We start from the raw sequence: 247,409 nt of genomic DNA on the forward strand, positions 1-247,409 counted from the left end.
AAAACATGTGCACATTTCGTTCTGTACATTTACCATGCAGATTTCAAGCCACGTGCTAAAATGGATTTAGCTCATGTGCATTTTGCAGCAATGAACCAAAAATGACATTTGAAGGATATTTATCAAAATTGGCGTACCCTTTTTGCTCACCTCAGCCCTTGTAAAGATGGAACTGTAATGTGCTATCTTAAATTGTCTTTTTCATCAATTGTTACAGTTGAAAGAAAACCATGTAAAAACATTCCTCCCTTGGGTTTACCATCTTAGCTTTTCCAATGGTGAAAAAGGCCTTTAGTCTCTTTATCAACATAGAGTTCTTCATAAAAGGACATTTATGGCGCCTTGTTATATTATATAAAAAAAACTGATATTTTAATGAAAACAAAAAAAAGAAGTCACCATACAAATATTTTAAAATGGCATCATAAGTTTTAGACATTGCAACCTGAATTTGTTTTTTACGGCATTTAAATTGATTATTAAAACCAATTTCATCATCACTGCAGGAGAGCAAAGGTTAACACCTATTCCCAAATTAGCCATTGTATGTAAACTGGGGCATCAGTTGCAACATTTTAGATTACTACAAGTTACTCATTTGCTCAATCTTCTGTGGGACAGCACTCTTGCAATTGGCAGTGTTAGCCTTTTGCAATTAACTGGCAAGAACACGTTTGTGCTAAATATATGAAACAAAAAAGACATTTAAAAAAAACAACAAAATACTGCAACAGCAATACAAAGCGAGAGGGAGGCCAATACTTTGTGATCAGAATTTTAAAGTAAAACATGTTACTTCCAACTTTCCAAGTGAAAGGCAACAATTATTTTCTTATGCTTCAGTTTCATAGGCAAAGTGTGTTAAAAGATGGTGCAGGCATCATCCAATAAGTGTATTTAACATGGCAACCCTTTTAATAGTACCGTATTGAAAAACTTCTAAAACCGGCATTTAATCTCTGTATGAGGCAGGTTAAACTATTGAAAGTGCAGAGATAAAGCCAGTAGATGATTCACAATGGTAGAAGTTTAATAGATCTCAAACATGCATATGCTTGAAGACTGGAACAATTGGGGATAACATGTGGATTTTATTCACTATACCAAAAAAAAATTTTTTTTTTAAATAAAAACGGACCTATCAAAACCTAGTGGTTTATTTAATGTGCAGAGCCTATCAGGGCTCTTCAACAAGTTTTCCAAAGGGGGTCAGATCAGAAAACAGTTAAATAGAAGTGCCACAAGCGTATTAACGTTATGAGATACATTTAAAGACTTTACATTTGTTATAGTTAAACATTTTCCAGCTACAACATACATTTACATTATTTTTACTTACAAGTGTGTTTGTGTGAAAAACTGCACGTCACTGCCTACACAATAGGACGATAGCGGGAGCAGAGAGGCCACGATTCATTTGTGCCACTGTAGCATTACCTGAAGATAATATGTCGGCAGTAATCAAGCAGCTGATGGAATGTAAAAGCAAGTTTCATTTTCATTCCCCAAACAAAGTGGTAAAATAAAACCCTCTGGGACACTAACCTCCACCATAAAATGAGGAATGCAGAAGATAGAGGAATAATCCCATAACTGTACCCATTGTGTTTGTTTAATCACATTAAAGCTACCACATTTGAGCGTGCAACAGGGATAGACTTATATGAATTACAAGTATATTGGGTTATGCAACATAGGTTACTATATTTTAAATACTGTAGTTTGTGACCAGTCTTAATGAGGGCTAGTCATGTCAGATATAATTGTGCTATCCTAGCGATCTGTGCAAAATAAGAACATTGCGTGCGTAAATACATACGTGTATAGTATATATAAATACATATGTGAATACGTGCGAGTGCGTGCCTAGAAGTGCACATTATTTTAACAGTGTTTTTTCCAAATCATGCAGGCTGCCTGAGGATATACTGCTAAACTAAAAAATGTTTGCGTGCAAGAATAATGTGTCCCTCATCTTTCAATTTCAGAACATACAATCTCTATATTTGCAGGTTATCACTTATCTCCTTGTGGTTTATAGATAACATTTATGTGCAGCTGCCAGCCTATATTTTTAGATCGTGTGGTCCTTGCTCCATGATAGTACTTTGTTGAATACTGGTCTTGTACAGCACATGCTTGAATGACTACACAATAAATTGTAATTTCATCTCATTTAAGATGCAAGCTCACAGTGCCAGATACACATTTGCCAGTACAGAAACTAGAATGTTAAAGTAAAACTTTACCGCCAACTTTCCAAGTGCACTAAACGCATCATACATATTGTTGAATTGCAAACTGTTCAGCTACAAGAGCACAGAAGAGATTGCTTTCAATGTTCCAAGACGTTTCATTTTTCAACCACAGTAATTTAAACCTACAATATCCAAATTGTTATCAGCGTTCACTAATGTTTGTGTTATTTTTCAGTTTAAATTCTCTAGCAAAATGATCCTTAAACTTTCATTTTATAAAAAGTAAATCAGCAGTTTTATTCAGTCTACTTTCTATGCTATTAATCCCTTACAGGGACAGTGCTGATTCATTGTTCTGTGGCCTCTGAATGGTTTCAAATTCATTCGGAACACAAAACCAGCAACTTTCATTGTTTTACCTGGACCATTCCTGCATAAATCAAATAGCTAAACATAAATAGAACCTCATTTGTGCAAAAAAAAAAAAAAAAGTTTAATATAGTGAAAAGAATTCTCAATTTCATACGTTTGCAAAACAAGGCTGCATTACTAAAAATACAATGATATAAAAACATGTTTTGTGGAAAGTATCTTGCACTTAAACCACTCTGAATGACTACAGCATATTCTGAAGTACCCAGCCTAGCTTTCCCAGCTCTAGATCATTGCCAATACAATACCAACACAACAATGCTTGGGTCAGTAAGGAAATAAGGAGTACATTCATCCATCAAATTAAGTTCATTTAAAATAATTTTAATACAAACTAAATATAAACTATATCAGTTCTTAACATGTAAGACTGACGTAATATACTTTAACAATTTATCAAGTATTGCACAATTTAGATACAAAATTACAATTACATCTCCATTTTATATAGCAAAAATCTTAATTTGTAACAGAAAATACAACTCTGAAAATACAGATATCCCCATATTATGTTTCCAGTGAGGAATATGCTGTTAAACTTTATTTTTTAACTGGTGTCCTAAATTATTTTTACAATTTCAGTAAAAAACAAAAATCTACATTAAGTCGCTTCCGTCACAGATTAGGGTAAAAATCTAGAAAAGCAATCTCATACACTAATATTTCCCAAATATTGTATGGAGTTATACAATTCATGAAAAAAACAAAAACTTAATACCTAATAAATAATAAAAAAGCTGTTAATTCTATATACTGTAAGAGGCAATATTTCTTAACATTTAGTGAAAAGATAGTTTTACATTTCGTTGCCAAAACAAATAAAATAGCATGTGCTTATGCAACCAACCTTGAATGTATGCAAGCTACAAGCCAAGGAAATAAATCTCAGGGAATAAAAATATCACCTTGGGTTCATGCATTCAGCTTGTAAAATACTTTGGGTAGGCAAGCACTGTTACCTCTCTTACTAGTTTGCCATAACCGGCTGGAATTGCTGGTTAGAATACTGCACGTTACTCAAGCTATAATTTAAACCATCCATCAGCGACTTCTCATTAAGACCACCATATGCTGCAAACATATCAAAGGCATTGCTGTATTGTAGTGGCACAAGGCTCAGAGTGTCATCACTAGGGGATCTTATGCTGGCTCTTCCCTGATCTTGAGTGCTCGGGAAGATAAACTCCTGTGCATTCGGAGAAAGAGCAGAGGTCTTCTGCTGTAGATTTGTAAGGCCAAGTCCATATAGAGAGTGCATGGAGGAAGACATTGCACTTTGCTTTAACAAGTTATTGACATTCAAACCAAACTGTGTGGGGGAGCACCGTGCAACCTTATTACGACTATTCTTCATTTTAGTAGAGCCAAACTTTGTGGCAGCAAAAGTGGCTGTTGTGAAGGTTAAGGGGTGATTGGTTCGGGGCATAAATGTTGGGCTTACAGTAGTGGAGTCACCAAAAGGAGGCGATGGAGAGCTGGACACGGATGAGGATTGGTCAGTAATTGGCATAAATACTTGAGCCTCAGGATTAAAACTGTTCTTGATTTCCTTATCCAGTTCTGTTCCATTTTCGTTGTTGTCATCAACATAAAGTACCTTTACCTGTCCTTTTTCACCTATCTGATATGAGACTTCATTTGGATCAATCCATACATTAAGGTCCTGAGGAAGGTTTCTACGTATGTCTTCAATATCCAAACCACTCTCATTTGCTGCCTGTTCTATTACAGGCTCCACCTTTTCCCCTACATGTATACATCTAAATCCTGATCCTTTGTAAGGCCTGTCAGGATACCAGTGGCCTTCATACTTTTTCTTCAAAAGTCTTTCTAGTTCTTCACCAAAGATGTTGACACGCCGCCTGGGAAGTTTATTGTACAGATATGAAATAATAAAATTGAGTGCTACTTGGATCTCAAGCTGCATTGCTGCAACACCAAGGTAATGAACTGGTCGTAAAAAATCCAAAAGCAGTACCAATCCAATACAGGGAATTTAATTTCATTCAAGAGTCAGTCACCCTTATTGTTTCTGTAAAACATAACAGTACAGTTAGACAGTAAAGTTTTGTTTGCAACTATGCATCTTAAACCTTCCAAAGCTTATTGTAGTAAACTCAAGCCAATATTGAACACATCAGCAATTTAGCCAATTATATTCATATGGTGCATTTTGTTTTAGCATTCTAACAGATACATTTATAAAATGAGGTATTTAACCCATTAACATGGTTACTAAACAAAAACCCAGTTTAGAACTAGACTCAAAATTTGAGCAACACCCAAGCACATTAGAGAGCTTGAAATGTATTGATCTAAAGTTAAAAAAAAAATATCAAACTTTACCAACCCTCTTTCTACCAAATCAACATACTCCCCTCCCCCATAACAAAACACAATCCGAATCTGTATAAGACGACCTTTAAACATTTGCCAGATCAGCAAGGGTGGGGTAGACAAGATCAAGGGACAACCAAAGACATTGAATAAAACATGCCAGGCACAAGTTATATATATTGTCTGTAAGGAACACTAGTATATTCCATCCTGGGATTTACACTTTCACAATCATGTCTGTGTGGGTGGGGGGGGAGGGGGGGGAAGAGGATTGGAAATAAGCCAGCACTGCACATTTAATGGCAGAAAAACAAGAAGTTAGGCCAGTCTAATGTCAGTGGCTCAAATATATTCCGACTTATCTAATGTGGGTTTCATGAGGAGAGAAAGTCAACAACAAATAAAAGGCCAAATAAAAATATAATCAGCTTGGGGTCCAATGTGTAATTGCACGCACGCGCTTACACATTGGACCCCAAGTTGAACGGTACCGTTGCGTCTAATGGCACACGCGCGCGGTACCATTGCGTCTAATGGCACACGCGCGCGGTACCATTGCGTCTAATGGCACACGCGCGCGGTACCATTGCGTCTAATGGCACACGCGCGCGGTACCATTGCGTGTAATGGCACACGCGCGCGGTACCATTGCGTGTAATGGCACACGCGCGCGGTACCATTGCGTGTAATGGCACACGCGCGCGGTACCATTGCGTGTAATGGCACACGCGCGCGGTACCATTGCGTGTAATGGCACACGCGCGCGGTACCATTGCGTGTAATGGCACACGCGCGCGGTACCATTGCGTGTAATGGCACACGCGCGCGGTACCATTGCGTGTAATGGCACACGCGCGCGGTACCATTGCGTGTAATGGCACACGCGCGCGGTACCATTGCGTGTAATGGCACACGCGCGCGGTACCATTGCGTGTAATGGCACACGCGCGCGGTACCATTGCGTGTAATGGCACACGCGCGCGGTACCATTGCGTGTAATGGCACACGCGCGCGGTACCATTGCGTGTAACACACAATAATATAAATTACTGGTAAAACAAACATATCCACGTCAACCCCTCACACTAATTACACTGCTTATTATAGTAATAACACTCACTATCGCCCTCAGCACAATCACTCCGGAGCGGACTCCCCACGCAGCGCCGCGGCGTGTACCCGCTGGGCTGGCTTCTCGTGGGTTTAATGGACACTTACTACGACCCGTCCCCTGTCAGTGGAAGATTATTTATACCCAGCCTCCGCCATTCTGCGAGTGAGGAGGCGGGGAGATATGTTCCTTTCTGCCAATCGCAGACCGCTCCGAGGCTCCAACTGCTTTCCGATTGGTCAACATATAATGTCAGTCAGTGATGAAGAAAGGGGAGTGGGAGTTTACGACGACAAGGGTGCTGACGTCACCGTGCGTGCTGCAGGTGACTGGGAAGCTCTCTGCGAGCAGGAGGCGGGGAAATGTTTCCGTCAATCAATGCAACTCACTGCGCAGCTTCAGCCGCTCTCCGATTGGTCGAGGCTTGATGTCAGTCAGTGGACAAGGACGCTGACGTTCTCGTGATCACGGCAGCTGACTGGGGAAACGATCTGCTATTGGTTGATTAAAGCCTCCAATGACCGCGCGTGTTATTAGATGTGGGTTTATTTCTCACAGCTCATTGGTTTCTAGAGTTGTCACTCAATGTGTTAAATGAAGGTTTATTTATAGGCGCTTCCCAGTACTTAGTGACGTCAGGACATGGCAGGAGCTGATAGGTTTACAGGATTTAATCTTTCAGAGGGCCAATGGCTCCTAGACCCAAACTAAACTAACCCCAGTGATGTGGGTACAGGATCCCAGCTGGGTCATTGATACCTAGAAGTATCTTAATGTATTTTTTTTTTTTTTTTGTAAACTTGTTTTTTATTTGAGTTTTCGTTAAGAAAAGTGGGGAATGGGATACAGAACATAAAAAGGATAACATTGTACTTTTTAATTACATACATTTGTATCATATATATATATATATATATCACATTTAGTGGGAAGACAATAATGACATCACTGTTGTGACAGCGTATAAAGTAACTAATAAAAAAAATTAACTTAAAGGACTGGGAAAGGGGAAAAGAAAAAGAAGAAAAAAGAGAGGGGTGAGAGAGGGGAGGGGGAGAGAGAGGTAGAGAGGGGTGGGAGGGGGTGAGAAGGTTGGGTTTGGGGGAAGAGAGAGGGGGAGGTGGAATAGAGGGGTGGGGGGAAGAGAGATGGGGGAGGTGGAATAGAGGGGTGGGGGGTTAGAGGCATGGGAGTTAGAGGGGATGAGAGAAGGTTGGGGGGGAAGAGAGACGGGGAGAGGGGAATAGAGAGGAGGGGGAGAGAGATTAGGGGTGAAGAGAGACGGAGGGAAGGAGATGGGAGAGGGGTGGGGGGGGAGAGTTGGAGGGAGAGAGAGACGGGGGAGAGGGGTGGGGGGGAGAGACGGTGTGGAGAGGGGAAGAGAGATGAGGGGGCAACAGAGACGGAGGGAAGCGGAGAGAGACAGGGGTGGGAGAGAGAGGGGTGGGGGGAGAGAGGGGTGGGGGGAAAGAGGGGTGGGGGGTGAGAGAGGAGTGGGGGAGAGACGGATGGGGGGTGAGCGAGGGATGGGAGAGGGGAGAGGTGGGGGGAGAGAGAGACGGGGGAGGACGGGTGGAGAGGGGAGTAGAGAGATGAGGAGGCAAGAGAGGAAAGGTGAGACGGGGAGGGGGGAGAGTGGGGTGGGCGAGGGGAAAGGGGTGGGGGTGGTGAGCGAGGTGGGGGGAGAAGGGGGGGGGGAGAGAGAGGGTGCAAGCAACCGGCGCTCGGACCAAGCTCCTCTGTGATAATCCTCACATCACCAGCTGACAAATGGCAAATAAAGCAAAGATACGAAGAGGCTCAAAATAAAAAATAATGCTCTTGCATCAAATTTGCTCCAAAGTCGCCCTCGTACATTTATCCTTATATGTGTTTTGTACAACTAAGAAAAACAAACATATTTATGTACAAGTTTAGTTCAAAGAGCACAACACCGAGATATTGAAGTTCTTTTTCTCGGTCCTGTTTGTCTGAAGAGGTTGTAGTGACTGCAGATCAGGTATAATTTTCCAGTTTTTGAGAAACAATTTAAACAGTTGTGTCTGAAACAATAGTGTCAAATGTGTCCCAATATTGCACTCAGTGTGTTGTGCAAATGTTGTAATTTGTACTAAATGTTTAGTATCAGACTAACGATGTGTAAGATGTTGCCTTTGTGACGATTGGTTTCCTGAGAATCTCTCTAATTCTGGAGGCTCACAGTAAGGTGAGGTTTGCATGTGCTGCTGGTGCGAGAATAGGCTGCAGTACCCTGAAAATGTCACAGGGAGAACAGCGCTGTTACTGCCCAATTTGGCGAATGTACTGTATTTCAGTAAACATATTAACTCCTCCTTCCCCCCTCTCCCAGGTGTGGCAAAGGCTCCACACTATACTATAAGTGTACGTTAGCCGGAAAACCCTTATTTATTGTATCAGTGTGTACTCATGTTATTATTCATTTTTATATAAGATTAACTCACCACAAACTGCAACAATATTGTAGCACTTTATTTGTAAATAATAAGTAACTAAATTACATAAAATCTGACTTGAACATTGCTGCATTTCTATATTTTATCGCTTGATGGAACTGTATTGAGATCTATAGGGAATAACACAACTAGCTCAACCCTCATAAAACAGGTCATTTTGTTAAATGGTACTGCTGAAGAAGAAAAATGCTTATTAAAGTTGGTCACCAGATTTTGAAAGTATATAAAGTGATTTGTTTGAACCTGGTTTGCTAGCCTTAAATACAGGTAGGGTACCTGATGTATAATCCCTGTGATGCTAGATACATTTCAATAAGAGCCCAATTTCCCATGCTACTGGGAAAATCTTTAAAACATTTTTTTATTGAATTAGTAAAAATAAAACATTTTGTTTTTTTTCTATAAGTTTTGTGCTTATTGGAATTATTAGAATTAAAGCAATGTGAATTACTTATTTATTGTGAAATATTTACTTATATTTTCAAAATAACACTCATGATTGAATATTTTTTAACCACGAGCATGTAATTTTGCAATGTTATATTGTTATCAGTATGTTAGATGTGAAGCTATCTTGTTAAAACAAGGTCTGTCGGTCAATGTTGCTGAAGTCCTAAACAGGCTGGTGTCGTTCTTGAGAACCAGTTCCAATTCTTGGAAGTCTTGTAGTCTTGCAACATCTTTGTCCTCCAAAAGAAAAAAAGTAAACATGCATATTAAACAAACAGATTGAATGACTTTTTCTTAACCTGTAATAAATGCCTTAGCAAAACATCAGCCCTGTATGTATTCATTCTTTTCTCCGTAAAGATGTAGCCAACGTTACTGCAATCCGTGACCCGCCTCCTCCTGCAGCATTGTGGCGTCAAATGATGCTGTGATGCCACGTCTCCATGACAACGCATTTCCATGACAACGCAGCGCCATATGACATCACGTTGCCGTGGCAACATATTGCCATGCGACATCGCTTCATCAAATGAAGTGTAGCGTGGCATGAAAGAGAAGGTAAGAACGCTCTCCCCCGGCAATCAGTGGGGAAGAGAGTGAGGCCTCTGTATATGTGGGGGGGGGAGGGGCGCAAGGAAATTTTCTGCCCCAAAATGTTGCCGGCCTAATGGGAAACAATGGCTGCTTTTCTCGTTCCCGCTGCACTGTGGGTTGCAATAACGTTAGCTAGCTAAATCTACAGGTAATGTTCTCTCCTACAGTTTATCATCAATGTGCTATACCCCAAAACAGTTTGTTTAAATGGGCTAAAAAAACATAGTGAGTGCCCAAGTTAAAGAAATTCTAATCATGTTCCAAAATGTGGCAAAGTTTGTTGGATCTCATTGTAAAAAGTTTTAATACTACAACAGTATTTATGCTCTAAACATCAAGTCAGTGCTTTTTAATTTAGTTTAAAAGACGTTTGTAGATAGGTATACGACGTACCTAGCATCACACTTCCAGATGTCGAAAGGATCTTTTGCTAAAGGTATACTAAATGTTTCTGAAAATATTTTTAGAAAAACATTAAATGGGGTCCTACTCAATGTAATTTTGTTACATTGTAACTTTGTAAACTACTTTGTAGAATGTAGTTGTTCTTTGATAGCTCTTCTGCTTTTTGAACATGGTTATAAAAACTGCATCTAGTACAGTATCCCTCCTGATCACTTGCTTAACATAATTGGATGATGGGTATAGAAGGCGTTTGTACATATTACAGTATTTAGCCCTCTTGATAGAGCCCAATCATCTGTACTTATGATTCGATAATGTATAATAATACTTGATTGCATTATAATGTGTGCAGTAGTTTTGTCAATTTGTCATCTTTATATTGCAGAGTAAATGAGTACTTCAGTATTAGGCAATACTTTTTTTATTTGGACTAACAATTGATATTATATGACAAGCTTTCACGAGTTCTACTCTCTTCCATCTTTACATATAATTCACAAGTGTCCATTTGCCACACCTTGCATCTCCACCTACAGCCTTATAGCTACCTGGCCATGTTTAATACCAATAAAAACTCTTGCCAAGTACTGCCCAGGAAAATTCTCCTTTTTTGTTTAGTTTCTACATTTTGAACTGTGAAATGTTGGGAAAATTTATTTTTCCGCCTGTCACACTATCTCCTACAGTACTTACTTTTTTTGAAATAATTTTTTAATCTGTTCCTGTTCTATATATTGGTGGAAAGCTCATCAAAAGTAATTTACTCTAAAAACTCTCACCACCCTGCCAAAGCTTTAGGCCAGATCCACAAAGCATTAAGTTAACGCCTCATTAAGTGCTAACGGTATCTTCAGTAATGTAGTGTTAAGTGCTGTTTTCAGCCGTAACGGGCTCTTGCATTAGTATAATGGACGTTAGTGCTAATATGTAAAATATGTATTATTCCCTGTAAAAATGCCTACCCATAGAGCCCCATTATAGTTAAAAGAAAAAGATATAAGTGCACAACTATAGTTAACCTCTATTGTACTCGTAACCCATAAACACCTCTGTGATATATTATTAAATAATCAACAACCTCTGAATGTTGAGTTTGGCGTCTGCAGCCGTTAAGTATGTAGAGGCTCAGCACCCCTAAATAGCAGTGAGACAGAAAAAACAGCGCAAACACAATAGTGAAGTACTTTCAAAAAAGTGTATAAAACATAAAAGAATATATATCTGCGAACATCAGGTTAAAAGTTTACAGGCATGTAATGCACTCAGGCAGAAGTTACCAACACCGCTCGCCGTGGAGAAAAGGAACACTCTGGTACTCAGTCCCTCAGATTAGGTAGCTGGGTAAGCAGGGTGGGTGTCAGGATACAGGTCAATCGGCTAGTTCTTAAATCCAATATTCTCCTTCCAGTTCGTAGCCCTCCGATCAGCTGGTCCGTGAGGTCAGGAGAAAAGAAGGAAAATCTGCAGGGGCAGCCGATGATGCACTCCCGCCTGCTATGCAGTTCCTCAATACAGCTTCACGACACGCCGTCAGAGGACGGCTGTCAAGCCGAGATGACGTAGCTCGAAATCCCAATGGGTAATAGAAGCAGTGACTAAAAGCCACCCAAAGTATATTCAAGAGTCACTCGTTCCGCCTCGTAGTTCCAACCGGTTTCGTGGTCTGAAAACCACTTCATCAGGGATTCCTGATGTTTTATACACTTTTTTGAAAGTACTTCACTATTGTGTTTGCGCTGGTTTTTCTGTCTCACCCCCATTATAGGTAATAAGGAATTTAATAATATATTAATTAGGTCATACAGAAAAAGCGAAATTTATTCCATCCAGACCCTGAAATATGGGTTTTAGAGAGGGGCGAGGGAGAGAAAGAGGTGAGACAGACATATTTTAGTAGAGTCTCAATTAATATCTTTATAACCTCAAACCTCCCTCCAAATAACATATAGAAAGACACCTGTGCTAAAAAAGGTAAAAGGCCATTTAAAAGTATATTTAAATAACTCATACCCCACACCTCCTAAAAGATTTCCATAAGACCTATACTGACAAGCCTATGGCCCCTTGTAATGAATTAGATACTGGTGTCAGGATCAGGGCCGCCAACAAGGGGTGGAGAGTCGGGAAAAGTGTTTCGGACACGGTGGCTGCAGGGAGCCCAGCCAGGTGGTATTGGAAGTTAACCGGCTGCCGGTCTTTTTTGCCCGGCTGCCGGCCCTCTAGTTGTCCCCGGACCCTAGCTCTCCAAAGCTGCGGGTCCCCCTCACTGACAATGTCCCTCACCAAGCCACTTACGCTGGCGCGTCGAGTCTCTCTGATGTCGGCGCATGCTAGAAGCAAGCTGAGCCAAGCTTCCAGCTAGCACCAGCATGAGAGACGAGGCATGGTGCGCACCAGCGTGGGACAGTGTCAGTGAGGGAGGCCCGCAGCTGGGGACCGCCAGGGTCCGGCGACTACTAGAGGACTGGCAGCTGGGCAAAAAAGTAGGGCTCGACTGCTTTGTCCAGCCGCCGGGCACCAGCTCACACCAGTTGCGGGCCTCCCTCACTGTCCCACGCAGAGCCTGTAAGGAATCGGGCAACACGTACTTTGCGGTGTGTTCCCTCCTTACCTGCTGCTGCTGCCGCCGTGGCCACTGTTCCTGCAAATGCGCTCCCCCGCTCTCATTACAGAGCGCGCGCGCACCCGCAGCTCTTCTAGCTGCCGCATGGAACCTGGTCCCGCCTCCCGCACGTGTGGCGTGCACACGCAATGACGTGCAACGATCCCCAGCTGCGTGGCAAGTCTCTCTTCCCTGCTTTGTTGCCTGCAGCCTATCCCAGCTCGGCTGGGGCCGCGCCTCCGCTCCGCCCCCTGTCCCCATTGGCCTGTCCTGCCTTTAAATACTTCCTGCTTCCTCCTCTGCTTTGCTCAGCATAATCCTATGTAGCCTTGTGAACCTCACTTTGTTTGTTTGTTTGTTTGTGCAGTGCTCTGTCTCCTTTGCAGTTAACCTCTTTTGTACCGACTCGGCTTGTTTGTGAACCCTTCTGGATTTTGGACTTTGGCATACCCTCGACTACGGCGATCTCTCCTACCCTTGAACACGGCATACGGACTCGGACTACGCTGCTCTCTCCAATCCCAGACCACGGTTTACGGGCCCCTACTATCCTGTCTTCTCCAATCCCGGAACTCGGCAAGTATACCGCATCTCCTACACTCTCCAACCCAGACCCTGCTACGCTAAACTATCCGCCTTCCAGGCACGCATCCGCTGCTGCGGGTGTGTGGTGTTATACCTTCCCACCTCAGTGCCGGGGTCTTGTCTTGTTTGTGGGCAGTGCGAGCGTTACAGTGCGTCGGCCTGGAGCGGGACAGTGGGGGAGGCCCGGTGTGGGACAGTGAGGGAGGGAGGCAGGACCGCACAGCATGGGAGAGGGGGGAAGTGCGGCAAGATGCCAGCAGCAGCTGGGGCAACAGAAGCCTGAAACAATCCCCAAGGTAGATAAGTTGGTATTTTTTGTATGTATTTTGGGTGGGACTTTTTTGTATTTGGGCAGTTTTTTTCCTCGATATTTTATGCTATAAATTTTGTTGGGGAGGGCCGGGGGGAGGGAATGAGCGTGAGGAGAAGAGATTGAGGGAGCATAATTGAGAGAGTGGGGTAATTGATGGAGGGAGTGGGGAGAGAGGGGGTGTAAGAGGGAGTGAGGGGGCAAGAAATAAATTGGAAGAGGGGGGGGGGGGTGGAACAGAGGAAGGAGCTCGTGAGGTGTGAAATGGGGAGGGGACTCGCAAGACCGCTGACACTGGGGGATGGTCGTAACTAGTCCTGGGCCTCGGGAAATCTGTTTGCGCCCTGGTCAGGCCCAAGAGTGTCAGAACCCACAACTTCTGCTATTAAAGGCAGCAGCTCTAGCATTGAACTATCTCAGATCCTGGATAGATCCCCTGGGATATCCTTAAAACCTGACATGTTTGAGGGGTCTTGAGGACTCGAGTTGGGAACCCCTGCTTTAGACAGTAGCACAAGTACAAATTGAACGGCAGCACATGCGTAGAGAAATAGCAATGACCCTAAAATTAGTCCATGCATGGTTAAAAGATAGTGAGTAGTTCAAACAGAACAATAACAATCACCCCCGATCCAAAATCGGCACCCAGAAGCAAAAAGAATCCCTGTACTGATGCATACAATTACATAAAAACAAACATTGCCATGGATCCATTAATTCCACACAATCACAGCAGACATTTGCCACTTTGGAGGCTTTGAAAGATTTTATTGCAGTACAGGTTTGACCTTACCTTCCTAAGCATAGTGTTTGGTAGTTTTCTCATTTTATCCACGTGTTCTGGATTAACATTTAGTTCATAACAACACACTCGAAGAAGTTCTTGGTAAGTAAGCTCTTGTCTATCCATTTCAACTTCAATGAAGTCATTCTCCCCAGGAGCACTATTCTGAATTCTCACTTTAAGGACCAATTCTGCACAAAAATAAGAAGCACAGAAGCCAGAAAATACAGTCAATGATGAAGATCAACAGTATTAATAGGCATATATAACTAAACTAGGCTTGTGGAACATAATTAATATTAAACAAAGACATTTCGAAATTAGTTTACATGTCCTAGTATATTTTTACAACTTAAGTAAATTAAAACATTATCAATACCCTTAAATCCCCTGTATTTATATGATGCTGGATAAATGCCTGTAGTCCTTTATAATCAACCATCGGTGGTAGATTAACTGGCTTAGACTTGAATTGCAGTTAATGCAGATAAGCGCCGATACCTGTTACCAGAGCTCTGTGAATCCCCTTCTATCTGTCCAAATTTGATTTTACATGTGCAAAACTTCACTAACTCTTTCAGACTTAGGCCAAAAGAGGAGAGTATTGTGTGTATGAGGAGAGGGCGGTATTGTGTCTATTGAGGAGAGAGCGGTATTATGTGTGTATGAGGAGAGGGCGGTATTATGTGTATGAGGAGAGGGCGGTATTATGTGTATTGAGGAGAGGGCGGTATTATGTGTATTGAGGAGAGGGCGGTATTATGTGTATTGGGGAGAGGGCGGTATTATGTGTATTGAGGAGAGGGCGGTATTATGTGTATTGAGGAGAGGGCGGTATTATGTGTATGAGGAGAGGGCGGTATTATGTGTATGAGGAGAGGGGGGTATTATGTGTATGAGGAGAGGGGGGTATTATGTGTATTGAGGAGAGGGCGGTATTATGTGTATGAGGAGAGGGGGGTATTATGTGTATTGAGGAGAAGGCGGTATTATGTGTATTGAGGAGAGGGCGGTATTATGTGTATGAGGAGAGGGCGGTATTATGTGTATGAGGAGAGGGCGGTATTATGTGTATTGAGGAGAGGGCGGTATTATGTGTATTGAGGAGAGAGCGGTATTATGTGTATTGAGGAGAGAGCGGTATTATGTGTATTGAGGAGAGAGCGGTATTATGTGTATTGAGGAGAGAGCGAGACGAAAAATTTAGGGGCGGCAAAAAGGTATGGGCCTAAGGGCGGCAAAATTGTAAATCCGCCGCTGTTTAGAGCATAATATAGTATTTCTTTCCATATAGGAATTTACCTTTTATGTTAGACGGAAAAGTACCAGTAAAGAAAAATGGCTGGAATACTTGCATAGGTCCAGTGTGAACACCACTGTGCGGTAAGTTAGGTGGCACAGATGAAAACATACTCCGGCTTTGTGAGATTGAGGGTTGGCAAATGGGACCATTTTGAACTGGCGAGGGTGTACATTCTGGTGGAATCTGCATGTCTCCATTAAAAAATAGAGCAGGGAACGGGTCTTCCTTCTTTGATGAGGTAGATATGCAAATATTTTCCATTCCATTTGCTAGCAAAGGGAAACTGGTTGCAGATTGAGATGGACAGAATGAGTTAGTATTTTCAATATATGATACTGCTGTGGTATCTTCCTTGTTAGTAGTTTCCCTATTAATACCATATGGAAAAGGTGGATTTGCTAAATAATTTGGAACAAATGGTAACTCGGAGTCAGGTTTTACATTTTCAGTTGCAAATTCTTCCACTGTAAAAAAAGAAAATCCAAAATAGTTAATTAAAAAGTGGTACAGTATTCATATATTATAAGGCTACGTCCCCGCTAGCGCTGAGCGGGCGGCACTTACTTACATATATAGATATATGTAAGTCCCCGCTCACGCTGTGTGCGCGGGCACACGCTCACCCGCGCTCAGGTAAACAAAAGAAATCTAACTTTCCAGTGCGCTCAACTACCCGCAATGCCCCCTCCACCCCCCCGCACACGCGCATAAATGCAGGATACCCGGCGCTCATTCTTGGAGTGCTCTCCAAGCATGAGCGCGCCCAGCACCAGCAGGGACTCAGCCTTACACACACAGCTAGCTACACCAAGCAAATAATGGATGGAGCAGATGAAACACTCCATTATTTAAGCCAATATTATACAATAGATATTATTCATTAAATAATACCACATTTTGTGCATGCGTCAAATGTAAAAAAATAAATGTTTTTCCTAATGTAATGCAAATTGTTTGCCAGAGAAGTTTACACTTCTGCAGACTTGCCTGATTTTTCTAATGCAAATAAAAGATAAAGTGGCGCACAGTGACACATAATTAATATATCACATTATAATCGGTCATGTAACTCCTCGCTAACTTGCACTATTGCCACTCAGTAGATCAGAATCTGTTGCAAATGGTGTCGACCTGGTTGATAATGGTGAAGGTCAAGCCAATGGCATCTGAGCTTACAGGGTTGCTCCTGGTGGCAACGCCCCTACTCACTACATATCAGACCGGCCAATAACCATCGCACCCTGCTCAACAAACAGCTTGGCCACCTCATCCCTTCTTGGTCCATTGTTTCCATTACACTCCTTTTTATATTACTTCATTTTCGTCTCCCACATAATAGCTGTCACACTCGGTGTCCAACGCTGTTTCCTTTTTCAGAGCTTTATCCTGTTTATCTTTTTCATTCCCTGCTTCACTCAGTGAAGCTCAGTTAAATATTGTATGAGACCTTTAATCTTGCCTGGTAAAAATGTAACTTTGTAAGCACCATGGTGGCATCTAATGGAGAATATATTTTGAAAGTGTATTGTTTCTACAAAATAATGTGCTATGATTGTGCACTGTTTCCAAAGTACATTACGTGCTATGCATTTAAGTGTTCGTAACATAATACACAAACGGTCTTACAGCAATGTAAAAAACGCAGTATTTTTCATGAACAAAAATCTTAATTTATTATGACAGAACATTAGAAGCTCACCTCCCAAAATCTTCTTTATATATTTTTTTGATGTTAATTGTACTGGTTTTTCTCCTTTGTTTGTGAAAATATCTTTATCTGCTCCGGATTCTAACAGATACGAAATAACTTGAATATGATTCCTTTTGCATGCCCAATGGAGGCAAGTCCTATGAAGAATGAATAAAAATGCAATTATACAGTGATTAAGAACCCCCCCCCCCACATCCTATGCCATTACTGTATTCCATCTTAAAAACAGCTATGTATACTATTTTACATAAAGCAATTATTAATATGACTACATGGTTCTTGCTGAATTAGAAGGGGCTCTAATAAAATCCCATGTAAGAACCGTTAAGGAAAATAAGTTTTTTTTTCTGACTGAAAGCTCATTAAAACACTCTCACAGCACATTGACATCAAAAGGAAAAAACAGGTATGGCAACATGAAATGCTGTTTTAAATTAAAATTTTAACAATAAATTACATCATGATAAGTGATACATGACTATTATTCCATCACAACACCTTATCACATATTACATGTATTTTGACATTACAATGTACCCTATCAAATATTTTCTAGAATCCTGTAAATTATTCACCAGAAATGAACCCCACTATTTTTTACTCCAGGAAATATTTGCCCTTTAAAAGAAAGATGGCTGTTAGATCAACCAGAAAAAACCTCTTATTGACTCAATTGAATGAAGTTGGCCTGGTAGCCGTACTGATTTCCCAATAGAGAAAATAACAATGTTATATCTCAGGAATTGGGTACCAAAGCTAATAGTCACCGTTATGGTAACCAAGGGGTTAATGGCTTTGACCACCTTATGCTAAACTACCCACTAACCCACTGCACCCCAAAGAGGCGGGTAAAAAAAGCCCTATTCATGTGTAAAGTAATCATTAACAAAATAAAAATTAAACATAAAAGTGCTCCTTTAACCGTTTGAGCGCCGGAGCGGTCGTGGGCCCCGAGGACAGAATGGAAGACGAGGGGTTATCCTGCGTCCGCCATCAGTTCCGGCCGCGCCCTGCGCTCCGGACACGGGCTACCCTAAGAGAACAAGCATTTGGTATTGGGGAGAGTGAGTAGCTATCTCGTGGGGTACCAGGACATAGGAGCTCCGTCCCAGGTCACTCAAAGGGTTTAATCACCCACATGCGGGAGCCCAAGGGAAGTGTGGGGTGGAACTCACCATCCGTTGATTTCATTCTGAGAATTGGGGTTCGCCCCGTTCTGTAGAAGTTTCTGCACCTCTTCCAGATCCCCCAAAGCTGCAGCTTCTCTCAGTCTCTCTTCCATGTATCATGTATCCAGGAATACCATGTGCTGTCCCAGTGCGGAGAGAGGAAACCAGTTACAAAAATAAAGAGTGTTGTACCTAATAGGTGTAATTTTTTTAAAAGATTTATGTTTTAATTGTGCAGTTCAAAAATAATGTTTTTTAAGGTGTTAAATGTTTTTTTTTTTTTTAATGTGTACGGGGAAAACATTACTTCAATGTGTTACAAATAAGATTTGGAGTGGTGAAAGGGTTTTGTTTGGAATGTGTGTTCTACAAAGAGTTATTATAAGTAATAGGAGGATAGAAATGATGTTTGTTCCCACTGTACAGTATGTGGTGAGATATAATGTATCAGTGGGGGGGGGGGGGCGAGATGCTTTCAATGCTAAATGAACATGAAACATTGGAGAATAGACCTGCTCCCCGCTCCCCGCTCCCCGCTCCCTGCATATAATTGCTGTAAAACGCAGATTATTTGCCACAAACTCTCTCCAGGGGGACAGTATTATGTGTTGCACCTGGAGCCCAAACATTTAGTTCCGGGGAAATACCGTAACCAAACCAAGTTTAACCTCGGGGATCACTCCATGTACATTGTATAATATTATTTCTCACTGTTCTTCTTGCATGTTTTAGGACTAGAAGTTGGGAATATCTGTGTCTGAGTTATCTCTCACTAACATGAATGTCTCTAGTTCAGTGTCATTGTAGAGGCAAATTCAATATACATAATGCTTCAACTCAATGTCTTATACCAACCAATAAGAGGACTTTAATTATAATGATACAATTTGGGGGAATCAACCTGTAATTTATGAAATATACAAGGGAAGATTAGGTAAATAGGTTTCCTACATGTATTGTTATTATATTTTATTTGTGTGGCACCACCATATTCCGCGGTGAAGTTTAATGTACAGTCATCATTCTATATGTGATTTAGATGTTTCATGATATACTGTATACAAGAGACAAAATGTCCACAGAGCTCCAATATTAGAAAAATATAAAGATACATTTATTTAACACATCATAAGATACAAACAATAAAATGTGAGCGACGTAGGAGCTTTAGAAAGGGACTTTGTTTTGGCTCGAAACTTCGCTCGTGTGTATCTTTATATTTTTCTATTTTTCTATTTTTTTTTATTCGGGAGAAGTGCACACAGATCATCCAGCGAATATCTGCACTACAACTAAGTACTTATTCTTGTTCTATTTATTTCCAGGAGTGCTTTCACTGAGTTTTGTATATTTATGTGTGTGTATAAAACTAGAGAGGAGTAATATATCAAGATACAAAATTCTTAATATTAGACATTTTATTTGCAGGTAACAATAACAACATAGCAAGCATTTATATTTTTATTTACTTATTTTCTAGTATTACAAGTCTAACAGGATGCAAACTTGGGGTATCACAGCCGTAAAAAGAACATAACCAGATGAATCATAGAAAAATATAGGTGCTATATTGACAGGTGTCAATAAAAGGGGGAAAAAACAACTGCAAAATAAATAGATAACACAAAATATATAGTATAATAATATCAATAATCACCCAGTATTTATGCTCTATTAATACACAGCTATCTATTTCTTTGCAAATAATGTGAAGTGCGTGTTTAACTTTCCTTTAATACTTAACCGCCTCATACCACGAGTCTCTTACCACTTACTGTACCACAACTTTTTTTCTATCAGACTTAGGGGCCTATTCTGTTTTTTCCAAAGTGGCAGCTGCTGTTTCGCAAAAATCGAACCTCTTCCCCCCCCAAAAAGTAATTCTATATAAAATGCATTGAAAATGTTTCGGGTGTAGAGGCAGCTAAGAAAATAGTAGAGCCAAGAGAAAGTTCTATTTTCGCTCTAAAACCAAAGGTGCCAGGTATACCGTATATTATTAAGTAATATATACTTGGCATAATCAATAATAAAATATGTAATTAACTCCTTAGTAGCCATAGGGCGTGCATGTCTTCATGTCAGCTACCTAAGGCCAAGTCCACGCTGGTGCTGAGCGCGCTCATGCTTGGAGAGCGCTCCAAGCATGAGCGCCGGGTATCCTTCTTGTACACGCGCGGGGGGAGGGGGGGGCATTGCGGGTAGTTGAGCGAGTGGGTAAGTATAGTTTTTTGTTTAACTAAGCGCCGATCACGGGTGAGCGTGTGTGCACTCGCACGAGCACCACGTGAGCGGGGACTTAGCCCGATCAGCGCTAGCGGGGACTTAGCCTAACAGGTTCATATGTCTATCTACCTTTAATACTGGTAAGAGGAGTTGGAGCAGCCGGATACTTTGTTGAACCTTGGGACCATGAACAGTCTTTTGGAGTCAGATCTCAGATGATAAGTGCTGCATGTGGTAGGGCCAAGCTACCCGTCTATCTGAACAAGCTCCTCACCCCTACCACATGCAGCACTTATCATCTGAGATCTGACTCCAATAGACTGTTCATGGTCCCAAGGTTCAACAAAGTATCCGACTGCTCCTCCTCTTACTGTGCACCCCAAAACTGGAACAACCTACCGGAGACTCTCACATCCACCACCAGTTTAAGTTCTTTCAAAACCAAAGCTGTCTCACATTTTAATCTGAGTATTTCCCTTTGCCTGACCCTCCGTGGGAGCTCTGTGTTGGATATACATTTAGCAGTGAGAGGTGTTTTCCCCACTGTCTGAACCTATGAGTACCTTCATGCTTTATGCATCATTGCACTGTTTCTTTGTGAGGGAGGAGGATACTAGAGGGTTTCAACGGAAGATATACGAGGACTTATATAAGATATAAGAGGACTTATACTGCCCCCTTTTCTCCACCCCACCTCCTCCCCTTGGATGTTGCCTATTTGATTATGCTCCCCATGTACTCTCCCCCCTTCGGATCACACAGATCCTGTTCCATTCCACCTGGAGCGCATGGCAGATTTCTACATATTGTGTCAACAAAGTATCTGGCTGCTCCCCAAAACTGGAACAACCTACTGGAGACTCTCACATCCACCACCAGTTTAAGTTCTTTCAAAACCAAAGCTGTCTCACATTTTAATCTGGTCTGTAACTGTTACATACGCCCATAATATATATTATCTTTAACTGTGCGTTCAATGTAAACCCTGTTCACTTATGTAACTGTATTTGTAATCATAACTCTGTACCCAGGACATACTTGAAAACAAGACGTAACTGAATGTATTACTTCCTGGTAAAACATTTTTTTTTAAATAAATACCCCCACTTCACCCCACTCAATTTCAACTATCAAACGCAATATTTTTTTCTAAGTAAATAATATAATATATATATATATATATATATATATATAAAACCAATAAGAAGTAAAATAATTGTGCAGTGGTTTTACAGACTGTCATGCTTGGTTTATGTTACGCCGGTGCTACCCGCAGACCAGACCCATCCCCTGAGCTGAAGGGGGAAGTGGTAATACACGCACCCGCAGCAAAGGGAGCGTGTCCGGAGTGTGGTATTAAGCGTTTGTAGTAGAAGAAAATCGGTCTAGAAAAAGACCAAAACAACCGGAGCTCTAAAAACAATTGCAGTGGTGTCAAGCTGGAATCAATGCTGTAGTATGAAGTATATATCCAGTATTTGCAGGGTCAGGTATAAGTGTCTGAAGGTGTGTGTTGTCATGAGTGCGTTTGTAAATATCCCTGATGAAATAATGATATGAACAAGACCCAAAGGCCGGCTGTAGGAAGCATACAGTAATTACTGTACTCGCGCAACTTCAGTCCCTCTCGACCTGGTCAGACCGAAGCTCTGATCCTTCACTGCGGGTGGCTGTTCCTCCGCAGAGATCCTGGAGGTGGGACAGCGCGGCGTCACTCGTAGTGTAGATTACCGGGTGCTGGTCAGGCGTTCACACTGATTCCATAATACCCCATGTGGTGTCGCCGTCAATGAGGGCGTCCGCCTCAGCTCAGGGACTTCCCAATTCCTCCAAGGGTTAAGTTACCACACGCCAAAGCAGCCGGAGTGGGGCGTAAAGGTTAATGTGGGATAAGCCTCACAGCGTCTCCAAATAGGTGTGTATCCAGGCAGGTAATCAGCAAGAAAAAGTGTCCATGTAGGAGCCGAAGCACAGCCACACCAAAACAATAGGACAAGATGGTTAATCTCAAAAAAATTATTGCCTAAAAAAAGCATAAGGACAGACATCCTAAAAATCCTCTGAAGCGCCCTGTGCGTGAAACATGTCAGAGGATTTTTAGGATGTCTGTCCTTATGCTTTTCTTAGCCAATAATTTTTTTGAGATTAACCATCTTGTCCTATTCTGCTTTGGTGTGGCTGTGCTTCGGCTCCTACATGGACACTTTTTCCTGGTATTAAGCGTTGCCAGGCCAGATGTAGTAAGGTAGACAATACTTGCCGGTACCGGGTGTAGAAGTAGAATCGTGATTGTGACGCCGAGGTCAGAGAGTGGAGGAAGGTCAAAGTCCAAGCCGTGTTCGAGGGGAGCCAGAGAGTGCGTAATCCGAGGAGTGCCGATGTCAGGAGCCAAAGGGGGTAGTCGTACGAGCCGTGTCAGAACCTGTGAAATCACCAAGAGTAGACAGAGTATCATCCATGCAGAGACTATGTCGAGCGAAGACTGAGAGTACAGAGAAGCTAGATAAAGCAGGGAGGTCCAATCAGGAGCGGGGGCAGGTCAGGAGGAACTGCACGGAGACTCTCCGGATTGGTGCAGCCATTACAAGCCAGGTGAATCTTAGTACTGCAGTAAGTACGCCAGCGCGGCATGCGGGGGCGGAGCCTGAGGTCCGGAGGGCAGGAAGAAGAGTGTGCACTGTGCGTGCGCTCCATAAGGCTCGTGTGCGCCGCGCCGGAGGAAACTGCATGCGTGCGTGTGGGGAGAAGGGAACGCGCCCGGCGCTGAGGAAAGGGAAGAGTGGCGGAATCGCTGAGGGGGATGATCCTGCGATGGTGGCAGAGATGAGGAGCTGTGGAGGCCGGTAAGGCAGGGTTGCGCCGTGCTTCAAGGGTCTCCCTGAAGGTAGAGAGTGTTCTGTGTGAGGGATGCAGGGGACGCAGATTCCTAACAGTACCCCCCTCTTCAGGAACGGCCTCAGGACGGTCCATAAAAGGTTTCTCTGGAAACTTCTTTCTGAAGGCCCTAAGAAGACCCGGGGCATGCATGTCCTTTAAAGGAACCCAAGACCTCTCCACAGGGCCAAAGCCCTTCCACTGCACCAAGAATTGGAGTTGGCCCCTGGATAGGCGGGAATCCAAGAGAGAGTGGACTTCATATTCTTCGTTTCTTTGGACGGTAATAGGATCCGGCTTACGAGTCTGGTCCGGGAAGATGTGACTGGTGACGAAAGGCTTTAAGAGGGACACATGAAAAACATTGGGAATCTTCATACTGTATGGTAGTTGGAGGCGGACCGCCACAGGATTGATCCATTCACAGATAGGAAAAGAGCCCAGGAATTTGGATGCCAATTTTGGGGATGGTACCTTTAAGTGGATATTCTTAGAAGAGAGCCAAACCAAATCCCCTGGTCTGTAACTGGGCGCCGTACGACGATGGCGATCGGCTTGAAGTTTCGATCTGCGGGAGGAGTCAAGAAGGGTAGACTGAATCCAGGACCATGCAGTTTGGAGGGCGGAAATGCATTCGTCTACGACAGGTACTCCCGAAGGAATGTTGGAAATGGGTAAACAGGGAGGGTGAAACCCATAATTTATTTTAAAAAAAGGGCGACTCACGTATGGCTTCATTCTTGGCAGAATTAACAGCATACTCTGCCCAAGGAAGGAGTTGAGTCCAATCATCCTGGGTATCAGATATGAAGCATCTTAGGTACTTCTCCAGGGATTGATTGATTCTCTCTGTCTGTCCATTGGACTGTGGATGATAGGCAGAAGAGAAGGAAGAAGAGATGCCCAATCTCCTAGTGAAGGATACAAATTGGGAACCTCTGTCAGACAAAATGGAAGAAGGAATCCCATGAATCCGGAAAATCTGATCCGTAAAGATGTCCGCGAGGGCGGGAGAGGTGGGTAATCCCTTAAGTGGAATAAAGTGGGACATTTTAGAGAATCTGTCCACGACCACCAAGATTGTGTTCATTCCTCTGGATTTGGGTAAGTACACGATGAAATCCATCGAAATGTGGGACCAGGGACGGTCGGGGACTGGAAGAGGTAACAGAAGACCCTGGGGTTTTTGATGGAGAGACTTGTTCTGTGCGCATGTAGGGCAAGCGCGGGTAAATTCCAAAACGTCTTGAGACATCTTAGGCCATCAGAAATTCTGACGAATAAGGTCAATAGTCTTCTTAAAACCTGTATGACCTGCAGATTTAGAAGAGTGACCCCAAGCCAGGACTTCAGGAACAAATTTGGCAGGTACGAAGAGTTTGTTGTCGGGAACAACCAAGTCTTTAGGAATGTGTCTCTGGGAAAGCATAATCTTATCATGCAATGTCTTGTATATAATGTATGCCCTGCTCATTATGTAACTGTATTTGTAAACATGTATTATTTGTCTTAACTCTGTGCCCAGGACATACTTGAAAACGAGAGGTAACTCTCAATGTATTACTTCCTGGTAAAATATTTTATAAATAAATAAATAAGTAATCAAGATTCTTGAAGGAGGAAGTGGCGATAATCCTCTCCTGTGGAAGGATGGTTTCCAAGGACTGCTCTGGATCCTCTTCAGTGGAATGTAGTCAGGAAAGTGCGTCCGCCTTTACGTTCTTAGTCCCGTGAATATAAGAAAGGTGAAAATCGAATCGAGAAAAAAAAAGAGACCAACGAGCCTATCGCGGACCGAGGCGTCGAGCACTCTCAATGTAGAGAAGGTTCTTGTGATCCGTGAGGATGGTAAACGGCTTTTTAGACCCCTCCAGGAGATGTCTCCACTCTTGAAGAGCCATTTTCACGGCCAGATGTTCCCTGTTACCCACGTCATAATTCTTCTCAGCGGAAGAGAATTTCTTGGAAAAATATGAGCTGTTCAGCCAATGAGGGCGAACTGCTCATGTGACATCACAGCACGCCTCCCCATCGTGTCTCCTCCTCCAGATCCTGAGGCCTCAGATCGCCTCTGCAGCAGTCGCGCGCGATGCCATACGCTCCGCAGCGCACCTACTGTATCCGAGGCCTTAGCCTTCAATATAAGGTGGCAACCCTGGAAACAGTGTACATTTAATAATACTACACACTTGTTCCTGAAAAGTTAACTACAAAATGTACAGTATCACAGATGATATATTAAACTCTGCTTTTGTTAAAGGTTCATATCAAATAGGAAATAATGCAACAGCAATTTCAACTTTGCAGCGAGCCTGACTTTTAAAGCAGATTTTAGAAAACTCCAAGTAATGGACAAATTGAAGGATATTTTACAATTAATTTGGAATCGGTAGGAAAGAAAAATAATGTAAAAATAAAAATAGTTCAGACAGTCCAAGAAGAACTGCACTTTTAGGAGATTGTTGCAATGATTGTATCCAAAGCAGGCTGCTGTACCACAAGTGTACAATCACTGATGGGAACCAACATCATCAGCAGGTAAAGAAAGAATAAGGGGTGATGTATCAACACAATGTAAGTGTTGATGTATTGGCTCCACTATGGACTATACCTACCTCAAATGGAAAACAGTTTCTTACGTTTGATACAGATTTTTAGCATAAGAATTACCGGTAATAGTGTTTCCACTTGCTCTTTGGGTTTGATCATGCAGCACTTCAATGGGGAATTTCGGACGAAAAACAGCCTGATCGGGTGATAAAGAATAGGCCCCTATGTTGGAGTCTCTCTTCTTGAAGATGAAAGGGGCTCTAAATAGAGTAATACTCCTAAAAAAAATTATTGTTCCACTGTCAAATTATTGATTTAACCCTAGCAATACATTTCTGGGGGTATATTGGAGTAATGGGCCTGGAGGGTATAAGGTGGTAATAGGGATCGGTACAAGGCAGTAATATGTCAAGATGGGGGGGTGGGTATAAAGGAGTAATTGGCCTTGGGGAGTCTAAGGGGGGTAATGGGCTTATCTGGGGCCTTTGGATCAGCCTGCTGGAGATCCCAGAAATGGTTAGGGACACCAAGGCTGGAGAAAAATGTCCAGTAAACGAGAGGACCCTACAGGTCTGCAAAGGGGGGACAGATGGGTGGCGGCCGGCAAAGGGGAGGTGAGGGACATACACTGTAGGGTTGACAGAAGTCCCACTGTCCCCCCTATAGGTGGCCCTGATCTGAGGCACCCCTGTGTAACATGGCACCCTAGTTTAGAAACACTGATCTAGGGACATGAGATTGCGATAATAATTATTATATGATCCTGGAGCCAAGATGACTGCTGCACAGTGGTTTTGTAGGGCAAAGGGTGCTAGAACCCAAGGAAAACATGAATGTGCATCTAAACTACAATTAATATTTCAGCTGTAAAATTTCTAATTGTGGTAGCAAAAGCATGTACAGTGTATTTACACACAGGTATTATTCCAGACCCATTTCAGATGATTTCATAATCACTATATTACCTGTATAGAGTTTCTCATTCAATCTCTAATGGCTGAACTCAGTTCTCCTCAGTTCCCCCACAAAAATAGCCATAATTCGTGATAGATTTTACATCTTGGTATACATTTGTATTGGAAAAAATGAGCTTTTACCAAAGAGAAAGTAGAAAATTATACTTTGGCTATTTATAGCCTACAAATGCATGGGAGTAAAGGCGTGCTAAAGCTTAGCACCCTTTTGTGGATCTGGACCAAAGGGTTTTAATATACAGCTGTTCTTACAGGACCCCTAAAAATGTTATGTACCTGTAACCCATGTTCCCCCCCCCCCGGTCGCAGACTGGACCCCTAGGGTGTAGTGAGGGCTGGTTACATGTATGTGGGTGGTGCGTACCTGTGAGGAACAGGAGGGCCTGAGTCTCCCGCGATGGTATAGGGGACAACAGGGACAGGCTTCTGGGGTGTATGCCTTCATCTTCTTAGCAACGATGGTGCAGCGCCTCCATCTCTGGCGAGCCCTATAGGGGTAGGGTGAAATCCTCCCAGTGAAGCCCTGGTCTCAGGGCGAGAGATTTCAGTCTCACACACAAGTCTTTGATAAAAGCAGCAATGTCTCTTTATTCTCTCTGTAGCAGCACATAGCAGCAGTTCATACACAGCAGCAGTTCATGTACAGTGTACAGGGTCTTGTCCTCCACTCCTTCTCCTCCAGGCTGTACCCCTGCAGGATGGGCTGTATGGGGCTTCAATACCCCCGACACCCACCCCTAGGGTATACCCTCTGGGTGAGGATAGATTCCCCCCCTCACCCCCTGAACAGGGTGAGGGGCATTGGTCCACCGCACTATAGTGCTATCAGCTCTAAACCGGCTGGTCTTTAGCTTCTCCTCCTAGCACAGGTATCACTCTAATCATGACCTCTCAGGTCAGTCACTCCAACACTCTCTGCTCCCAGGACAGAACTGCTTGTCTCTTACAGGAACAGGCAAGCCTAAGTTTAGTCAGCCCCACCCCTCCTGATGTCAGCAGGCCCCTCCCCTGTGTCTCAGGCCCTCCACACAGAGGCAGGGGGCCTACCTCCATCAATCAAGGCAGGGCTTGAAGGGGGGAAAACCCATGATAACTACTGGCGGCCTGCCCTTTTTAGGACTTACCACCAGTAGGAGAAAGATATATAGCCCCCATTTCTTACCGGGGCTACACTCTCCCTCAGGTGGAATCCAATTGTCCCCACTTGGACCTAACTTTAGCAGCACCATCCTGCAGATAAACATCTGGGAAACAAACACATTGCTGGTTAGGATATGCATCAAACCATCCACCAGATGGCGTAAACAACAGCACACGGTTACTCCCAACGGGGAGAACCAACTAGTAATAATGTCTTGGGTCAGGCTTTCGTACCTCCCGCCCATTATGATCAGTTATGGTGATATAGTATGGCTGTACCGACCCAGACTCCGGCCGATAAACCACACTGTGCATGTATATGCATCTCCCCACACTCCAGGCCCGGACTACATCACTGGTCTTGTCCTCATTGTGATAGCCTGCCTTCCCGAACCTCGTTCGCAAGTACTCCATCACTGCCTCCCTGAGCCAGCTATCTCTGTGCTCCTCTATCTCACTCATTATCGGCTCAGGCACATAAGGGAAATCATATCCGTGTGACTGCCTATACCTAGCCACTATGGCCCTGTCTGCTCGGCTCAATTTTGTAAGTTTCCGGTTACCCGCCCTGCTTGGCAGTACCCAAAACTCAGGTTCCGTTGGGGCAATATCATCGTATAATATGGCAGCCCCCTTGGGAAGGATGTTCCTCTGCTCTATCTCCTGGTACTTATGCTCTAACTCATCCGTATACCTCCTGGGGAGAAAAGGCACCTACCGCCCACCAATGGTCAACTATGTTGTTCCTGATTAGCAGGAACCTGGTATGGTCCATCCCCTTGTGGTAGCCTGTGAACAGGGGTGCCCACCACCTGACACGGTGCTCGTATTCTGACACTGCACTGGAAGTATCTGTCTATGACTCGGTTTGTGATGACACACCTGATGTGACTGCCTCAGTAGAGTGCGAGCCTCTGCGTCTACCTCTGCTATCGGTGTAGATGGTGGGGTTCATTTTGTGGACCACCTTGCTTACAGGCCCTGCCTCCGCAGTACTCTGGGGCCCTCGGGTCCTCCCTCTAGACACAGCAGAAAATGATATAGGGTTAGGCACATGTATCACATTGGCATATGGTACTTCCCCATCAGATCCCTCGTCACTCAATACCCAATCCCTCCAATCTTTGGAATATTTGGGGTTCTTGCTTAATTTATCCCCGCTAGGTCCCGGTGTCATGACTCATGACAGTGCAGGGGCAGTGGCCGGGGCAATGGCGCTAGGGGTAGGGACTGGGGCAATGTCCGTGAAAGAGTCTATCAGTCGGGCAATGCCACGACCAGTGGGCATCTTTCTGCTCTCCCTCTCTGGCGTGCTTCGTGCTCCTCGGTGAACGCCGTGGCAGTCAAGGGTGGCAAGTGCAGCTGCCATGGCTGCTCCTCGGGCTGCAAATATGGCCGCCGGGCCTCCGTGCCAGCCGGAACCGGAAGTGACGTCATCGTCGGCGCCCGCGGAATCTCCATCCGCTCCGTGGTCTCGCACCGGAAGTGTGTCGAGGACTGGAAGGGGCGGTGGTGGATCATCCGGTCCGCGGATGGGCAGGTAGGCCGCAAGCCTCTCTCTCTCATCCTCTGCAGGTTCCGTCTTCGCCTGGCGGAAGTAAGGGGGTGGTGGAGTCTCCTTACCGCTCCGCTGCCGGCTGATGCTCTCTGGTTCCTCCGGGGCCGTCTCGGATCCCGTTTCCGCCGCACTGGGAGTCACCACGGCCGTGGGACTTCTACGGGCCTCAGGCCGCACCAGTGCTCGCTGTCAGGGGGGGGGGGCCGGACTCGTCTGCTCCCTCTCTCCGGTAAGTAGACCGCCATCTTTCTTACAGCTGGGGTGGTTCGCCGGTAGGCGCATCGCCACCGCTGGGACGCCATCTTCTTCCGAACACGACTCGATCGGCTCCTCCGCTAGGGAGTCACCAGGGTCTTTCGCTGCACTGCCAATGGGTATTGGTAGGAAACCGGCCCGCTCCGGTACCTCCACTGCGGTCGCGCTCTTCTCCGCCGGAGTTTCTCTCGGCTCGGTAGACGGCTGGGCCTTGGTTCCCACCTCAGTGGTGATGCAGGGAAGTAGGGCAGCCTCGTCTGCTGTCTCCGCCACCTCCGCTAGGGTTCCCAGAGGGGCACCCCGAGGGGTCTTTATCATTGGCCATGGCTCGGTAGGCCACAGGTAGTACGTGCCACATTGAGGGCATTGTGCTTTGGTGCTTGGGGCCGGTCCGGGTGTCCTGCAATGTATGCACAGGCACCTGAGGTACTCTCGGCCGTCGAGCTCCACTACCAGGAAGCCTCCTGGAAACTGGAAGGTGGTCATATTTAATTCGGCCATCATGTGCGCAGGGGTTGAACAGTTCAATGTTTCCGCTCCTCTCTCTGCGAATGTCAGACAAAAGTGAAGTTCCTCGCTCTCACTTCCTGTCCCTCCCTTCTCCGGAGTGGACGCTTCTGATTGGCTTTCCTGGAGCCCCCTCCCTCTGGTGGAAACAAGAGGAGGGGCACTCCTTCGCTCAGTGTGATGTGGCCTTGTCTGTCGGCCAGTCACAGCACAGGTGGGTGGGCTTTCGCGCCGCTCCGCTCCTTTTGCAGGGGATCTGGGTTTGACGCCAAACCCCTGCACATCTCCCGCCACATTTCTCTAACAGTCTCTTTGCACGCTTCACGTGCGCGATCCAGGATTGGCGGGAGTCGCCATTTTGGGACGGCTGCTAGCTGCTGGGCCGTGGATGGCGCTGCTGTCTCCATTTTTAACTCCTTCTTGCTCCGCGGAGCACATGTAGTGATGGCCGCCATCTTTGATGAGCCCTCCAAATGTATATGTGCACTATTCTCAGTGTCTAGTGCATAGCTCGTTCCTAGACACTGACTGCTCTCACTAACGCTCTCTGATGCTCTCTGCATGCTCTCACTGATATGATGTGGCGTACCCCAGGCTAGGCAGAACTCTTTCTCTGTGCACCGCTCTCGCTGACGGTTCCTGCAAGTACTCTGTGGTGTGTTTTATGTGGGTGCTGGCTAGTGTACCGGGCATCTCCCTAAGTACGGGCGTCTCCTACTTTTGGCCGCTCATAGTGCGGGCCCTGGGCCATGGTCCCTGGACTAGTTAACAGGCTAACCCCCCCAGTTGCCTCACACTATCTGCCTCAAGGGACTAGGACAGCTATAGCTCCACACCCATCTTACAACACCCTCTTAGGGCACCCAGGGCGTACTGTGCGAGAGCCCACGCTCCCCTGACTACCCCTGGTATACTCTCTACAGCACTTGCATGGAAGGTGCACTTTACTCTTCCAGCTCTGCTTCGCTAAAAGCCTGTCCTGTTCTGGATCTCAGCAGCGCCTGTAAATGTGACCCATGTTTCCCCCAACCCCCCCCCCCCGGTCGCAGACTGGACCCCTAGGGTGTAGTGAGGGCTGGTTACATGTATGTGGGTGGTGCGTACCTGTGAGGAACAGGAGGGCCTGAGTCTCCCGCGATGGTATAGGGGACAACAGGGGCAGGCTTCTGGGGTGTATGCCTTCATCTTCTTAGCAACGATGGTGCAGCGCCTCCATCTCTGGCGAGCCCTATAGGGGTAGGGTGAAATCCTCCCAGAGAAGCCCTGGTCTCAGGGCGAGAGATTTCAGTCTCACACACAAGTCTTTGATAAAAGCAGCAATGTCTCTTTATTCTCTCTGTAGCAGCACATAGCAGCAGTTCATACACAGCAGCAGTTCATGTACAGTGTACAGGGTCTTGTCCTCCACTCCTTCTCCTCCAGGCTGTACCCCTGCAGGAAGGGCTGTATGGGGCTTCAATACCCCCGACACCCACCCCTAGGGTATACCCTCTGGGTGAGGATAGATTCCCCCCGTCACCCCCTGAACAGGATGAGGGGCATTGGTCCACCGCACTATAGTGCTATCAGCTCTAAACCGGCTGGTCTTTAGCTTCTCCTCCTAGCACAGGTATCACTCTAATCATGAACTCTCAGGTCAGTCACTCCAACACTCTCTGCTCCCAGGACAGAACTGCTTGTCTCTTACAGGTCAGCCCCACCCCTCCTGATGTCATCAGGCCCCTCCCCTGTGTCTCAGGCCTTCCACACAGAGGCAGGGGGCCTACCTCCATCAATCAAGGCAGGGCTTGAAGGGGGGGAAACCCATGATTGTATTGTATGTCTTTATTTATATAGCACCATAAATGTACATAGCACTTCACAGTAGTAATACATATCATATAAATAACAAATAATATAAATAAGAGATCATGGGAATAAGTGCTTCAGACATAAAAGTAACATTAAGGAAGAGGAGTCCCTGCTCCGAGGAGCTTACAATCTAATTGGTAGGTAGGTAGGAGGGAATTCTAGTAAGTGCGTCTGCAGAGGGCCAAGCTTTATGTATCATGTGTCCATGATTATCCAGTGCTATTCATATGCTTCTTTAAGCAGATGTGTCTTAAGGTGGGTCTTAAAGGTGGATAGAGAGGGTGCTAGTCGGGTATTGAGGGGAAGGGCATTCCAGAGGTGTGGGGCAGAAAGTGAGAAAGGTTTAAGGCGGGAGAGAGCTTTAGATACAAAGGGGGTAGAAAGAAGACATCCTTGAGAAGAACGCAAGAGTCGGGATGGTGCATAGCGAGAAATTAGGGCTGAGATGTAAGGAGGGACAGAAGAATGTAAAGCTTTAAAAGTGAGGAGGAGAATTGAGTGTGAGATACGGGATTTGATCGGAAGCCATGAGAGGGATTTCAGGAGGGGAAATGCGGAGACAGATTTAGGAAAGAGTAGAGTGATTATGGCAGCAGCGTTTAGGATAGATTGTAGAGGATAACTACTGGCGACCTGCCCTTAGCAGGACTTACACCAGTAGGAGAAAGATATATAGCCCCCATTTCTTACCGGGGCTACATACCTATAGGTACAGGAGGGAATTATACATTATTTATTATTCATCCTTGTGACAGGGTAAATAAAAGCCACCAGCTATATGCCTGGCAGACCTATGTCTAGTCTGCAGTGCAGCAGTGACTAGGTTAACTTCAGCTGGGAACCTCAGAACAATTAGTTGGATCCCAGCTGCCTAATCAATGTGTTTTTAAACCCCAGGCTGTAGACACATGGTGCTGGCTGTTGAGGGGAGAGGAGTAAGCTACTGAAGAAATTACTGATACAAGGTCTGTTAGCAAAGTACATGAATTATGAACTGTCTGTCGCCTGCATAGAAAAGGGTAGCTGCCTTATTTTTACACTGTCTGCTAAAGAGAAACTGTTTTGTTTTGTCTGCTGAAGAAAAAGCCATTTTCTTTTGTTTGCTGATGAAAAGCTATTTTTGTTTTTGTGTGCTGTATATCTTTTAAGGCTAAATAAATATGCCTTGTCAAGAAACCCGCGTGTGTAGTTGCATGTACCCTGCAACATATGGTGTTCAGAAGTCCTGGGATTTTCAAAAGGCTCCTGCAGTTAAAGGGCCACACACACACAAGAATGGAAGAAATTTTGAAAGAGTTTCTGTGCGAGCATACCAGACAGCAGGGACAGTTAATGCAGGAGCAGGCCCGGCTGCAAGCGGAGAGAGATGAAAGACTACACGGCGATGTAAAACGCTATCCGACGGTTAAAATCCGGCTACAGGTAAAAGGTCAGGAGACTTACCTCGAAGTAGGAGTTGCTCCTTGGCTCCCTGCCCTCGTTGTGCTCGGTCGGGACTGGCCTTTCTTTTCAGACCTAATGGCTCCAGTCTTTCACGAGGAGCCTCCTTCTAGGGCTCAGGAGAACCCTGGCAAACTGTTTCCCTTCTCGGCAGACCTTTTTCCCAGTAGACACCGGGTTCAAAAGACTCGGAAGCAAAGACGCTCGGACAAACAGGACTGGTTGCAGAAATCTGGGTCTCAAGGTGACCATTCTAGTAATCAGAGGTCACAAGTGATGGTTGGGGATGGCCAGAGGGAGGGGGATATTGGCCCTGGAGATTTACCAGACCTGTATCTCCCTGACGTTCGCCAGAAGCAAAGGGAAGACCCAGTCCTTGCTAGACAGTATGACAAGGTGGTGAAAATTGATGAGCAGATTGTAGATGCACAGGGGGTGATAGTGTTCCCCCATTTTGAGCTATCAAATGATATCCTATATAGGGTGAATAGGCAGACACAAACAGGGGAGGTCACCAGACAGATATTGGTTCCCAAGGCGTTTGTTAAATCTGTGTTCACTCTAGCCCATACTGTCCCTTGGGGTGGTCACCTGGGCAGGGATAAAACATTGGACCGTATTTCATCCCGATTCTATTGGCCAGGGATGCATAGTGATATTGCTAAGCTATGTGCGGCATGTCCAGAGTGCCAGCTAACTAGTCCAAAAGGACAAAAACCAGCCCCTTTGGTTCCTCTACCCTTGGTGTCAGTTCCCTTTGAGAGGATTGGGGTAGACTTGGTAGGACCTCTAGAACCTGCTGCAAAAGGACACAGGTTTATCCTTGTAATAGTTGATTATGCAACAAGATATCCTGAGGCGTTCCCCCTGAGAACAGCAACGGCGAAGCAAGTAGCCAACAAGTTGTTGGAACTGTTCTCACAGGTTGGACTTCCCCAGGTTATGTTGACAGACCAAGGTACAAATTTCATGGCTAAACTGATGCAGGATGTCTTAAAGTTACTAGAGGTCAAGTCTGTTCGGACATCGGTCTACCATCCACAGACTGACGGATTGGTGGAAAAATTTAACCGAACTCTAAAAGGGATGCTGAGGAAATTTGTAGATTCAGAGAAGAGAGCCTGGGATGAACTTCTCACTTTTCTGCTTTTTGCAGTGCGGGAAGTTCCCCAGGCCTCCACGGGATTCTCTCCATTTGAATTGCTGTATGGCCACCAACCCCGGGGTATCCTAGACCTCCTAAAGGAGTCCTGGGAGGAACAGCGGTCCCCTTCTAAGAATACCCTGCAATATGTACTAGACCTTAGGAAGCGCCTAGATGTGGTCGGCCATTTTGCCAGGGAGAATCTTAGATCAGCCCAGGACAGTCAGGAGAGACATTACAATCAGAATGCTCGCATGAGAGTGTTTCACCCGGGAGACCAGGTGATGTTATTGTTACCCAGTTGCGAGAGTAAACTCCTGGCCAAATGGCAGGGCCCATTCGAAGTACTCCGCCGTACGGGTGATGTGGATTACGAGATCGCTCAACCAGGGTCCAGGAAGGGTAAACAAATTTACCATGTGAACTTGCTGAAATCCTGGAAGATGCAGCGGTCTCTATTCATCCACCCGGTAGAGGAGGAAACAGACTTGGGTCCTCAGCCTCCACGGGAGAACATCGTGAGTGACGATAAAATCCCAATGGGTAAACAGTTGTCCTCTGAACAAAAAGGGGACTTGTTAGCAATAATTACACAATTCCATGATGTTTTTTCTGATTTATCAGGACAAACTAACTTAATTTCCCATGCGATCGAGACAGCACCTGGGGTAAAAGTACGTTCCCGTCCTTATAGGTTGCCTGAAAGTCGTAGGGCTCTGGTAGAGAAGGAGGTACAAGAGATGTTACACTTAGGAGTGATTGAGGAATCATGCAGTGAGTGGTGTAGTCCACTAGTTATGGTCCCTAAACCCGATGGGAAGGTAAGATTTTCTGTGGACCTCCGAAAGGTCAATGCGGTATCCAAGTTTGACGCATATCCGATGCCAAGGGTGGACGAATTAATTGACGCCCTTGGTAACGCGGAATATATATAATACATTATTTCGGTAAGTGCCAGAGAATAGCTTTAAAACCAGGGTTGGGATATCTGTGACTGAACTGACACAAGGATTAGGGTGACCATTCGTACCGGTTTTACCGGGACAGTCCTGGTTTTTTGTGTCCTGTCCCGGTTTTAAGTCGTCCCGGTTTTTGTCCCTGGTCCCGGTATTGCGGAACAGCGGCGGTGAGGAGAATGCGGCGGCCGGTAAGTATTTTGTATGTGTGTGTGTGAATGCTGCCGGGGGGACTGAATGAAGGAGAATGCCGGGGGCGGGACTTAGAATGCCGGCCGGCCCACAGGGGATTGGATGAATGATGATGCCAGGGGCGGGACTTAGAATGCCGGCCGGCCCCCAGGGGATTGGTTGCAGGCAGGTCAGAGGAAGCCGGGGGCGGGACTTCCGCTTTGTGCAGAGCACACGTGTCTTCCCGTACCCGGCTCCTCTGTGCGCGGTGAGTGTCCCCCTTCTGTCCCGGGTCCCAGCCAGGGGGGGGGGGTAATAGGAGGTGGTAGCAGGGGTGTGCCTGCCTTTGTACCACCTTGTACCTTTGCCCCCCCCATGCGCTCCCAGCATTTCCCCCCCCGGCGCTCCCACCATTGCCCCCCCCGGCACTCCCACTATTGCCCCCCCGGCGCTCCCACTATTGCCCCCCCGGCGCTCCCACTATAGCCCCCCAGGCGCTCCCACCATTGCCCCCCCGGCGCTCCCACCTTTGCCCATCGGCGCTCCCTCCATTGCCCATCGGCGCTCACAGCTTTGCCCCCCCCAGCGCTCACAGCTTTGCCCCCCGGCGCTCACTTCCCCCCGTCCCCTTGGTGTGGGAGATGGGCTCGGGGGTGGGCAGTGGTTGCTGCGCGGTCGCGGGCGGTGCAGGGGCTGGCGGGCGGTGCGGGGTGTATCTGTGTGTGTGTATCAGTGATGTGTGTGTGTGTGTGTATGTGTATCAGTGTGTGTGTGTGTGTGTATGTGTGTGTATGTGTATCAGTGTGTGTGTTTGTGTGTGTGTATGTGTATCAGTGTGTGTGTGTGTATGTGTATCAGTGTGTGTGTATGTGTATCAGTGTGTGTATCAGTGTGTGTGTATCTGTGTGTGTGTGTGTGTGTGTGTGTGTGTGTGTGTGTGTGTATCAGTGTGTATCAGTGGGTGTGTGTATCAGTGGGTGTGTGTATCAGTGGGTGTGTGTATCAGTGGGTGTGTGTGTATGTGTGTATCAGTGTGTGTGTGTGTGTGTGTGTATCAGTGGGGGGGTGTTGTGTGTATCAGTGGGTGTGTGTGTATCAGTGGGTGTGTGTGTGTATCAGTGTGTGTGTGTGTGTGTATCAGTGTGTGTGTGTGTGTGTATCAGTGGGTGTATCAGTGGGTGTGGGTGTATCAGTGGGTGTGTGTATCAGTGGGTGTGTGTGTGTGTGTATCAGTGTGTGTGTGTGTGTGTGTGTGTATCAGTGTGTGTGTGTGTGTGTGTGTGTGTGTGTGTGTGTGTGTGTATCAGTGGGGGTGTGTGTGTGTATCAGTTGGGGTGTGTGTGTGTATCAGTGGGGGTGTGTGTGTATCAGTGGGGGTGTGTGTGTATCAGTGGGGGGGGGTGTGTATCAGTGGGGGTGTGTGTGTGTATCAGTGGGGGTGTGTATCAGTGGGGGGGTGTATCAGTAGTGGTGTGTATCAGTGGGGGTGTGTGTGTGTATCAGTGGGGGGGTGTGTGTGTATCAGTGGGGGGGGTGTATCAGTGGGGGGGTGTATCAGTGGGGGTGTGTGTGTGTATCAGTGGGGGTGTGTGTGTATCAGTGGGGGGTGTGTGTATCAGTGGGGGGGGGTGTATCAGTGGGTATGTGTGTATCAGTGGGGGGGGGGTGTATCAGTGGGGGTGTGTGTGTGTATCAGTGGGGGTGGGTTGTGTATCAGTGGGGGGGTGTGTGTATCAGTGGGTGTGTGTGTATCAGTGTGTGTGTGTATCAGTATGTGTGTGTAACAGTATCAGTGTTTGTGTGTATCAGTGGGGGGGGGGGTGTGTATCAGTGTGTGTGTGTATCAGTGTGTGTGGGTGTGTCTCTCTCCCTCCCTGTCTCTCCCTCCCTCTCTCCCCCCACCCTGTCTCCCTCCTTACCTCCCTCCCTGTTTCACCCTCCCTCCCTCCCCCTCCCTCCCTCCCTGTCTCACCCTCCCTCCCTGTCTCACCCTCCCTCCCTCCCTCACCCTCCCTTCCTCCCTCACCCTCCCTGTCTCTCCCTCCCTCCGTGTCTCACCCTCCCTCCGTCTCACCCTCCCTCCCTCCCTGTCTCCCCCTCCCTCCCTCCCTGTCTCCCTCCCTGTCTCACCCTCCCTGTCTCCCTCCCTGTCTCTCCCTCCCTGTCTCACCCTCCTTGTCTCACCCTCCCTGTCTCCCTCCCTCCCTCGCCCTCCCTCCCTGTCTGTTTCCCTCCCTGTCTGTCTCCCTCCCTCGCCCTCCCTCCCTGTCTGTCTCCCTCCCTCGCCCTCCCTTCCTGTCTGTCTCCCTCCCTCGCCCTCCCTTCCTGTCTTTCTCCCTCCCTCGCCCTCCCTCCCTCGCCCTCCCTCCCTCGCCCTCCCTGTCTCCCTCCCTCGCTGTCTCCCTCCCTCCCTGTCTCCCTCCATCCCTGTCTCCCTCACCCTCTGTCTTATCTTAACTGCCGTATACCTACACCGAAGAAACCTACTCTGCTTTTTCCCAGATCTGACTCAAATTTCACGCGGGAGACATCGGAAGACAGGTAAGGAACACCTCCCCTCCAGTATAGTACCTTGAGGGACTGCGGATCAGGTAAGATCCCAGGCGGGATTGCTGCTTTTAGAAATTGTGAAGAGGGGGCATCAAGACACTGGTTAATGTGTTCAGAATCATTCACATCTGGGTTTTTTTTGTTCGATTATTGAGGTGTACACACACACACACACACACACACACACACACACACACACACACACACACACACACACACACACACACACACACACACACACACACACACACACACACACTCTCTCTCTCTCTCTCTCTCTCTCTCTCTCTCTAATGGTAGTAAAGTATAAGTGTACTACAATAAATAAACTGTTATATATATATAAAAAAACAAACAAATGTGTCCCGGTTTTTCATTTTCAAAATCTGGTCACCCTAACAAGGATGGACGAATCCTCACCCATAGCAACAGTGACTGACACAAGGAGAGACCAATCCTCACCCATAGCAACAGTGACTGACACCAGGAGAGACCAATCCTCACCCATAGCAACAGTGACTGACACAAGGAGGGACCAATCCTCACTCACAGCAACAGTGACTGACACAAGGAGGGATCAATCCTCACTAACAGCAACAGTGACTGACACAAGGAGGGATCAATCCTCGCCCATAGCAACAGTGACTGACACAAAGAGGGACCAATCCTCACTAACAGCAACAATGACTGACACAAGGAGGGACCCATCCTAACTCACAGCATCAGTGGCAGACACAAGGAGGGAGCAATCATCACCCATAGCAACGGTGACTGACACAAGGAGGGATCAATCCTCACCTATATCAACAGTGACTGGCACAAGGAGGGACCAATCCTCATCCATAACAACAGTGACTGTCACAGGGAGGTATCAAGCCTCGCCCATAGCAACACTGACTGACATAAGGAGGGACCAATCCTCACTCACAGCAACAGTGACGGACACAAGGAGGGATCAATCTCCCCTATAGCAACAGTGACTGACACAAGGAGGGATCAATCCCCCTATAGCAAGAGTGACTGACACAAGGAGGGGCCAATCCTCACCCATAGGAAGTGACTGACACAAGGAGGGATCAATCCACCCCTATAGCAACAGTGACTGATACAAGGAGGGATCGATTCTCACCCATAGCAACAGTGTTTGACACAAGGAGGGACCAATCGTCACTCATAGCAACAGTGACTGACTTCTGATACAGCCCGAGGAAAGGGGGCGGGTCTATGGCTGACCCCGTTGCTTTCTGGGAAAAGCGCTCGTTACGGCGCCATTTTGTTTTCCAGAAGAGCTGAGGGGGGAGGAGAAGGCGCGTGTCCGTACAGAAGAAGAAAAACAAAAGAAACACCCCAAACTAGCGGCCAGTAAAGATGCTTTCAGCGGCCCAGCTGCTGGATGAGCTTATGGGACGGGACAGGAACCTGGCCCCGGACGAGAAACGATGCAACGTGCGGTGGGACCACGACAGTGTGAGTAACAGGGGGCTCCGGAAAGTTCCCTCCGCCGTCACACTCACTATTCTGGGCCCACTTAGGGCTGTTATACGTACATCGATCAGACCTGGGGTGTGGGTTAGGCACTCTCATACTCCGGGATAAATACTCATACTCCGGGATGAGTACTCCCATACTTGGGGATAAGTATTCGCTCTCGTACTGAGGCGCTGCTGTTAACCCTTTCCCAGAAGCCAGCAACGTGGTTCTCCAGCAGCGAAAGGGTTAATATTGAATGTTTTGGCTCATGTGTGTGTGTATGAATGTATGTATGTATGTATATGTATGTGTGTATATATATATATATATATATATATATATATATATATTCTCCTCGAATCAGTCTGTTCCCCTGAAAAGGCCTTATCACGTGTCGTCTTTGGGATATAGTGAGTGTTGCTTTGTAATACTGTAATACTGAATGTGTACTGGGGACACAGAACTAGCAGGCGCCATAATTGGCCTTGTGTTGTTAATAAAGCGCTATAATAATAATAATTTGTACAAAACCCGCCTGTTAACTCGGGTTAGTGGGGAATTATTCGCACTAATGCTCAGTGTTGATTAAGACTGTGTGTGTGTGTGTGTGTGTGTATATCTCCCCTTGCATAAAAGCTTCAGGTTCATCCAGGAGATGGGTTAGTTTAGTAAGTGTAAAACATTCCTGCTCTGACAGGCACAAATACATAAAGTGTACAAACAAAACCAAATGAGCTGCTTAAAGTCTGACAATGTGCTCGTTTCATGATGTGACAGGCCAAAGATATATAAAATGTGCCTTAACTTTTCATGTTACCAACTGCTTGATGTAATTATCCCATGCTGCAGATTAAGGCCTCGTCCAGGGTGTAAACGGGCGCACTGGCGCTCCAGAGCTGCGCCCTGCTCGGTTGGGCGATTCCTGGCCGGCTAGGTGCGCGCGCGCAACTGGTGGCGCGGCCACGACGTCACAGAGCTGGTTCTCCCTCATTGGGCGAACCGCTCACGTGACGCGCTTGCGAGCAGCAAAATCAATTTTGCTTGCTTGGCAAGCAGCTGGGTGCCGCAGGCCCAGTGCATTGTCGTAACGTGTCCAGCGCGTGCGCTGCTCAGCACCACCCTGGACAAGCCCTAAGGCCTCGTTCAGACAGAGCGATGCGACGTGCGCATGTTTGCAACTCTTTTGCTGTGTTCTACGGGAGTTTTCAAACTGAAAACGATCCCGGCGGCGAAGTACAGCATTGATGCCGCTGCACTTGAAGGAGACAACTGAGGTTGTAATTTCAAGCGTGACGTGGCTGCCGGTACACCTGTACTTTGCCAGCCAATCACAAACACGCATACATAAAAAAAAAATTTTTTAAAGTCCCGCCTCCAATCATGTCATTCTGTCTGCTGGGGATGCGCACACATCGCCCAGCAGACAGAGGCGTGGACGCGCAGCAAGGTAGCTTTCTGTGTGAGCTCAACTTTAGGGCTTCTCATTGTACCTATACACACGTGACTCCAGCGTCCAATGCATATATATTTGAAATGAGAACAGTAGTTACCTAGCCCATTAGGTAAAGTTCTGATCCACTGCTTGGCCAATTATGCCACCAAAATGGAGGGAAATGATTATACAGAGTGTGACCCTTTTCCCAAGGAAATGGAAATTCCAACTCTTCCATTACTAAAAAATAGATTAAGAATATAAAATCACGCCTAGCCATCTGGTTACCAGGGATAAGTTAAAGCAGAAATCCCTCATGCTTGTTTTCTTAGGCCAGGTCCCGAGGACTACTGCAGTGAACGCTGCAGGGACAAGAGCCGTCCCACAATGGGACCGGGACCGTTGCGAAGGGGGGCCGCCATGCCGCGAGAAACTCCTGCTTAAGAAAATTGAGAGCATGAGTCGCGACGGAGCGCTAGGCCACGCCCCCCAGCGGTTCAGCCAATGAGGGCGAACCTGTCGTGTGACCCTGTCTTTTTCCCTGCAGCTCTCTGCAGACCGGGCGACTCGGTTGCACGTGCCGCCTGCCTCGCTTATGCTCCCGGGGGGGGGGGGGGGGGGGGAGACACACACCTTCTTCTTCCTTTTTTTTTTTTTTTAATCTAGCCAAACTAAAGTTACCAAGTTTACATCTCCCAGGTTTAACAAAATGGCGTTGGCTTCCTATTGGACAGCAAGTCATATCTGTTAACTTAATCGGTGAGAATGTTGGGTGCTGAAAACTGTGCAGTCAATCTGATATGGACCCTATGGTTTCAAATCCTGTAAAAAATTTTTTTTACGGGGGGGGGGGGGTTAATATTGGGGGCTTTGCTTCTTTTAAAGTTTGAAATAAATATTTTTTGTTATGTTTTAAACTCTTAAACGCACATGTTTCTAATGATCACCAACATGTTATGTACCATAAAATCGAAGAGAATATTTTTTTCTCTAGGCTGGAAAAAGGGGCCTTCTGTTTTCCCTAGCTTCGTACTTCGTTGCTTGGATTAAGCTCATGCATATGAGGGTCTGGGCCTTACTTTAAAACATGGACAGGTCTTCATTTTTCTTTGAGCAATTAAACAAATTTTACAGCATACTGTATGTGTGCTGAAGTACAAATGACTGCTAATTACACTACATCAAAAGTTCACGCATGAGGAAGAATCTATACATTTAAAGCAAACCAGACCTCGGTAATACGTTTCTTTTGGGACTGTACAATTGAAACATTCTAATAACAGATAGAAGAATAAACATTGAAAAACTAGCGCATGATAACCCTCAGTCGCTGGCCACCCCTAGCAGCCTGCTTTCCTCCTCCTCCCCACGTGCAGAGTGAGTGAAGATGTTGCTGGTGTGACTTGTGGCTTCTACCCACTCTGTCAGCTGCCTAATGACCCAACCCGCGCTAATCACTAGTTCCCAGTGTAAGGAGAGGAGTGGGACAGTATTAAGCTGAGGGGAGGAGCCTGTGCGCTATGTGGCCCTTTCTTGAGGGCTCAAGGGCCGCATGAGGTATATCATATTGCCTACCACTACTGTAGAGCAAGATCAAAAAAGTGGCTAGATCAGCATCTGAAATGTGTTTTGGACTGTAGGAAACTGGGCCCCATTTGAGACATCGGTAGGCGTATACATGGCAGTCATGGTGAATGCTTGCTGTGTGTTTTGTTAAAAGTTGCACAAACACATTAATTGTCGACTTAAATGTAACTTTTAATTAATGCTTGTTTAGGCCACAGAAGTTGTATGCTCAATTGAGCTATTATTTTCTCTGTCCAGAGATCAGTGATGTATTTTCATGGCCAAACAATGACATTGAAGACTCTTCTAATAAAGTTATATTGACAACTGTGGCCACCCCCCCCCCCCAAAGGCGTCAGGCTGCAACAAAACTTAGAATTGTTCTCGCAACTTAATACTTAAGCCAATGTAAAATCTGCAAAAGTTGTGTTTGTTAAAAGCGTATTAATTAAGTTTTTATTGGTCCTTATTTGCAACAATCAAACTAGTTACATTTTACTGAACCTACATACGATATAGATGGATAGAACAAACAGGATGTCCGCTCGATCTGCGCAGCCCATGGAAATGTGTGTGTGTGTGTGTCATGAACATACAATGTCCAAATGGAAGTAAAGTTTTCTTGTCTATTCCCACAGGTGTGCAAATATTATCTTTGTGAGTTCTGTCCAGCGGAATTGTTTACAAATACACGTTCTGATTTGGGTAAGTGATTGCAAGAAACATGGTTAAAGAAGTTAGAAATTTTAGCACTTGAGTTATTTGCATTTGTTTTGGAAAATGTCAACCACTCTGTTGAATAATACAATACTTCACACCAGAATTGTAAATATTTACTGTGCTGCACTTAATCAGATCTACATTTGTATGTAGCAGTAATTTGTAACTACAGTAGGATTGAATTTCAAACCAGCAAAGAATCTGTGCTGAAGCGACAAAGGGAACATGGAAATTGGTATAGTGAGGTGGAGGTTAGAAGCAGTGTGAGCTTACATTGCTGTAAAGCTTTGCCCAGCATCTTTCTGTGCTATGGATATGAAGGCCACCTGCGGTGGGCTGTAGTATTTACTCGTCCACTAGCCGCAAAGTGCCGTTTTGTCTTCTTCTAGACTTCAGTAATTCACTAAGTCACCGCAGGAGTATAATATGGGCTAGTTTTGTCCTTTCTCCCCCTCTGGTGCTAGCCGCAGTCGATCCACTTTCCCCTTGTGGAGCCAGGAATGTTACCCACCCCAAACTTGAACATCAGCCCCTGTTGTTGTGTGATCTTTGGGCGCCACTTTGTGATGGCAGCAGTGTCCCCCTCCATGGGGTGGGTTGGAGGACCAACAATCTCGCTGCCTCGAATGGTTTAAAAATGGACAGGCTCAATCTGACGTGGTTGACAAGTTTGGGCTTAAGTCTTGATGCCGTGGGGGAGTTCTGAGGGGCTGTAGGTTGCAGAGGAATTTGTTGTCTTGGTGGTAATGTTGCACGTGCATGAGTAGTGTGTATAGCTGGGCTCAGAGCAGCCAAGTAGTGTATTTTCTGGAGCAGTACACAGCAGCACATCGTTTAATGCAGTAAGGAAGACCACCTTGGAGTCCGTGGTTAGTGGATCAGGGCATGCCTGCTAGTGCGCACACACTGTACCTCTGCTGCTGACCTTCTTTATAGCATCGTTGCCTCGTGCTTCCCCTTTTTGTTGAACAAAGCTGAAGCAGTATTTGAAGATGTATCCACCGGACTCGGTCTACTGCTAAACTAAAACACATGAATTTCAATGAAAAGCTGCCTACTGGATCCTCTCCAGACCGTTGCTAACCAAGTACGGATCAGCAAGGTTGCACTTGGGCACCAACACCAGCAGCTGACTTGCTTATATTCTACCATGTTGGAAACTTTGTGCCAGCATGGAATTCCGGTTTTAAATTATCTGAATTAAGACCCAGATGACATCAGTATACAGCATTAGAATTGGATGTTTCTAGTAAATATTCTGGTGTATGGGATCTGTAATCCTCTGAAGGTGACTTGAAGGGAACATATTTTTTTTATACAAAATAATTTGTTAAACTTAGACATGTTCTCTACTCTTGGGATTGAAGAGAAGAGTTTTAACACTCCAAAAAATATTTGGGGACTTATAGACTATCAATAACCTTTTTGGTTCATATTGTGTTGTATGCCTTTATATAGCGCCACAAGTGTTCTCGGCGCTTCACAAAGCATACAGTACAGGGAATTAATATATTAAGCGCAGCAAAATCAGACAATAGGCAAGAAATCCCTGCCCCAAAGAGCTTACAGAACTAATTTTCCAATGAGTGGAAGAACCCAGAGAAAAAGAATAAAGTCCTTAAGAACTTCTAGAAGAAGCATCTGCAACATCTGCATGTGCCTATTTATCTTCGCCATGAAAAATATCTGATTCTTCATTCCAGGTTCTCATTACTATGTTTCAGGCACTTTGGCTTGGTGTGTCAACTGTTCATAGACCATTTACCAGAATCTTAGCTGTCTGACAGCAAGACGATGGTCTCAGCGATATGTAGTTCCTTGAGCACAGTTTCACATGTCTATTTCGGTTCTTGAGAGCATGGAACAAGATGCTCAGCATCTCACGACATGATAATTTCAGCCAGGCCCGTTTTAATAAAATATTGGTCACTGACAAAGTACTTCTTTAAGGAAATATTGCTTCCTATTTTATGACATATGTGAACAATGAATACCAGCCTGATGGGTTGGGGGATGGGGAGGGGTCCAGTCACAAAAACAAAGTTGTTCAAGGCATGTGGAATTTCAAGGAATTGAGGCTGTCAATAAATGTGCAAGTGGTGAAAGGGGCGTGGGGGTGTCAAGGCGACTGCTCGCCCTGCAAACTATGGCTTAGTGATAGGAATTGGGTTTGCCAATGCCACGAGTGGCACACAATTTTCTAAAGAAGCACAAAACAGAATGCAGGCAGCCAGAAACACTTTGAGATTTTAAGAACTACAGAGAAGAATGTTTATTGAAAATATTGTTGCAAGTTATTTGAGCAGGAACCAGTTTAATCTGGGCATATGGTCCCTCAATCTGAATGTGTTTTAGATGTTAATCCAGTTGCTTGCTAGGAAACTTGTCAGGAGTACTGTAGTCTTGCACAAATTCAGAAAATAAATACAAGTTGTTGGTTCTCTTGAATTGTGTGAATTATACCTGCCTGATTTTAGTGTATATTTTGGTAACATTTGGACTTCTTCAGAGATTAAATTAGTGTACAGAGTTTTTGAGAACCTCATTGGTTTATTACTGCATTAGGTGTTTTAAGCACATACGCTAACAGGTGTAAGACATTTTTAAATTTAGGCACCAGCGCACGCACAGCATTCTGGTGCCTCACCTCTGTCCCCCTGACAGTCATAATTGAAAGCATGGGTGGGCAAAGTCCTAGAATGCGTAGTCTCTGCCACATTTTAGGCGCCTGGGACTTTTTCCATCCCTGCATTATTTAATCTATGAAGAACCTGGTGTTTCCCAGGATCAATATGGCTATTAAAAATACATTTGGCATAAAATAAAACAAGAAGTGTGGTTTATTGTATAAATGCTTTACATATACATTTTATTTACTCTTGCAGGTCCATGTGAAAAAATTCATGACGAAAACCTTCGTAAACAGTAAGGGTTTTTTGTTTTGTTTCCCCCCCCCCCAAGCTTTTTTTGAAAAGGGTTCTTTCATATTGGAATAGTGTTTTCTCCATCAGACATTTTATTATGGTTGTCTCTGGGAGCAGAACCTATGGAAGTATTCTACATGAATTATACAACTTTATCGAGCAATGCCACTTGCGATAAGAACCTAGTTGATTCTAGTTGTCCAATATATGCATTAATTGGATCGTATACTTGCATTATTTATGCCATGCAGAATTCAGTAAGCCATATTTTTATTGCTGAATATGTTGGTCTTTTTTTTTATATGGCTAAAGCAGTTCTTTACTGACTAATATTTTAAGATGTTCTAGTCCCTTTAAGGTCGATGAACAATGATTTATAGATTGTGTAAGTATTACTCTAAATTAAAGATTTGTGCAAGTTCTTATTTACTTACACTTATTAACAAAAGGGGCCTTTTTAATTAGCGTTTCAACCAAAATGTCTGCAATGTAGCAAAATAACATGAAACCACGGGTAGTAATAGTATAATCTACACGATCTTTCAAAAAAGCATGATTTGTCTAGAGATAGATATATAGATATATATATATATATATATATATATAATGTTCAAGCCACAAGGACAACCACCATTTTTGTCCATACTCTGGTACAAATACTCTCAGCACTCAGTTTTAAATGTCGCTTTAAATTTATTTTTTTAGATAAAAGTTCTAGTCTTTCTGATCCTGGAAAAAAGGAGATTAATTGTAGGTTTTGATGCCTTGAGTGAGCCAACATAAATGTTCTTCATAGATGACACTAAAGTTTAGAGCCTAGAAAACCCCTCGGGTTACATTTTTGTAAGTGCTATTTAGATGATCTGGAAAAGCCCACGTTTACAGTATGTAAAGAGGTAACCATTTTATGGCTACTCCTGTGTGCTTTTATTTGTATATATAGTTTATGGATATCTGACATTTTAAAACCTGTATGTGTATTTTTATTTGAGGTATGAGAAGAGCACCCGGCACTCGAAAGTTGGTTATGAAAGGGACTTCTTGCGTTATTTACAAAGCTTACTTGCAGAAGTGGAAAGGCGAATTCGTAGAGGTCATGCACGGCTGGCATTATCTCAGAATCAGCAGGCTGCTGGCGGTGTAAGTGTAAGATTCATTCCAGTCCAAACAAATCTGCTGCTATATACCGTTATGCACTGTTATTAAGCTGAGGAACATAGAGAATGAGCTAACCGGTTATGTTCTATTTAGGCTTCTCTATTCATAGTTTTATGAGCAACTTTAAATGAGTCAGTCAAACTTCTCATTTTTGCCGACAATGTTTTTTCCATTCTTTTGAACTCATATTCTACCCTAGTTTTTTGTTTGATTGGATCATTATTATGTATGTATGATTAGAAAAGACATTCCAACATTTTAACCTGCAAATATTTGAATCAAACACCTGCTATAATATGAATAATACTTTTTATGGTGCTGACAATGTGTCCAGACTGTTTTGTAGAATTGGGCAGCTAGGCGACGGGCCTGCCTTGGCGTGCTAACAATCTAATTATGCTGCCACGGGGAGGGGTCACAATGAGAGCAGAATAAGTAAAGCGCTGTGATTAATGCTTTGTGCCAATTGCTTCCATATTTCTACAGAAGATGGCACTTTAAAAAAACAGATACGATATGGGAAATATAATGTCTTATTTTGTGTTCTATATTTGCCATTATGAAAAAGGAATGACATCAATATTTATTAAACACTTTTAACAGGCAGTTGGGCCGACTGGGAAAAATGAAGAGAAAATTCAAGTGTTAACTGATAAAATTGAAGGACTCTTGGTGCAGGTAAATATAGTTTCTTGCATGACACACTTTTCTGTTTTGCTGATGAACTTTCATATTTGTTGCCAGTTTAAGTTCTTGGTCTGTTTAAAGATGCAATCCATGCAATATACTACATGTTTTTTTGTTTTGTTTTGTTTTTTTACTGAATAAATCGGCTCTGTAGTATGAGATACTTAATACATTTTTTTTAAATTCTACTCTTAATGCCATTTTTAATGAGTTTTTTTTTTCATGAGCTTTGTTTGATTTCTATAGCAAGTTTTAACACACTTCCTCAAACTTTCTTGTTTGTGATCATTTGTTGCCAATATTCCCAGGAGTTTGAGCTGCAAACTGTAACACTAGATAATGTTGCCTTAGTAATATTTAGAATACATTGTAGCTGCTGAGTTACTTTAACTGAAAGATTAATTGAAAGGCAGCCATTTAGTGAACCCTGGGAAGACGGATCTTTGCTGATCAATTAAGGGAGAACGAATTAATCGTCAGCTTAGGTCATTCATTTTCAATAAAGGTAATCAAAGGCTGCATATATTGAAAGATGTTTTTGTCTTTTTTTTTTTTTTAAGTGCCACTTGGATTGCCTCTAAATTGGTACTTTCTTTTGGCAGAAGTAAGATATGGTTAATCTGTAGAAATGTGGTTCAGAATAAATTCTTAAGATCTTTTGCCTTAAATATTTGCATAACGCCTCCAGTTGTTAGGTGACTAGATCCACTCGGGAGGGGAGAGACGACATATACTTCTGCATAGGACCTGCCTTCCTTCATTAAAGCATAAATCCAAACATTCCTATTTATGTATGCAAGTCTAAACCGGATTGTTTCATGTAATGAACGCAGCACGTATATTTTGACTTTTGCTTTTTAGGATCTTGCAAAACATACATCTCACGTCTGTTAACCCTATGAGTGTCAGTGCCATGGCTCCTCCAATGTGGTCACATGACCGCAGAAGCTATTTTAAAGAAAACAGAAAAGGGGGGATCCACAATTTCCTCACTGGTTAGATGGCATCCTGTGCTCCATGGGAACGCAGCACACCATCTAACCTGGGAAAAACACAAGCTCTTTGAGTAGGACGTAATCACTACGTCTTGAGGCCCCCAGTGTGTCAGTCCCCATGGTGTAGTGACTGTCCTGAGACACACTTTGTTAAATGTAGGTGTTACGTGGTAGTGCTTTTCATTTATGCAAGTGGCAATTAAAGCTGCTAAGCAGACCAAATGTAGACAGGTACAACATTAAAACAATATATTACAATAATTTCTTGCCACATTCCTTGTTGCTTTTATAAACAGATTGAGGAGCTTGGTACTGAAGGAAAAGTAGAGGAAGCTCAGGGAATGATGAAGCTTGTTGAGCAGCTGAAAGAAGAACGAGAGCTTCTTAAATCTACAACATCTGTAAGTTGTACAAAATATTTTATATGGTTTACATTTGTTATCACTATTATAACCTTTACTGTCTTTTCTTTTTAACAGCACAAACCATGTTGTATATTTATGTTCATATGGCTCAGTACGTCCCATAACAATACAGGGAGTTGTATCATCTTTTTTTTTACCCCCATGTAAATAATTGACCTAGTACGGTTTTGGATAGTCTCACATTTACTACTCTTGCTCACATTTGTAAATCCTTATGCTCGGTACTGCTTAATGTCGTATAACTGTTGAATATTTTTACACACAAACGCAAATTAAGAAAAGAACATTGTTATGTATGCTTGATGCGATAGATAACTTAATCCTGCTTTGAAATTCTATCTAAGCAGTTGGTTTTCACACCATGAAAAGTATCTGTAATAAATGCATACTTTATTGCAAACTTAATCTGTTCCTATTTGCTTTGTGTTCACACAAGTACTGAAAGTGAGGAGGAGCATTTAGTGAAGTCCTATAGTTACTGGCTTTGTAGCATAAGGCTGCGCTTATAGTGACGGCGACAGCACCACGACGTCGCATCAAAACAAATGCATTGCCACTGTTGCGTGCGCTTATAGTAAGTGCGGAGCAACGGCTTGGTCGCGATCGCTGGAAGTTGTCTCAATTTGATTTTTTCAGTGACCGCAGCCTGACGTCACAGTTGCCATCACTATAAGCGTAGCCTTAGTTGAAATTTCCCTTGGAGGAAGGGACCTTGATGCATTAAAAGATACCCCAACTTAAAACCAATCTACAATTCTTCATAAGCAGCATAGCTAGTAAACCTTTGCCCTTAATATTATTTACAACCAAGATATTTCCCTGTATTATTAAACACTGTTTTCCTTGTTTTCAGACAATAGAGAGCTTTGCAGCCCAGGAGAAGCAGATGGAAGTGTGTGAAGTTTGTGGGGCCTTTTTAATAGTTGGAGATGCTCAGTCCCGGGTAGATGACCACCTTATGGGGAAACAGCATATGGGCTATGCCAAAATTAAAAATACAGTTGAAGAATTAAAGGTAAGAAATAATGCTGGTATATTTTATAGTGGCAGGAAATCATAACATTTAAGAACTTTTAAACATATTTAACAGATCTTACAATACAAAGGCGTTTGAGACCAGAAACTGCAGCCATTCTAGATTTGCTGTAGAAAAGCAGAAAAACTCTGACTTCAGTAAACACTGATTACTTTCCTACAATGTTTTCTGACTCCTGTCCTCCCCGATCAGCCCGGGATGAACCAGGAAATCAAATGAAAAACAATTTGCATTCTTTTAAAAAGGAACAGCAAACTTCCTTTTTTCTTTTCAACTTTCCGGGAAAATGTAAATACTGGTCTCTGAACATATTTAGACTATTGATTCTTTCAGTTACTGGCTCAGTTTTGTTTCCTAACTGTCTGTCCTGATTAATATTTAAACGTTTGTTCATTTAGGAAAAATTAAGGAAAAAAACAGAAGAACCCGAGCGTGAGGAGCGGGAAAAAAAAGAGAGAGAAGAAAAAGAGCGGGAAAAAGAAAAGGAACGGGAAAGAGAAGAAAAAGAGAAAAAAAGGCGTCGAGAGGAGGAAGAAAAAGAAAAGGAAAGAAATCGGGAAAGAGAGAAACGCAAAAGAAGTCGCTCTCGTAGCAGAAACTCTAGTAGAACAGACAGACGAGGTAGTAAGTCGCGGGACCACAAGAGATCAAGAAGCAGAGACAAAAGACGAACCAGGTACACAGTTTGAGTCCTACTGTGAAACTGCAGAAATAGCCTAGTACAAATCCGTAGTCTTGCCTTAGAATACTTCTGATTAGGTGTTTGATTTCTTGAAGCTGCAATTCCTCTTGGGACAAAAATATGCACTATAATTCAGATCTTTTTAGGGTATTTGTGTATGGACAGTCCTTTTATATTTCCTGCTTAACACTAAGTTCACACCCATTATCATCATGATTTACTAATTATTTATTTATAAAATATTTTAGCAGGAAGTAATACATTGAGAGTTACCTCACATTTTCAAGTATGTCCTGGGCACAGAGTTAAGACAAATACATGTTTACAAATACAGTTACATAATGAGCAGGGTATACATTATATACAAGACATTGCATGCACAGTTAAAGATAATTTGTATAATGGGCGTATGAAACAGTTACAGACCAGATTAAAATGTGTTACAGCCTTAGATTTGAAAGAACTTAGACTGGTGGTGGATGTAAGAGTCTCTGGTAGGTTGTTCCAGTTTTGGGGTGCACGGTAAGAGAAGGAGAAGCGGCCGGATACTTTGTTGAGCTGTGGGACCATGAACAGTCTTTTGGAGTCTGATCTCAGGTGATAGGTGCTGCGTGTGGTAGGGGTGAGGAGCTTGTTCAGGTAGCTGGGTAGCTTGCCCATAAAGAATTTGAAGGCAAAGAGATTGGTCCTCTGGGTGGGAAAGAGGAAAAGGATAAAAAGAAACATTGTCCCCATTAACCCCTTCAGTGCCCTATAGACCTATAGCATTTCATGAATGGTGGCACCCTGGAGTATGCTGTTCATACAGTTTTGCACATTTTCTGGAGAGGGAAAGGGAGGAGACTACCCTGCATGTTGCATCACTGGAAGCGATCGCGTGATTGCTCGTGCCCTCTGGCACTGACTGGGTTAAAATGGGAAACCTAATCGAGAAAATGCATCCTGCTTTGACTTCCTTAGTTGGTTTGTAAACCAAGTGGCTTTCTTCTACAAATGCAAAGTGCTTTTGAAAGTCTGATACTTGCTTTTTGTGTTGAATGTGGCATCAATGTGGTTTCCATAGCCCATGTACAACTTAGTGCTATGAAAAATCACTGCTTGCAAAACCTTTCCTTTTTCTTTCAACGTGTATCGTAAAAAATTGTACACCACAAGATGTTAATGTTTTAAGGACTAACATGATCTTGTCTGTAGGAGTAGAGATCGCCAAAGAAGCCGAAGTCACAACAGGGCAGAAAGAAAGCCTAGATCACGAAGCCGGGATAAGCGGAGGTCAAAAAGTAGAGATCGCAGATCGTACAAACATAAAAGCAAAAGTAGAGAGCGAGATCGTGAGAGGAAATCAAAGGAAAAAGGTTGGTATTTAGATGGACTATGATCGTCTCCTTTTACTGTTCATCTTGAAAATGACTTGTACTATATGTATTGTTTTTCCAACCGAGATCATACTTCTGTTCTTAAACTGCAGAAAAAAGGAATTCAGATGATAAGAAGAGTAGGAAATCCAGTAGTCGAGAGAAGCAGAGTGAATCTAGAAAAACTGAACCTAAGGAACTGTCTGCACAGATCGAGATCAATGGGGCCAATGAAGGCAATAAATCTGAAGGTGACACTCAGTCCAATTAAAACTGATCTGATTTGACCTCTGATCAGTCAGAGGTAAGTGTATGATTTCTCACTTTTGCTAGGTCTTTTTGATAGAATGTAACGGTGCAGCGTAAGTATGCACAGATGAAGATTGGGCAAAACTGATTTAGAAGACTGAACAACCTCCAATGAAAGAACACACTAGTCCTGCAAAATATGTTGAGGTATACTGTTTCGTTTTGGCTATTTTGTAGTGAACGCATTCATCCAACCTTCTCTCCCCCTTTCTCCTGCTTCAGCGCGCCTTCTTGGAACATAAGCCATTACTTTTTAAATGGTTATGATCAGAAACTAAGTAGTATATTTTCTGTCATAAATATATACATGTAAACAATGTTGTATGCAAGTCCATTTTGGTTCATTGACAGCACCATTCATTTAATAGGCACATTACTTTTAAGGCACATTGTGACGTAGGTTTAATTTTTAAACTACAGCTATTACTTTGTGAAGGATGTTTGGAGTATTTTGCTTTATTGCCTTACATTCTAATGCAGTTTGTTCTGTAACTCGAGCACCAGTAGCATTGGATTGCTGGAAGTGTAGGGTTTATGAATAATTGCAGCTGACTGCCATACCTCACTCAGCGTTGGTGTTGTAAGCGGCCCATGAAAAACCAAATTAAAAATCAAGGATTCAGTCAAACTAAGCAGGTACTCATGCCAGGTACTCCTTTCTCTACCGAAATCCATGTTTCAATGATGTTACCTGTAATATATAAGCTTACTTTTGTGTATTTCTTTTACATTTATTTTTGTCTGTCTAAAAAAAAAAAAAAAAAGCCACAAAGCTTGTTTCCTTTTCTTTGTTGAGGTTTTTTTGTTTTACTTTGTTTTTAATGTTGGGAATGTTTCGATTACCGTTTAACAGTTTGAAATTTTCTTTCAACTGTATGTAGGGATGCAGTGATGCCCAGACTTAGATTTCTTTAAAGATATTAAATAAATGCTCGATAATATTCGCCTTGTTACATTCAATGCAAGCTTTTAAGAGGTATGTGTATAACTTTTCCTACTGAGTAGGAGAATTTACAGACCGAATATCAATGTAGTTCATTATACTGGCAGTTACATAACAAAAACTGATTAGTTGAAAGCAAAAAGCTGGGAAATAGTTACCTCGTGGTTCCAATGGTTATTTAGCTTGGTTAACTTGGGTTCCTTTTTTGCATGAGACCAATAAATAACATGGGGGGGAGGTATTGGTATAAAATCCGGCTACTATGAACTTTTAAGATCTGTAAATGAGTTTGCAAGTAATTTTGTTTTTCTTTCTTCAAATTTTGCATTATAGGGTTGTTATGAAGACCTAAGAGTCCCAGAAGACGTCTTAATTGAAGATCTGCTTTAAATGAGGTGACAGAAACCTGTAGTGAAATTAAAGCTCAGTTAGAATTGGTTTTAAAAATAAATACATTCAGGACTGATGTAAACTATATAGTGATGGTTTTGTGCAATTGCCATGATGAAATGTCAGGTCCTGGGTTTGCCCCAGGACCTTCTATAATAATAATGCAACATTACGCAGACACTTGGCTTGCACATTGTTTAATTACAAGCTTTTTCGGACTTTGAAACACACGTTTGTGAACCACGTTAACTTTTTTTTACAAGTAGACTATTCTTAGCTTCTATGATCTAAATAAAGCTTCTTATCATTTGTTGTAAATGTGATTCCTTGTCATTTGAAAGGCTTGGTATTAAATGTTTTTTTTTCAAATAAACTCGTGTTTAAAAGTTAATGTTTAATTTGTGTTTTCCATTTTGTATGAAATGTAGGGCGGTTCACGTGTTTAATAAAGGTAACAAATGTGGTTGAGAGCTGTAAAACAGATAAGGGCTCTTAGAAAACATGGATTTCTGCACAAAAAAATAGATATGCTATTTTTTGAGAAATGTACAGATTAATAATATGGTGACTTTTTGGTTCAAGAACAGAAACAACAATAGCAAAGTGACCAGTGACCGTTTGATTGGCGGCTCTGTAGATGTTAATCGCGATCTCTGGATTTAAATGGGGCTGTGCAGAATCACATTTCTTTAAAAAAAAAAAAAAGTTGCCTTGCATAACGTTTTAGATAAAGCAACATATTGGGACAGGCTGGATATCGACTCTACTCCAGAGATAATAGGTCTTCTGGGAGTATTTAACATGTATGCACTTTTGGTAAATGGTTTAAAAATGGGTGTCCAAAAATCCAGTAAATCTAAACATTTTACCCAGTTCCATATTGGGAATCCCAACATTTTTGAAAGTCGTTGACTTGAACCTGCCTCCTCCCAAAAGGGATGGGACACATTCAAGTCTTTATGCAAGAGAGTATCCTTTTGGCATTTTAGATGAGTTACTCTTGCTCCCAAGGGCTTCGATGACTGTCTTGACACGAGCATTCTGGTTTGAGCTCATTATTTTCTCTTTCATGTGTTATATTATTTTCAATGGATTACAAACAGAATAAAAAATATTTGATACCTCTTCAATATATTTATCTAAGGATGTCTGCAACAATCTATGATGGGGGGGAAAATACTGTTTCCAAGCGGTCACCCATCAAAGTACTAACCGTGACTGATATTGCTGAACTTTGGTGGTCGTCCGAGTACTGGTGTATTCAACATGGTATGGCCGTTGCCAACAAAAGTATTAAAGTGTTCGTTAATTATAAGATCGCCGTATGAATGTATGGGACAAATTGGGTAGATACTTATATTATAAAACCAGAAACAAAAGTCCAGAGCAACATCCAATGTGACACAAATACACAATGAAATACCTATATATCTCTTGAAAAAAAGGGTAATTTAGTTAACCCTTTGGCCAAAGCGTATGAGCTAGGCAGGAGGTCTAGGAGACCCTGACATAACTCCCCTCTTTCAAGAGCGTTCTCCGGACGATCCTCCAGGCTCTTCCCGGAGGCCTTGATGGAACGGCGACTCAAGGTGACCCACCTCTGGTGGCTTGTCAGTGGGCAGAGGGTACTCCACAGGTACATTGGGTGCTGCAAGGAACCTCCGAATGGGTGCGTTCAACCCAAAAGCAGGGGCAGAGACATCAGGAACGTGGGCAACAAGGACGGGTGCAGCCTTTCCACATGAGTCAGTGGGGACACAGAGTTGGCTCACCATGGTCTCCTCTTGCGACTGCCGTTTCGTGGCATCAACCACTGAAAGACCAGCTATTTGAGTTTTCAGCTCTTGAAGCTGTTCTTCTGCACTTCTTTTCCCACTCAAGGCAGTTGTCAGTTCAGCTTCTTTGGAGTTGAGTCGCGACTCCATCTCTCCCAGCTGACTCGGAACAAGGCTTAAATATGTTTCATCTTCTTCATTTCTGATCTGCAGCTGCCGGTACGCCTCCCGGGCCTTGTCCAGCTCCAGCTGCAGCCGGACCTTATCACGGGCTGTGTGGTCCAATAATTTGCAGGCATCGGCCATTTTGACCTCATAGCGCAGTGTCAGGCCAGCCACTTGACAGACGGACACCTTCTCTCCTCCTTTTTGGCAAGCTGTGTCTTGAGCTCAGTGATCTGCGCCTGCAGCGCTGTGAGTTGCTGAGATGTGTGTTCAGCTGTTAGCTTTAGCTCTTCCATCTTTAGGCGTTGCTGCAATTTCCACTCCTCAGCGAGAGACCCCTGGTTGAGTGCATTTTGCAATTTTCCACTCAGGGCTTTCATCTCTTTACTGTGATCATTTTGAGCTTGCTTCCATGCATCCCTCATTACGTCTTGGAGCTCTGACAATTCCTTTGCCAAGGTCTCAGCTGCTTGCCTTTTCCAGGTCTCTTTCTCCTGGGTGTACTGACTGTTAGAGATGGAGTAGTGTCTCTGCTCCTCCAACTCTTGTTTCAGTTTCTGGACCGCCTTGTGTTCCCTCTCATATAGGGTTACCTGGGCTCTAAGCTCCTCCTCCAGCGAGGCTCTGGTTATGCTTAGTGTGGCCTTCAGCTCCTCATGCTGTTCTTTGGGGACACACTGGGTACTCAAATACTCTTGCAGCATCTTTATCTTGTAGGCAGTCTGGAAACTTTCTTCCTGCACAACTCGCTGCTTTTCTTCAGCATTCACCCATTTCTCCTTCGTGTCCTACAGATGTGTACGCAGTTCTTGCAGCTGACTCTGCAGCATATTTTCTGCTTGTGTGCGCCGCTCCAGGGAGACACGTTCTTCTTGCAGCATTCTCTCTGCATTCTGCAGTGCTGTCTGCATGTCTAACTTTTCCTGGGCCAACTGTTTCTTCTCCTCTCCTAATTCATGGAGTTTCATATCTCCTTCACTGATTTGGACATAGAGATTCTTGCACTCCTGGGTTACCATTTCAAAACTGCTATTTAACCCTTCGAAGATCTCTCTCGAACGTAGTTCTGTGTTGAAGTGGCAATTCTTCTCCTCAGAGGCTTCCAGTTTTGCGCCAACTTGAGCCATGAAACTCTGGTACTGGGCATTATCAGCATAGGCCTTCTCCAGCTTACTTGACAGGATCACCCTGTCCCTCTCCAACTGCTCTTTTTCTTTCTCCTGGAGAACACACTTAGCAATTGCTGAGGATAGACAGCTTTGTAGTGCAGCCTTGGCTTCTTGCTCCTTATCTAAACGTCCATAAAGACAATCAATCGCTTTCTGTGCAGCTTGAAGGGGCATCTTTCTTTTCTTCCACTATTCTTGGGATACGTCTGTGAGTTGCCTTAAGCTGCAGCATATCTCTTTCATCAAATGCTGACTCTGAGGTTAAATTTTCATTCTTAATTCCTTCTGCAACTTCCACAGTAATGCCTCCCTTCTTTTTCTTCTTCTTCCTTGCTTTGAGAAGTTCTGAAGAATCAGTGGTACTGTGTTCACATTTACTGCTCAAGACTGAGTGGGAGCATTAATTTCAGACATGGGGAAACCACACTTCCCAAGAAACCAGTAAAGAGGAAATGTGTTTTTAAAGCAGAAGCATTACAATGAACAACAGGAATATTAGACACAGAGAGACACAAGATAGGAGAGCTGACCTTTTGAGACTTTAGCATCAGTCACGGAGATTTATAAATGCAAGGAAAAAACATAGACAGAGAAACCTGTAGTTATATCTGAAACTTTAGAAATCAGGCGTAGGGATATCATACAGACAGAGAGAACCTGCAGTTAGATCTGAAACTTTTGACATCAGACATAGGAATATCAGACAGAGAACCTTGCAGTTAAATCTGAAACTTCTGATATCAGGCGTAGGGATATCACAGGTTGCAGAGAAACAAACTTTAGGGGAACTTGCAGGTAAACCTGAAACCTTAGAACCAATCATAGGAAGAACTACAGATTGCAGGAAAAATCACAGTATGCAGTAACAAAATAATGGAAGCACTCTTGTCTTTTGAAATGGGAACCCTGTGAACAGCAGTGGTCCAACCAGGGATGCAGAGACAAGCCTTGTCCAGGGAATGAAAAGTCAGAGTCTAAAAAGGTGGCAACAGGTACTGCAAGGGTTAACCCAGGCACTGCACAAAAGAAAAATCTCAAAGAAAGGTGCACTAGTCTCTGCACCAACAGTTCTAGTCTCAGCAAAAATGTTTTTTTGTTATGAACGCAATAATTCTTGCAGAACACTTAGCAGCAAAAAAAAAAAAACCTTCCCAACTGGGATTTCCAAAAAAGAAACGAAAGTACTTATCTTCAACCATGCGGATGTGGTCTGCTGCAGCAGGCAGGAAATGGTGCAGGCAGAAGAAGAATCTGTTCCAGCGAGGTCCAGAAGTGGCCTTTGCTTTCTGTCACGGGGGACTCCTGTGGCGGGTAGGATCTCGGTGGCCGGAACAGCACGAGCGTAGTAGGGGTCACAAGCAGGGGTCCAAGGCAGGCGGCAGGTAGCGAAGTCAGGTACAAGCAGAGGTCCGAGGCAGGCGGCAGGTAGCGAAGTCAGGAAACAAGCAGAGGTCCGAGGCAGGCGGCAGGTAGCGAAGTCAGGTAACAAGCAGAGGTCGGCAACGAGGAGACTGGAACAGGACAGGGGAGCAAGGACAGGTCTGGGGGCAGGGACTGAGAACAGGAACAAACAGGGACAATCCAGATTACCAGCAAGGGCTTTACTGTGAACAGACTTCTATAATACAGGTACAGGTACAGAAACAGATCAGGATCAGAGGCATGTGCATAGGAGTCTGACTTCAAGCAAAGGCAAAGGAAACAGACAGGAAGCAGAGTTATAAGACAGAGAGGAGCAACAAGAAGAAAGACAGACAGAGAGGAACCCAGAGGAAACAGAAGGCAGCAGCACACCCAGTGGACAAAGAAGAACTATGGCTAGGCAGGAGGTCTAGGAGACCCTGACAATATGTATTGTACAATTTTCCTTAGGTGACTAAAATATGCCTTTCTAAAATTAATTATATTCCCACAAACTATTGTTTTTGATTTCAAATGAAACCATATTATCACTATTTCCAAATGTCCCCTCACTTTATTATGATAAGTACTTCCACCTCTAGTTGTTACTAGGTCTAGTATTGCCCTCTACATAGTTGTTGCCTCAATTTGGGTCATGGTATTGTCCTGTAGCACACATGGAACATGGTATCTTTCAAATGTACTACTAATCCCATCACCCCAATCAATGTCTACCTAATTGAAATTACCTATAATTAAAACATGGCCAGTTTGCTGCCTTCTCAATTTGCAAGTATATGAGGCATCATATCAGAATAATAAGCAATAGGGTAATCAAATTTGCAAAAATGGATAATGAAAAAAGGGTTGCAATAAAAAGTAAAATCAAACCTAAAAAGTTCTTTAATTACCTTAATAACAAAAAATTAGAAAAGAAAATATAGGACCCTTTCAGTGTGAGGTGGGCAGGCAGATTATTTGAGATAAGGAAAAAGCAGAGGTATTGAACAAATTATTTGCCTCTGTGTTTACCAGGGAAGAATCAATTGCAATAGTAGTGCTGCAGGAGGAAGCTACAACCTCTATATTAACAAATGGTTAACGGAGGAAGAAGTTAATAGGCGGCTTGATAACATTTAAGTAAATAAGGCACCTGGCCCTGATGGCATACATGCAAGAGTTCTTAAGGAGTTAAGTTCAGTAATAGCCAGACCATTTGTGACCATTTATGACAAGTTGTCATAAATTGAACTTTTTCAGGTTGGGCTAAAGTTGTGAGTGGAGTACCTCAGGGATTGGTACTGGGACCCCTGCTTTTTAACGTGTTTATTAATGACTTTGAGGTGGCATAGAGACCAAAGTCTCCATCTTTGCCGATGACACTAAATTGTGTAAGGTAGCAGAATCAGAGCAGGATGTAATTTCCCTCCAGAAGGACTTGGATAGACTGGAAACTTGGGCATGTAAATGGCAGATGAGGTTTAATACAGATAAATGTAAGGTTATGCATTTGGGAAACAAGGTGACTTACAAATTAAATGGGGATAAATTAGGGGAATCATTGATGGAGAAAGATTTAGGAGTGCTTGTAGACAGCAGATTTAGCAATAGTGCCAAAAGTCATGACGTATATTATTTATTTATAAAATATTTTACCAGGAAGTAATACATTGAGAGTTACCTCTCGTTTTCAAGTATGTCCTGGGCACAGAGTTAAGACAAATAATACATGTTTACACATAGTTACATAATGAGCAGGGTATACATTATATACAAGACATTGCATGCACAGTTAAAGATAATTTGTATTATGGGCGTATGAAACAGTTACAGACCAGATTAAAATGTGTGACAGCCTTAGATTTGAAAGAACTTAGTATATTGCATTAAACGGGCAATGGATGGAAGGGAAGTAAACATAATTATGCCCTTTTATAAAGCATTAGTAAGACCACACCTTGAATATGGAGTACAACTGTGGGAAACTCTCCTTAGAAAAAAACATTATGGAACTAGAGAGTGCAGAGAAGAGCCACCAAATGAATAAAGGGGATGGATAATCTGATTTATGAGGAGAGGCTAGCGAAATTAGATTTGTTTACATTAGAAAAGAGGCGTCTAAGAGAGGATAAGATAACTATATACAAATATACAAAGAGCTTTCAAAATAATTATTCATCCCAAGGGCAGTGCAAAGGACACAGGGTCATCCCTTAAGGTTGGAGGTAAGGCGATTTCACCAGCAACAAAGGAAATGGATCTTTAGTTAAATTGTGGAATTCATTACCCATGGAGACTGTGATGGCAGATACAATATATATGTTTTAAAAAAAAGGTTGGACATCTTTTTAGAAAGGAAAGGTATACAGGGATATACCAAATACGTAAACATGGGAAGGATGTTGACCCAGAGAGTAATCTGATTTCCAATATTTGGAGTCAGGAAGGAATTTATTTTCCCCCATATGAGATATCATTAGATGATATTTCACGGAGGTTTTTTGTTGCTTTCCTCAATCAAAATACTGTAAATACATACAAAATTTAAGTTATAAAAAAAAAAAATACTGTAAATACAAACATAGCATAAGTAACTGTCATCTAAATTTAGCATAGCTTGAACTTGATAGACATGTCTTTTTTCAACCTCATCTACTATGTACAGTAACTGTAACTACTGTATGTAACTGACATATGTAAAAAAAACAACAAAAACCACTAAAACCGAATAGTATCTAAATATGAAATAAAAATATTTATACGGATATACTGGCTTGTATATTTGTGTATGGGTTGAATTCTCCTTAAATGACAGCAAAGATTTTATTCCATCTTGAATATCATATATATTATATTATTCTACTAATAGTAGCCTTTGCATTGCAAAAAGATTTCTGATTTAAAAAAGAGAGTACTATATGTAGACTTGCGTTGCCGAATAAAACCTAATTTGCGCTCTATGAAGGGTGCAAAACACTCGTGTTTGATAACTGCAGTAGAACAAATGTTTCCTGTTACCAATATATTATGTATTAAACCTTGTGACTGATTATGTGTCTACAAACAGATTAGTCTGTTTGGTGCAGACCTCGGATAAGCTCTAAAGTACATTAAAAATAAGAATCTAAAAATGACTGCCAGAAACAATGTCCTAATACTATTAAAATCCAGAATCATATTTTGAACAGGATTTACTTACATTTATAAAAACAGATCTTCTGAGCAATTACAGTATGTATTTGAAAACATAGATGTGATAAGAAGGGAAGATATTTTGCTGTAGCCACTGTTAATATCAGTCGTGTTAAGGGATTAGCACTTTTTTTTTTTTTAAATGATGGAGATTTGGGGGAGGTACATCCAGTCACCATATACTGTATATGTTATGCGGCTTTATCACATGTAAGTTTATTTAAAGTACTAATTAATACATAGGACATCCTAGCTTTTTATAACTTTGTTTTCTTAAAACCCAAGGTCTCTAAGACTATCTGCATGTACAGTAGTTTCCAAGTGTTTGTCAATAGACTATGAACAGAAAAGTTTACTCACTGGTAGGAAATCTTCAACAACCAAATCAACAAACTCCTACACCAGACCTGCACAACATGCGGCCTGCCGGCCTCACAGTGCGGCCCGCGGCGGCTTCCCCCCCCCCCTCCTCCTGAGTTCGCTCTCCCTCCCCCGAGTCCGCTCCCTCCCCCCGCGAGCCGAGCCCGCTCTCCCCATCTTCCCCCCCCACACCCCCCCCAGCCCGCTCAAGATTGCACGCTCTTGCAGTGCGGCACTTCCGGTGCCCGCTGCTTGCGAGCGCGCGTAGTCCTGCCGTGATCTGAGGGGAGGTGTAGGGGAGGTGCAGGGGCTGATGTGATGTGAGGTGCAGGGGCTGATGTGAGGTGCAGGTGTGAGGTGAGGTGCAGGTGTGAGGTGCAGGGGCTGAGGTGAGGTGCAGGGGCTGGTGTGAGGTGCAGGGGCTGATGTGAGGTGCAGGGGCTGATGTGAGGTGCAGGGGCTGATGTGAGGTGCAGGTGTGAGGTGAGGTGCAGGTGCTGATGTGAGGTGCAGGTGTGATGTGAGGTGTAGGGGCTGATGTGATTTGCAGGGGCTGATGTGAGGTGCAGGGGCTGAGGTGAGGTGAGGTGCAGGGGCTGATGTGAGGTGCAGGAGGTGAGGTGAGGTGCAGATGTGAGGTGAGGTGCAGGGGCTGATGTGAGGTGATGTGAGGTGCAGGGGCTGATGTGATGTGAGGTGCAGGGGCTGATGTGATGTGAGGTGCAGGGGCTGATGTGAGGTGCAGGTGTGAGGTGAGGTGCAGGGGCTGATGTGATGTGAGGTGCAGGGGCTGATGTGATGTGAGGTGCAGGGGCTGATGTGATGTGATGTGAGGTGCAGGGGCTGATGTGAGGTGCAGGGGCTGATGTGAGGTGCAGGTGTGAGGTGAGGTGCAGGGGCTGATGTGATGTGAGGTGCAGGGGCTGATGTGATGTGAGGTGTAGGGGCTGATGTGAGGTGCAGGGGCTGATGTAAGGTGCAGGGGCTGAGGTGAGGTGAGGTGCAGGGGCTGATGTGAGGTGCAGGAGGTGAGGGGAGGTGCAGATGTGAGGTGAGGTGCAGGGGCTGATGTGAGGTGAGGTGCAGATGTGAGGTGAGGTGCAGGGGCTGATGTGAGGTGCAGGGGCTGATATGAGGTGAGGTGCTGATGTGAGGTGAGGTGCAAATGTGAGGTGCAGGGGCTGATGTGAGGTGCAGGGGCTGATGTGATGTGAGGTGCAGGGGCTGATGTGATGTGAGGTGCAGGGGCTGATGTGATGTGAGGTGCAGGGGCTGATGTGATGTGAGGTGCAGGGGCTGATGTGATGTGAGGTGCAGGGGCTGAGGTGAGGGGCTGAGGTGAGGTGCAGGGGCTGAGGTGATGTGATGTGAGGTGCAGGGGCTGATGTGATGTGAGGTGCAGGGGCTGATGTGATGTGAGGTGCAGGGACTGATGTGATGTGAGGTGCAGGGGCTGATGTGATGTGAGGTGCAGGGGCTGATGTGATGTGAGGTGCAGGGGCTGAGGTGAGGGGCTGAGGTGAGGTGCAGGGGCTGAGGTGATGTGGTGCTGGCCTTCCGTGCGTGGTGGTGGCGGCGGCCTTTCCCGTGTAGTTGTGCTGGCCTTCCTTGCGTGGTGGTGGCGGCGGCCTTTCCCGTGTAGTTGTGCTGGCCTTCCGTGCGTGGTGGTGGCGGCGGCCTTTCCCGTGTAGTTGTGCTGGCCTTCCGTGCGTGGTGGTGGCGGCGGCCTTTCCCGTGTAGTTGTGTTGGCCTTCCGTGCGTGGTGGTGGCGGCGGCCTTTCCCGTGTAGTTGTGCTGGCTTTCCGTGCGTGGTGGTGGCGGCGGCCTTTCCCGGGTAGTTGTGCTGGCCTTCCGTGCGTGGTGGTGGCGGCGGCCTTTCCCGTGTAGTTGTGCTGGCTTTCCGTGCGTGGTGGTGGCGGCGGCCTTTCCCGGGTAGTTGTGCTGGCCTTCCGTGCGTGGTGGTGGCCTTTCCTGTGGCGGTGGCCTTCGCTGCATGTTGTTGGCCTTCCCCGTGTGGTCTTGTCCTTTCCTGCGTGGCATTCCCCCTTAGGCCCCAGCTATGCCCGACTCATTGTAGCTTGTGTCTGCTATAGGGAAAGCCCATAGTCAAGGACCTTTCCCCAGTAGCTGCATATAGTCAGGTACAGCACTGGTGAGACGCCATGCGGTGACTGCGGCCTGTGTTCTTGGACACGACCAGTTACGCGGTAAAGACGGTAGGGCGATATTATCCACATTGGAATTCACCCCCACACGGAGGCTGATGCCATCACAGACGACAACATTGGATCAGACGGATCCTCCTTGTTATTCTGTAATACCCGGGTGCTGGACCCACGAGCAGGTACCTAACCAAGTGCACCACCACTCCACGGCAGGTACCTAACCAAGTGCACCACCACTCCACGGCAGGTACCTAACCAAGTGCACCACCACTCCACGGCAGGTACCTAACCAAGTGTACCACTTGTACCATGGGATAGCACTATCTCCAACACTTTGATTGAGCCTTGACATTGGGAAAGGACATCAGGGAATTGGTGCCTGGCACCCAATGTACTCTGGGGACACTCACTGTTGGTATCAGGTTGGGGTTTATATTACTGTGGGGTACAGGGTACCACTATTATTGTGTGCAGTAAAGATTGTTAGCATATATTTGTGTGCGTGTATTATTATTGTTCCTGTAAGAGGATTTTCCCACCCCGTTGGGATCCCTTGCAGGTGGAAGCACTGTCACCCGACGAATCAGGTACACCCCAGGTTCCCAACGGCGAAGGTTCAGGCCTTCTGTGAGCCACAGGTAATGCACCAAACACACCGTAGCCACCACATCTTCCATAGGGGGGGGGGGGGGAGAGGAAGGATGCTACACATATATAATACCTTATATAAAACTCAGTGTTTAAACCATATATGTGCACCAAAGGAAAAATACTTTTTAACCTTTTAAGTGATGGGGAGATGGTCTGCTGCTCGTCAGTATGGGTGGCTCAACACCATAAATGAGCTCTGATTCCATGGCGCCACTTGCAGCACACTGACGTCAGGGTTTTGCCGTAACCACGACCAACCCCCGCTAGCTCAGTTCCAAAGCTGAAGGCTAAGTGGACAAGTCACAGTAGCAAGCTGGGGGATAATACTTGTTATTCATCTGTGCGTTTACACTTCTACGCGTTTCGTTAGTCAAACTAACTTCAGCAGAAATAGGAATGTGATGTCAGTGTGCTGCAAGTGGCGCCGTGGAGTCAGAGCTCACACTGTGGGACTCGCCCAGAGCTGGTACTTTATTGGGGTGGCATTGATTCGTTCTGTAATGCTGAACTGGTACAGAGTTTGCCGCCTTAAAGGGACAGAATGCTTGTGAATCTTCAAGCAAGCAGACGTGTTCCTGGAGTGAGTGCCACACCAGAGCCCTGTTCAGCCTGTTTAAAGAACCTTTTGCAGTGACTGGAACAGGAGAACCGTAGGATTAGCGGACGCTCACCAGATGTATTTGATCCATCATCAGAGCGGTAACATGTACCCCGAACATGCCCTGACCAACTGATTTGCCCTTTCTGTACGTGCATATTATACCACTTTAATATTTATAATTATATCTGTACTATTTTACACTATGAGAGGTTGTGCGCTGGCTGTTTTTCTTCACATGTGAAAATGTTTTATACCTAATTTATGATCAGTGAGTGCCTATCGGCTACGTTATGGCTTTTATGAACCAGCTTAGACAATGAAACGGTTAGTGTATCTCTATCCTAATACAGTTTATTCATTATGTTCTTCCACATGCTAGTACGGTTCAACAAAGAATAATGGGCTTTTGTTTAATAAGGTAGCACAGGAATTTATTAAGCTTTTCTGGATTTCCTTTTTTTAAGCCCTATTATTTATAAAATATATATTAAAAACAGAACAATCACATCTGAAGTATATCTGCCTTTAAGTATTCCAAATGGTAACCTTCCCGTAATTGTTTGACCTGCATCGGTTTTGAAAAATCACACAACCTAACTTAATATAATTTTGAAAGCAATTATTCATTAAAATATGAGCTTTAAACTAATGTAAGACTCAATGGGTAATCAAGTATCATGACACATTGAACCCTTTAAGCTCTTTCCAGCATTTTTTTCTAAAGTCACAGCCTAAACCCAGGACAAGAAAGTGTTTGTCACATAAATCATGATTTTCTGATTTGATTAATGAAGTGATGGAATAATTAGTACAGCAAGTATTAGTTCAGTCCTTAAAATAAAAGGTTATTTTTTTTTATAAGTCCATTAATCCATTGCAGTTTTGAGCAGACTGTATACAGTAGTTGACAGTCTTCCGAAGTTTCAGAAGCAACCATATTCAAACTTTTTAAAAGCCAAGGGGTTATTCAAAGAAGATTTGAAATGTGGTGGATATTTTTTTATCGATGGATGTGGATCTTAGCTGGAAAAACCATCGTACTTTTCTTACTTAATGTACCTTTACAAAGTGAAACGTTGCCTCAGATACGGTACTCTCATGCTGGTATTTGTCCCAATGATATGAACCCAAACCTGTGGGTGGATGCACAAAGTACCTGCAAGAGAGAATGTCAAGCTGACCAGGTGAGAGTTGGACTTTATTCATTTCTCTAAAGCTCTATCATCAGTTAATAAAAAGTACACAAGAAAAACAGATCTTTGGGGGTAATTTATCAAAGTCTGCTGGCTGCAAAAACTAGAGCGCAACTGGTGAAAAAATACTGCACTGGATCTACCAAGGAAGAAAAAGCCCATTGGTTTCCATGTCAATTTTTTTTCTTGATAAATCTGGTGCGGTTTAGTTTTTTGCCTTCATTTTGGATCCCGAAGACTGATAAATAAATGATATTGATGTTTCTAAAGCTCTAGCATACATGAAAAAGAGACTTGTAATAGAGGTTAGGTCTTTGCATTCTATTACATTTACAGGCAGTCTTCGGGTATCCGACACAATGCGTTACTTAAAATGGCGTTGGATAGCGAAACGTCTCAAAGCACGTTTTCCCATAGGAACACTGTTTAAATGAAAGGTTCTGTTCCTGAAGGCATTTTTAACACTAAAATACACCAAATATTTTAAGCAGGCAATAAGATATGCAGCACACATATAAATTATATAGTGTATATACTGTAATATATATACAATATAATATATAATATATTATAAAGTATAATATAATATATGTTATATACACATAAACAACTTTGCAAAGCGTCGTAAGAGCGTTGGATAAGCGGTTTTGGCGTTGTAAAATTGAACATAGGTATGCATTGCACAGCGTTGGATAAGCCATTCGTTGTAAAACGAAGCGTTGAACTCAACTCTCTTTCTGGTTCATTAAAAAGTATCACAACCTCCAGTACAACAATGTGACACTTCCCCAGGATGGCTACTAGAACTTAGGCTACATCTCTTTAAAGATGCACAAATTGAAGTTCTGTTTAAACTCATTATGTTTGATTGTGTCTTTTTTGTTTTTCTATACTACCCTGAAAGAAAAGGATTTTATTTTATTTTTGGGGAAGGAACAAAAAGAACTGACTATTACTTATGGAAATAATGAGTTTGATACCTAATTATAAAATTCTTATGGATTAAATACTTTTTTTTGTTCCCCATATATTCTGCTTTATTTAAAAAAAATAGTGATTGCATGATTAAGGAAATTGTTTCTAATTTATCTTCAATACTATTAAATAGTTGTAATATATAGTATTGCCCATGTGTATCGAGAAAAAAGTGGTGCAATTTTTGGGGCATAAACTTTGCTGCAGATGTTACATAGTATATGAGATTAAAAAAATAAATATGTCCATCAAGTTCAACCTACGCTAAATTTAGATTACAGATACTTAACCTATATATATATATATATATATATATATATATATATATATATATATATATATACACACATACACATACACACACACACAAGAAGGAAAAGGGTACAGTATAGAGGGGAAAAGGGTGGGAAAAGGGTGGGAAAAACAAAGACGAGGGGATTGGAAAAGGATAGTTGAAAATGAAAAGAATAGAAGAAAAACAAAACAGTAAATCATGAATAGTTAAAATAAAAATGTATTTTAACTATTCATGATTTACTGTTTTGTTTTTCTTTTCTTTTACCTTCTTTTTTCTTTTTCTTTTCAACTATACTTTTCCAATGCCCTCGTCTTTGTTTCCCTCTATACCTATTTCCTTCTTGTGTCTACATCATCTCCACACACACTATCTTTCCCCCTTTCCCCCTCGGTTCCCCTTTTCTCTCTTCCCCCCCACCTTGTCCAACCTGCTACCACTTTCCTTTCCAACCCCCCACCATTCCCCCCCCCCCTTTTTTCCCTTTTTGGTCAGGTATTTTTTGGAGGGTAACATCTGGTCCGTTATTTCTAAAATATCCCTTTTCCTGTTTTAGTCCATAATTCTTGGTCCTCTCTTATTAGCGCCATATGTGGTGGCATTTTTTTAACAATTATATTGCAAACATGCAATGTCATGCATGTTCAACTCTTACATATAATTGTTTTATTTCTTCATTTTCTGCTGTGTATTTTCATGAAATGAATTCTAATTGCAATTATGTTTTTCATGTTATGTAAGAGTTACAGGCAATTCTAATTTATGTATTTTATAATTATAATATTTCACTCCCACATAAATACATTGGGTTTGTGTTGTTCTCTTGTTTACTGTATTATATAGTTCTAGAGGTTATTGTTGTTCTTAATATGTTTATACAATTTATGAGGTTTTTTTTCTGTTTGTACTGCTTTGGATTGGTCGCGCATTAAATCTAAGTAAGTACAGCTGATCGTAATTATCCAATATAGGCTTTTAAATGCTCACGGTCAGCTTTATAATCGGACCCTGACGAAGTCACGTGCAGTGACGAAACGTATAGGGAAATGCATGCTGGGATGTATGATGTCACCCCATCACCACGAGTGATCTGTGTATCGAGACACTGCTACTTTCTAACCGCAACTGTGGCTAAACAGGACATGAACTAATAGTATTTGTTCCAAGTACTATCCATTGCCTTCTTGTTATTCTGGAGGAGTTCATATCAAGGACATTTGTTCCTAGACTGGTTGTGAGGTTACATGGTGATTCCTGGCGGAGGCACAAGTTGTTACAGATGAGTATCATCTCTCATGAGATTGACTGACTCTACCTGCTTTTGTTCTAGCTACACTTGTGTGTGTGCTTTTTAAAACTACTATTAATGAGAATAAATTCTGTACAGAATGACGCTATATGGCATGCGCCTCTCTTTCTTTTTCTAATATATATATATCTACTATATATTTGTGAAAGTGTTCTATGTGTCCGTGTCTGTATGTGTCTCCCTGTGTCCCTCCCTGTGTCCCTAGCGGCAATCTCATTGGCTCCCTTGGCCCGCCCCCGCACACCTCTCATTGGCCGGACACACACATACACTCACACAGAGATACACACACACGGAGACACACACTGGCAGGACACTGAGACACACACAAAGATACACACACACTGAGACACACACAGATATACACACACACACACACACACACACACTGAGATACACAGACAGGACACACATATACAGACAGGACACACACACACACACACACACACACACACACCCTCTGTCCGCCCCCCCCCCATCACGTGTGCCGCCCTGCACCGGCTCCAGACGGAGGGGTAGCGCGGCCCTCCTACCCCAGCCGCTCCCTTACCTCCCCGGCGCTACCTCCCCCTCAGGTAAGTCACACCCCTGCCAGTAACTCTCCTATTTCAGGCGCGAGGCTGCAGGCCCACACAGGCCCACACAGGGCGCTTCCTGCCGCCGCCTGCACGCCTCACTCAGCCGGGCGGCACATCGGGCACATCGGGGGACCACTCAGCTGGGCGGTACATCGGGCACATCGGGGGACCACATCGGGGGACCTCCGCTCTCCCCCCCTCCTCCGCTCTCCCCCCCTCCTCCCCTCTCCCCCCCTCCTCCCCTCCGCTCTCCCCCCCCTCCACCCCTCCGCTCTCCCCCCCCTCCTCCCCTCTGCTCTCCCCCCCTCCTCCCCTCCGCTCTCCCCCCCTCCTCCCCTCCGCTCTCCCCCCCTCCTCCCCTCCGCTCTCCCCCCCCTCCTCTCCTCCGCTCTCCCCCCCCTCCTCCCCTCCGCTCTCCCCCCCCTCCTCCCCTCCGCTCTCCCCCCGCCCTCCCGTCCGCTCTCCCGTCCGCCCTCCCGTCCGCCCTCCCGTCCGCTCTCCCCCTCCTAGCGGGAAATTTAACTCACGGGCAACGCCGGGTCTCTCAGCTAGTATATATATATATAATAAAAAAATAAGTTCATTCTCTTGTTTAGCCCCTGCCCTGTCTCACCTTTGATTTGGTAAAATCAGAGGAAGATTCACCTGTTCCTCCAAGAATGTCGTGTACCTCATCATGTGCATGAAATGCCCAGGGGGCTGCTACTACATAGGTGAGACAGGGCAGGGGCTAAACAAGAGAATGAACCTGCACCGCCACAGCATCACACGCGGAACAAGAGACAGTCCTGTTGGCGAACATTTCTCTGACTCTGGCCATAAGATGAACGATCTGAGGGTTGCCATACTCAAAGGTAATCTTAAAACACCGAAAGAGAGACGGTTGCATGAATACAAATTTATGCAACTGTTCGGGACACTTTGCAGTGGCCTAAACAGAGATCGAAATTTTATGAGTCATTACTGACACAAGTGAACTCTCTTCCCATGAGCGCTACAGGCCATGTCTGTACATACTGTGCTATATGTCTGCACACACAGCTGTCTCTCACACATACTAATACTCCTTGTTTTTCCATCCCTATACACCAATAGGGACCACAAAGTATCCACACACACTTTTAGTTGTGCTACTAACTCTCACATTTCCACACCCACCCACACCATTTATATCCACTCCCACTCCACACACACCTTTTGTAAAGCACTGTATATACTGTGGGCTCTCCATTCATTTTTATTCACACTGATACACATACACACTCTTTCTTCACTTGCTTTCAGTAACCTTTTGACACCTCCAGCCATAAAACACATCCACACCGGGGGAAGGACCAGCACAGATAACATTCCAATAGACACTGTTTATAGTATAGCTTTTGCTTGCTTCATTCATTGTAACATCGCCGGAAGAAGAGATCAGTGTATCTCGAAAGCTCGCACAAATAAAAGCATTTCGTTAGCCACAGAACGGTATCATCTATTTATTTTTTGATTATTGAAGCTCGGCTAAGACGGTACTGATACCACTACATATATATATATATGTATGTATGTATGTATGTATGTATGTATGTATGTATGTATGTATATATATATATAAACAATTTTGCCAGGTATAACGCTGGCAAGAAGAGACAGCATACCGGCATATGTTTTAATACATAATTTTGGATTAGAAAGTGTGGTGTGCTGTCTCTTCTTGCCAGCGTTATACCTGGCAAAATTGTTCTATTGGATATCTATGGGATAAGCATCTGTCTATATAACACAGATTTACTTATTTATTTATTTATAAAATATTTTACCAGGAAGTAATACATTGAGAGTTACCTCTCGTTTTCAAGTATGTCCTGGGTGGTGTGTGCATTGCTGAACTTACTTGTGTGTGTGTATCTACTATATATTTCTGAAAGTGTCCTATGTGTCCGTGTCTGTATGTGTCTCCCTGTGTCCCTCCCTGTGTCCCTAGCGGCAATCTCATTGGCTCCTTTGGCCCACCCCCGCACACCTCTCATTGGCCGGACACACACATACACTCACACAGAGATACACACACACGGAGACACACACAGATATACACACACACACACTGAGATACACAGACAGGACACACATATACAGACAGGACACACACACACACCCTCTGTCCGCCCCCCCCCCCCCATCACGTGCGCCGCCCTGCACCGGCTCCAGACGGAGGGGAAGCACGGCCCTCCTACCCCAGCCGCTCCCTTACCTCCCCGGCGCTACCTCCCCCTCAGGTAAGTCACACCCCTGCCAGTAACTCTCCTATTTCAGGTGCGAGGCTGCAGGCCCACACAGGCCCACACAGGGCGCTTCCTGCCGCCTGCACGCCTCACTCAGCCGGGCGGCACATCGGGGGACCAAGCGGGCGCCGGGGGGGGGAGCGCGAGTCACAGGGAACGGGGGGGGGGGGGGCGAGCCGCGAATCACAGGGAACAGGGGGGGCGGGCGAGTCACGGGGAACGAGGGAGCGCCACCCGCCGAACCAGCGGGGGGACGGACGCCCGGAGGGGGGGGGGGCATGCACATACATAAATTATGACAATACATATGCCCACTGCTCTCCACCCCCCTCCCCCACTCCCCTTTCCCCCCCTCCCCTACTCCCCTTCCCCCCCCTCCCCCACTCCCTTTTCCCCCCGCCCTCCGCTCCCTTTTCCCCCCGCCCTCCGCTCCCTTTTCCCCCCGCCCTCCGCTCCCTTTTCCCCCCGCCCTCCGCTCCCTTTTCCCCCCGCCCTCCGCTCCCTTTTCCCCCCGCCCTCCGCTCCCTTTTCCCCCCGCCCTCCGCTCCCTTTTCCCCCGCCCTCCGCTCCCTTTTCCCCCCGCCCTCCGCTCCCCTTTTCCCCCCGCACTCCGCTCCCCTTTTCCCCCGCACTCCGCTCCCCTTTCCCCCCCGCACTTCGCTCCCCTTTCCCCCCCCCCTCCGCTCCCCTTTCCCCCCCCCCCTCCGCTCCCCTTTCCCCCCCCTCCGCTCCCCTTTACCCCCCCTCCGCTCCCCTTTCCCCCCCTCTGCTCCCCTTTCCCCCCCCCCGCTCCCCTTTCCTCCCCCTCTGCTCCACTTTCCTCCCCCCCTCCACTCCCCTTTCCTCCCCCCCTCCACCCCCCTTTACCTCCTCCCTCCACTCCCCTTTCACTCCTCCCTCCACTCCCCTTTCCTCCCCCCCTCCGCTCCCCTTTCCCCCCGCACTCTGCTCCCCTTTCCCCCCCCTCCGCTCCCCTTTCCCCCCCCTCCGCTCCCCTTTCCCCCCCCTCCGCTCCCCTTTCCCCCCCTCCGCTCCCCTTTCCCCCCCCCTCCGCTCCCCTTTCCCCCCCTCCGCTCCCCTTTCCTCCCCCCTCCGCTCCCCTTTCCTCCCCCCCTCCACTCCCCTTTCCTCCCCCCCTCCACTCCCCTTTCCTCCCCCCTCCGCCCCCCTTTACCTCCTCCCTCCACTCCCCTTTCCTCCCCCCCTCCCATCCCCTTTCCTCCCCCCCTCCAACCCCCCCTCCCACCCCCTTCCCCCTCCCACCACCTTACCCCCTTCCCCCCTCCCAACCCCTTCCCCCCCTTCCACCCCCTCCTCCACCCCTTCCCACCACCCTTCGCCTTCCTGCCCGCCTTCCCGCCTACCCACCCCTTCTTTCCCGCCTCTGCTTTCGCGCCCACCCGCCTCTGCCTTTCACCCACCCTTACTCCGCCCGCCTCTGCCTTTCACCCGCCGCCTCACAGCCGCTGCACGCACTCAACAGACACCCGCCACACTCGACACATACCTGCCGCCACACACACCTGCTGCCTCCCGCCCCTACGCACCGACATCACTGACCCACCGTCTCACAACCTAGCAGGACCCCCACTCACAGACAGCACTCACAACCCATGCGCCACCTGCCGCCTCACACCCTAGCAGGACACATGCCTCACATTTTTACATCTGTTATGTCACCAAAATATACATTGTACTGTGGTGTGTTTACAATAAACCATTTTTAAACAACATCGTATTACATTTTAGTCCATCTTTCTTTTCAACATTATTATCCAACCTTTACAACAAATAGTCATCTATTGTTCCACAATTTATAAATAATCTACTATATATTTGTGAAAGCACTGTATGTTTGTCTGCATGGCCTAGCGGCAATCTCATTGGTCCCTTGGGCCGCCCGCCCCCGCACACCTCTCATTGGCCTCACACACTCACACCACCCCCTTGGCCCGCCCCCCACACCTCTCATTGGCCTGAGGCGGAGTGACGGGCCAAAGGTCCAAAAAAACACACACACCTCTCTGTCCTCTCCCCTCCCCCATCACACTCACCTCCCCCCTCCCTGGTGCTCCACTCACCTCCGCTCACCTCCCTCCCGTTCCACTCACCTCCCTCCCGCTCCACTCCCTCCCGCTCCACTTACCTCCCTCCCCGGCGGGGGCACACGGGGCCACATAAGAGGCGCCCGGAAGCTGCTCCACTCACCTCCCTCCCGCTCCACTCCCTCCCGCTCCACTCCCTCCCGCTCCACTCACCTCCCGCTCCACTCCCTCCCGCTCCACTCACATCCCTCCTGCTCCACTCACCTCCCGCTCCACTCACCTCCCTCCCACTCCCTCCCACTTCACTTCCTCCCCGGCGGGGTCACACGCGGCCACCTAATAGGCGCCCGGAAGCCGCTCCACTCACCTCCCTCCCGCTCCACTCCCTCCCGCTCCACTCACCTCCCTCCCGCTCCACTCCCTCCCGCTCCACTCACCTCCCTCCCCACTCACCTCCCTCCCGCTCCACTCCCTCCCTGGCGGGGGGACACGCGGCCACCTAAGATGTGCCCGGAAGCCGCTCCACTCCCTCCCGCTCCACTCACCTCCCTCCCGCTCCACTCCCTCCCAATCACCTCCCTCCCGCACTCACCTCCCTCCCGCACTCACCTCCCTCCCCGGCGGGGGGACACGCGGCACCTAAGATGGCGGTGCCCCGAAGGACCCCCTTCCTCCCTCGCGGACTAACTAAGATGGCGGCGCACGGAAGGAGAGGTGACGTGTGTGTGTGTGTGTCTCACTGTGTGTGTGTGTGTGTGTGTGTGTCACTGTGTGTGTGTGTCACTGTGTGTGTGTGTCTCACTGTGTGTGTGTGTGTGTGTGTGTGTGTTTGTCTCTCACTGTGTGTGTGTGTGTGTCACTGTGTGTGTCACTGTGTGTGTGTGTGTGTCACTGTGTGTGTGTCTCTCACTGTGTGTGTGTGTCTCACTGTGTGTGTGTCTCACTGTGTGTGTGTCACTGTGTGTGTGTCTCACTGTGTGTGTGTCTCACTGTGTGTGTGTGTGTGTCTCTCACTGTGTGTGTGTCTCATTGTGTGTGTGTGTGTGTGTGTGTGTGTGTGTCACTGTGTGTGTGTGTGTCTCACTGTGTGTGTGTGTGTGTGTCTCTCTCACTGTGTGTGTGTCTCATTGTGTGTGTGTGTGTGTCACTGTGTGTGTGTGTCTCACTGTGTGTGTGTCTCACTGTGTGTGTGTCACTGTGTGTGTGTGTGTCACTGTGTGTGTGTCTCACTGTGTGTGTGTGTGTGTGTGTGTCTCACTGTGTGTGTGTCTCATTGTGTGTGTGTGTGTCACTGTGTGTGTGCGTGTGTGTCTCACTGTGTGTGTGTCTCACTGTGTGTGTGTGTCACTGTGTGTGTGTGATTCAGGTAGCCACAAGTGTAGAGATGCAGCGCACAGCAAAGAACTGGATCCACGGGACAGCAGCAGTTTGATAAAAAATAAAGTTCTTTATTGAAAAAACATGGTGCAGACAGGCATGGGTGCACTGTGTGTGTCACTGTGTGTGTCACTGTGTGTGTGTGTGACACTGTGTGTGTGTGTCACTGTGTGTCTGTGTCACATGGGGGGGGCAGGAGGGGAGAGAGAGGGGGGAGCTGAGAAACATACAGGGGGAGTGGAGAGGAGAGACCTGGAAATTTTAACCAACCCACCCCCCTCCTGTCCACTCTTCCCACCCTCCTCCTCCCGTCCGCTCCCCCCCCTCCTCCTCCCGTCCGCTCCCCCCCTCCTACTCCCGTCCGCTCCCCCCCCCTCCTCCTCCCGTCCGCTCCCCCCCTCCTCCTCCCGTCCGCTCCCCCCCTGCTCCTCCCATCCGCTCCTACCCCCTCCTCCTCCCGTCCGCTCCCCCCCCTCCTCCTCCTGTCCGCTCCCCCCCTCCTCCTCCCGTCTGCTCCCCCCCCTCCTCCTCCCGTCTGCTCTCCCCCACCCCCTCCTCCTCCCGTCCGCTCTCCCCCCCCCTCCTCCTCCTGTCCGCTCCCCCCCCTCCTCCTCCCGTCTGCTCTCCCCCACCCCCTCCTCCTCCCGTCCGCTCTCCCCCCTCCTCCTCCCATCCGCTCTCCCCCCCTCCTCCCGTCCGCTCTCCCCCCCTCCTCCCGTCCGCTCTCCCCCCTCCTCCTCCGTCCTCTCCCCCCTCCTCCTCCCCTCCGCTCCCCCCCTCCTCCTCCCCTCTCCCCCCCACTCTCCCCCCCCTCCTCCCCTCCACTCTCCCTCCCCCCTCCTCCCCTCTGCTCTCCCCTCCCCTCCTCCCCTCTGCTCTCCCCCCCTCCTCCCCTCCCTCCTCCGCACTCCCCCCTCCTCCCCTCTGCTCTCCCCCCCTCCTCCCCTCCGCTCTCCCCTCCCCTCCGCTCTCCCCCCCCGCTATCCCCCCTCCTCCCCTCTGCTCTCCCCCCCTCCTCCCCTCCGCTCTCCCCCCCTCCTCCGCTCTCCCCCCTCCTCCACTCTCCCCCCCCCTTTTCCGCTCTCCCCCCCTCCTCCGCTCTCCCCCCCCCTCCTCCACTCTCCCCCCCCCTCCTCCCCTCCGCTCTCCCCCCCTCCTCCCCTCCGCTCTCCCCCCCCTCCTCCCCTCCGCTCTCCCCCCCCTCCTCCCCTCCGCTCTCCCCCCTCCTCCCCTCCGCTCTCCCCCCCCTCCTCCCCTCCGCTCTCCGTCCACCCTCCCGTCCGCCCTCCCGTCCACCCTCCCGTCCGCCCTCCCGTCCGCCCTCCCGTCCGCTCTCCCCCTCCTAGCGGGAAATTTAACTCACGGGCAACGCCGGGTCTCTCAGCTAGTATATATATATTTAACGCGTCCCTGACTCCCTTTGCCCCCCCTGCCCCCCCTGCCCTTTGCCCCCCCTGCCCTTTGCCCCCCCTGCCCTCCTGCCCTTTGCCCCCACTGCCCTCCCTCCCCCTGCCCTTTGCCCCCCCTGCCCTCCCTGCCCTTTGCCCCCCCTGCCCTCCCTGCCCTTTGCCCCCCCTGCCCTCCCTCCCCCTGCACTTTGCCCCCTGCCCTCCCTCCCCCTGCCCTTTGCCCCCCTGCCCTCCCTCCCCCTGCCCTTTGCCCCCCTGCCCTCCCTCCCAATGCCCTTTGCCCCCCTGCCCTCCCTCCCAATGCCCTTTGCCCCCCCTGCCCTCCCTCCCAATGCCCTTTGCCCCCCTGCCCTCCCTCCCAATGCCCTTTGCCCCCTGCCCTCCCTCCCTCCCCTTGCCCTCCCTCCCCCTGCCCTTGCCCCCTGCCCTCCCGCCCCCTGCCCTTTGCCCCCTGCCCTCCCTCCCCCTGCCCTCCCTACCCCTGCCCTCCCTCCCTCCCCCTGCCCTCCCTCCTCTGCCCTTTGCCCTCTGCCCTTTTCCCCCCTGCCCTCCCTCCCCCTGCCCCTTTCCCCTTTGCCCCCTGCCCTTTGCCTCCCTGCCCTTTGCCTCCCTGCCCTTTGCCACCCTGCCCTTTGCCCCCCTGCTCTTTGGCCTCTTGCTCCCTGCACTCTTGCCCCCCCTGCCCTCTTACCCCCCTGCCCTCTTGCCCTCCTGACCTTTGCCCCCCTCCCTCTCTGCCCTTTGTCCCCCTGCCCTTTGGACCCCCCCTCTCTGCCCTTTGGACCCCCCCCTCCTTGCCCTTTGGCCCCCCCTCTCCCTGCCCTTTGTCCCCCCCCTCCCTGCCCTTTGGACCCCCCCCATCCCTTTGGACCTCCCCCCCTTCCTGCCCTTTGCCCCCCCCTCCCTGCCCTTTGGCCCCCCCTCCCTGCCCTTTGCCCCCCCCCTGCCCTTTGCCCCCCTCCCCCCTCCCTCCCTGCCCTTTGCCCCCCCCCCTCCCTGCCCTTTGGACCCCCCCCCTCCCTGCCCTTTGGCCCCCCCTCCCTGCCCTTTGGCCCCCCCTCCCTGCCCTTTGCCCCCCCTCCCTGCCCTTTGCCCCCCCGCCCTTCCCTGCCCTTTGCCCCCCCGCCCTTCCCTGCCCTTTGCCCCCCCCACCCTTCCCTGCCCTTTGCCCCCCGCCCTTCCCTGCCCTTTGCCCCCCCGCCCCTCCCTGCCCTTTGCCCCCCCGCCCCTCCCTGCCCTTTGCCCCCCCCCGCCCCTCCCTGCCCTTTTCCCCCCGCCCCTCCCTGCCCTTTGCCCCCCCGCTTCTCCCTGCCCTTTGCCCCCCTGCCCCTCCCTGCCCTTTGCCCCCCACTGCCCCTCCCTGCCCTTTACTCCCCCCTGCCCCTCCCTGCCCTTTGCCCCCCGCCCCTCCCTGCCCTTTGCCCCCCCGCCCCTCCCTGCCCTTTGCCCCCCCGCCCCTCCCTGCCCTTTGCCTCCCTGCCCTTTGCCCCCCGCCCCTCCCTGCCCTTTGCACGCCCCTCCCTGCCCTTTGCCCCCCTGCCCCTTCCTGCCCTTTGCCCCCCTGCCCCTCCCTGCCCTTTGCCCTCCCCGCCCTTCCACGCCCCTTAGCCCCCTCCCGCCCTTTGACGCCCCTCCCCCCCCACCCTTCCATTCCATGCCCCCTGCCCTTCCACGCCCGGGCAACGCCGGGTATATCAGCTAGTATATATATATACACATGGTGTGAAAAATGAATTCTATGGTTTTACATATCAGGACATAATAACAATCATCTGTTCCTTAGCAGGTCTTAAAATTAGGTAAATACAACCTCAGATGAACAACAACACATGACATATTACACCGTGTCATGATTTATTTAACAAAAATAAAGCCAAAATGGAGAAGCCATGTGTGAAAAACTAAGTACATCTTATGATTCAATAGCTTGTAGAACCACCGTTAGCAGCAATAACTTGAAGTAATCATTTTCTGTATGACTTTATCAGTCTCTCACATCGTTGTGGAGGAATTTTGTCCCACTCTTCTTTACAACGTTGCTTCAGTTCATTGAGGTTTGTGTGCATTTATTTATGCACAGCTCTCTTAAGGTCCAGCCACAGCATTTCAATCAGGTTGAGGTCTGGACTTTGACTGGGCCATTGCAACACCTTGATTTCCTTTCTATTTCTGTCATTCTATTGTAGATTTGCTGGTGTGCTTGGGATCATTGCCCTGTTGCATGACCCAATTTCGGCCAAGCTTTAGCTGTCGGACAGATGGCCTCACATTTGACTCTAGAATACTTTGGTATACAGAGGAGTTCATGGTCGACTCAATGCCTGCAAGGTTCCCAGGTCCTGTGGCTGCAAAACAAGCCCAAATCATCACCCCTCCACCAACTTGACAGTTGGTATGAGGTGTTTGTGCTGAGCTGATATGCTGTGTTTGGTTTTTGCCAAACGTGGCGCTGAGCATTATGGACAAACATCTCCACTTTGGTCTCGTCTGTCCAAAGGACATTGTTCCAGAAGTCTTGTGGTTTGTTCAGATCAACTTTGCAAACCTAAGCCGTGCTTCCATGTTCTTTTTAGAGAGAAGAGGCTTTCTCTTGGCAACCCTTCCAAACAAACCATACTTGTTCAGTCTTTTTCTAATTGTACTGTCATGAACTTTAACATTTAACATGCTAACTGAGGCCTGTAGAGCAGGCCTGCACAACTCCAGTCCTCGAGGGCCGCAAACAGGCCAGGTTTTTAGGAAATCCCTACTTCAGCACAGCTGGCTCAATTAGTGGCTCAGTTATGACTGAACCACTAATTGAGCCAGCTGTGCTGATTTAGGGATATCCTGAAAACCTGGCCTGTTTGCGGCCCTCAAGGACTGGAGTTGAGCAGGCATGCTGTAGCGTCTGAGATGTAACTCTTGGGTTTTTTGCAATTTCTCTGAGCATTGCACGGTCTGCCCTTGGGGTGAATTTGCTGGGACGTCCACTCCTGGGAAGATGGCAACTGTCTTGAATGTTTTCCACTTTTGAATAATCTTTTTCATTGTAGAATGATGGTCTTTAAATTGTTTGGAAATGGCCAGTGTTCGACAAACCCAGTCGCCGGGGGTGACCTGAAATTGCCCTCTTGGCGATTGGCCCAAGAAGCGCACGTGCTGCTGTTTAATTTCCCCCGCTCGCGCTGAAGGATGGAAAAAAAAAAAAAAGGAGGCGCGTTCATGTTGCTGCGGGAGATTACCCCGCCACCAACTCCCTGAGCAGCGCTTTCCCTCCCCCCGCCTCTGAGCAGCGCTTTCCCTCCCCCACCTCTCTGAGCAGCGCTTTCCCTCCCCCCGCCTCCCTGAGCAGCGCTTTCCCTCCCCCGCCTCTCTGAGCAGCGCTTTCCCTCCCCCCACCTCCCTGAGCAGCGCTTTCCCTCCCCCCGCCTCCCTGAGCAGCGCTTTCCCTCCCCCACCTCCCTGAGCAGCGCTTTCCCTCCCCCCACCTCTCTGAGCAGCGCTTTCCCTCCCCCCACCTCCCTGAGCAGCGCTTTCCCTCCCCCCACCTCTCTGAGCAGCGCTTTCCCTCCCCCCACCTCCCTGAGCAGCGCTTTCCCTCCCCCCACCTCCCTGAGCAGCGCTTTCCCTCCCCCGCCTCCCTGAGCAGCGCTTTCCCTCCCCCACCTCTCTGAGCAGCGCTTTCCCTCCCCCCGCCTCCCTGAGCAGCGCTTTCCCTCCCCCCACCTCCCTGAGCAGCGCTTTCCCTCCCCCCGCCTCCCTGAGCAGCGCTTTCCCTCCCCCCGCCTCCCTGAGCAGCGCTTTCCCTCCCCCCGCCTCCCTGAGCAGTGCTTTCCCTCCCCCCACCTCCCTGAGCAGCGCTTTCCCTCCCCCCGCCTCCCTGAGCAGCGCTTTCCCTCCCCCCACCTCTCTGAGCAGCGCTTTCCCTCCCCCCACCTCCCTGAGCAGCGCTTTCCCTCCCCCCGCCTCCCTGAGCAGTGCTTTCCCTCCCCCCGCCTCCCTGAGCAGCGCTTTCCCTCCCCCTGCCTCCCTGAGCAGCGCTTTCCCTCCCCCCGCCTCCCTGAGCAGCGCTTTCCCTCCCCCCGCCTCCCCGAGCAGTGCTTTCCCTCCCCCCGCCTCTCTGAGCAGCGCTTTTCCTCCTCCCCTGTCGCGCCCGTCAGTCATGGCAGCCTCCGCTCATGCATCCCTCTTAGAAGCTCCCCCAGTAGCATTGATAGAGCAGCACTCGGGGGGGGGGGGGGAGGGAGGGAGGGGCACTCGCATCACAGGGAGACGCAGATGGAAGTGCTGCTGCCGAGGAGGACAAGGGGAGAGAAGAGAGCCCCGGGCAGGTAATTACAGCGGGGCCCCCGGGGAGATCAAACCCTCAGTACTTCTCATGTGTGACATCCCTTGTCTCCTGTGTGTGTGTGTGTCTGTGTCTGTGTCTGTCTGTGTGTGTGTGTCTTTGAGTGTGTGTGTCTGAGAGTTTGTGTGTATGAGTGAATACATTGAATACACCCACCCACCCAATCACCCACCCTCTGTCACCCTCTCCCTGCCTCTGTCTCTGCCTCTCTCTCTGTCTCTGCCTCTATCTCTGTCACCCACACTCTCTTTCTCTCTGTCACACCCACACTCTCTCTCTGTCACCCTCTCCCTGCCTCTGTCTCTGCCTCTCTCTCTTGTCTCTGCCTCTATCTCTGTCACCCACACTCTCTTTCTCTCTGTCATACCCACACTCTCTCTCTGTCACCCTCACTCTCTCACACTCTGAATCTGGATATCTTAATTACCCTGTATATCTTAACTGCCCTATACCTACACCAAAATAACCTATACTGCTTTCTTCCAGATCTAACTCTCGAGCTTCACACAGGAAACATCGGAATCCCCCCCAACCCAGAAGACAGGTAGGGAACACATCCCCTCCAATGTATGACATTGCGGGAATGAGGGTAGCTGGACATTGAGGGACTGCGGATCAGGTAAGATCCCAGGCGGGATTGCTGCTTTAGATATTGTGAAGCGGGGGCGTCCAGGCACTGGTTAAGGAGTTCAGGAAACTAGTCATTCACAGCTGGCTTTTTTTTCTAGATCCGACACACACACACACACACACACACACACACACACACACACACACACACACACACACACACACACACACACACACACACACACACACACACACACACACACACACACACACACACACACACACACACACACACGTAACAAGGACTAATTGTAGTAACGTATAAATGTAATACAATAAATAAACTGTTATGTCAAAAACAAATGTTGTTGTTACTAGGAATTTATTCAATTTCTTTTTTTAAAAGCAGGGCTGGGGCGGGGCTAAGGGTGGGCTGTGGGCGGGGCTGGGGCAGAGCTAAGTGGCGAGTAGATTTTTTGGTTAGGCATGTAGATTTTTGGGTGATTTGTCGACCACTGAAATGGCCTTATAACCCTTCCCAGATTGATGGGCACCAACAATTGCTTCTCTAAGATCATTACTGATGTCTTTCCTCCTTGGCATTGTGTTAACACACACCTTAATGCTCCAGACCAGCAAACTGCTAAAACTTCGTTTTTTGTAGAGGTGGTCACACTTGCTGATGATCAATTAATCAATGGCATTTGATTAGCAGCACCTGTCTGCTACTTAGCATCTTAATTCCTATGGAAGCAGGAAGGGTGTACTTAGTTTTTCACACATGGCTTTTCCATTTTGGCTTTATTTTTGTTAAATAAATCATGACACGGTGTAATATGTCATGTGTTGTTGTTCATCTGAGGTTGTATTTACCTAATTTTTAGACCTGCTAATTTCACACAACTGTGTGTGTGTATATATATATATATATAAAAAAAAAATTAATAGACAGCGCTCGTGATAGCATACACCTAAATTGCTGCAACTCTGAAACTGATTGACAAAATGCCACACCCAGCACAGATGCCTATAAACAAACTATGTATAGTTATATATAATGTGGTATGAACCGGGATGATGGAGATAAATATAACATGTGTATTGTAAAATAGTGAAAAAATGTGCAATGAAAAAATACAAAAAATGATTACATAAAAATAATAAAAATTAAAAAAAATATAAATCGTCAAAAATTAAATGTTCAAAAAACAATAGTCCAAATGAACAATGTAAATTAAAATGTCCTGTAACTGTAATAAAAAACCTTAAAGGAAAATTGTGGTCCAGGCAGCTTCTTCCTTGGGGTCAACAACCTCCCAAACGATACCTATTAGAAAAAAAGAGAAAGGAAAAGCACCCGATCCATGTGTAAAATCCAATAATAAAGGTTTAATTAACCACGAACAAAGACAAATGCACACTCACACTTTGCCAGTATAATAAAAGCGTTGTATAGGACAAGCCCATGCACCAAACGAATATCAGACTGTAGCAAGTTCCTTCCGTTCCATCTAGCTGTGCGAACCACAAGTCTTCACTGCTGCTGGTGTTACCGTCTCAGCGTCTCTCCGGCAACCCGAATGAGCAGCCTGCAGTTCCTATTCAGCACGGCTCGTCTTGGATGAGATTTCAGGGAACTTCTTTGCTGGTGTCTGTGTTAGGCCTCTGGACTGCTCCACCACCGTAGTTCATTAACCACGTGACCCTACGCGTTTCTTCCGACTCGGCGGATTTCATCAGGGGATGGACTATCATTGTAATGGCTTACTATTTATAATGCCTCAGTCCAATTGAACAATTACAAACCCTAAATGGTTTTGATAATTGATTTAGGTCATCTGTGCTGGATGCTAATATATGGTAACAAGTTAACATTAAGCATATTACTAAAAGAACATCAATAATTAGAGGTAAAAATAATGGACTATATCATATATCACAAATGGCTGTAAGGAAGTATAAGATATACCATACATCAAGTGTAACATTGATCTATTTAACATTGTTAATCATTACTAGACATTAAAACTTAACCTATATGACTGATGCTACTGATCTCATATATATTTGATAGCAAATGAATTAATTGCAATAGATCTATAATACATCAGTATAAACCTATCTAAATAATCATATATCAATGAATCTTCTTCATAACCGTAATAGAAATGCCAAGGATAATAATATTTATGAACAGATTAAATAAATGACTAACTAAAACACAATATTTTATATGGATGTAAATGAAATAAGTTTCAAAGCTTGATGTAATTAATTACACATCATAATACTATGAATAATAAAACAATGTGTGATTTTAGGGAAGAAATGAAATATATTTGAAATTATAATATATGATAAAAATTAATTGTGTATATCAAACTAATTTCCATAAATCAAACAAATTATGATATATATATATATATATATATATCATAATTTGTTTGATTTATGGAAATTAGTTTGATATACACAATTAATTTTTATCATATATTATAATTTCAAATATATTTCATTTCTTCCCTAAAATCACACATTGTTTTATAGTTTTATAGTGAATATATATGAATAAAGTTTGAAGTAAATCTTATATGATAAATGGAATCTTACTATATATATCTGAAAGTGTCCTATGTGTCCGTGTCTGTATGTGTCTCCCTGTGTCCCTCCCTGTGTCCCTAGTGGCAATCTCATTGGACCTTGGGCCAGGCCAATGAGATTGCTCCCATGGGCCGCCCGCCCCCGCACAGCTCTCATTGGCCTGAGCGGAGTGGACGGGCCCAACACACACACACACTCCCTGATGCTCCACTCACCCCCCTCCCCGATACTCCACTCACCTCCCCCCCATGCTCCACTCACCTCCCCCCCTCCCTCCCCGATGCTCCACTCACCTCCCCCCCTCCCTCCCCGATGCTCCACTCACCTCCCCCCCTCCCGATGCTCCACTCACCTCCCCCCTCCCTTCCCGATGTTCCACTCACCTCCCCCCTCCCTCCCCGATGCTCCCACTCACCCTCCCCCCCCTCCCCGATGCTCCACTCACCTCCCCCCGATGCTCCACTCACCTCCCCCCCTCCCTCCCCAATTGCTCCACTCACCTCCCCCCTCCCTCCCTGATGCTCCACTCACCTTCCCCCTCCCTCCCTGATGCTCCACTCACCCCCCCCATGCTCCACTCACCTCCCCCCCTCCCCAATGCTCCACTCACCTTCCCCCCTCCCTCCCCAATGCTCCACTCACCTTCCCCCCCTCCCTCCCCGATGCTCCACTCACCTTCCCCCCCTCCCTCCCTCCCCGATGCTCCAGTCACCTTCCCCCCTCCCTCCTCGATGCTCCACTCACCTTCCACCCCTCCCTCCCCGATGCTCCACTCACCTCCCCCCGATGTTCCACACTCACCTCCCCCCCGATGCTCCACTCACCTCCCCCCCGATGCTCCACTCACCTCCCCCCGATGCTCCACTCACCTCCCCCCGATGCTCCACTCACCTCCCCCCGATGCTCCACTCACCTCCCCCCCGATGCTCCACTCACCTCCCCCCCGATGCTCCACTCACTCCCCCCCGATGCTCCACTCACCTCCCCCCCGATGCTCCACTCACCTCCCCCCACCCGATGCTCCACTCACCTCCCCCCCCCGATGCTCCACTCACCTCCCCCCTCCCCGGTGGGGGGACAGGTAGCTGACACGCGGCACCTAAGATGGCGGCGGCCGGAAGGACCCCCTTCCTCCCTCGCGGAGTAACTAAGATGGCGGTGGACAGAACGAGAGGTGACGTGTGTGTGTGTGTCACTGTGTGTGTGTGGTGTGTGTGTGTGTGTGTCACTGTGGTGTGTGTGTGTGTGTCACTGTGTGTGTGTGTGTGTGTGTGTGTGTGTGTGTGTGTGTGTGTGTGACACTGTGTGTGTGTGTGTGTGTGTGACACTGTGTGTGTGTGTGTGACACTGTGTGTGTGTGTGACACTGTGTGTGTGTGTGTGTGACACTGTGTGTGTGTGTGTGTGACACTGTGTGTGTGTGACACTGTGTGTGTGTGACACTGTGTGAGACACTGTTGTGTGTGTGTGTGTGTGTGACACTGTGTGTGTGTGTGTGTGTGACACTGTGTGTGTGTGGGACACTGTGTGTGTGTGGGACACTGTGTGTGTGTGTGTTTGTGACACTGTGTGTGTGTGTGTATGTGACACTGTGTGGGACACTGTGTGTGTGTCAGGCACTGTAGGGTGGGGACCGGAGCTACGGGGGGGGGGGGGGGGTCAGGAGCGTAGAGAGAGGGGGGAGCCAAGAAACATACAGGGGGAGTGGAGAGGAGGGACCCAGAAATTTTAAGCAACCCACCCCCCCTCCTGTCCACTGGACCCCCCCTCCTGTCCACTGTCCCCCCCCCCTCCTGTCCACAGTCCCCCCCCCTCCTGTTCACTTTCACCCCCTCCTGTCCACTGTCCCCTCCCCCTCCTGTCCACTGTCCACTCCCCCTCCTGTCCACTATCCCCCCCCCTCCTGTCCACTGTCACCCCCCCTCCTGTCCACTGTCACCCCTCTCCTGTCCACTGTCACCCCCCTCCTCTCCACTGTCCCGTCCCCTCCTCCTCCACTGTCCCGTCCCCTCCTCTCCACTGTCCCGTCCCCTCCTGTCCACTGTCCCGTCCCCTCCTGTCCACTGTCCCCGTCCCCTCCTGTCACTGTCCCCGTCCCCTCCTGTCCACTGTCCCCTGTCCCATCCCCTCCTGTCCACTGTCCCCGTCTCCTCCTGTCCACTGTCCCCGTCCCCTCCTGTCCACTGTCCCGTCCCCTCCTGTCCACTGTCCCATCCCCTCCTGTCCACTGTCCCGTCCCCTCCTGTCCACTGTCCCGTCCCCTCCTGTCCACTGTCCCCTCCTGTCCACTGTCCTGTCCCCTCCTGTCCACTGTCTCCCCCCCCTCCTGTCCACTGTCCCCCCCCTCCTGTCCACTGTCTTCCCCCCCTCCTGTCCACTGTCTCCCCCCCCTCCTGTCCACTGTCTCCCCCCCTTCTGTCCACTGTCTCCCCCCCCTCCTGTCCACTGTCTCCCCCCCCCTCCTGTCACCACTGCCCCCCCACCCTCCTGTCCACTGTCCACCCCCCTCCACTGTTCCCCCCCTCCTGTCCACTGTCCCCCCCCCCCTTTTCCCCCTTCCCCCCCTCCCCCCCTTTCCTAGCGGGAAATTTAACTCACGGGCAACGCCGGGTCTCTCAGCTAGTGATTAATAAAACAAGTTTATGCTGGTATTTATTTAATATTGGGATTATATATCCACCAATTTGAGAGAGATCTTGGAATCTTTGTGGACAGAAAATTTATGAACAGAAAGTTTATATATATATATATATACATGTAGAGGTATCAGTACCGTGTTAGCCGAGCTTCAATAATCAAAAATAAATAGATGTTACCGTTCTGTGGCTAACGAAATGCTTTTATTTGTGCGAGCTTTCAGATACACTGATCTCTTCTTCCGGCGATGTTACAATTCATTGTAAGAAGAGATCAGTGTATCTCGAAAGCTCGCACAAATAAAAGCATTTCGTTAGCCAACAGAACGGTAACATCTATTTATTTTTTGATTTTATATATATATATTATATATATATATATATATATATATAAATATATATACACACACTAATTATGTCCCTTCTAATGGACTAGTGTACCGCAAATAAATCATGTGAAAGATAGAAAAGGACAAGGGAAACATAATAATTATCTCCAAAATGGATAATATCTAACCCAAAAATTGGAATGTTTATTTAATAGTTGTATAATGACACAAGAGAAAGGAAAGAAAGAGAGCGAATAAAGAATGGAGACCAAATATAATATATATCAGGGTCTTTCCGTGGTCCCCTCGTTTACCTCAGCTACAGTGGGGACACTTTTCAGGGACACTAGTTTCCCCAATGGAGAGGCTGAGCCTCAGTACTATGTACATTACTCCCCAGAGGGAGTGGAAGAAGGGCTTCGCCGACGCCAACTTGCTAGGTACCCTCCAACTTGGGTAACCTATGATACAATTGGGGCACCCCACTATCAGGCTCAGCAGTGGTCTCTGAGTAAGATACACTCCATCATTGTCATGTTTACTCAAATGTGTAACCTCATGTAGAGTTATGACATGTGGTAATATTGTATATACACGTATGCATTTTAATTGTATATTGTCTGTTAAAGGTTGTATTATGTCATTCCCAAGCGGGGCATTGGGGTTTCACCAGAGGGAGAGTATAGCAGGGTCTTTCCCCAAGTTTCCCGGGGCCCTCGTTTACCTCCGCTACAGCGGGGGACCTTGTTGTCAGTCAGGGAGGTTGCGGTGGCGGCTGGAGAGGAAAGCCGGTCACTGGGAGTTTACGGCCCACTCGACAAGCGGGGGCTGCCATCTTGAATTGCGCGCGCATGCGCAGAGCAGCAGTAGCGACAGCCATTAGGGAAATAGACTCCACATGGGGAACTACAACCCCCAGCAGCTCCAGGGGCTGCAGTCACATGCCATGCAACAGCCAATAGGGCTGCAGCTTCCTCTGCAGGGGGAGATAGATACATTTTTGCGTGCTGAAGTCATGCCTGTCAGAGCTATGACACCAGAAGGGTACGGTGTGCATGTGCAGGGTGTCAGTGACTCTACACTAGGCCAGAGATCCCCTTAGGCCCCAGGTAGGCCCAGACTCACTACAGCTTGGGACAGGCCCATCAGTTAGGGATACTGCCTTGTAGAACCAGCATAGGGACACAGCCGGGACGCGGCTGCATCCTGGCCTACGTTGTTCTGGGACGAGACCAGCAGCTACCTATAAGAGACATTCTTCATGGTGGCACCATCCACACAGGATACCAACCAACGTGGAGGTGGAGGCTATGCTACCATCGCTGGGATCAGTGGATCCGTTTCTTCTTCTGGCCAGACCCGGGTGCAGGAGCACCTGGGCTGGTACTCCAAGTGCTCCAACTTTACACATTAGTGGGGCAGTGCTGTCTCAAACATTTGGGTGGGTTGCTACTTGCGGACACCAGGGTGGTTGGGTGCCCAAGGGCCCCTCAGTACATTGGGAGTATAACCCATCAGGTGTGGACATTGGTTGGAGGACATTGAGGAGGTACGGCCCTGCGAGGCCCGAGTGGTTCTGTGTGATCATTATTATTGCATGTGTTCAGTAAACTTGTTAAATCATAGCAGGGTGTATTTCTTATATGGTCCTGCACGGGGTTATCCCACACTGTTAGGATCCCACGCAGGTGGAGGCACTGTTACTATGTCGGATCAGGTATACATACCCCTGGCTCCCAGCAGCGGAGGTTCAGGCCTCCTGTGAGCCGCAGGTAAGGCACCACACATACCGTAGCCACCATATCTCCCAGGGGGTGGGGGAAAGTGTGCTACATATATGATATATATATAGATAGATAGATAGATAGATAGATAGATAGATAGATAGATAGATAGATAGATAGAGAATGATTTTGACTTTAATGTCTAACAATGATTTGTTTTTGTTTGTTAGGGATGTGAAACCTATGAAAAATGTTGCCCTAACGTCTGTGGAACAAGGAGTTGTGTGGCTGCTAGATACATGGATGTCAAAGGAAAAAAAGGTCCAGTGGGTATGCCAAAGGAGGCTACCTGTGATCTCTTCATGTGTACACAGCAAGGTTCTGAATGTGACATTTGGGATGGACAACCCATATGTAAATGCAAAGATAGATGTGAGAAGGAACCCAGTTTTACTTGTGCATCTGATGGACTTACCTATTATAACAAGTGCTTTATGGATGCTGAAGCTTGCACTAAGGGGATTATGCTAGCTGTAGTTACTTGCAAATATCACTTGACCTGGCCTAACACAAGTCCTATTCCTTCAGAGACAACAGCTAACCCTACCATGGCTCCTCATGAAACTACTATAATAAATGTAATACCACCCACATTAGTTAACAACCCCATTTACAAGTCAGTCCATGTAGGGGAAACGGTAAGCTTTCTTTGCGAAGTAACAGGAAAACCCAAACCAGACATAACTTGGGAAAAACAGGTAAATGGAAAGGAAAATTTTATTATGCGCCCAAATCATGTTGTAGGGAACATTGTGGTTACCAATATTGCCCAATTAGTGATCTATAATACACAATTGCAAGATGCAGGAATATACACATGCACTGCCAAAAATGCAGGGGGGTTGATCAAGGTAAACTTCCCTTTATCTGTTAAAGAGGTACCAGCAAAAGAAACTCACAACAAAACAATTTTTCCAACAGACGAGTGCTTGAAATCACCAGACAGCGAAGATTGTGGGGAAGAACAAATGAGATGGTATTTTGACGCAAAGAAAAATAATTGCTTCATATTTATCTATGGAAACTGTAATAGTAATTTAAACCACTTTGAAACATATGAGTCATGCATGTTAACATGCATGAATGGACCTGTCAACATTTGTAATTCTCCAGCTCTACAGGGTCCATGCAAAGCATATGAACCAAGATGGGCATACAACAAACTGATGAATCAATGCCAGTCTTTCATTTATGGGGGATGTGGTGGAAATGAAAACAATTTTGAAAGTAAGGAAATCTGTGAAGATATGTGTCCCTTCCCCAAGAATCAAAAGTGCAAAGTCTGCAAACCTCGACAAAAGTTGGTAACAAGTTTCTGTAGAAGTGATTTTGTCATTCTTGGTCGCATAACTGAATTGACACAAGACCCGGACTCTGGACATGCTCTAGTCTCCTTTGAAGAAATTCTGAAAGATGAAAAAATGGGACTTAACTTTTTAGGAAAAGAGCCTCTTGAGATAACACTTCTTAATATGGACTGGAGTTGTCCATGTCCCAACATAACTTCAATAAACGGTCAACTAATCATTATGGGTGATGTTCACAATGGCATGGCCATATTACAGCCCCATAGCTTTGTCGGTTTATCAAGTGTCCGACGCATAAGAAAGCTTCGTGAAGTCATTCACAATAAAACATGTGATCTTCTCAAAGAAATTTTAGGGCAGCCATAACATTTACTTATTGAGATGATGTAACATGTAAATTACTAAACATAACTCCTATCTTTACATGTAAATGGTATTATTCACAGATTACAAACATTTAGAATTTAAGGACTTGTTAAGACATTGAAAACATTTGGTATTTAGCATTTAACTAAAATATGCAAGTCAACAATACAGAAGCTTCCATTTTTATACTAACATAGTCTGCAAATTACACGTACAAATACAGATGTATAAATATTTATTTATCCACAACAAGCTAAGATTATCTCACAGGTACCTGAGTGACAAATTACAGTAGAGTGTAAGAAATAAACATTACGGGATAAATATTAAGGTCTGTGATGGATCCTTGTACCAGAATAATCGGTTCTCCACGACACTCACAAATCAAAAAGATGTACAATTTAATTAGAGATGATGCTTTTCTTTATTGCAGACGAAATGGTGTCAGCACTACACTGCTCATGAAGAGCTTGTACTCACTACTAGCTACACATTATCCATGTTTTTATTCTGGATATTACCTGCAAGATTATACACTACTCACACAGACTTTAAAACGCTTCACCTTTTTCATTGTTTATTCTGGATATCACCCACAAAATGCTATTCACCACTAAAAAGCAGCTGAACGTTTTTGCATGACTGTAATCTTGAAAATAAAAATTACAAGAGTTTATAAATTAGTATTAAGCCGGTCCTACAGTAGGTTTAGCCAGAAATACAACCTTAGCTATCTCACTGAACCCCAACGAGCTGTGAGTACAGACCAGATCCTGACTGTGCTGCTATCCTGCTGTTGTAACATGGCCTGCTGATGTCACTCACCTTTCTGACGATGTCTCTGCCTCATCCCATATCTGATAAGTACCTAATCCGCTTGCCTTGTTTGACCTGTCCTGTTGTAAGCCACCTATCCTGTGCCTGACTACTGTACATCTCTGCTCCGTCCCTATTGTTACCTCGCTGTGTTAATAGTTCTGTTGCCAGACATGTGCCTAGTGACCACTTACTACACTCTTTCCTGCTATTGTGATCTTTTTCTTTGCCACCACAGTCTATGTGACTATCCCGGACAAATACCTGGACTGGTTTAATCTGCATTGTTTTTATAGGTACATGTCTCAAAATGAATGATGACAAATCCATCATATTGATTGCATTTTACGCTAAACATCAGCTATAGTGACATTAGTGGGGTGTTGGAGAGATTTTTACTAATGTAAATGTATGAAAAGTCAAACCGCGCTCATGCTTCCTAAAAAGAATCTTGAAATAGATCTGCTCTCCCCTCTTGCTGCTGCTGTGGTATGAAGGCGCCCCTCCTTCACCGATAACCGCCGTGGGAAGACTCCAACGCCGGGCAACAATGCAAAGATAAACACAGAAGCGCACCAAGGGTCAAGGTAATGTAATTCACAAACAAAGTAATAACAATAAAAACTTACATATAAAATGTAGTAAGTCCAGTAGAGGCCAGTACATGGGTTTCAAGTCCAGTCAGATGTTAGGCGCAGGGGATGTGGCTGTTGAGGCTCACAGATCAGTCCCGCGCGCTGGGACCAACTGGCTCTACAAACCACAGACGGCACTTCCGGGTTGTGGCTTCTCGCAGGACCCGTGTTTAGTAGTCCACCACAATCGCCTATACTCTGTATCGTCAGCACACATGCCACATCAAACGAGCCAGATGGAATTGGCTCAAGTCTCTGTGGGGAGGCTGGGGCTATACAGCTGACAGTCTGGATCCCTTAGAGTGCACTGGAAGAACTCCGCGACGCGTTTCACACAATGCAGTGCTTCATCAGGCGATAGTTTAGGACACCTATACGGGAGCCTTTTTTACAGTCACTTCGAATTGGCTACAATAATCAGGTGATATGTGTAATAGTGTAGTTTTCCAATTGAGCGGAGCGCTGTGTAACTCGTGAACATGAAAGAAAAAAATATATAATGGTGCAGATAGTACAACAATAGTGATCTAAAAAATATATAGTCTCTGCAATGGTTGTACTCACAAATGACAATGTCAAAAAAGACGTATCAGAGACCCTTCTCTCTCTGATAGGAGCCCTTTAATGGATGCCCCCTCAAAGTGGTTTCTTGATAGAAATTCAGGAAGCTTGTGATATATAGATGGTCAAATTTTCTCCCAAGGATGTATAAAAAGAAAAGAGAGAACGCACAATAGTATAGTACGGTCTAAAATTGTATTAGCAGCAATGAAAAATATGTATGATACTCTCACATTTCAAATATGATATATGTTCGAGGGAGAGGACAGCTGTAGTTGGAGAGTGCCGGTATCTCCAGGAGCGGCGGAGCACTTCCGCATGCGTCACGTGTACCCGCGTCACGTCCTGTGACGTCTCAGGTCAGGGCGGAAGAAGCTGCCTGGTGTGCCCGTCTCCGTTGGTTTGCCAGCACCTGTCTCCAGTGTTCTCCCCAGCTCAGTCACCTCCCACAGCTAATCGATTCAACGCGTTTCGCTGTGGCTTCTTCAGGAATCGGAATAGTTAACCCCATACACTGGCGACACACTTTATTCGAGCTTGGCTAGTCCCACGAATTCGGGTATACCCGGGTGTATTGAGGTTTGTGACTGTTTTCTGCCCGAGTACATTGAGTTATTTTTCAGGCAGGGATTGAAGCATTTTATTCCCGCTGGCTGCAATACTGCACAGTATATATATATACACTGCATTACAATTCATGAATTTATGCCATCTGGTAGACACGCGAAGCATTGCAGCCTATTAAATCCTAATCATCCTCATTTAACAGATCAGCCGCCCATCAGCCAGGCATGAACCCAGGCTGGGAAGGCAAATGCAACGGGGCTTGTCAGAGGTGAGGAGCGGCGCATTCCAGGTATCTGCCAGGTACATACCGGGTATTTGCTCGAATAAAGTGTGTCGGTGCAGTAGGTCCTCCCTTATATATATAGTCCATAATCAGATACAGATGGCCAATCAGGGGGTCCAATACAACGGATGCCAATCAGTATGTAGCTTGTATAACATTGGCAAAAGAGGTGTCTTTCAGTTTTACAATACAATTATAAATATAAGCAGGCTATAATTTCTAATACAATCAAAACAATTCTAATAAAATCTAATACAGTCAAAAAAATCCTAATAAAATTTATTCATAATATAATATATAAATAGACAAATATAAAAAATGTTTAAAAAACGACGCAAGAGGAGGTAGAAGTCTAAAGGGATGAGGAAGATAGACACAATTAGATACATATACATTGTAACATACTTATACACTTTAAAATAAAAGAACTGTATTAAGAACACTGTGTTAAAATCACTATAGTAAAAACACTATATTAAGAAGGCACCAATGTCTATGTCAACATTTAGACCCTTTGGATTGAGGGTCTGCATTTTGTGAATCCAAAAAGTTTCCCTTTTCGCTAGTGTATTTAATCTATTGCCCCCTCTCCAATGTACCGGGACATGTTCTATACCTTTAAAGGTTAAAAATTTTGGATTGGATTGGTGACATATACTAAAATGCTTAGAGACATTGTGTGTTAAAATACCCTTCTTAATATTTAAAAGATGCTCTAAAATCCGTACTTTAAAAGGCCTTGAGGTACGTCCTATGTATTGGAGACCACAAGGACACTCTAAAACATAAATAACAAAATCAGTTTTGCAATTGATATACCCCTCAATTTAAAAAATTTCACCAGTAGTATTAGATTTAAAACTTAATTTATCTTTATCTTTATGTATACATGCTTTGCATGTATAACAACCAAAAAAACCTTTTGGTTTATCCAGCCATGTACTTGTCTCCTCAGTTTTCTTTCTAAAAACCGTGGTTGGTGCCAGCTTGCTCTTAAGGTTGGGAGCTTTTTTAAAAATGACAACAGGTTTATCAGGTATATGATCTTTTAAAACTATGTCATTTTGTAGAATATGCCAGTGTTTTCCTATTATATTTCTAATTTGTGATGCTTCTCTATTATACTGTGTGAGAAAAGCCATATTAAAATTTATATTTTGTCTTATATTTCTATCCTTTGTACTTAATATTTCTTTACGGTCTACATCAGGGTTTCCCAAACTTTTTTTTCCCGTGACCCGGTTATTTTTGAACTTCTCCTTCGTGACCCACTAAAAATGTTATCGCCTATACTGGCCTATAGGGCCTGCACAGACACACACACACACACAGCCACTGATACACTCACACACAACACACACACACACACAGCCACTGATACACACACACACACACGCAGCCACTGACAGACACGCAGCCACTGACAGACACGCAGCCACTGACAGACACGCACTGATACACACACGCAGCCACTGACACACACGCAGCCACTGACACACACGCAGCCACACAGAGACACTGCTACACACACACACTGATACAGACACTGCTACACACAGACACACACACAGACACTGCTACACACACACACACACACACACACACACACACACACACACACACACACACACACAAACACACACACACAGACACTGATACACACACACAGACACTGGTACACACACACAGACACTGATACACACACACAGACACTGATACACACACACACACACACACAGACACTGATACACACACACACACACACACACACACACACACACACACACACACACACACACACACACACACACACACACACACACACACACACTGATACACACACACACAGACACTGATATACACACACACACACACACACACACAGCCACTGATAAACACACACAGCCACTGATACACACACACACACACACACACACACACACACACACACACACACACACACACACAGCCACTGATACACACACACACACACACACACACACACACACACACACACACACACACACACACAGCCACTGATACACACACACTGATACTGATACACACACACTGATACTGATACACACACACACACACATTGATACTGATACACACACACTGATACACACACACACACACACACACACACACACATACACACACACACACACACACACACAGATACAGATACATACACACTGATACACACACACACACAGATACAGATACACACACACTCGCTCTCCCCTATACGCACACAGACACAAACAGTGAATTACAGGCAATGACGGATGTGGGTGGGTGGGAGGAGGGGGCCAGGGACTGGGTTTGGAGGGGGCCAGGGACTTAGGAGGGGGCCAGGGACTGGGTGGGAGAAGGGGGCCAGGGACTTTGGGAGGAGGGGGCCAGGGACTTGGGAGGAGGGGGCCAGGGGGTGGGTGGGTGACTGGGTGGGTGGGAGGGGGACTGGGTGGGTGACTGGGTGGGTGGGAGGGGGACTTGGTGGGGGACTGGGTGGGTGACTGGGTGGGTGACTGGGTTGGTGGGTGGGCGATTGGGTGGGTGACTGGGTGGGTGACTTAGGGGACTGGGTGGGTGACTGGGTGGGTGGAGGGGGACTGGGTGGGTGACTGGGTGGGTGGGGGACTGGGTGGGTGGGAGGGGGACTGGGTGGGTGACTGGGTGGGTAAAGGACTGGGTGGGTGACTGGGAGGGTGACTAGGTGGCTCATGAGGGGGACTGGGTGGGTGACTGGATGGGTGGGAGGGGGAGGGGGACTGGGTGGGTGACTGGGTGGGTGGGTGGGAGGGGTTGCCAGGGACTGGGTGGGTGACTGGGTGGGTGGGAGGGGGCCAGGGACACTTGGGTGGGTGGGAGGGGGCCAGGGACACTTGGGTGGGTGGGCGGGGGCCAGGGACACTTGGGTGGGTGGGCGGGGTCAGGGACACTTGGGTGGGTGGGAGGGGGTCAGGGACACTTTGGCCAGGGACACTTGGGTGGGTGGGAGGGGACCAGGGACACACTTGGGGGCCAGGGACACTTGGGTGGGTGGGAGGGGGCCAGGGACACTTGGGTGGGTGGGAGGGTGCCAGGGACACTTGGGTGGGTGGGAGGGGGCCAGGGACACTTGGGTGGGTGGGAGGGGGCCATGGACACTTGGGTGGGTGAGAGGGGGCCAGGGACACTTCGGTGGGTGAGAGGGGGCCAGGGACACTTGGGTGGGTGGGAGGGGGCCAGGGACACTTGGGTGGGTGGGAGGGGGCCAGGGACACTTGGGTGGGAGGCAGTGACTGGGTGGGAGAGAGTCACTGGGTGACAGTGACTGGGTGGGGTGACTTACCTTGCCGCCGGACGCTTTCCCCTGCTGCCCCCGATATCACCTGCTGCCCCCGATATCCCCTGCTGCCCGGGACGGGAGGTGGGCTTGGGGGCATGGGAGATGGGCTCGGAGGGGATGCCATGGGAGGTGAGCTCGGGAAGCTGGCCGCGGGGGGAAGCAGGCCGCAGTAGGAGCTTGTACTTCCCCCCTCCCCCATGTAACGTGCGGGCCGCAGAGGAGCTGGTACTTCCTCCTCTGTCCCACGTTGGGAGCGGGGGGGAGGAAGGGAAGGGGGCCCTGCTTGCCCTGCGCATGCGCGCGGGACCACGGGGGGAATCGCCGCCATTTTTTTAACTTGAGCGGGGGGGACGGGAGACATCGTGCGGCCAGCCTCGCTGCGACCCGGCAATTTTGGTGCCGGGGAACGGGAGACACCGCGTGGCCAGCCTTGCTGCGACCCGGCAATTTTGGTGCCGGGGGACGGGAGACACCGCGCGGCCAGCCTTGCTGCGACCCGGCAATTTTGGTGCCGGGGGATGGGAGACACCGTGCAGCCAGCCTCGCTGCGACCCGGCAATTTTGGTGCCGGTGGACGGGAGACACCGCCCGGCCAGCCTCGCTGCGACCCGGCAATTTTGGTGCCATGGCCCGGTGCCGAGTCGCGACCCACCATTTGGGAAACGCTGGTCTACATCATCCGCTCTATTGACAGCTCTATTGATAGTATTCGGGTTATATTTTCTTTCTTTAAATTTATTTAAGAGGACCTCTGATTGTTCACGGTATATCTGTTCATCTGTACAATTTCTTTTTAATCGTCTCAACTGTCCATATGGGATATTACGGATCCATTCTGGATTGTGGCAGCTACTTTCTAGTATGAAATTGTTGCTATCTACCTTTTTGAAGAAGGTTTTTGTTTTTACTATATTATTTTCAACATAAATTGATAAGTCCAGGAACTCTAATTCTTCCTTACTCCAATTAGTGGTAAATTTAAGATTCAGAGTATTCTCTCCCATATATGTGAAAAAAGCTTCAAGTTCCTCTATACTGCCTCTCCATATGAACAGGATATCATCTATGAAACAATTCCATGAGACCAGGTTCGCACCAAATTTCTGGTTGGACCAAATATAATCGTCCTCCCAGACCCCCATAAAAAGGTTAGAGTAACTTGGTGCGAACCTATCCCCATTGCAGTTCCTTGTTGTTGTAAATAATATCTGTTATTATACCAGAAGTAGTTTTTTTCCAAAATAAATGTCATAGATTCAAGCAGAAAATTGATCTGTTCATCTTTCATCTCGGTATCTGTTCTCAGTATTCTGTCAATAGCTTTTAACCCGTCACTGTGTACAATAGAAGTATAAAGGGAGGTGACATCCGCTGTTACAAAAATATATTCCTCACTCCATTGGATATTTTCTAAAATGTTTATCACATCTGTGGTATCTTTTATATAGGATTTAAGTGAACTGACATATTTTTGTAAATGACAATCAATGTAGTGTGATAGATTGCTTGTTAATGACTCTATACCTGATATAATAGGTCTGCCTGGTGGGTTTACTGGATGCTTATGTATTTTAGGGAGAAGGTAGAAGAGCGGGAGTTTCGCATTCTCTTTCCAGAGATATTTAAATTCTCCTTCATTCAGAATTCCCTGCTCTTTTCCTTTCAATAATAAAGGGGTATATCAATTGCAAAACTGATTTTGTTATTTATGTTTTAGAGTGTCCTTGTGGTATCCAATACATAGGACGTACCTCAAGGCCTCTTAAAGTTCGGATTTTAGAGCATCTTTTAAATATTAAGAAGGGTATTTTAACACACAATGTCTCTAAGCATTTTAGTATATGTCACCAATCCAATCCAAATTTTTTAACCTTTAAAGGTATAGAACATGTCCCGGTACATTGGAGAGGGGGCAATAGATTAAATACACTAGCGAAAAGGGAAACTTTTTGGATTCACAAAATGCAGACCCTCAATCCAAAGGGTCTAAATGTTGACATAGACATTGGTGCCTTCTTAATATAGTGTTTTTACTATAGTGATTTTAACACAGTGTTCTTAATACAGTTCTTTTATTTTAAAGTGTATAAGTATGTTACAATGTATATGTATCTAATTGTGTCTATCTTCCTCATCCCTTTAGACTTCTACCTCCTCTTGCGTCGCTTTTTAAACATTTTTTATATTTGTCTATTTATATATTATATTATGAATACATTTTATTAGGATTTTTTTGACTGTATTAGATTTTATTAGAATTGTTTTGATTGTATTAGAAATTATAGCCTGCTTATATTTATAATTGTATTGTAAAACTGAAAGACACCTCCTTTGCCAATGTTATACAAGCTACATACTGATTGGCATCCGTTGTATTGGACCCCCTGATTGGCCATCTGTATCTGATTATGGACTATATATATAAGGGAGGACCTATGGGGTTAACTATTCCGATTCCTGAAGAAGCCACAGCGAAACGCGTTGAATCGATTAGCTGTGGGAGGTGACTGAGCTGGGGAGAACACTGGAGACAGGTGCTGGCAAACCAACGGAGACGGACACACCAGGCAGCTTCTTCCGCCCTGACCTGAGACGTCACAGGACGTGACGCGGGTACACGTGACGCATGCGGAAGTGCTCCGCCGCTCCTGGAGATACCGGCACTCTCCAACTACAGCTGTCCTCTCCCTCGAACATATATCAAATTTGAAATGTGAGTGTATCATACATATTTTCATTGCTGCTAATACAATTTTAGACCGTACTATACTATTGTGCGTTCTCTCTTTTCTTTTTATACATCCTTGGGAGAAAATTTGACCATCTATATATCACAAGCTTCCTGAATTTCTATCAAGAAACCACTTTGAGGGGGCATCCATTAAAGGGCTCCTATCAGAGAGAGAAGGGTCTCTGATACGTCTTTTTTGACATTGTCATTTGTGAGTACAACCATTGCAGAGACTATATATTTTTTAGATCACTATTGTTGTACTATCTGCACCATTATATATTTTTTTCTTTCATGTTCACGAGTTACACAGCGCTCCGCTCAATTGGAAACCTACACAAGATCTACCTGGACCTGGACAGTCCGCATAAAGGGTGTAGAGCTGCTTTTTCATTTTGTATTTTACATCACTATTATTATTCACTTTGTATTGGTGGAGGTCACTTATCACATTTTGTGATACTAATTGCAAATTATACATCATTGTCACCTATATTATATAGATTAAGCATTATTCACTATAGTTTAAGAAGCGCCCGGTTTTTAATTTTGTTTTTGATATGTGTAATAGGCATTAAAAGAACAATTAACTGTTAGACAGTGAGAGTATATAATTACTCATCTGTAAACATATATATATATATATATATATATATATATATATATATTATTAAATGCAATTAAATAATAAAACTAAAATAGTGACATATAATAAATATGCAAAAAACATTAAAATAATTAATCAAAACACTGTTAAAGGCCATATATATATATATATATGTATTAAGGTTAGAGCACGTTTGGTCAGAAGATAAGGAACATCATTTGATTCTTTCCTTATCTTGTTACATTTTGTGGTGAATGATGTATCAAATGTTCTATCTTCTTGGAATCTAATTGTTTGAATAAAATAACTTGGAAGAGGTCCTTTGTTTGATTGTATTTACCCGTGGACATACGAGGTGTAACATAATGTTGTAATATACCTATGTCCATCAGATTCAACTTTTTCCTAAATTCCAAATTGCGTGAAAAACTCAGGTTATATTTATCTTGATTAAAGAGAACAAATGTCCTTATTGACTCCAGTTAATGACAGCATTGCTCCCTGGCCGAGATGTTCGTGATATGTTTGTAAACCAGGGAAAATGTGGTCTCTTTTTCAAGACAATTTAGCGCAGATCTGAAAAATATAGGCGATCTTTTCTCTCCAAGTTACATTACCCTAAATCATTTGTGGGAAACAGGGGGCTTTTTTACCTGTAGGCCCTGACTTCGAGAACACTGCAATCCGGTACCTAACATCACAGCATGCCTGAAACTCACAAACTGCCATGGGAAATTCAGTCAGTATCCCGTGCCTACCCCTGCACTCTCTCTATCCCCCGCTCTCATTCTTTTTCTCTTCTCTCGCTTCTTTCTCTAATTCCCCACCCCCCCCATCTCTCTCAACCTCCCTTCTTACTCTGACTCCTCCAATCCCCCTGCACCCTACCGGTGGAGTGGCCCGACATGGAAGGGGGGCCCACTCAGACTATCAGCACAGGAAGTTGGGCATGACTTTCTGCAGGGCCTACGTTCCATATTCAGACCTCTGGGGCGAGCCCCCCTCCACCACAGCCACCCTGGATTTTCTTCTTCTTCTTCAGTGCATCATCCTTACTAGTAGGGTGCTTTACTGAACCCAATAACATCATCATATGCTGTAACTCCAGTGTAGGGTAGTTATAGAAAACCCACTTCAAAACAACCATTCTAAGATGGAGTCACAAAGCTCTAATAATGGGTATGGGAGCTCAATGGATGTTGACTGTCCTTTACTTGAATGGCAATTAATGCTGATTAAGCTCTGATACTGGTTACTCAAACAGAACCATAACCATTATTATGGGCAGAAGTCCACCACAGACAAATGTAGCCAGATTTGCTGTACACAGAGCGACGTCATAAAAGGAAAAATGGTGCTTCTTTGCTTACAGTAAAAATGGCAGCTGCCTGCAGGGGGTCCGTTCTTCCGAATAGAACCTTCTGAAAAGGGGGATGCCACAGTCGTGATTCAGTGGCTACAATGGCAGCGGGGACTGTTAGTCCGGCGATATCTGTATAAGCAACAAACCGCTCCAACTTATAACATGCATTAAACTAGTTATATGTTTTAAACGATTTATAATAATAGCATGTTCTTGTATAGCACTGCTAATTGTACGCAGCGCTTTACAGAGACATTTTGCAGGCACAGGTCCCTGCCCCGTAGAGCTTACAATCTATGTTTTTGGTGCCTGAGGCACAGGGAGATAAAGTGACTTGCCCAAGGTCACAAGGAGCCGACACCGGGAATTGAACCAGGCTCCCCTGAAGCAATCTCAGTGTCAGTCAGTGTCTTTACTCACTGAGCCGCTCCCTCTCTTTCAAAGAGTCTCTATGATAAAGGACCTAACAGGTGTGAAACGCGTCAGATGACTTTTCCCTGGATATGTGTTGCCTAAGAGCACTATAAATTATTTTATCTCAATACTCACTTCCAGCCTTTTTTTCAATTTGCTTTTCATCGCCATTCTTTGGATATTGTTTGTCTGCGCTTGCCGGCAGGAAGAACGCGCACACCGGGATCTTCATGCTTGTAAGTGTTTAACTACACACTGTTTTATGCAGTGTGCTAGTGAGATATTGCCATATGCGGTGGGACCCTCGGGGTTAATTTTAGTGGGGTTGATGCCGGAGAGCACACTTTACCTGTGAGTTCTCCCACATCTGTACCTCTACTTCTCCCCCTCCCCCCCATTTGCAGGTCACATACTGCCCTATTTATCTGCACACATATGGGCACCACAGTTGCAGCTTTTGGATCAATACCATTCATTGCTTTAGGGTTCCTGTATATTTCTCTTCACCTAACAACCCTGTTATACACATATATGGTTGTGGATTACAAGTTTTTTGATGCACTGGACTTAGGACTGGTTCCTTCATATACCAGTCATAGGTTTTAGTTATAAAGCTGTTCTTTTCATTTTAATAAAAAAAACTATACTCATGTATTATTGTATATAATACTAGCAAATTGAAACCATGCTTAGCTAAGAAAGGAAAACGTAAACTTGGTCTTCCCCACCTGGTGTAGAATCTAAGGCTGTGTCCAGACGAATTGCGCGTGCGCTCACGCTCGAGTGCCATGATGTCACACTGATGTAGCTGGGGCGATTCCTGACCTGTTAAAATGCGCTGTTGCGCGTGGGCACTGGGGATTCACTTTTATTACAGAAAGTTAGAACTAAGGTTAATTCCATTGAGGAAGGTAAGGGTGGAACTATTAAAGTTCGATTTATTACCAACTTCAATTCTGTGAGTAATAATATACAAAAAATAGTGAATAAGAAATGGAACATTTTATGCAATGACCCTGTTTTGGGCCCATTGTTGGAAAAGAGACCAAGTTTCATTTACCGCAAAGCAAAAAACTTAAAAAAACCAACTGGCTCCCAGTGATATAGGACTGTAGGCGGACGCTCACAGAGGTATGCAAGGGATACTGATTATAGTGAAATTAAATAATCCTTTTATTGCGCCTGTTTCCTTAACATCAGGAAACCGTCCAAACAAGGGGTAAACAAAGCTTCTATTCACTTGGGAGTATTTCTAGTGAAATACTATGCAGTTCACAACTCCCTTAGATAAGCATGTCTCCCAGCCCCAAAACATATAGCATGAAATAAGCAGATATAAGAAGTCTCATAAATGAAAGTCTTATCTGTTCCTTGTGGTTTGGAGGGGAAATCTTCTCTGTCCCTGGTTCAGCTCCCTTTTCCTCAGGGTGTGTTAGCATTCAGGTTTAGAAGTTTCCCCTGTGTCTTGAAATCAGCTCTGCTGTTTCTTCTGGCAGGGCTCAAGACTGTTTGTCTCCAAGTTCAGCTCAGGTGTGAGCTAAGGAGTCTCACTTCCTGTCTCAAAAGACAGGCTTTTCTAAGCAATCTAATCAGGCAGGTGGTGTTTGTTAATTGACTACCAGCAGTTAACCACCACACTGCTGGATTAGAGGCACATTACCTGAACAGGGATAACTCCCCTGTTACAAGGACCCACACTAAATACAACTGTTGGAGTTTCCTGGATGCCGAAGAAACCTATTGGTAACTTCAGTTGCAGTAAATGTATGGCCTGCGTTATGCTTAACCCGGAAACAAAATCTTTTTGTTCTAATACTACAAAAGAAATTTACACGGTTAAAGATTTTATTTCATGCAAAACTACCCACGTGGTTTATCTCTTGCAATGCCCGTGCGGCCATCAATATGTTGGCCGCACAGAGAGATGCTTGAAAACCAGAATCCTTGAACATGCCAGGAACAATTGACATGGTTTTGAAAAACATAGTGTCTCCAGGCATTTTAAAATTAAACACAACAGTAATCCATCTCAGTTACATTATATAGGTATCCAAGTTGTACCTCCTGGAAGCAGAGGGGGTGATAGGGGTAAATCCCTGTCCAAACAAGAGAGTATGTGGATATATAAGATGCAGACTCTTACTCCCCTTGGTCTTAATGAGGAGATTGATGTTTGGTCTCTCTATTAATGTCTTTTATTATTATTATGGGTGTTACCTTTCATGGCAATTGCCTATTCTATTCTCCTCATTGTGTCCACATTGAATTCTGAATTATTTATTTGTTAAATTTGAATCAATTTGATTCAATTTAATAGATTAATCTCCAAGGGTCCAGTGAACTTAGTTCATCTAAACTTTTTTTTAGCCTTAATTTATTTAGCTATTTTTTCTCCCATTTATATCCTTCTGTCATTTTTTGATCTTAGTTTTTTGTCACACAATATATGGTTACTAGATAATCTCTGTCTATTTATTGTCATTTGATATAGATCAAGTATCAATTGTTTTTGATCTTCTACTAACTGTTCTTTTATCTTTATTTTTTACATATTAACATGTGTTTTCTTATATATTTTCAGATTCATTTTTTATTACCGGTAATCGATTTATGTCCCTACACCCTATATAATTCATTTTTTATGTAATAAACTATTAGTATCATGTGATGTTGATTTTAAATTGATTGTATAAACTCATTTTTATGTAAAGGTACAGCTGCTATATTATAATCAGCTGTGTTTATATTGATGTGATTGGTCCAAGGTTTTTTTCTCTGGCCCTATCACAGGGGTCTGAGGGATATATATTTTGCCTCCAAGTGTTTCAATACCATTCCCTGATGAAGTTGGCTAACGCTAGCGAAACTAGTTGGAAGTGAGGCAATTCGCTGTGTACATCATTATTTGTTCCACATTTCCTATACCAAGACTGCGTTACCCCTTGCACTTATACTATTGTGCTGCTGGGACCCTCCGTTCATGTGAGTGGCAGTACTGTATGTTGAGAGTTCTCTGACGTCATCAATACTCGCCGTAGCATCGCCGAGTGGAGTCAGTATATCCCTATAGTGTGGAGGGACTCCATGTTGCTGAAATACACTGCACAGACCGGTTCTACAAGGACGGAAAGAGCGCCTGTATTATAATAGAGGCAGTCCTGTGTAGTAGTAGTATATTATAATAGAGGCAGTCCTGTGTAGTAGTAGTATATTATAATAGAGGCAGTCCTGTGTAGTAGTAGTATATTATAATAAAGGCAGTCCTGTGTAGTAGTAGTATATTATAATAAATGCAGTCCTGTGTAGTAGTAGTATATTATAATAAAGGCAGTCCTGTGTAGTAGTAGTATATTATAATAGAGGCAGTCCTGTGTAGTAGTAGTATATTATAATAAAGGCAGTCCTGTGTAGTAGTAGTATATTATAATAAAGGCAGTCCTGTGTAGTAATAGTATATTATAATAAAGGCAGTTCTGTGTAGTAGTAGTATATTATAATAGAGGCAGTCCTGTGTAGTAGTAGTATATTATAATAAAGGCAGTCCTGTGTAGTAGTAGTATATTATAATAGAGGCAGTCCTGTGTAGTAGTAGTATATTATAATAGAGGCAGTCCTGTATAGTAGTAGTATATTATAATAGAGGCAGTCCTGTGTAGTAGTAGTATATTATAATAGAGGCAGTCCTGTATAGTAGTAGTATATTATAATAAAGGCAGTCCTGTGTAGTAGTAGTATATTATAATAAAGGCAGTCCTGTGTAGTAGTAGTATATTATAATAGAGGCAGTCCTGTGTAGTAGTAGTATATTATAATAAAGGCAGTCCTGTGTAGTAGTAGTATATTATAATAGAGGCAGTCCTGTGTAGTAGTAGTATATTATAATAAAGGCAGTCCTGTGTAGTAGTAGTATATTATAATAAAGGCAGTCCTGTGTAGTAGTAGTATATTATAATAAAGGCAGTTCTGTGTAGTAGTAGTATATTATAATAGAGGCAGTCCTGTGTAGTAGTAGTATATTATAATAAAGGCAGTCCTGTGTAGTAGTAGTATATTATAATAGAGGCAGTCCTGTGTAGTAGTAGTATATTATAATAGAGGCAGTCCTGTGTAGTAGTAGTATATTAAAATAGAGGCAGTCCTGTGTAGTAGTAGTATATTATAATAGAGGCAGTCCTGTGTAGTAGTATATTATAATAAAGGCAGTCCTGTGTAGTAGTAGTATATTATAATAAAGGCAGTCATGTGTAGTAGTAGTATATTATAATAAAGGCAGTCCTGTGTAGTAGTAGTATATTATAATAGTGGCAGTCCTGTGTAGTAGTATATTATAATAGTGGCAGTCCTGTGTAGAAGTAGTATATTATAATAGAGGCAGACCCGTGTAGTATATTATAATAGAGGCATTCTTGTGTAGAAGCAGTATATTATAATAGAGGCAGTCCTGTGTAGTAGTAGTATATTATAATAAAGGCAGTCCCATGTAGTAATATATTATAATAGAGGCAGTTGTGTGTAGTAGTATATTATAATAGAGGCAGTCCTGTGTAGTAGTATATTATAATAGAGGCAGTCCCGTGTAGTAGTAGTATATTATAATAAAGGCAGTCCTGTGTAGTAGTATATTATAATAGAGGCAGTCCCGTGTAGTAGTAGTATATTATAATAGAGGCAGTTTTGTGTAGTAATATATTATAATAGAGGCAGTTGTGTGTAGTAGTATATTATAATGAAGGCAGTCCTGTGTAGTAGTATATTATAGTAGAGGCAGTCCTGTGTAGTAGTATATTAAAATAGAGGCAGGCCCATGTAGTAGTAGTATATTATGATAGAGGCAGTCCTGTGTAGTAGTATATTAAAATAGAGGCAGGCCCATGTAGTAGTAGTATATTATAATAGAGGCAGTCCTGTGTAGTAGTATATTAAAATAGAGGCAGGCCCATGTAGTAGTAGTATATTATAATAGAGGCAGTCCTGTGTAGTAGTATATTATAATAGAGACAGTCCCGTGTAGTTGTATATTATAATAGAGGCAGTCCCGTGTAGTAGTAGTATATTATAATAAAGGCAGTCCTGTGTAGTAGAATATTATAATAGAGGCAGTCCCGTGTAGTAGTAGTATATTATAATAGAAGCAGTCCCGTGTAGTAGTATATTATAATAGAGGCAGTCCCGTGTAGTAGTAGTATATTATAATAGAAGCAGTCCCGTGTAGTAGTAGTATATTATAATAGAGGCAGTCCCGTGTAGTAGTATATTATAATAGAGGCAGTCCCGTGTAGTAGTAGTATATTATAATAGAAGCAGTCCCATGTAGTAGTAGTATATTATAATAAAGGCAGTCCTGTGTAGTAGTAGTATATTATAATAAAGGCAGTCCTGTGTAGTAGTAGTATATTATAATAGAGGCAGTCCTGTGTAGTAGTAGTATATTATAATAAAGGCAGTCCTGTGTAGTAGTAGTATATTATAATAGAGGCAGTCCTGTGTAGTAGTAGTATATTATAATAAAGGCAGTCCTGTGTAGTAGTAGTATATTATAATAAAGGCAGTCCTGTGTAGTAGTAGTATATTATAATAAAGGCAGTTCTGTGTAGTAGTAGTATATTATAATAGAGGCAGTCCTGTGTAGTAGTAGTATATTATAATAAAGGCAGTCCTGTGTAGTAGTAGTATATTATAATAGAGGCAGTCCTGTGTAGTAGTAGTATATTATAATAGAGGCAGTCCTGTGTAGTAGTAGTATATTAAAATAGAGGCAGTCCTGTGTAGTAGTAGTATATTATAATAGAGGCAGTCCTGTGTAGTAGTATATTATAATAAAGGCAGTCCTGTGTAGTAGTAGTATATTATAATAAAGGCAGTCATGTGTAGTAGTAGTATATTATAATAAAGGCAGTCCTGTGTAGTAGTAGTATATTATAATAGTGGCAGTCCTGTGTAGTAGTATATTATAATAGTGGCAGTCCTGTGTAGAAGTAGTATATTATAATAGAGGCAGACCCGTGTAGTATATTATAATAGAGGCATTCTTGTGTAGAAGCAGTATATTATAATAGAGGCAGTCCTGTGTAGTAGTAGTATATTATAATAAAGGCAGTCCCATGTAGTAATATATTATAATAGAGGCAGTTGTGTGTAGTAGTATATTATAATAGAGGCAGTCCTGTGTAGTAGTATATTATAATAGAGGCAGTCCCGTGTAGTAATATATTATAATAGAGGCAGTTGTGTGTAGTAGTATATTATAATAGAGGCAGTCCTGTGTAGTAGTATATTATAATAGAGGCAGTCCTGTGTAGTAGTATATTACAATAGAGGCAGTCCTGTGTAGTAGTATATTAAAATAGAGGCAGGCCCATGTAGTAGTAGTATATTATAATAGAGGCAGTCCTGTGTAGTAATATATTATAATAGAGGCAGTCCTGTATAGTAGTATATTATAATAGAGGCAGTCCCGTGTAGTAGTATATTATAATAGAGGCAGACCCGTGTAGTAATATATTATAATAGAGACAGTCCCGTGTTGTAGTATATTATAATAGAGGCAGTCCCGTGTAGTAGTAGTATATTATAATAAAGGCAGTCCTGTGTAGTAGAATATTATAATAGAGGCAGTCCCGTGTAGTAGTAGTATATTATAATAAAGGCAGTCCTGTGTAGTAGTATATTATAATAGAGGCAGTCCCGTGTAGTAGTAGTATATTATAATAGAGGCAGTTTTGTGTAGTAAAATATTATAATAGAGGCAGTTGTGTGTAGTAGTATATTATAATGAAGGCAGTCCTGTGTAGTAGTATATTATAGTAGAGGCAGTCCTGTGTAGTAGTATATTAAAATAGAGGCAGGCCCATGTAGTAGTAGTATATTATAATAGAGGCAGTCCTGTGTAGTAGTATATTAAAATAGAGGCAGGCCCATGTAGTAGTAGTATATTATGATAGAGGCAGTCCTGTGTAGTAGTATATTAAAATAGAGGCAGGCCCATGTAGTAGTAGTATATTATGATAGAGGCAGTCCTGTGTAGTAGTATATTAAAATAGAGGCAGGCCCATGTAGTAGTAGTATATTATAATAGAGGCAGTCCTGTGTAGTAGTATATTAAAATAGAGGCAGGCCCATGTAGTAGTAGTATATTATAATAGAGGCAGTCCTGTGTAGTAGTATATTATAATAGAGACAGTCCCGTGTAGTTGTATATTATAATAGAGGCAGTCCCGTGTAGTAGTAGTATATTATAATAAAGGCAGTCCTGTGTAGTAGAATATTATAATAGAGGCAGTCCCGTGTAGTAGTAGTATATTATAATAGAGGCAGTCCCGTGTAGTAGTATATTATAATAGAGGCAGTCCCGTGTAGTAGTAGTATATTATAATAGAAGCAGTCCCATGTAGTAGTAGTATATTATAATAGAGGCAGTCCCGTGTAGTAGTATATTATAATAGAGCCAGTCCCGTGTAGTAGTAGTATATTATAATAGAGGCAGTCCCGTGTAGTAGTAGTATATTATAATAGAAGCAGTCCCGTGTAGTAGTAGTATATTATAATAGAGGCAGTCCCGTGTAGTAGTATATTATAATAGAGGCAGTCCCGTGTAGTAGTAGTATATTATAATAGAGGCAGTCCCGTGTAGTAGTAGTATATTATAATAGAGGCAGTCCCGTGTAGTAGTATATTATAATAGAGGCAGTCCCGTGTAGTAGTATATTATAATAAAGGCAGTCCTGTGTAGTAGTATATTATAATAGAGGCAGTCCTGTGTAGTAGTAGTATATTATAATAGAGGCAGTCCCGTGTAGTAGTAGTATATTATAATAGAAGCAGTCCCGTGTAGTAGTAGTATATTATAATAGAGGCAGTCCCGTGTAGTAGTAGTATATTATAATAGAGGCAGTCCCGTGTAGTAGTAGTATATTTTAATAGAGGCAGTCCCTTGTAGTAGTAGTATATTATAATAGAGGCAGTCCCGTGTAGTAGTATATTATAATAGAGGCAGTCCCGTGTAGTAGTAGTATATTATAATAGAGGCAGTCCCGTGTAGTAGTAGTATATTATAATAGAGGCAGTCCCGTGTAGTAGTATATTATAATAGAGGCAGTCCCGTGTAGTAGTATATTATAATAAAGGCAGTCCTGTGTAGTAGTATATTATAATAGAGGCAGTCCCGTGTAGTAGTAGTATATTATAATAGAGGCAGTCCCGTGTAGTAGTAGTATATTATAATAGAAGCAGTCCCGTGTAGTAGTAGTATATTATAATAGAGGCAGTCCCGTGTAGTAGTAGTATATTATAATAGAGGCAGTCCCGTGTAGTAGTAGTATATTATAATAGAGGCAGTCCCGTGTAGTAGTATATTATAATAGAGGCAGTCCCGTGTAGTAGTATATTATAATAGAGGCAGTCCCGTGTAGTAGTATATTATAATAGAGGCAGTCCCGTGTAGTAGTATATTATAATAGAGGCAGTCCCGTGTAGTAGTATATTATAATAAAGGCAGTCCCGTGTAGTAGTAGTATATTATAATAGAGGCAGTCCCGTGTAGTAGTATATTATAATAGAGGCAGTCCCGTGTAGTAGTATATTATAATAGAGGCAGTCCTGTGTAGTAGTAGTATATTATAATAGAGGCAGTCCCGTGTAGTAGTATATTATAATAGAGGCAGTCCGTGTAGTAGTAGTATATTATAATAGAGGCAGTCCCGTGTAGTAGTATATTATAATAGAGGCAGTCCTGTGTAGTAGTAGTATATTATAATAGAGGCAGTCCCATGTAGTAATATATTATAATAAAGGCAGTCCCGTGTAGTAGTATATTATAATAGAGGCAGTCCTGTGTAGTAGTAGTATATTATAATAGAGGCAGTCCCATGTAGTAATATATTATAATAAAGGCAGTCCCGTGTAGTAGTATATTATAATAGAGGCAGTCCCGTGTAGTAGTATATTATAATAGAGGCAGTCCCGTGTAGTAGTATATTATAATAAAGGCAGTCCTGTGTAGTAGTAGTATATTATAATAGAGGCAGTCCGTGTAGTAGTAGTATATTATAATAGAGGCAGTCCCGTGTAGTAGTATATTATAATAGAGGCAGTCCCGTGTAGTAGTATATTATAATAAAGGCAGTCCCGTGTAGTAGTATATTATAATAGAGGCAGTCCCGTGTAGTAGTATATTATAATAGAGGCAGTCCCGTGTAGTAGTATATTATAATAAAGGCAGTCCCGTGTAGTAGTAGTATATTATAATAGAGGCAGTCCCGTGTAGTAGTATATTATAATAGAGGCAGTCCCGTGTAGTAGTATATTATAATAGAGGCAGTCCTGTGTAGTAGTAGTATATTATAATAGAGGCAGTCCCGTGTAGTAGTATATTATAATAGAGGCAGTCCGTGTAGTAGTAGTATATTATAATAGAGGCAGTCCCGTGTAGTAGTATATTATAATAGAGGCAGTCCTGTGTAGTAGTAGTATATTATAATAGAGGCAGTCCCATGTAGTAATATATTATAATAAAGGCAGTCCCGTGTAGTAGTATATTATAATAGAGGCAGTCCCGTGTAGTAGTATATTATAATAGAGGCAGTCCCGTGTAGTAGTATATTATAATAAAGGCAGTCCTGTGTAGTAGTAGTATATTATAATAGAGGCAGTCCATGTAGTAGTAGTATATTATAATAGAGGCAGTCCCGTGTAGTAGTATATTATAATAGAGGCAGTCCCGTGTAGTAGTATATTATAATAAAGGCAGTCCTGTGTAGTAGTATATTATAATAAAGGCAGTCCTGTGTAGTAGTATATTATAATAGAGGCAGTCCCGTGTAGTAGTAGTATATTATAATAGAGGCAGTCCCGTGTAGTAGTAGTATATTATAATAGAGGCAGTCCCGTGTAGTAGTATATTATAATAGAGGCAGTCCCGTGTAGTAGTAGTATATTATAATAGAGGCAGTCCCGTGTAGTAGTATATTATAATAGAGGCAGTCCCGTGTAGTAGTATATTATAATAGAGGCAGTCCCGTGTAGTAGTATATTATAATAGAGGCAGTCCCGTGTAGTAGTATATTATAATAAAGGCAGTCCTGTGTAGTAGTAGTATATTATAATAGAGGCAGTCCCGTGTAGTAGTATATTATAATAGAGGCAGTCCCGTGTAGTAGTATATTATAATAAAGGCAGTCCTGTGTAGTAGTAGTATATTATAATAGAGGCAGTCCCGTGTAGTAGTATATTATAATAGAGGCAGTCCCGTGTAGTAGTATATTATAATAAAGGCAGTCCCGTGTAGTAGTATATTATAATAAAGGCAGTCCTGTGTAGTAGTAGTATATTATAATAGAGGCAGTCCCGTGTAGTAGTATATTATAATAGAGGCAGTCCGTGTAGTAGTAGTATATTATAATAGAGGCAGTCCCGTGTAGTAGTATATTATAATAGAGGCAGTCCGTGTAGTAGTAGTATATTATAATAGAGGCAGTCCGTGTAGTAGTAGTATATTATAATAGAGGCAGTCCGTGTAGTAGTAGTATATTATAATAGAGGCAGTCCGTGTAGTAGTAGTATATTATAATAGAGGCAGTCCCGTGTAGTAGTATATTATAATAAAGGCAATCCGTGTAGTAGTAGTATATTATAATAAAGGCAGTCCCGTGTAGTAGTATATTATAATAGAGGCAGTCCCGTGTAGTAGTATATTATAATAGAGGCAGTCCCGTGTAGTAGTATATTATAATAAAGGCAGTCCTGTGTAGTAGTATATTATAATAAAGGCAGTCCCGTGTAGTAGTATATTATAATAGAGGCAGTCCCGTGTAGTAGTATATTATAATAAAGGCAGTCCCGTGTAGTAGTATATTATAAAAGAGGCAGTCCCGTGTAGTAGTATATTATAATAGAGGCAGTCCCGTGTAGTAGTATATTATAATAGAGGCAGTCCCGTGTAGTAGTATATTATAATAAAGGCAGTCCCGTGTAGTAGTAGTATATTATAATAGAGGCAGTCCCGTGTAGTAGTATATTATAATAGAGGCAGTCCTGTGTAGTAGTATATTATAATAGAGGCAGTCCTGTGTAGTAGTATATTATAATAAAGGCAGTCCCGTGTAGTAGTAGTATATTATAATAGAGGCAGTCCCGTGTAGTAGTATATTATAATAGAGGCAGTCCCGTGTAGTAGTAGTATATTATAATAGAGGCAGTCCCATGTAGTAGTAGTATATTATAATAGAGGCAGTCCTGTGTAGTAGTATATTATAATAAAGGCAGTCCCGTGTAGTAGTATATTATAATAGAGGCAGTCCCGTGTAGTAGTATATTATAATAAAGGCAGTCCCGTGTAGTAGTATATTATAATAGAGGCAGTCCCGTGTAGTAGTATATTATAATAGAGGCAGTCCCGTGTAGTAGTATATTATAATAGAGGCAGTCCCGTGTAGTAGTATATTATAATAAAGGCAGTCCCGTGTAGTAGTAGTATATTATAATAGAGGCAGTCCCGTGTAGTAGTATATTATAATAGAGGCAGTCCTGTGTAGTAGTATATTATAATAGAGGCAGTCCTGTGTAGTAGTATATTATAATAAAGGCAGTCCCGTGTAGTAGTAGTATATTATAATAGAGGCAGTCCCGTGTAGTAGTATATTATAATAAAGGCAGTCCCGTGTAGTAGTATATTATAATAGAGGCAGTCCTATGTAGTAGTATATTATAATAAAGGCAGTCCTGTGTAGTAGTAGTATATTATAATAGAGGCAGTCCTGTGTAGTAGTATATTATAATAAAGGCAGTCCTGTGTAGTAGTATATTATAATAGAATATACAAGCAGTAGATAGTTCTGCTGAAATAAATGATGGAAATATAGTTCTAGGGCGGTGCTAGCTAGGACATAGAACATTAAACATAGAGGTAATGAGAACAGATAGATCTTTTCTATTAGAGAATTCATGCACCAGAGTAGCAATTAAATTATCCCCCTGAGTAGACACCCCTCATTTTTAATTGTTTTTATAAAGTTGATATTGTCACATTTATCTTACATTGCTTGGAATAAAGTAATTTTTATTTATACATCAATTTCACGACTACTAATGGACATTTAAGTATGTAGCATAAAATCTATATGTTCTCGTTACCTCTATATATCATAATATAATATGTATCAAATTCTCCTTCTACTACATGTTTAGCATTTTACTTTTTGGCAAAAATCTACCTGTATCAGGTAGATATAAGAAACGACATTTAATGCAACCGTGCCGAAAACTTTTCCTTGCAATATTACATTCTCCCCTTAGTGTGTACAAAAATTAATCAAAAAGGCGAAAGATTTTTTTTTTCATTAGAGATTTAAGTAGCGAAGCGAATAACACAAATGCAATTAAGAAAAATGAATTTCATTTATTTGGCTGGAGTTGGTTTCTGCTGAACAGATCTGCAAACATATGCTTCTGTATAAACATGCACGTTAACTGTAACTATATTCATTAACTGGTACTGCTTAAAATACAGACAAAAGCATCATTTACAAAAATAGTTTAAAGCCATATCATATGATTACAGTGAGAATATGGATATGTGTAAAAAATAAACTAATTTTTGCAAATTTTATGTACAGTATTGAATAGTAAAAAAACAACATTCATTTAAATATTTGGTGATTTACGCTAATCCAGCATCCTTTGCCATTCCATAGAAAATGCCCTTTGCGGCTATAAGGTTGGTTGGAGTATCAAATTCTGCTATTTGTCCTTTGTCTAGAACAAGAACCCTGTAAATAAATTTAAAAAAGAGACAACAAGATGATTGTAGTATCTTAAATATATTTGGACTTTCCAGCATATATGATTTTTTTTGTTAAATTAATTTGAACTAAATTTAGTGGTCAGGCCTCTTGTTGCCGCCAGGCCGACGTCTCCCCAGCTGCTTGCCTGCCTCTCTCCTGAACTGTCCCACGCCGGGCTCTCATGTCAGTACACTCGGGAAGTGAGAGTCATAAACTCTGGCGCAAGCTGGCGTCACAGAGCCCGGCGTGGGACAATACAGGAGAGAGGCAGGCAAGCAGCTGGGGAGACGTCGGCCTGGCGGCAACAAGAGGCCTAACCAGCGCTGGCCAGACCCCTCCCCCCGCAGCCACCGACAGGACAGTGAAGGAAAGAGGCCCAATGTAAGTATATACACACACCACCACCACCACCACCACCACCACCACCACGAAGAAGATCCCTCTGTGGGATCAAAACGTTGGATTTTTGTGTCTGTTTAAATAAAATTGTTTGCATGCTTATCTCTGAGTGCTGCCTCTCTTTGCTGTTCTGCTGCCCTGCTGGATGGTAACGTACTATATATATATATATATATATATGTGTGTGTGTGTGTGTAGAGTATTTGGGGGGGAGTGTATGTGTATTTGGGGGGGTAGTTTTTGTGTATTGGGGGGTAGCGTGTATTTGGGGGGGTCCTATAGGTTTTTTTTTTATTCCCCTACATATTTCGTTGTATGTTTATGCTTATACAGTATATACTTATTAGTGTGTGTACTGTATGTATGCGTTTATGGGGGTGTAATATTCGTGCATCTGTTGCGGCTCTCGGAATATTTTGGAGAAATACATTTTTTATAAAAAGGCTTCTTCTTTGAGACTTTGCAGAGCCCTGGTATAGACATTTACTACCTTTTCTCTGCTTCAATCTGCGTTACTCCACATATACAAACTGTGTGCGGGTTATTAAAGTGTTAACAAATGATTGTATATATAATGAATACGTTCAGCACACTTTATATGTGTTTAAGTACAATAGCTAATAGGCCTTAGTGCACTACACTGTATATAAACAAAGTTACACCCGGCGAATTCCTGTTAATGAGTACAGTTTTGTCATAGTGAAAAGGGTGCAAAGTTTTGTGCTTCCAAAAAAAGATGACACTTTAGTTGTCACTTTGCATCCGCCTCAAGCACTTCCCATGGGCAGAAATGTGTCAAAACAGTATATTTGTTTTCTTACGTGCTGGCATATTGGATTTGATGTCTATTTTAGGCATTTTCAAATGTATCCATGGGTTCTCTTAAGCTCGACAATACTTTTTAGGTAACTCAGAATATAACACATGTAGAATAGATCAGAATCTGTTTGTGTCCTCTTATTATAATAATATTAATAATAATAATAAAAAATGTTCCTATTATAATATAACGAGTACTGGCCCAAGAAGTTTACCTGGTGTAATCCATGATAGTGTTCAATCTATGTGCAATTGTTAACACTGTGCAGTCTTCAAATTCAGTTCTTATTGTCATTTGTATAAGGTCATCAGTTTCAAGGTCAATAGCTGCTGTAGCTTCATCCAATATTAAAATCCGAGTTTTGCGTAGGAGTGCTCTTGCCAGACAGATAAGTTGTCTTTGGCCAACACTAAACACAAAATACATTACAAAAAGTATTGTAAACGGGTTTATCTTGCCATTTTGTTGTGTTTTTTTCAGGTGATATAAAACAGGCTAGGCAACTAATACAAAAATAAAATTATATTTATAGTATCCCCTAGTTACATTATAAGGTTAAGCATCCTGAAAATGTCATATATCCTGAAATCCTCCACTAAATTTGGTCAGTTGTAAAGTCTTATCTAGATAGTTATATCAATTTATTCAAAGCAAATTTGTCTGGGTCTTGTAGATCAAACCACAACACAAATTGGATAACTTAATTTGTACTAAGACACAACCATCAAGTTCTCTAAACTGAGGCGTATAGACCATTGAATAAGACTATTTTAGCATTAAAACAATTGAAAAGGGAAGGGGTATCAGCAATATAGATTTGTAGCAGCTGTCAAGGCTACTCTGCTATGTAGCCTCAGTTGTAAATTGCAATGACGTAATGTCATAACCTTACCCACCATAACTTATATAAAGTGTGGTGAAACCTACCCCAGCCTCACATTGCAAAGCCAGTATAACCAGCCCTCACACTGAGACCCAAAAGGTGGAAACCGCTGTCTGTGGGCAGGTTTACTGGCTCTGCACTTCTGTATCCCGGGCTATGCTGAAAAGCTGTGTATTGCGGCAGGCATAAGCTTATAAGGGTCCATATTAAAGTGGATTTGAAGCAAAAGGTGACAGTGTGTGCTTAATTGCATGTCATTTTCCAGAATCCCAGGCTGCAGTGGAAGCAGTTTATACTAAGAGATAATGGGGAAAGGCAGGTTGCAGACCTGTTTGAGACGTGAATGTGCTCACAAGTGGTATTTTTATTTGCTGAATAACCATACCAAAAAGTATCCTAAAGAATCACTAATTTTAGCAGCTATGAGACTGAAACTGCGATTCTTGAAAGTTTTAAAGCAGACCTTTCAGGGAGAAAAATAGGAGAAATCTGATTACTGAGTCAGGAAGGAATTATTTTCCCCCTCATGTGACATCATTGCCAAATATTTCCCTGTTTTTTTTTAATGCTTTTCTGGATAAATGTAACTAAAACGTTAAAATATAAATATAGGAGAAGTATCTTTGCCGATTAATATAAGTTAACTTGATGTTTTAATTTTTTCAACTTCATCTTCTATGTAACTATGTACAGATGTAGCAGACGTGATTGTTCCTGTAAATGTGAAAGGGTTAGGGTTAGGGTTAGGGTTAACGCTGGCACAATATTTAACATAAGTTTGGTCGTATCGCTATTGAAAACAATGGTAATGCATGCACGATCTCCTAAACGTTAGCTGGGGCAATAATGTCTGCTACATCTGTAACTACATATTACCAAAATTCTTCCTTCTTGTTCATTGTGTCCAATATATTATAATAATCTCATCCACGGTTGTGTGATATATTTCTGGTCAATAAGATTCATTTTATTATTCATTTTTGGGGAGATAAGTTTCCAAATCCTTGCATATGTAAATAAAGAATGTGTTGTTTTCATGATTATATATGTATATTTTGGTACATAACCTGGATGCTTAATAATGATAAATGCAAACACTATACCTTAGATTTTCTCCTCCTTCAGAACATTCATAGTCCAGTTTAGAAGATTGACTGGTGACAAACTTCTTCAAATGAGATAACTCAAGGACCTTCCAGATATCATCTTCTGAGTATTTATCAAAAGGATCCAGGTTCATTCTTAATGTTCCAGAAAAAAGTACTGGGTCCTAGATAGAGCAAAACAAAAATAGAAATAAGTGTGACGTTGGTCATGTAATGACCAACGTAATGACCAACGTAATGACCAACGTAATGACCAACGTAATGACCAACGTAATGACCAACGTTCACTTTATAAACTGTAGGTCAAAAATATATATTTGGGTTACAGCAAAAGTATCGGAGAGAAGCATATTTCAGAGAAAGTGAGGTGCTAGAACAATTCCGTCTCCTGGTCGGTGACTTGCACACACACCCATACACACACGCGCTGCTCCCACACACACGCGCTGCTCCCACACACACAAACGTGCTGCTCCCACACACTCCCATAAACACAGGCACTGCTCACACACACACCCGCTGCTCCCACACACTCCCACAAACACCTGCTGTCCCACACACTCCCATACACACACGTGCTGCTTCCACAAACTCCCATAAACGCACACGCTGCTCTCACACACTCCCATACACACACGCGCTGCTCGCACACACTCCCATACACAAACCTGCTGCTTCCACACACACCCGCTGCTCCCAAACACTCCCACACACTCCCATAAACAGAGGCACAGCTCACACACACACACCCGCTGCTCCCACACACTCCCACAAACACCCGCTGCTCCCACACACTCCCACATACACGCGCTGCTCCCACACACTCCCATAAACGCACACGCTGCTTCCACACACTCCCATACACACACGTGCTGCTTCCACACACTCCCATACACGCACGCGCTGCTCTCACACACTCCCATACACACACGCGCTGCTCCCACACACTCCCATACACACACCTGCTGCTTCCACACACACCCGCTGCTCCCAAACACTCCCACACACTCCCATAAATGCACGCGCTGCTCTCACACACTCCCATACACACACGCGCTGCTCCCACACACTCCCATACACACACCTGCTGCTTCCACACACACCCGCTGCTCCCAAACACTCCCACACACTCCCATAAATGCACGCGCTGCTCTCACACACTCCCATACACACACGCGCTGCTCCCACACACTCCCATACACACAGGTGCTGCTCTAACACACCCACTGCTTCCACACTCCCACAAACACCCGCTGCTCCCACACACTCCCACAAACACCCGCTGCTCCCACACACTCCCATAAACGCACCCGCTGCTCCCAAACACTCCCACACACTCCCATAAATGCACGCGCTGCTCTCACACACTCCCATACACACACACGCGCTGCTCCCACACACTCCCATACACACAGGTGCTGCTCTAACACACCCACTGCTTCCACACTCCCACAAACACCCGCTGCTCCCACACACTCCCACAAACACCCGCTGCTCCCACACACTCCCATAAACGCACACGCTGCTCCCACACACTCCCATAAACGCACACGCTGCTTCCACACACTCCCATACACACACGCGCTGCTCCCACACTCCCACATACACGTGCTGCTCTCACACACTCCCACATACACACGCTGCTCCCACACACTCCCATACACACACGTGCTGCTCCCACACACTCCCACACACGCACGCGCTGCTCCCAAACACTCCCATACACACACACACGCTGCTCCCACACACTCCCATATACACAGGTGCTGCTCTCACACACGCGCTGCTCCCACACACTCCCACATACACGCGCTGCTCCCACCCACTCCCATACACACAGGTGCTGCTCTCACACACCCGCTGCTCCCACACACTCCCACAAACACCCGCTGCTCCCACACACTCCCACATACACGCGCTGCTCCCACCCACTCCCATACACACAGGTGCTGCTCTCACACACCCGCTGCTCCCACACACTCCCACACACACGCGCTGCTCCCACACACTCCCATAAACGCACACGCTGCTCTCACACTCTCCCATACACACAGGCGCTGCTTTCACACTCCCACATACACGCGCTGCTCCCACACACTCCCACATACACGCGCTGCTCTCACACACTCCCATACACACACACGCGCTGCTCCCACACACACCCACACAAACCCGCTGCTCCCAAACACTCCCACATACACACGCTGCTCCCACACTCCCATAAATGCACGCACTGCTCCCACACACGCCCATACACGCACGCGCTGCTCCCACACACTCCCACATACACGCGCTGCTCCCACACACACCCACATACACGCGCTGCTCCCACACACTCCCACATACACGCGCTGCTCCCACACACTCCCACATACACGCGCTGCTCCCACACACTCCCACATACACGCGCTGCTCCCACACACTCCCACATACACGCGCTGCTCCCACACACTCCCACATACACGCGCTGCTCCCACACACTCCCACATACACGCGCTGCTCCCAAACACTCCCATACACACACCTGCTGCTCCCACACACACCCGCTGCTCCCACACACTCCCACATACACGCGCTACTCCCACACTCCCATAAATGCACGCGCTGCTCTCACACACTCCCATACACACACCTGCTGCTCCCACACACTCCCATACACGCACACGCTGCTCTCACACACTCCCATACACGCACACGCTGCTCCCACACACTCCCATACACACACGTGCTGCTCTCACACTCTCCCATACACACACCTGCTGCTCCCAAACACTCCCACATACATGCGCTGCTCTCACACACTCCCATACACACACGTGCTGCTCCCACACACTCCCATACACACACCCGCTGCTCCCAAACACTCCCACATACATGCGCTGCTCTCACACACTCCCATACACACACGTGCTGCTCCCACACACTCCCATACGAACACCTGCTGCTCTCACACACCCACTGCTCCCAACAGAATCCCACATACACGTGCTGCTCCCACACACTCCCACATACACACGCTGCTCCCACACTCCCATAAATGCACGCACTGCTCCCACACACGCCCATACACGCACGCGCTGCTCCCACACACTCCCACATACACGCGCTGCTCCCACACACTCCCACATACACGCGCTGCTCCCACACATTCCCACATACACGCGCTGGTCCCACACACTCCCACATACACGCGCTGCTCCCACACACTCCCACATACACGCGCTGCTCCCACACATTCCCACATACACGCGCTGCTCCCACACTCCCATACATGCGCTGCTCCCACACACTCCCACATACATGCGCTGCTCCCACACTCCCATACACGCGCTGCTCCCACACACTCCCATACACGCGCTGCTCCCACACACTCCCACATACACGCGCTGCTCCCACACTCCCATACACGCGCTGCTCCCACACACACCCGCTGCTCCCACACACTCCCACATACACGCGCTGCTCCCACACACTCCCACACACACGCGCTGCTCTCACACACTCCCATACACACACGCGCTGCTCCCACACACACCCACACAAACCCGCTGCTCCCAAACACTCCCACATACACACGCTGCTCCCACACTCCCATAAATGCACGCACTGCTCCCACACACGCCCATACACGCACGCGCTGCTCCCACACACTCCCACATACACGCGCTGCTCCCACACACTCCCATAAATGCACGCGCTGCTCTCACACACTCCCATACACACACGTGCTGCTCTCACACACTCCCATACACGCATGCACTGCTCTCACACACTCCCATACACACACGTGCTGCTCTCACACTCTCCCATACACACACGTGCTGCTCTCACACACTCCCATACACACACCCGCTGCTCCCAAACACTCCCACATACATGCGCTGCTCTCACACACTCCCATACACACACGTGCTGCTCCCACACACTCCCATACACGCACGCGCTGCTCCCACACACTCCCATACACACACGTGCTGCTCCCACACTCCCATACACGCACGTGCTGCTCCCACACACTCCCATACACGCACGCGCTGCTCCCACACACTCCCATACGAACACCTGCTGCTCTCACACACCCACTGCTCCCAACAGAATCCCACATACACGTGCTGCTCCCACACACTCCCATACACACACGCGCTGCTCCCACACACACCCACACAAACCCGCTGCTCCCAAACACTCCCACATACACACGCTGCTCCCACACTCCCATAAATGCACGCACTGCTCCCACACACGCCCATACACGACGCGCTGCTCCCACACACTCCCATAAGCACTCGCTGCTCCCACACACTCCCGCTCACTCCCACACACACTCATTGCTCTGACACACACCCACTTCTCCCACACACTCCCACTGCTCCCGCGCTCCCATACACACAACCGCTGCTCCCACACACACCTGCTGTTCCCACACACACCCACTGCTCCCGAACACTCCCATACACACACATGCTGCTCCTACACACACACCACACCTGCTTCTTCCACACTCCCACACACACCTGCTGCTCCCGAATACTCCCACACACACCCACTGTTCCCGCACACTCACACAAACTCCCACCCACACCTGCTGCTCCCAAACACACCCACAGACAGCTGCTGCTCCCGCACACTCCCACACACTCTCGCTGCTCCCACACACTCCTGCTGATCCAACACACTCCCACACACACCTATCGCTCCCGCACACTCCCACACACACCCGCTACTCCCCAGTGCCGGATTACCCATTAGGCACACTAGGCACGTGCCTAGGGCCCCCAAGGTTAGGGGCCCCCTGTAGATGGTACTGTGTACCTTTAAAGATCCCATAGATTACGGTCCCTACATTAGCAGCTGCAGAACACTTTAGAACTCTCTTAACTCTGACCAATAGAGAAAGGCAGGAACTGAGTGAGTGTGTCACGTGATGGGAGCTCTGTCAGTGCTACTAGCTGGGCCAGGGATGCTCAGCACAATTTAGTGCAGCTCAGCGCAGCCCAGCTCAGCACAGCTCAGGTCAGCACAGCTCAGGTCAGCACAGCCCTGCTCAGCACAGCTCAGGTCAGCATAGCGCAGCATAATGCAGCACAGCTCAGCACAGCCCAGCTCAGTACAGCTCAGGTCAGCGCAGCCCAGCTCAGCACAGCTCAGCTCAGCCCAGCCCAGCTCAGGTCAGCATAGCGCAGCATAATGCAGCACAGCTGAGTGCACAGCGCAGCACAGCTCAGGGCAGCATAGATAGTGCAGCACAGCTGAGTGCAGCCCAGCACAGCTCCACACAGCCCAGCCCAGCCCAGCACAGCTCCACACAGCCCAGCACAGCCCAGCACAGCCCAGCACAGCTCCACACAGCCCAGCACAGCCCAGCCCAGCCCAGCACAGCACAGCCCAGCACAGCTCCACACAGCCCAGCACAGCCCAGCACAGCACAGCCCAGCACAGCTCCACACAGCCCAGCACAGCACAGCACAGCCCAGCACAGCTCCACACAGCCCAGCACAGCACAGCCCAGCACAGCTTTTCCTGCTGGTATATGAGAGCTGTGCTGTAACACTACAAATTGCAACAAGAGGCAATCTCATATCTCTAAGGTGATGTTCTCCAGCTCCACTAAAGGTATAAATACAAATAGCAGAGCAGGAAACATTGTATCCAGTAAAGTCCTTCCTTGAATGCTCTAGCAGGCTGAATGGGAACATGTTATGTCGCAAGATATCATTTGGTGCAAGTAAAGAGCTTACAGTGCATTCACATGTAACACAGCTTACAGTGCATTCACATGTAACACAGCTTACAGTGCATTCACATGTAACACAGCTTACAGTGCATTCACATGTAACACAGCTTACAGTGCATTCACATGTAACACAGCTTACAGTGCATTCACATGTAACACAGCTTACAGTGCATTCACATGTAACACAGCTTACAGTGCATTCACATGTAACACAGCTTACAGTGCATTCACATGTAACACAGCTTACAGTGCATTCACATGTAACACAGCTTACAGTGCATTCACATGTAAAACCGAGAAATGTGAGGCGCTTCTAATAGGGACAAAATAAACTGTGAATTACACTGTGAACAATTATTAAAGGTGCTCATATGTGATAAAAAATAATAATAAATGGTGAACTTCGCTGCTCAACCCTCTGTGGAGGAGATCCAATTCCTCCTATCATGGGATGGTGGAGAGAAGCTTGTGGGGAGCGCAGATATCACCAAATACAGGGAGCGCAGATACAGGGAGCGCAGATACAGGGAGCGCAGATACAGGGAGCGCAGATACAGGGAGCGCAGATACAGGGAGCGCAGATATCCCCACATACAGGGAGCGCAGATACAGGGAGCGCAGATATCACCACATACAGGGAGCGCAGATACAGGGAGCGCAGATACAGGGAGCGCAGATATCACCACATACAGGGAGCGCAGATACAGGGAGCGCAGATACAGGGAGCGCAGATACAGGGAGCGCAGATATCACCAGATACAGGGAGCGCAGATACAGGGAGCGCAGATACAGGGAGCGCAGATACAGGGAGCGCAGATACAGGGAGCGCAGATACAGGGAGCGCAGATATCACCACATACAGGGAGCGCAGATATCCCCACATACAGGGAGCGCAGATACAGGGAGCGCAGATACAGGGAGCGCAGATACAGGGAGCGCAGATACAGGGAGCGCAGATACAGGGAGCGCAGATATCACCACATACAGGGAGCGCAGATATCCCCACATACAGGGAGCGCAGATACAGGGAGCGCAGATACAGGGAGCGCAGATACAGGGAGCGCAGATACAGGGAGCGCAGATACAGGGAGCGCAGATATCACCACATACAGGGAGCGCAGATACAGGGAGCGCAGATACAGGGAGCGCAGATACAGGGAGCGCAGATATCACCACATACAGGGAGCGCAGATATCACCACATACAGGGAGCGCAGATACAGGGAGCGCAGATACAGGGAGCGCAGATATGACCACATACAGGGAGCGCAGATACAGGGAGCGCAGATACAGGGAGCGCAGATACAGGGAGCGCAGATATGACCACATACAGGGAGCGCAGATACAGGGAGCGCAGATACAGGGAGCGCAGATATCACCACATACAGGGAGAATATATATATATATATATATATATATATATATATATTGTGTAGAGTGTATATACAAATAGGCACTTGAAAAGCAAATCACGATTGGGGCTCACACTCTCGCAGTGAAGTATAGGCAGTGGATACAACAATGCAGACCCAGTCAGTGGATGGTAGCAGGAATCAGCGGTATATTCCCTCGGTGTGAAAAGATAACACACTTAGTGCAACAATGCATGTACTAGTTAAGTGTTTATCAAGGCAACAATCATTGCACTTACATTAGGCACAATGTGCTCATACACATAACAATCATTGCACTTACATTAGGCACAATGTGCTCATACACATAACAATCATTGCACTTACATTAAGCACAATGTGCTCATACACATAACAATCATTGCACTTACATTAGGCACTATGTGCTCATACACATAACAAAATCGATGCGCAGCTCTTTGGTATCTCCAGCCCTGCTCCAGAGATGGCGTCGCGTCACTTCCGGGCGCCCCGTGACGTCACTTCCGGTCGCGCCGTGACGTCACTTCCGGTCGCGCTCGATTGAGATGGTAAATTCAGAGGATAGCAGGGGAGATGCTGGATGTCTCAAGCTGCTGCAGGTTCAACTCTACGTGTTTCGCTGGCTTAGCAGCTTCGTCAGGAGTTCAATAATTGTTATGTGTATGAGCACATTGTGCTTAATGTAAGTGCAATGATTGTTATGTGTATGAGCACATTGTGCTTAATGTAAGTGCAATGATTGTTATGTGTATGAGCACATTGTGCTTAATGTAAGTGCAATGATTGTTATGTGTATGAGCACATTGTGCTTAATGTAAGTGCAATGATTGTTATGTGTATGAGCACATTGTGCTTAATGTAAGTGCAATGATTGTTATGTGTATGAGCACATTGTGCTTAATGTAAGTGCAATGATTGTTATGTGTATGAGCACATTGTGCTTAATGTAAGTGCAATGATTGTTGCCTTGATAAACACTTAACTAGTACATGCATTGTTGCACTAAGTGTGTTATCTTTTCACACCGAGGGAATATACCGCTGATTCCTGATACCATCCACTGACTGGGTCTGCATTGCTGTATCCACCGTCTATCTGTCACTGGGAGAGTGTGAGCCCCAATCGGGATTTGCTTTTCAAGTGCTCAATTTGTATATACACTCTACACAATATATATATATATTTTCTCCCTGTATGTGGTGATATCTGCGCTCCCCACAAGCTTCTCTTCACCAGTGCATTCACATGGAGGGTCAGGAGGTGCCTGGCATAACACTGCTTAGTAAGTAATAAAAGAAGCATGGAAGTGCTTTACCTGAGGAATGATAGTGAGCATGGAAGTGGTTTACCTGAGGAATGATAGTGAGCATGGACGTGGGTTACCTGAGGAATGATAGTGAGCATGGAAGTGGGTTACCTGAGGAATGATAGTGAGCATGGACGTGGGTTACCTGAGGAATGATAGTGAGCATGGAAGTGGGTTACCTGAGGAATGATAGTGAGCATGGACGTGGGTTACCTGAGGAATGATAGTGAGCATGGAAGTGGTTTACCTGAGGAATGATAGTGAGCATGGACGTGGGTTACCTGAGGAATGATAGTGAGCATGGACGTGGGTTACCTGAGGAATGATAGTGAGCATGGAAGTGCTTTACCTGAGGAATGATAGTGAGCATGGACGTGGGTTACCTGAGGAATGATAGTGAGCATGGACGTGGGTTACCTGAGGAATGATAGTGAGCATGGAAGTGGGTTACCTGAGGAATGATAGTGAGCATGGAAGTGCTTTACCTGAGGAATGATAGTGAGCATGGACGTGGGTTACCTGAGGAATGATAGTGAGCATGGAAGTGGTTTACCTGAGGAATGATAGTGAGCATGGAAGTGGTTTACCTGAGGAATGATAGTGAGCATGGACGTGGGTTACCTGAGGAATGATAGTGAGCATGGAAGTGGTTTACCTGAGGAATGATAGTGAGCATGGAAGTGGTTTACCTGAGGAATGATAGTGAGCATGGACGTGGGTTACCTGAGGAATGATAGTGAGCATGGACATGGGTTACCTGAGGAATGATAGTGAGCATGGACGTGGGTTACCTGAGGAATGATAGTGAGCATGGACGTGGGTTACCTGAGGAATGATAGTGAGCATGGAAGTGCTTTACCTGAGGAATGATAGTGAGCATTGATCTAAGATCGTGCAGCCCGATCTCAGAAATATTTACACCATCTATTTTTATTGTTCCTTCCGCAGCTTCCAGGATCCTAAACAGACAAAGTGTCATTGAAGATTTCCCAGCTCCCGTTCTTCCAACAATTCCAACCTGAAAAATAAAAAAGAACCGTTACAAAATTACATAAATAAAGATAACTGTAACAAAGAAGAGCACAAATCATTACAATTTAAATCTTTTTTTTAAAATTATTTTTATTTGAACTTTAATCCATTTTTTAATTCAGTTTCCTTGTCTATAAAATGCCTCAGACCTTCAGCAATTTGTTTCTAATGTGGACGGTTTTCACTTTACATTTCAGTTGTTAATTTGCAACCAATTGTGAAAGCAAAAAAAAAAAACCCAATATCTTCGAATCTTACATTCTCTCCTTATATAACATATCTGGAAGAAACGTGGGGATAATTACGTTATTTTTAAGTAGATTCAATAGGGAAATATTTCAAGTAGCAACCCTGTCTGTGTGTCCCATGGGGATCATCCTATCCAAGAGATGTTTGTCATTGGTCCAAGAGGGTCACCAATAATATGCCGAAGTGTCATCACCTTTTCTATTGGCTGCCGGAGCAAGCTCTAACCCCGGTGGCCATATTGTTTCCCTAATTTGCCGCCATATTGTTTCCTGGGTTTGCAGTTATTAAACTGGAGGAACCCCGGACCACGGGACAATAGCTCCCAGGTTCTTGGCTCTCCCCCCCCCCCCCCGCCCCCCATAATTTAGGTAAACCATTTAAGGGGAGTGCTCCTTTCAGACCTGACTGCATAAAGGAGAGAAACAGCTGCAAAGGAAACACAGAGAGATCGATATAGAGAGAGGGCAAATAACACATTGCTCCATTTTCTTCTTGCGCTTCTATCAAAAGTAACAAAATGTCCCCTACATTTGAAGCCAATTGTTAGCTAGAGACGTGCCACCTGAGATGGCTGCTTCTTTTGACTCAAACACAACTAAATGACACACAGACGCACATAATCTGTGCATCATGTATCGCAAACTGACACACACTTGATATAGTGATGCAGAGACACAACATGAAACGTACGCAATTAGTGTAAATTTTGCTCCAAATTTGCCTTGGTACATCACCCACAGTTTCATAAAAAATATTATAATGTACCTTTTCCCCGCCTTTCACTTTGAGACTTAATCCTTTCAGCACTAGATTCAAACCAGTTCTGTATCGAACGGAATAGTGACTGAAATCTACTTCTCCTTTGCTGGGCCATTCCTTCGGAGGCCGTTTCTCTTCAATAGTCCAAGGAGCCTAAAGAAAGTCAATAATATATTGCAAAATAGGATTTCCCAGCGAAGAAACATTGAACAAAGCCCCCCCTGAATATTCAGTGCTATTGCATGAGGGTTATATTAGATATTATTGTTCGTACTGAATTAGATTTACAGGTAAGAAACGTGCAACTCTGCATAGAGGTAATATCCCAAATCACTGTAGACTGCCTCCTCTATGTTGCAGGGGGTGCGATTGAGCTAAATAAATCAGTTCTGTACGATGAGAAAATACAAGTAGCATTTACATTTTTTTATTCTAATGTAACAAGCATTTTTGTTTCTATAGCAACCATTTACGAGGTCACATCCCGTTCCGAACCTGGCTCTGTCCTCTCTCTAGCACAGCACCAATTTTATCCAGTGACTGCTTGGTCACATGATCTTCCCCACAGAACTTTGCATCTTTGGTCCTCTTCTGCTGAACTGACCAGAGCCGAATCTTCACTGATCGATCCCAGGAGAACGGATCAATCGGGTACTTAGCAATCAAGCCAAAAAAAAAACGGAGCTTGGACTACTGCTTTAAACCCGATCAGCTTTCTAGCGCACTCTGGGATAATATACAACCATAAAACTGCATGTTTATTAGGAAGTTCATTCCAAATCAAAAATCATGTGCCAGGCTAAGAAAATAAGGAAATGTGAGGAAATAATCCCCCGCGTGAGGAGATAACCCCCCCCGCATGAGGAAATAATCTCCCGCGTGAGGAGATAACCCTCCCGTGTGAGGAAATAATCCCCCGCGTGAGGAGATAACCCCCCCCGCCCGAGTGAGGAAATAATTCCCCGCGTGAGGAGATAACCCTCCCGTGTGAGGAAATAATCCCCCACGTGAGGAAATAAACCCGCCCGTGTGAGGAAATAATCCCCTGCGTGAGGAGAAAACCGTCCCGTGTGAGGAAATAATCCCCCACGTGAGGAGATAACCCTCCCGTGTGAGGAAATAATCTCCCGCGTGAGGAGATAACCCCCCCCGCCCGTGTGAGGAAATAATCCCCCGCGTGAGGAGATAACCCTCCCGTGTGAGGAAATAATCCCCCACGTGAGGAAATAAACCCGCCCGTGTGAGGAAATAATCCCCTGCGTGAGGAGAAAACCGTCCCGTGTGAGGAAATAATCCCCCACGTGAGGAGATAACCGTCCCGTGTGAGGAAATAATCCCCTGCGTGAGGAGAAAACCGTCCCGTGTGAGGAAATAATCCCCCACGTGAGGAGATAACCCGCCCGTGTGAGGAAATAATCCCCCGCGTGAGGAGATAACCCTCCCGTGTGAGGAAATAATCCCCCACGTGAGGAAATAAACCCGCCCGTGTGAGGAAATAATCCCCTGCGTGAGGAGAAAACCGTCCCGTGTGAGGAAATAATCCCCCACGTGAGGAGATAACCGTCCCGTGTGAGGAAATAATCCCCTGCGTGAGGAGAAAACCGTCCCGTGTGAGGAAATAATCCCCCACGTGAGGAGATAACCGTCCCGTGTGAGGATATAATCCCCCACGTGAGGAAATAACCCTCCCGTGTGAGGAAATAATCCCCCGCGTGAGGAAATAACCCTCCCGTGTGAGTAAATAATCCCCCACGTGAGGAAATAATCCCCCACATGAGGAGATAACCCTGCCGCATAAGGAAATAATCCCCCACGTGAGGAGATAACCCTCCCGTGTGAGGAAATAATCCCCCGCGTGAGGAAATAACCCTCCCGTGTGAGGAAATAATCCCCCACGTGAAGAAATAATTCCCCACGTGAGGAGATAACCCCCCGTGTGAGGAAATAATCCCCCACATGAGGAAATAATCCCCCGCGTGAGGAGATAACCCCCCCGCATGAGGAAATAACCCTCCCGTGTGAGGAAATAATCCCCCGTGTGCGGAAATAATCCCCCACATGAGGAAATAACCCTCTCGTGTGAGGAAATACCCCCCCCCCCGCGTGAGGAAATAATCCCCCCGCGTGAGGAAATAACCCTCTCGTGTGAGGAGATAACCCCCCCCCCACGTGTGAGGAAATACCACCCCCGCGTGAGGAAATAATCCCCCCGTGTGAGGAAATAACCCTCTCGTGTGAGGAAATACCCCCCTCCCGCGTGAGGAAATAATCCCCCCGCGTGAGGAAATAATCCCCCGTGTGAGGAAATAACCCCCTGCGTGAGGAAATAATCCCTCGTGTGAGGAAATAATCCCCCGTGTGAGGAAATAACCCTCTCGTGTGAGGAAATACCCCCCCCCGCGTGAGGAAATAATCCCCCCGCGTAAGGAAATAATCCCTGTGTGAGGAAATACACCCGGTGTGAGGAAATATGACCTGTGTGTCTCAGGGTTTCTATGGTTAAAGCTGCTGACCCACTGGCTTTTTTTTTTGCACCTTTTTTTGTTGCATGGATCAGAATTAGTGGGTCACCGTGGAAATTTCAACTCTGGGGTTCTCAAGTTACATACCTGTAAAGGTAGCACTAATACCGTCCCCACCAAAATGGGGAAACAAAATGGTGGTTTAAATCACAGCTTTACGCGAACTAAAAGGGAAACGCAATGTGATCTGTCACCGCGTCCTATAGGTCCATGTGAAGAGGAAGATATAAATACGTGGAATTACTGGCGCAATCTTTCCCGGGAACCAGGCGGACCCAGAGATTAAATTACCATGGTTCAGCTCTGAGGACCCCTGCCTCCCATCCATGGAAAACAAGGAGGTGGGGGGGGGGGGGGAGGATGAAAGGGGGTGCCGAGGGGGGGAAGACATGGGAAAAAAGGTGCATTTCACAAGGACCCAGAGCTTGAAGGGATGGGTTTATCCCGGACGCCCACGATGCGTTTCACTCAGACTCCGAGCTTGAAGGGATGGGTTTATCCCGGACGCCCACGGTACGTTTCACTCAGACTCCGAGCTTGAAGGGATGGGTTTATCCCGGACGCCCACAGTGTGTTTCACTCAGACTCCGAGCTTGAAGGGATGGGTTTATCCCGGACGCCCACGGTATGTTTCACTCAGACTCCGAGCTTGAAGGGATAGGTTTATCCCGGACGCCCACAGTGCGTTTCACTAAGACTCCGAGCTTGAAGGGATGGGTTTATCCCGGACGCCCACGGTATGTTTCACTCAGACTCCGAGCTTGAAGGGATAGGTTTATCCCGGACGCCCACGGTACGTTTCACTCAGACTCCGAGCTTGAAGGGATGGGTTTATCCCGGACGCCCACGGTATGTTTCACTCAGACTCCGAGCTTGAAGGGATAGGTTTATCCCGGACGCCCACGGTACGTTTCACTCAGACTCCGAGCTTGAAGGGATGGGTTTATCCCGGACGCCCACGGTATGTTTCACTCAGACTCCGAGCTTGAAGGGATAGGTTTATCCCGGACGCCCACGGTGCGTTTCACTCAGACTCAGAGCTTGAAGGGATGGGTTTATCCCGGACGCCCACGGTACGTTTCACTCAGACTCCGAGCTTGAAGGGATGGGTTTATCCCGGGCGCCCACGGTGCGTTTCACTCAGACTCAGAGCTTGAAGGGATGGGTTTATCCCGGGCATCTACAGTGCGTTTCACTCAGACTCCAAGCTTCAAGGGATGGGTTTATCCCAGACACTCACAGTGCGTTTCACTCAGACTCAGAGCTTGAAGGGATGGGTTTATCCCGGGCGCCCATGGTGCGTTTCACTCAGACTCAGAGCTTGAAGGGATGGGTTTATCCCAGACGCTCACAGTGCGTTTCACTCAGACTCCGAGCTTGAAGGGATGGGTTTATCCCGGGCGCCCATGGTGCGTTTCACTCAGACTCAGAGCTTGAAGGGATGGGTTTATCCCAGACGCTCACAGTGCGTTTCACTCAGACTCCGAGCTTGAAGGGATGGGTTTATCCCGGGCGCCCACGGTGCGTTTCACTCAGACTCAGAGCTTGAAGGGATGGGTTTATCCCAGACGCTCACAGTGCGTTTCACTCAGACTCCGAGCTTGAAGGGATGGGTTTATCCCGGGCGCCCATGGTGCGTTTCACTCAGACTCCGAGCTTGAAGGGATGGGTTAGGGTTCTTTTCTTATGTCATGTATTGACCCCCGGGGTTTTAAATAAATTCTTGCCTATCAGTGCGCCATTCTGCCTTTGTTTAATGTTTTCTGTGAGCTCCCCTTAGGAGCTCACGTTTTCAGGGGGTGTGGAGTCCCTTGGGCAGACAGCAGCAAGAGGGCTTTTTATCACAAAGACTGCACCAGCGCAGAGTGACATTCTAGCTTATTCTTTTCTTACTTACAGTATATACTGTGCGATACAAAAGCAGAATTACAAATGTTATCCAGAAAGAAATACACTAGATATGGCCGTTTTTGTACATTTCTTTTTAACAACCAACCTCAGTTTCTGTCTCAGAATATTCCATCACTCTTTCAACGGCCACAATGTTTGTTTCCAGATCTGAAGTCATTCGCACCATCCAGTTTAAAGACATTGTTACCTGTAGAACAGAGAAAGACAATAGTAATATTCAGTGCTGTTTTTCTTGGGGTACACCGTATCGCCCCCTTTTCTATACGGCTACTGTGTAAGCCGGGGGTGCCAAACTAGGGGGGTCACATGATTATTTAGGGGTGGCGGTGCCTGTTTGTGGGAGCAGAGCGGCAGCAGGAGAAGCAGGCGGTGGGACAATATGACGGCGGCAGAAGAGCATGCCCCAGCAGTCCAACATGGAAGTCTTCACTGACTCCCTCTCTCTCGCTGTCCTCCTCTGCCATCGTCCAACTCTTCTGCCGTTCTGGCGGGCTGTCATCTTCTCCTGCCATACGCCTCTTCCACCGCCCTGCTCCACTCCCAAGGTCCCTCACCAAATTCAGGTATTAAGGGGGTGAGAGGAGGAGGGGGTGAGGAGCGGGGATGAGAGATGAGAGGGGATATGAGATGAAGTGGACAATAAGGGATAATGAGGAGCGGAATGATAAGGAAAGGAGGGGGTGAGGGATGAGGAGGGTGGGGGGATGGGAGATGAGGTGGGTGAGAGAGATGATGAGGAGGGTGGGTGAGAGTGTGGTGGTGGGTGAGAGGTGGAGGGGAGTGAGAGGAGGAGGTGGGGGGTGACAGAGGAGGAGGAGGAGGGGGGGATAGAGAGGAGGAGGGTGAGAGAGGAGGAGGGTGAGAGAGGAGAGAGAGGGAGGAGGAGGAGAGGGGTGAGAGAGGAGAAGGAGGGGGGTGAGAGAGGCGGAGGAGGATGAGAGAGGAGGAGGGGGTGAAAGAGGATGCGGTGAGAGAGGAGGAGGTGGGGTGAGAGTAAAATATTGCAGTCAGTATTATCGTAAACCGTACTACTACACTGATTTATTTAAAAAAAAACATATATAATTTGTCATGTTTTGCAGTTTTAAAAGTGATGTAATATGCAGTTTTTACGTATTTGTGTTCACATTTATATTGTATACCGATTTAATAAAAAAATGTTTTCATGTGATTTGGATTACATCAGGCACCGGGGGGGTAGGGGGGAACAATATCACGGATGAAAAGGGGGGGCTCGACGTAAAAAGTTTGCTCACCCCTGGACTGTAAGCTATTAGTAGCAGTCTGCGCATGCGTGAGCTCTCACACACGACCTCTCGCACATGCGCAGGCGGCTTCGGTATTAATAGCTTCTCACAAAAAGATTGTTGGGACCACAGTATCCCCACCTCGCAGAGAAAAGAAACGGGTAATATCCATGCAGATTAGAAGAAGCATCATATGAAACCCGATCTGGTTCATCTATATCCAAATCCATATGCAACCGATATACATTTTTTATGTATTCCTTTTTTTTAATTAGTGCAGAATAGCATTTTATCTTAAGCTGACAGGAAGCTGATTAGATTATACAGAATTGTTCCACTAATTATTTGAAAGGCATGGTGATATTCCTATACAACGTTACATTTAGATATAAATTCTCGAATCTAAAAATGCCACTACCTATTCACAGTGCTACTTTGGCATTTAAAGTGATACTTGTAATAGTTTGGTTATTTTAAGCAAGGCAGCAAAGTATGCCAATACGATTAAATATTGCGGAGTATATATTCTATTTTCGTGTGTAAGTACACTAGTGTGTAAGCACGTAGGCAGGTCATTCGTGTTTGTGCTTTTTTGGGGTGTTACAGGTATTTCAATATTTGGTATTAGTATTTATTACTATTGGAATATATTAAACTTACCTGTAATGCATATGATACAGAAAGCCCAACTGTTCCAGGAGTAAGACTGTCCCTGCCAATCACAGCAAACAAAGCAGCAAAGAGGACCACACAATTTCCTACAAACTCCACGCGAATGCCCAGCCACCTGTGTTATACAGTTATAAATAATAAGCAAAGAATAAAAAACCTTTGCAAAACGTATTTCTGAGCATTTGTAGATCAAAGCATTAGTCCTATAAGAGTGCTACGTATAACTCTTGATATATAACTCACTAAAATATAGTGCTGAAAAGACTGATTTGAGTAATGCTGAGTATTTTATTTCAAATACATGTATTTTTACATGATCAAAAGCCAAACAAATTCAGTAGAAAAATAATATATTTGAGGCTACTAAAAGCCCTTCCTTCTTTGTATTTGCTTGTGCTACTTAGCATGACAAATGGCCATTGTGAGTATTTTTATTGCTACCTTTTCCTAGTGAAATAAATGTGCCATGTCTGTGGTGCTTCAGTATAAACATAGCTGGATATTTGCCTGTCTAATAGATTCAATGCAACTTCAAGCAAACATTGGTGCAACATATCAACACGCTTCTTCCTGTGTAGAGATCTACCCCAATAGCTGCAGCAGTTGCCTTTGGTCAAGTCTAGAGCTCTTTTTACATATTGTTCTAAATATTGTGTCTGTGGAATGTGCATACGGTATACTGTACAAAAGCCCAAATACGAATATATATACAAACTGGTATCAGAAGAAAATAAGAAAAACAGGAAAGTGATATGCTAGGTGAGAAATGCAAGATATGAAAATCTTTACAGATAAGGTTAACAGGCTGTAGTCAACTCATGGCACTACAGTAGTTACATTTTCTTGCAGCATTTGGTAAAGATAATAAATCACAATTCTACAAATAAAATAGCAGAAGGATAAATATTTTCTGTTTAGACACAGATGATGTGTCAGTTTTCCCAGCTAGATAATGGGTGAAAAAGAAAACCTATATATTTCATAAAGAAATACACGTGCAACGGTAGCTGTGCATCTGTACCAGGTTTGGATTAAAGAGATCTGAAAATAATGGTCCCCTAGCTAGGAAGTTACTTATCAAAGTTTTCCAACTGCAAAACCAGGCAATCTATGAATAAGAAAACAATGCAGGCTAAAAAATGTAATTGAAGTTATATTACATTTACACAGGTATAGCATATAGAAGGTTTTGGAAAAAACCCATCATAGCATTCTTACCGAAAAAGTGTATTTACACTGATGGGTCTTCTCTAATTAGAAAAAAAATCCCCAGAACTGTAATCACCATTTGGTTCAAATATAACAAACCCCATTTCTGATAATAATTAAGTTTCAAATGCTAATCCTGAACACTGCTCCACTAACTGTGATCTTAAACATACCTCCGAGAGTGCAGTATAGGTGTAACCATGCTTTACTCTCACTGCTCCAGACCACCTTGTCAGTGTTGACAGTGTTAATATCACGATAAGACAGACACAGCTTAAAGACCTGAGAATCCTTATCTCCTCCGCTCTTGCACCTGTGTGCTATGGGTTTCTGATTGCTGTCCAGCTGTCTTCACTTCACCTCATACCCAGCATCCAACATATCAATTGTACAGAGGTTTCTTGTGCATAAGCTTTCAAAACCGCAGAGGTCTCGTCATCAGATAGGATCTCTACACTGGAGCTTGGAGGCTTAAATACACAGGCTGGGAATCATCAAGTCACGATACACAGTATGGTAGCTTGATGGCCCCTGATTTAATGGCAATTACTGCTAGATACTCCACATTGTAGCGTTATAAATCTCGGCCATAGCACATTAGATTAATTACAAGTTTACCACAGTGTCTACCATGGATTAAAGTGTTTTTAACCCCATATCTGCTGTTGTCTAGCCCCTAACTTTCACAGCTGTGCTACGCTTCATTTCCATGTGAAATCTCCTCGCCACCAAAACACATAGATTGTAAGCTCCACGGGGCATGGTGCCTGCAAAATGTCTCTGTAAAGTGTTACGTAAAACTTGCAGCGCTATACAAGAACATGCTATTATTATTCTTTGAAGGATATTTCTAAAACTTCTATTAACTTGTCTTGGAATTAGGGCAGTGTTTTCAGATGAGATAAATTAGACCTATTTTTAGCTTAAATTAAATTAAGATGGTCAGTATATGACATGTGAAAGTGGTGTGAATGAAAAAGGTTTTGGGGACATTTGGGCAATATGTAGCATTCAAAAAGCTTATTAAAGTAAATAAAAGTTTCATGGATCTCTTTTGTGGAGTCACCTACGTCTCTGAGAAAGCAGTTTACTACTACAACATGCCAACGCATTCCGAGGGTTCTGGTCCTTGTTGTACTATATACATTGGCAGGATTTTGTCACCTTGCACCCTTATTGTGTCCAATGACATTTGATTAAAATGGTGCTGATACCTTTCATGAAATCTGCTGGTTGCTAAGGACCAGATTTACATGACAGAGATAAATCTGCTTAATGTGCTTACTAAAAATATGTAGTATTCCAGAAAAATAAATTGGTTAAAATTTGTATGCAAATTAGCTCATTGTTGCTAAAAAAACTTAAAGGTAAAATTTACTGTCAGTATCTTATTTACACGAACATTCCACACAATTTTAGAACCTACTGAACGTAAGGTAGGAGGTTTAATATCCTGAGCCTTTAAAAGTCGGAATATATCCCCAAATAAAATGTACAAATGTATCAATCCTTTGTGTTCCCCCAGATCCCTCAACATACCCAGGTATGACTCAAAATATCAGCGTTTCCGTAGGATATTGTGGTAATGTTGCCATAGTATACCCGGGCATACCTCAAATAAGGGCACAGTTAAGAGAAAGTATGGCGTATGCAATGTTTAGCCTTGTCAAATGCTTTATTAATGACATTATCAAGTCTTTGAGCATTGCAACATACAGCTGGTTCAATAGGTGGAATTTCATAAGAAAACATTTTTGTGTTTCTACCACTTACATAGTTACAGTACATAGTATGTGAGGTTGAAAAAAGACATGCGTCCATTAAGTTCAACCGATGCTAAATTTAGACAATAGATACTTTATCCTATATCTATACTTACTTATTGATCGAGAGGAATCTTGGTTTAAATACTTTGTCAGAGGACAGCATAAAAGGACCTAATACATTTATACAATTACAATTGTGCTTACACATGTCGCTCTGCCATTGACGTAATGTTGAAGATGTGTGTAACATAAATATGAAAATGTGGAATTCTTCATGGATTTTTAGGTGGTAATATATGGTTAGCGCTAGTTTCTGGGTAAGAACCATAATATACAGTGCGGGGCACAGTGCACAATATACTGATATATCAATGTACAACATACAGATGCAGCGGGTGTTATTCGAACAAATCACGGCGCCATTTGTGCGCGCTGCTGAACTCCACGCGGCATTGACGCCGCCAATCTCCCCAGGCACACATGTTTATTGTGGTTGCTTTGTTTGAATTTCATGGATTGCGTGCAATTAAATGCATGAATTGTAATGTGTATAGTCAGTGTTCGACAAACCTATACATTTGCTCGCCCCGGGCGAGTGGATTTAACATCGTGGCGAGCTCCTATTGGCCCAAGCAGCACACGTGTGGTACTAGGTGGCGAGTAGATTTTTTTGTTCGGCGAGTAGATTTTTTGGTGATTTGTCGACCACTGTGTATAGTATTGTGCCAATTGCAGGTGTTTAAAAGCCAGAACACTAAAATGCCATTTTCTGCACTCGCCTGCACTCGTGTCTAAAAGCGGAACGGTTGGAAGAAATCGCGCGCCATCACATGGGTATTCCGAGGTATTGTAATGATTATGCTCCACAAACCTGGACCGGACCGCGGGGCTGAGGTGGGGATGTGAAAACACCGACCTTAGACCACGAAGCCGGGTCCGGGTTGTGAATTCCATGGTCAAACGTAGCCGTGTCAGGACAGGAGAAAGCAGGGTAATCCGTAGACAAGCCGGGGTCAGGGTAGGTGGCATAGGAGCGATGGTCACGAGCTGAGGTCAGGGCGGGCGGCATAGGAGCATAGTAGAGGTCACGGGCTGGGGTCGTCCTCAGGAAATCTTCAGCGAGCCGCTTCAGCGTAGAAAGCAGGAAAACTTCAGCGAAGCCGCTACAGCGTAGCAGGGCTTCTGGAAGGGGGGGGGACAGGAACAGAGAAGAGCGAAGGCCACAGGAACCAGGGGTGCATACACGCCCCAGGAAACACTGGGGAAACCAGCGTAGCCGCTTCAGCGCGGCGAAGTCTACCAGGAACAAGGTAAGCGGCGCCGGGGCTACTGTGCAACATGGCCTTGGGAAGCAGGGGACTAGGAGCAGGAGACTAAGACACAAGGAGGCCAAGTCAGGCCAAACAGAGGAGCTAGTGGTAAGCACAGTTACTTGCAAGACCATTACAAAGTCTATGTTCAGCAACTTCCTGGAGGAAAGGCAGCAGCAAATAGCACAGGAAGTCAATCAGAACAGAGCTGCACAGGAGGCAGCAAGAAGCAGGTGATACCTGATTGCAGGTTTAGGGAGGGCTTGTCTGGAAACTGAATAGCTCTGTAAGGATGAGTTCCAACCAAACCCAGGAGCGGAATCCTTACAGGTATACACCGCGTGAAGTGTTTCAATAACGGCCGCTGCATCTGTATATAGGATAAAGGTTTACTTGTGACATATCTTTCCTACAAAGTCTATAAGGTTGTGAGACACCACCAATCAGTTTCACAATCTGACACGACTGAATGCACATTTAGGGGGGGGGATTTACTACACTGTTAAATCAGGACACAAAAAATGACTTTACCTAAAACAGGAACGGACGTGATGTTCCCCGAGTTATTGTTATTTTCACTATGAGGTCGCAAACCATGCAAAAAAATGTTTATAGCAAAAAAACCTGTGGCTTAGTCAGAATACACAAGTCATAAGTCAATCGCCATTCATTAAGTCAATGTGCTAATAATTGAATCTGCTAACTCCCATCCATGCCCAGGAGGGAATGGGAAAGTAGCAATCCCCCCTAATTGGCTGCAGTTCTCCAGTCCAATAGGAAACTGCCACGTTATCAGTGAGATGCTGTTGCTGCATCCTATTGGACAACACCGACACCCATCTTTACACTTCCAAGAGGTGCATCGGCAACTAAAATTGTACGTATCTTGGGAACCGGGTAGTATATGGCTCTGATTCTATATGCTCCAGTGGCTAGTCAAGGAGATTTCAGCCAAAATTCCCTGTTGAAGTCAATGGAGAATTTTGTCCGAATAATCCAGATCGTCTGCTGATAACAGAGCTTTGCGGATCTGCCTTATGTAAGGTGCTGTATAATTACTAACGTTTGAACCTTAAAAGATAAATGATGCCTTTACTCAAACTTGATCTTTGATTTATAGTACTACCGTATAATGATCTATATCAGCGGGGCGCAAACTTTTTTCCCTGCGCCCCCCTGCCGGCGGTCACCTCACCCCCGCGCCTCCCCTCAACCCACTTTCCTCGGCTCCAGTGTCGGCTTCTGTGTCATGACGTCACGTTGCCATAGCAACATGATGTCACATGACCTGACGCCGCGTGTGGAGCCACGGTAAGTAAAGGTTTACAGAGGCCCTGCAGCTCCCCCGGCACTTTATTTAAATGCCTTCGGGAAGCGCGCAGGGCCTCTGTAAACCGCGCGCCCCCCGCAGGCAGTCTTGCGCCCCCCACTTTGTGCAGTGCTGATCTATATAATATGGGATTGCACCAAAATACCAGAGTAAACATTCATTTACCTTGGGAACGTCTAAACCAAGATCCAGGATAGAAGAAAATGGGCAGTTGCAGAAAAAGGAGAAGCAGATGCAATATATCTGTAATCCATACAGCAAAGAATACAGAAAGTGCTAGTAACAAAGAGACAGGGAATAAGAGGGCACGGTTAGAAAGAGGAAAATGGGCATTTGCTGGAAAATTAGTCGTTTTTTCATTTGTTTTTATCATGCAAGATAAAATATAATTAGTTAAACAATAAATAGAGAGAGCATGAGAAGAGGTTTTAAAAAGAATACGTTTGTGACCTTTGTGAGCCCAGGTGCTATTCAATAAAGTATTTATAGGAAACATAAAGCTCATAAAGGATGATCAAAACCAGTAACTTAAAGGTGCAATCCCATGTAGCCAAGAAACAACCGCTGTAAATTATTTCACCGTCTAGTAGGTTTTCTTAAATCCAACCAATGCGAAAAGTCAAGAGTTGGTTTATTTTGTTTCTGTGAAAATGAATTGTAAATTGCATTTTTTAGGAGCTCCTGAATAGGGGTGTTTGTCAATTAAGTGTATTTTTGCAATTTAACCTACCTTTTCCTTATCAGAAAGTCAATAATAAGAAGGGGGGAGATAGGGAATATGGCAAACTCCTGCTGAACACACAGAGATATCTGACAAAAGGGAAAGCAGCCAGAGGAAATCAGACCCCTCCCAAGTCTCAGCTCATCATGTTTACAAACTTATTTAAAAATGACTTTAAAATACTTGTAGTTGTCAGACTCTGGTAAAAATACATCAACCACACAGATCTCAACTCTTAACCCTGTCACTGCCATTAGTACACTTTGCCCCTAGGAGAGACAGACCCCTTAACCCTGTCACTGCCATTAGTACACTTTGCCCCCTAGGAGAGACTGACCCCTTAACCCTGTCACTGCCATTAGTACACGTTGCTCCTAGGAGAGACAGACCCCTTAACCCTGTCACTGCCATTAGTACACTGATCCTAGGAGGGACTGACCCCTTAAACATGTCACTGCCATTAGTATGCTTTGCTCCTCAGAGGAATTGCCTTTTGAAAGCATCAGTATTACATTTTATTTTCTTCGTTTATGCTACAAGTGCCGTACTGACCACTGTTACACTGTGACCACTGTTACACTGTGACCACTGATACACTGTGACCACTGTTACACTGTGACCACTGTTACACTGTGACCACTGTTACACTGTGACCACTGAAACAGAATAATCTCAAACGTACATTTGGATGCACATTCCCTGCATAGCCAGACTACCAAAAAGAGCAATACAGGAACTAGATTAAGTTTCTTTGAAAAGGTGGCCGAAGACTTACAGTAACACTGCAGCTTTCAGATAAAGTAAGAGCATACTGTATGTATATTGTAAATTGCTCTAAAGCACCAGGCTTGGGCTTTGCCTACTGGATCCCAAAGGAAATCCTTGGTGTGTCCCAGTATCAGTTGGACCCTTAAAGTCCAGACTGGGCACATCTCCCAGAATATGTTAAAGACTCGTATACACCCTTAAAGGCAGGCTGCATCCCAATTATTTTTAAGATAATAACTTTGTGTGCTTCAAGAAAGGTATAAAGATGAATAAAATAATCAAGATAAAATATAGCAAGAAATTGACTTCATAGTTTTCTACTATTGACAAATATAGAGGGTGCTAACAAAGTAGCGAATGATAGTTGAAATGAAATCACTGTACGAATGTGTTAATGAATTACAAGTAGCTAAACATAATAAGGGTAAATATTAGGACAGTTTTCCTAAACTAGGGGCCTCCAACTCATCAAATGGGCCCCAATGGCAAAGCAAAATTTACATTTTTACATTTGAATGTATTGATGATACAAGTAATTCGGCATTCAATGTAAGTAATTCATGTTTTTTTATAGGAACTTTAATGAACCGAAATATTGATATACTTTAGCAATGATATACATTACAGTTACAATGATATTACAATGATATTGTAGTATTATATATATTCCTTTCGGGAACAAATTGGGAAACAATGCATTATTATGTACAGAATTAAGGAAAAATATATATATAAAAAAAAAACTTATGAAACGGATTATTATTATTGTCGTTTATTTGTAAAGCGCCAATATATTCCACGGTGCAGAAAATGTATTGTAAAAGTGTTTAAAAAGGCACCTTTCTCCTTGAGATATTGCCATTTGTACTGTAAAGTTCTTTTTTTACACGTCAAACCCATGGACATTTTCAGAAAACGTACATTGTACAAATCCTGCTAGTTCTCCTACCTGTTTGATACAATTCCTGGGTAATAACTCTTTTGATTTTCATCCACTTTGGTATCACTAATTAGAACAAAGCTGTGTTGCCTTCCGTATGCTCGGATAATACTGGCACCTGTGATTGTTTCAGAGAAATGGGAATATATAGGGGATCTGCTGACAGATTCAAGTCGCTTTAATTGTCGAGATGTAGCGACATAAAATCTCTGTAACAATTTAAACAAATATGCACAGTTAGCAATTAAATAACAGAGAATACAAAGCAGGTTATTTCTTATTACTTATGAATTAAGCTGTGACAGTGCCAGTGTGACACACAAACTCCAAATGTCTACAATTATAAGAAGGGGGTTATTCATTAAACTGCAATAGTGCAGATTGGGGAACCATGAATAACACCCTTCTTATTGTCATATTTAGAGACACTGTACAATCAAACAAATGCTAAGTGTCAATCCATTAGCAGTATATATATACATAAAAACTATTTTATAACAGTACACACAGATTCATAGGATGCAACATAGAGACATATTTAGTAGGAAGGCTAGCCAGTAGACTTTAATATATAGGTGTGTATATATACACATATATACATACATACATGCCTGCAGCAATGAAGGAGAGAGGCCACAACGAGCCACAGAGGGAGCAGCACAGAGGAGCATTCCAGGAGAAGCTGGAGAGAGACCAGAGAGCAGAAGACAGGCAGTGCGCGGGGTCCGCATGGAGAGGTGCCAGTCAAGGGCCCAGCAGTTAGCCCCAGTTTCCAAGCCCCACAGCCAAACGTATAAATGTAGTGAGACTGCGATATAAAGGTACTGGGGAAATCCTTGATAAATGCTTTATTGGTAAAGTCCTTCTGAAAGAATCTATGGGGTTTCAGGCCTCAGACATTTTCGCCTTTATACACACCCCAGGTAACAGGGAGTATGATGTAAGCTTTAAAAGGGGTGATCTGTTGGAAGCTTTTTGGCATAGATTTGAGGACTTGAAACTCACAGACTTGTGGAAAGACTTTGTGGCCATTCCTGTGAGTCATCCAGCAACTAAATTAGTGACCATTATTTTTCGCAATGAGGCTGTTGCTAAGCAGGACATTATATATTGATTAAGGAGACAATGTACTTTACTTTCTGACTTGGAAAAAATAGAGGAGGAGATCTGGGAAGGAGGGTGGGTGTGGGGGCTGGAGGTGTAAAGTCAAACTGAGGGAAAAATATGGTATTGCTCACCATCTCCCAAATTCCCTCTTTAATGGGGGGGGGGGGGGGGGGGCAGAGGGGTCTGTTTCTACAGTGGCCAGCCCAGACTTTGTTTCAAATGTGGATCCAACAGACATTTAAGTGCGAGCTGTGACAAAATTAGGTGCAGTCTATGTGGGGTTCTGGGGCATAACCGTTCAGTCCTAATGTTGTACTTTGTGCAGGGGACAGGGTCATTCATTTAGGGAGTGTCCTGATGCAGCGCATAATAATGCTCCCCAAGACAATGAAAGCCCTAGCAGAGGAGACCCCTGTAGTGGAGGACATCCATGTATTTGTGCAGCAGTCTTCCTTGTTGCCAGATACTGGGATAAATGCATATGGGAATAGATCTCCAGAGACACGTGAGACCCCATGTAATAAAGAGAGTACGGTATGAAGATATCCTCTGAGCAGATGGGGGAGGAGCTAACAGGGGCAGGAGGGGAGCAGGAGCTAACAGGGGCAGGAGGGGAGCAGGAGCCAACAGGGGCAGGATGGAAGTGTGTAACCTCACCAAAGAAAAAGGTCAGGGGCAAAAGCCACACTGTGGAGATATCAGGGACTCCCACTTCTAATGCCTTTAATGTACTGACCTGGGGGGACATTATGGAGGAGGGAAAAGCACCAGAAGCCCCCAAAAGTGAGGAAGAGTAGGCAAAAAGATGTATCTACCCACTGACCCCAAGCAGCCTTTTCAGGTGACCCTGTGAATAGTAACAGTATTAGGTCTAACTTTCCCTGTGGTATCGCAGAGTGGGTCAATATGACTATTTGATATTTTGGATTTATGTATTTTTTCTCCATTTTGTGTAGAATGTAATATTTGATGTTTTTGTATTGTATATATGTTGCATGTATTTCAACAAATAAAATTGCTGAGAGTGACACAGAGAGGCTGGTTTCCCCAGAGAAGGGGGGGGGGGGGATAGAAAGTGCTGTACGGAGGTTGCAGAGTCTGCTGAAGCGGGGACAATGGATCAAAGATAAGCAAGACACTTTATTGTTGTTCATATGGGGTGCATATGTTAGTAATAGCATGTTCTTGTATAGCGCTGCTAGTTTTACGTAGCGCTTTACAAAGACATTTTGCAGGCACAGGTCCCTACCCTGTGGAGCTTACAATCTATTTTTTTGTGCCTGAGGCACAGGGAGATAAAGTGACTTGCCCAAGGTCACAAGGAACCAACACAAGGAATTGAACCAGGTTCCCCTGCTGCAAACTCAGTCCCAGTCAGTGTCTTTACTCACTGAGCTACTCCTTCTCTCATGTTTTAACCTGACAACTAGCTTAGCTGGCAGCTACATTAGAGAGGACTGCAGCTGATGTTTAGTTAGTTTTTCCCTAAAAGGGAATAGGTATTTTATTTTATGATTTGTTTGACTTAAAGGGATGGTGGGTCTGTTATCTTATGATTTAATTCCTGTAAATAAACCCCATATAAGAAATACAGTGTTTCCTGCCTTAAATTGGGACTTAAAGAGACTGCAACGTGGTGTGGGCATCACTATATATGTATAATATATATATATATTCCTACTAAATGCTTCAACCTTAGTCTGTGAGTGGTTTGACTGGCTTTGCATGTAATCCCCTGCCGTGCTTAAAAGCTGTGTGAACAGCAGAGCATTTGCTTATATGGGTTCCACGTATATGGATTTCAGGCAAAAGGTGACACATTGTGTGCTCATTTGCTTGTAATTTCCCAGAATCCCTTGCTGCAGTGGAAGCACTGTATGCAAGGTGATAATGGCTGAAAGGCAGGTTTGCAGACCTATCTAAGACATGTGAATGTGCTCACAAGTGATATTCTTTATTGGCTATATGCTAACGGTGGAGTTTTTTTGTTGCCTTTTTTACCCACCATAACTTAAAGTGTGTATGATATACATACATATATTATATATATATATATATATATATATATATATATATATATATATATATATACAGTGGTTGACAAATCACCAAAAAAATCTACTCGCCACACAAAATAATCTACTCGCCACATAGTACCAAACGTGTGCTGCTTGGGCCAATATTTACTCGCCCGGGGGTTAAATCCACTCGCCCGGGGCGAGCAAATGTATAGGTTTGTCGAACACTGTATATACATATACATATACATATATGCAGTGCTCGACAAACCCGGTCGCCCACTCGCCAGGTGCGAACGGAAATTGGCCCGTGGCCAGCTACTTTTCCCCCCTGCTCTGCGCAAATTTTAAAAAAATTAAAAAAAAAAAATAACAAAAAAAATATCCTCCTGGCTGATTGGCCAATTGGTCGTGACGCGGAATGGAGCCCTTCTCTGCAGGGGTAATGGCTTCTCCTCGCGCGCGCGGTCTGTCTCCGTCTCCTGCCCGCGCTTCCCTCCTCATCCCCTCCAGTCTCTGCTCCTGTCGGGCAAGAGATGACAGCAGGGGATTTCTCCCCCCATCTCCCCCCCCCCCTGCCCCGCTTGCCCTCCGGTTCTGCTCCTGTCCCTGTGGCTGCTCGCGCGGGGCAGGAGATGACAGTGGGCGATGTTCCCCCGTCCCGGTTGCCCTACGGTCCCCGCTTTCCCCCAGTGCCAGTGGCTGCTCCCGATGCCAGCAGGGGTGTTCCCCTCGGTCCCCGTGGCTGTCTCCGCTTCCCCACCCCCCCACAAATGTAAAAAAATAAATAAATAACAAAACAAAATATTTTCCTGGCTGATTGGCCGTGACGCGGTCGTGACGCGGAATGGAGCCCTTCTCTGCAGGGGTAAGTAATGGCTGCTCCTCGCGTGCGCGGTCCCTGTCTCCTGCTCGCGCTTCCCTTCTCATCCCCTCAGTCTCCGCTCCTGTCCCCATGGCTGCTCGCGCGGGGCAGGAGATGACGGCAGGGGATTTCCCCCCCACCCACTCCCCGGTCCCGCTTGCCCTCCGGTTCCGCTCCTGTCCCCGTGGCTGCTCGCGTGGGGCAGGAGATGACAGCGGGGAATGTTCCCCCCCCCCCCAAACCTGCTTCCCCTTTGGTCTCCGCTCCTGTCCCCGTGGCTGCTCGCGAGGGGCAGGGGATTTCCCCCCCCTGTCCCGCTTGCCCTCCGGTTCCACAGAGTGTGTATGTATGAGAGAGAGTGGTGTGTGTGTCCGTGTGTGTCCACAGAGTGTGTATGTATGAGAGAGAGTGGTGTGTGTGTGTGTGTGTGTGTGTGTGTGTGTGTGTGTAAGAGAGAGAGAGAGAGAACGTGTAGGACACCAAAGGTACCCCCCACCCCACCCAGTCAGTCATCCCCCCACCCCACCCAGTCAGTCATCCCCCCACCCCACCCAGTCAGTCATCCCCCCACCCCACCCAGTCAGTCATCCCCCCACCCCACCCAGTCAGTCATCCCCCCACCCCACCCAGTCAGTCATCCCCCCATCCCACCCAGTCAGTCATCCCCCCATCCCACCCAGTCATCCCCCCATCCCACCCACCCAGTCATCCCCTTATCCCACCCACCCAGTCATCCCCCCATCCCACCCAGTCAGTCATCCCCCCACCCCACCCAGTCAGTCATACTCCCCCCCACCCAGTCAGTCATACTCCCCCCCCACCCAGTCAGTCATACCCCCCCAGTCAGTCATACCCCCCACCCAGTAAGTCATACCCCCCCCACCCAGTCAGTCATACCCCCTCAGTCAGTCATACCCCCTCAGTCAGTCATACCCCCCCACCCAGTCAGTCATACCCCCCCACCCAGTCAGTCATACCCCCCCACCCAGTCAGTCATAACCCCCCCCACCCATGCAGTCATACCCCGCCCACCCAGTCAATCATACCCCCCCCCACCAAGTCAAACATACCCCCCCACCCAGTCAGTCATACCCCCCCAGTCAGTCATACCCCCCCACCCAGTAAGTCATACCCCCCCCCACCCAGTCAGTCATACCCCCTCAGTCAGTCATACCCCCCACCCAGTCAGTCATACCCCCCACCCAGTCAGTCATACCCCCCCACCCAGTCAGTCATAACCCCCCCCCACCCAGTCAGTCATAACCCCCCCCACCCAGTCAGTCATAACCCCCCCACCCAGTCATACCCCCCCACCCAGTCAGTCAGTCATACCCCCCCACCCAGTCAGTCACCCCCCACCCAGTCAGTCATCCCACCCCCCTGCCCAGTCACCCCACCCAGTCACCACCCCACCTGCACAGTCACCCCACCCAGTCAGACAGTCAGTAATCCCCACCCAGTCAGTCAGTAATCCCCACCCAATCACCCACCCACCCACCCAGTCACCCCACCCAATCACCCACCCAGTCACCCCATCACCCCACCCAGTCACCCCATCACCCCACCCAGTCACCCCATCACCCCACCCAGTCTCCCATCACCCCACCCAGTCACCCCATCCCCCCACAGTCACCCTCTCTCCGTCTCTCACCCTCTCTCTCTCCCTCTGTCTCTCCCTCTGTCTCTCCCTCTCTCTCTCCCTCTCTCTCACCCTCTCTCCGTCTCTCTCTCACCCTCTCTCGGTCTCTCTCTCACCCTCTCTCCGTCCTCTCTCACCCTCTCTCCGTCTCTCTCTCACCCTCTCTCCGTCTCTCTCTCACCCTCTCTCCGTCTCTCTCTCACCCTCTCTCCGTCTCTCTCTCACCCTCTCTCCGTCTCTCTCTCCGTCTCTCTCTCACCCTCTCTCCGTCTCTCTCTCACCCTCTCTCTCTCTCTCTGTCTCACCCTCTCTCTGTCTCACCCTCTCTCTGTCTCACCCTCTCTCTGTCTCAAAATCTGGATCTGGATATTTTATTTACCCTGTATATCTTAACTGCCCTATACTACACCGAAATAACCTATACTGCTTTCTTCCAGATCTGACTCAAGCTTCACACAGAAGACATTGGAATCCCCCGTAACCCAGAAGAGAGGTAGGGAACACATCCCCTCCAATGTATAACATTGTGGGAATGAGGTACCTGGACATTGAGGGTCTGCGGATCAGGTAAGATCCCAGGTGGGATTGCTGCTTTAAACATTCTGAAGCGGGGGCATCCAGGCACTAGTTAAGGGGTGCAGGAAACTAGTCATTCACATCTGGCTTTTTTTTCTAGATTCGACATTTATACACACACATACACACACACAAAACAAGGACTAATTGTAGTATAATGTAATACAATAAATAAACTTATGTCAAAAACGAATGTTCTTACTAGAAATTTATTAAATTTATTTCATTTATGGTTTTTTTTAAATGCGGGGCTGGGGGCGGGATTAGAGGCGGGGTTGGGGGCGGGACTAGAGGCGGGACTAGGTGGCGAGTAGATTTTTTGGTTCGGCGAGTAGATTTTTGGGTGATTTGTCAAGCACTGCATATATGTATATATATATGTGTATATGTGTGTGTGTATATATATATATATACACATATATACACACAGTTGTGTGAAAAAGAAAGTACACCCTCTTTGAATTCTATGGTTTTACATATCAGGACATAATAACAATCATCTGTTCCTTAGCAGGTCTAAAAATTAGGTAAATACAACCTCCATTTTGGCTTAATTTTTGTTAATTAAATCATGACAGTGTAATATGTCGTGTTGTTGTTCACCTGAGGTTGTATTTACCTAATTTTTAGACCTGCTAAGGAACAGATGATTGTTATTATTTCCTGTTATGTAAAACCATGGAATTCAAAGAGTGTGTACTTTCTTTTTCCCACAGTGATAGACAGAGTAAGCTGATTCTCCCAGCAGCCACTCACTATCATGGCCAGAATCCTAGTCTACATGGGATTTTAGGAATCTTCTGGTTTTAGCCAATCTTGACCTTTAGGGTCTCACATGAGATTTCCCTGTGTACCACATGTTCAGGGTCTCACTTAGCATTTCCTGGGTACCTCATGTTGAGGGTCTCACTTAGCATTTCCTGGGTACCTCATGTTGAGGGTCTCAGGGGGTTTCCCTGGGTACCTCGTGGGGCAGACAGAGTCTGATGTTTGCCCGTATATGGTGCAGCCAGGAGATATTGATAAAGAACTCCACATAGTAACTAGATTTAAGTTATCTACACGTTTCTTCCCTAGGAAAGCAACATAGATCCATACCAACCCAAATGTAAAGTTACCAGACGTACCTGCACAAAGAAGTATACAAAGGCAAGTGGTACGATAACTACGGCAAACAGTGGCGTGCTGGAAACAATTACAATCATTGTTGAAAATGATGCGAAAAAGGTGGACAGGAACATTAAGATGGTGGGAGGTATTACTTCATCAATCACATAAATATCTTTGGAAAAACGATTGATAATCCGACCAATTGGTGTTGTGTCATAGAAAGACTGCGGTGTATGAAACTTGTTGTCCAATAGCGCTTCATGTAGTTTTCTGGCGGCGCTAATGCCAGCGATTGCAAGTGTAAAGGACGAAATCATTACCAGAAAGCCTGTACAAAACAAAAGCAATTAGTTACCACAACAAAAGCAATTAGTTACTACAACAAAAGCAATTAGTTACTACAACATAGTCCTTGGTAAACCTGGGAATATGTTACTTCACTTTGATATGGAGACTAATAGAATAATAGTATAATAGTAATAATAGTAATAATATACAGTACACATTTTAATGTATGTGTTCCTACTAGGGGAAAGGCAGTATACATGTACAGTATGCAAACAGATAGGTAAGCCATCTGGTATTAGAGATGAGCCAAAGTGACAAAATTCTAATAGGAGTTTAATTTTAATGTTTCCCAAAAAACAGAAATGTAGAAAATGTTATAATATTGAAAAGTGTGCAAAAAAATGAAAAAGTGAACAAGCATATTCTAAAATTGGAAAAAAAACATTGGAACGTATTTGTGATCATTAGATTATATTCGAAAATTCAGAGAAATAAAATCTGCAAATCAAATTTCTATACATTAGCCCAAAGAATATCCTAGCTTCAGAACACGTGGTTCATTCTTTGACTGCACCACCTATGCTGAAGCAGCGATATCCTGAAAACATGACCTGTTGGGGCGTCCAGAGCACTGGAGATGAGAAGCCCTGTGATGAGCCCGTCTCTAGCTGACAGGATAGAATCTGTTAATATGATCAGAACCTTTGCAGTTTTGCATGTATTGTAGTCACTCACTTGAGCACTGCTGAGTCAGACTGATTATATAGTCTGATAGAGTCTTGCATAATTAATAGCAAGTTGAAACGAGCATAATGAAGGCCTAACGGAATTAAAGCCGGAATTAAAGCCGGAACGACTTTTCCTCTAGCAAGGCTTTGTGGGGTATAGAATTATTGGCACAAAACAGCGTACAAGGTTCTGAAATAGCATGCCTCATTAATATGATTGGAAAACCAGTTGTTAATAATTTCTATAATGCGCTTTAATGCTTAAAAAGGTCTTTTGTGTATGCAAATAGTAGAGATGTGTCTAGTATTAGTACGTTCGTTCGCAAAACTGGCGAATATCTGGTATCCGTTGATCACGACAATTTCGCAAATCCGACAACATTGGCCAAAGCGTTCAAAAACATAATTACTCATATTAATTATTAATCCTGGGGAGAAAAGTGCCATCTTCATCAAATTTAAAACTGAGTAAGTCCAAAATAGGGCAAATACACACCGTTTGTCTATTGTAGTTGGTAGTGATACTTGTACGTGAGAATTGTGCATCTACTGGTCTAAAGCAAAGTGCTTGCAGACAGCTATTGCTTGTAAATGCTGCGCACCAATTATAACTCATCAGTACCAGCAGTGTCATTCCTACCTTGTACTAATCCTAGGGCTGCATAGACGCCTACACGCAATGGTGTATTTTGCTGGATACCATTTATAACAGGCTCATTTGTCCAGCCACTGAGCCATACATTCGCTCCAATTGCAGATGCATTTTGACAGCAATACAGGAAACATATGAATAAAGAAACCACAAGCCCAACTGCCTTTATGTATTTCCAGAACACTTTCATTTTTACCTACAAATATGAAAAGAAATGTGTGTGTGTTATATAAGCATGAAGCAAGGTAAGGTTATGCTAATATCTCACATAGCAGGCAAAAAAACAAACAACTTAACAGTGCAATCATCTTCCTGAGAAAAATCTAATTACCCTTAAAATAAAGGTTGTTCGTTATTTGATTCCTGCGAAAAATAATTACTGCTGCATATTTTTCTTATCAGGAACGGATGGCTTCATAATACAGTATACGTACAAACAAAATGCACCTGTAGATTATAAGATCAGAAAAGGTCCTACTTTTTCCATGGCACAAAGAGCTAAGACACCTTATTACCCATTCACTTCACTGGGCCATATCAGAAAGATCAACACAATAATGAGAGTAATAACTATTTGCTTACCACGAAAGCCTTAACATTTTAACAATTCAGTATTACACCTAGACAGGGGATAGTAAGGGGTCAATCACCATTACATGTAACCCGTTAAACATGTCATTGACGTCATTCATTATAGGAGGGTTTCATTTAGGTTTCACGTTAGATTACTGTATGAGTGCATGGCCATCTATAATATCTATATCTACAATATCAACATTTACTTTCATTGTGAATTGTTATCAGTCTGCAAATGTATAGTGATTGATTCAGATGTACATCTCATCTTATTTTCAACAATGTACCGGGACACACATAGAAACAGTTACTTACGAACGCGTTTCAGCTATAAAACTAGTGCAAAAGAATAGAACAGAATCCAAGGAAACATTGCTACTGTTTCCGATGGGAATCAGAGGATGAGATTTTCTTGCGGTTTTTAGAGTTTAGCCGTAGCCACAAAAATCGCATAAAGAAATTAGCCCTGTGCCATCGCGGTTTCTGAAATAAGACCCCAGTTTGGAGTTATGATTCACAAACAACTGGTCCTACATAATAAAGAGGTGCGCAAACTGGGGGGCATGAGACTTTTCTTTGGGGAGGAGGGGGGGGGGGTGTGTTGGTGGTTACAGAGTCCCTGCGCTCTTCAGCGCAAGGTCTCTGTACCTCACTTACCTGAATTCAGCTGGCTTCGGGTGACGCTTCACAATGGCAACACGCATCAAATTCCGTCGGATTAAAGGTAATGGGGGCACGACACTGGGGAGAGCAGGCTAGGGGGCGTAGCGCAGAAAGTTTGCACCCCACTTATTTAAAGTAAAGAGTAGTCAATATGTGGAATATACTACTCATTGACACTGTGATGGGAGATATAGTAGACATATTTAATACAAGGTTTGACTATTTTTTTTTAGGATGGGAAGGAATAGTTTACAGAGATATGCTAAATAAGTTAGACCATAGGAAGCGCATTGACCCAGGGAGAAATATGTTACTGGTTTCAGGAAGAATTTCTTTACACTTTTGAGACATAATTGGTGTATTTCAACGTTCTAGTGGCTGTATTTGTCTCTGAGAAATGTAACCTTGTTGTAGGTTGTCATAAATTTGTTCTTCAAGAGACATCCAATGTTTCACTGGGTTGTTTCTTCTGGATCAATATAACGACGAATATATGCTGTGGAATGCACCCAATTAGACTGTAAGAAAGGTTGAACTTGCTGAACATATTTCTTTCTCGAATCTACCATGTTAGTATATCTGCAAATGCAATTGAAATAAAACAGCCAACTTTTCTTTAGATGTATCTTGGATAACGCACCCTTCCAGTCTCCGCTGTCTCTGTCTGAATGAGCTTCTGAGATGGGACTCTTTTTGCATTTACAGTTTCAGTTGTTTTTCTTTCACAAACTCTTCTCCTTGTGGACATTGCGTGGGAAGATTCCCCATCTGAAGACAGTATGCTAATTTGCCTGGGAATAAATTGGTCAATACTTATATTGAATAGTTGAAATTCTAGATTATTATTGGTGATGTTTTATTGGTAATTTTTCAATAATTTATATTATAATATTATTTATCTGTCACATTAACCATTTAATGAGTAGCTTGTCCTATCTAGACAAGTTATTGCATTTATTTAAAATTGTGCACTATTAATGTTAACCAAGTTCTATGCTTTTCATATACATTTCTCATTGTCCTTTTCTTATATGAACATTTCAGCTAAGTTTTTCAGACTAGATTGATTACTCATATTAAAGTACATCTAAGTATGAAGAGGAGCAGCTGACATTAAATATAACATGGGTTATATATATAAATATATATTTTTATATCCCTGATAAATCATATGGTTAAAATATGCCTCTAGAAGATTCACAAAATCTCAAACTATGCAATATTGTTTATAATGGAATGTTCGATAGAAAAAATTTAAGAACAGCGTTGAGGAGGACAATTTTTTCTATCGGACCAATATAGCATTTGGACAATCCTTGTTATCTCCTGGCTGCAGGACTTTCAAACTTAAGAGGTGATCACAAATCACATTGACATTTATCCATACATTTATAGTTGTATAGATGTTGATTTATTATAAGTAATCATTATTTTGTTTGTAGCATTATTTAAGGGTATAGCGCTGAGGTTGTGCTTTGTTTCTAAAAAGCGAGGGAGAAGGAGTGGCTCAGTGAGTAAAAACACTGACTGGCACTGAGAGTGTGAAGCAGGGGAGCCAGGTTCAATTCCCATTGTCACTTTATCTCCATGTGCCTCAGGCGCCAAAAAATAGATTGTAAGCTCCACAGGGCAGGGACCTCAGCCTGCAAAATGTCTCTGTAAAGCGCTGCGTACAACTAGCAGCGCTATACAAGAACATGCTATTATTATAATAGCAAAATTCTATTTTATTTACTATAATATACAAATGTAGCCACGGTTATTACACCCGCTGGTAATGCAGAATATGACAGAGTTTCATAGGATTAAATGACAGTGATACTGCAGAATGTCACAGCACCGGTGGCTGCAATAACTCTGCTACTTCTGTATGTAATAAAAAATGCACATGGGATCGTATGTATGAAGCAAAATACATTACTTACCTAATGAATTTCTTGCGGGCTTCATTAGCAATAGGCTCATTATCAGTTAGATCTGTATGGTTACTGAGACTTTCATCCGCTAATAAGACTTCTTCCTCATCTAATACTGAAACAAACAAACCCAACAAAACATTCTCATTAAGTAAAGTGAGAAATGTATGATGTATCATCATGATGCCTGCAGTAGAAGTCTGATTTCCCAAAGCTTAAAGAAGCTACACCATAGGCGGAAAATAGGCAGCCCGCGGGACACATGCGGGTTAAGATGCATAGCCAGTAAACCTACCCACATACAGCTGTTTCAACCCATAGGGTCTCATCAGTGTGAGACTTTTAGGGGTCCATGTCATATGGATTTGAAGCAAAAGGTGGCACTGTGTGCTCATTTGCATGTCATTTCTCAGAATCCCTTGCTGCAGTGGAAGCACTGTATGCTGGGCGATAATGGTGAAAGCCAGGGTTGCAGACCTGTCTAAGACATACAAATGAGCATACAGGAATATTTCCATTTGCTGTACTGTGGAGGGGTTTTGTCACTTTTTTTACCCACCATAACTTAACTAAAATATTATATATATATAATATTTTTATTTAATTTTTTTAGCAGGGTTCATAGCGTCGATGTAACTTTAGAAGAGAAGGACAGACGCCAATATGAAAAATAGTGATTTATTATTACTCTACGTTTCGGCTCCCAATTTTTGCATATTGGAGTGCCTGTTCTTTTCTTCTACAGATCTATATATATAACCGAGCAACATGTATTGCTGCTTTCAGTATAATAAATGTCACTTTTAAATGAAAAACAATCATTTGATTAAGCATTTTAAAACCAAGACTACGCTGGCTTAAAAAAATGATGAAAATCGTTACTTGTTATTTCTTCCTCTTCCACATTGTCATCGGAAGCGTAGTTCCGGAGGAATTCGGCAAAAGCGCCATTTTGCTTTAAAAGCTCTTGATAAGATCCCATTTCAGACACTCGACCATCCACAATAACAACAATATGGTCGACCTGCGGCAGGAAGCTGATCCCGTGAGTGACCAAAACTCTTGTCTGGTGAGTAAAATATGTTACTTCAGTTGCGTAAAAGATACAAAGTAAATTTCATTACGGTCATTTCAAATACTATGGCTCAAATACTATTTTATGTTTTCTCAGACAGCACACACGGAGAAGAGACATGTGGGGTTTCAAAAGTTCTGTGTTCACATATTTCAACCTGAAACAGATCGACCCATCTCTTCTCACAATGTAATGTGAAGCGTGTTGTATAGTGGACTAGCAATTCCCATTGAAGTGTTACTATGCCATCAGACACATTCCGTTCAGTTAAATAGGCCGCAATGCATCTACCAGCACCAGAAAGGGCCTTATATACCGCGTAGTAAATATGGATTTTAGTATTAAATACAGTATGTATGATGCAACTGCTGCCATGCTGAATTAAGTTGGCTCAAATCATTTTGATATATTGATGCTTTTACAGTGCTTTAAATTAAACTGTAATTAGATGCAAAACCGCCTTATGAGTTAAAGTGGTGATAGCGGTGAGGAGTCCTTGCCGTATTAAATAGGAATGTGATGTGGAAAAGGCTAATTTGCACACAAGTACACTTAGTGACAAACGTGATGGCCGATTCTGAGATGCCCCAATTGCTAATATATACAGATGGGTGCAGGGTCGCCAAATCAAACTGATTACAATAATATGTTGAGAGGGTTAAAATGACATAACTGAAGCATAAGAAAAATTAACTGAAAAAAGATTTAGCATAAATTATTTTTGCATTGTTTTTTCAGAGTTTAACCTGTAAATGTTGCTTCAAATTAATGGCGGGCTACATATTACTTTTGGAGCCTCCAGTGTTAATTAGAAAATATTCAAATATGAAAAATGGTTTTACAAAGTCATTATTCAGCGAGTTTTAACCTATTAGAGGCACAGATTAAAGTATGTATCTTGGGAACCGTGGGGTCTACAGAGTATTAATATGGCTCAGATCTGGGGACCCCATGCTTCTCATTCATTTAAAAAAAAAACAAACAGGGGGGCCGGGGGGGATTGATTGCTCCTTTAAATAGATTTCATTTACATGTGTTCAAAGTGTGTTTATATGGAGTACACCTTTAACCACTACTGTGCAATAGTCTCCGATTATATACATACACGTAGGCAAACTAGGAATCTCATTTCTGCTGTCAATTCCTATCCTGCCGTTTATTGAATAGCTTTTAAATATTTAATTTTGAGAGAGTTGGTCATTTACATATAGATTTCCCAAGCCAAAAAGAATTTAAATCGAACAGATACTAATCACATGGTTTAGACATGCAAAAAGTATTCAATGAATATAGTAGGATGTGTTTTTTTTTTTGCCTTTTAATGCTTTGTTATTCCTCAATTTATGGGAACACATCTTGACAATAAAAGATAAACAGATAGAGGTTACTCTTTTTTATTATAGAAGAGAAAACAGTTTACAGGTGTTTTAAAGTGTGATAGTGGAAGTAGATTAGCACAAAATACATAAAATGATTTGGAAAAGATTATTCATTTTTCAAAGATCCCAACTTAGATTCACTAAGATTCCCTAACCCTAACCCTAACCCTAACCCTACCCCTAAGATTCCCTAACCCTAAGATTCCCTAACCCTAACCCTACCCCTAAGATTCCCTAACCCTAACCCTAACCCAACTCAATGGCCGTATCTCATATCTCAGTATTCACTAAAGACAAATAACATTACTTTCACCAGGATTTACTTCTGCTGCAACAGTAGCATTATATTTAACAGCCATTAACCGTAATATTTCCTATTCACAATGCTTCGTGAAGCTAAACTCCAGAAACTAACATAATGTTATCCAACTCATAAACCTGGCGTTACACCCATCCAGACCCTGAAATAATTGGGCTTTAGGTTCTAAACCCTCAACCATTTTCATCATATGGATCAAAGAGCCAATGGCGTAGAATTAAACACGGGCCTTCACAGAACAATAGACTCTCCTTTCCCCGTCAGAACTCATTAACTCTCACAGACACGTGAGGGTCAGAGGATTAGCTCAAAATCCTGGCATCTCTTGGAAAATCCCATAGTGTTCACAGGTCTGCTGTAAGTAATTCATGTAGATACGAGGTTATTAGATGTGTTGGGGTGAAAGTAGTGGTGAAGGGTGATGGTGGGAGGTGTCTCAGGAAGGGGCGTTAGGTTCCCTGGGGGGTGGGAAGTGGGGATAATGCCCTTATTTGCCATAGCGGTTAGCAAGGTATTACTAACCAATGCCTCTTTTGTATACATGGAGGGTCAGTAGTCTAGTGCTAATTATATATTACCCATTTTTAGCCTTTAGTCGCATGCTAGTCATGGATTGCTCATGACTAGCTAGCCACTTGGGTTATTAGTGAGTTAATATATTACAAAAATGATCAAAGTCTTTTTAATGAACTTTTATCATCCGCTCTTGGTGTTTCTCTCCCCTCCAAACCCTATTTCGGGGTCTGGATAGGAGTAATGACAAGATGTTAGTACCGTCACATTTTTTGCAGAAAAGTAGTGTTATCCTAAAATAAGGTGACATTCAGGCAATGTCAAAGAGGTCAGGTACGGATCTTATTAATTCTTAGAATTATCTTGGTGAATAAGGCGTTAACTCCAGGAAAATAATTGCCATTCTTGTTTTAAATACATTTATAGCAATCCTGTAACATTTAATTGCTATAAAAGTATCGATGCCAAATATCGCTAGTATCGAAAGAAACAAACAAACGATGAAATTAGCATAAAAATTAGTAAAAATATCGACACACAGGCCTCTAGAAATAAAAGTGCCTAGGGCCTACAAAGGTCTTCAAATGGCCCTGGCTACAGGTACTTACTTTCCCGCTAAGCAAGCCCTCTGGTCCAATAACATTGTCAAAAATATGCTTAGCCACGTGAGCGTCCACAGCAGAAAGAGGGTCATCTAATAAATACACATCCGAATTACTAAATATAGCACGAGCAATGCTGACTCTCTGCTTCTGGCCGCCTGACAGATTGATACCCTGTAACGAGAAGAGGATGGAAAGAACTGTAAACAAACCAAATCTATGAAAGAGTCTTCAGGATTCATTACACACATTCTCAATTTCCAGTAGTCGGCCAATAATAATTACAATATTAAATACTGTACTGTATATTGGTGTAAGGGAGTGAAGAGGTTAACTCCCTTTGCAGGGCAGGAGACTGAACTGAGGTGTCGGGCTTCCTGCAGCTGACATGTAAAACTCCTTAGTGAACAGGTATAAAAAGCAGGAAGTAGCTGCTTCAGTGTCCCTGTTTGGAGTCTGTTAGGAGGATCACAAACAGAGCCCCCGCCCGCAGGGATCCAGGCTGGTTGACCAGAGGATTTTGCCTGGCAACCGTGAAGAACCCACAGCCTCACCCAGCAGAGAAGCCTGTACCAGAGAAGAGCAAAAAGACTTACTGGGAGCAGCAGGACTTCACCGCCTGCATCTTAAGTGCCTGGAGATATTGGAGATGCCGGACCAAAACGCACAGTTTAGACTTTCTATATTGTTCCCTAAATATTGTTGTTATAGGTTTTTGACTGGTAACTAGCCTACCCAGCCAGTCAGATAGAAAGGGCCACACTAATGTTTAGTCAGTCTCCTGAAAGGAGTAGGTTTTGGTTTTATGATTTTGTGTTTTTGCATTAAAGGGACAGTAGCCCTATTATTTAATTGCTGTTTTGCGGAGAATAAAATCACTCAAGTTTGGTTTACCCTAAAAAGTGCATGTGTGGCATCTGATCTGACCTCGCCTACAGGCCGCTCCGTCACAAGTGGCTATCTGCATTTCTTCTACAGTATACAGAACTAAAAGTAGATAATGTTAATAATTCAAGAGAACATATTAATCAGTCTGTTTTGCTCAACGTTTTTCATTGTAATATGGCATGGTGTCAGACCACATGCCACCAGTTCTAGGTATAGGTTCTCTATCTATAGTAAATTAAAACAGCACTTGTGGTGCATTTGCATGTCTCACGGATTGTCTCCAGGCATGTCTCTATTTTTACTTGGAACCCTGTTTACTCTACACTGTACGGTGGAGGATTTTTGTCACTATTGTTTTACCCAACATATTTTTTTTTAATGTCTGGTTGTACCCACGCAAAAGCTTCACGCAGCATGGCCAGCAACCAACCTCACACTCATGAGACCCAAAAGGTAAAAAAAGCTGTCTGTGGGTAGGGTTACTGGTTATGTACTTCTTTAACCCAAGTTTTGCTGAAAACTGTGTAAGGTGGCAAACATAAGTTTATAAGGGTTGTGATGGAAGGGGGTAACCAGGCTCCACAATAAAAGGTTTAAGCCCATCTGGTTACCCCTGAAACCATGGAGTACCTGGCAGCTACTGTACCTAGCACCATAAACCAGGGATTATACATGTAAAAAATAAAGTGACCCCTGCTTTTCCTGTTTACAAGTTCCCTTTGCCCTAGAAACATGAACCGTCTTGTGTATAAGTTTTTTGTGGGATATTTGGGTCGAAATGCAATTATTTTGTTTGCAGGAGTTCGGGGGCCAAAGTTACTGGTAGCCCCCTAATTCTCCCCGACGTGCAGGCACTATTTGCCGGTAAGTGAATGAAAATACACCGGGGCTGCACAGTGTCCCCCAGACTCCTGGTTTTCGAGTCCAGATATTCCAAATCCATCTCCCGCACAGATAAGGGTTTCCCCAAGAGTTATTGTGTAATAAAACATATTTTATTGTGAGTTGTGTATTTACTATAAATGTCTATTCAGCCAGCCCTGGCATATACAAAGGTGCCGGGGTGTATTGTAGTTCAAAGAGGAGACGGGATGTTGAGAGGTGTCAGGGTGCTAAGTGGCTGGGGCAGGGCAGAGTAATGAGTCCGGAGTGCAGAGATCCCCTGCTGGGATGAAACTCTGGTCTGCCAGACTCAGTGGAGCCTACCCATTAGGTGGCAATGGGTTGACTGGGGAAGCGGCAAAATGTCGTCGCGTTTCCCATTGGTCAATTAGTTTGTTCCACCCATGGGGCATCCTGAGGCATCTTGGCATGCCCCCTCCTTTGACGTCAGCCAAAGGACGAGCCCCTATTCCTATTGGCTGGCGGGGAGGAATTCCCATGTTCTGATTGGCCGCTCCTCCTTCCTCCATGCTGAACATAACTTAGCGAAGGGTATGTAAGAAGAAGCCTCAGTCAGAGAACCAGGTCATCCAGTGACTTATGTCGATAAAGCTATGCAGGCTTTTCAAAGTTGCTTTGTTACAAATAGCAGAGCTACTGGCTTCGTTTTGGAACTACTGTAGGTTAGTCTGACGTACAGAGACTAAGTCCCGTCTTTTGTGGCCAAGTTCTACAAATCGAACGTAGCGGTCGCGGTCAGGATTTCTTGCCGAAATCAGTTCCAGGACGATCAGGACAAGACCCCAGTCAGGATTTTCTACTAAATTTCATTCCAGGAAGTCCGGGACGAGGTCCCAGTCAGGGTAAGCCCTTGCAAGCGGGTGCCCTGCACCTAGGAAAGGCTAGATTTCAATCCCCAAACCGCAGTAAGTGTGCATATTTCTATCTTTTGTATTTCTGTTGTGTTTCCGAGGTTTTTATTCAAATAAACCCCATTTTATTTCACTGCTGTGTTTTACCTATTGAATGATCCCGGTATAAATTTGTTAAAAGACCTGGTCTCCCGTGACAGGGATCCATGTTAAAATGGACATAAAGTAAAGTGTGACACTGTGCTCATTTGCATGTCATTACCCACAAACCATGGCTTCCGGGGAAGCATTGTATGCCAAGTGATAATGGGGAAGGTCAGGGTTGCAGACTTGTCTGAGACATGCAAATGCACTACAAGTGGTATTTTTATTTACTCTACAATGTACGGTGGAAGGTTTTTATCACTTCTTTTATCCACTATTAATGATTTAATTCTCAATCTATGGAACTGGAAGCCTCCAGTTTTTTTTTTTTAACTATTTATTTTGAAAATGTTTAGATTTAAGGAGATAAGGAAGGGAATAGGATACAGCATTCAAGATCAAAATTTGGATAAAAAAAGAAGTGGTTAAGAAATGGGCTTGTGCGAAATGTGTCCTTATAACACCAGCTGCCACAAACCGATACATGTATGTGAGATTTCCAAGAAATGTGCCAACCTGGACAGGTCTAGATTTTTTTTTGTGAGCCCAAATTAAGCTATCGTTACACATCGGTATCGATCCAGGGAATGTCCCATTTCTCACAGGTCGACCCAATGTCTAGGTTGGAATTCTGCTAATTTCTAATTGTGCCGAGTTTCCACAACTCATTTCTGAAAATCTGGAAGGGCTAAGCCACTCATCTGAGCCACTGGGCAATGTAAGCCGGTGTCCTGGGCCTCTGGGCAATGTAAGCCAGTGTCCTGGGCCTCTGGGCAATGTAAGCCGGTGTCCTGGGTCTCTGGGCAATGTAAGCCGGTGTCCTGGGTTTCTGGGCAATGTAAGCCGGTGTCCTGGGCCTCTGGGCAATGTAAGCCGGTGTCCTGGGCCTCTGGGCAATGTAAGCCGGTGTCCTGGGCCTCTGGGCAATGTAAGCCGGTGTCCTGGGCCTCTGGGCAACGTAAGCCGGTGTCCTGGGCCTCTGGGCAACGTAAGCCGGTGTCCTGGGCCTCTGGGCAACGTAAGCCGGTGTCCTGGGCCTCTGGGCAATGTAAGCCGGTGTCCTGGGCCTCTGGGCAATGTAAGCCGGTGTCCTGGGCCTCTGGGCAATGTACGCCGGTGTCCTGCGCCTCTGGGCAATGTAAGCCGGTGTCCTGGGCCTCTGGGCAATGTAAGCCGGTGTCCTGGGTTTCTGGGCAATGTAAGCCGGTGTCCTGCGCCTCTGGGCAATGTAAGCCGGTGTCCTGGGTTTCTGGGCAATGTAAGCCGGTGTCCTGGGCCTCTGGGCAATGTAAGCCGGTGTTCTGGGCCTCTGGGCAATGTAAGCCGGTGTCCTGGGCCTCTGGGCAATGTATGCCGGTGTTATGGGTTTCTGGGCAATGTAAGCCGGTGTCCTGGGCCTCTGGGCAATGTAAGCCGGTGTCCTGGGCCTCTGGGCAATGTAAGCCGGTGTTCTGGGCCTCAGGGCAATGTAAGCCGGTGTCCTGGGCCTCTGGGCAATGTAAGCCGGTGTCCTGGGCCTCTGGGCAATGTAAGCCGGTGTCCTGGGCCTCTGGGCAATGTAAGCCGGTGTCCTGGGCCTCTGGGCAATGTAAGCCGGTGTCCTGGGCCTCTGGGCAATGTAAGCCGGTGTCCTGGGCCTCTGGGCAATGTAAGCCAGTGTCCTGGGCCTCTGGGCAATGTAAGCCGGTGTCCTGGGCCTCTGGGCAATGTAAGCCGGTGTCCTGGGCCTCTGGGCAATGTAAGCCGGTGTCCTGGGCCTCTGGGCAATGTAAGCCGGTGTCCTGGGCCTCTGGGCAATGTAAGCCGGTGTCCTGGGCCTCTGGGCAATGTAAGCCGGTGACCTGGGCCTCTGGGCAATGTAAGCCAGTGACCTGGGCCTCTGGGCAATGTAAGCCGGTGTCCTGGGTTTCTGGGCAATGTAAGCCGGTGTCCTGCGCCTCTGGGCAATGTAAGCCGGTGTCCTGGGCCTCTGGGCAATGTAAGCCGGTGTCCTGGGTTTCTGGGCAATGTAAGCCGGTGTCCTGGGTTTCTGGGCAATGTAAGCCGGTGTTCTGGGCCTCTGGGCAATGTAAGCCGGTGTCCTGGGTTTCTGGGCAATGTAAGCCGGTGTCCTGGGCCTCTGGGCAATGTAAGCCGGTGTTCTGGGCCTCTGGGCAATGTAAGCCGGTGTCCTGGGCCTCTGGGCAATGTAAGCCGGTGTCCTGGGCCTCTGGGCAATGTAAGCCGGTGTCCTGGGCCTCTGGACAATGTAAGCCGGTGTCCTGGGTTTCTTGCCATTCCACACAAATGCAGAAATTTAGGTGTGATTTTTTATTTTTTAAAAGCTTCTAGTGGGATGGGAACTGTTAAGGTATACAAATAAATATAATAAACGAGGTAGAATGTTTATTTGTGCCACTGCTATATGTATAATTCGTGAAATCTCACATTTCTCCTAATTCTCAAGGTCCTTAAAGTTCCTAAATATACTGGGGATAACTGGCTTTATATCAGGAGAGCAGCAAATTGACATTTATATATCATCCTGGATGGCCCTCCGCCGACTTAAACTTAACATGGCAAAAACAGAGCTCCTCCTACTTCCTAACAAACCTGTCCCTATTTCCTCCTTCCACATTACTGTTGGAAGTACTATCATTCACCCAGTAGCCCAAGCACGCTGCCTAGGGGTCACATTTGATTCCTCTCTCACATTCTCTTCTCACATTCAAAAGGTAGCAAAAAACTGTTATTTCTTCCTCTGCAATATTACCAAGATACGCCCTTTAATCTGTTGCTCGACTGCAAAAACTCTGACTCAGACCCTCATTCTTTCCCGTCTTGACTACTGTAACCTCCTGCTGTCTGGCCTTCCTGCCTCTCACCTGTCACCCTTACAATCTACCCTAAATGCTGCTGCCGGAATCACTCTACTCTTTCCGAAATCTGTCTCAGCGTCTCTCCTCCTGAAATCACTCTCCTGGCTTCCTATCAAATCCCGTATCACACACTCAATTCTCCTCCTCACTTTTAAAGCTTTACACTCTTCTACTCCTCCTTACATCTTAACCCTAATTTCTTGCTATACACCATCCCGACTCTTGTGTTCTGCTCAAGGATGTCTTCTCTCTACCCCTTTTATATCTAAAGTCATCTCCCGCATTAAACCCTTCTCACTGATTGCCCCGCACCTCTGGAATGCCCTTCCCTTCAATATCCGACTAGCACCCTCTCTATCCACATTTAAGACCCACCTCAAAACACACCTGCTTAAGGAAGCATATGAGTAGCTCCATGGCTAATAATTAACACCTCATACATTAACCTTTGGTCCCTTGCAGACGCACTTACCAGAACGCCCTCCTACTGTCTCTGTACGTTCTTCCTACCAACAAATTAGATTGTAAGATCTTCGGAGCAGGGACTCCTTTTCCTAAATGTAACTTTTATGTCTAAAGCACCTGCCCTTTATGTGTTATTTATATTATTTGTAATTTATATGATTGTCACGTATATTACTGCTGTGAAGAACTATGTACATTGATGGCGCTATATAAATAAAGACATACATACCCTAACACTAACCTGAGGGCCTGTAAGAATTGAACCGCAGACTCCTACAAAAAGAGGTTACAGAAAAGACAACCCTGCCAGTGCATTCCAGAACATTTGTTATCAACAAACCAGAAAGCAGTAATATTTAGAACAAGTTGTGTCAAACAAGACATTGTAACATTCGGTCATGTTACTGTACATGCTCCCTTTCAATAACATTGAAGGATATACAGTACCTTTTCTCCTATTTCAGTTTCGTCCCCTCCAGGAAGAACTTCTAGATCAGTAAGTAAAGCACATGCTTCTAAAACCTTTTTATAGTTTTTCTCATTGTTGGGACGGCCAAACAAAATGTTGTCCTTTAGGGTCGAGTTTTGGATCCAAGCTTGTTGAGGCACATATGCAATGGAACCCTTAAAAATAGCAAAACATATACATATAAATATAAATGCCTATAAGATTAAGATAACATATTCAGTCTGCTGTGAAGTCTTCTTCCCCATACTGGGAAAAATATTATTTTCATTCATTTAAAGGGAGGTGAACTCTTCTTAAGCATAGTAAAGATGCCTTCATGGTTTATTGAATAGGGGCCTAACACAGGGAGGGAATGCAGGTTAAATTTGTACATTGCATTTGTATGTGTGTGTGTGTGTGTTATTGTAGAGTACACAGGAATGAATGCTTCACATAAGGGTTTGCAGACCTGTGACGTGAATGTGCTCACAAGTGATATTTGTATTGAATTATTATAATAGTATAATATTTAATGAAATGACACCTACCCGCACTGAGACATCTCCTTCTAACTTTTCCATTTCACCAAGAAGAGATGACACCAGAGAGGACTTTCCACACCCGACATGACCAACAATGGCAACCAGAGAACCAGTTGGGACCAACAAATTGATACTATGTATGAAACAAAGTATGTTTTAAAGTTTTAAAGATAACAGACAGATAGAGACGACTGGAAGGATATCTGGGAATCTGCAGCTAAAACTTCAATTTGTACGACAATAAAGGAAAATATATATAAAATCCTATTTCACTGGTACTTAACTCCCAGTAGGCTGAGACAGATCTTTCCATGAACACCCGATCTATGCTGGAGAGGGTGTGGCCAGAGAGGAAATATGGCCCATATCTGGTGGACTTGCCCACAGATTCAGAACTTCTGGACCATGGTCCAAAACATGATCCAAGAGGTCACAGAGCTGAGGGTCCCGCTGGACCTGCTGACCTTCTTGCTAGCTAAACCCATAGAAAATCTGCAGGCTCCCATGAGACGGCTGGTCTCATTTATACTAACTGTGGCGTGTTGCTCTATAGCAGCGGCCTGGAAGAAAATTAACGCTCCACCTAGACGCACAATTATCAAAAGAGTAAACGAGGTCATGCTCATGGAGAAACTGTCGGCCCAGATAAAACAAAATATGGATCAATTCTATAAAATTTGGGAACCATGGCTCCAGGTCTCAAAAAATCTGGAAAAAGGTAGAGATGAGAGAATGAGGTGCAAGAATAAGAGAACTGGACCTCAGGAGTCCAGACGGTGTTGGGGCAATAAGGAAGCATATGAGTAGCACGGTGGCTGATAATTAACCCCTCTTACATTAACCTTGGCCCCTTGCAGACGCACTTACAAGAATGCCTTCCTACTGTCTCTGTATGTTCTTTCTACCAACCAATTAGATTGTAAGCTCTTTGGAGCAGGGACTCCTTTTCCTAAATGTTATTTTTAAGTCTGAAGCACTTTTTCCCTTAGTGTTATTTATATCGTATTATGTGTTATTTATATCTATATTATGTGCCATATTCACTACACAGTCTTCTGTAGTAAGACACCTTCCGGTCATAGAAGACTTCATACAGTCCATTCCAGTTTTAGGCCAATCACATGCTCCAGAGCTTACTGAATGTATTCCCATGTAATTCTAAAACCCATGGATATTGTAGTCTAAATACAATCATAATAGTTAGAGATATGGAAATAAATATTGTGTTTAGGGGTTACAAAATGAATCTTACTTTCGTAGTATAGCTTGTCCATCTTTGGCCCAGCTAAATGTTCCATTCCGTACAGTGATAGCATTACCTGTAAATGATCATATCAAAAAGAAAACGCAGAAATCAAAAGCCTGCATATGAGGTGCTAGTTCATTCATATATACCCAGATAGATAACAGAGGCCAACGCCTATCATTAAATACTGTTAAATAGACAGCTGGCATTTGTGTTTAACCAACTTATCAATGTACAATGGCTTTCTAAGAAACATTCAATCACCCAACCTTATGATATACCTGGTACCCAGTTAAAGTGCTCTAATGCTGTACCTGGTGACAGTGCCATTATGGTGTACCTGGTATCCGGCACTTGCTCGTTCTCATGGGGTGATGGGGATGACCACTTTGTGGCATGTTAGCAGTGGTGCCATATTAGTCTCTCAATGTGTAATCCATGTAACTTTGCAGAAAAAGCATTTGGAAACAACTTCATTTTCTTTTCATCTGGGCCTCTGAATGTGGGTTCTTGTTAATTAAGTTTTCCCTCTACTAGCCCATCCTAGTAAAAGCCCAGTAAAGGAGCAGAGGGGCGTTACCTGTGCAACCTCATGTTCAATAATATACAAATGGCAAAAACATCTGTACCGGCGGACTTAATTTTATCCTTACTGGTTATTGTTTTGTCCTTATTCACAGCGTTTGGATCAAGCTCATCATTATCCAAGAACTTCTGTATTCTCTTTATGGAAACACTTGTCTAAAAAACAGGCAAGATAAATATTAGTGGATATGTCCAAATGTTTGAGATATGACCTGCAGTTTTGATCATGATCTGTAAAGGAAAAATGTAATATAAAATCTAATATTTTTTCCCTATTTTATACATTTTAAAAGGCGTGTTCCCTAAATAGTAAATGATTTGCAGTCAGTACTCTGAAGTACATCAAAAGTAAATTTTTCCATTGTGTTAATGCTGAGAGAGACAGTTTGGAGGTACATATGTTAGCATCAATGTTGCAAGTTATTACTCATATGCAGTGGTCGACAAATCACCAAAAAATCTACTCACCGAACAAAAAAATCTACTCGCCACCTAGTACCACACGTGTGCTGCTTGGGCCAATAGGAGCTCGCCACGATGTTAAATCCACTCGCCCGGGGCGTGCAAATGTATAGGTTTGTCGAACACTGCTCATATGTTTGCCCCTTTGGGGTCAGTAATGAGTGATTATTTATACTTTAAGTTGTGAAAGCTTTTAATGAATCATGGAGTGTATACACGTGAAAAAAGACCTGTAATATTTTGAAAACATTCCACATATTGTTAGCATTCATTACCATGGGTTCTATGGAGAGCTGTCTTGTTACTTCATTAAAAGGTCCTACAACATACAGTTAAACTGCAGGACCGGTACAGCAACTGTATGACAATTTTGTACTAAACAGTGATTACTATGGATCAATGGGAGAATCTACAGAGGAGCTGAATATCCATAAAGTAATGGGATTAAATAGGTACTGTATAATAGGTTTTCTTCTAGCTTGAGTAACCATCCGCTTGCCCCATGACGTTGTTGCAACATCATATTAAGTAGCAGCCTGGTGACCTTATGACGCTGTCTCAGTCATGGACATTTTGCTAGTTTCTATGGGAAATCACAACCTCAACTCTCAGTTAACTCAGAGCACAATCGCAATGGAAAATGAAGACTTCCTATTCTATTCCTGTCAGAGGGTGGATCAGTCATGTGATCACTACACTATGGACCTTCCGGCACCCAACGGCTTAACCCTTTGCTTTCACATGCATGCAAAACAGAGTTCGATCTGTGTAAAGAGGAGGAAAAGGATATGATGGAAACTTTCAATACCTCAGTGGTATCACTAAGGCACAGAAAGAATATGGAGCTGCCCAGCAGCTAAAGTGGTTGCAACAAATACAGTTAAAGAAGGAAGTACTGAATAAGAATCTGGGTTCTCTTAGAATCTCAGGTCCGGTTTTTAACTAGCAGTACTGTGACGCTCCGTCCCGGTCCCGAAGAAGGTGTTAGTGCTATTTATTTGAATGGAGTTACTTTTATTCCCAGCACGGAAAAGCAGCTTCAAAGCATCTCGTCTGGTGAGGCTGCATCATGGCAGAGAAACATTGAAATGCAACAATAACGGAGATTTGATCCGGTGAAGCTGAGTGCAGGAATAGTTACAGGTGTAACTAAGCCAGCCGCGGTCATGCGAACAGAGGATTAATGCTGCGGGTGTCCCAGTCAGAAGCATGGACCCACGCAGCACCGTCTCTGGCGCTGCAGATTTTCACTTTGGCGCACGCGCCACCGGAGTCAGCGGGTCTGGCTACATATTTATGCCAATGGAGAGACCAGAAAAATAAAAATCATCTGACCTGATTTAGTAGTCATCTTTACAAACACATACATTGAAGGATGGTACCAGATCTGTGATATAAATGGTACAATATGTCCCTCTGTATAGGAAGAGTTGTATTTCTTACCTGTGCAATGTTACTTATAACCTGGGGTAGCATGTTCAGCGGAAATCTTAAAATATTAAATAAAGAGAGAGAAACAAATGCTTTCTCTGCATCAAGGATATTATGTTCATCAACGCTGACATACACAGCAAATGTAGTCAAAGCTACCTAAAATTATTTGAGATAAAACAAAAGAAAAAGGCATTACATAATATTTTAACATCACACTTTTACTGACAACTTTACAATCGACAACTTTACAATTCAAGCAATATCATTTGTTTACAAAGCAAGAAAAAGATCTTAGCCAGAGAACTTCTGCCCAGTTGAGTTACCTATATATATGTATAGGTGTGTGAAGGTATTACCTAGTATAGGGCAAGCTCAGCCATATACAGGAAATCAGTATTTATGTGCAATGTGGTTAGAATCATTTCACTCCGTTGTACTTTCATTTAATTTGTGTTCTTGTAGTTCCCTAAACTACGCATTTCCCAATATATCTAACTTATAAACATTTAGAACAGTTTGCCACCAAATGTACCAAAAAGCAGTAAACAACCTATATATAAACAATTTAATTCACTGTACAGGAAATCATACTGCTTTTAGATTTTGTTTGCCCCATCTTAATTATAACAGTAGTACATTTACATCTGCAACTCCTCTCCAAAAATATACAATGTGGTAATCCACACAATTCATCTCTAAACTGTATATCTGCATACTGTACGAATAACCGTAACAGCATATTCCAACAAGGCTATAGGTATATATATATATATATATATACACACACACAATTCCAGCAAGCTCTAACACCAGAACGCCCTACATTATATATATATATATATTTGTGTCAAAACAAAAGGAGTTCTACTGAGTGTGGCCATATGTACATAACAAAAGACAAAGATACCCAATGCTACATCCAAAGTGACAAAATATATAGTTAAATACTTCAATGTTAGTATTCTCATGAAAAAGGATCATTTAGTTAAACCCTTTGGCCAAAGCGTTATAAGCCTTCAGCCACGTCACGGCATGACCAGTATGCAGCCACGTCACGGCATGACCAGTATGCAGCCACGTCACGGCATGACCAGTATGCAGCCACGTCACGGCATGACCAGTATGCAGCCACGTCACGGCATGACCAGTATGCAGCCACGTCACGGCATGACCAGTATGCAGCCACGTCACGGCATGACCAGTATGCAGCCACGTCACGGCATGACCAGTATGCAGCCACGTCACGGCATGACCAGTATGCAGCCACGGCACGGCATAACCAGTATGCAGCCACGGCACGGCATGACCAGTATGCAGCCACGTCACGGCATGACCAGTATGCAGCCACGTCACGGCATGGCCAGTATGCAGCCACGTCACGGCATGACCAGTATGCAGCCACGTCACGGCATGACCAGTATGCAGCCACGTCACGGCATGACCAGTGTGCAGCCACGGCACGGCATGACCAGTATGCAGCCACGGCACGGCATGACCAGTATGCAGCCACGTCACGGCATGACCAGTATGCAGCCACGTCACGGCATGACCAGTATGCAGCCACGTCACGGCATGACCAGTATGCAGCCACGTCACGGCATGACCAGTATGCAGCCACGTCACGGCATGACCAGTATGCAGCCACGTCACGGCATGACCAGTATGCAGATCCCAACAGTAAGTGTGAAAATTCTCATTGACCTCTGCCAAAGGGTTTAACTAAATTACCCTTATTCCTGAGAATACTAACATTGAAGTATTTAACTATGTATTTGGATTGGATTGGACATTGGATGTAGCATTGGGTATCTTTGTATTTTTGTTGTATATATATATATATTATGACATCTTATTCATCATAAATCAATCCTATGGGGTTTCTGTGATTTTTGCTTCATTGTACATGACTTGATCTCACCAGAAATGGGGCGCTGACCCAGGCAAAGGTAGACAATGCGTTGAGGTACGCAGACTTTCTTAGGACATTTAGCTCTTTACTGCGTGTTTCCAAGATCTTCTGTGCAAATGACGGCTCCCAGGCGTACAGTTTCAGAACCTTAATGCCATTTAAGATCTCATTCATCAGTTTTATTCTGGAATCTTTATATTGCATTTGTTCAACCTAGATCACAAAAGAAGCATTAAAAACTACTTAAATGTAGATAGATAGTCAGTGATGAAAGGGCTTTAAAAAAAAGCAGTAGTACTGTGCCTGATTTTAAGAAATTGTAAACCGGTCAAAAAAAAGAGCTTTTTGGCTCTCATAACTGAGAGTTTTATTTTTAAAAAAGATGTGTTTTTTCTAAACGAAACCACTTAATTAAAACAGCAATCCTGATTTCCTTTTATTTATTTATTTTATTTATAATAATAATAATATATTTAAAAAATATATATGTTTGTAGCAGGGGGTCTCTGGAGCTGAACTGCATTCATTTCAGCTCTGGGAACACCCTGCTCCCCGAGATACTTAACTCTGTAGGGGGTGCCGGTAAAAGCTCCACGTGGGCAACATAATGACGGCTTTAATGTCCCACGTCATGCTGGCTAATAGGAAGCTGTGATGTCATCCCCTGCAGCTTCTTATTGGCTCATGTGACCAGGACCTTTAACCTCCGGAGTTGTTACCGGCGCCCACTGCGGAGGTAGGTATCTCGGATAGCAGGGGGTCCCTGGAGCTGAAATTAACAAGGTTCAGCTATGAAGACCCCATGCTTCCCACCTATTAAACAAACCCAACATGTTCTGCTCCTTTAAATGAAGAGAATACAACTGCATACCTCTATATGTTCATCAAAAACAAGTGTTGGTACTGTATGTTGGTAAATAAAGTATATCATCTATTACTTCACACTAAAGGGATAATTCAATATACTCAAATGAAATAGAATTAAATGGGGGGGTTTCATCGTGCAACCAGTGAGCCATAGGAGATATGGAGGCTCTTACAGAGGCAAAAACACTGAGAAACTAAACCAGATAAAGAGAAATGTCAATTTAGATATGTTATATTACAATAGGAAGACATCAGATTGCAAAATAATATCAACAGAAATGTTATAACCGAATGTTATTTCTTCTTTGATGCCCTATTAATATATGTAAATTATTATTAGGAGAAGCGCATGTCGTATGTAGGATAATAGCATGTAGTAAGCAAATTGTATGAGCATTATTCTTACTGAAGTGTGTTGAATCAGGCTACAAAATTATTAAATTCTAATAATATTAACATATAACATGATATTATCCTACACTACATGCACTATTCCCAATAATAATTTACATATATTAATCATTCTGTTTCTTATACATTGCTCTTTATCCAAAGTTATTTACTGTACATTTTAAGTCACCGGACAGAAATTATAACGCTGGTTACTAACAAGCTTCTACTGGTATATTAAAATATAGTTAATTATAAGACAGTTCAGCTTCCAAAATCCTTTACGAAAAGATTTGCTACAAGTCCCCAATGTCTACTAAACATTTATACTTTGTCTTCCATCTACTTACCATTAAAGACTCCACCATTCTGCCATTGCTGCAAAGTCCTGTCTTTGACTGCGCCTTCTCCTCACCTCTCACTTAAATTCCCTCACCATATCCTGACAATTTTATTCCACAGAATCTCAGCTCAATTTCTCAAAGGCCTTTTTGCGATATCACGTGAAGTCACCACGCTCCTGTGCTAATGAAGCTTTTCCTCCCATTCATTTTATTGGAGCTGAGAGATGCTTTTTCATGGCATATTGAATAGGTGCTTATTCTATATCATCTGAAGTGGTCAATGTGGCCGTTTTCCCCAAAATTCCCCTTTGACTTCAGCTGATAAGCCCCAAAATTAACTATTTCAACACCTGACTTCCCAAATGTCCAGTCCATTTAAAACACTGATGAGTTATTTATCTGATATCAGTCCTCTATTACCCTGTATGTGCATCCCTAAACAGGCCCTCCGAACATTACAGAATAAGAAGATCCTAGAGTAGACATGTGTTAAATTCTCCATGACATGACCCTTCTATACAGTTTAGACCAGCTTCTACCATGACTACTATCCCTTATTGTACCATGATTATTGTCACCTGAAGTAAGAAGAAAATTAGCATATCCTGGCAAACCAAGGGCCTAGAGAGCCATAAGCATCCCACCCACCACACAAGTCATTTTGTATGTAATGAATTGTTTTACTTACTTGAAATGCTCTAGTTTTTATGGCAATGACTGCATTAAGCGGAATGAGCAAAACCATTACAGCGACACCAGCAAGTACAGAAGGCCCCAAAGTCTGTGTAAAACAACATTATATTTCATATTTTTTAATTAAATAAATATGTTACAATATTATTATAATTTTTTTTACTACAATGGCCCCTACTTTATAGGATTAGAATTGTGGTTCCTCCTGAGTTGAACCCCTCTACTTTCAGCTTCAGCGACCCTTTGGATTCTGAGATACTTATCGGTAATGTTACCGGGTTGAAATCTCCCTTCAGGGGAAACAAAATGCCTGCCAAATCTTGGGCCAAAAGGAAGCTGCAATGAATCGGTTGTGGGTTCCTATTGGATGACCTTTAAAAGGGAATTGTAGGTTGGTGGGGGGGGGGGGGGGGGGTAACATCATTTGCAAACGTCTAAGTTTATTTTCTTGTATACTTCCAGTCACATCTATCATTCAAACGGGATAGTCATTACTCTAGCTCATTAGAAACATCACTCTGTGCTAGACTAGCCCGGGAGGATCGTCATCTCCAAAACAAACTGTTTTTAAACACTGACAAGACTGTAACAATGGTATTTGGGACCAAGGCAACATTTTTAAAGCTTCCAATGACTGAGCTCCAGATCAGAACCAACTCTAATACCACCATAACTCCTGTTAATAGTTTAAAATACCTGGGCATATGGTTTGACTCCCATTTAACATTCGGGATGCACATAGATACCCTGACATCCAAGACCTATGCCAAACTAGGTGTACTTTACAGTAATAAATCCTCCCTAAGCCTACTGGTCAGAAAGCGTATCGCACAGCACATGCTAATGCCAATTATCGACTATGGGGACATAGTATACGGCTCGGCACTCCAAACCCACCTTAGCAAACTTGATACCCTCTACAATTCAATATGTTGTTTTGTTCTCCAATGCAACTACAACACACATCACTGCGAAATGCTCAAAGAACTAGATTGGTCATCACTTGAGTCTAGGAGCAAAGTTCATCTCTCCTGTCTTGCCTTCAAATACTTTCTGGGCAAGCTACCTGTCTATCTGAACAAGCCCTCACCCCTACCACATGCAGCACCTATCATCTGAGATCTGACTCCAAAAGACAGTTCATGGTCCCAAGGTTCAGCAAAGTATCCAGACGCTCCTGCTTCTCTTACCGTGGTGCACCCCAAAACTGGAACAATCTACCGGAGATGTTCACAGCCGCCACCAGTCTAAGTTCTTTCAAAACTAAACCTGTCTCACATTTGTATCTGGTCTGAAACTGTTACATATGCCTATAATATATATTATCTTTAACTGTGCATGCAATGTCTTGTATATAATGTATACCCTGTTCATTTAGGTAACTGTATTTGTAACCATGTATTATTTGTCTTAACTCTATGCCCAGGACATACTTCTGTATTACTTCCTGGTAAAACATTTTTATAAATAAATAAATAATTAAGGTGCAATGGAACCTCTCTCCCCCTGAGCAGGCTGTGGGGGTTATTCATTAAGGTGTGATGGTACCTCTCCCCCCGAGGAGGCTGTGGGGGTTATTCATTAAGGTGTGATGGTACCTCTCCCCCGAGGAGGCTGTGGGGGTTATTCATTAAGGTGCGATGGTACCTCTCCCCCCGAGGAGGCTGTGGGGGTTATTCATTAAGGTGCGATGGTACCTCTCCCCCCGAGGAGGCTGTGGGGGTTATTCATTAAGGTGCGATGGTACCTCTCCCCCCGAGGAGGCTGTGGGGGTTATTCATTAAGGTGCGATGATACCTCTCCCCCCGAGGAGGCTGTGGGGGTTATTCATTAAGGTGCGATGGAACCTCTCCCCCCAAGGAGGCTGGGGGGATTATTCATTAAGGTGCGATGGTACCTCTCCCCCGAGGAGGCTGTGGGGGTTATTCATTAAGGTGCGATGGTACCTCTCCCCCGAGGAGGCTGTGGGGATTATTCATTAAGGTGCGATGGTACCTCTCCCCCGAGGAGGCTGTGGGGATTATTCATTAAGGTGCGATGGTACCTCTCCCCCCGAGGAGGCTGTGGGGGTTATTCATTAAGGTGCGATGATACCTCTCCCCCCGAGGAGGCTGTGGGGGTTATTCATTAAGGTGCGATGGTACCTCTCCCCCCGAGGAGGCTGTGGGGGTTATTCATTAAGGTGCGATGATACCTCTCCCCCCGAGGAGGCTGTGGGGATTATTCATTAAGGTGCGATGGAACCTCTCCCCCCGAGAAAGCTGTGGGGGTTTGTAACAGGGGAGTTATCCCTGTTCAGGTAATGTGCCTCTAATCCAGCAGTGTGGTGGTTAACTGCTGGTAGTCAATTAACAAACACCACCTGCCTGATTAGATTGTTTAGAAAAGCCTGTCTTTTGAGACAGGAAGGAAGATTGTTCCTAAATCTCACACACCTTGTGAGACTGACATGGGGACAGTTGTCTTGAGCATCTCAGAAGAAATTGCAGTGCTGCTTTCAAGACACAGGGGAAACTTCTAAACCTGAATGCTGACAAAACCTGAGGAAAGGTAGCAACGCAGGAACAGAGAAGATTTTCCCTCCAAACCACAAGGAACAGATAAGACTTTCATTTATGAGACTTTTTATATCTGGTTATTTCATGCTATATGTTTGGGGCTGGGAGACATGCTTATCTAAAGGGAGTGGTGGATTGCATAGTATTTCACTAGAAATACTCCCAAGTGAATAGAAGCTTTGTTTACCCCTTGTTTGGATGGTTTCCTGAAACCTTATTTGCCTATCACAATAAAGTGTAATATGGTCATTGAAATAGGGGGTTTGCCTTCCAGCCATAGTCAGGGTTCAAGAAGTGAGTTAGCCCTTAAAGGGATAGGCGTTTGTTGTTTTCAAATGTTTAGCTAAAGCAGTGAATACAGATGGCGACCCATGAGCGGTACTGATTCTGCAAGTAAAGGCTGCCACACCGCATAGGACTACCAGTTGTGAATGGAGTATATGCAGAAAAATGATGCAAGACTGTGCTGAAGCAGGGGAACTTTCAGTAAACAAGTGCTGAGGGTAAAATTGCCTACTAGAAAAAATGAATTGCTGAACTGTGTAAAAGATATCCCAAAGTGTGAAGAGTGAATGTCATAATACCCAAAGTTGAGACTGAACTCAAGCAGAAAATCACATTATTTGGCTGAAGCAGAGAGATTGCACCTAGCAAGTAAATGGTGTAAAGCAAACAGAAGTTTTTACCTAGCAACTACACATCCAGCATACCTAATGAGAGATTACACCTAGCAAGTAAATGGTGTAAAGCAAATAGACGTTTTTACCTAGCAACTGCACATCCTGTATACCTGATGAGAGAAAATACGTGCACACTACTGCTGATATTGTAAAACTTACCCAAGAAAGAAAAGTTTACAGAGATGCCTTTGAGAGCTACGAACTCTACAAGCAAAATATGCCCACCTGTAGGACTACCACAATTGGGGGTTCTAGCAAATACAGTGGCAACAGCTGCAATAGCGCCTCCTGAGGTCAGGAAGAAAACTACACCTGAGAGCCCCAAAATGGAGGACAAGATGCAGCATTCCTGTAATGAACCCTACCCCACGGAAGAGTGGCCTCTCTTACGGGGAACCCGAACCGAGTCACATCCACAAAACACCCCAACAATGGTGGGGGTGTCTGAACTCGGCACGAACAGAAAAGACCGCTCTCTATAATGACGCATATGGTCGACAAGAGAAAGAGCGAGAGCAGCAGATCACCCAATATTTCTGTCAGCTAAAGCAACTGCAAGAAAAGCCTGGCGTATCTAATGAAGCTGCTAAAGTATCAAATAAAGAAAGAGACCCCAGTATTCCTGATGGGACGGTGTCATCCAAAACAAAAAGGCGGAAAAAGAAAAGCGGTTCTTCACTTACCATGGAAGTAACAGACACGTCCGCAGATCCTGTGGAGGAAAAGGGGGACCGAGTTGCCCTGCAGCCTAGAGAAAATGGAGAATTCGTCCCGCGGTTAACCGAATATCCAGAGGGCCCAAGGCAGAAGTCGTGTACCCCAAAGAAGTGTCTGTCCATTGCCAACAGTGAGGAACCCTCAACCAACCATCCCAGGGAAGTGGAGCCGGAACCAGTGAGTGACGATCCCTTGACCAGCCCTGAAGATGCCCTGAAAAATGCCAGGCATGACTGTGATATGCTCCGTGAACAATTGAAACAAAAGAAAGATGGTTACACAGAGCTACAGAAAAATAACGTGAGGCTACAAAAAGATGTGCTCACAATTTACTCTTTAGCCAGGACAGAATTGGACGATCTCAAGACTGAGCTAGATACTGCAAACACTACTATTTCCACCATGGATGAAAAGCAGAGCATATCTGATAAAATGATGGCTAAGCTGAAGCGGAAATATGAGGAGGCACTAAAGCAGATGACAGTCTTTCAGCAAGAGGTTCACACTCTTCGCGTAGAGCTGAATGCCTCACAACAGGAGGTCAACAATGTCCGGATAGAGGTGGACGTATCTCAGAAAGAGGTTCAGACACTCCGCAGAGCACTGGATGCCTCACATCATAAGATCAACAGCTGCCGCACAGATCTGGAAGTTTCCAGAAAGGAACTACACAGTCTCACTGAGGAGCTGGACATTTCTAAAGAAACGATTGTCAATCTTAATACAGATCTCCAAGTCTCTCAGAAGAAGCTTCAGGCCCTCAACCTAGAGAAGGAAATCTCACGGCAGGAGACTGTGATTCTCAAAGCAGATGTGCGTAAATGGAAGGAGGACTGCAAAGAGGCCCTGAATAGTACAGAGACTGAAAAAGGAGAAAATTTAAGATTAAAAAGTAAAAACTTAAAACTCAAAGAAGAAAATTTTCATTTGACAAACGACGTCAAGGAAAAGAATGAAATGCTGCACGAGCTTAAAGAAATAAATAGACTTTTAGAAGGTGAGAAGTTTGAAGCAGAGCACCGACTGCAGAACCAACTGCAAGGTCTGCGTACGCAACTCGAGAAGGCCGAGGAGAAGCAGCGAACTCTGCAGGAAGAAAATCTGCAGGCTGTTAAAGAAATTCAAGTGCTGCAGGAACGTCTGATGACCCAGTATGTCCCCGCAAAGCAGCATGAGAAACTGAAGGCTACCCTGAGTGTCACCAAAGCATCGCTAGAGGCCAAGCTTAGAACCCAGGTGACCCGGCACAAAAGGGAGCACGAGAAGGTCCAGAAACTAAAACAAGTAACTGTGGCCCGAGCAAAGAAATTCATAGTGCTTCACAATGCAATAAAAATGTGGAAGCATTTCATCATTGCAATAAAAATGTGGAAACATCAGAGAAAGCAAAGTGTGCAGATAAATTCCCTGAGAAGAGACTTGCAAAACGCACTCAAAAAACAGGGATCTCTCGCGGAGGAGATTACAGTCCTACAAGGACAAGTATTGGCCCTGACTAAGCGTCAGTATCCCACAGCCACAAAAACCCATGAAGACATGGGTACAGGGGGAGCTGGGAATACCGCTCGTCTGAAAGACAAGGTTGTGAAATTTGAACCACCTAAACAAGCACTAGCAAAACCTTCAGCCACCCAACAGGCAACAAAAGAAGGTACACGTGCTGAATCAAAACCAGAAGAATCCTTAGCTGATGAAGCTGAAAAGATGGGACATTCTCTGGAAGTGGGTGTGGAATTGCAACTTAATCCCAAAGAGGCTGAACTAGCAACTCCATTGAGTGGGAAAAGGGCAGAGAGACAGCTTCAAGAGCAGAAAACTCAAAGGGCTGTTTTTAAACGCTCTGCAACTGCTGCTATACAGTCTGCCTACAATAAGGCAAGCACCCGACGCGAGGGAAATCTCATGACCGCGCACGTAGCAAAAAGACTGTACTTAGAGAAAGTCCTCCTCGAGCGACTGAAGAGTGCTGATCTCAAACACCTTCGGGAGGAGACACGAATGAACTGGAGAAAGGGCTCCGATCCCAGCGGGACTGAGGGTTCTCTTCCTCCATCCACTCTCATTCAAGTCACAGAGATATCTAGAATGAGAGTGGAAGGATGGGCTTTGGCCGTGGCAAGCCCGAGCTTCCCACAAACAGGGGAGGTATGTAACAGGGGAGTTATCCCTGTTCAGGTAATGTGACTCTAATCCAGCAGTGTGGTGGTTAACTGCTGGTAGTCAATTAACAAACACCACCTGCCTGATTAGATTGTTTAGAAAAGCCTGTCTTTTGAGACAGGAAGGAAGATTGTTCCTAAATCTCACACACCTTGTGAGACTTACATGGGGACAGTTGTCTTGAGCATCTCAGAAGAAACGGTAGTGCCGCTTTCAAGACACAGGGGAAACTTCTAAACCTGAATGCTGACAAAACCTGAGGAAAGGTAGCAACACAGGAACAGAGAAGATTTTCCCTCCAAACCACAAGGAACAGATAAGACTTTCATTTATGAGACTTTTTATATCTGCTTATTTCATGCTATATGTTTGGGGCTGGGAGACATGCTTATCCAAAGGGAGTGGTGGATTGCATAGTATTTCACTAGAAATACTCCCAAGTGAATAGAAGCTTTGTTTACCCCTTGTTTGGATGGTTTCCTGATATTAAGGAAAAGGCGCAATAAAAAAGCCTTATTTAATTTCACCATACCAGTCTCCCTTGCATACCTCTGTGAGCGTCCGCCTACAGGGTTATTCATTAAGGTGCGATGGTGCTGATTCAAATCTATGAGAATCAACACTATCACACATTAAAGGAATACAGTAACTACCTACTTATAAAAAAGCTCCCAACTGCAAAACTGAGGGAAAACTACAGAAACAAAATTGCACCAGATTTATGAAGCACAAAGTCCCAAAGATTTGATATTTTGGATTGGTTAATATGCTGCAATTTGTTTTACCCCTATTTTGCAAATCTATCCCTTCATGTTCTCATATAATTAGAAACATTTGTGCACGTTTACGCACAATTCAAAGTATACCAATTTGTGACAATATACAACATTTACAACACTGAATTGTACCTGCCATAGGAAATAAAGGGCCAGGCAGATCTGCAATGGTGCAGACCACAACATATTGAGAAAGGTCGTCAAATCTTGGAAACGCTGAGCGTCTACGGACATCAGGTTCACAACTTCCCCAACAGTAGAAGAGCGTTTTGCAGAGTTTGTGATTACTAAAGACTAGAAAAACAATAAAACACATTCATAAGAAATTAAGTCCCCATATAAATATATTGGACCATATTACCAACAACATATAGATTAGGGTTAGATATAGATTCTGAATTATGTTAAGAATTATACAACAGGGCAGGTAAAATAATGATTAAACACATCTGCAATAATTTTATTGCAGATTTTCACACACTGTAATGCTCCCAACATGAGATTTCTCCATACGGGTAGCGGTGCACAAGCCTTTTAAACCTCCCGTCCTTCTTTAAATCCAGAAAAAATGGTGTGATGTCTTGAAAACATACACACTACAGCATATCTAAAGAAAAGGCTTATCTGCATAAAAATCTATTTGTATGAAAACCTCATGTTTGCGCGCTATAAAGTCTGAAATGTAATTAATTCAGATTGCTGCAAAATGCCATCATAGTAGGCAATATTTAGTTACAATTTTCTGCCTTTTTGTTGGTGAATGTTGCCACTTATTATTGAATGGAAGGGATAGTATGAGCCGTTCCTGCCAAATCTTACCTTCCGGTATATTATACCAGTGATCGCGCTTCTCAATCTCATTCCTGTAACAAAGCAATACTGAAAATGCTGATGGAGAATTAAGGTTTGGAACAAAGAACTGAGAAACATCAAAGCTGCAATCACATATCCCCACCAGGCGGGTGCATCTGTGTTGTTTGTAAATGCAATCAGTATGCTAAAAACAAAAGAGAAATACAGTATGTATTCAAAGCCTCAGGAGTGAATAGAAAACACACTAAACGTAATATATAAAAACCTATTTCATATAAATAAAAGTATCTCATCTAAAAAGCACAATTCAATACAAATAAATCTAATTTTTTATTACCTTGTTTATGATATTAATACTATAGCATGAATTGGCCACCTATAGAACATGAATGTGCTGCTACACTATTATTATTCGGTTCTGCTCCCCAACTCTTCTACACACCAACAGGGATTATCTGCATGTACAAGGAAGGATGTACAGTACATTGTGTTCAACGCCACTCATTTACACCCAGGCAATGTGTCGGTGCCTACTAACGGTAACCAGTCAATGTGTCTGTGCCTACTAACAGTAACCAGTCAATGTGTCTGTGCCTACTGCCGGTAACCAGGCAATGTGTCGGTGCCTACTGCCGGTAACCAGTCAATGTGTCTGTGCCTACTAACGGTAACCAGTCAATGTGTCGGTGCCTACTAACGGTAACCAGGCAATGTGTCTGTGCCTACTTGTGAAGGTAGAAATGTGTGTGAATATATATTTCTTCTTTTGTTATGTTATACGCCCGAACTTTGTCTCAGATATCCTGGTAAACACATGACCAGATGATTAAACCATGAACTGATGACGCAGCTATGCACGAGGGCTGCATGAGCCCGGGAGAATGTATTGCTACAATCAAGGAAGACAGCGTGTCCCGGAATAAAGATACATATGATTTAACCCCTCCCATGCCCCTCCCCGCTATGAGCTATATAAACTATGTTGTGTACTCAATAAAGCAGCAGTTCCTGTGTTACCCCCGGGATAACGCATGTACTGAGATTGAAGCTGAACTTTGTGTCAGAGTCTTTCTTAGTGAGCTAGCGCATGCATGATTGAATTTGGAGCAAGTGACTGAAGAGAGAGAGAGACCCTGATATAGTGAGATTCACGACCTCATTATTTGGCGCCCAACGTGTGAGGGGGGGAGCGTGACTCCGGCTCACCACGAGAGACTGACCTGTCGCTGATTTTGCTGCAGAGACCGTGACACACCGAACCGAGGACTGATCACCCTCATTGTCAAGGTAAGCTCTTGCATACATTTTGTGTGTTATCTTGCCTATGACAAGTCGGTGGGTTGCTGCCTAGGTAGTATAATCTGTTTAGGTCTTTCACTCACGTTGATGTGATACAACGGTGTGATCTTTAGAGTCGCGCTCTGTTTAGAACTGTTAAAAATATCATACTCTTCAGTTGCTTGTGGTCACCTATAAGTTGCTAAATTGTGCGAATGTTTACATGTTATATATGCTAGTCAGTGCCGCAAGTAGGAGCCCGAAGTGGAGTGGGATTTTTGTCGACTGACTGTAGCTAGTATATGTATGTGTATTAATGCATTAGTGTTGGGAATTTAGGTGACCGAGTGGGTAGTAATGGGAGATAGATTGCGGGTTGTCTGATTGATTTTCTGATAAGTAATTGCAAAATCCCTGAATGAGAGTGCAGGCTGTCAGCCCAGTAAAGGGGAACAGGACAGGCACCAAGAAGTGCAGGCTGTCAGCCCAGTAAAGGGGAACAGGACAGGCACCAAGAAGTGCAGGCTGTCAGCCCAGTAAAGGGGAACAGGACAGGCACTGATGCTCTGAGGGCGGTAACCTGGAAAAGTGGTTCCCTCGAGACGTAGAGATAGTACTCTGTCTCCGGTACCGGGTGTCTGGGGTCAGGGACCCAGCGTCTGAGGGCGGTAACCAAACAGTGGTTCCCTCGAGACGGTGACACAGGACCGGCCACGATATATTAGTGGGACGAACAGAGAATTCAGAGATGTTGCACTTATTTAAGAAAAAACATGTGTTGCCCACAGGGGCACAGACAGCACTAGATTTAGTCCGCACTCGAGAAGGAAAGAAATATACCAAACATGCTACTAATCTATATAAACTGGCGGGAGTCCCGCCTACGGGAAGATTGCAACCGAAGTTGTTAAGAACGAATATGCAAAAGTGATATAAGTGAAGAAAAAAAAAAAAAAAAAAAAAAAAAAAAAAGGTGCAGTTTTAACATTTAAGCACAGGCAAGTAAGACAGGGAAAGGAGTCTTAGCCTGCCACCGAGAGAGAGAATAGAACGGAAAAGAATGCCAGCCCTGGTAATATTTCTTTGAAAACTTTATTCGTGCTGGCCACACGAATGGGTCTTTTAAAACCAGAAAATATTCTTTTTCCTTCAGTTCTAATAGCAACTAGAAAGAGGAGTCTTTTTCTATGGGAGGGGGAAGTTCAGGGAGCGCAGTCTTATGTGATTTTTGAATCCCACATGGAAATGTACCTTACGTTAGTATGAGTCAAAATAATTCTGTTAAGGGACAGAAGGGTACCGCTGCAGTTATTTTATCATTGCCAGGACAGAAGTTAATATAAGAACAAGTGAAAAATAAAGCAAGTACGCTGTTTAAAGTATGTAGTATTACTGCAGCAGAAGGCAGGTTACAGCCAGAAGAGTGGCGAAAGATATTGAAAAAAAAAAAAAAAAAAAAAGGAGAGGAATTTTGAATGATAACAACCTGCTGAAGATAGCAGAAGCCTGGTTTAATGTTACCAAGGCTGTCCAGAGAAAAATAGACCGAGCAGGAGATAGAAAAGGGAGGCTAAGATTGTTTTAATTGTGGTGTGACTGATTTATCTATGTGTGGCTATTGAGCTTCAAAAGGAAGGTTTCACTGAAATAGAATGTGGAGGGAAAGATAAGAAAAGTTACTGTTATATGAAAGTACCCGAAAGTGACAAAACTACACCTTCTACCCCTAAAGTTGACTCTCCCCCTCCATATCCTCAAAATAGTCCATGTCCCGTGGAATCACCATATTGGGTATGTCCCATATGCAAATCACAGAACCCAGTATGCAGGGATAATTGTTACTCCTGTGGAGCTCACCGCCCCCGTGAGCCTGCTAGTCAGGAGAAAGACGAGAAAATAAAATTATGCCCCCTTGTCACAAGATAGCATGAATTTGTAGTGAATGAAGTCAGTGAAACTATGAAAGTTCAAAACAGAAGGCATTAAAAAGAACTGAGTGTAGGGAGATAGCATGAGCGTGTGGCGTTATTTGTGTGTTAAGAAGTTATATGAACCTCAGCTATATAAAAGCCTGTTGGTTAATTTTTGAAAGGTCATAAAAAATGTAGTTCTTAGGGCTCTGGATAAAGCTCCATGTATTTAAACTTTAAGCAAAAGTTCCAAGCTAATAATTATTATTTTTCAGGAAGAAGCTGTGGTGTATCTTTATCTTATCTTTTCAGGGTCAATTGGCGAAACGCCCAGAAACAAGATGGCTCTTTGCCCGGAAACAAGTCTTATAGAAAATATTTTTTCTTTAGTCAGATGAATATGCAGAGTGTCTTTAAAATTATAAAGCTGACCATGTGCTCAGCACTGTGCAAAGAGATTATATAAAGCAAGACATTAGTGTGAAGTCTTATACAAAATCATTTGTCTATTAACTGAATATGTGATGTATGTTATAACGAATTAACCATTTATTTTTTCCAAACGTGTCCGTAAGCAGTGGTTATTGTAAAAATTGCTGTGTAATCTAGAATGGGTTTGCTAGAGGGTGGTGAATTTGGGAGTCACCTCTCATTTGTGGGTGTGTCTTGTGTATAGGGTTAAATACAGGGGATACATAGTTGCAAAAGCAGTTACATAAGTGAATAAGGTATGCATTATGTAGAAGGCATTTCAAATTTCTTAGCAGAATAGTTACAGTGGAGTGTTCGGGGTAAAAGCCAAATAGGGATTGGCTAGGGAAATTTGTAGGGGTAAAATAATTGCTTAAATTGGGAGGGAATATTTTTCCATAACAGTAGATAGTATTGGGAAAAGGGATATTGGCCTGTAGTTTGAGACAGTGTTTTTTGTCCCCACTTTTGAAGCTTGGGACAAACTCTGGTAGTTTCCCAGGTCTTAGGGATATGGCCTGCAGACAGGATAGAATTAATTATGGAAACAAGTGGTTAGCAAGGGATGAGGCCCTAAAGTTTCAGGAACTTAGATTGTATCAAAGTCAGGTTCACATTGGCTACTTAGTTTTAATTTGAGGAACATTAATAGGGAATACCTCTGTCTATATGTGGATGCTAAGACAGGAGTAAACACATTGATACAAGAATTTAGTCCTAGGTATAAATTATCTCCCTATGAGACACATATGGGATGACTTGTGACTATCAACAGTCCAAAGGAAAGAATTAAGGACCATGTTAGTGGTAATAAAACAGTAAGTTGTATGCAACTAATACATTTTTTGAGTCTCTCTAGGCAAAGTTGAAAGTGCACCTACTCGAGATGGGGTTAATAGTCACATATTCCCTGCGCAAGCATGCTTTTCATCTCAGGTGAAAAGGCCTAAAGTAATCACCAATACAGCAATTAAAGCGGCAGAGTCATTTTCCTGGACCCAAAGTACAGTAAAGCTCGTTCCAGCTCCACCAAACATTCCAGCTCCACCAAAGACCAAAGTCACCTAAAGCACAGCCGCATCAAGTTAACGTCTTGCCGAGTCAAAACTCTAACCGTTAACCAACGAGGAAAATAAGACACCAGGCTAAGGCCAGGTTTTATCAGAACTTTTCATTTTTTCAGAGACTCAATATTTTTATTCTTTAGAGTGTGTTAAGTTAGAAATTTAAGGTGTATGTACAAGTGAGCCTTGATGGGAGGATTGGTTTCCTGGAAGCGTGGCTTGTGAAAGCTCTTGTATGTGTTTTGGCCGTACTCTTCACTCTCTATGTATGTGTCATGTGCAGCAAAACTTTGATCCAGAAGTGTGTTGCACCTCCACCGAAAGGAGGGCGGGTGTCAGCCACAAGGAAAGGATCATAAGTCAGCCATGTTGACCCATCGCAGACATCGTCTGTTCTGATATTCTGAGTGAATGATGTATACAATGCGTGCAGGGTGAGGATCATGCATTCGCTTCCACAGATACCAAACCCCCTCAATTCTCAGTAATAGAATGATTGTGATGATTCTGAAAAGCTAAGAACAGGTTCAGATTAGGCTTATGGCCTTACAAAACAGAATTGCTTTAGACTATGTTTTAGCTTAAAAAGGAGGGGTATGTGTTTGATTAAAGACAATGTTGTGTTTATATTTCAGATCAGTGTAGCAATGTGCAGCATGAACTAGATTAAATACAAGAGATTCAAAAGAGGGTTACAAAGGGAAGTGACAGATTATCACCCTTGGGGTTAGGTGAATGGCTTAGATCACTTGGAGCAAATTTTTTTTGAATGTTTTGATGTGTTTGGGAGTGTTACTTGTTGTCATATATGTGGGTGTCACGTGTTGCAAAGGTATGATCCACAGGTGTGCGACCCCCTCCCCCATTCGGATGCCACTCTTTACAGATGCCAGAAAACAGCAGTACCGTGAAGAAAGAAGATGCCGACCACAGTTATTCAATTCACCAAAAGACATATTGGCCGCAGCGCCTTACGAGACTATGACAGTGAAGGGCACGCACCCTTGTCCTCTGAAGTTATCCCTGGACTATCATCATGAACTTTATTCTCAAAAGCTATGTTTTAAGAATAAAAAGGGAGGGAGTGACAAAGTGAGAATATGACGTAAGGGAGGGGGGTCTGATATAACAGCACTGGGATCTAAGCAACCATTTTGAGTCAGCATCCATCTTAGGTGCCTGATATTGTCTATTGTCTGTATGAAAGTTGGAATGAATGTTAGTTTAAAATACATTTTTTCTTCTGAAGTTCCAATTGATATTGAGCGGTTCAGCTAAGCCAAAAAACCTTGAGAACAAGAGCAATGTGCCAATGTTCGGGAATAAAGCTAGGAAGGTTTAACCCAGGATTCTGTACCTCTAATTCATCTATATCCTCCACTGACCTACAGAATCACACGCTACATATGTTAGATATTTATTGGTTGTGTGGAAATGGTAAGCTCCGAAATATTCTACCCCAAGTGTGGCAAGGACAGTGTGCATTAGTTAAGGTAGTTATGCCTTTTAGAGTGCTCCCATGGGAACCAGAAGTACAGTACCTATCCAGGAAACCTCTCTCTTTGCCGCGGTCAAAAAGGAGTATTGAGACAGCTCTACAAAGTGATAATTTGGTATATAGAGATGCAATAGGGGTTCCAAGGGGGGTCCCTGATGAATTTAAGGCCCTAGACCAAATTTCCGCTGGATTTATATCAATCATCCCACAAGTACAAATTAATAAAAATGTTGACTGGATTAACTATTTGTATTACAATCAGCAGAGGTTTATAAATTTTAGTAGGGATGCGTTTCAGGGTATTATTGAAGAACTAGGGCCCAACACCCGGATGACCCTCCAGAATAGGATGGCTATCGATATGATTTTAGCAGAAAAGGGTGGTGTATGTTCCATGTTTGGTGAAGAATGTTGTACTTATATCCCTGAAAATTCGGCAATTGACGGTAAAACAGTCAAGGCACTCAATCAAATTAAGGACCTAGCTTTAGAGGTAAAGAGGAATGCAGGAGTAGATACCAGTTGGGCCAATTGGATAGCAGATTGGGCGGGAGGATGGAAATCGATTCTTACCACGATCGGCCTAGTTATTTTATGTATTTTTATATTTGGTATTCTTATTCTCTGTTGCCTTATTCCTCTCTATCGCAAACTGATGCTCAAAGTTGGTGGTGTCGACATGATGATAAACACCGGAAGTGAATTGGAAATTCTGCTTAGCTCCAAAATTCACAAAGATATGCCTACCCACAGTCCTTCTAGGACTCCTCATTTTATTTGTAATTCATTGCTGTAGACTATTAAGGCTATACGGAAGGGAAGGGACTCTTGCGGTGTGTTAAGTCTCGATGGAAGGTATAGGAGTCTATTAGAGATATCCTGTGCCAGTAATCGAGTGAAGTATCCCATTCCTTTTTCCCCATCGCAAGACAGCCTTACTCCCTTAGGCAAGTCAGAAATATCTATTCAAGGGGGGATTGTGAAGGTAGAAATGTGTGTGAATATATATTTCTTCTTTTGTTATGTTATACGCCCGAACTTTGTCTCAGATATCCTGGTAAACACATGACCAGATGATTAAACCATGAACTGATGACGCAGCTATGCACGAGGGCTGCATGAGCCCGGGAGAATGTATTGCTACAATCAAGGAAGACAGCGTGTCCCGGAATAAAGATACATATGACTTAACCAATCAAGGAAGACAGCGTGTCCCGGAATAAAGATACATATGATTTAACCCCTCCCATGCCCCTCCCCGCTATGAGCTATATAAACTATGTTGTGTACTCAATAAAGCAGCAGTTCCTGTGTTACCCCCGGGATAACGCATGTACTGAGATTGAAGCTGAACTTTGTGTCAGAGTCTTTCTTAGTGAGCTAGCGCATGCATGATTGAATTTGGAGCAAGTGACTGAAGAGAGAGAGAGACCCTGATATAGTGAGATTCACGACCTCATTATACTAACGGTAACCAGGCAATGTGTCGGTGCCTACTAACGGTAACCAGGCAATGTGTCTGTGCCTACTAACGGTAACCAGTCAATGTGTCTGTGCCTACTAACGGTAACCAGTCAATGTGTCTGTGCCTACTAACGGTAACCAGGCAATGTGTCGGTGCCTACTAACGGTAACCAGGCAATGTGTCTGTGCCTACTAACGGTAACCAGGCAATGTGTCTGTGCCTACTAACGGTAACCAGGCAATGTGTCGGTGCCTACTAACGGTAACCAGTCAATGTGTCTGTGCCTACTAACGGTAACCAGTCAATGTGTCTGTGCCTACTAACAGTAACCAGTCAATGTGTCTGTGCCTACTGCCGGTAACCAGGCAATGTGTCGGTGCCTACTAACGGTAACCAGGCAATGTGTCTGTGCCTACTAACGGTAACCAGGCAATGTGTCTGTGCCTACTAACGGTAACCAGGCAATGTGTCGGTGCCTACTAACGGTAACCAGTCAATGTGTCTGTGCCTACTAACAGTAACCAGTCAATGTGTCTGTGCCTACTGCTGGTAACCAGTCAATGTGTCTGTGCCTACTGCCGGTAACCAGGCAATGTGTCTGTGCCTACTAACAGTAACCAGTCAATGTGTCTGTGCCTACTAACGGTAACCAGTCAATGTGTCTGTGCCTACTGCCGGTAACCAGGCAATGTGTCTGTGCCTACTGCTGGTAACCAGTCAATGTGTCTGTGCCTACTGCCGGTAACCAGGCAATGTGTCTGTGCCTACTAACGGTAACCAGGCAATGTGTCTGTGCCTACTAACGGTAACCAGTCAATGTGTCTGTGCCTACTAACAGTAACCAGGCAATGTGTCTGTGCCTACTAACGGTAACCAGTCAATGTGTCTGTGCCTACTGCCGGTAACCAGGCAATGTGTCGGTGCCTACTAACGGTAACCAGTCAATGTGTCTGTGCCTACTAACGGTAACCAGTCAATGTGTCTGTGCCTACTAACAGTAACCAGGCAATGTGTCTGTGCCTACTAACGGTAACCAGTCAATGTGTCTGTGCCTACTGCCGGTAACCAGGCAATGTGTCTGTGCCTACTAACGGTAACCAGTCAATGTGTCTGTGCCTACTAACGGTAACCAGTCAATGTGTCTGTGCCTACTGCCGGTAACCAGGCAATGTGTCGGTGCCTACTAACGGTAACCAGTCAATGTGTCTGTGCCTACTAACGGTAACCAGTCAATGTGTCTGTGCCTACTAACAGTAACCAGGCAATGTGTCTGTGCCTACTAACGGTAACCAGTCAATGTGTCTGTGCCTACTGCCGGTAACCAGGCAATGTGTCTGTGCCTACTAACGGTAACCAGTCAATGTGTCTGTGCCTACTAACGGTAACCAGTCAATGTGTCTGTGCCTACTAACGGTAACCAGGCAATGTGTCTGTGCCTACTAATGGTAACCAGTCAATGTGTCTGTGCCTACTAACGGTAACCAGTCAATGTGTCTGTGCCTACTGCCGGTAACCAGGCAATGTGTCTGTGCCTACTGCCAGTAACCAGGCAATGTGTCTGTGCCTACTGCCAGTAACCAGGCAATGTGTCTGTGCCTACTGCCAGTAACCAGGCAATGTGTCTGTGCCTACTGCCAGTAACCAGGCAATGTGTCTGTGCCTACTGCCAGTAACCAGGCAATGTGTCTGTGCCTACTGCCAGTAACCAGTCAATGTGTCTGTGCCTACTGCCGGTAACCAGTCAATGTGTCTGTGCCTACTGCTGGTAACCAGGCAATGTGTCTGTGCCTACTGCCAGTAACCAGGCAATGTGTCGGTGCCTACTGCCGGTAACCAGGCAATGTGTCTGTGCCTACTGCCGGTAACCAGGCAATGTGTCGGTACCTACTGCCGGTAACCAGGCAATGTGTCGGTACCTACTTCCGGTTACCTTAATTACAATATGTTCAGTATATAAAGTATACAAGGAGGACGGTTGGATTTAGTGTTTCGAAGACCACAGGGTGGCTCAGTGAGTAAAGTCTGAGTTTGGAGCACAGGAGGCTGGTTTAACACTTGGTTTCAGCTCCTTGGGCAAATCACTTCATCTCCCTGTGCCTCAAGCAGCAAAATTAGATTGTGATAACTATGGGGCAAGTACAGCACTGAGTACACAGCCAGGGCAACGTCAGAAACAATATTCATGTTACTACGCAAAGATAAAAGCCACAATAATAAAAAACAAACACACGATTAGCAAAGATATAGGCACCTATTCATGCTTTGAAGCTGTTTGCCAATGCTAGTGAAGAGACCAGTTCCATTTAAACTAAAGTCTTCCCCAGCACGGGGAAATAGATTGAGTAAGGGTCACAGAGATCCTTTTCACCTGGGCACAGACGGCAGTAACATCATAATTAGCTCACAATACCACAGACTTCCAAAGGTACCCAGCGAGTCTTTACCTTTAGGGCTCAACTGTGGCCCAGGCAGCCATCCCCAGGTACCCAGTGAGCCTGGTTTTAATAAACATAGTGCCAGAGCTAGTCATGTGCAAAAGTTGTGGGCTATTCTGTGACACTCACGTACTGTAATTCTATTGAACCCCATATATGTAAAGCCACTTAGTATATTACCTTAGTAATTGTGGATTAACAAAAGAAAGAAGATCCGTAAGAAGCTTGAAAAATGAGCCAATTAAAAAGAAAGGGCCAAAGGTGATCACCAAAGCTCTGAGGAAGGAAGGTTCTTTCTGCTTCTTGCTGTCACCAATTAAAACTTCAGATTCATTCGGCTTCTCAGCAATGTTATTAAGTACACTTTCTGTTTTCTTATTATATTGCACTTCTTTGTTCCTAGGATATAAAACATATAAAACATCAATTAAAACATGTATCTGAGCATTTGATGGTATAGATTTGGGAGGTATGAATCATGGGTCACTAATGGTGCCGGAGGCGTGCCGGTGATGTCACGTGAGCGGTTCGCCCTCATTGGCTGAACCGTGAATGTGACACGGCCGTCACGAGGCAAAATAAAAAAATGTTATCTCGCGAACTATCGGCCGCTGCGTCACTCTCGTGCACGCTATTGCATTTTGTTTTCGGTGCGCGCAATGTTGCTCGCGCCGTCACTCATACTATGGACGTGGCCTAAATCTCACGTCCTAGACTCCACCCACTCGTGTCCCAACACAGCCCCCTTGTGTTATAACACACCCACTCACAACATAAACCCGCTCACTCTTGTAACCCTTGCCTACACGTCATAACACACACTGTGTTATAAGCCCGCCCCTGCAGATGTGAGAGCCCCTTCTCTGGAGCTGAATCTCATGCACGTGTGAGAGCCCTTCGCATGCCCCAGAGGACGGGACCCGTGACAGCTCTTATACCATACAGTATACCTTTGCTTCTGCTTTTCTTTTTCCCACTTTTTAAGTAGTTCTGACACAACCACTTTAGATGTATCTTGCTCATTTAGAGCCCATAGGTCTTTATCTTCAAGAGGTCTCTTGTAACCCGAAACAGCCAATCTGCAGGGAAAAAAATAGCAGTCATATATTTGTTAGACAGAAATACAAGATTAGCTGATTGGAGTTGGTTGTAGTGAGTGATACTGTGTAATGTAATTAGCAACTGTTCTTTCATATTCCGCAACATATCTTATAACTCAGAATATTGAATGGTTTCCCCAGTATTCAATGGCAGTGCAGAATATCACGACATATCCCTCCATATTACACCAGAGGAAACAATTAAGCTTGTAACATCTGCACCATTTTCGTTTAAAGCAAATGTTATCAAAGAAAAAACAGCCATAAGTGTACTCGGGCCCCCAAACTGTTACATTTATTCAATTGCTACACGGGGTTAGGCTGCAGACAAGGATTTTGGGTAGCACAATGCAAATGAGCACTCACTGGGTGTGTCACTTCTAGCCTCATCGATTTTATTATATCAATTCTCTAGAGCTTTTGCCTGTTACAAAGGTCATAAAATGGAGTAAACTTAATGAGAATCTCAATGAGTGGGGCATATATATGTAACACGGTAAACATGCAGATTATTAACAATGGTTTAACATAAGAATTAACGCAGTAAATACTGCATGTGTTAAGTAGATAACGTATGTGTTACCATTGTATTAAATTCATAGTACTATAGTTATACACTTACCTTGTAAACCACCAGAATGTTAATCTTGAGAGGAAGCCAGCGTCTGATTCTGGGCAGGGATTCTACAAGGTGAAACATGCACAATTGTTAAACGCTATAGATGAGAATTACAAATATTAATTGAGATTATTGAAAACAAGTGGCAGAGATTGAGAGACTAAGGAGAAAACGATTTCACGACTTGCAGATAAATACAGATTTGTACATTACAGCCTTTCAATATTATAATAAATAGTATGTAAATTCTTTTATACTGGTGCTGACAATGTACACTTCGCTGTACATAGAATTTTTCGGACACAAGTCCCTGTCCCATCGATTTTACAATGTAATTTAGGTGCATGAGGGGATAAAAGTGGTTTGTCCAAAGTAACAAGGAGCGCAGTCACTGGGATTAGAACTGGGTTCACCCGCTACACACTAGATTTATAACTTCTCATGTGAGTCGTAAATATATGACATTAATATAGCTATGTGGCTAAGCTGCATCATAAGCGTACATTTCTTTATCAACAAATATGCCAAAGATAAATAAAAGCAGCAGTTCCCCCGTCATATTTTGTATTTTTTATCAGAACCCAGAGACCCCTCGAGCTGAATCGCCCAATTCTCCGGGGTCTCCTGGTCCTTGATAAATTCACCTTTTCATTAGGCAGCAGAATCAGAGAAAATCAAGATGGCCGCCAAGGTCAGCCAATAGGAAGCCATGACATCATGCCATGATGACAATTCATTTACAAAAGTGAGATGGTGGGATTGTTATTTTAACGAATTGGTGTTAAATATTGCGTTAGAGGGAGCCATACAACAGTATCTGGCTAGCAATTCTATTCATGTGAGATTATGTTTTATTTTCCAACAAACTGACAAAAATGGAACTTTAAGATTAAAACTAAAATATTGCTTTGTGCAGTTTCGGCCATGTTCTAAAGACAATACAATTCGTCTTATATTAACTAAGTTGTGCTATGCTATCTGTATAAACACACCTCACGGTCTATTCTTGAGAATGGAACAGAAGGTGTCTTGTGGCATATCGCCGCTCAGTAAATATGGACCATCGTAGTAATTTAATTTACTCCAATTACAAAACACAACTTACCAGTCTTTTACAATGAGCATAACTTAGACATAACAGGGTCTGTGTATCAAGGCAAAAGTGAGGCAATTCTGGAGCAAAAATTGCATCCGAAGAATCAAAGAAGAAAACCCTATTGAGTTCAGTAGGATTTTGTCTGAGATAAATCTGGTGGAAGCTTTTCCATTGATATAAATGCCCAAATGACTTTAGAACATGCTGATTGTAAATAGCTATTTCTTTCTTTATTTGAACAGACAAAACAGCAGAGTTTTTATAAACAGTACTTAAAATTCAATGTGTACGGCAAACATGACAACATGATAGCCAGTAATGACATATTTCATGCAAGCAACAGTGGATACAACACCTACTGTATAATGCAGTCTTTCAAAATCCCTAGTAATGTATAAAAGAGCCTACTTACAGATTCTGCCCTGGCAGGAGAGAAGAATGGGGGGGCTTCTTTCAAACAGGAAAGTGCAAGTTGCACGACAAGTAGTGTAAAGTAAATATAAAAGGTAGTAAATCTGAATTTATCCTTAATGCTCCCCTAGAGAAAAAACAGATTGACATTAATGGGAATAATCATTAAAATAGTTACGAGAGTGTAAGAAACTAAACGATAGATTCGTCACGTGCCGGTACAGGTTAGCGCACTAAACGCGGTGTAGACTCCCATTGACTTGAACTGAAGTTATCGCCACATCTCGTGGGCTCACGTGTGCCGGCTCTGTATGAATGTCCATTTTTGTACAGTAATTACATCTGAGGAACTTTTCCCCAATTTACATTGTATTTGAATTACGCATAAGAAATAATCTGCCATTCATGTTCCATTATATAATCACAGTATAGATCTGCCATTCATGTTCCATTATATAATCACAGTATAGATCTGCCATTCATGTTCCATTATATAATCACAGTATAGATCTGCCATTCATGTTCCATTATATAATCACAGTAAAGATCTGCCATTCATGTTCCATTATATAATCACAGTATAGATCTGCCATTCATGTTCCATTATATAATCACAGTATAGGTCTGCCATTTCTGTTCCATTATATAATCACAGTATAGATCTGCCATTCATGTTCCATTATATAATCACAGTATAGGTCTGCCATTCATGTTCCATTATATAATCACAGTATAGGTCTGCCATTCATGTTCCATTATATAATCACAGTATAGGTCTGCCATTCATGTTCCATTATATAATCCCAGTATAGATACTGGGAATGACTGGCCGGTCCGGTTCTTGTGAAGGAAGAAACTGCTGTCGTTTTATGCCTGACAATAAAATTGGGAATTTTACAAAAATCACCTTAGCATGTTGCTTACAAATCAATCATTCAGGATAATCCATTTTTAGGAATCTGCCCCAAAGCCACCAGAAAATGGACTAACCTCAACCGTAACCCGAACAATTTTGGATTTTTTTTTTTAAGTGAACCAGTGAGATGTGCGCATCTTATTAAGAATAGGTGCCTGATCTATCTATATTATGTGCAGGTACTTTGATCATGAGTATGGTAATCTAGCTCATTAAGTACTCATGAGACTGCTTTATATATTGAAGTTAACATTGGGAAACAAAATATTACAAACTCTCTGTGCATGGACTAACATTTCTGAGCATGTAAAACACTGACATATGCTGATTGCTAAGCTGTGAAGCTGATGTACAAGTAGAATTACCCTCGCCTGAAGAGGGTGCCGTGTCGGGCGGCACATTGCAGGGCTATAGTTATACATTTCTTCTTTCTTTCGCGTTAGATGTTATGTTGTATGTTCTTGGTCAGGGTGGCCAAGTTCAGTCCTCAAGGGCCACCAAAACGTCAAGTATTAGAGATATCCCTGCTTCAGCACAGGTGTCTCAATCAGTGGCTCAGTTGTAATGACTGAACCCCTTGAGCTGAAGCAGGGGTATCCTGAAACCCTGACCTGTTGGTGGCCCTTGAGGACTGCAGTTGGCCAGCCTTGCCTTGGGTGCACCTGTAGTAGTTACTCCCCCGTGTGCTATCTAGCAGTGGTGCCGCCTTTATTACCTATCTATTACCATCTTTATTATTCCCATCAGATAATGGTCCAGGTGCACTAAAGAGTTCTAAGCAGACATCTTATGCAGGTGTGCAAGGTACTCTAAGGTGCAATACTGCTAATTAATGATGTCCCGATCTGTATGGGAAATATTGTGTTTTGAATATTAGTAACACTAATAAATTCCATATTAAGAAATGTAATAGCTTACACAATCTCTAGAACTCAAATAATTTTTCTATTTAGGGATAAAGTTATCTTTTTAATTATTAAGAAAAAGCTTAGTAAAGAAGATAATTAACCTACATGGAGTCTGGTCTCACAGACCCTAACCCTTATCTTGCACCAAACCAATATATAATCTTTTGAGGTCTCTTCTACCTTTGAAATATCTGTAAAAACACACACACACACACACACACACACACACACACACACACACACACACACACACACACACACACACACACACACACACACACACACACACACACACACACACACACACACACAGGCACACACAAATACACACAGGCACACGCATTACCTCCTTTATTGTAACAATTATCTTGGAGCGGAAAGGTACAATTGCACAAAGTGTTGCTAAAAACCAGAAGACGATGAGCACGCCTGAAGACTGCAGCCCTCTCAGTCTCTCATACTGAATAAGCAGTGTCGCTGTGACCTGGAAATACCAATGTTTCAACAGGTTAAGAGATTATTTAAAATGTGGAAGACCATTAAGAATATCATCAATCATTGAGAAAGAAAGTGACATGTTCCCAGCAAAACATGAGGAACCAGCTCTGCTTACGGTATCCGACCCCTTTCCCAACCGCTATCCTGGCAGCAAAACATTTAACGTGGCCCTTTACAGTAACCTAATGATGTATCTGGTACGGCATGCCAGCGGCCCTTGTGAGGTACCAGATATGTCATAAATACATTTAGGAGTATATATGAACATTATAATGTCCGTTTCTATACATCTAACGTCTTATAAATGATTAAACATAACCATTTTGCAATGCCCACACCAAGAGGCACATGCATGAAGTGCCGGTATGGGTTATCGCACCTGTTTTCGTGTTAACTCATTGACTTGAATTGGAGTTAATGCCGGCAAGGCTGCGACAACCCGTATCGGCGCCTCATGTTTGTCTCCCAAGACTCTTTGCAAGCTGGATTTGGCTTACGGGCCACCAGTTGAAGACTCCCCGACATACAAATTCATATTTGTTTATAAGAACAGTGCTTAGTTAACAGTGTCCTACTTACCATTGTAATTCCGAGTATCAGAGGTGTTACAAAGTAGACGGGCGGAGGGCTCTCACTCCGAACTAGTCCATGAAAAGAGTAAAACAGGTCTGACCAACACACACACCATAGGAGAACACCAATCATCTGGCAAAAGAAATCGAAAGCTGGATTCAAAAATCATGTTAAGTAAACTACATACAGTATCAGATCAAATGGATCAGCCACAGAAGATGAAACTTGTCTCAGCTCACCGTGTTTCCAAATAAACTTTAACAGAATCAAAAGATGTAAATGAACAAAATGATCAGGAACAGGAAACATAATTCTTGTACATGCATGTATGTATGTACTTATGTATGTATGTATCACCCACAGTGTACTCTGAGCTTTACAAAACAGACACACACAGCACTTAATTTAAATGCTTTGGGGAAGAGCACGTCGCATCTGTAACCACCGCCCCCACCTAGAAATACTTGCACCCCATTGCGCACCCCTGGTATAGACCACCCCCTCCTCTTCCACTTTCTTCACTCTCAGGGCATCCGTGGCATTTCCCCTCTCATGGTTCTGCCCCTACCTCCAGGAATCTCTCTGTTGGTGTACCTCAAGGACAGTTTTAGGTCCCTTAGTCTTCTCTCTATATACTGTATGCTCTCACTGAGTGACTGGACTCCTTTGGATACGGTTATACATACATATATACATGAAGAGATTACACTGGGATTCGAAGTATGTTCAATCTCTTTAAAGGCTCAAAACTGTGACTGGTTCAGCAGTGAAATATAATAAAGCTGTAATCTATTAGTAGGCTATAATGAAATTGTACAAGCACATACAGTATCTATACTATAATTCTAAGTTGGATTCCGTTTGTTTGTTTCTTTGTATGTCCAAAGCATCGAAATCTCAGAAACGGCACCACGTAGCACAACCAAACTTTCACTGGACGTTCTGCTGCGGATTTGAAGTTCAGCACAACTATTTTGAGCTTCCAATGTGACTCACCTCCCAAATTATGGACATTCTAAGTTTCCCTTGGCTGTCCAGCAAATCTGTTAGAGCAGGAGCAGGGGGCGTGGCTACTAAGGGAGGGGGCGTGTCCTTGTCTGGATTGGGGCTGTGTGTGTGTCTCTGTGTGTGTGTGATGTGTGATGTGAGATGTGTGGAGATGTGCCAGCGGGGGGTGGGGAGGGGCGGAGATGTGCCAGCTAGCAGGGGGAGATGTGCCAGCTAGCAGGGGGAGATGTGCCAGCTAGCAGGGGGAGATGTGCCAGCTAGCAGGGGGAGATGTGCCAGCTAGCAGGGGGAGATGTGCCAGCTAGCAGGGGGAGATGTGCCAGCTAGCTGGGGGAGATGTACCAGTGGGGCAGGGGGGGGAGAACATGTGCCCCCAGCGAGGGGAGATGTACCAACGGGGGGGGGGGGGGTGGGGAGATGTGCCGCCAGCGAGGAAGGGCGGGAGAGGGTGGGGCCTGGGACATGTTCCTGCAGCGGGGGGAGACACAGACAGACACACACACATATACACACAGACAGACACACACAGACACACACAGAGAGACAAATCTCACCCCACACTACATCCAGCAGCAGGGGTGCGGGGACCGGGGAGATGTGCCGGCAGCAGGGACACACACACACACACACACACACACACACACACACACACACACACACACGTATTCAATATTACATTCCCCGGGCGAAGCCGGGCACAAAAGCTAGCACATCATAAAGAAATATAACAATATTGCTTAGATAACAATACGTTTCAACATTTGTAATTTCTCCAGAACATGAAACACAAAATAAAATCTTACCGTTTTAATTCTGCTTAGCACAGACAGCACAATATAACCTCTTCTGTTGTATTTTAAATAAATAAGGTAAAAAGGTAACACAACCCCGAGGTAAATACATGGAATCCAAGCAAGGACCGAATTCTGAAAGCAGGGTGTTAAATCTGGATTTTGTGTATGTAATGTAATGTTGGGATCCTGGGAATAAGAAGAAATAAGAGTTTGGTTACAAGTTTGAATAATCATACCATTTTCTCCACTACCGTCTACTCTAATCTAACATAAAAGGGTAGTCACAGTAACACTGACAAGGTGTCAATCTCCATTGAGATTAGAGAAAAAAGATCACCATAGCAGCAAAGGGAAGGGCTCTTCACAGTCAAATTTGCTACCAATGGAGACTGTGATGGCAGCCACAGTAGATATGTCCAAAAAGAAGATTGGATATATTTTTTGAAAAGAAAAGACGTCCAGCAAATTAAAGTATAAGCAGTGGGCATTCATCTAGGAAGAGATCTGATCGCCATTTACTGGAATCAATGAATATAAAAACCATATACATTGTGTCTCAAGCAGTTACAATTTAGCAAACTGGGACACATCTTTGTATCATCTCAAGACTATTTTATTATGTTAGGTTTGTGAAATAACGTTGTAAAGGGAACAGAAGAAGCAAACAAAGGAAACACTGCAGTTGACATGACCTGATATTTACAAAAATCAGTAACACTAATACACTGAAATTCTTACTGTATTATTAAAAGAACTTATAACACACAATAATGCACACACACACACACACAATAATGCACACACACACACACACACACACACACACACACACACACACACACACACACACACACACACACACACACACACACACACACACACACACACACACATACACACACACACACACACACACACACAATAAAGGAATATATTGCACAGACACACAATAACACACCATGAAGAAGGAACACATTGAACAGACTGACAATAACACACTATGAAGAAGGAAGACATTGAACAGACACACAATAACACACCATGAAGAAGGAAGATATTGCACACACAATAACACACCATGAAGAAGGAAGACATTGTACAGACACACAATAACACACCATGAAGAAGGAAGACAATGTACAGACACACAATAACACACCATGAAGAAGGAAGACATTGCACAGACACACAATAACACGCTGTAACAGGGGAGTTATCCCTGTTCAAGTAATGTGCCTCTAATCCAGCAGTGTGGTGGTTAACTGCTGGTAGTCAATTAACAAACACCACCTGCCTGATTAGATTGCTTACAAAAGCCTGTCTTTTGAGACAGGAAGTGAGACTCCTTAGCTCATACCTGAGCTGAACTTGGAGACAGAGCAGAGATTGTCTTTGACTCTCACAACTTGTCTTGAGCTCTGCCAGAAGACACAGCATAGCTGCTTTCAAGACAGAGGGAAAACTTCTAAACCTGAATGCTGACACACCCTAAGGAAAAGGGGAGCTGAACCAGGGACAGAGAAGATTTTCCCTCCAACCCACAAGGAACAGATAAGACTTTCATTTAAGAGACTTCTTATATCTGCTTATTTCATGCTATATGTTTTAGGGCTGGGAGAAATGCTTATCTAAGGGAGTTGTGAACTGCATAGTATTTCACTAAAAATACTCCCAAGTGAATAGAAGCTTTGTTTACCCCTTGTTTGGATGGTTTCCTGATGTTAAGGAAACAGGCGCAATAAAAAAGCCTTATTTAATTTCACAATAACGAGTCTCCCTTGCATACCTCTGTGAGCGTCCGCCCACACACGCCATGAAGAAGGAAGACATTGTACAGACACACAATAACACACCATGAAGAAGGAAGATATTGCACCCCAGTGGGACACCACTTCTCGCAGCCAGATCTTTCCATAAATGATTTCAAAATTCAAATCCTCAAAGGAATGTTTATAAAGCATCAAGAACGGAAAACATTGGAACTGGAAATGATAAGTCTCTTTGACACTAAAACAAGAGGATGTCATGCCGATATGGGGTTTCTTACACACTATCAGAATTGTTTGTAACATTTCTCCCTGCCCTCCCATCCCCCTTTAATACTGCGGATGGATGGTAGGTTTTCATGAACTAACACAGGGAGCGCAATCTTATTCCCCTGCGCCCCCCTGCTGGCTTTCTCCCTCTCCTCGCACCCCCCCTATCTTGAGTCAGACGTCCTAGCATCATGACGTCGCGTTGTCATGGCAACGTGACATCACATGATCCAGCGGCGTCATTTGCCGCGTTGCCATGGCGTCGCGTCACCAGGAGCGTCTGAATCAAGGTAAGTAACGTTTACATAGGCCCTGCAGCTCCCCCGGCATTAATTTAAATGCCTTCTGGAAGCGCGTGGGGCCTCTATAAACCCTGCGCACCCCCGCAGCAACTCTCGCGCCCCCCCCCCGACTTTGCGCACTGCTGATCTAACACTTCTCACTATCCCTTTCATCCATTTATTGTCTGTTTATTCACCATTTCCTCTGCCGTGACTCCTACACATTTTCTGTTTTACATTGTATAACCCAGGTCCTCCTTTGGGCGCCCCTCTTACCTCCGCGGGTGCGGGTGCGGTGGGGGCTGGAGCGGGAATCCGGTTGACCGGGCTCCTCAGGGCAGGATGCGGCGGCCATCTTTAAAGTTGCTCATGCGCAGGAGGACCCGCGGTGGCCTTTACAGGCGCACGCATGCACAGGTGATAGGGAAGCGGCGGCCATTACAATTAGAGGTCCGCAGGGAACTACATAAAAACGAGCGGAAACTCTCAATGTAGTACTTCCTGGTAAAACATTTTTTATAAATAAATAAAAAATAAAAACATTTCCCATAATGGAAATTTCCCACATGGAGTACAATTTTGGGCACCACTCCTTAGAAAAGACATTATGGAACTAGAGCGAGTGCAGAGAAGCGCCACCAAATTAATAAAGGGGATGGACAATCTAACTTATGAGGAGAGGCTAGCTAAATTAGATGTATTTACATTAGAAAAAAAGCGTCTAAGAGGGGATATGATAACTATATACAAATATATTCGGGGACAATACAAGGAGCTTTCAAAAGAAGCACCAAACAGCCAATCGGGCTGCAGTAATCCCCCAGATACATTTTGCGCGCTGGGACACGCCAGTCAGTCGGAGCTGGGACAGGGTGGTCATCGGCTCCCTCTCCAAACACGGCGGTCAGGAAACTCTGCAATCTGAGTCCTCCCAGCAGCTTAGTGTAGATTCCCAACACTCACTGGCAACCAGAGCAATGTCAGCCCTACGCGTTTCGAGAACTGTGTTCTCTTTGTCAGGGGCACTGTCATTGCTGGTTGCTTGCAATTGATATATATAGTAGTGCATCAATTAATAAAATTAAAATAAAATAGAAATAGCAATAGTTTGGGACTGGGGGCTAGACCCAAAACACATGTCCCTACATCTAATGCTACAATTACTAATGTACAAAAGGCTGCTACTCCCAAGGAACATTTTTTAGGGAGAACTACGAGGTCACGAACCAGAGATACATACAAGGAAAAAGAAAAGGAGAGAATAGAGAGAGATTTAAGGAAGATAGAGTTCTTTCACCCACGAAAGACAAAGGGGCCTCAAGGCATACCAGAAGAGGTAAGAGAGGGGGATCAAGAGACAGAAGAAAGGACAAATATGGTTCCCCACAACAGAGACGCTAAAAGAAGTAGGAATATTCAATCAGTCCTCTAAAGTTATAAATAATGAACATATGCATGTTTTAAAGAAAGGGCTGTCTTTTGCCCCCTCGAGTAAACCAAAATTATTCGATCTTTTTATTGATTTAAAAATTTTTATTAGGAAGATGACACTCAAACGTCATTATTTTAAATTACAGAATTTTAATACTAACAATGAAGGAAATGTAACAATTAATGAGGATTTTGATTTATCTTATCATGAGTTAGACAATTCATTAATAGATCTAGAAGACATTACTATTCATGATCTATCAACATATAATGCCATTACAAATTACGCAGAGGCTGATATTAAACATACAAGTTTTAGACCAAAGTCTGTTTTTAATCCTAAAGGGACATTTTTAGACACCTATTTTGCACTAGTTTACAGAGATTTTAAGTTAATGTGTGAGAAAGATTTTTACATTAAAACAATGAAGAGTAACTTATTTAAATGGGAAGAAAAAGCTATAGAGGATCTTAAAAATGATACTAGCATAGTCATTAAACAGGCGGATAAAGGGGGAGGCATAGTTGTACAGAATAGGGAAGACTATGTCAAAGAAGGTTTGCGACTAATTACTGATACAACAACCTATCAATTGCTCAAAAGTGAAGGAGTTCGCCGATCGAGAGGAGAAGGACGGCAAGGACTCATACAAACCCTGACAAACAGACGAGCAACGTGCCTCTGTTCCTGCGGTCTATCTCAGTACCGAAGTGCTTGTACCAACTACTTTGTTGTAAGTGTTTATAACCGTTTTTAATTATGTATAAACTTAACTATACTACTCTATGGGCCTTGCGCTTTTTTCTTTTTTGTTTCCCTTGTCTCTAGTTTCTTCTGGTTCCGAGGTTGGTTCCAGATGCAAAGAAGCTGCATACCCATAATTTTCGTGACTGGACTCTATATGTGGGAACACGATTTTTGAAATTCATCAAACTTTAAGTATTAATTTTTCCTTTTTGTAATTATTGTTTTTTTATTGTGTAACTCCCATCCATTTATGCGATAAATGTATGTATATATATATTAATTTTGTTAGTAAGAGCGCTGGTGGACACAGTGGATGATAGAGGGGTTAACACCCATCTAGACTCTTACTGTGTTTAACTCATTCAAACTATACTCAAGGACACGGCTGCAACCTGGCATCAGGTGGTCTGGGACCAGATTACCACCTACAGATCAGAGACATTCTTCATGGTAGCACAGTTCACGCGGGACACCACCCAACGTAGAGGCGAAGGCTACGCCAATATCGCTGGACCAGTGTATCCGCATTACCTTCCCGCCATACCCGGGTGTAGGAGCACCTGGGCAGGTACTACAAGTGCACCAACTATACACCATCAGTTCTTGTGGGCAGTGCTGTCTCACACATTTGGGTGGGTTGCTACTTGTGGACACCAGGGTGGCTGGGTGCGCAAGGGCCCTTCAGTACGTTGGGAGTATAACTCATAAGGTGGGGACACTGGTTGGAGGACATTGTGGGGTTATGTCCCTGCGAGGCCTAGTTGGCCCAGATAACAGCACCCCATACTGAGGCCTGTACTTCGGGAAGCAGGGGGTCCCTGGAGACCCCCTGCTTCAATCCTACAATATGTACTAAAAATAAACTTAAAGCAATGTTATGAACCCTGAATTAACGCACCTCTGTGGATAATAACCATGTTGTAAACTGCATTACTTTTTCTCAACTGAATAAATCTTAATCGTACATAACAATAACATAACAAGGTAAAAGTTAGTTCATTACAAATTCAACTGAGAAAGAAGGGGTCGCAGGGAGAGGTCGCAGGATGAGGGAAGGGGTCGCAAGAAGGGAGTGGTTGCAGGAAGAGGGGAGTGGTTGCAGGAAGAGGGGAGGGGTCGCAGGAAGAGGGGAGGGGTCGCAGGAAGAGGGGAGGGGTCGCAGAAAGAGGGGAGGGGTCGTAAGAAGAGGCATTTTACATATCAAGATATGAGAACCGGCACTTTTGCTTTTTAAAAAAAATACATATGTGTGTGTACACATACATATACGCACACATAGCACATTACATTACACATGTAGACTTACCACAGCGCGACCGCGGCAGACATTGACCTCAGCGCTGCTGACTTTTGCTTGTTTGGCCGTGGTGCTGGGGACAGTGAGTCTTACTACATCTGTATAAACCTCACAGGGACACAGAAAGGAAGCGCATGCCATCCTGAAGTGTTTACTCGTTAATATTTATTAAATAACAGAATGCACTCACGAACAGATGTGTACAGTATACACTTTTGAGGTTACTATTACAAGAAGATAATCCCGTCTTTTGGAAGCTGCAATCCCGTCAGAGTTTACACAGTAAGACCCATCTGGATTTATTTGGAACTCTGTTTGACTCAAATTGTAGGGTTACAGGGTTACGGTTACAACAATTATGGGTTTAGGGTTACTCTTATTATTTATAGGGTTAGGGTTACACATACTATACGTTTCTAAATATCTGTACCCCTTGCAACCAGGGGTCTGAATTACAGTATGTGCAACTGCAGATTTCCTCTCCAGAGGAGTTAACCTCTCGCACACTGGAAAACCTGCATATTGCAATTCCCTGCTAACATATCCAGTCTATGACTATGTATGTATGTATTGTGACCAAAAAAAACCTCTTTGTCTGAAGGGTTCTTGGAACAGAGAAAACCCGGGCGCTCCCTTTGAAGAAAGTGATAAATGGGGTAAAATGTAAAAAAGTTTTTACAACCTTGAAACAGTTGTGCAAGGGTCCCCTCAGTGATGTCGTCTCTCCTATGGCTCTGACACCTATAGGATCTATCCAGGATCCTTTTTGTGCAGGGAGACAGGGAAAGAAGGGGGAGCACAGGTAGAGGGATAGTGTTGTGGTATATAATGTAAAAACCTCTAATAAAACTCTAATAAAGGTGGTGGGAGTAATAAAAAATGCAAACACACTTACACGGCCTTGTGTAAATGCTATCACATCAAGGTATCTTTTGCGGTCTTCTTTGTTCCTCTTTTTCTTCTGTGGTGGTGTGTTCTATCTTCCCTTTTCTTCTTTAGGTCCAATGCGATTCTTCTATTCGCCGGCGATTTTCCTTCAGGCGTAACCCTCAAGTCAAACAGAGAAGTGTACACATGTATGAGCGATAAGACAAGTGCTCTTGGTATGCAGTGACCAACTGTATTATAAGACAGTAAAAAGAATACAATCACTCACACGGCCCAGTGTGAGTAAAGCCTATGTGGGAGGTATCTTTGCTTCTTCACATGTGGAAGTGTTGTGCACGTAGGGGAATGATGACTAAAAATAATAAAATATAAAATGTATAAAATATACAACTCACACAGCCTTGTGTGAGTGGACTCAAGTAGGGGTATCTTTGAAAGGTGAGCGATGATTAGTGGTAATAAATATATGAAAAAGAATATATAAATGAATATATATATAAGTATATAAAAATAATACTCACACGGCCATGAGTGAGAAAGCACACATAAAAGTATCTCTGATGTATGTTGTTCTCCCCTCTGGGGAGAGAGGCTAAAAACTCCTTCCTCCCAGTACAAAGACACGTGTTAATGTCCGGTGGGTAGAAAATGACTTTATTAAGCTAAAACCCTTAAAAATAGAACACGAATTGTTACACGAACTGTAATGACAAAAAACAAATGAAAAACAAAAGAAATGATGCAGCCAGTCTTTAAGGAAGATGGAAACGCAGGGATCGGTGCATGCAGCTCGCTTGCTCCGCGTCCGGCTATGCTGCTGCGTCGCTCCGTCACCTACTCCTTGACGGTGGCTGAAAATGTCCAAAATGCTGACAAAAAACGAGCAACGAGTTTCGCCACTTTGCGGGCTTCCTCTACAGAGCCTGAGGAAGCCCGCAAAGTGGCGAAACGCGTTTCCATCTTCCTTAAAGACTGGCTGCATCATTTCTTTTGTTTTTCATTTGTTTTCTGTCATTACAGTTCGTGTAACAATTCGTGTTTATTTTTATATACTTATATATATATTTATTTATATATTCTTTTTCATATATTTATTACCACTAATCATCGCTCACCTTTCAAAGATACCCCTACGTGAGTCCACTCACCCAAGGCCGTGTGAGTTGTATATTTTATACATTTTATATTTTATTCTTTTTAGTCATCATTCCCCTACGTGCACAACACTTCCACATGTGAAGAAGCAAAGATACCTCCCACATAGGCTTTACTCACACTGGGCCGTGTGAGTGATTGTATTCTTTTTACTGTCTTATAATACAGTTGGTCACTGCATACCAAGAGCACTTGTCTTATCGCTCATACATGTGTACACTTCTCTGTTTGACTTGAGGGTTACGCCTGAAGGAAGAATCGCCGGCGAATAGAAGAATCGCATTGGACCTAAAGAAGAAAAGGGAAGATAGAACACACCACCACAGAAGAAAAAGAAAAAGAGGAACAAAGAGGACCGCAAAAGATACCTTGATGTGATAGCATTTACACAAGGCCGTGTAAGTGTGTTTGCATTTTTTATTACTCCCACCACCTTTATTAGAGTTTTATTAGAGGTTTTTATATTATATACCACAACACTATCCCTCTACCTGTGCTCCCCCTTCTTTCCCTGTCTCTCTGAAGGGTTCTTGTCTGGGAACCTTAAAACTCACTGTCTTTTAGGGAAAAGCACAGTCACAGGACCATCCAGCTCTGGTTTAAGTGCTTTATTTTCTTTGTCACTCCAGCAGACAAAATCAAGATAAACAAAATAATCAATATAAATCCTAGCTCTATCTGTGCATTAACTAGACAGCAATTCTCTAGCTGTCTTTGGGTGGCTTTCCCACTTACCAAACAATAAAACACATACAGCTCAACCCCGTTATAGCGTGCTCCGCTACAACGCGGTCTGAGCGTGGCTCCCGATTTATAAACGTCTGACTTACCCAGCATCTGCAGCTCTCTCTTTGCTTCATCAAGCTGCGTCCACATGCGCGGTGCACATCTCCAAGGTTTTTTTTTTTTTTTAATAACATTCAATGCTTTATTGTTAACGAATCGCTCCCAGTGTATGAAGGGTCCTGTGTTTGAATCCTGCATGGTATGCTAAAATTATTAGTGTAGGGGATGTGGGGGGGAGGTGTGCGTGTGTGTTAGCAATAAAGCATTGAATGTTATAAAAAAAACCTTGCAGATGTGCGCTGCGCACGTGGACATAGCCTGATGAAGCAGGGAGAGAGAGAGAGCTGCAGATGCCAGGTAAGTCCTCACGCAGCAGCCATTTCGCGATCCCAGTTATAACGCGGTCTCATTATGTGGACACCAAGCACCGCGTTATAACAGGTTTCAGCTGTATATCATACACCAGGTCTGTTTCAGGCCAGTTCCTGTCTGTAGCATTAAGCTTTCTTAGCTGGTATAAGGGGAGAGGGAAGAACTGATCCAGCCTGGCCTTTTTACACTCTGTTAATCAAGGCCAGGTGATCTGCACCTGGCTTCCTTTGCAAAACGTTCCCTGGGCCTTTAACCCCTAGTAGGGATAGGCATAATTTGCAAATGCAGGGCTTATGTATCTCCCATCCACAACTTCACAACATTTCCTCTCACATATCCCCCCCCCCCCAACTCATTCCTACTGGGGTGAGGGACCATGGACATCAAGGAGTGCCCCCTAGAAAGCCCATCAGCATTTCCCTGTTTCAGACCGACCCTGTGTTCCACAGTGAAGTTAAAGTGAATCTTGACTCTATAAACACACTTAACGTCTACTGCACAATAGAGTCAGATTCATCACACCAACCCTGTGGTGAAGCAGCTAGATAATTGCTACTAGCATATGAAGGGTCATGGGTTCGATTCCTGCATGTGTATGATATAAAATCTATTCACTGTTGGGCTGTCTGCACCAGATTTGTTTTTCTTTGGTATGCATTGTTTTCGTATTGTTATTGTTAATCCCGTTCCCACATTTTTTCTCCCACCTTCTTTAGCAGAAAAGGTAAAATGTGCACATATAGTTCCTCCAAGAACACTCATTCCATAATCACAAACAATATTTGACTGTTACAATTTAAGGTAATATAGTTCTCAACTACCAATACAAGGGCAGCCCTTAAAATCATATCTCACAATGTTAAATGTCTTACTAGCCAGGCTAAATGCCGGATGGCATTCTCCATTATAAGAGAAAGTCTGCAGATATCATCTTCTTATAAAGGACAATTTCCCCAAGTATTCTATTCATCTGCAATAGTCAAGAAGAGAGGGGTGGCAATTGCCTCCAATAACAACACTCTCAGTTGAGCACACTAAAACAGACAAAGAAGGGTGATTCATTCTCCTGGTTGGTCAGCTTGGCGGGACTCAGGTCCCACTGGTGAACATTTATGCCGCCAATTGGGCTAGGATTACCTATTTCGTAAAAGTACTAGATTTACTTTAAGGGGGCTATGCACTAAGCAGTGATAAGTCGTTTTAAGAGCGCAAAGTGCTCTTAGAACGTGAAGTTCCGCCGAGCGCTATGCACTAAGCCGCGCAAACAGGCACTTTGCGCTCTAAAACGGGCTTTTTCTTGGAATTTTTTCAAAGTCCAACTTTGCTCGTACGATCAGCTGTTTGCGCTGAATCCTGCCCTTCTGCGGGATTCACTAAGCAACGCAAACTGATCGTACGTTAAAGTTGCGCTGAATAAAGCTCACCAGCTAAAGGCAGGTGATAAAAAAGCTGGACTTAGAAAAAATTCTTTGTTTACCTTTTTGCAGGCGCAAAACCAATACAACAGCCCGGCGGGTGTCCCCGGCTGACCCCGCAGGGGTCCCCGAGGGAGGCCGGGGGTCGCGCGGGTGTCCCCGGCTGACCCCGCGGCTGTCCCGGGGTCCCTGCGACCGTCCCGGGGTATCCGCGGGCCTGCGGTACCAATGTTGTGCCAACAAAAATACTAAACAATATTTCTAACTAAATACACCCCCCTAACACATACAGTACAATAATGTGCAAAATAACTATTATCCAGATATGGATAATAGATTATTTGCCCATTATTAAACACTGCATTAGTATACCTAAATAAAGTCAATAAAAACAGCAGCCAGCTAATCCAATCAATACAAGCAGTAACAACATCAACAATGAATTAATGAAACCATTAACCAATTAAACCAATTAATTCCTAAACCAACTCAAAATGAATAATAACAGTAACCAATCAAACCAATTAATTACTACAACATTAATGAATGTAAACATTAAAAGACAAAGAAATACATTCAAACTATCTCAGAAAGAACCATAAAACACATTAGCTAACATAATACAACATTAACTACAAGCGAACACCAATCGCAAACATTTAATTAGATTAAGCATGGAAAAAAAACCAATTACATCCATATAAGAAACTGACATAAAAATATCAACAGCAATAGCAAGCCACAAATGCCCCCCAAATATTGTAATAATAATGCATTAATCTGTACCCTAAAGTGGTACAGATTAATATTTTATCAGTCAATATGCCTGGCCCAAAATATCAAAAATCACATCCAATGAAAAAACCTGTAAAAAGAGACATTTACAAACATTGAATATATTACTTACCATTAGAAGCGGTGGCCCTCTGACTCCCGGGGAAACAGGAAGCTCACGTACCTTGAAGGCCTCCAACAGCATCCGATGACATCCGCCATCAGGATCCGTGTCAGGTACCCCAATCTTCTTTTTTCTTTCTTTACTCACCTTCTTCTATCTTCATCTGTAACCATTTCTTCATCTTCTCTATCTTCTATCTTCATCTGTCAATCCAAAATTGTTAAATCCCAAGCGATGTTCTCCCGTCGTCTTCTTGGGCTCAAATGAGGCGTCACGGCCTTAAATATGGCTAGTGATGTCACATTTAGCCTCAAAATGGTTATCAGCCACCTGATTGGCTGTTAAAACCATATTCCGACTTTAATATTTTTTTTTTTACATGACGTCACTTAAAGGGAATGATGCCAGCCAATCAGAATGGCTGTGCTTCATTTGCCTTTAAGATGACGTCACGAAGCCGGCGTCAGATGGTATTTCAGCCAATCAGATTGTGGGAACCAATTCCACACTCTGATTGGCTGAAATACCATGTGACGCCGGCCATCTTGGATCTCGTGACGTCATCTTAAAGTTTGGGCTTGTTTACCAAAAGAAATTAAAGTGGTAGATATCTGGTGGTCTTTGCATCCACCCAAACGGAATTATACATTTTATTCAGCCCACCACAAATCATATTCTAGGATTAATATGATCCTAATTGATGCTAGGTTGGTAGAAAAAATTCCCAGGGCAAGTATCCAATGTATTACTTGGTCAGACCACACCTTAATAGATATCACAATTGTAAATTTGACTGCTTCCATGATGGATGGCTAATGGAGGCTTAATGAGTCTCCTATGCGTCCCTGAAGTTTAAAGCAGCAAGCATTGGCTTAAGGGTTTTCTATATATATATATATATATATATATATATATATATATATATATATATATGTAACCCCGGTCTCTTTTCATCCCCAGAGACCCCCCATGTAGCCCTGCGGCACACCAGGCTAGCGGGGCCGTCATGACAGGTTGCGCGAGCGTGCCCGTTGGTTTAGTGGAGAGGCAAGTGTTTGGACTCCGGTGGACTGGTTCCAGTCGGCAAACGGCACCCCTGGCATCCGGTGAGCTGTGATTTCTACAGACAGCCCTGAGGGAGCCCACAAGAACGGACATTCTGCAGCAAAGACACCGGATGGTGGTGATATAATCACAAATTGCCTTTTTATCATTTTACTCTTGTGAGTGTGTTTCTTCCCCCCCCCCCTTCCCTTCCCCCTTTTCATATTAAATACAGTTTTATGCTATGGGGCGTGCGCTCTCTCTCTTTTTTTGTTTCTAGATACCCCTGGATGTGGTTTATCCCATGTGAGAGCAGCCGGAGAACCCCTTTATCAGCATTATTTACCTATATTCATGGACTAACATCAAAAGGACTGGTTGGACTTTATATATTCTTCCTTTACACTTTTGCACAACTTTATATTAGGTTTATTGTGTTTCACTATTTTGTCTATGGATATATATGTTTATTAGAATTTATGCACATTAATCACAATATTTAACTTTATACACTTTAGTCACTTATTAGGTTAAATTCATTCGCAGTTCTACTCCGGCGCTACAATCTTTGTTCTTTCATATATATATATATATATATATATATATATATATATATATATATATATATATATATATATATATGTAACCCCGGTCTCTTTTCAGCCCCAGAGACCCCCCATGTAGCCCTGCGGCACACCAGGCTAGCGGGGCCGCCATGACAGGTTGCGCGAGCGTGCCCGTTGGTCACGCAGGCGCAGTAAGGGTAGCGCACGCGGTCCCAATGCTAAAGAGATCCTGAGTGTACTACAATTCCCAGCAGCCTCTGGGGATTGCCCTTTCACCCACATCACGTGCAGCCAGCCAGCAAATAGGGTTTTGCAGCTTCTCCTGTGGAGGAAGGCTACAATGTTGCGGGGACCACGTTTGGCAGTTGAAGCTGGGAGCAGGAAGGGGAAGGAAGGGTGTAGGGAGCAAGTGGCTCCTACACCAGGTAAGGTAGTTCCCCAGATCCCAGGCGGGCCCCAATCCCCACCAGGGTAGGGGGTAGGTACTGAGGGACGGCCCCTAGGTTAGGGACCCTGCCCTTAGGTGTGAGTGTGCAGTCTTGTCAGTGTCACGGCTGGTTGTGCTGTGAGCGCTGACAAGTGGGCACAGTGTGTGTGTGCAGTGCAGTGTAGCTGCATGTACCGGTTGAGTGCAGTGCGGTTGCTGCAGGTACTGTGTGAGTGCAGTGTGTTTGCTGCAGGTTTAGGTTGAGTAGTCAGAGGGGATCCGGGAGGTGAAGAGAGAGGTAGTGTGGGTGTAGGGGGTCAGTAACCCACCTGCATAGGACAGGCTACCCCGTAGGCCCCTAGGAGTGTTCCCTGAAGTAACCGAAGGTTGCTGTGCTGCGGGGACGGCCTATAGTAGTAGCGAGCATCACCCTTACTGTGTAGACAGCTAGGGACAAAGAGACAAGCATGCGGAGCAGGTTGCTGGCGAGTCGTGTGGGACTAGACGGCTGGACATTAAGACCCAAGAGGCAGACCGTGATTCATCTGACCCTTTGCGAAGAGGTACCGGTCACCGCCGTGACCGGAAGGTACTATAACATCAAGTGCACCAACACCGATCAACAGGCGCTGATCCCGCCCTAGGCTAAACTCTTTAGGAACACTGAGCGAGTGGTTAAAGAACTGAGCCTATACCATCACTTTAATATATATGGACACGGTGTGTGGGGCACGCGGTGAGGGGACGGAGACGCTGCTCCTGATGAGTGGGCAGCCACTAAGGTTATACCGTTAGAGTATAAGTACATGTTATGTTTTATTGCTACATTGCATTATTACAGTAAAAACCAGTTACAATCATAAGGTGTTGTATGTTTCTTGCCCAGGGGAATCTTACGTCCCGGGGATCCTGGGTAAGTGGAGGCGCTGCGCTAAGTGTATATATATATATATGGAAATATATCTGTGAATATGTGTAAATATTTCACACATGGTGATCTAAGGCAGTGGTGCACAAACTTGGGGGGGGTGAGAGATTTTTTTTGGGGGGGGGAGGGCGCAGGCGGTTGCTGAGGTCCCACGCTCTTCCCCAAGGCATTTAATTTAAAGGCCGGGGGACCGCGTGAGGCCTCTGCAACCTCAACGTAATGAGATTCAGCCTGCTTCAGGACGCATGACCATGGCGCCAAATGATGCCGTGGGGTCGTGTGACGTCACGGTTGCCATGGTAATGTGACATCAAATGACGTTGTGGGTCATATGATGTGGCGTTATGGGACATGGTGTCATTTGACGCCGCGTGAGGCAAGCAGGGGGGGGGAGGCGCGCAGCAAAAAAAGTTTGCCCATCCCTGATCTAAGGGGCTGTATTTTTAAAAGATGTAACAATATTTATGCCGTATAAATAAGAAGTGTGGAGGCTTTCTACAAAAAAATCCCTATTATCCCATTTTATTAAAAGAAAGCGGCCTTTTACGTTTTGAAATAAAAATAGCTTCACTGTGAGTGTGAAGATAAAAGGTGTCACTCCTCACCCAATTTTACCATTACACTTAACCGTAGTTTACACATACAGTAACTAACCCAAGCCTATGAGCCAACTAGTTTCTGCAGTGACTATACAGAGTCTAGAATTACATTATGGGCTTGTTGGAACAGCAGTCGGAGGAACAGTTTACAAAACTGCAGTACTCTGTAGGGCTCTGTAGTATTCATGTGCTTTGTCAAATTTTCAAATTGTACACTGAATAATAGATCAATACAAGTCCTTTCAAAGTTATAAATAATTTGCATAAATCTAAGTAGTGAAAAAGTGGAGATAAAATTCAAAATGTCACTTTGCCTCATTGAAGGTATAGTACATCAATCACCTTTTTTCCTACCCACCAGTCTGCAGGAATTTGCGAGTGTTTACTCAGAAATGTAATGTGAGCCAAGTCTTTCAGTTTGGATGTGCCACGCCTACCTCTGCAAAATGTCAGCGAGAGACTGGGGGTGAGAGCCAGCGGAATGTGTGAAGTGGTGTGTGTGATAACCTTACACATCCAGCTTAGCTGTTAACCCAAAGGGGCACGTGCATCACGGCAAAAGTAGGGCAATTCTGGGGGAAATAAATCAAAGAAAAAAGTTATGTTGAAATAAATAGGATGTTTTTCTTTGGTAAACCTTTTTTGCCCCTGATTTGTCCCACTCTTGCCGTGATACACAGCCCCCCCCCCCCTTTTTTAAACTAAACAAATCGCTTATGTATTATTTGGAAATATATTCAGGTAAATCAACAAACCCGGCTGTTGTTTGGGGGTTTTTTTTTTTTTTAAACAGCCATACTGCTCCCCGATTTCAATGGGAGCTTCGGTGCAATAATGCCCTGATCGGCACTATCGCATTTTAAAACTGCAATCCTGGGCATCATTGTTTTCAAGTTCTTCAATTAAAATCTATAGTATATAGAACAAATGAAAACACAGCAAGGAGATACAAGAGGGGGAGACACAATATCATACAATATCATATTATCATAATCAAATGCTACTATGATAATGATATTGTGTCCCTCCCGCCCCCTCTCACATCTCCTTTCTGTGTTTTCATTTGTTCTATATAATATAGATTTTAATTGAAGCCTCTGATACACAGGCTACCAGTGTCTCTTCATTAGATGTGATTATTTATCATGCTCAAAGAACTAGATTGGTCATCACTTGAGTCTAGGCACAAAGTTCACCTTTCCTGTCTTGCCTTCAAATACTTTCTGGTCAAGCTACCCAGCTACCTGAACAAGCTCCTCACCCCTACCACATGCAGCACCTATCACCTGAGATCAGACTCCAAAAGACTGTTCATGGTCCCAAGGTTCAACAAAGTATCCGGCCGCTCCTCCTTTTCTTACCGTGCACCCCAAAACTGGAACAACCTACTGGAGACTCTCATATCCACCACCAGGCTAAGTTCTTTCAAAACTAAGGCTGCTCACATTTTAGTTTTTTTGTTGCTGTACACTCAGAAGGGAATCAGATTGGTTTAGGAGTGCCCTGGAGCCTGTTTTTTCTATTACTGTCTCACATTTTAATCTGGTCTGTAACTGTTACATATGCCTATAATATATATTATCTTACTGTGCATGCAATGTCTTGTATATAATGTATACCCTGTTCACTTATGTACTGTATTTGTAACCATGTATTATTTGTCTTAACTCTGTGCCCAGGACATACTTGAAAACGAGAGGTAACTCTCAATGTATTACTTCCTGGTAAAATATTTTATAAATAAATAAATAATTAAGGTGCGATGGTACCTCTCCCCCCCATCCCCCCCCGAGGAGGTTGTGGGGATTATTCATTAAGGTGCGATGGTAACGCTCCCACTGAAGATCCTGTGGGGGTTATTCAGTTAAGGTGCAATGGTACTGCACCGACACACTTTATTCGAGCAAATACCCGGTATGTACCTGGCAGATACCTGGAATGCGCCGCTCCTCACCTCTGACAAGCCCCGTTGCGTTTGCCTTCCCAGCCTGGGTTCATGCCTGGCTGATGGGCGGCTGATTTGTTAAATGATAATGATTAGGATTTAATAGGCTGCAATGCTTCGCGTGTCTACCAGATGGCATAAATTCATGAATTGTAATGCAGTATATATATATATACTGTGCAGTATTGCAGCCAGCGGGAATAAAATGCTTCAATCCCTGCCTAGAAAATAACCCAATATACTCGGGCAGAAAACAGTCACAAACCTCAATACACCCGGGTATACCCGAATTCGTGGGACTAGCCGAGCTCGAATAAAGTGTGTCGCCAGTGTACCTCTCCCCCCGAGGAGGCTGTGGGGGTTATTCATTAAGGTGTGATGGTACCTCTCCCCCGAGGATCCTGTGGGGGTTATTCATTAAGGTGCGATGGTACCTCTCCCCCGAGGATCCTGTGGGGGTTATTCATTAAGGTGTGATGGTACCTCTCCCCCCGAGGAGGCTGTGGGGGTTATTCATTAAGGTGTGATTGTACCTCTCCCCCCGAGGAGGCTGTGGGGGTTATTCATTAAGGTGCGATGGTACCTCTCCCCCGAGTATCCTGTGGGGGTTATTCATTAAGGTGTGATGGTACCTCTCCCCCGAGGATCCTGTGGGGGTTATTCATTAAGGTGTGATGGTACCTCTCCCCCGAGGATCCTGTGGGGGTTATTCATTAAGGTGTGATGGTACCTCTCCCCCGAGGATCCTGTGGGGGTTATTCATTAAGGTGCGATGGTACCTCTCCCCCGAGGATCCTGTGGGGGTTATTCATTAAGGTGTGATTGTACCTCTCCCCCCGAGGAGGCTGTGGGGGTTATTCATTAAGGTGCGATGGTACCTCTCCCCCGAGTATCCTGTGGGGGTTATTCATTAAGGTGTGATGGTACCTCTCCCCCGAGGATCCTGTGGGGGTTATTCATTAAGGTGCGATGGTACCTCTCCCCCGAGGATCCTGTGGGGGTTATTCATTAAGGTGTGATGGTACCTCTCCCCCCGAGGAGGCTGTGGGGGTTATTCATTAAGGTGCGATGGTACCTCTCCCCCGAGGAGGCTGTGGGGGTTATTCATTAAGGTGTGATTGTACCTCTCCCCCCGAGGAGGCTGTGGGGGTTATTCATTAAGGTGCGATGGTACCTCTCGCCCTGAGGAGGCTGTGGGGGTTATTCATTAAGGTGTGATTGTACCTCTCCCCCCGAGGAGGCTGTGGGGGTTAACTCTCAATGTGTTACTTCCTGGTAAAACATTTTATAAATAAAATAAATACGTGTGGCTGTTGTTGATTGGGAATGGATTATTTAAGGACTTCCAACCACTCACCTGTTATACCCCTGATGAAGTCACAGTACCTGTGATGAAACGTGCATCGTTGGGACAGCCCACACCTGCGTGTTGCATTCATGCACAAGTGAAATGAAATCAGAGTCTGGTGGAGGTTCCTGCAACCCTGAATCTAATACGTCTGACTTCTGCTGTTTCCCAAATATTGTGGCGTTTACTCCACGCTGGGACTGCTACAACAATGCATCCACTGCTGCTGCAGGGACGTGAGTAGTCGATACTACCTACTGCGGATGCTATTGGATCCTCCTTCGCTCCGATTTTCCTGGAGATTTATTCTTAAAATGCGAATTTAAGTGCTACTCTTGTAAGTGTGTCCATCATGAGGCTTTTTTATTTCTTGTTCCAATACATTTTTAAATCGGATACACACTATGTGGTGCGCACTCCCTTTCGAGAGATTTAAAAGTTCATCTTTGAGGACATTTTGGAGAAATGCCTGGTACCACACATAGAATTATTAGAATAAATGTGCTGATAACGCCCCATACAGATGTTGCAGAGATTACTCACGGTGAGATAGAGTTTAGCCCCCTTTTCACGCGTGGTTGAAGATAATGGCTGCTTCTTGACGGCGGCACATTGGGTATATCCCTTAGCAATAGCATCAGCTACATCTGTAGCTCTTACCCCCAGCCGTTAAATCACAAGCTGATACAGACTGGAAAATGACGTCTATTCATTGATGCTAGATGACGCATGGTAACCATATTAAAGCAACAAGGATAATTGGCTCCTGGCTTAGATATATAGCCTCACTGTCACTATAAAACATTACATTTTCAGGAACAAAAATCATTGGATAGCAACAGAATCCATTCAAATTCTTTCCCCTCTATGTGGTACTTATAGAAACTTATGGTATCGCCTGCTGGCACTTATTTACATCTGTTAAAACATTTGAGGTTAAAACCTGTGCCCTATAATTTAATCTATGAAGAACCCTAATGAAGGTCACTTAAAAGTTATCGCAACCTCAACAAACTACAACTCTGAACTGCTGATTGTATAAGAAAACAAATATAAAGGAACAAGTGCACGACTCGTAGTGTAGTATAAAATATATAATGTGCAGAATTACAAAGGGTGAGTATTGCACGTACAGAAATACAGTTCTTTTAAGCATATCATGCAACAAACGGCTGGGTTACCACAGTCGATCCACATCCACCACGAGAGAACAGCACCGTCAGCTGATGTATCCGATGGTCACGGAACCTCTTGGGAACAGCTTCCTATCACGGGAAGTGTACAGTTGGTGACCTCGACAGGTAAAAAGTTCTTCCTTTGCAGGAACCGCAGTCGTAGGATCTACCCAGAGTATCCGGAACACTGGAGTGGGCACTACCGATGTAGTGGTTGTTTGTTTCCGGCGGGGAAGAAAGATGTCCTGTATTGCAGTGAGCGGCGACTGGTGATGTCACCGCTGCATCGCATACGCAACAAGACGGCGGAAAGTCAAACACAGCCCCGATTTTCACCGCAGGGGAGTTGTTATAAAGCTGTAATGCTGATATAAAGCCAGGGACTTTCCAGTTCTAGTCCACATAAATATCCAACGCGTTTCGTAGAAATGTATCTACTTCATCAGGGAATTTTTTTGATACATGTCTACGAAACGCGTTGGATGTTTATGTGGACTGTTCCCAAGAGGTTCCGTGACCATCGGATACTTCAGCTGACGGTGCTGTTCTCTCGTGGTGGATGTGGATCAACTGTGGTAACCCAGCCGTTTGTTGCGTGATATGCTTAAAAGAACTGAATTTCTGTACGTGCAATACTCACCCTTTGTAATTCTACACATTATATATTTTTTATACTACACTATGAGTTGTGCACTTGTTCCTTTATTTAAAAAAATCCTAGTTCTATGAGATGAAGAGCCATCTTCCCTGGATAGCAGCAGACAATCACTTCTCTACACCTTATTTAAGGTTATATTCACTTTTTGTATCACAATTTGCTGAAGTATTATTTCACGTCGACTGAATATTTTCACTTTTTTCTTCACTCCAATTTATCACTACTCGTACTGTATATCTGATATTCAAATCAATTGGTGAGCTGCATTGTTTTCTTCACTCTATTTAATTGTATAAGGAACGATGAGAATTCAGCCGTTTTTCTTCTAATGATTTGTAACAACCTTGAAACTGTGTGATACCTCTGTGGCATTTTTAAACTCACAGCAAAATACGGCATCCTCAGTATAGAAAAGAACAGCAATAAATTGATAGAACAGTATATTTTTTTTTTGCAGAGGTAATTAAAAATACTACCAAGACATTGCAGAGATAAAAGTACTTTCAGAATGAAACAGTTAATGTCCTACAAGTTAATATATGCATGAGAAAATAAGTGAAAGGTTCCTTCTCCTGAAAAGCACAGTGAGGTAGAAAGTGTGTGAGGGAGAGTGTCTGAGTGAGGGAGAGTGAGTGAGGGAGTGTCAGTGAGGGAGCGTGTGTGTGAGTGAGGGGGGAGTGTGTGACGGAGAGTGAGTGAGGGGGAGAGCGAGTGAGTGAGTGTCAGTGAGGGAGAGTGTGTGTGAGGGAGAGTGAGTGAGGGAGTGTCAGTGAGGGAGCGTGTGTGTGAGTGAGGGGGGAGTGTGTGACGGAGAGTGAGTGAGGGGGAGAGCGAGTGAGTGAGTGTCAGTGAGGGAGAGTGAGTGTGTGTGAGGGAGAGTGTGTGTGAGAGAGGGGGGAGTGTGTGACGGAGAGTGATGTGAGTGGGAGAGCGAGTGGGTGAGGGAGAGTGAGGGAGCGTGTGTGTGAGTGAGGGAGAAAGAGAAAAATGTATTTTCTACAGCAAACGTCCAAGTCACGTGACTGCAAAACACATCTCCTAGATTGTGAGCTCCGTGGCGCAGAGATCTCCTGACATATTGTGTTGTTGTGTAACTGCGCTGCGGTCACTGAACACACACAATGTGCCGTGTGAATAAGCTGCGCTGGGTCCGAATTTGCAAATGATTCTCCGAGCGTTAAATGTGCATTTCAATTCCGTTTATTGCGCGGTTTTGTGCAATTCCCAAAATGTTCTCGCTTTGCCTCCGCAATTCTTTCAAATCGCTATATTCGCATAACGCTGGCGCTATGAGCAGGACGCACCCACTGCGCAAATTGTGCAAAAAAATAGATTTACCAAGGTGAAAAAAATCATTTGCTTTCAACGGGGTCCCCCTATTCTATAAATACCGGGGTGCCCCCTATTCTATAAATACCGGGGTGCCCCCTATTCTATAAATACCGGGGTGCCCCCTATTCTACAAATACCAGGGTGCCCCCTATTCTATAAATACCGGGGTGCCCCCTATTCTATAAATACCGGGGTGCCCCCTATTCTACAAATACCGGGGTGCCCCCTATTCTATTAATACCGGGGTGCCCCCTATTCTATTAATACCGGGTTGGTTTTTGCACCCGTTTTGCCTTTACCTCTGTATAAAAAGAAATGAGCTAATAAAGGGGCAGGGCGGTCTCACATTTCCGATCTCTGCTTGTGCTAGCTCCTCCAGCACACCAAGGGTTAAACACAGCAAGGCCAGTAATAAGGGGTTATAAGGAGGTATATGGGGGTACTTACCCAGAACGTGGAGCCGCAGAACACGTCCATGTTCCTGCAGAGGGGCAATCACAGGGTTCCTGCACCGGGGCAATCACAGGGTTCCTGCACCGGGGCAATCACAGGGTTCCTGCACCGGGGCAATCACAGGGTTCCTGCACCGGGGCAATCACAGGGTTCCTGCACCGGGGCAATCACAGGGTTCCTGCACCGGGGCAATCACAGGGTTCCTGCACCGGGGCAGTCACAGGGTTCCTGCACCGGGGCAGTCACAGGGTTCCTGCAGAGGGTTAATCACAGGGTTCCTGCAGAGGGTTAATCACAGGGTTCCTGCACCGGGGCAATCACAGGGTTCCTGCAGAGGGGCAATCACAGGGTTCCTGCACCGGGGCAATCACAGGGTTCCTGCACCGGGGCAATCACAGGGTTCCTGCACCGGGGCAGTCACAGGGTTCCTGCACAGGGGCAATCACAGGGTTCCTGCACAGGGGCAATCACAGGGTTCCTGCACAGGGTTAATCGCAGGGTTCCTGCAGAGGGTTAATCACAGGGTTCCTGCAGAGGGTTAATCGCAGGGTTCCTGCAGAGGGTTAATCGCAGGGTTCCTGCAGAGGGTTCCTGCAGAGGGTTAATCGCAGGGTTCCTGCAGAGGGTTAATCGCAGGGTTCCTGCAGAGGGTTAATCGCAGGGTTCCTGCAGAGGGTTAATCGCAGGGTTCCTGCAGAGGGTTAATCGCAGGGTTCCTGCAGAGGGTTAATCGCAGGGTTCCTGCAGAGGGTTCCTGCAGAGGGTTAATCGCAGGGTTCCTGCAGAGGGTTCCTGCAGAGGGTTAATCGCAGGGTTCCTGCAGAGGGTTCCTGCAGAGGGTTAGGGTGCCTCCGTGCTGTCCCTGTGTGAGCATCCAGCGGCTCAGCGGGGGGAATGTGCTTCTACACCGCGCCTTCCTGCCCCGGCAGGGATGAGAATGACACGGGAGTCCGGGTAAGGGAGTGGGTGTGCTCCGTGTCACGCGTGACCTCAGCAAACCTTCATCCTAAATAGCAGCTCTCAGTGACGTCTCCCTGTATGTAATAGTGTATCATTGTCATGTATGTGAGCATTTCCTGCTTCATGTATTCCCTCCCCTCAGCCCGGGTATAATGGGAGTCACACTGTTTCATGTGACACACACACACACACACACACACACACACACACACACACACACACACACACACACACACACACACACACACACACACACACACACACACACACACACACACACACACACACACACACACACACACACACACACTCCTCCCCTTATGATCTCAGCAGTTCCCCTTTGCACACAGTCAGTAGGATACAGTCAGTAGAATACAGTATATAGTATACAGTATATAGTATATACTGTGGGGACACGGGGGGAGGTTACTCAATTCCTTTTCCTCTCACACAATGTTGGGCTTTTTAGCCTCGTTTTTACGTTGTAAAATAACTGCTTCTAACATCTACACAACAGCAGGTATTGTGTGTAACTAACATCTACACAACAGGTACTGTGTGTAACTAACATCTACACAACAGGTACTGTATGTAACTAACATCTACACTATCAACCATTTAGATTGTAAGCTCCTCGGAGCAGGGACTCCTCTTCCGAAATGTTACTTTCATGTCTGAAGCACTTATTCCCATGACCTGTTATTTGTATTATTTGTTATTTATATGATTGCCGTGTGTATTACTGCTGTGAAGCGCTATGTACTTTAATGGCGTTATATAAATAAAGACACATACATCCATCCATCTACACAACAGGTACTGTGTAAGTAACATCTACACAACAGATGCTTTGTGCAACTAACATGTATAGTATACAGTAACAAATGTTGTGTAACTAACACGTACAGTGTACAGTATACAGTATCAGTTGCTTTGTGTAACTAACATGTACAGTATACAGTATCAGTTGCTTTGTGTAACTAACATGTACAGTATACAGTATCAGATGCTTTGTGTAACTAACATGTACTGTATACAGTATCAGATGCTTTGTGTAACTAACACGTACTGTATACAGTATCAGATGCTTTGTGTAACTAACACGTACAGTATACAGTAACAGACGCTTTGTGTAACTAACACGTACAGTATACAGTAACAGACGCTTTGTGTAACTAACACGTACAGTATACAGTAACAGACGCTTTGTGTAACTAACATGCACTGTATACAGTAACAGACGCTTTGTGTAACTAACACGTACAGTATACAGTAACAGACGCTTTGTGTAACTAACACGCACTGTATACAGTAACAGACGCTTTGTGTAACTAACATGCACTGTATACAGTAACAGACGCTTTGTGTAACTAACATGCACTGTATACAGTAACAGACGCTTTGTGTAACTAACATGCACTGTATACAGTAACAGATGCTTTGTGTAACTAACATGCACAGTATACAGTAACAGACGCTTTGTGTAACTAACATGCACTGTATACAGTAACAGATGCTTTGTGTAACTAACATGCACTGTATACAGTAACAGACGCTTGGTGTAACTAACATGCACTGTATACAGTAACAGACGCTTTGTGTAACTAACACGTACAGTATACAGTAACAGACGCTTTGTGTAACTAACACGCACTGTATACAGTAACAGATGCTTTGTGTAACTAACATGCACTGTATACAGTAACAGATGCTTTGTGTAACTAACATGCACTGTATACAGTAACAGACGCTTTGTGTAACTAACATGCACTGTATACAGTAACAGATGCTTTGTGTAACTAACATGCACTGTATACAGTAACAGATGCTTTGTGTAACTAACATGCACTGTATACAGTAACAGACGCTTTGTGTAACTAACATGCACTGTATACAGTAACAGACGCTTTGTGTAACTAACATGCACTGTATACAGTAACAGATGTACCAGCGATTCTGTAATTGTTTGAAAAGCAATTAGAAATGATTCCACAGCTGTATTCACCGAATATCTGAGGAATTGTATACCTCTCTGCAGACAGATAAATACAGACACGTGTGCACATACACCCGCACAGACCATTTTAATCAGACTATATTAATTGTGTTGCTTTAATATTTAATGTTGTTGTTCAAACAGAGCTTCCTGTTTGTACCTGAATGCGCCAGAGCAGCATGATGCAATATAAAGTGGTGCTAAGCATGACTAAGCACACAATGTGTTTTGGAGGGTGGCAACCTCCTATCCAATTGAAGCTCACTCCCTCCCACATTTAAATGGTTAAAAGCTCACTCCATGGCATCTCCCACTATCAGGGGAACTTGCCTGCATGCAGTGTGATTGTGACAAATCTATTACAGAGTGCTTTTCCTGGTAATGTACAGGTTAATAAAAGCTTCAATCAGACTTAGAACTTTTGCAACTTATATTGACAGATTTATTATAAATCATTCTTCCTGGCAATGCACAGGTTATTAAGAATTTATATTAGTGTAGGGACCCTTGAACGTGGTCTGCCGTGAAGTTTGGCTCAAGGGCTTACAACAATTTGGCCAAAATGTTAAACTAAAAGACCATTTTATTTATTAGTTATTTATACATGTATATTTAGGCACTGTACCGTATATAAGTTTTTCTGGATGTGCACTGAGCTTTGTCTGTGTTTTTATGTTATGTCTCTGGTTTTATATATTAATTGTGTTGCTTTAATATTTAATGTTGTTGTTCAAACAGAGCTTCCTGTTTGTACCTGAATGCGCCAGAGCAGCATGATGCAATATAAAGTGGTGCTAAGCATGACTAAGCACACAATGTGTTTACTGAAAGTAGAGCTTGTTCTTGCTCTATTTTACGCCCCCTCCCTTTGCTTTTACAGAGTGGGCCAGGGGCCCCCGGAGCTGAACGGCATGCAGGGTCCCTTCCCCGAGATAGACACCGGTGAATCTACCGGTGTCTGTGCCGAGTCCCGAGGAAACAAGATGGCAGATTCAATCTCCCACATCACGTGGGCAATAGTGAGCCGCACAGGCATTGTGTCCTGCTATTGGACGCACGACACAGGGGATGTAAAACAGGCGGTACCGGTGTATGTCAAAAACTAGTGGGGGAAGGGGGGGGGGCCTGAAGCTGAAAATAACCCATGTTAGCTCCAGGGACCCCCTAGGTTCCATACTGCTACAGATTAGCAATATGTATTATTGTCACATGACTAATTACGATAATATTACACCGAACAGTGATAGTAATACTAGTGATGAGAAAATACACACATTCTGTTTATTTATATTGTATCAATCAGGCATCAAACATACATCAAAAATCATTTTCAAACAAGAAATTATGCGTCATACTGTATACATTAAATGTTCTCACATGCGACGCACGGGTCTGAGAATTTGTACTACTTTTTAACGCTGCCATTTTAGACGCAACACAAATGAGAAAAATAATTGGTGTATAACATTTTTCAGTGCGCGTTAGTTACACAGCATCAGGCGCTGGGAGAACAGGTCAGCACAGGGCCGCTTTGACCATGAGGCAGAATTTGTGGGTGGCAGCAGTCGCCTTTTTTGCCTAAGGCTGCGTCCAGGGTCAGCGCTTATGCGCTGACCCAAGCTGAGGCGCGCTCACGCTCGCAACTGAGCCCCTGCAGCCGCAATGAGAGCGGCTTTAGCATGGGCTCGCTTACGCTTCAGCAAGCGTGCGGAAGCATAGGTCTTATACAAATTTTAAATTCGAGCGCCGGAGGGCGAACCAGCTCCGTGACGTCATAGCCCCCCCCCCCCCCCTGACACGCCCCCGGACGGCGCGCGGACCAAGGCCAGGGAAAGCACCCGCTTTCCTTCAGCCTGCGCGCGCCTCAGCACGGGCTGCAGTCCTACGGACGGACGCAGCCTAATGCAGTTTCCTAACCTGCAGGGGCTTTCCCAGAGCTGGGAGAGAGCAACATTGTTGCTAGGGGGCTAGGCAGTTTCCTCCATCCTGATTGGATGCTGTTGGGTAATGCAGCCAATCAGGAGCAGCTTTCAGACGGGTAGAGTGTCGGGGGGGGGGGGGGAGAGATGTCAGTGGGGGAGAGAGTGTGTGGTGGGGGGGGAGCTAGAGTGTGTTATTTGGGGGAGAGAGTGTTCATGGGGGGTGGGGGATAGAGTGTCAGTGGGGGGAAGAGTGTTAGTGGGGGGGAAAGAGTGTCACTGGGGGGTAGAGACTGTCAGTGCAGGGAGAGAGAATGCCAGTTTGGTGGGAGAGGGTGTCAGGGAGAGTGTGTGTCGGAGAGTGGGGAGGGGGAGTTTGTGTTAGGGAGAGTGGGGGAGAGTTTGTGTCGGAGAGTGGGGGGGGGGAGTGTGTGTCAGGGAGAGGGGGGGAGTGTGTGTCAGGGAGAGTGGGGGGGTGCGGGGGGAGTGTGTGTCAGGGAGAGTGGGGGGGAGTGTGGGTCAGGGAGAGTGGGGGGGAGTGTGTCAGGGAGAGTGGGGAGGAGTGTGTCACAGAGAGTGGGGGGAGTGTGTCAGGGATAGTGGGGGAGAGTGTGTGTCAGGGAGAGTGGGGGGGAGTGTGAGTCAGGGAGAATGGGGAGTGTGTGTCAGGGAGAGTGGGGAGCAGTGTGTCACGGAGAGTGGGGGGGAGTGTGTAAAGGAGAGTGGGGGGGAGTGTGTCAGGAAGAGTGGGGGGAGTGTGTAAAGGAGAATGGGGGAGAGTATGTGTCAGGGAGAATGTAAGGGAGAGTGGCGGGGATTGTGTGTTAGGGAGAGTGGGGGGTGGGGGGAGTGTGTGTCAGGGAGAGTGGGAATGTGTGTCAGGGAGTGTGTAAGGGAGAGTGGCGGGGAGTGTGTGTTAGGGAGAGTGGGGGGTGGGGGGAGTGTGTGTCAGGGAGAGTGGGAATGTGTGTCAGGGAGAGTGTGTAAGGGAGAGTGGCGGGGAGTGTGTGTTAGGGAGAGTGGGGGGTGGGGGGATTGTGTGAGGGAGAGTGGGGATGTGTGTCAGGGAGAGTGTGGGGGAGTGTGTAAGGGAGAGTGGGGGGTGGGGGGAGTGTGTGTCAGGGAAGTGGGGGGGAGTGTGTATGAATGTTAGAAAAAGTCCATTAGGTAGGCTATAATATTTCAATTTTTCAGTTAGGAAAAAAAATCAGCGTTAATTGGTTGGGGGAGGGGGGAGGAAGTTAAGTGAAGGTTCGGATAGGGTGCCGAATACCCTTGCACCGGCTCCGGGTCAGCATCTATAATATATAAAAATAGCTCATGCACCATTAACCCGTTCACTGCCAATGTCTTCATTACCTTTCTGGCAGTAGAGAGGTTAAGATGAGTGATTACAAAATACTCTGTGTAACTCCCCGATCTACTACGGCGAGTTAGTGGCGGTTTCCTGCAAGCCAATAACATTTTTATTTGTTTGGTATAAACTTTCAATTTCTATTTGTTTCTGATTGGAGTTCTGTAAATTCTCTGTTCTTTCCTCGCTGAACGGGAAGCGAATGAGAACCAGCTTGTTCCTTCCTGCGTGTTTCTGTTCTCTTAAAGGAGCAGTGCAAAGCATTGCTCACCTCTCACAGCGACAGCTGTAATGTGGTAATATATTTATGCAGCCATCGTTATCTAAACAAAATAACAAAAGGGAAAGAAAGCATATTGAATAGTATCACTTGCTTTTTCTTTTGGTTACCATATTAATTAGAGGTAAGGAAAAATAGGGTGCTCACCCCAGACAACTTCATCCAAATACGGCTGTTCTAACAGTATAACACGTTCCATGAAGACACCAGTGGGAGTGGGTATAATCAATAGACCTGTGAGTCACTTGTAATATACACATAACAGTACTCAACTATTGCAGTCTTAATGTCTCTTAACCCACTCACGTCATCTCCAGGAGTAGTCACTGGCGTGCCAGCCATGCAGGGAAATCCAGAAGCAGCAAGAAAAGAACAAATGGCGCACAGCCAGGGAGCCAGGGGGAGTAAAATAAATACCTTTAATTCAGTGCATAGCTGATAACATCATCACCCCCTTGGGGACAAAAAACACACCTCCTACGCGTTTCGGACCGGTAGGCCCTTTATCAAGGAGTATGGCATATGGAGCAATCAGTTACCTTATATACCTGTGCTAACATTAAACTAATTGGACAAATCTGTGCACTATCGCATGAAAATCCCCATCGCGCATACGCGTGACGTCACGCGGGGCGCCGACACACAGGCCCCAAGGCTTCTGGGTACGGACCGCCCCCCCCCCCCCGTTCCAGCCAGCGCACGCCCACACGAGGTTTTTAAATCCGTGATATCCTTAGTATCCACATCTACCACCCGTTCAAACACTTGTAATGCTCTTTTCTTTCTAATAGAGTCATCAAAGCAATTTAATGCATACATAGTTGATTCATCTTGTGTCACCTCATTCTCCTCCATATCCGCCATAATGATTATAGGATGGCTATGCAAATTATTCCAAAAAACAGGGAAACTGGAGAAAGTCCATGCACTGACCAATGGTAAAAACAATCTTAAAGGTAATCCTTAAGTGGTTATCCAACCAGTATGATAACGATCAAAAAACCTCTCACACCTGCTCCTATTTAATTTTGATTGTAGATAACGAAGTAAGCTGTAGTGAGCCAAACCCCATGCAATAGGGAACTTAGAGGTAAGGAAAAATAGGGTGCTCAACCCCAGACAACTTCATCCAAATACGGCTGTTCTAACAGTATAACACGTTCCATGAAGACACCAATGGGAGTGGGTATAATCAATAGACCTGTCCTATGTTGGTGTTGATCCAACAATAAGGTTTTGCTTTTATTATGATGTGAAATGTCTTTGTTTTGGTGGGAGCTGGAGCGATGAGGTACTATGGTACCTTTGAGAGTATTGCAATCTTGCTCTTTATTTAGGTAATATCCTTGTTATTCTCGATTATTGTAGGTGCATTGCTGATCATTGCGCTCTGTTGTTGATGTTTACTGGGGTCAATTTGGTTGGTGGGCGCATCGTCTGCTCATCATCTCATTGGTGGAGTAGCGGTGCGCTTCATCCTATCAGAGGCCCGTAGTGACGTCAGACGGGGCGGGTTTAGTGGCAGAGACGAGGATTAGCACTCCTGCTTGTATGCCTCGTGTGGGCGTGCGCTGGCTGGAACGGGGGGGCGGTCCGTACCCAGAAGCCTTGGGGCCTGTGTGTCGGCGCCACGCGTGACGTCACGCGCATGCGTGATGGAGATTTTCATGCGATGGTGCACAGATTTGGCCAATTAGTTTAATGTTAGCACAGGTATATAAGGTAACTGATCGCTCCATATTCCATACTCCTTGATAAAGGGCCTACCAGTCCGAAACGCGTAAGAGGTGTGTTTTTTGTCCCCAAGGGGGTGAAGATGTTATCAGCTATGCACTGAATTAAAGGTATTTATTTTACTCTCCCTGGCTCCCTGGCTGTGCGCCATTTGTTCTTTTCTTGCTACCATATTAACTACACTAATACAATAGTAATGCTTTGACATCATTTTGAGGCAAGTTGTGGGATCTTTCCCATGGACACGTTATGGTTGAGACACACCAGAAGATACTAACTTAACTATTTTATAACTAATATTTTCTGGTTCGTAATCTTCACAGGGCAAAAAGATTATAAAGATAACAAAGACCATCGAGACCAGTGGTTCCCAACTCCAGTCTACTTAGATTTTGCAATGGCTTCTGATACGGTTCCACACAAGAGGTTAGTGTTTAAAATAAATCAAATTGGACTCTGCCAAATATTTGCACCTGGATTGAAAACTGGTTGAAGATTATGCAACAGAGGGTTGTAATAAATGGAACTTATTCAGGTTGGGCTAAAGTTTTGTGGAGTAACTCAGGGATCGGTACTGGGACCCCTGCTTTTTAACTTGTTTTTTAATGACCTTGAGGTTGTCACCGAGAGCAAAGTCTCCATCTTTGCTGATAACACTAAATTGTGTAAGGTAGTAGGGTCAGAGCAGAAAAGCAGCCTCCTAGCCGCCTTAGGCGGGGGGCCACCATGACCTGGGGGCAAGGCTCTCCCTAACATTCCGGTGCTCCCTGGCCGCTCTCCTTCCTGCCGGCGCGAGCAGGAAATGATGCAACCAATCGTCGGGATGGGAAGGAGCTGGGGGAGGAGCTCGTGGGGATTTAAAGCAGAGCTGGAAGGGAGCGCGACCATTCCGCTGCCTGTCAGAAAATGTTCCCACCAACCCGTACCTTGCTGATGAGGAATGTTAGCACTTAACCAGTGTTTGGACACTCGTTTCTGGTTGACGAGTAGGGTTAACAGTTACCATTGTTTGCTACTTGTATATTGCCTATGAATATTGTTAACATGTCATTGTTCTGTTACAGTGTGAAGTCGATATACCTTTGCAAAGGAAAATTAAAAGTACTGAAGTCCCTCAAGGAGGGGTCAATTTGACCATGTTGCTTCTGTCACGGCAGCAGTTGAGGGGTAAGTGCTTGTCCTTTGCCAGACGGGGATCACGGCTGGTAAAGCCTGATGGAAGTGGCGAGTGGGCGGTGTCATCAAAACGTGACTTATGGGAGCTCACTCGTAACAACGGCCGGGTCACAAGGGCCGGCTAGAGGGTTATGGGTTCAGCGGTTCAAGGACCGTCTGACATTTTACCTGTTAAGCGAGCACTCTGGCAGGGACTGGCATTTACTCAATTATTTAATGTTAAATAAAAAAGCTGCAGCCTTTTATATCTCCAGATCCGGTTTCTGTCGTTATTTGTGTGTGTCTACGTGGGTACTGGGTAACTAGGAGAGGTTATGTAATTTCTCTCCAGAAGGACTTGGATAGACTAGAAACTTGGGAAGGTAAATGGTAGATGAGGTTTGATGCAGATAAATGTAAGGTTATGCATTTGGGATACAAGAATAAACAGGTAATTTACAAATTAAATGGGGATACATTAGGAGAATCTTTGATGGAGAAGGATTTAGGAGTGCTTGTAGACAGCAAGCTTAGCAATAGTGCCCAATGTCATGCAGTAGTTGAAAAGGCAAACAAGATCTTATCTTGCATCAAACGGGCAATGGATGGATGGGAAGTAAACATAACTATGCCCCTTTATAAAGCATTAGTAAGACCACACCTTGAATATGGAGTACAGTTTTGGGAACGACTCCTTAGAAAATACATTATGGAGCTAGAAAAATTGCAGAGAAGAGCCACCAAATTAATAAAGGGGATGGATAATCTGATTTTTGTGGAGAGGCTAGCTAAATTATATTTGTTTAGATTAGAAAGAGGGGTCTAAGAGGGGATATGATAACTATATACAAATATATTCGTGGACAATACAAGGAACTTTCAAAATAACTATTCATCCCAAGGGCAGTACAAAGGACTCGGGGTCATCCCTTAAGTTCGGAGGATAGGAAATTTCACCAGCAACATAGGAAAGGGTTCTTTACAATAAGGGCAGTTAAAATGTGGAATTCATTACCCATGAAGACTGATGGCAGATACAATAGATATGTTAAAAAAAAGGTAGGACATCTTTTTAGAAAGGAAGGGTATACAGGGATATACCAAATTAGTAAACATGAGAAGGATGTTGATCCAGGGAGTAATCTGATTGCCAATATTTGGAGTCAGGAAAGAATTTATTTTTCCTCTTATTAGATATCATTGGGTGATGTGTCACTGGGGTTTTCTGTTTGCCTTTCCCTGGATCAATATACTGTAAGTATAGATATAGGATAAAGCATGGGTGCGCAAACTGGAGGGCGCGCCCCCCAAGGGGGGGTGCAGGATTTTCTTGGGGGGGCGCGGCTGTTGCAGAGACCCCGCACTCTTCCCCAAGGCATTTAAATGAAATTCCGGGGGATTGCGTGAGGACTCTGCAACTGAACTTACTGAGGTTCAGCCGGCGTCAGAATATGCGTTGACATGGCAACGCGGCATCAAGTGATGCCGCGGGGTCATGTGACGTGATATCATGTGACCCGCGGCGTCATTTGATGCCCGTCACCATGGCAATGCGTCACGTGATGTCACGTGACCCCGCTGATGCGGAGAGGGAGGTAGGGGGGGCGCGAACACCAGGGGAGTGGATATAGGGGCGCAGCAACAGAAGTTTGCGCACCCCTGGGATAAAGTATCTGTCGTCTAAATTAGGTTGAACTTGATGGACGTCTGTCTTTTTTCAAACTACTATGTAACTATTTAATTATGTAACAATGTAAATATCTCGGGGATCGGCGAGTCCCTGGAGATTATAATAGCGCAAATCAGCTCCGGGGATCCCCCGGTTTGAATAAAAAAAATCAATACTGACTTTAGGTGGGGTTGCTGCTTTAAAGTGCTGAATGTAACTTGAATACAGGCATACCCCGCATTAACGTACGCAATGGGACCGGAGCATGTATGTAAAGCGAAAATGTACTTAAAGTGAAGCACTCCCTTTTTCCCACTTATCGATGCATGTACTGTACTGCAATCATCATATACGTGCATAACTGATGTAAATAACGCATGTGTAACAGGCTCTATAGTCTCCCCGCTTGCGCACAGCTTCGGTACAGGTAGGGAGCCGGTATTGCTGTTCAGGACGTGCTGACAGGCGCATGCGTGAGCTGCCGTTTGCCTATTGGGCGATATGTCCTTACTCGCGAGTGTACTTAAAGTGAGTGTCCTTAAAGCGGGGTATGCCTGTATAGTGGGGAAATGTGGAGGTGAAATGATTCTGTTTACATGATGCAATATTGTGAGTACAGTAAACCCTGCGGCTGGCATCGGTCAGCAGTTACTTTAACATGTGAAACAATAAACATGACTGCCTTATGTCAACTTCTGCCACTGTATCTGAGTCACTGGGTTATTACCAAGGTCTCCTGGCCTCAAAACTAGTGCGAGAACTGCCTCAGCTTTATCACAGGAAAATACTGATTTATGTACTATCAACTGGATAACCCTTATCCATAAGAAATCTACAGCTTTGCTCGGTTTTGCAGCTAGGAAACTGTAATAGTGTTTTATCTAAATGACTAGTAAGAAAGTTGTTATCTTTGCTTCCTCACACACCCATTCTTATCAGCGTGTATGTTTGCACAGTACTACAGATCATGTTATTTCATTATATGTTCCACGCTTTTTAAAGGGATAGCCCCACACAGCCCACGAAAATAAACATTTCACTTGGCTAATAACAAATATATTTATACTTAAATGGCCGTGCTCTGTTTTGGTTTATTTATTAAAAAACCCCCAATAATGTTCTTTTAAATGGCGGGCTCAGAATTGCCAACGTTGACATTTTTTTAATGGTGGGTGCCTGAGTGAGGGAGCGTGCGGTTTGGGGCCCTTGGAGGCAGTGGGCGGTTGGAGCCTTAGAAGGCAGTGCAAGGTTGGGGGCCTGAATGTGTGACTGGGTGGTTTGGGACCATGGAGGCAGTGGACGGCTGGAGCCTTAGATGGGTGTGCGTGGCTGTGGGCCTGAGTGAGGGAGTGGGCCAGAGCTGGGGGTGCTAGGGAATGAAGTGGGTGCCTGGAGGGAGTGGGAGGTTGGGGGCCTGAGGAAGCAGGACACTTAGGGAGGGGAGCGGCATTTATTATGGGGAGGCACCACTCGCCTATAGGCTTGGGGAGGGGGGGAAGATATAAAAAAGTTTGCCATGAGATCCAGTGTGGAATGGAACTGGTGCAATATTCCTATGCAATATTCCTAGATTTTGCAAAGGTTTTTGATACTGTTGATCATGTTATCTTGCTAAACAAACTCCAGTGCTCTGGAATAGGGAAGCATTGTCAAGAGAGAGGGGATTTGGCCCGGGATTAAAGGGGTTACACCCCATTTGGCCACCCTCTACTCTCACCTGGGAAGCAAGGGGTTAACTGGACTGGGGTCCAGTAATGTGTTTTTGCCTTGCTTCAGCCATCCAACTGTTTATTCCCCTGTATAAATGTATTGTTTCTGGGCCTGTCTGCACCACACACACACTGGGGCTTAAGGGGTTAATGAACTGCAGTTTAGGAAAATACATTAGAATGCGTGGTGTCTTTTCAGAAATATCTGGGCTTCAAAAGGCTTGATTGAAGTTGGGTGTGAAAAGTAGAGGGGGTTTGGTGTATTTAAACACATATGGCTGGTAGAGACAGCTAGGCCCAGGCTGGGGCATTGGGTGTGAAATATAGCACAGGTGACAAATGTCCACTACACATAGCCCTGCTTCAAAGAATTTCTTGATGGGGGCCAGGGGTGCGGTTACGCAAGGAGATCTCAGAATGAGTGGCCTTATTAAATATAAGAATATTATGAGATATCCTCGGCTGAACATGCTAAGAGTTACATATGTGTAACCGGGGGACTGAGCCGCAAATAATGATTACAGACACCTGATGTTTAGCCAGTCCTAAGAGACAGATATTAATATCTCTCTTAATTTTAGTATTACACAGTAATATTTAGTCTCATTGGGAGCGTCATGCGTGCCGGAATGTATTAATATGGCTCGCGTGCCAGTAAGTATAACTGAACTGAAGTTATGAAGTTATTTAGATAGGAAAAACAGTTTTTAAACGTCCTTGGGTGGGAGGAGTTTTACTCTGGGGAAAACTGTCAACCTCACCACTGATTTATGAGAGGGGCTGGGTTTAGGTTTTGTTCAATGGGAAATAATTGTATAAGAACCAGGCTCAGCCTATGGCTATTGTCCTTCATGTCTTTCATGTCTTGGTGATTTTGAAGATTGCTGTATGAACTGCCAGTCCAGAATTATGACTGTTTCATCATTTCCATCTTAAGTGAGTGTCCATATTTTGTCTGTTATTTGTATATCTCGTGTGTTCACCTTTTTTAAGGAATAAATTATATTTTATCATATCTAAGTCTCGTCCAGTTCAACCCAGTTATATATTTTTTGTGTATTATTAATAGCCTGTTTCAAAGCTACCGTCACAAGCATGCTTTGAACTGGTTTCATTCCAACCTATCAGGTAGATCCCAACATGTGTCTATCTCGTGCACTAACTCCAATCCCTTGGATATCACCTGCGGTCTCCCACAAGGCTCTGTTCTGGGCCCCCTACTCTTCTCAGTGTTCATCAATGATCTTCCTACAGCTTGTAAGGGAGCCTCAATACATATGTATGCAGATGACACAATCATATGCATACAGCCATAGCCTCTCCGACCTTGAACACATAGTTCAATCTGACTTTGTGAGACTTGAAAATTGTATTTCCCAAAACAAACTGTTTCTAAACACTGACAAGACTGTAACAATGGTATTTAGGACCAAGGCTACATTTCTAAAGTTTCCAATGAAGGCGCTACAGATCAGAACAAACTCTAATACCATCCAAGCCCCTGTTACTAGTGTCAAATATTTGGGCATATACAGTAGTTTGACTCCCATTTAACATTTGGGTTGCACAGTGATACCCTGATTGCCAAAACGTATGCCAAACTAGGTGTACTATTTAGGAACAAATCCTCCCTAAGTCTGCTGGTCAAAAAGCGCATTACACAGCAGATGCTAATGCCAATTATAGACTATGGGGACATAGTAAATGATGTGGCACTCCAAACTCACCTTGGCAAACATGATACCCTCTACAACTCAATATGCCGCTTTGTCCTCCAATGCAATTACAACACACATCACTGCGTAATGCTCAAACAACTAGATTGGTCATCACTTGAGTCTAGGCGCAAAGTTAATCTCTCCTGTCTTGCCTTCAAATACATTCTGGGCAAGCTACCCACCTATCTGAACACACTCCTCACCCCTACCACATGCAGCGCTTATCATCTGAGATCTGACTCCAAAAGACTGTTTAATGGCCCAAGGTTGTACAAAGTATCCAGCCGCTCCTCCTTCTCTTATCGTGCACCCCACAACTGGAACAGCCTACCGGAGACTATCACTGCCGCCACCAGTCTAAGTTCTTTCAAAACTAAAGCTGTCGCACATTTTTATTCTGTCTGTAACTGTTATATACACCTATAATATATATTATCTTTATCTTTAACTGTGCATGCAATGTCTTGTATATAATGTACTGTATAACCCTTTTCACTTATTGTAGCTATGTATTTTTAACCATGTATTTGCCATTATAACTCTGTGCTCAGGACATACTTAAAAATGAGAGGTAATGTATTACAAAAACATTTGATAAATAAATAAATATGGGCCTGGGATGTGTGGGAGGTGATAGGGACCTGGGGGGGGGGGGGTTGTGAGGGGGGGAGAATGCAATACAGGTTGGGGGGGGGATAAAACATTGCAAGTACTATATGTGTAGGGGCTCAGGAAATGTTTCATAACACTGAGAACTGGATTTGTATTTTTGGAAGCATGGTGACCAGGTGGTTTAAGCTCCCCACCAGCTAACTCCCAGGCTTTCTGCTAATGGTCATGTGTAAAGATATTTAAGAGAGAGGGAATCAGATTCAGATACTTGGGATATCCCAGCAAGGGGTCTAAGAGAACCGCTAAGACTTATGCACCTTAGGCAAATTGTACAAAATTGGAACAACTGGATAAGTTTGTAGCAGAAAGTCCCTTATTTCTTCTGTAATCCAGCCATTAGATAGAATCAGCTCAATAATTGGATCAACATCCATCTTTATATTGTTGCGTGGAGTCACCAGGGATAGTTTTGTAACAGGTGGAAATGCCAAGTTGTCCCAAAACCTCCTGTCGGTGTATGTTATAATCCATGACAACGATGCCATCCCTTTATCCGCTGCACGTATGATGTCTTTATTGTCAAGCTATTTTACTGTAGATGAAAATCCCATTGAAGACAAAATCTGTCTGAAAATGCCACTTTGAGAAATATATATTTATATATATGTAGCACATGTTACCCCACCCTAAATGAGACAATCCGACTACCTGGTGTTGCTGGTGCAGTGCATACCTGTTTGGCGTGAACAGGAGGCTCTGAGTGCTCCACCATGGTGTTGGGAGACACCAGGACAGGTTTTCAGGTTGATTAATCTCTGGTGAACAGCGCCTCCAGCCAGCGAGGATCCTGAGATGACCAGGATGGTCCATGCTGACACTTCTTTGTGACCCACCCAGTGATCCACACATATGGATGGTTCCATGGTTCTTTATTGCAATCACATCAGAAATCCCTGACAGGAAACCTCCAAGGCTTTTAGACCCATGTAGACCTCTTCTTGATCCCCTCCTGTATCCCCTCCTGGAATACAGGGTAGATGTTTCCCACTCCACAGGGGGAGGGAAGAAACACTGACTTCAGGGAAAGTTTCAGTATATACCCAAGGGATGGATGGGCTTGTAACCCTGCCTCATAACAGGGCAGGTATGATACTGATAGACATCACATTAGCTGCATGTGACCCAACCAGTATCCTCCCCAGAATGACATTCTCTGGTAGTTGTTAGGCTTGCCCCTGGATACAGTAACTATGCATCCAGGCTGCAATAACAAGCTAGGTCTTCATGAGAGAATCTAACCCTTCACAGTGCCTGTACCTACCAGGACATACTGTGAGGGCCCAAAAGAAGAATAGTGTCTGGAGGCTATGCTTTATATAATATATATAATACAACCCTAAATACTTATTTATGGTACGGTCCACTTTAATTCGAATTAACAGCTCTCTTTGGATATTATAGGGGGGTTGAGATTAGGGGTCATGCTATTGCAGAAGCTACTTCATTCAGTCTCTCCCTCGCCTTTTGCCCCTAGTATAAAGGTGGTTGCCAAATCTAGTTTTTCCTTTTCTATAACGGTAAGTCTGTGTTTAATTTACCATAATGGCATTCTGCTTTGTCCATTCTTACTTTTTTATTTTTCCTTTTCTTCTTTTTGTACAAGTTTATTTTGCTGTGCTTATGACCTGGCAGCTTTGTCTGCTTATTGATAATGGTTTGCATGGACACGCCCACCATTATGCTTTCAGAATTACTCTTTAACTTTCTGGCTGATAATAGTGTTTAACCTGTATTGCTAGTACAGTAGTTACTGTTATCATGGATCTTAATTATTGTATTGTACTTTATTTTAGGGTGAGGCTTGTGCAAGTTGGCAGGACAGCAAAATGTTGAAAGGATCAGTGGCGATGCCTACACTACACTCATGCGCATTTTGCTGAATGGCAGTGTATTGTCATCTATTGGGGAGGAGGAGTGGCTCAGTGAGTAAAGACACTGACTGGCACTGAGTTTGCTGCAGCGGAGCCTGGTTCAATTCCTGGTTCAATTCCAATTCCTGGTTCAATTCCTGGTGTCGGCTCCTTGTGACCTTGAGCAAGTCACTTTATCTACCAAAAACATAGATTGTAAGCTCCATGGGGCAGGGACCTGTGCCTGCAAAATGTCTCTGTAAAGTGCTGCGTACAATTAGCAGCGCTATACAAGAACATACTATTATTATTATTGGAGACCTCTATCCCCCTTTTCCAGTCAAATCCCAGTGTTAATTTTTCTAGCAACATTATGTCCCTGTGTCCTGGCACCACCATTAAATCGTAAATTCTTCATGGCAGAGACTTATTGGGGCTTATTGTCAGGATCGGGCTTAGGCCCTGCCCCTGTGACGCATCTCGCAATGTCCCGAGTGCCGCGCGTCAGCCGCAATCAGCACGCAGGCACCGCGCTGCCAGGAAGGAAAACACTGCAGGAACCATCTCCAGGCTTCGCCTCCGTGACAACATGGGCAACCTACGGCGCATGCTAGCTATGCGCAGATGACGCGTGGACACAAGCAAACAAGGGGTTAATTCTCTCAATTATTCCTCAGCTGCTATGCACTCCGTCCCTGCCTATCAGTGGACAGCCTATGTCTGATTGCTCATTACACTGCAGCTGTGGGCTGTCCTGCATTCGTTACCTTGCACCTGTGTGCTGCCTTTCCATTGGCTGCCTGCCCTTTAAATACTCAGCCAGCCCTCCTACAAACTGTCTGAGCATAAACTCTGTTCTTGTGACTTGTGTGCTTACCTCTAGCATCTTGCTGTCCTGCCTTTGCCTTGTCTTGCTTCCTGTATTTTGACCTGAGATTGCACCCGGACTCTTGCCTTCTCTGACCCCTGGACCACGGCTACGGACACAACAATGCTACATTCTATACCCCTGGACCATGGCACGGCACAATGACAATTCAATCTCTCCACTCCTAGACCACGGCAAGTACCTGGACCAATCTGACTTCTCCTACCCTGACCCAGCAACACGACTTCTACTCTAGCACTCCGGACATGGCTGCTCGGTTGGAGGTCAGTGGTTACCAACACCCCCACCTCAGCCTCGCAGTCCCGCCTTGTTTATGGTCAGCACTCGTTACACTTATTCAGTAAGCTATGATAGCGCTGATCTGCATCTTAGTCTGCGGTACCAGTGTGCACTGTAGCACTCGCGCCGGGCGGGGGGCGGCGCGTGCACACGCGATCTGAGGTCTTTGGAGAGAGGCAGAGATTGCGATGGGAGTGGGCGTGGTGGGGTTTTTGCGGGGGCGTGGCCATGACCTCACGCGGCTGGTTTGCCCTCGTTGGCTGAACCGACGGTGGGGGCGTGGCCACGCCTCCGTCGCAAGTTGTAAATAAAAAAATTTGTATTTACAAAAACCTGTAGTACAGCGTGACTGCTAAATGCGCGCCGAGGTAGGTACTGGGCCCGGTCTGATTAGGGGGCGGTGCTGGTACGTACAGCGCACACCGAGCTGTGCACTGTAGAACGCACTGGGACCACAACCTTACTGAATACGCCCCCCATTGTGTCTGAAGAATTGTATGTAATCACTGTAAGAAAAGCTCTTCAACCCTGATGAAGCATTTGATGTAAAAGCAAAAAGGCCATCGGCTTTTCTACCAGATCCCTGGTCTAACTCCTAATATGTGATGTCATTTGCACTATTTTTGGATATTTATGTGACACATGGCGGTTTCTATACATTTTTATTTGTCTATGCAAACTTTTGTATAATGTAACATTTTTAAAACTTTGGATGAATAAAATGAGATTTTTTTTAATAACTGGTGCACCCGACCCTCTTTTTTCTTGGTAAAATATACAGTTAAAATGTGGAATTCATTACCCATGGAGACTGTGATGGCAGATACAATAGATATCTTTGAAAAAAGGATAGACATCTTTTTAGAAAGGAAAGGTATACACTACAGGGATATACCAAATACGTAAACATGGGAAAAATGTTGATTCAGTGAGTAATCTGATTGCCAATACTGGAGTTAGGAAGGAATTTATTTTTTCATTGGATAATGTGTCACTGGGGTTTTCGTTTGGCTTCCTTTGGATCAAAATACTGTTAATACAAATATAGGATAAGTACCTGTCATTGAAATCTAACATAGGTTGAACTTGATGGACATAAAATACGGTATGTTTTTTTCCAACTTCATCTACTATGTCAGGGGAGCGCAATCTTTTTCCCCTGCACCCCCGTGCTGGCTTTCCACCTCTCCTCACACCCCCCTCTTACCTTGATTATGATTTCACGTTGCCAGGGCGACGCATCACCAGGAGCGTCTGACTCCATGTAAGTAAGTGTGACGATGGAGAGGATTTGGCCCGGGATTAAAGGGGTTACACCCCAATTTGCCACCCTCTAACCTCACCAGGGAGACAAGGGGTTAACTGGGCTGAAGCCCAGACGTGTGATTTAACCCTTGTCATAACCTATAAATGTATTTTCCCCTGTTCCCCTGTTCCATTGTAATGTCTGGTTTAATCAGTGTCTGCATCACACACACACTAGAATCCATCCGGGAGCACAAGGGTTAATAGTCCTTTAATGATTATAGCTCTTTGTGTAATTTTCCCGCCTTTTCAGGCACCATTTTGCAGGTCCCCATTGGCCGCCATTAGGGCTCAATGCATTCTAATGGAGAATCTTGTTGTTTTAGTCCTGTTTCCTGTAAAGACCAGCAGGTGGCGTCCGAGAGGGAGAGCGGCGGTTTCCCATTGAAAGTCAATGGGCCCATTGACTTCAATGGAGATTCCTCGAGGTAACGTTCGAAGAACAAGTTGGCTGCCGTCCAGACCGCAAAGCGGATACAATGTCCTTTAAAAGAGTTAAAATCACTTGAGTCAAGTTCAACGTTAATTGGCGTGGGAATAAACAGTTCTAGGGCCCCTAGGAATAAAATTCTTTCTGTCCCTAGTTCCTAGACCTCTCCCCACTCGACCACAACCGGGTCCCCGAATCCTGGACCCCCGATAAGGGTCGAACCGAGAAGAGCGGGTCGCGCCATAGGCTTCAATGGCGGCGGCAGAAACAGCTCCGAAAAATGACTAAGTGTGAAATGCTGTAATTTTGGAATCCATATCTCCGGTTCCGGAGGGACCAGAGGATCAAGGTTTGGGGTATCTGTAGTCACTGCTCCGGCATCACTGCAGAACCATCCTTGACCCTCTTGGACCAACCCGACGGAGTATGGACCCCCTTGAAAGTTCGGGACTTTATCCATTGATTCTAATGGGGGAAAAGCCGCATGGTGAAAAAATGACTAAGTGTAAAATGTTGAAATGTGTAAGTCCATATCTTCGGTTCTGGAATGCCCAGAGGGATGGGGTTTGGGTGACATGTAGCCAAGGTTCCGGCTTTAATGCATGCCCATTTCCATCCCCCTCAGACCAATTAGACGGAGTATGGACGACTGTAAAGATTTGTGGATTTTCTCATAGACTTCAATGGCGGCGGTTCCCTATTGAAAGTCTATGGTAGGAAACTCCATTGACTACAACGGCGGAGTTGCTCCATTGAAACCCATGGCGGCGGAGCCCGTTGTTTTCAATGGGGATTTAGTGAAAAGCTGAGATTTCTTTTTAGCAGAGATTTTTGTATTAAAGTGAAAAATGATTTAATGTGCATTTGTGTATCTCCGGTTCCGCAGGTCGTAGCAAGTCGCTTTGTGGACCATATGGTGTCCCAGTTCTGGCAATGAGAACTGGGAAGTGTGGACCTGCTAGACCCAACGGAACCGGATATTTTAATACGCTTATGTTTTATGTTTAATACTGTGTCCCAAGGTATGGACAAAGACCCAGAGGAAATTCCTTTGCATACCAGGGTAGCAGATGGCCCTAGAGGCGACCCAATGTATAGGACTTAAGTATTGTTCAAAGGGTTTTGTCACCCTCCCTGTTTACCTAAGGGCGGAGGAGGCTCAAACCAGAGCAGTCTTTAAGTGTCCCACTTCACACCTTTCAACAAAGGTTTTCCTGCCAGAACTTCAAATGGATAGACTGGCTGGCATTCCTGATGCAAATGTGGGGCTTCAGAAATGAGACCCCAGAGTTCTACTGCGCATGTGCCAACTAGCAGGGGGGCATGGGTCAGAATGCTTTCCCACTTTAGTGAGTGGCTGGAGGTAATTGAAAACCAATCACCTGTACTTAAGGTTTAGGATAGGGCCACAAAAGGTATATAATCTGTGGTCAAGCCCTTATCCAGTGTTGTTCATTGTATTCATTGTCTTCATGTCTGCATGTCATCAGGCCTGTGTCTTTATGCAAGGTCTTGGGATGATGCAGGTTTTGCTGTATGACTGCCAGTCCAGATGGGACTGTTTTCATCATTGCCATCTTTAAGTAAGTGCCTATATTTTGCTGTTATTTGTACATTTTGTGTGTTCACCTTTATCAAGGAATAAATTACTTTTTATCATATCTAAGTCTCGTCCCAGTTCAGACCCAGTGATAAATATATATCAACTGTTATATATATTTATGTGTGACTATACAGCCTGTCATAATCTCACCGTGACAGTAAGGTTTACAGAGGCCCTGCAGCACCCCCGGCATTAATTGAAATGCCTTCGGGAAGTGTGCAGGGCCTCTGTAAACCCCGTGGCCCCCGCAGCAAGACTCGTGCCTCCCACTTTGCGCACCGCTGTACTATGTAACTGTACCTATAGAAAAGCAGTGCCCAATTTGCACTCAAGCGAAACACACCGGGAGAAATAAATAATAATAGCTCAATGGCTCAAGAAACCAGTCCAGAAAGCTGAATTAGTAAGAAAAAAGTATAAATACAGTAATTGCATCTAAAAACAAATGGGGTAAATAAACCAAACCATAAGTCTGTTAGCATGTCAGGGTTCAGTCTCTGAAGTAGTGTGTACAATATGATGGGTGATCCCTAATACCTCACATCATTCAAATGACACTGTTACGTCACATGGCGAGGCACGTTGCCAGGGAAATGTGATGTCACAAAGCAGGGCGCGTTGCCATGGTAACATGACATTGCGGCATCATTTGATGATGAAGAAAGAGGGTGTCACAAAGGAAAAGGTAAGAGAACTTTACAGGGGCCCCATGCTCTACCCCGGCAATCAATGAGGAAGAGAGCGGGGCCTCTGTATATGGGGGAGGGGGAATGGAAATTTGCCACCCCCAAATTTTGCTGCCCTAGGCCCGGGACTATGGGGCCTATAGGACCTAAGGGATATCCACCACTGCTAACAATTGATATTTTAAGACAAACTTTCGAGAGCTCTACTCTCTTTCTTGTAAATCAGAATTTCAACTTGAAGAAGAGAGAGATCTCTCAAAAGCTTGTCTAAAAATATCAATTGTTAGTCCAAATAAAAAAGGTACCACCTGTGACAGAGTCATAGACTCTGTATACATTAGTAGGAGGTGGCAGTAAGCCTGTGTTCCAGTATGCGAGGAGTTAACCCCACTGATTAGGCAGTCCACAGGTGATCCTAATTTAGTAAGCTCACCTGCTTTTAAAAGAGGAAGAGGAAATGCCTCTGCAGCAGCAGTCTCTCTAAGACACTGGGGGAGGACAGAGGAGAGCTTACAGACAGACACAGGCTGCTCATAGTTATGCTGTCCGAGAGGAATAAAGCTCCCAGGTAATGAGCCAAGTGTTGTTACCGAATATTGTTTGTCTGGTCTAGTTTAGATAGCCAGCCAGGTAGATAGACTGAACTTTTGTTTAGTTAGTTTCCCTAACGGGGATAGGCTTTTGCTTTATGTTTTGTTTTACTTAAAGGGACAGAGCACCCATTGTTTTGTTATATTTTTGGACAAATAAAACCACCAGCATATTATTTCACTGGAAGAATTATGTTGCCTCCTCACTAACAACAGTCATTCTGCCACAAGTGGTGTTTGAAGTGGGAAGCCGAACACCCTGTAAAAGGGACGGAGCTGCACATTGCGACTGGTAGATCCTGTGCGGACTGTTACTGTCAGTATGGAGGACGTTGTGAAAGCCCTACTACACAGCATCGCTGTTCAGCAGAAAACTAACAGACAAGGAGTTGAAAGCACTACGGCACAACGTGAGACAAACCAGATACTTGCGGCCCAGCTTGGCGTTATCGCAGAAACACAGAGAGAGCTGGTTCAACGCCTGGCATAGATTACTATGGACCAGACTAGTGCAGCCAAAGTGCGGCTTATCCAGGTGAACCTATACGCCGCAAGATAACGTAGAGGGTTACCTCCGGTCCTTTGAACGAATCGCTTCCCGGGAAAATTGGGCCCACTCCAAATGGGCTGGGATTATCGCACCCTTTCTACTAGGGGAAGCCCAAAAAGCATATGGTGACTTCGACGAAGAAGTCGCAGCAGACTATGACCACCTAAAAAGTGAAATCATTTCCGACTCCCGCAGTCTGTGCGCAAAGGATCCATACATGGAGATACCAGGAACAGAAGTCACCCAGATCCCAGTTATGGGATTTGATCCATCTGGCGACCAAGTGGCTAAAACCAGAAGCATATAGCCCAACCCGGATCCTTGAGAGGGTGGTGTTGGACTGCTTAATTTGATCATTACCCCTGGACCCTGGACAAGGAGATCCCTTCACTTATGATGCCATGGTAGGCGCAGTGGAACGTTTTCTAGCCACCCGTGAACTGTCACGCTCAACGTTCTCTCGCCCAAACCAAAACTCGTGGCCCAACACGAACAGTAGAAGCCAGCGCTGGAACAAAGACCCGCGACCGGCCGCATGGTTTGAGGGAGTGGAAGAAAACCCGGACAAGGACAGAAACTCTAAATCTCTGAAAGGGTTTCAAGACCGAACTGGGCCAATTGTTTGTTTTGAGTGTGGTTAGACAGGACATATGAAGGCTCACTGCCCTAAGTTGTCTGAATCAATGGAGTGTGCGTATGGCTCTGCGAGGTCAGAGTTCTGTGGAGTGGCATGTGGGGATAAAATATATACTGTATATATATATATATATATATATATATATATATATATATATATATATTGTGACAAACGCCCCTCTTTTGTAGCGCTGACGTCTGTCTGGGTTCTTCCCGACACAGTCTTCTAGGGTTAATTATACAACAAACAGGATCATGCAAAGTATTATATTGCTTAACTCAGGCTTCTGCCTGCTTTATTTTCATCCAAGTAAGGGACTGCAGCTTTAACATGTGTAGGCAAGAGGCACTCAGACATTTTCATTCAGTGGTTCACTTATATCAGTGTCATAGCACTTCACACAGTGTCACTTTTAAGAAATAAAAACCAAATCATATAAAGAAATCCTATCCCTTTCAGGGAACTAACTACACATCAGAATCAGCCTCTAACTGCGAACTAACTGGGCCAACTAACCTGGTTCCCCAGCTTAAAACAATGCCCTTTCATTTAGGGTCACTAGATACAGCACAGTCTTTTAGCAACAGCAATAAACATTTGTTTTGTCTTATCTGTTCGTGGTGGGAACACGGTCCCAAGTGTCCAGGCAAATCCTCTGGTACTGTGATACTTGGAGGGGCCGTCCACCCCGAAACTGGAAACAGGGGAGCAGCGATACCCCCAGCCTCCAGGCTCTAAGGAGAGAGAGTGAAATGCAAAACCTCTCTGCTCTAAATACCTGTGCATGTGATTAGAAGAGCAGGTGAGGGAGAACTAGAGCCATTGTAATCTGTGGTCTGGATTTTCCATCCAGCTGCCTGAGTTAATGGGAAGCTGTGGAACGGATCATTTTTAACTATTCCTGCACTTTCTGACCTAAAATGGGGCAGAAAGCTGCCTAACATCTTTGGACTATGTCACAATATATAGACAAGCAAATGAGCATACAGTAATATTTGCATTTGCTATATGCTTTGCTGTGGATGGTTTTTGTCACTTTTTTTACCCACCATAACTTAACTAAGTAT

General features: G+C 44.5%; 5 protein-coding genes and 1 long non-coding RNA gene across 13 annotated transcripts; 3 read left to right on the forward strand and 3 right to left on the reverse strand.

The window, feature by feature from the left end:
• Positions 1-1,009: 1,009 nt before the first annotated feature.
• On the reverse strand, positions 1,010-6,429 carry TOB1 (transducer of ERBB2, 1). The gene is made up of 2 exons (XM_075579578.1): positions 6,088-6,429; positions 1,010-4,662 (listed from the first exon to the last, which is right to left on the reverse strand). The coding sequence occupies exon 2, from the start codon at positions 4,555-4,557 to the stop codon at positions 3,598-3,600; it is 960 nt and encodes a 319-aa protein (XP_075435693.1). The 5' UTR covers positions 4,558-4,662; positions 6,088-6,429; the 3' UTR covers positions 1,010-3,597.
• Positions 6,430-7,855: 1,426 nt separating this feature from the next.
• LOC142472536 (uncharacterized) lies at positions 7,856-11,696 on the forward strand. The gene is made up of 3 exons (XR_012789755.1): positions 7,856-8,077; positions 9,363-9,560; positions 11,410-11,696. It is a non-coding gene; the product is annotated as an uncharacterized LOC142472536 (long non-coding RNA).
• ANKRD40 (ankyrin repeat domain 40) lies at positions 8,551-39,491 on the reverse strand. Of its 2 annotated transcripts, none has more exons than XM_075579584.1 (6): positions 39,460-39,491; positions 18,472-18,605; positions 17,285-17,433; positions 15,585-16,049; positions 14,292-14,473; positions 8,551-9,239 (listed from the first exon to the last, which is right to left on the reverse strand). In XM_075579584.1, exons 2-6 carry the CDS (start codon positions 18,576-18,578, stop codon positions 9,102-9,104), a joined length of 1,041 nt encoding a protein of 346 aa, XP_075435699.1. In that variant the 5' UTR covers positions 18,579-18,605; positions 39,460-39,491; the 3' UTR covers positions 8,551-9,101. The 2 variants fall into 2 exon arrangements, with proteins under 2 accessions (XP_075435699.1, XP_075435698.1); XM_075579583.1 differs by lacking the exon at positions 39,460-39,491 and adding an exon at positions 18,978-19,075.
• A 213-nt stretch (positions 39,492-39,704) lies between these two features.
• Positions 39,705-55,144, forward strand: LUC7L3 (LUC7 like 3 pre-mRNA splicing factor). Of its 4 annotated transcripts, none has more exons than XM_075579581.1 (11): positions 39,705-40,128; positions 43,768-43,834; positions 46,735-46,774; positions 47,766-47,919; positions 48,535-48,609; positions 49,910-50,014; positions 50,892-51,053; positions 51,473-51,750; positions 52,957-53,111; positions 53,225-53,415; positions 54,697-55,144. In XM_075579581.1, the coding sequence occupies exons 1-10, from the start codon at positions 40,030-40,032 to the stop codon at positions 53,380-53,382; spliced, it is 1,293 nt and encodes a 430-aa protein (XP_075435696.1). In that variant the 5' UTR covers positions 39,705-40,029; the 3' UTR covers positions 53,383-53,415; positions 54,697-55,144. The 4 variants fall into 4 exon arrangements, with proteins under 4 accessions (XP_075435696.1, XP_075435697.1, XP_075435694.1 ...); XM_075579582.1 differs by having other exon boundaries at positions 39,731-40,128; positions 52,951-53,111; positions 53,225-53,362; XM_075579579.1 differs by having other exon boundaries at positions 39,746-40,128; positions 52,951-53,111.
• An 11,888-nt stretch (positions 55,145-67,032) lies between these two features.
• On the forward strand, positions 67,033-92,285 carry WFIKKN2 (WAP, follistatin/kazal, immunoglobulin, kunitz and netrin domain containing 2). The gene is made up of 2 exons (XM_075579585.1): positions 67,033-67,416; positions 90,103-92,285. The coding sequence occupies exons 1-2, from the start codon at positions 67,216-67,218 to the stop codon at positions 91,603-91,605; spliced, it is 1,704 nt and encodes a 567-aa protein (XP_075435700.1). The 5' UTR covers positions 67,033-67,215; the 3' UTR covers positions 91,606-92,285.
• Positions 92,286-115,290: 23,005 nt separating this feature from the next.
• On the reverse strand, positions 115,291-223,499 carry ABCC3 (ATP binding cassette subfamily C member 3). 4 transcript variants are annotated; one of them, XM_075579589.1, is made up of 32 exons: positions 222,352-223,497; positions 203,169-203,354; positions 200,585-200,761; positions 198,780-198,905; positions 198,049-198,186; positions 195,880-196,005; positions 194,375-194,436; positions 193,603-193,731; positions 192,833-193,051; positions 182,538-182,715; positions 181,851-182,012; positions 174,823-174,915; positions 172,543-172,746; positions 170,634-170,780; positions 168,797-168,884; positions 168,150-168,216; positions 166,904-167,030; positions 166,355-166,531; positions 159,805-159,972; positions 156,793-156,976; positions 155,920-156,025; positions 154,635-154,785; positions 152,744-152,951; positions 151,105-151,415; positions 143,782-143,981; positions 135,717-135,843; positions 133,895-133,996; positions 129,383-129,529; positions 128,196-128,354; positions 118,901-119,067; positions 117,129-117,323; positions 115,291-115,680 (listed from the first exon to the last, which is right to left on the reverse strand). In XM_075579589.1, the coding sequence occupies exons 4-32, from the start codon at positions 198,903-198,905 to the stop codon at positions 115,572-115,574; spliced, it is 4,377 nt and encodes a 1,458-aa protein (XP_075435704.1). In that variant the 5' UTR covers positions 200,585-200,761; positions 203,169-203,354; positions 222,352-223,497; the 3' UTR covers positions 115,291-115,571. The 4 variants fall into 4 exon arrangements, with proteins under 4 accessions (XP_075435704.1, XP_075435701.1, XP_075435702.1 ...); XM_075579586.1 differs by lacking the exon at positions 203,169-203,354 and having other exon boundaries at positions 222,352-223,499; XM_075579587.1 differs by lacking the exons at positions 195,880-196,005; positions 203,169-203,354 and having other exon boundaries at positions 222,352-223,499.
• Positions 223,500-247,409: the final 23,910 nt, after the last annotated feature.

The sequence above is a fragment of the Ascaphus truei genome, chromosome 22 (assembly GCF_040206685.1).
Source record: "Ascaphus truei isolate aAscTru1 chromosome 22, aAscTru1.hap1, whole genome shotgun sequence".
Classification (NCBI taxonomy): domain Eukaryota; kingdom Metazoa; phylum Chordata; class Amphibia; order Anura; family Ascaphidae; genus Ascaphus; species Ascaphus truei.

Bases quoted from the DNA above. Each gene is read 5' to 3' on its own strand.
- ABCC3 (XM_075579586.1), bottom strand. From the start codon at position 222,381: ATGGACGTGTTCTGCGGCTCCACGTTCTGG. The intron at 182,716-192,832 runs GTAATATACTAA...TTTTGTTTTTAG, and splicing joins GTTAATCCACAATTACTAAG to CATACTGATTGCATTTACAA. The intron at 117,324-118,900 runs GTATAGTGTTTG...TTTTGTGTTTAG, and splicing joins GAAGGAGGAGAAAATCTAAG to TGTTGGCCAAAGACAACTTA.
- TOB1 (XM_075579578.1), bottom strand. From the start codon at position 4,557: ATGCAGCTTGAGATCCAAGTAGCACTCAATTTTATTATTTCATATCTG.
- ANKRD40 (XM_075579584.1), bottom strand. From the start codon at position 18,578: ATGGAAGAGAGACTGAGAGAAGCTGCAGCTTTGGGGGATCTGGAAGAG. The intron at 17,434-18,471 runs GTGAGTTCCACC...CATTCTTCATAG, and splicing joins CAGAATGAAATCAACGGATG to GACTTGCCTCCATTGGGCAT. The intron at 16,050-17,284 runs GTGAGCTTCTAA...CTTTTTTTACAG, and splicing joins TATAAAGAAGATTTTGGGAG to TGGAAGAATTTGCAACTGAA.
- LUC7L3 (XM_075579579.1), top strand. From the start codon at position 40,030: ATGCTTTCAGCGGCCCAGCTGCTGGATGAGCTTATGGGACGGGACAGG. The intron at 47,920-48,534 runs GTAAGATTCATT...CACTTTTAACAG, and splicing joins AGGCTGCTGGCGGTGTAAGT to GCAGTTGGGCCGACTGGGAA. The intron at 50,015-50,891 runs GTAAGTTGTACA...CCTTGTTTTCAG, and splicing joins TTCTTAAATCTACAACATCT to ACAATAGAGAGCTTTGCAGC.
- WFIKKN2 (XM_075579585.1), top strand. From the start codon at position 67,216: ATGTGGTGGATATTTTTTTATCGATGGATGTGGATCTTAGCTGGAAAA. The intron at 67,417-90,102 runs GTGAGAGTTGGA...TTTGTTTGTTAG, and splicing joins GAGAATGTCAAGCTGACCAG to GGATGTGAAACCTATGAAAA.